Source organism: Aquarana catesbeiana, linkage group LG08, assembly GCF_042186555.1.
Source record: "Aquarana catesbeiana isolate 2022-GZ linkage group LG08, ASM4218655v1, whole genome shotgun sequence".
Taxonomy (NCBI): domain Eukaryota; kingdom Metazoa; phylum Chordata; class Amphibia; order Anura; family Ranidae; genus Aquarana; species Aquarana catesbeiana.
The window spans coordinates 100,084,222-100,372,579 of NC_133331.1; the positions used below are offsets into that span (position 1 = coordinate 100,084,222).

General features: G+C 42.5%; 1 protein-coding gene across 5 annotated transcripts; it reads left to right on the forward strand.

Moving 5' to 3' along the window:
* The first annotated feature begins 16,509 nt into the window (after positions 1 to 16,509).
* On the forward strand, positions 16,510 to 150,658 carry FGFR2 (fibroblast growth factor receptor 2). Of its 5 annotated transcripts, none has more exons than XM_073596228.1 (18): positions 16,510 to 16,855; positions 59,889 to 60,101; positions 72,381 to 72,647; positions 74,667 to 74,747; positions 76,871 to 77,040; positions 91,057 to 91,180; positions 112,353 to 112,543; positions 115,223 to 115,370; positions 120,579 to 120,784; positions 122,907 to 123,058; positions 124,107 to 124,228; positions 130,228 to 130,338; positions 132,679 to 132,869; positions 135,655 to 135,777; positions 139,106 to 139,176; positions 139,815 to 139,952; positions 148,195 to 148,300; positions 148,523 to 150,658. In XM_073596228.1, exons 2-18 carry the CDS (start codon positions 59,957 to 59,959, stop codon positions 148,685 to 148,687), a joined length of 2,511 nt encoding a protein of 836 aa, XP_073452329.1. In that variant the 5' UTR covers positions 16,510 to 16,855; positions 59,889 to 59,956; the 3' UTR covers positions 148,688 to 150,658. The 5 variants fall into 5 exon arrangements, with proteins under 5 accessions (XP_073452329.1, XP_073452331.1, XP_073452330.1 ...); XM_073596230.1 differs by having other exon boundaries at positions 120,579 to 120,778; XM_073596229.1 differs by lacking the exon at positions 115,223 to 115,370 and adding an exon at positions 116,396 to 116,540.
* The last annotated feature ends 137,700 nt before the right edge of the window (positions 150,659 to 288,358 follow it).

Genomic DNA, 288,358 nt, shown 5'->3' on the forward strand with positions numbered 1-288,358 from the left:
ATATTGTCTGGACCAGTGTTCTCATTGGTAACAGCTCAGAGCTGCAATCTTTCAATTCGGAGCTGTCAGTACATGGAAAAGAATTTGAGACAGTTGCTGCCAGGACACAGGGGAAGGTCAGTTTACTGTTAGAGCTTAGTTTATTGGTTACACTAAAGTAAAGGCTGTAAGGGCACATGTATAATTTAACAGAAGAAAAACTTATTTTTTACTATATATTTTTTGCCGCCTTTATATTTTTTATTTCCTCTTTTTTACTTTTACCTGGTGATCCTGTCAGCACGGGTGCTTCCTGTTGTAGGGTGACAACACAGCTCCAGTGTCTCACTGCAGGAACAGCGCTGTAATCCTGTTCAGTGCGCTTCCAAGAACTATAGGCTAAACTGTCAGACACGTTAGGCCCTTGTTTCCATTCACAGTTATGTGTTTTGTTGCACAATTCCCAAAGCATAACAACATTCAAGATGAAGAATCTAGTTTTTCTCAATGGGCCCATTAACACCTCAGCATTGTGTCACCTGTTGCCTGTTGCATGAAGCTTGAAAAAAGTACTTTCTTTAGAGCATTAATAACCCCCAGCATCCCTAGCCGTAATAATTCCCAACACAGGTATCAGAGGACACATTAATAACCCCCAACACAGGTATTAGAGGATACATTAATAACCCTTAACACAGGTATCAGAGGACCCATTAATAACCCCCAGCACTGATGTCAGTGGATGCATTAATAACCCCTAACGCAGGTATCAGAGGATACATTAATAACCCCCAACACAGGTATAAGAGGATGCATTTATAACCCCCAGCACTGATGTCAGTGGACGCATTTATAACCCCCAACACAGCTATCAGAGGATGCATAAATAACCCCCAATACAGGTATCAAAGGACGCATTAATAACCCCCAGCATTGATGTCTGTGGACACATTAATAACCCCCAGCATTGGTGCCGGTGGATGCCATAATAACTCCCATCACAGGTATCAGAAGATACATTAATAACCTCCAGCATTGATGTCAGTGGATGCATAAATAATTCCCTGCATTGATGTCAGTGGACACATTAATAACCCCCAGCATTGATGTCAGTGGATGCCATAATAACCCCCAACACAGTATCAGAGGACGCATTAATAACTCCAAGCATTGATATCAGTGGCTGCATTAATAACTGTTAGCACAGGTACCAGTATTATGCCATAATAACCCCCATCTCAGGTATCAGAAGATACATTAATAACCTCCAGCATTGATGTCAGTGGATGCATAAATAAATCCTAGCACTGATGATTGTGGACGTATTATTAACCCCCAGCATTGATGTCAGTGGATGCCACAATAACCCCCAACACTGGTATCAGAAGACCCATTAATAACTCCAAGCATTGATATCAGTGACTGCATTAATAACTGTTAGCACAAGTACAAATATTATTAACCCCCTCTCCAATATTGGTGGTCAGTGGCATTGAAATTCAACCCCTGCCATGAGGACCAATTGTCAGATTTGGGCTCAGCCCTTCCTTCTCTGAGCTGGCCGCTCAGCTGTCGGCTAAGTGCCAGCTCCTATTTCTCCACAGTGAGTCCCCTGTTGATGATATCCTGCTCGTTAGTCCTGCCTACTTAAGCCGTCCAGCCCAGATGATCTCTGCCTTCGCCTTGGTCAACATTACAGAGACTCTCCTGCGTTCCTGACTTGCTTGGCTGACATTCCTTCTGGCTCAAGATCCTGCTTGTTGTTCCACTACGCTAATCCTTGGCTTCCTGACTTTCTGGCTTGTCTGACTATCCGTTCCGGTTACCGAACTTGTGTTATGTTTTGACTACATTTGTTCTTTTTACTTTTATTATTAAACAAGTGTGATTTAACTGTACTTCTGTCTCGGTCTGATTCATGGTTTCTGACACCAATGCAAGATTGGGGGGGGGTGAGGGAGTTAACTTTCACTGCCAATGACCCACCCCATCTTCCACCTGCATTGGTGGACACGGCAATTTTAAAAATTCCAGCCTGCTCCAATCTCATTCCTCTAGTGCTATGGTGCTGGACAGGGAGCAGGAGCAATGAAATCAAGTACAGTCAGCTGAGCTTACCTCAGCTGACACTTGCTCCTGGTAAGCTCAAATTTCCCTCTTCCAGGAGTTCAGGCAGGTGGGTAGCCCGATGGACAGGCCAGCGGGTTGGCGGGTGATTCAGGCAGGTGGGCGGGCGAGCAGGCTGTGGGCTGGATCTCAGAACCTGGCAGTATCCCCATCCCACCCACACACCAAGCAGCCTACACCAGAGCCAGGAAAAAGGCAGAGGAGATCCAGTCCCAGATACCTGTATTATATCCATTTTTGTGTGGAACTCCGCTATAAGCATATAGACGAGTAAAATTCTTCTTCATTGTATTGTAAAATACTCATTTACACTTACGTAAACATGCTTATGAATGAGTATGCGAGTAAATTACTGCATTCAAATGAAAAATTTCCCATTTTTGTTTTACTGCTCTGTATTTAACACTGTATTGCTGATCTTTACTCAACTGTGTGCAATGTCCCAAAGACAACAATACATCTCATTTTAGATCAATAAAAAACTCAAAATTTTGTATTCCCGTGTGCAAGAGTCCTTAGGAGAGCTGTGGTGTTTACACTTGCTGAAAACTACCAGCATCAAGAACCAAGGTTTTGTGCTTCTGCCTGGGAACGTCCTTGGAACATTCCCAAAATAAGCCTTTCTAGCTGTGGGGCACCCTGTGTCCCATCTCACAGCTCGACTTCCTGAGAGTGATTATTGTGAGTGAAGACTGTCCAGCCTGCAGTTCCAAATATTCTTTTCCAAGTGACAGAGACATGCCCTTCTATTCAAGGGAAAGCTTCAGGCTTCTTCTGTCCTGCAATCTGTCAGAGCAGAATAATTACCAAGCAACTGGTAATGTTTTTATTCAATGTTTTTAATTACAAAAAGGTTGCCAAATAAAACAAAGAGTACGCATTAATTTAGGTGTAGTAAAGCACTGTGAATGCATTTATATTAAAGTCTAATGTCATCAATCTGACAAGTTGTAAGGCGGGGAAGTGACATGATCAGCTTTGTAAGATAGTAATCTATTATCAAAAAATGGGGGAACTAATGCGCAAAACCAAACTGTATAGAATAGGATATAAAAGGATTGGAGAAGCTGCCAACATATAAAAGTGTTCCCACACAGATAAAATATACCAATAAGTGAAGTATGTGGTGCTAACTAAAGTGCAGAAATGAATCAATATGGATATAAATACTAAACAGAACCGCTCACACACCTGACAAGTAAGCGTGTAGAACAGAATAGGCAAGTGCAAGTGAAAATAAAAATAACAAATCTTCTCTACTCTTCTCTAGATCACTGGTAAAGTGCACCAATGCCACAGATTCCAGACAGCAATCTAAAATAACATCCAGTGTGTATATAAAGTGCATCAAGTGAAAAAATATATGACAATCCTAGTCTAATGATATAATGACATACATAAAAAAAAAGAAATTTGAAAAATAAAAATTTCTGAATAAATCCACTGTGCTCCTGGAGTGTAAAAGGTGAAATTCAAAGAACAAAGTCCAACAAGTGACAAACACTAATTTGAATAAGTTCTAATCACTAACACGTGATAAACACTGAACTTATATATGTCAACTTATTCAAATTAGTGTTTAATGCAACAGTCAAGAAAGCTTAAAGTGGTAGTAAACTCTGTACTACCACTTGTATCTACAGGTAACCCTATAATAAGGCTTACCTGTAGGTACTGTGAATATCTCTTAAACTTGCACAGTTTAGGAGATATTCAGAGAGCATGCAGCCGATGACATCATCTGCGCATGCGCTCTGAAGGTCCGGCTTACAGTGCCGGACTTTCCGAGCCCATGCCAGAAACAGCGGCTCCCATGCACGGGGAGTGATGTAATCGTCCCCCCCCCCGGCCACTAATGTAGCCAGAGGCTATGAACCTGGAAGGAAGATCGGGAGAAGATGTCAGCCATCTCAGCATCTCAGCAGTCACATTGCGGCGCAGGAGGACTTCGTTCTAAGGTAAGAATTTTTTTTTTTTTTTTAAGCACCAGTGGTCCCTCCTAAGATGTGTGCAAACCTGGTAACCAACTACAAGAAACGTCTTACCTCTGTGCTTGCCAACAAGGGTTTCTCCACCAAGTACTAAGTCATGTTTTGCTTTGGGATCAAATACTTATTTTACTCACTGAACTGCAACTCAATTTATAACATTTGTATCATGTGTTTTTCTGGATTATTGGTTGATATTCTGTCTCTATGATTTAAAATACACTTATGATAAAAATTATAGACCCTTCATTTCTTTGTAAGTGGAGAAACTTGTAAAATCTGCAGGGGATCAAATAATTATTTCCCCACTGTAGTATAAAACAAAAAAAAGTACAATGAATTTGCACTTTTCCACATATGTGTACCTTGACTGGTTAAAGGATTAAGAAAAACTTTCAGATATGACGTTTTCACTGCCCTCCTGAATAGTGAATAATGGCAGTTTGGCTTTGTTGATTTTTAGTGACAGCAGTGAAAGGTAAGAGCAGGTTTGGAGGATGGCTGGAGTTCTGTTAATTGGAATGATTTTACAGCCTGACAATAAACACCTATTTCATTACCAACAGAGGAGCAGAGGAGAGTCTAGTTAGTAGCAGATAAGAATCTTGTGTAATGATATCTAGGTCAGTGGGGACCTGGAGGCAAGGAGCTAGCGTTCTGATTATTATTATTAAACATGTCCCTAGATATTACACTCCAGGGTACGTGCCGAGCTTTCGCTGAACAATAGGGCTTTTTATTTACATTGTGGTCCAGGCAATTTAAATAGAATAAAGGATAATAGTATTGCACAAGGACAAGTTGCATAATATCCAGTAGTAATATTCTTGTCACAGCTTTATATTGTTCTACCGATACACCAGGTGGAAAAAAGAATTGGCCAGTCTACTTCCTATTGCTCATCGGCGCTTCCCAAATGCACTGAGGTTGATGACACACAGATGATTTTCTCGCAGTGATTGCCCCCTCAATTTGTCACTAAGAAAATCATAATGATTTTCTATGGGATTACTAAAGCTGGCCATACATAGCTCAGTTCTTTTCCGTTCAGCCAGTGGATAGAAAAAAAAAAAAATGAACCGAGTCCCCCATCCACACATTGAGGCTGGGTTCACACTATTGCGAATTGGATGCTCTCTCTATGGAGCCAGTTCACACATCTCCGGAGTGGCTCCAGTGTGAAGTGCATCTTCTGGTCCATTTCAGGTCTGAATTCAGCCCAAAATTTGAGCTGAAATCAGACCTGAAACGGTGAATGGGAACACACCGGACCCCTGCTGTGAGCTGCTCCGTGCTTAAGTGTGAACCCAGCCTCAAGGTGGACGTGGACATCCTCCCCGCTGTGTCATTGTATCCTGAGTTCTGAGCAAGGGCGGATCCAGGGGGGGCAACAGGACAATTGCCCCTCCCCAACAATTGTAGCAGGCAAGTGACAATCTGCAACATATGGCAGGTGATGTGGCTAGTGACAATCCGTAACGTGTGGCAGGTGATGTGGCAATGACAATCCGCAACGTGTGGCAGGTGACGTGGCAAGTGACAATCCGCAACGTGTGGCAGATGACGTGGCAAGTGACAATCTGCATCGTGTAGCAGGCGACGTGGCAAGTGAAAATGCGCAACTTGTGGCAGGTGACGTGGCAAGTGACAATCTGCATCTGGTGACAGGCGATGTGGCAAGTGACTATCCGCAACATGTGGCAAGTGACAATCTGCATCTGGTGACAGGCGACATGGCAAGTGACAATCGTCAACGTGTGGCAAGTGACAATCTGCATCTGGTGACAGGCGACGTAGCAAGTGACAATCCGAAACGTGTGGCAGGTGATGTGGCAAGTGACAATCCGCATCTGGTGGCAGGCGACGGTGGCAAGGGCTTCCACTGATTCTGCATTATGGTGAGCTGAACTATTTCATTTTATATAACAACGTAATAATAGAAATAATGCACTTCAATCATCGTGACACCATAACAACCATGGTGTCAGGATGTTTGAAGCGCCAACACCAGCCATTTCCCCGCAAAAAAAAACGTATTTTCTGGCAGTGCTCCTCCTGGGACTAGACTCTGGATCCACCCCTGGTTCTGAGTGGTCAGCTGGACTCCTCTGGTGTCAGAATACACTGATCAGAATACAATGACCTATTGGCTGTAGCGCTGATCAAACTAAAGTTTTCCAGCAAACCCGGTCATAAGCAGATCCACTGCTCTTGGAACAGGACTGGCCATAGATGGATTGAAACTCACCAGGTCCCTGCTGAACTGGCCAAATTTCAGTCTATCTATGGCCCGCTTTACAGCAAATTTTTGTAAAGTGATTTGTAGCTCTGTTGCTTAGAGATTGGGATTCAGCTTTTTGGCTCAAAAATCCGTAGCGATAATCACTCTTAATGCTTTTTTAATAAATTTTACAGCAATCTCTATGCTTAGATACAAATCACTGAAGAAAAATGATTTTTGAAGGGCACAACTCAATGCTCTAGCAAATCACCATCGACTCTAGTGATTAAATCACTATCTACAATCACTATCTACAATCTACATTTTTTTTATTGTGCATTAAAAAAAGAAAACAAATAAAATTAGACATGCTATCTGCCAATAGAACTTAACCAAAAAAGTGCATTCTATGCATCCAAAAATATAGAAAATATAACAAATCAAATCATTATTATTTAACCAAAAAATTAAATAAAAGCCTCATGCATGTGTCCTGCTTCTTAATATAGAGGGTCACCAATGCCAAGAGTTGGTGAAAGCAGGGATCCATCATCTGGAGATAATTCCGAAAATCAAGTGGATTATTCTCCTGGAGCTCCCGGAGCAAAGGCATATGACATAATTGGTCACCATTAATAAAGCAACCAATTTTTGGTCCAATAAATCCTGCTCCTCCTGTTCCTGGACTGGACTAGGGTCAAAGCAATAACTCCAATGCCAGCAATAAATAACACGTTATCCCCTTTGATTCGCAACATGTCTGGTTGAGGAACGGCCGTTCAGAAATGAACTGAAAAGCACAAAATGAAATATGCAAACTGAAAAGCGCAAAATGAAAAGCATGAAATGAAAAGTGCGAATCAACACTCACCAAACTTCTACTAACACGAAATTAGCAGAAGAAGCCCAAAGGGTGGCGCTAAAGAGCTGAAAAACCACGTAGTACGTCACTAGGTTCGTAATTGTTGGCTGACAATTCCTTGCCGTTTGTATGCAAGACAAAATCCAGGCACATACCTTCAGACAAAAGTCCGAGGTTTTGTCTGCGGAAAATCCGATCGTGTGTACAAGGCTTTAGTTTAATTGTGGATTGGATTGTTTTGATTGACTTGCACATTGATTGGATAAAGAAGCCTATGGCCCCCATAATGGGTATGCTGCATCTCACGGGCTTTGATGTCGTTTGTATATAGCAAGAGCATCTCCAGGTATCCTTTTATTATGCAGAAATATGTCAATATAGCAGAAGTATCTCAATGTATCCTTTTATTACTTTTGCAGCAGAGCTCCACCCGATTTTATCACAATAGCTCAAGAGGCTTAGCTCAATGTTCTAATGTAAAAACGGAACATATTTTTTTTTTTTTACTGTACTTGGTTTTGCAGATCCTCTGGTGTATTTCCTGGATGTGGAGTTTGCGGATATGGTCGGGGATACTGCGGCTATCTCGTCATTTCCTTTTAGCCACACTGGCTCCTGGGAACTTGTGTTATTGTTCCCAGGAGTCAGTGCGGCGGCCTTGCTTATCTCAGTTGCCATCACAACGGGGCGGGACTTCCGACGCCGACACCCGTTGTGATGGCAACCTGAGCTGTTGACGGCGCTCCGATTTAAGGCTACTGCGCATGTGGGTTGCATCGGGGATACAACGGGCGGTGCATGCTGGTCGATCAGCGGCACAGTATCCCGGAAGAGGATGCCTGTGGGCTTCACATGCCCACAGACAAGATGAGAACCGTCAGTCTAAACATTTTAAAGTTTTTTTTTTCGGAGAAAACAGACATCTTAAAGCAACAAAAACAGAACAAGTGAGTTACATATTTCAATCACATAATCTTTGTCATTTTCCTAAAAAAAAAAAAAAACATTGTAGACAGTGGAACCCCGCTTGGAGTAATCTGCACAATATCTCAAACATGCAGGTCGGTTCACACTGGGACGACTTGGGATCCGACTTGTACGCCCTCAAGTCGCCCCAGAAAGAGATTCACATTTAAGTGAATGGGAGCGTCTTAATAGACACTACTGAAGTCGCTCCGACTTCAGAGCGTACTCCCTGTACTACTTTGATCCGACTTTGATCCGACTTCAGCCTATTGACTATCATTGAAGTCGGATCAAAGTCGGATCGCCGTCTCGCATGATCCGACGTCGGCATGCGACTTGTGCTCAGATGATCTTGAGGGGGAACTCCGCGCCAAATTTTAAATAAAAATCCGGCATGGGTTCCCCCTCCAAGAGCATACCAGGCCCTTGGGTCTGGTATGGACCTTGAGGGGAACCCCCTACGCCGAAAAAGCGGCGTGGGGGGTCCCCCAATCCATACCAGACCCTTATCCGAGCACGCAGCCCGGCCGGACAGGAATGGGGGTGGGGGACGAGCCAGCGCCCCCCCCATCCTGAACCGTACCAGGCCGCATGCCCTCAACAAGGGGGGGTGGTGCCTTGGGGAAGGGGGGCGCGCTGCGGCCCCCCCCCCACCCCAAAGCACCTTGTCCCCATGTTGATGAGGACAAGGGCCTCTTCCCGACAACCCTGGCCGTTGGTTGTCGGGGTCTGTGGGCTTATCGGAATCCGGGAGCCCCCTTTAATAAGAGGGCCCCCAGATCCCGGCCCCCCACCCTATGTGAATGAGTATGGGGTACATCGAACCCCTACCCATTCACCTAGGGAAAGTGTCAATTTAAAAAAAAACACTACACAGATTTTTAAAGTAATTTATTAGACAGCTCCGGGGGTCTTCTTCCGACTTCGGGGTCTCTCCGGTTCTTCTCCGCGCTCTCCGCGTCTTCTGCCGGGCTCCTCCGCTATTTTCTGCTCTTTTGCCGCTCTTTTGCTATAGCGAAGGAGCCCGGTCTTCAATCTTCTGCCTTCTGCCCTCTTCTCCTGATGTTGACACGACGCTCTCTGGGGCTGGAATGCACTCTGAGCGCTCCGCTCTGACTTATATAGGTGGTGACCACGCCCCCTTATGCCGTCACAGTCCCTGGGCATGCTGGGACTGTGACGTTTTAGGGGGCGTGGTCATCACCCAATGACCACGCCCCCTTATGCAGTCATAGTCCCAGCATGCCCAGGGACTGTGACGGCATAAGGGGGCGGGGTCACCGCCTATATAAGTCAGAGCGGAGCGCACAGAGAGCATTCTAGCCGGAGAGAGCGTCGTGTCAACATCAGAAGAAGAGGAGAGGGCAGAAGACGGAAGACCGGGCTCCTCCGCTTTAGCAAAAGAGCGGCAGAAGAGAGCGGAGGAGCCCGGAGGAAGATCCGGAGAGCGTGGAGAAGAACCGGAGAGACCCCCGAAGTCGGAAGAAGACCCCCGGAGCTGTCTAATAAAATACTTTAAAAATCTATGTAGTGTTTTTTTTCAAATTGACACTTTTTCCCTAGGTGAATGGGTAGGGGTACGATGTACCCCATACTCATTCACATAGGGTGGGGGGCCGGGATCTGGGGGCCCCCTTATTAAAGGGGGCTCCCGGATTCTGATAAGCCCTCCGCCCGCAGACCCCGACAACCAACGGCCAGGGTTGCCGCGAAGAGGCCCTTGTCCTCATCAACATGGGGACAAGGTGCTTTGGGGGGGAGGGCCCGCAACGCGCCCCCTCCCCCAATTCACCAACCCCCCATGTTGAGGGCATGCGGCCTGGTACGGTTCAGGAGGGGGGGGGCGCTCGCTCGTCCCCACTCCCATTCCTGTCCGGCCGGGCTGCGTGCTCGGATAAGGGTCTGGTATGGATTGGGGGGGACCCCCCACGCTGTTTTTTCGGCGTAGGGGGTTCCCCTCAAGGTCCATACCAGATCCAAGGGCCTGGTATGCTCCTGGAGGGGGAACCCATGCCGGTTTTTTATTTAAAATTTGGCGCAGAGTTCCCCCTAAAGATTCATACCAAACACAGTGGCGGGGATCCAAGTCGGATCCCCGTTCATTGAAAGTTGGACACATGTCGCAGGGCAAAGTCGGATCCACAAGTCGTGTTGAAGTCGCGTTGAAGTCGCGTTGCAAAGTCGCGTTGAAGTCGTGTTGCCCCTGTGTGAATCGAGCCTCAAGAAATGTTAAACTATAACACTAAACACAAATTTAATACACATGACTTATAAAACAAGCAAACAAAAAAAAACAATATTTTCTACTACTCAATTCAGTGGTAATATAAACATGTATTTAAAAATAAACCACAAAAAGAATGGTTTGGTAAAATACACAAGACTCCAAAAAACAAACAGTACATCATAGAATTATTATTATTTTTTATAAATAGAAAAGATCATACAATTATTAGAATTATTTTTTATTATTGTATTATTAGACTAGAATTCCCATTTCACAGATATAGGTGTGGCCAATTTGTTTTGTACATGAATTCACTTCCTCGGGGCCAGCAATGAAAGGGTTACAAGATGTCCACTATTTCCATAGGGTAGGGGCCAATGCGGTCTAAAACATAATGAAGTTTTTTAAATAATGTTTTCACGTGGTGCAGAGACGCAGAGGTTATTGCATGAACGCACACACCCAAACCACAAACATTACTGAGCACTTACAGGTAATGCCATAAGTAAGGTTAGCAGATAGAACAATAGCAGTACTAATATATGTTCTAGCGGGAGACCGTTCAGGTGAAAGGATCCTACAAAAGGGAAAGGCATAGTGCAGACAAGAGTTAGTACTCCCATTAAGGCTGCCCATAGATGGGTCTTTTTTTTTTTTAACCCCTTCCCGACCAGCCCTGCTGGTCAGGATGGCACTGCTGCGAGAGCCGTCATAGTTGTACGTCGGCTCTTTAAGATGCTGTAACAGACGCGCACGCCCCCGCAGTATGTCCCCAGTGCTGTCGCAGGTGCCCGCCGGGCACCCGCTATCGCTTGTGACAGAGCGAGAACCAGAATCTGTGTGTGTAAACAGGGCAGAGGAGACAGATCGTGTGTTCCTACTAGGAACAACGATCTCTCTCCTCCTCTAGTCAGCCACATTCCCCCCACAGTTATAACACACATAGGGAACACATTTAACCCCTTGATCACCCCCTAGTGTTAACCTCTTCCCTGCCAGTGACATTTATACAGTAATCAGTGGCTATTTTTAGCTCAGATCACTGTATAAATGTCAACGGTCCCAAAAAAGTGTCAAAAGTGTCCGATGTGTTCGTTGCAATGTTGCAGTCCCGACAAAAATTGCAGATCCCCTATTTTGTGGACGCTATAAATTTTGCGCAAACCAATCAATATACAGTGCCTTGCAAAAGTATTCAGCCCCCCCCCCCCCCCGGCATTTTTCATGATTTGTTGCCTCACAACCTGGAATTAATATGGATTGTTTGAGGATTTGCATCATTTAATTTGAAGAACATGCCCACAAATTTGAAGATTTTTTTTTTTATTGTGAAGCAAACAACAAATAGGACAAAATAACAGAAAAAGTCAATGTGCATAACTATTCACCCCCTAAAGTCAATACTTTGTAGAGCCACCTTTTACGGCTATCACAGCTCCAAGTCGCTTTGGATAAGTCTCTATGCGCTTGCCACATCTTACCACTGGGATTATTGCCCATTCCTCCTTGCAAACTTGCTCCAGCTCCTTCAAGTTGGATGGTTTGCGCTTGTGAACAGCAATCTTTAAGTCTGACCACAGATTTTCTATTGGATTGAGGTCTGGGCTTTGACTAGGCCATTCCAACACATTTACATGTTTCCCCTTAAACCACTTAAGTGTTGCTTTAGCAGTGTGTTTGGGGTCATTGTCCTGCTGGAAGGTGAACTTCCATCCTAGCCTCAAATCACACACACAGCGTGGTACAGGTTTTGCTCAAGAATATCCCTGTATTTAGCACCATCCAACTTTCCCTCAACTCTGACCAGTTTCCCAGTCCCGATCTGCTGATAAACATCCCCACAGCATGATGCTGCCACCACCATGTTTCACTGTGGGGATGGTGTTCTTTGGGTGATGTGATGTGTTGGGTTTGCGCCAGACATAGCGTTTTCTTTGATGGCCAAAAAGTAAAATTTTAGTCTCGTCAGACAAGAGCACCATCCTCTATACATTTTGGGAGTCTCCCACATGCCTTTTTCCAAACTCAAAACGTGCCATTTTGTTTTTTGCTGGTTTTCTTCTGGCCACTCTGCCATAAAACCCAACTCTATGGAGCGTACGGCTTATTGTCGTCCTATGTACAGATACTCCAGTCTCTGCTGTGGAACTCTGCAGCTCCTCCAGTGTTACTTCAGGTATCTGTCCTGCCTCTCTGATTAATGCCCTCCTTGCCTGGTCCGTGAATTTTTGTGTGCGGTCGTCTCTTGGCAGGTTTGCTGTTGTGCCATGTTCTTTCCATTTGGTTATGATAGATTTGATGGTGCTCCTAGGGATCATAAAAGATTTGGATATTTTTTTATAACCTAACCTTGACTTGTACTTCTCAACAACATTGTCCCTTACGTGTTTGGAGAGTTCCTCGGTCTTCATGGCAGTGTTTGGTTAGTGGTGCCTCTTGCTTAGGTGTTGCAGCCTCTGGGGCCTTTCAAAAAGGTGTGTATATGTAATGACAGATCAGGTGACACTTACTGGTGGACATCATTTCACTAATTATGTGACTTCTGAAGGTAATTGGTTGCACCAGAGCTTTTTATGGGCTTCATAACAAAGGGGGTGAATACATACGCACATGCCAATTATCAGTTTTTAATTTCTGAAAAATAGTTTTATGTATATATTTTTCGAGTTTTACTTCATCAACTTAGACTATTGTGTTCTGATCCATCACATATCATTCAGATTAAAATTGAACTAAAGGCCGTAATGTAACAAAATAGGTAAAAAGTCAAGGGGGTGAATACTTATGCAAGGCACTGTACGCTTATAGCAATTTTTTTTTTTTACCAGAAATATGTAGAAGAATACATATCGGCCTAAACTGACAAACAAATTATTATTATTTTTTTTGGATATTTATTATAGTAAAAAGTACAAAATATTGTGTTTTTTTCAAAATTGGCGCTCTTTTTTTGTTTATAGCGCGAAAAATAAAAACCGCAAAGGTTTTAAATACCACCAAAAGAAAGCTTTGTGGGGAACAAGGGACATAAGTTTTGTTTGGGTACAACGTTGCACAACCGCGCAATTGTCATTTAAAGCGACGCTATGCCGTATCGCAAAAAATGGCCTGGTCAGGAAGGGGGTAAATTCTTCCTGGGCTGAAGTGGTTAATCAGCCAGTCAATCTCCTATAGATTTACGACAATTATGTAATATGAGGACCTGCCTAAACTATGCATTCCATTTGCATCCAAGCAGACAGACCCTTGCACTACGTAATTGTTGGTAGATCTAAAGGAGATTGTACTATTCGATGTTATGGTTCATGGTCAACGTAAAGGGGTAGTAAAACTTAGTTTTTTTTAATAAAAATAACAAACATGCCTATACTTCTCTACTCTGCAATTGTTTTGTACAGAGCAGCCCCAGTCCTGTTCTTCTGGGTTGCCCCACCGGTGCTCCAGGCTCCTCCTCTTCGTTAGGTGCCCCCAGAGAAAGCCGCTTTCCCTGGGGGCACCCATGCAGCCCCGCCCTCCGCTCCCATGTCACTGAATTTGATTGACAGCAGTGGGAGCCAATGGCTCCTGCTGCTATCAATCTGTCCAATGAGGAGACAGTGGCTGAAGCCACTGCGCTCATGCACATTGCTGGATCGGACTCAAGTAAGAAAAGGGGGGGTTTGGGGGAGCTGCAGCACAGAAGGTTTTGAGGCTTTACAACCACTTTAATGCTGAATTCCATGGATGTATTTTATAACATAAAGACTTGTCTTTATATCATAAAGACAGTAGTCCATCTTGGGCCAACATTAAGTATGCATGTGCCATACCTGTGGAATCCCTGTGGAATCAGAGGATTACTCTCATAGGCTACTACAGTGATTGCCACTATCTTCTGGGTTCTGTGCTGAAGGGCTGCCCTTCATGGGTCATCTGCTCAGCACCGGCACCATTGACAGAATTCTGTGTATTTTTCTCAGTGAATGCAAGCTGTTTTGTGATTGGACGAGGTGGGGTGATGAGGTCCCGATCTACACATAGTCCAAACAGAGAATGCAAATCAACTGCGGTCAGTTTGGCAGTGCCACCTTTATTCTGACAGCTGGTGGTGCTAGCTTTCAGAATACAATAGCCTCAGTGGAAGATTTGTCCAGCCACACTGTTTAGCATGGATGGAAAAATCGGTTGATGAACAGAAAAAATGTATTATTGTATGACCAGCTTTACAGATCAATAGGAATCAGTTCAGCCTATGGGAGGGGCTAAATTAGTTGTCACAGCACTCACGCTTCAATGGAAACCCAACTGTTGGCGTGCTGCTCAGCATACAGCATCTTGTGTGTTGGAGAAGTGCTTATTACCCAAAACAGATTGGAGAAAGCCTGGAGGGAACATATTTTTTTATGTATAATCATTTTTATTTAATGTAAGCATTCATATAGCTCTGACAACGTATGTAGTGCTTTACATATTGTACATTTACATCAGCCGCTGCTCTCAAGGAGCTTACATTCTAAGGTCCCAACCTGACATGGGCTTACATACTAGAGCCAATTCTTCTCCCAGCACGTCCTTAGAGTGTAGAAGTAAACCAGAGTACACAGAGGAAAGCCACACAAACACTGGGAGAACATGCAAACTCCATGCACATATTGTCCTGGCTGGGATTATAACTGAGAACCCCAGTGCTGCAAGGCAGAAGTGCTAATCGCTAAGCCCCCCTTTACATCAGGTGTGACTTGTCATGTAAGTTAACAGACCAAAGTTGCATGACAATTCGCACCCTATGGAACCGTTCAAATCAGTGTGTGACATGAGTTGCAGCGACTTTGAAAAAGCTTCCTGCACTATTTGTGTGCGATTTCATGTGCGACTTGCATTGACATCTGTGTTTGAAGTCACACAAATGTCGCACATAAAGTTGCACTGATCGGGGGCTATGAAATTGTGCTGAAGTAGAGCGACTTCAAAGCCGCATTTGGTGTGAACCGGAGCTTAGGCTGCATTCACATCAGCATGAAAAAAAAACTTGCGTCACACTTGTGCTGCCATTTGTTGTTACCGGCACCCCAAATGCGGCAAGCTGACTTTTTTTTTTTTTTTTTTGCATGCGTCAAAAGTGTGGATAAAAAATGTGCAAAGCTCATTGCCCAAAAAGGTACATGAGCTTCTTTGGCACGCTTGTTGCTTGTTCAGCATCCTACTGAAATAAATGGGCTGCCCTATGCATGCAGGGAACAAATGTGATAAAAATGTGCGTTTATGGGACGCAAGGTGTGAACGCAGCCTTAACACACTATAAGAAAATCAGGCGAACATTTTCATCCAAAGAATTTTCGTATAGTTTGTACACAGCTTTCGACAGCAAATTCCGACTTTTTGGATGAAAATTCCCAAAGGGACAAATTCCAAAATGTTTCTCGTATGGGAACAGAACGAACGATTTTCATTTAACGTGTACCGTTTTCGTACAAGAAAAATCAGACAAGAAAGACTGTGCATGATCAGAAGCAATAAACAACAAAAAGAAAAAAAAAAATGTGTTCATTAGTTTCTGATTTGCTGTGAAACAACGAGGACAATCTGATGATTCGTTTACTTTTATTACATTCGATTCTGGAATGAATGGAAGTTCCTGAAAGAACGACACACTTTCTTGTGACTGCGGCTGGAAATGAACGCCAACGTTACCAGTAACCATATGAAGATTGAATGTTCCTAAAAGAAAACATTTCAAACAAAATCCTATTAGTGTATGATGATCCAATGGAACCACTATCATGACCTTCTCCTTCATTATGGGGTCCAGAGGCAGGTGACGTCACAGGGAGCTCCTCTGACGTCACCAGCCCCTACATGGCCCAGGTAATGTAGCTCACCTCCCCCTTGCAGCAAGAAAGGGGAATCAGAGGAGAAGGAGATGGAAAATAGAGAGCCAAGGCGCACATAGCATAGTAATTCCAATCCAAACAAACCATCCCTGTGTGCAGCGATGTGTGCCAGAGGAGAGGAGGAGGGAGGGGATGGGAGGGGTTGGGAGGGGTGCCGGCAGGAGGAGGGTGATGGGATTGGTGGAGGGGAGGAGTAGAAGGTCAGCTTTCAGGCAGGGGGGGTGTGTCTTGGGGAGGAGGAAAGGGCTGCCAGTGAGGGGGGGGGGGGGGAAAGTCTCATCCACTTTCCATTGCTCCTTAAACACAGGACCTGCGCGGGTCTCCCCTCTGTTCTCTGTACACGTTGGGAAGTCTCTGTCCTCCTGTGGGTTATGTGGCCGCTGTAATCAGAGGGCTGCACGGCACACCGGCCGGGGATGATACATCGTTCGCTGTGGATTGTAGATACTTGGATTGCAGCTCTGACACTCACCATGGATGGAGGGATCGGGATCTCTCCCCTCTGCTGAAGCTGGGCCCCACTGTGTGAGGATTACACCACTGGGCTGACATCGAGGGGACCCCCCCCCAAACCTGACAATTGTACCCCATCGTCCGATCTCTGCACACTGACAGGTAATCGTCATAGTGCTGCTTCCAGCGATCTCATCCCTCTGTGTGTGTGTGTGTGTGTGTGTGTGTGTGTGTGTGTGTGAGAGGGGGGGGGGGTCACTCTGCCATGGACATTCTCTTCATACCCCCCCCAATAATCTCTGATTGTACAATCTCATCCCTAACCCCCCCCCCCCCCCCCCCCATACACTATGATTGTGCAGAGGGTTAGGGATGAGATGATTGTACAAGCTCTGATTATACAATCACATCATCCCTGACCCCATACACTCACTATGATCGTACATTCACATTGCAACATCACCCCATACATATATTATAATTGTACATTCCCATCATACTTATCAGTTGTAGCTATTCGACTACCCAATATTTGCATATATTATATGTTCACCCCATACACTCAATCTCATTGTACATTCTCATCATACTTATTATCAGTTGTACCAATTTATTTAATTCCCCCACACAGTCTGATTGTACATTACCTTCATCCTTATCGCTTGTATCGTTTTACTCCATACACATAATCTGTTTTGAATATTGCCAACAGTTGTAGCAAAACAAATTTTAAGATTAGCCAATAGGCTCAGGGTTTGTATCCCTTAAATGATTTGGTTATCCCCATACACTATTCAATCTCCTTTGGATCTTCTGTCAACTGTGTAGTACAAGGGTACTACCTGATTTACATAGCTTTGGTAAAGTTAAATCAGATTGTATAGTGGTTGGCCAGCATTTGATTGTACATTACCATCATACTTATTAGTTGTATCTGAAAGATAAGATTGCCCCATACACATTCTTATCATGTATGTCAGTCCTATATGTAGATGATAGTCAGCTGTATCAGAGAGAATAGAATGTACACATTGTTGTAGGTTGTATGTAAGTACCGGTAATACATATTGCCCCATACACTCTGTAGGCTCCTATGTTACTCATCAGTTGTATCTGAGAGAATATCGAATTACCCCGTACACATTCCATCGTGGTTCATCATCAGTTGTATGTGAGAGTTGACATCACTTGAGATCGTACTCCACTGTATTCCATATACTTCACGTTTTCCCAATATGATTGTACATTCTGATCATATTCTTTCATTGTATCTGAGATAAGATTTCCCATAAACACAATCTGACTATACGTTCTGATCATATGTACCCCTTTTATATCCTACATATTGTAAGATTCCCCCACTCTTAGAGTGTACACTTCAACATTTATCTAGTATATCTGAATCGTATGATTTGTTCCACACACAATCTGATTGTACAGACTCACTAAGCCCCCAATACTATCTGTACACATCACATTCCTAAAGCCCCCAATCCAGTGTTCTTATGATATAGAATACATAATCTCTGCCACAGCATGTCCATTAATTGTAATATGAATGTAAAGACCGACCTAGAGAACATTATAGAATTGTACAATTTCAATGATCTATAATGACATTGTCCGCTCCAATCATGCTTTCATACAAGCCCACCAAACAGAAGATTGGATTGTGTCTCGTGTGCCCAAACGATTTTTGTCTAAAGCTGGACATACATTATCCAATGTTCTTATTCAATTTCCTTTTTAGATTTACCTTCAACTATGTAATGCAAGGGCCTGCCCGATTGCATACAATTTGAAAGTGTTTAGGTTTGACCTCCTATTATTATATGGCTTTGGTAAATCTAAAGGAAAATTTGTATAATGTATGGGCAGCCTTCAGTTTAGTGAATTGTACAATCCAGTAGTAACGTGTGTGGTCAGCATTCTGATGATCTCACCAGCCCATCGGACTGGCTCACTCCAGAGGGATTTGTCCTTGTAGGTTGGAATCTGCCGTTGGATTAGCATGCTTGGAACACACGTTATCACTTGGAAGAAATATTAATAGAGGAGAACATTAGACAAAGGGGGGCGATGAGCTCCAGGTTTTGCTAGCGATGTCGGGAATGACAGAATCCTTGTAGTTCTGAAGGTTTTCTGGTCATTGCTCCAACATTTCCCTGACCTGGGTGAAAGTTTGGTGTGGTATTTGTATCTGGTGTAGCACAACTTGGGTCAACCTACCTGGGCATGTTAACCTGACTGTTTTCACGTGGGCGATGGAAGACTTAATTGCTGAAAAATGGAACAATAGTGGAGGGAGGACCCATGTTGTCATTCTTTTAAGACTCTGCTTTAGATCTCCTGCTTCACTAGGTTTGCCTTTTGTGCATAAGCTTTATTTTATCCTATGGGACAGGCTGGAGAACAAGTTTTTGTTACAAGTAAAAGAAAAAGTTCTAAGGAGAAGCAAATAAGTGAAAACGTTAAACAGTTGTATCCCTTCTAGACTCAGCTGTCAGATAGAAATAACTGCATTGTTTGTTTGACTTTAAAGTATCTAAACCTAAACATTTTTCTTTGTGTTTTTGGATAGAGTAGATCAGGATTAGAACCTGGTCAGGTTTCCACCCTCTCTGTCTGTCCTGGTGACCACTGTCAAGGGAAACGTGATAGCAAATCGAGAATTTCTGGAGTTGTCACCAGACCAAGGATAATCTTCCAATGGGGACACTTGTTCTGGTGACAACTGTTGAAGATTTTACTCACTTTGGAGAGATACATTTTTACTTTTTGTTGTGTTTCTTGGATGTAAAAGAGTGGGATATGGCAAGAAAAAAGTTTATAACTCTTCTATCCTTTACTAAAATAGTTTGAGCTATAGGTACCCTTTAAGCAGTATTAATCCCATAAACAAAATGTATTCTACTGCAGCTTATCAATTTCTAGATATGGTGGCTGCATCCATTTGTTTTCTGTTTAGGCTTTTTTGCCTTATTATTATTATTATTATTATTATTATTATTATTATTATTATTATTATTCTTCAGGATTTATATAGCGCCAACAGTTTAAGCAGTGCTTTACAATATAAAAGGGAGACAATACAGTTATAATGCAATAAAATACCAGAGGATTAAGAGGGCCCTGCTCAGAAGAGCTTACAATCTAATAGGGTGGGGCAGGTGGTACAAAAGGTTGTAACTGTGGCCTTTATTTTCACCTGGTAGCACAGTGGCTAACTGGTTAGCACTTCTGCCTTGCAGCACTGGGGTTGTTGGTCTGAATCCCAACCACAGCACTACCTGCCTGGAGTTTGCATGTTCTCCCCGTGCATGCATGGGTTTCCTATGGGTACTCCTGGTTTCCTCAGGAGTACCCAGAGGAAACCAGGAGTACCCAGGCTTCCTTCCACACTCCAAAGACATACTGGTAGGTTAAATGGATCCTGTCTAAATTGGCCATAGTTTGTATGAATGTGAGTTAGTAATCTTAGATTGTAAGCTCTTTGGGGGCGGGGACTGATGTGAATGTACAATAAATATGTAAAGCGCTGCCTAAAGTAATGGCACTATATAAGTACCTGTAATAAAATAAGTGTTATTTTTGTTTAAAAAGCTCCCTTTAACAGAACAAGCTGTCCAGGAAAAGTGGCTGTAGGAGGGTTAAGACAAACCATTTACCACTGGCAGGGGTGCTTAAAAGGGTAAGGGGGGGAAAAAACAGTGGCTGTAATTGCTTAAAAAGTTTTAGTTGGTGTTTGGCTTTAATTCAGTAGTCAAATCTATCTAAACCTGTTAGTACATCTAACACACCCCTCTCTAGACTGACAATGCTGCTGTCCAAAGGTGTCTCCATTGTGCCTCCATCCAGAATTCCATAATGGAGACACGGTCTAAGACGATAAGTTTGTTAGTGGCCAGATCATCAGGTTAAAATAAAGAAATAAAAGTGTAAATAAAATGAATGCAGCCATCACATGTAAGAAATAGTAACCAGCAACATGTTACTTTTTTGTGTTTAATATGACTTTAAAAGTTTTTTTAAAAGTAAATTCAGGTGCACTTTACAAACTATAACCGTTGTCAGATTTTGTCTGTCTTTGTATTTGTGACATTCCTAAAACTGCCTTTATAATTTCACAGTAGTTCCAACTTTCCCATCAACATGGTGCTTTTTTTTTTTTTTCTGCTTAAAGAGTTAAGTGCCCTGGGGCAGCTGCATATATTTCATTCTTCAATTCAAAGTTAAATGAAAAGTCTTGGGCTGAATAGGTTAGACTGACTGGTTATAAAACTGTCTTAACCAGTGACAGATTTACACAGTCTGGGGGTGAGCTGGTGGAGGATGACTGTGTTTTACTCCAGCCTGGACCCTGCTAGGAATGTCACATCTCTGTGTAGTGTAAACCCATATTTCACCCTGAGAGGCCTTTTATGTTCTTCATTATAACAAAGGATCTCTCTCTCTGGTACAGTGAAAGTCACCAATCACTCTTCTGTTAACTGTTTACAGTCAAAGGTAAACTTCAGCCTGCGACTCAGTCAATGGATGCATTGATACGGGATGAAAGCAAGGTCATAGAGGCATCGGGGATCGTGACATATTATTGAACCGTTTTTTTGTGTATAATCAAACACTGCTCCCGTCCTTCTCAGCTGGTTGTAGATGGCATGGTTGTTGTTGGTGGCATACACAGACAAATTGTTCTTGGATAATGGAGAGCGATTGGCGGTGTGTGTAGTGGCTAAGATTGTTTTCTTTTTGATTTAGAAAATGTGTAGAGTAGCTTTTTTCAACCAGGGTTCCTCCAGGGGTTGCTAGGGGTTCCTTGAGCAATGAGAGATTTCTGCCTTTCAGAGTAACCACTGAAACCAATGATCATCTTGGCTATCTGTAAAAGGGGGATTCTTGCCACTGACCATCACACTAATGTACACTGAGTTGTAGATATAGTAATTATCAGTAGGGGGTTCCCTGGTACCAAAACGGTATTTCAATGGTTCCTCCATGTTAAAAAGGTTGATGTAGGTGTCTATCACATGTGTTAAAAGATATCTGTGAAAGCTAAACCCCAGGGAAAGGAAAAATACTCCCCTGCAGTTGGGCAGCCCCTGCACTGCAAGAGTTAATTACTCGTCTAGGTCTAAGAGGCACCAAAAGCAGCACTTTTACTTATACTTTTTACTTTTATGTAAGATCAGTCCCTACAGCCTCTTCTGCCCTACGCTCCGGCAGTCACAGGTCCTCTGACGTCATTAAGTGTAATGCAGAGCCTATAGCTCAACATTGGATGTAAGAATGCTGAGGGACTATCCACAACCTGAGAGCAGGGGAATAGAGTAGAGCATGAGCAGCTGGGGAAGCAGGGGATCAGGCAAGTAAAACCTGCAGTTCCTGGTCCACTAGACCTAAATGAGCCTAAAAAAAAAAATACAGCGTAGGGACAAACCCACTGCAAGGGAGGATTTTTTTCCTTTTCCTAGAGATGGGCTTTAAGTTACATTGTTGATCACAATAGTTTTTTGAAATGGCATACATTTCCAGCATGCTGAGAGATCTTGGCAGCTGTGCTACCAGTTTGTTTGCTAGCAATTTTTCATGTGCTTTAGTTTTTTTTGTTTTTTTTTTTTTTTTTTTTTAACTTTGGATAGCTATGGGCATTACATGGCTAAAAAAAAAAGCTATGGGGGAGTTTTAGTAAAACTGGAGAATTTAAAATCTGGTGCAGCTCTGCATAGAAACCAATCGGCTTCTAGGTTTTATTGTCAAAGCTTCAATGAACAAGCTGAAGTTAGAAGCTGATTGGCTACCATGTGCAGCTGCACCAGATTGAGTGCTCCAGTTTTAGTAAATCTCCCACATTATGTTGGTTATTTAAGGTTTCTGTGGTGTAGAATGATCAGGCTTTTTCAGTATAACAGTGCAAAGAACAGGGAAAATATGGAAAGTGCAATGACCCCATAGAAATTGGGGTCCATTTACTGTGGAGGTGATTTCTGCTGGCCCTAGGTTGCTGTACTTTGGACAACTGCATTGCTCTTTGCCATGTGTTTCTGAACAAGCCCAATGTTGTGATTATTCAGCTCCATTACTCTCTCCAGGTACAGAAATGTTGTATTGGATAACTGTCATCTAATGCCTATAGGAACCTGTATGGTGACAAGGGGAAATTAGACCAGTTGATGGGCAACCTGTGGTTTTCTTTGCATGTCCAATCGGCAAACATTGGAATGGCTTCGTTATGATGCACCTCAGGAGTTGAGTAACATATGCCAACTGCTGCAAACCTTTAGCTTTATAACATACTCAGTGTTCAGATTCCTACAGGGTTCTAAATGCTCCTTTTCAAGCTCCAATCTGAAGTGTTTGGGGGGCAGAAAAGTGCTATCTAATTAAAGCAATTATCAGCGTGCGAGACCAGAGTGTTTTGCTGTAAAACCAGAATGTCTTTGTATGAAGCGTGTATTGTGCAGTAGCTGCTGAATGTACATTGTGTGTTGGCATCTGCAGAGTGCAGTTGTATGTTCGTGTGAAATTTTGCATTCTGAACCTACATGCTAAATTGTATGTCATGTCTCTAGTGCCATTCAGGTCTCATTGTAACTTTTAATGGGGGATGCAAAAGCTCCTTGATTTGGAAGCAGTGAGTGACTAAGAAGGGGTTGCCCCCCTCTTCTTGGAATGCCAATTAAAATGCAGATTAGGACTGTTTTGTGATCTCTCCAAAGCTTTAGAAATAAATCTATGGTGGGGTGTTGAGGGAGGAGGCCAGGTCCCCTTGGAGCTAAAATGGGAAATTCTATATGGGATTTGCAAGCACAATTAAAGATGATGAAGAAGCATAGCCTTCGAGGGATTTAGCGAAAGGCAATGGAGCAGGGGTTAAACCTTCCCCCCTTTTTTTTAAATGTTGTGTTTTTTTTTTTTTTTTTTTCCGTGGAGGTTTGAAAGCCCATTGGGTATTACTGTGTTAAAAGGAGCACGTTGTGGAAGAAGGTGCTGTTTTAATGAGAAGCAATGTGCTTATAATTGGGGTCCTTGCTGTAGAAAGTGACTGGCTCAAGTACTGGACTTTATTATAAAATAGTTGTATGGATGGGAGAACTTGTCCTGTCAATGTCAAAAAGAGAGGGGTGCCCAGTTAAAGGAGATGTGCCTATTACAGATTTTCTTTTCTGTGTAAATGGAAAGAAATGAGTTGGTAAGAATAGGCACTTTCTTCGGGGTGTCTTTGTCTCCATACAGCAAAGTTCTGACAACCTTTCTTTGCTGCAGGTTTCGTTAAATTAACATTTTATGGTTATTCCTAGGCTATTTAGGTCAAAGAGAGGTTTTGTCCCTTGAGTCCTGGCTAGTTTTGTCTTGGGAAGATGGAGGGGGTGGGGGGGTTGGGTGTTAGTCCAAGCGTAACAGCACTTTTTTTACCCTCTTTGCAAGACATAAAAAATATTTATTCACCATCATGTCATAGAATACCTGAATTATCAATTTTAGTGAGAAATCATAAATGTTGCTAATTGTTTTGGTGCAATTTGCAGTCCCTTATTTCCATGTGTTTACTGAATGTTCATATAGAGTCTGAATTCCATGAACCTGTGATTCCCCCCCAGGGTAACAATGAAAGTTGAAACATTACCTTTTGGACATAGTGGTTACTTCCAAAGCTTGTATGTGCCTAAACTAACACAATAGCGAATGTAGGTGATCTACAAGTTGATTATTGTAATTCCAAGTTTATGTGTAACATTGCTGGTGTGTCATCAGATTAGGCAACCCGTCAGATTTTGTAACGAAAGTGATGTTCCATCACAGCCATCTTGCTACACCCCGCACTCGTCCACAGTAAGGATACAGTGAGAAAGCGGCAAGCGGACATCTTGTTACACCAACCGGAGTCTTGCATTTCACACTTATTTTTAACAGTGAGCAAAGCTTATATAGTGAAGTACAGTATTTTTAAATCAGCCTGATTGGATGTTGAATTTTCAAAGCAGCGGTGTTCTGTCAGATTAGCAAACTCTGAGATCAGCAGGATTGCCGCTGCTTTTAAAAATCAACATCCAAACAGTTAAAAATAATTTTTTATATAATAACATTTACTGTTAAAAATAATAATGTCAAATGCAAGACTCCGGTGGGTTTAACAAGATGTCCGCTTGCCGCCTTCTCACTGTATCCTTACTGTGGACGAGCAAGATGGCCGTGACAGAACATCACTTCCGTTACAAAATCTGACGGGTCACCTAATCTGACAAAACACCGGGGAGCCAACGATTACCTGGCCATACTTTTTTTTTTTAATAGGTTTAAAATAAACTGCTTGTCTGTAATTTGTCATACGGGAAAACCATATTTTATATTATTGAATTTATTTTTTTTGTTCTGGTTCTCTGTGGAAAAAATGTTTATTTTAAGCTGATCTCTGTTAAAGTAATTTTTGACATCTTTGATTTGTTATCAATGGTATTTTTCAGGTGCGGGAACATTTGCCACAAATTACTTTTGCAAATGATGATGGTTGTTGTTCGGTCATTTTAGTTGTGTCTGACTCTTCACGATCTCATGGACCAATGCACACCAGGCTTTTCTGTTCTCCACTGCCTTCCGGAGCTTGCTTAACTTCATGATAAATGTCTGCAAAAAAAATAATTTTCTATCACTAAAGTTTAAAATAATTTTACAATGTTCCTTTTAGTTTTAGCACAGCCTCTCAGGATCTTTATAAGTAGATCTAACCTGTAAATTAAACCCCAAATCAAACTGGTTGCCCAATCTGTAATCCCAAGCCCAAATGTCATCAATCATTAACTGAAACTTTAACTATAATCCTCTGAAGTGAGCCCAGCCTTTTAACTTAACTTAACCTTAACTCTCAGCTTAAAGTGAGCTTGTGTGTTGAAAAACCACCACTTCTTGCTCCCCAGCCTCTGCATGCATTACACTCCTCTGGGCGTGTATATTACCTCCTTCCCCGATGCATGTTTTGGTCATTCCCACCATCTAATACGTTGCTACAGGATGTGTACAAGCCATCAGGAGGAACCACAGTGTGCAGCAGGGATAGCAGGAATTCAACAAAAATGTTAAATACCTTGAGCAGGGGAACAGTGAAGCAACGGCTTTTTAACACATGGGTATTATTATTATTATTATTATTATTATATATTTTTTTTTTTTTTTTTTTTTTTTTTTTTACAGGCAACCTTGTGTGTGGAAGTGACTCTTTGGTGACAGGGATACTTTACCTTAGCCTAAACACAATTCTTAAAAAGTAAGCTTGCCTTTTTTTTCCATGTAAGGCAGTGACAGGTTCTCTTTAATGGTAGCCCCATAAGAAGCACAAACACAGCTTCCTTTTTGCTCCGTCACCTCAATTTCCATCCAAGAGGATGGAAGAAAAATACCTAGTACTTCTAAGTATGAGGATCTTGGTGGTGTGTGTTTTTTTTTTTTTTTTTTTTTCTCCCCCCCCCCCCCTCCTATGTGACAGGGGGTGGGGTGAGTTTCACTCTATATTCACTCCTGGAAGCCAAACACACAGGAGCAAAGGAAACGTGAGTATGTGCAATTGGGGTGGTAAACATTTAAAGAGAAATTCTACTAATTTCAGCTCCAGTCATGTGATGTCCATGAGCACCTTTGCCAATGTCCTTCTTCTTGCCAGATTCTTCCTTGTTCAAGATCTTCAACCATCATGATTGACCAGGCAGGGATTAAGTACGGTAACTCCAGAATATGTGCACAAAAATCACTTCATCCCACCACCTTGCCGAAAAAAAAAAAAAAAAAAAAAGTCCTGCTCGCAAATGTTATATTTTTGCCCAAAGTTCCACTTTAAGTAAACCTGTGTCGTTACCCTGCATGAGCAAAACAAAGCCTCCCTTTAAATGTAAAATTAAGCTGCATGTATAGCCCAAACATTTTTGTAGAGAAGGGAAGGTTTAAAAAAAACCCTACCAGTTAATGGTTTTGTTTCTGTCTCATTGGGGAAACTTCCCTTCACTTCCTGCCCCAAAGCTGCAACAGGAAGTGAAAAGAAATGCCTACAAAGTGAAGGGAGTTTCCTTTAGAGGGGGTTGTCACCCAGACTTTTTTCTTGATTAGCTATCTCAATTTGGTCTGATTATAATCTACACAGTGGGGACACAGAGGGCAATTTAACCTTGGATTTAAAACCTTTCCTATCTCTACATACCTTTTTAAAACCACTCAATCCCAGCACCAGAGTTCAGTAGACAATTCTCTTGTTCTCAGTCCTGCACCCAAACTGTTACGCTACAGATCCTGATCCCCTGTGACTTTGTTTTTCCCATCTGAATGCAGACAGTTGCAGTAATGATCAATACACAAAGGGGCTGTGAGACTTTTATTGTGCTAAGCTCATCAGTACCACAAAACAATACATAATGAGGGGTGGGGTGCTGGATTGTCCTGTTTTGTTTTGGCTTTTTTTTCTTTCTTGATGCCGTAATGAAACTGGTCTAATTTTATTAATGGTCCCCCTTTTTTCTTTTTATCTGATTAAGTACCTTTTCTGCCAAGGGATCTTTCACAGATCATTAAATGGCTATTGAAATAGATTTTCAGCATTCTCCAATAAAAAGATATGATTTGCAAGAAAGTCTTGTATGTGTTGGCATCTTTCTAGTATTTTTTAATGCATGTGTGCACTTCCCATAAGTTTAATGGAGTGTTCAGGATATTTAAAAAAAATTATTTAATAGTTTATTTTGTTTTGTTAAAGTTGATGTACAACCAAACCAAATGACATTTAGTTTGCTAAAGCACATTGTAGCTTTCTTTTTAACAAAATTGTTTCTTTTGACCTTTTGTTGATCTGCTGAAGCATTTTGCAGACCCTTGTACATACATGCACTGTAACAAAGGCTGCATGAAAGGATGGGCTTTCTGATGGCGGAGAGTGGACCATGCCTGTGTAATGTGTGTTGAAATGGCCACTTGCAGTCTTAAAGGAGAAGTACAGCCAAAGCTTGTTCGTTCTGCACTCATGTAAACCAGTTTTCAGCAGACTGAAGCCTGTTGTCGGCTGATGTCACTGAGTCAGTCCAGGCCCGTGAAGGATCGTGACCACATGGTCGAAATCCACCCACATGCCTGGTCTGACGCCCGGCTCTGAATCTCAGCGAGCTACACCAGTAGTTTCACTGATGCCATGCAGGTCTCCTGCAGACTGTCAGTGTAATCTGTCTGCCTGTACATCATAGGGGCAGGCACTTTTACACTGATGGGAAAAATCAACGAACCTACCAGAGTGCGCAACAGTGCAGTGGTAGTTTATTGAAAACTACAAGCTGACAGTTGGTAGTTGTAGTCCATTCACAGAACACTGTGAATGAATAATGAAGCCGAGTGGGTGGAGCCCTGCACTCCCGTGTTTTCTCTAGATTGTGGTAGTGACCAGGGCTAGAAGATCCCCCTCTTGCTGCCAAAACAAGGGATCTGGTTGGGGGCCGGTACAATTGTGAAATGTAACATGTTTCAAAAGGTGAACTTATCCTTTAATTGGAACTACATTTTTAAATGGTGACAATGCACAACTAAGAGACTGGGACAGGGTGTTGTCGCCCTGTAACCACATGTGCCTTGATTGAGGACCTTCATGGTATGATTACCAGGAAAAGGGGCTAGGCTATTAAAAACCCATATGTTGCTTGACTGAACTTCCAATTGGATTTTTTTTTATCCATTTAATGCTTTGTTTACCCTTCAGGTTGGGGGAGGGGAGTTGGATGGTAAGAACATGAGGTTGAGCTGCATTTTTACTGCTCCTCAAGCTGCAAAGGCCCAGGTATAAAAGCCCTAAAAGCAGATATACATGGTTTGAAATTTGGCTGGTCTCTGCTGACTTTCGATCCATGTATGGGCGGGGAGAACCTCAATCTTCCTATTTGATTCTTTAAGGTTCTGAAGAAAGCAATTAAAACCTATATGATTGGGGGGGGGGGGGGGGTGGAGACAGGAGGGAGATCTCAATTTCAGCTTCACAAAGCACAGATGAGATGGCATTTTAATATAGTCAATTAGTGTTTTATCGTGTGAGTTTTTAAAGCAGATCTGTTTCATACATACATACTTACTGGTAAGTCGGTTCAGATGGGGTGGCGATGTCCATCGGGGGTTGTGTTATCCTGGGATGTGCTGGTGTGCAGGCTTCACTGGCGGTCCTTCACCTCAGGGGATGTTGGTTCCTGGTTGACAAGCAGCAGAATTGGCGCCTCCACACCCCCCCTCCCTTTTCAGTGCTATGCTCACAGAGGCTATGGACACCCTCTGAGGACGGCTGCCTCCTCTTTCTCCCCCACCCCCCCCCCCCTTTTTTTATTCTAACATTAATGTACTATTAGAACCATCATTCCATCCCTGACATCACAAAATCTGAGCGCCGGAAAACCCTTCTTCTTCCAACCTGTATTGTATTGCACATGCAGTTCCCTGAATACACTGCCAAACCGGTATGGTATATGATAGGATACAGTCATTGTTCAGCTGATTATTTTCTACCCGGCTTAGTCAAATTTTGTTTTGTTTTTATTATATCAAGTTGGATGTGCTCGCAGGGTCACCCAATGTGCAAATCTTGGCAAATTTGCCAAGAATCAGCTGAAATTCAAGCCATCTACGGATCCCTTTAGGCACTGGATTGCCAGCGATCTTTTCTTTCATCCCAAGGGAAGTAAATAACTGTTAATCAACTGTGTTTAGTAAATTAAGCACCTCATTTAAGGACAATGCCTATTTTAATTACACTACACATTTTTAGAGAATCTATCCTTAATGATAAACTCCAGGCAAACTGCACAATAGATAGCTGAAATTTGGATATCGGAACGGTTTTATCTGCCAAAAGATTTTAATCAATTTTTGTCCGTTCAGTCTTGAAATTTACACTCCCTGTCAAACCGCACAGTCAGATTGGTGACCTGACTTTTCCGTTGAGATATGCAGCTAGGTTACTTTGACTAGCAAGAAGATTGTTGTATGCAGGTATCTACAAACACGTTAAGAGTCATACTGTAAGCAAGAGGTGTTCCTTTCCATTCTAGTTGCTCAGCAATAGCAGCAAAAATGTTGAACATCAAATTTCTGCCGTGTCTGTCTGTTTCCCTGTTGCTTTCTGGCTGAACTGCTTTATGGGAAGAACCATTTGGCATCTGCTTGCAAGTCACAAATCACTGCCTTGTTCTGTACATACATGGCATATATCGTCATAAAAGTATGTAACGTACTCTAAAGTGCATGAATAGTCAGGGACAGCCTTCAGGCCTCTAGCTAAAAGGCATGCTTTGACTTGTACTTCCTCAGGATATGGATATGTTATTAAAACCTATGCAATACTCAAAACTGTAGGGGCCTGTAATCTTAAAATTCCTAAAACGTAGCATAAATCAAGCATGATTACCTCCTTCCCAACTATCTGAGATCGAAAAGCGAGATGATATTATTTATTTATTTTACCACATTGACCCTGCTGGTCATAATACAATCACTTAAAGTGAGAAAAACATACCCCTCTGGGTGATCTATGTACATTGCAAGGATTATAACAACCTTTGTTGCAGATTCCTACCTTTTTTGTTGTTCAGAAGAAATCCATGTGTGTTTGTGCCTTTGTGCTGAGTAGGTCTAATGGGAGTGGTTTCATAATTAACTGTCAGGTGTGCAGCTGCAGGGCACTAATGAGGAAATCTGCTGGGCCTACATCCCTTTTGGATGTGCTTCTATTGAAAGTATCTCTCCAAAAATGACATTTTTGTTCTAAGGGACGCCTGAAATCTGACTTGTATCTTGGGCAGACTTCTGGGAAAATTGAGGCAATCACACAAGCAGGAAATTATGTTTCTGGGGAATGGTCAGTACACACTCAGTACAGAACAACTCCAGGTAGCAGCCGGGTACCCACTGCGCATAAGCGAGCCACTCTGTGCTCCTGTGAATGGTCCTGTAGTCATCTGGGACCTGTGACTTGTCTCAGAAAGATGCGTGAAGGGGGAGAGCAGAACTTCCGGTCAGATTGCCTTGGCCCGTCAAAAAAAAGTGCCATTTGATGTAGTTTTTCTGTGCTTTTATCTTGTACAAGAAAATTGGAGAATGTGTGGCCAGTCTAAGACCTCAATGTGTGTCACAAAATTGGTGGTGGTGCCACAAACACTTCCAACCATTGCTAAAGCTGCAACCTGAACCTTGAATGTACTTTTAGATGGGAAATTTAGATGGGAAGGAGGAGGTAGTTGGAAAAAGCGTAAGTAAAATGTCACTAGGGCTGAAATGATTAATCGATAATGAAAATCGTTGTCAACGATTTTCAGTATTGATTGGTTGGTCTGCACCTTCCTCCCTGTCCGTCCGTTAGAATCGTCGTCCTGTGTACAAGGCGCCGCCGTATCTGACCAGGCACGTCTGCGCCGCACGTCCGTGCCTCTCCACCTCTCGTCCGTGCTGACGTCAGCTCCCCACTGATCTTCTCAGCCCTGCCCGCTGTTGCCTTGAGGGAACAGAGAGGTGAGAAGCAGCCATGAGGAGAGCCGAGCTGCACACTGTGTTTGAAAGGTAGCAGCTAATGGCTAGTAATAACTCAGTCAAAACGGAAACTCAGTACATTATTTTTTATGACAAGTGCCTCATGAATGATCCTCCTAAGTAACTCCAAAGTATTCCCGGGGGGGTAGTGCCGCATCATTGGTGTTCCAGGGTGTGGGTGGATTAGTGCCCCATCATTGGTTTTCCTGGGGGGGGGGGATAGTGCCCCATTGGTGTTCCGGGGAGGGGAATAGGGCCCCATCATTGGTGTTTCCGGGAGGAATAGTGCCCCATCATTGGTGTTCCTGGGAGAAATGGTACCCCATCATTGGTGTTTTATTCTGCAGTTTGAGTGTAACGCTCAGTTTTTCATTATTACTTTTAAATAAACGGAAAAATGGCATATTACGTTTTTTTTTAATGATTTTATCCAATTAATTGAAAAAATCGCCCGATTAATTGATTATGAAAATAATTGTTAGTTGCAGCCCTAAATGTCACCTTTGTTTTCCAGTACGTATTCTAGGTATCTATTGCCAACATTGTAAAACTATCTATATCAACTTGCTGATTGGCTAACCATCTTGCAGTTGGCTCTCAAATTTTTACCATTGCTTCGATGACCTAAATGGGCAAATTAGAATCACAAATTTTTTTAGCAGCTGAACCTAACCAGCTGGCCTTGGAATATTTAAGTTTTACGTTGGCAACAAAAAATGCTCATTGTATATCTTGAGATAATATTTGGTTTGGCTTAACAATAATGGGATTAGTTTGGACTTTGCCATGCAGGGCCATGAAAAGGTTAGATTTCTGTTATCTTGTCCCTTTAGGGTACTCCCACCAAATCTAACTGCCCCACTCTTGTTTCTGTTTAGACAGAGCTGTGATAATGGATGACTAGTGACTGGCATGTGTTAATTGCTCTTGTCCCCTTAAGAGCTCTTCTGAAAGGGAAACAAAACTGTTATTTTGCAATGATGTTTAGGTGTTAAAACACACACAGAATATAAAGTAATTAATGAAACAATTGACACTCAGTTGCTCATTATCATTGTATAGGTTACCATCAATGTGTGAAATTGGGCATTGTACAGAATGCCTAAGCAATCTATAGAATGCTTTTTAGATAAAGCATGAAATGTTGTTGGTGTTCTTTTAATATACTATATTTTCCCTAAGCATTGTATATAATGCAGAACAAGTACTGTTTGGACAAAATGCCTAGGAAATTTGTGTCTGTAATGTATAAGTCAGTTCCAGGCTAATATGTTTTGTAGGTATGTGTATGCGAGGAGAAGTCAACTGAAATTTTGAGCTATGCTCTCTGCAGATTCTAGTGCGGCTGAAATCTCCTTGTGAGATTTGGAATCCTCCAGGCTTTTTTTTTTTTTTTTTTTTTTTTTTTTTAGGTTCCAGTCACTGCTGCCTACAATACGTGAATAGAAGCTGGGGTGTAAAGTAAACCTTTTTCAAATTTTTTTTTTTTTTTTTTTATAGGGCGCCCTTTCAATTTAACATAAAGCATACTTTAAGCTTTACTGTTAGCAGAAGGTTGAAGGTTAAAATGTATGTCCAGTCAAAAATGTTTTATAATGAAGGATTAAAGTGGGAGTAAAGTTGACTAAAGAAAAAAAAAAATCTTCCCTGTGCAAGGTAAAGTCCTAATGTGCAATATGAAGGACTTCCCTTGAAACAAAGCCCTCCACTGTCATGGCTGCTTCCATCTTTACCCGGTCTTCCTTCAGGGTTCATGGGCTCCGGTCCTTTGAATAGACAAGCCATGATTACGTCACTCCTGCTCGTGTGCGTCAGTTTACAGCACAGTGCTCTGAAGGAATGGCACCAGCATGCTATTCCTTCAGATCGCATGGGCCGGTGATGTCAGACACTGAACATCTAAACAGTGCACGTTTAGGAAATATTCCTTGTACCTAGAGGTAAGCTTTTATTATAAGCTCACCTGTAGGTAGAAGTGTCCAGTGGGTCTTTACTACCACTTTAAACTCCTGTCAGTTTTTTACTGCTATCTGAGGATCCATTAGGGATTTATTCTCACCCCCTGTCCTGCTTACAATGGTTTCACCAGGAAACAAGTTTAAATATGCTATGGGGCCACAGACTGAAATAAAAATCTGACAAGGGTTTATTAGTCTAACCCTGTTGTACTAAAGAAAATAATTTTTATTCCTGTCTGTCTTACTGTTGGAGAGTTCCACTCACTCCCTGTCTGCTAAAATTCTGTAAACGGGATAGGAAGTGAAGATAAATCTCCGAAACCTAGCCCTGAATAGCGGTAAAAACTTTACAATTGTTCCCTGCTCAATCCAAAACAAATTGTGTGAGGTTTGCAGCATCTGCTATGTTATAGGGAAAATCAACTTATGTTAATTGTGCGTAAAGAAGTAACCTGAAAAAAAATGACTTTGCCTGAAATTCTTCTAGCAGTGCACTTCCTGGTATGTGAGTGCGCCTACAGCCTCATAAATGTATAATTACTGTCAGATCTTGGGCGCTGCTCTCTCTCTGACTGCTAGTCTCAGGAAATTTGGTGTAAGATTTGAAGATGTCACTACTGAGTTGCTCACAGTTCTCCTCCTTGCTGGAAGCTTTGACACGAGGAAGCAAGGCCCTGCTGAGCTCCATCTTCCACTTAGGGACACGGAGGAGAACAGGGTATGGCAGGTCAGTAATGGGGAAAGATATGCACAGGCAAAACTGGTGACTATGCCCTCAGTTAAGTTCCTCGTTAAGATTGAGGCAAATGGAAGCCATTTTTTAAACTTTTTATTTCTGGTGACACAACCCTTGCACTAAGAAATGCTATACAATCAACCAGCAAAAAATAATGGATCATTGCTACCATGTGTTTCAGCAGACTCTTCCTCCTTTTTTTTTTATTATTTGAGTAATCATATAATGTATAATGCCCTTTTGCTTATGTGGGCTTTCTTTTATCCAGAGCAACCAGTTACCCAGTCAAAAAGTCCTAAGCCTTCTGAATAAGAAATCCCATACCTACACAAATTTTCCGAACAGTTATTATGCGTATAACCATACTTTTATAATGTTGTAATATACCAGAGTGGAGGAAACGTGGGTTACGAAAAAACATTTTCAGAAACCACTGACCTAAAGCTTGCATCTAACAATAGCCTCAGTGTCTGTCTATGTTCATGCATTTAAAGTGGGTGGTATTGTATGTGGGAATAGTTATGTTTTGCTAATAAAGTTTCTGTTGTTATAACTCGAATGTTAACATAGAAGTTGAGTAACAAGGGAATGTATTGAGTAACTGCATGACCAGCACAATACAAACGTATTGTTATCATCCAGACCACCGCACAGGGGCCATGATGTCACTCCTCTTTTTTTCTGTTGTGGATGTATTTGGCTCTTTTCCCTGCCAAATCTCCCTGGTCTAATTTTCCTGCTTGAGCCAAGTCCTTCTGGCATAGTCCAGTGTGTGCGCTGTGCACAAGCAGCGAGATGGAGAGAAAGCAGGGTTTATGATTGTGACTATAGGCCCCTGCTTGTATTGATGTAAGTTTAGCAGCCTGGGCTTGAATGTAATTAATCACTGGCAGGTTGACAGCTCAGGCCTGTGGTAGACAGGGAGCTGGCACTTGGGGGATGAAATAAAACAGGCCCTTTTCTGAGAAGGGGAAAGGATTCTGCAATTAGGGCAGACGGGAGCCTGCAGTAGGTTTATGGAGGTAGAAAACAGACTAGCCCTAGAAAGTTAATATTAAAAAAAAGATTCAATCTTTGGTTCATGGAACTTTGCTGTCTTTGAAAATGATGCCTTTTTGTATTTGGCTTATCAATTTGGACTGTTACTTTTAACTTGTCAAAAAGCATGTTTGTTCATTGTTTTATCCACACTAAACTGATGATGAAAGGTGAGAGAGCAGGAGGTCTTGGGAGAAGACGGTTTGGGTGATATTTGGAGATAAGATTTGTGATGTAGCTTGGGGCAGAGTTGTAAATGGCTTTGTATGTTATTGTTATGAATTTTATTTGTTGGGCAATGGGAAGCAAGTGGAGGGATTGGCAGAGAGGAGTGGTGGACACAACGGTTGGTAAGGTGGATGATTTTGGCAGCAGCATTCATGATAGACTGAAGAGGGGATAGCTTGAGGAGATGTAGGATAGTGAGGAGGGAATTACAATAGTCAAGAGATGACAAGGGAGTGAATAAGCTGCTTAGTTGTTTCAACGGTTAGGGGTGTATTTTTGGAGATGTTACAGGGGTGACGTCTGCAAGATTTGGACAGTGATTGATTTGGGGCTGAAAGATCAGGTCAGAGTCAGGATTACACCTAGCACCCTGGCATTAGGGAAGGACTGGTGGTTGTATTATTGATCCGGATAGAGAAATCAGAATGAAGGGGCACAGGCCGGAGGAAAAAGTATGAGCTCAGTTTTAGTAAGATTGAGTTTGAGGAAGTGGTGTGACATCCAGACTGATATGTCTGTTAGTAAGTTAGTAATGTGAGAGGAGACTGAAGGAGTGAGGTGAGGAATAGAGAGATAGATTTGTGTGTCGTCAGTAAAGAGATGGTACTGGAAGCCATGGGAGTTTATTAATTCACCAAGAAATTAGGTGTAAATGGAGAAGAGAAGGGGTCCGAGGACAGAACCTTGAGGTACCCCTACAGAAAAGGGAAGTGGAGAGGAGGAAACCGTTATAGGTAACACTGAAGTGCTGTGATAGGTAGCAGGAGAACCAGGCGAGAGCAGAGTCTTGAAGGCCAAGAGTGACATTTTTTTGAAGAGGTCTGGATAGTCAACAGTATCTAAGGCTGTAGAGAAGTCTAGTAGTACGAGTATTGGCTACCATGCACAGCTGCACCAGTTTTAGTAAATCATCCCTATTGACTAACAAATTAAAGGCCAACTCTGGCTTAAACTTTTAGGTAGTTACAGAAACAGGTTTTAACTAAATGAATAACAGCTGACCATTGTAAGCACCCCTGTCAGTGTAAAATGGTTTGCCTCACCTAACTTAACTTTTGCTGGATAGCTTGGTCGGTTAAAAGAAGTGTAAATAACAGCAGGATTAACAGGTAATATGCATAACTTACAGAAGAGGCTAAATACTAGTGACAGACTACATCATTGTCTTTAGAACCAATTACTGAAGGATAAAAGTGGGGACTAACCAAAAGGTTCTTTTGGTGTGTATGTGTGTTTTGAGCACCCAAGAAACACTCAAGCCGTACGTGCTCTTTCTCTCGTGGTAAATTCCTGCATCAGAGCCCTGTTTTCTCTCTGTGCAATGTGCTAGACTTTCTAGCAAATAGGGCTGTATATATGTGTATATCTGTATCTATATCTATCTTAAATTCCAGATATATTTGGTGATCCTCATATTAATTTAGAAAGGGAGGCATCATTCCCATGAAATATACACAAAAACTGAAAAACCTAAGTTATGGGACTTTGTGTATGCCTCTCAAAAGTAATGCAAAACTTGTTAAAAAAATACCATCACATTTTACTTATACAAGTGTTAAGACATGTGAACAGTATTTCAAACCATTGTTCTATTCCTGAATTTTGTGAGGTCATCAACAGCCACCAATACGATGGTGCCCGATGGTTGCTGTTTAATGTGGTCTACATGTTTCACAGAGAATCTACTTCATCAGGACCTCATCAATTTTCCAAAGTGGTCGATCAAACTTAGTCTTCCAAGAAACTTCTTACAGCCAAATTGGAGAAAAAAAAAGGGAGAGCATGCGGGGGTTCCCAGTCAATCTATGGGAGATAGTTGGAGTAAAAAGTGCCAGGAAAGTATAATACCAACCGATATACAGGATTCCCACTTGCATATTAAAATTCAAAGCGAAAGGATTCTCAAAAAGTTGAGCTGTTACAATCCCCTTAGTGTTACCTGAGGAAATCCTTAGATATGTGGCTCCTACATGAAATGCTGTAAATGTTAAAAGCCTTCCTCATAGTAATATTTCATTTGTAGGCTCCAACGTGAAAGGCAAACAACAAATAGTTGTACAAATATAATAAAAAGCCTCCTTTTATATTAATAATTTTTTCAATAATTGCTAGCCGCTGCTACTCTGAATCATGCAGTAGCTTTTTATATCTCTTAGGGATCCCAATGGTGAGATCAGGACTCTGCACATCCAGCTACACATTGTCAAGTGGCTTTTCCCCTCATATTACTTTCTAATAGGTAGACACAATCAAGGGAAGTTTCTTTGGCCAGTTTCATGCATAAACATGCATAATTGGGTCGCCTGAACATTGCATGTTTATGTTTATGAAGACCATGGTGGGGCAAGAAGAAAATCCTTCCAACACAGGCATATTTTGGAGAGAATGATCAAAGTTAGACCAGGTTGGCTATGTGGTATTTGTGACTGCAGTAGACATGTTAACCAGTACAGGGAATAAACACCCTTTCAACCTGGAATGAGGTTCCTGAGTTTTCAGCATTGACAGTCCTAAAAGAAAGAAATGTTGACACCAGCTTCTTCTAGTCTCTAGCTAAGACAGAAAATCAGTCTTGAGTGGACTGATCTTGGTTATATAACCTTTTTCTAGCTTTTAGTAATTGCAAACCTACTGTGCTGACATTCAAAATGCCTTTAATTTTCCTGTTACCTGTTGATAAGTTATCATATCGAGAGTAAATGCTGCTTTCAAACTACTAATGTTGACCTTCGTATTGCAGCTGGTTCTGCATATATGTCAGCTTCTTCTGGAATGCATTAGGCCTTTCACAAGTCAGGCATTCCTGGAGCACAATTTATGTCCTCAGGAGGATGTAGTTGGTGAAGTTAATGAGTGCTAATAGGCCTGAACATAAGACGTCTGTGGTAGACACCAGCTCGACAGTCAGTTCTGTGCATCCTCTGCATACTATGAGCCATGTCCTTGTGCTCTCTGTGCTGTAGCCACGCCAGCCCATTGATGTGGGCATGGCTCTACCATGTGTCGCAGAATGCCCCGGCAGATGTTGCATATGGAAGATAGAAATCTTACTTTTCTTCCGTTAGATCCGTTTAAGGCTTTGGCCTGTTCAGCCTTGAAAGGTTTCGTAAAACACATTGGAATTATTTCCATGTGAGTTGAACAATAGTCAGAAAAACACAGCAGCTTATTTTCCTGTTATGGCCGTATGATTTCGTGTTAATTAGAATTTACGGTTGTATGAAAACAGCTGCCTTTTGTGATTTTTAAAATGATGTGGTAATTTCAGACTGGCTTTTTAAGTGTGCACAGTTGGCATGCATTTATACCTACCTTTTAAAAATACTGCAGTGATAATCCAGTTGATTTTCCAGGTCTACTGGCTTTGCTTAATAAGTGGCTATATCTGCCCCAGGTCAGCTCAGTTTAGGGGTGCAGGGTGCCTGTTAATATTCGCTCTTCTTCCTTTTTTTTTTTTTTTTTTTTTACCCATTTTTCTTTTCTAGTGAAAACATTGTATCCAAGTATGACTGTGCAGTTCAATTGGCACCAGAATCTGACCACACTTAACCATTCCCCCTGCGGCTCTAAACTTGAGTGACTACTTGACTGCTGATCACTTAGTCCTCGGTCTTCACAGAGCAGAGAGCAACAATGGTCAGTCACAGGCTCTCTGCTCTGCCCCTCTAGCACTTACTGGAGTGCCTGGCAGAAAAGGAATGGGAAGGGCTGGCTCGGGCTCTCAGCACTGTGCTGAGAGGCTGAGCCAGCTGACTGTAAGGCATCTGGGTGGATCACCACATTGTCAGGATCCCTCTAGAGTTTGGATCGGGTCTGTTATGTCAGCTAAAGCCTGCTGTCGGCTGAATGTGGGTCACAGGAGTACAGAACTAAGTGCACTCCTGTGACCTACATAAAGTTTGGCCATACCTCTTTTACCACAAATATATTTATATATTTGAATAAAACACCAAATATTGATTAAAACGTTTTTTTAATGACTTTAGAGGAAATGCAGTCCTAAAATTAGTACCCATCTTAAAATATAATTTTAAAATACCTTTATTTCAAGACTTTGCAGTCCTAATGGGTGTGAGGCAGTGATATGAGGTACAAATGTACATGAGCATTTCAGAAGATTTACTAATCTAAAAGCCTAAATATTTTTAACAAAGTGGTCACTGAGATTAGGATAACTTGTTCTAGATTTAAATTATGAGCATGCTTTTAAAGGCCAATGACTGCCAAACAGGATACACAGGAGGGTGTGTTTTGTTTACCTTCATGCCGAGAATGCATATAGGTCAAAAACCATCAGCCTTTAGAACCACTTTAACTTTCAATTGGCTTATACCAACTCTCAGCATAAAGACAAATGCAACCGAGTTGACTTGAAAACAAGTTTCATGATTTTCCAAAGAACATGCAAGTGATTCAGAGGGAGTTTTTAAGTATTTGCCTGGAGATTTTACTCCTGTATCCTTCATCTAGTTGGGTAAAGAGCTATAAAAAGGGGTTATTATTTAGTGTAATACAGACCTCAATTATTAGAAAACACTTGACAATGAGCTAGTCGTAGGATCGTAGAAGAAATAGGTAATCCTTTAAGCCTATTAGAAATTAAGCTAAATTGCCTAGAATACCAATTACACATTATCGGATCTATATATATAAATAAAATCCTTTCTATTCATTAGATGGCTATGGTTTGCTTTTCAGCTATAAGCTCATGGATAGAATTAAATCATTGAGTTTAGGTCCGCCGGAACAAGTCCATGTTCCTAGATATTATGGAAATATGAATCCCATATAGACAAGCCAAGTACAAAACTACATTTCAACCTGAAAACTTGGTGACTTGGCACTTGCGGTGATCTGTAGAGGCCAGGGTCATGTTGCACATGCTCTCAGCAGTTAAGTAATGCTTTACCATTCTTTGAGAGAATCCTATATATTTGTCAAGCTGATAGATTTTTCGTGTGCATATCCTTTGCGTTTATTGGATCATATAAACAGTTTTAACCATGGATGTTGCAACATGCCATGTGGTCTGTACAGAGAGTTTACAGCTTTTTTGGCATTGTTGGATTGAAGTACCAGCATTGAAACAATTTAAAAAGCTGCAAATTAAACCAGTCAATTGAAAGTACTATTCAGCAAACATGACAAATCTTTTTGAGAAAACTTTTCCTTGTCTTGATAGAACTTGAAATGTTTGACTTTTCAAGTGTCTTTTAGTTTAACGCATTAAATGGGCCATTTAAAGGCAAAAGAAGGATAACAATGGCCACCCTCAGTGCTTTGTAATGTAGATGCACCCACAAACGCTAGGAGGTCATTTTCCTGATATGTTGCTTTCTTCCACATTGGAGAGATGATTCCTATGTCTTTGGGTGGCTTCAGATTTAGGCAGGCAACCCTGGCCAGTTATGCTTGGCATAGGGTGGGGAGAGTAAAAGACCAGACCATGTTTCTATTTCTCAGCCATTTGCGACCGTTTTTCCAAGTTGAGACCTGTGCCATGAACTGAAGATGTCCACCTTGCATAAACCACTTTTTGCATATTTTTTTTTTTTTTTAAAGTGCAGCCTGAACTTGTTTGGCTGGGCTTCTCCTAAGGGTCACAGGAGTGCAATTTGTTAAGCACTCCTGTGACCCGTTTTCAGCAGAGAGCGGTCTAAACTCCCCTCTCTGCTGCCATCACAGGAATCAGTCCAGGCATCATGTCATCCCGACTCTGGATTCGCCAGGTGCCTGGACCGATGGCCGTCTCAGCGAGCCGCTGAGATGACCAATCCGCCACCCCTCCACAGCAGTGCTCCAGTGAGTTTGGAGGAGCAGAGCTTCTGATTGACAGGCAGGTGCTTGGGGATCTGTGAGAGAGTGTGTGTGCATATATGTATATGTGTGTGTGTATATGTATATATGTATATGTGTATATATATATATATATATATATATATATATATATATATATATATATATATATATATATATATATATATATATATATATATATATATATATATATATATATATATATATATATATAATTTTTTTTTTTTATTTGAGGTCAACCGATATTTGGCTTTTTTTACTGCATCGGCAGCAGAGACCCTAGGGAATAAAATAGCGGTTGTTGCAATATTTTATGTCACACGGTATTTGCACAGCGGTCTTTCAAACGCAATTAAAAAAAAAAAAAAAATAAGCAGTAAAGTTAGCCCATTTTTTTTCGTCCAAAAGTTTTGATTACCTGTTTTTGTGTATTTAATATTTTAAGATACCGTTTTTTTTTTTTTTTTGTTTTTTTTTTTTTTTTAAATCTAAATTCTACATACAAGTGAACTGATTGGAGGTTTGTTTTGTTTAATAAATGTTTAAATGTAAAAAATTTTCTGTATTACTTAAGGCTGCTCTCACACTGGAGCGGGCATGCGTTGATGGTAAAAATCTGTTAGTTTTAGCGGCGCTTTACCGTCATTTTAGCGGCGCTATTTGGCTGCTAGCGGGGCGCTTATAACCCAGCTAGCGGCTGAGGAAGGGGTTAAATGCGCCCCTGAAGCGCTGCTGCCGAAACACTTTGCAGGCGATTCGGCAGAGGTGCGCATTCATTTCAATGGGCAGGAGTGGTGGAGGAGCGGTATACACCGCTCCAAAGATGCTGCTTGCAGGACTTTTTTTAAACATCCTGCCAGCGCATCGCCTCTGTGTGAAAGCACTCGGGATATCACACTGAGACTGCAGGGGAGCCGTTTTACAGGCACTTTACAGGCGAAAAATGCCCCAGTGTGAAAGGGGTCTAACTGTTAGATTTTATGAGATGAAGGGAAAAAAAAAAAAAAATCGTCCTAATATATCGGCTTCTTACATCGGCCACCGCGACTTCTAAATATTGGCATCGGACAGAGAAAAACCTATATCGGTCGACCTCTAAAAAATATATATGTGTGTGTGTGTGTGTGTATATGTATATGTATATGTATATGTATATATATATATATATATATATATATATATATATATATATATATATATATATATATATATATATATATATATATATATATATATATATTCTCTCAACTAGACTATGTAACTTTGGTATTTTTTACTTTTAGCTCTTTAAACTTTTGTAGACCTGTAAATCTAGGTAGGACTCTATTAGCATAAAGTGTATTTAAATCCAATCACTAAAATCTCATATAAACTCTAGCCTGTTAATCTTTTAAATATGCTGGTTTCATTAGAATAATGCTGGTAATCCAGTCATGAAGGTTCAGACACTCCCTGTTATGGGGTGACAACTGTCTCCCAGTTGTGCTTCTATTTTGCCATATCACCAGATGCTTCCCTGGTGGAAACTAAAAAGCTGTGCCAACACACATTGCGCAGGCACGATCAACCGTTTTTACTTTTGGAAAGGCGGTCCGCAACTATCAAGTGCAACATGTAGATAGGAAGTGGCACAAAGGGATGGGAGGTGATCAGCAACAGTGTGATACAAAAAAAGTGAAAATTGTATTTCATGGAAAAAGAATCATGGCATCAGATTATGACACACAGGATGATTTACTAAACCCGGAGAGTGCAAAATCTGTTGCAACTCTGCATAGAAATTAGTCGGCTTCCAGGCTTTTTTTTGTCAAAGCTTATTTGAACAAGCTGATTGGCTACCATGTGCAGCTGCACAAGATTTGGCACTCTCGAGTTTTAGTAAATCAACCCCAAATGCTTTAAAAAACTGTGCCATTCTGTGGCTCTTAACTGTAGCCTGTATTCAACAGAAGTGCAGAGTACAGCTTTGCCATTGGAAAGAACATAACCAGTTTTGCTGCACTAACTTGTATTTTTTTTTTTTTTTTCTTTGCTGCCTCAGGCACCCAAGATAAATTTTGATAACCTTTACCCAGCAGGGGCATAGACAATGGAGTGTTTTCAGGACCTTTATAATTGTTTGTACTGCAGAAAAATACATTAGGCCAGTCAATGACCGCCAAGTCTGTCAAGAATTGTACTTAAGTACTGCAAGTTTTTTCCCCTGACTTTGTTGGAAACTTTAATTTCATGTGTGCATGATTGGCCATCGGGATGTTTCATCATCCTAGAAAATCTCTGCAACAAGAGATTCGTGACAATGATTTTTTATTCTTTAGATGGCCGGAGTTGTGTAAGCAGTCAGACTTTTAGTGTTGAATGTGTATAGGGAATCAAAGCATAAATAAAATAGTTAACTGCTTATACTAAATAGTAATTGTACCACTTTAAAAAAACTTAAAGACCTGTTCTTGTCCAGTGCCTGCATTTTCGCATTCTGTTCCTGGTGTGTGGACATGTGTTGCTATGTCCATTCATTTTCTGCGTGCCCCCAATGTGCACCCGCTGGCCAAAAAGCATACATTTCCTAGTTTTGTCCCTGCGTTCTGCTGAGCAACACTTTATTTTTCATTGCTTGTATTGAAATATTACATGTGCATTAAGCTATTTAGTTTGTGTGTTGGGGTGCCATTAAAAATGGATGGTTATTTGTTCTGCAGTGTGTTCTTGTCAAAAAAAGTTAATGCGTGCAAGAAAGTGGCCCAGATGATCCAAAAGTGATCCAACAGTGAGCTCTCCCTTTCACCTATTGATGGGTAGTTCTACTTGCATTTGTGTTGCAGCTTCTGCTATTCCATAAAGAGGAGCGAGACCTTTAATAATGCAGCATCTACCTAAAGTCTTTTGGACAGAATAACAGCTTTTTTTCACCATTCAACACTATCTGTTCCATAAGGTCAAAATTACTTCCTGAACTGGCCAGTCAACTTAAATTATATTTAGGTTACAGCAGGGGTGTCCAAACTTTTGACCTTCCTGGGCCACATTGAAAGAAGAGGAATTGTCTTGGGCCACACAAAATACACTAACAATAAGGATAGCTGATGAGCAGAAAGTCATGAAAAGAAGACTTTTTTTTTTTTTTTTTTCGAAATTTTTATTTATAAAAGTAAGAGGGCCACAAAAAACTAGTGCGATATTTGACACCGCTTTTTGAAAAACAAATGCATCAATATCTGGTTTGATGGATTTGGTAGCAATTCTTAAGGTGCTCATCAGATATTTTGGTTCCAATTTTGCCCTCCATGTGCTCACAAATATAGATGCTGCTGAAAACTGATGACATGAATAAGGCATGATTGTAAAGAGTGGTATGAAGCTTATAAAAGCACAGTAAAGAGACGCTGTCAACTTTTTCTTCGGCCGCATGTGTTCACTAAGTATAAACGCATTTTTACAAAAAAAAACATTAACGTTTTTAAGTAAATTTTACAATTTTGTGGTGGGCCACGTTTACAGCCATCGTAGGCCACATGGACACCCCTGGGTTACAGGTAGATTTTAGTGGGCTAAGCCCCAACCATGGGTTCAAGCTATGTTCTCAACCACCTCCTGTTGCAATATCTAGAATCTAAAATATTTCAAAAACCCAGCAAGCAGTGCCCAACATAATGTTTGGGATGGATATACTGCACTGGGAAAGCAAATGCATAGATTTTACCGTTGGATGCAGGGAACAGTTGACTGGCTTTTTCCAATACATCTACCTGACATTCAAATAACCAACTTGCTTAAGGGGGAATGCAGTGTTTAATAAATTATTTCTACCTATATTATGTTCAGAATTTCAAAAGAAAGGAAATAATGTTTAACCGTTAACATATTGTCCTGCAAACCCAGCAATTTAGGGTCAGTAACAAACCAATGAATGTCCTACACAAGAATAGGTACAAAGGCATTGGTACAGCTAAATCCAATAAACATTGGCAATGTAGTGCTCTTCAAAAATAACCACAAAAATGCATACATTACAACAAATACCTATTGATTTAAAGTATTACCAGTGTAATCGTAATAAATATCAGGGCTCATGCCCACTAGAGTAATAAAGTACTGATATCTACGCAGGATCTTGCTGGCAAAAGAAAAAAAAACGCACAATGAAAAAGTCTGAAGTGCTTCTCTGTACATGCATTTAGACATCCCAAAAATGTTAACATTTGTAAAATTCATCTATTCTTTTAGCATAATTTTCAACCCCAGCATGTCCATGTATTTAGATGCATATAATGCAGAAATACCGACACTGGACACAGAATGTTATACCCTTTTTTTTTTTTTTTTTTTTTTTTTTTTTAATGCAACTGAAAGCAGCACAAGATTAATAAGCAAACTGCTAGGTGCATGTGCAATACTGCTGCATTCAGATCCATAAAGTACTATAAGTTGTATGACTCTGAATTCAGCTTGATTTTTAAGCCCATGTGCATGAGCCCTAAGGCTACAATCCAGCTGTTACATAGTGATGGGTAGTAAAGAGCAGTTCTTAAGTGTAGCCTAAAAGTGCCTAGCAAGGTCAAAACTTGATTAGCCGTAGTGTGTGTTTATTAAAAATTTATATTTTAAAATACATTTTTGCTGAATAACATAAAATTGTTTGGGTATGCCTGTACTAGTGTATTTTTATAAAATTAGACAGTATAAGGATTGATTTACTAAAACCGGAGAGCAAAATCTGGGGCAGCTGTGCAAGGTAGCCAGTCGGCTTCTAACTTCAGCATGTTCAATTGAGCTTTGACAAAAACAAAAAACTGGAAGCTGATCTGGTTTCTGTGCAGATTTAGCACTCTCCAGTTTTTGTAAATCAACCTCCATAGTGTATATGTATTTACCATAAGAAGCCGGCAGGTGGTGCTATAGGGGCAGAGCCCCTGAGTACGTTGCTGCGCACAAAACGCATTGAGTGGAGCCCTATATGCTGACTTCACCCCGCCAACTCCATGTCTGTGGAGCAGCAGCCTTTTGCGTAAAGTGCTGGCCGCATTTGTTTGTATAGCAGTTTTTATACTGTATCCATGTGTAAATTTTATGTGATCTGAGCATTTAAATACTACACTATATGCTGCAATTTTTGATTTGGGTGGTGACCTTTTCTCTATTGGGACGGATACAAGGCAGCCCTGTGTATTTAAGAGGACAGCATTGATCTTCTGAAAGGGTAGATTACACATACAGGCTAATTACCATTAGCCCTCTGAGTGCATTGTGGTGGGGGATTCACACTATTTGATATGTGGATGGATTTACACTATTTTCTCCTTGGTTTCATTGCACTAAGCACTTTATTAAGAGAGTGTGAACATGTGCTGTATTTTTAGAAAGTGGACCATCTGTATGGACTCTCAATTTTGGATGATTTAACAGAGCACCTTCATTTGAACACTTTATTGTATTGATTCATTTATGTTATTCAAAGTGATATAAAGTGGATGAAGTCTAAGTACTTTTGCACTATTGGTTTATACACTGAAATATTTATCTGGGGCTCCACTGTTTGTATGTAATAAAATGATTAGCCATAACAACAATGATGATGATTTCCGTGTAGGGGATTCATTGTCAAAGTCCAGGTAATTGTAATTAGAACTTCAGGTGCAAAATACTTTGTACAATTAACACCCAACTCGAGATACAAATTACACGTGGCCATCCCTGAAGTGCATGCTTGTAGACAGGAAATGGCTGCAAGAGCTTAGCAGCACTAAATTGTAACAAGACAAAAAATGTTTTTTGTTTTTGTGATAAAACAATGGCAATTGCTAGTATTGCAAACTAAGGCTGGCTATACATTATATAATTTTCTTATTCCATTTCCTTAAGATTTACCTTCAACTATTTAGTACAAGGGCCTGCCTGATTGCATACAAATTGAAAGTGTTTAGGTTTGACCTCATATTCTATGGTTTTGATAAATCTAAAGGAAAATTGCATAATGTATGGCCAGCCGTATGACGTTCAGTTAGTGCTTACTTCTCAAAGTGCTGCTTGAAAACAGGAAAAAATGGGCATCAAACCACAGGGTGAATGAGGCCTAGAATATAATAAGTTGACCATAGAAGACGTTTTGGAAACACTACTTTCCCTTCAGCAAGGCTACAAAACAGATATAAAACAGAATAAAAAATGTGTACGTGTATTCATATAGATTAGACAGGATCACTTTTTATATTATTATTTTATAATCTGTACAAAAATTGGTGAATTAGTACATAAAAATGAGAAGTATGTAAGATTGGATGAAGATGCATAAAATGGACCAAAAAAATTGCATAAAAAGACCTCAGCGTAAGATAATTACCAGGTTGAAAATTAGAGGCGGTAGGCTTGATTGAGTGCAAATGTAAAATATATTGTACGTATTTGGCTGGGGCATACCTTTTTAGCGGGTAAAAACTTACATCGGTGTCTGAAGATCCAGTGTACTTGTTCCAGTGTGTAGGAGGTTAAGGTTCCCCCTGGAGAGTAGAGGGAGAGGCCGCTGCCTTCAGGCTCGATCTTAGGTGCAGTTGCATAAAAGAATCTGGAACTTTCGGACAAAGTGTTGAAATGTGTTTCTGATGAATGAGACAGGGACCATTACTTGACTTCTTACACTTAGTGTGTGGCTTCCTGAAAATAAAACATGAGATTTAATATTAAATATGTGATCACAGTTCCATATACTGTACATCCAAATATAACAACACAATTTATTACGCTTAGGTATTAGAAGATCTCTGGAGTGTATCTAAAGCCAATTTTTTTTTTTTTTTTTTTTTTTTTAGTTTTGGATGGCATGGGTATTGACACATCCCCAGTGAGAAGGTCAACTTGTGTGTTTTTTTTTGTTTTTTTTTTTTTTGTTTTTTTATTCCCCTATTTGCTGAGGCAGAAGCAAAACTTTTTCAGTTGTCACCGGAACAGGAGATGAGGGGAAATCTTCCAAAGGGGACCTATGGTCATATTGCTATAGAGTAGTCAGCTGTTAAAGATGAGCTTTAGGTGCATTTCTGACTATTGAAAGTTCTTTAAAACATGAAGCTGCATGGAGACACAAGTACGCTGCAAACAGTTATTGAGCCAAAATTTAGTAGGGGTGCTAATATGTATCCAAAAGCCAAAACCTTCCATTTTAGTTTTGGGTAGACTATGGAAGGATTAGAACATATTGCAGGTTTTATTAGCTGTCTGTGTACCTAATAAGGAGATTCACCCTCTTGCCCTGGTTACTATTTTTTTTCCAGTAGGTACACTTATGCTGACAACTAAGAAATTCCCATAAGCTGGCCATACACCACTAAACAAATTTCATTAGCGTCCGGCCAAAATTTGATCAGTGTTTGGCCCTGTTGGCACCAACCTGTCCAACATCCTTCAAGTCAAAGAAGCAGCTTAGAAGAGTGTAGGCTGAGCAGCACCTGCTGGGTGCAAGCCCAATCCAAATGCTGTAGTGGGAGATTCGGCCAGCTACACTGTTTAGCATGGATGGAGGAATCCTCTTAAAAAAAATTAAATAAATAAAAAATTTCTTTCATTCAGCCGTGGGTGTATGGCCAGCGTTACTTTTGCAGCGATTTCATCTCCCTTTCTGTTGGGTCTACAAACAGGAAGTGAGGGTACATTTTTCCAATCGGGGGGTGGGGGGGAGCGGGATTACCTCAGGGACTGGTTCCTTTTGATGGATTTTTTTTTTTTTTTATTGTATATCTGCATTGATTTTTAGTTGCTATGTATTTCTACGTGTTTACTTTAAATGCTTTCTGAGTTCTTTTGTGTATTCCATGTGTGTGGCATCAGATTTTTTTTTTTTTTTTCAGGTTTGTTTACAAAAGCAAATGGCATAAAAGCTATCTATACAAAATTCATTTTGCCACAAAGCATCTCTCTCCCAAGCAAGGAGAAAGCACAGAGATAAAGTTCTATTTACATATATAGCTTACAAAAGCCATGTCTCCAGAGACGGTGAACAAACACAACCACCTGGGCACTTACATTCCGTAGCGTTTCCCCCTTTCACCTTCTCACAAAAGAGGCTTTTGACTATTGTAACACACAGGCCTTTGTGCCTTTTGTGGTCGATTGCTGAAGCATGTTGTGTGTTTGTGGAGGTGTGTGTATGTGTGTGCTTAGCGGTTGGAATGTGGGTAGGTTCTTACAATGACAATAAATTGCCTCTATTCTCCATGCAGTTATGGCAGTTCATTATTACAAATGCATTATATAAACTTGCTCTCAATCTATATCTAATTGACCTTTTCTAGACTGTCTTAATTGAGCACAAAGCCTGCTCTGTGGTTAACAAAGTCAAATATTTCACACAATTATGTAGTGATACATCTGTCAGGGATAGACAAACGAATCCAGTCTATCTGTTCTGGAAGCCAGCAGACAGTTTAGAGACCTGAGCATTGCAACTGCATAGGGTAGATGTCACCCCTGATTGTTCTAGATGCTATGTTGTATGAATATTATGCATTTTACATGCATTACCATTTAATTCTGTCATGCTTGTTTTCCCGAAATTTATAGTAAAGTGATACTAAACCCAGGACCCTGCATTCACTATATCTGGTCTACACAGTACATGAAAATGCAATTATTTTAGTAAATATAAATTGCTAAATATCTTTTCTCATCAGCAGTATACGGCAGTCTTGTGAATATCAGTGTCGGGTTAAAGCTTATAGGAGGAGGAGGTTTTTTTTTTTTTTTTTTTCCCTGATTGTCCTATGAGGCTTCAGGACCCCTGAGCCTCTGCCTGGACAGTACGGATTGGCCCTGTGCTGATCACATGCACCCTCGCAAGGAAAAAAAAAAAATCATTACTCCCACTTTAATGGGTTGGACTGCCTGTCAGTTTTTTTTTTTTTTTTTATGTGGCTTCTATCCCTTTTGGGAAGATTATCAGTGTGAACACAGCAATAAATGTTTTTGTTGTTAAATGGAGAAGGGTTAAAATGTTTGTCATGTGTGTTTTGCTGTCTAGATCTCCTTCTTTCTCCTTTTATATTTAAAAAAAAAAAAAAAAAAAAAAAAAGTTCTTCCTACCTCCTGTCCTGGTCCAAGCTGAACACTGGGTCAAAAAATTAGGGGAAGTCCCCCACCAGTGGAGATACAGCTAGCTATTAGAGTATGTGTCAGAGTTTCTGAGGCCTCCACCCTCTCTATCTAATCCAAATAATTCCTGCAATTTTTACCATTGCAGTTATAAACCTCTAATGCCCCGTACACACGGTCGGATTTTCCGATGGAAAATGTCCGATCGGAGCGTGTTGTCGGAAATTCCAACCGTGTGTGGGCTCCATCGGACATTTTCCATCGGATTTTCCGACACACAAAGTTGGAGAGCAGGAGATAAAATTTTCCGACAACAAAATCTGCTGTCGGAAATTCCGATCGTGTGTACACAAATCCGACGGACAAAGTGCCACGCATGCTCAGAATAAATAAAGAGATGAAAGCTATTGGCCACTGCCCCGTTTATAGTCCCGACGTACATGTTTTACGTCAACGCGTTTAAAACGATCAGATTTTCCCGACAACTTTGTGTGACCGTGTGTATTCAAGACAAGTTTGAGCCAACATCCGTCGGAAAAAATCCTAGGATTTTGTTGTCGGAATGTCCGAACAAAGTCCGACCGTGTGTACGCCCTATAACTGAATATTGTTTAGTAATATTAATGAAAAAACCCTATTTACTATCTTCTGTTCTCTTTAACTCTCTAATTCCCTGTAGCGAAGAGCTGTACCAGTAGGAATAAGTAGAAGAAAAATAGTGGTGTGCAATGTTTAACACAGAAATTCCTCTCTCCTTCGAACAGTCAGGATCTTTTTGAAAAATGGTTCCTGTGTGTTATTGGCGCAAGCTGCAGATATGTTTTTATAGAGGCAGCAAGTTTCGGCAAGAGAATGTATAAAGGGAATGTTTGTGTAAGTGCTGTTTTATGGGGGAATGTTTATTTAAGGATTCCATGGTAAAGGCAGTGGGCTTTGTGAGAGGTGTGTATGCTGTTTTCTTCCTGGAATGCCAGCCCTCACTCAGGACTTGGGGGTGCTGCACACAGGAAACTTTCTGAACTATATATATATATGCGATGATGTTGTAAAGCTCTGATAGAATTTTAGCTATTTACATTGATAGATCTAAGCCGGCAACTCGGTGCACCCTAATGTTGAAAATCTTTATTGGCTACACAAGAACATCCAGTAAAACGATGCTAACATAATTCGGCCACTGTGAGCTTACTCATAGCATTGTTCTTTAGGTAAGGCTAAGAACCCCAATGGCGTAATGTGCCTTTAAATTGTGGTTGTCCATGATGGATACAAAAACCCGAAGTATGCCTAATTTCTACTTCTTTTTTTTTTAATACACTATTCCTAAGCAATGATGTAATATCTAGTGCAAGGGTCTTCAAACTTTCAAAACAAAGGGCTGGTTTACTGCCCTTCAAAGTGTAAGGGGGCGTACCTTAGCCAGTTGTAGTAAGAATTGCCCTGGCATCAGTGGGCATAAGTGTCAGTGGAAGGAACAGTCCCCCATCATTTGGTGTCAGTGGAAGGAACAGTCCCCCATCATTTGGTGTCGGTGGAAGGAACAGTCCCCCATCATTTGGTGTCGGTGGAAGGAACGGTCCCCCATCATTTGGTGTCGGTGGAAGGAACGGTCCCCCATCAGTTTGGTGTCGGTGGTAGGAACGGTCCCCCATCAGTTTGGTGTCGGTGGTAGGAACGGTCCCCCATCATTTGGTGTCGGTGGAAGGAACGGTCCCCCATCATTTGGTGTCGGTGGAAGGAACGGTCCCCCATCATTTGGTGTCGGTGGAAGGAACGGTCCCCCATCAGTTTGGTGTCGGTGGTAGGAACGGTCCCCCATCAGTTTGGTGTCGGTGGTAGGAACGGTCCCCCATCAGTTTGGTGTCGGTGGTAGGAACGGTCCCCCATCAGTTTGGTGTCGGTGGTAGGAACGGTCCCCCATCAGTTTGGTGTCGGTGGTAGGAACGGTCCCCCATCAGTTTGGTGTCGGTGGGAGGAACGGTCCCCCATCAGTTTGGTGTCGGTGGGAGGAACGGTCCCCCTTCATTGGTGTTGGTGGAAGGAATAGTGTCCCAAGGGCTTAATAATGACAAGCATAGGGCTACATCTGGCCCCCCTTAATCTAGCAGACAAAATTTTCACTATTCTTTATGTAAAGCACATCTGATGCATATTACATCTATTTGTTTAGTGTTGCTGTGGGTTACTGCTTGATGTGCTTAATTAACGAATCGCTTCCAGTCTGGAAATTCCTGTACAAATAGGTTATTCAATTGAAACAGTAAAAAAATATATCAACTTTTCTTCCATTGCCACAGCTAAGTTATGATGAAAATTACATGGATGACATAATGGGGTGTTTGACACACATTTATATAATTGATCACTTCGTATAATCAAAGATGACATCATTACTCTGATAGGACGTGTCGATTAACATTGAATGAATGGTCACATTCTGTGGGTAATATGCATTTTCTGTAAATACCCTTTGCTTATCCAATCTCGGAAGAATGTCATCTGAAATGGTCATATCATGATTGTTCCAACCTGAGAGTTGTAAAAAGTTGATCACCTAATGATCCAGTTTTGGGTTGCATGTCCTGCAGGATGCACTTCGGTGTTGGCATTCTCAGGCTTTATTGGAAATGACTTAAGACCTTGGCAAAAACCATGTGGAGCTACTGCTGGGTTATGTGACCTAATGGCATTCCAGTTTCAGGTCATGTAATCAGTTACCAGCCAACCACGAACACCCAATTTTTACAACTCTAGGGTGTTTGTGTTTTTGGTGTAGTATTACTACCCTCAGCTCAGCCTGCCTCAGGAGTGCCAATTTAATAGTTATCTCTTAAATCAGACCTAATTGACTAACAGTTTAGGTCTGCTTTAAATAGCTGTAACATATTTTGTATGGTGTTTGAGTGCAGGTCACATTCCATATCCCTGTTTATTTATAACCAGATAAGGGTTATCCATGTTACTACAAGTTGAAGCTGTCTAGAGTTGTAAAAAAAAAAAAATGATGCAGTGAAAGTGTTAACATTCCATTAACACATGTGCAGGTCCAAAGTTATTTTTTTTTTTCTTCCTTTTCATGCCTGCACTTGCATTCAGACTTGCACAAAGGTAACTACACACCCGTCCACTCTGGAAAGTGACGTTGTGTATTCCTAGTGGGGGAAGTTCAGAAATGCAGCTGTAAAAACTTAGCAGGGTGAGTGAGGAATCTGCAAACAACCCTTCATACACCTCAGCAGACTCCGAAAAACCTCCTGGAGCTCTGCCTGGCCCAAGATTGCTCGATTTCAACTTTAAGTTATAATAGTAGGGATTAAGATTCACGATTGCCATCTGTCTCTGATTTCCAGGGATGGTCCTAGGTATTGGAGATCAGTCTGGAAAATGTCTGTCTGATGTGAGAGCATGGAGCCGCTTCTCAATAAAATTCCTGCTCTTAGAAAGTTTTATATTGAATTCTTGTGAGCTCTCCTGATTATCTTGACTTTATAAACATACAATCTTTTCCCGTAATTTAAATTCTACATTTACAGGGGACCAAAGTCCACCTGCTGAGTGAGCCCAATTTAGCTCCCGTCATTCATCTTGTACAGCTGTTAGGCCCTCTTGCTAAATCTTTCTGGTTTGCCAGTGTCCTAACTGGCCTGCAGAAATTACAAGCCAGTGTTTCCAGTTCATAAGCATGGTCTTCTGTAATATGTGAAATGGCAATACAGCACAATATCATGTGACAAGAGGTTGCAGTGTTGCTGCCAGAAGCACAGTATAAGACTTCATAGTTTGTTGCACTTAAAGTGGAAGGCAAGTCAAAAACAAACTAATCTTAAAGTGGATGTAAACCAGAACATTTGTTTTATATCATACTGTAGAGTATAAGATTTCCCATCATTTGAGCCCAGTCTTGCCACGCAGAGTTAATCCATCTCTGAGCAATCCTCTTTTATTGTTCAGTGAGATAAATCTTGACAAACAGAGAAAAACTTTGTCAAATCCTCCCTCTTGCTGTAAGTGACAGGTGATTTACATATCTCGTGCACTAGCCTAAGACATGCATTATTTTTTAATTCCCCCCCACACTCCTTTCTTCTGCTGCTGTGCCAGGATTGGCTGTTCCACACCTCAGCATAACTGGGTATGCTGAAGTCATGTGGTTACTTTCCTGTCTTTTCACTGGATGTTAGGGATCATAGCAGAATTTCAGTGTAAGAAATACACAGGAGAAAATGCATATTGACAAGGGGAGTGTAGAGGTGGGCGGGGAGTCTACTGACATCACGACTCCACCCACCGAGCTCCAGACAACAGACCCACCCACAGAATATGCAGTTTTTCAGCTCTCATAACAGACAGAGGGGAGACATATATGACAGGTAAAGATGCATGCAGGAGGCATGTATATCCTTATAGATAACACCTAATGGCAGTAGTTTAGAAAGGGTGACATTGGGTTTACATCTACTTTAAATGTACTCCCACCCCCATTCTACATCTATTCTATCTACCCTGTAAAAGGAAAGATGCCTATGATGACTTAAGTTACAATTTCATTCTGTTTAGCATTAGCAGATCATGAATTGATTTCTGTTGTCCCCTGACAAAACACGGAGAGGATCTGTTCTTAGAAAGTGTGCTGTGTGAATGTCACAAATGATCCCTGTAATTTGCCTCATAATTCCATCGGCTCCATCTAGTGGCTACAATGTGGTATTTTCATGATTGAGGTATTTCAGGAAAATACCACAAAATGCCCACTAGATGTAGCACCTATTAAACGTATTAGCAAAGTTGGGGGATTGTTGATGAAGGCTATGTGAATTTTTTTCCACCTTTGTTTTCTCTCCCTGTACTATGCAGATAATGTAGACTCTCTATAGGAACCCTCTTGTTGATATGGGGTACGCAATTGCAGCTGTTAAATGCCACAATTTTACTAAAGTGTGTACAGTAGGATGGACCAGCACACTCTGCATTCATGTGGCTGCTTTTAGTTTAACTCAGGAAATTACAGGATAAGGTGACAACCATGCAGCTAAACTGCATAAGTGTTGTCAAACTAGGAGAGGAAGTGTATGTTGATACACCTTCCTGCTATGATTTATCTAAAAAAAAGCACAAATGAAAAAGAATTGAGGGTTGTGGTTTTTTTTGTTTTGTTTTGTTTTGTTTTGTTTTTTATGTTTTTACATTTAGGTTTCATGTACACTGCTGCTAGTAAATGGACGTTTAGGAGCAGTTGGGTGTTTTTTTTTTTCAGCTGCTCCTGAACTCTCCCCTGTTATCTTATCAGTACATGTACACAGGGTCGTTTATAGTCTTTTCTAGGCAGTTAAGTTTAGAAGCATTTTTTGGAAAGCAAAAAAAATGCATTCAGGACGGATGTTCAGAGGCATTTGAAACGCCAAATGCTAGTAACGGCTTGTAAATGCAATAACTTGCCTTTTTAGCTGCGTTTTTTGTTTCCAGGTTTTTTTTAATGGAGATACATTTTTGACTATTTGAAAAAAAAAAATACTTGCAAATGCGGCAAAACGGACGTTTTTAAACGTCGGTTACTATCTGTCAAGTTTAATGGTTCAGGAGAGGTTTTAAAACGTCATGTGTACATTAAGCCTTAGATGCACTTTAGGCCCCTTTTTATATGGGGCAGACTCCGGCAGCAGATATCCCCGCTGAGCAGGCAGATGATCATTTCCATCCTGCAGTTTTTAGCGGACAGGATTAGATCGGATTTTAGCAGACACGTGTCCCCTGACATCCGCCACTCGAGATCAATAGATGGCCAATCTTTGTGAAAAGGGCCTTAAGCACAGGTTACTGTTACTGAAAGCCACAAGTCAAAATAATCTGTAGATTAATTAGGCCAGTGTTTCTTAAACTGTTTTTTTTTTCAGTTGCGGCAACCTTTAAAATTTTGCACAATCTTGAGCCAACCCATTAAAATAAAGCAAAAAAAGTAAAAAAAAAAAAAAAAAAAAAAAAAAAAAAACAACCTTGATTAATAGTTTTACACATTGCAGCATTATCCACACACGTAGGATATGCAATATTAAAGGTGATCTACTCTTATAAAGCAAATACACCGTTGCACACTGGTACTGACTAGTTTTTCAGAATTTCTCCTCACCCCCCAGTTTCTCTCCCCCTATCAACCAATGTGACTACAATGCTAATGGTGAGGGGCAGAGAAGGGGGCAAACAAGGGTTTTGTGCAGAAGTCCTTATCAACTGATGACATTGGTTGTTGGGATGCTGACCCACACGGTGCCCAAGGTTGTAATGCTGCACAATAAAAACAACCTTTGTGGACAGTTTGGGGCAATTTTTAGGCATTTTACCAAGGCACCCTGGTTAAAAAAGGCTAGATTAGGTGACATGCCTAATTGAGGTTATTTGCAATCAAGGGAAGTCAAACTTTGGAGGCTGAGGAGATGGGAAAAGTTAATGCTAATCTTACCTGTGTCATGGAAAGTTAAGATTTGCAGATATTTTAAGCCACGTGTATCTCTACATCTGCTGATAGTTTTGACATAGTTTCACTGAAAGTAACCCTTACCTTTTTTTTTTTTTTTTTTTTTTTTTGTGTAGTCAGAATTGCCCAGGTTTATGGTAGGTGTGTGTATGTATATATGTGTGTGTGTGTATGTGTGTGTATATATATATATGTATATGTATATATATATATTCTCCTGCCAAAGAATTGACATGTAATCCAGTTTAGTAAATGTTCCATGATGAGATTGTAATGAAGTATTGTGTTCTGAAAGTGTATAATGAATAGTTAGCTTAGTTCCTTTGCACACATGTAACTCCTACTCTTCCACAGGCTTGTACTAATCCAAATTGCTGGGCAGCCAATGTGTTTAAACAAATCAAAGTTCAGCATTTGGAGCCTTGGGAGTCGTTGAATAGATGCATGTTTTCTTTGGCTTTTTAAAGAAGGAGCCGGACCACATTAATATTTATCAATGACTCTGTGTTTTTGAGTTGAGTGACATATGTGAAATATCTCCAGGGTGTATACTTAAAGTGAAATTGAACTTCTTTTATACATTTACGGGATTTAGCAAACTTTACTACCGATTTTAATATTCTTCATCTTTTCTGTAGCAGTTGAGACAGGGCATTTCAGTGCACTTAATAAAGTCTTCAATAGAAAGTTCTGTTTTTACTATAACCACACAATTGGTCCAAAAGTAAGGATAAGAGGCGGTGCACCGTGGTATCTCTTTAGGGGTTCAGCATTTAACAAAATATGTAATTTTAATTAAATTCTCATTACAGTGAACCAAGCTAAAATTTAACTTTCCAACCTGACACCAAGCTCTGTGTATATTTGTGGGACAGGCTTTGAAACAATTACTGAAGCAGGTGGATGGAAATTCAGAGACTTCCAGGCTACAAACACACTATTTTGATTGCATCTTAAAGATGCATTAAAATTCTGGGGAACATTTGAAAAAAAAATGACTGACTGTAGACTTAAATGAAAATGGTAGAAAAAAATGGAATTACTTTTTCTACAGATATGGCTACTTTTAACTGGGACTTGATTACTTTCTTACTATCCTTTGCATATTGCGTGTACTGTATGTGTATATGTATGCAAAAGGTTTGCGGTTTGACCTGATGGATTGGATGGAGCTAGAGTTTATCAAGATTATTTAGTCTTTGTTTGCATAGGTGCTCCATGCATCTCCAATATTGAGAGGTCCACCACTACTGCCATAAACCTTAATTACATAAACCTCTTAAGCCTGGTACACCCAGCGGTCTGAATGAAAACAAAAACTGAGGAGCTCGGGAGGAGCCCTCTGTACTAACCATCCGAAATCAGTACAGCGATCTCCCCACTGAGTTATTTTGTTCTGACGGGGGTGCCCTTGGATGAGGGCGCTGATTGGGTGCCGATCAGGGGACCTTTTTTCGGTTATGCCACAGAAATTGGCCCGGCTGCCGTACACACGGGCTGAATGTCGACTGGTTTCTATTAAACCGGCTGCTGCCTCCCGATATTCGGCCCGTATGTGTGGCGCTTGTGTGTATGTAGCCCCTCGTTAAATTGTTTTACAGGTATTTAATATTAAAAAGTGTATTACATCCAATTGTAACCATTTTATTTCAATCGAATGATGGGAAACATGTAGTCACCCTTTAATTGGCCTTAGCAAGTTGCAGCTGAACCCCTAGGTTTCCCTTCTTTTTTATTTCGAGAACTTGGCAGCCAAGGAAAAGTTTTATTTATAGTTTGTAATTAACGAAGTTAAGGCATCTACCTACAGGATTATGAAAACTTCCTTTCGTGTGTATGTATATCTCTCTCCCTTTTTCTGTGCTGCTTCTTTCTGCTATATACCCATCCCTTTCCTGTATCAAACCATAAGTAAGACCTCTGCCTGGCAGTTTTTAAAAGTTTGCAAAAGACGGTTCATAGGGTTACTAAATGATAACAAAGAAATTATCAATTAGCGCGGAGAACAATAAATAAGTGTCTATGCTATTAGTAATAACAGCTTGCTGTCCTGCCAACCACTGGAAAAGTGATTTCACAGCACCTCAAAAGAAATTTAAAAAAATATGTAAATTAGTGTAGCGCAGCAAAGATCAACATTTTTTTTTTATTTGTTACTAAATTGATGCCTTTTCATCTTTAGCCTACTCTCTCTCGAGTTTTTTTGGTTCTTCAACACATATATTTAGTGAAGCCAACCACACTTAATTTTCTGATGAAACCTTCCCAACACATCTCCATATTAAAGCATAGGTCCATAGTTTTGGAGAGGAGGAATTTTTATCACTGAACTGTGGCAATAAGCTGTTCTTCGTGTGGTTACTATGTTTGCTTGCTGTGCAGATTTGCCTCCTGCCATCCTAATAAAACTAGATTAAATGGAATGAATAATTTCACATTTTATGAAAATTGAGAATAAGGGGGCTGAAATAGTTTTAATATGTTTTGCACTGTGAAAACTTATATCACAGATGGACTTCAGTGTGATGACAAAAACAGACATGGCTGTAACGAAAATGGCTAATTTAAAACATGGTTGTTGATGTTATCGCATATTTATTTCATTTAAACTCTATAGTGCCAACACATTTCTCTGAACCTTGTAGAGTACATACAACCAGCCACATCAGTACCTGTCCCAGCAAAGTTTATAGCTTAATGTCCCTACCACAGCGCTACAGTTAAACACACTAGGGCCATTTTATGTTTTGGCTGGATAACCCACCGGCATGTTTTTTGTACTGTGGGAGGTAATACAAGCAGATGGTGTTTCTGGTTGGCTTTTAATCTGTGATCCTGGGCTGCAAGCAAATGCACTACCCAAAATGTGTTTTGTAAACCTATTGCCTATTTCAAAGGTAGCGGTCATCCACAAAGAGCCAATGGCAATCACTTTGTGAGTGGAAACCAGTCTATAATTTTGACGGGAACTATTGCCACAGTGATGTCTGTAGTTCCAGCGAATCCATATGTAAACTAGTGATAAATTGAGTTGGTAGGAAGGGGTTTAATAAAAATGTATTTTCTAAAGTCAACACATTCTTGAATCTGTTGTCAAATGCTGCAAAATGTATGTCAATGTAATGTATAGTATGTGAGCTAGCTTTCCTTCAATAACACAATTCAGAAGGCACACCAACCTAAAACTATGACTGAATGGGATGGAAGTCTTCCACTTCCCTCACAATACTTGAGTTGATTACTGTAGGTTATTGCTTTTTGTATATTATCACTGTTCTGGGTATTGGTTTACTGAATGACCCAAAAAATGTATAGATTGATATTTACCCTGGTATTGATCTTTTGCAGGATCTCCCACGCAGACTTGTGAACCACATAGTGGTACGTTCATCTCATGCTTGCTCACAGCCAGCTGGATGGGGTCGTTCATGGTGCGGCACTCACGAAAAGCATGGGGCGGGTTCATTGACAGCATGCTTCTTCTTTGCTTGTTCTCGGTCAGCTTGGCAATTGCCCGGCCATCTTACAGTCACGTAGAGGAAACCACTGTAGAACCAGAAGGTAATCGGAATACTGTGTTTAAATATTTCCTCATTTCCAGAATGTATTGTTACAATTCTCAATCCTGTGACTTTGGCTACATATTGGTGGCTGTGTTTGGTTGGTCTAGCAAAAATCGTTTGAATGTAATTCTTAAGGTAATGACCATGGATGTATACACACTAACTGAATATTTGCAATCCAGCCATCAAGCAAACCTTTTAGACATGCATGCTTGTATAATGAGTGTACATGTTTGATATAGATTTTATTTATTTTAGGTACTTGTATAGCGCCGTCAATTTACGCAGCGCTTTATATATACATTGTACATTCACATCAGTCCCTACCCTCAATGAGCTTACACTCTAAGGCCCCTAACTCACATTCATACATACTAGGGACAATTTAGACAGGATCCAATTAACCTACCAGCATGTCTTTGGAGTGTGGGAGGAAACCCATGCAGGCACAGGGAGAACATGCAAACTCCAGGCAGGTAGTGTCGTGGTTGGGATTCGAACCAGCAACCCTTCTTACTGCTAGGTGAAAGTGCTATCCAGTACACCACTGTGTCGCTATATATTTTTGTTTTTTACAGAATTTTCCAGAATTCTTATCTCCTTCTAATGAAATTGGCTTACTGCATTTTCATTTGGTTACATGTATGTGTAAAGGGATTTTAGGAGTCAAGTGTTATTATAATACTGGGGATGATCATGTGATTATAGCAAAGCCAAATATTCCATCTAGCACTGGATTAGTCTACCTCAGTATACAGAGTAGTAGACTGAGGCATGTGGGAAACTCCACTGGAAAGACATGTACTAATGCTAGCATGCACCTAGGGTAAGGGAAGGTGGCCTCCTGATTTACTTCGGTGATGACAAAGCAAGTCACAAATACTGACTCCCTGTATACCAAGTGCTTGCATGTGAAAGAAGACTGGAGTCACTGCCTGGTTACTACAGACTGACATTTTTGATTTATGGCCCTTTTTTTTTTTTTTTTTTTTTCCCATCATCTTTACCATTTTCGTTATTGTCATAAGTTTAAACTTCAGTTAATTAGTTTACAGTCCCCAAATAGTGTACGAGTGCTTGTATCTTCCTACCCATGGATATAATGTAGTCAATTGGGAACTTCTAACTTCTCAGTCAAATATGTCTGCAATATTCTATTACATTACATTCACATCCAAGGGTTCATAATTAAGCAAGAACTTGTACAAACAATTACCCCATGATTACTGTGATAGACTTACATGCCAACTTATGTTTTTGTGTTCCGTTTAGCAGTGGAATTTGCCATTCTGTGTTTGTTTTTTCTTAAAGTAATTGTAAAGGTAATTTTTGTTTTTTAAATAACAAACCTGTTATACTTACCTACTCTGTGAAATGTTTTTGCACAGAGCAGCCCCAATCCCCCTCTTCTAAGGTCCCCCGTTAGTACTCCTGGCTCCACCCCTCTTCTGATTTTAAATCTCTTATAAATTGGTGTCAGGCTAAGAGTGCTTTGATTTAATTGATTTAAGAAAACCGTGTCTCTTGTATCTAAAGGACATGGCTGCTGTGGTTGGCTGCTCTTTATGCATGCCTACCTGTTTCAAAAGTATAAAGACTAATACAACAACTAGAGGACTATGTTTGAGTAATCTGGTGCCTTTGCATATGCTTGATGGGCTTTAAGTGCTTACCACTTCTCTAGGATGTGCAAACAGAGGGATTTAAGCCTCCCTGTACAGCACAAGAATGTTTCAAAGATCTGATGACACCTGTCTACTAAAGGCAAACTCCCTTGCACTTGTAAAAAAAAAATAAAAATAAAATATGTTAAAGTAAACCTGCCACAAACCAGTACAAAGCTAACTGACCACTAAAATACGTGACTGGAGAATCTCTTGGTTCCAGCCTTTCCCGCCTAGTATCAATAGTGAGCTTCAACAAACAGAACTGTTTGGCACAATCTAGACTTTTACGGGTTACGATTCAAGATTTGCTAGAACTTCAGCTGCCAATATCTATGGATCGACTGACTGTTCTGACCCATAGTTTCACTGAAGGTAACCTTCAGGTATATGCTCTGTTTGGATTTACTAGGTTTATCCTAAATTGGATGCTCCCTCTTCCCGTAACACCTTCAAATTCAGATACCAAAGGACTGATACATGGGAATTCTCAGCCAGCACCAATGTACTTAAAATGATGTCATAGTTGATTTAAAAAAAATTGACAATGTGTAGAGTCTGCATTTTATGCATATTTTCCATCACACCGTTTATATAGAAAGGTATTGCTCTATGTGTAGCCAAACTACACCTTCACGTTTCTGGTGAGAAAGGTTCATCACTCATCTTTTTGCCCTTTAAGTTGGCCTCCTTTGAGAATTTCAGGTCCAGGTTCTTCCCTTGCCCAGGGGTAGCCTTTGTAAGGCCTTTATGTTGAATGTCCTGCAGGGGACACTTACACTCTGATGTATCTTATGTCTATCTGTGCACTGTATCTGTGTATCTGTGCACTGTGGATTCCAGGCTGTCAGTCTGTCTGAGACGTGAAACTGAAAGGTATGGGAGCAATGCAGCTCAGCCTGTCTGTAATGTCTGTTGAGAAGAGCACCACACCTGAAGCTGACAAATTCTCCCTCCAGCACTGCACAGATTGAGTGATCAAGTCCTCCCCCTGCAAATAAAGTAGAAGTAGTAGTGATAATGATAACAACCTAGGTTAATTTAAAAGGGGCATCATTATTATGTTTTTGACAAATCCATCATTTTCTGGATGTTTCAATGTAACATTGTATCATAGTTAACTTTTTAAAACCAACACTTTTTCTAGCTCTATAAATATCAAGCAACCTCATACCCCTGTGTGTGTTTGTTTGTTTGTTTTTTTTTTGTTTTTTTTTTACCCCCATGTGCTTGGAAAGTTGGGATTACAGGCAAAGACACGTGTAAACATTGCATAGTCTCTACACTTTCTAAAGAAAGGGCCAGTTTACTGTCCTTCAGACTTTAGGGTTGACTGGATTATGCTTAGTGGGAGTAAACAATGCCAGATCTAGAGAAATAGTTGGTATCGGGAGTAATAGTGACCCGTCTTTGTTGTCGGTGGAAGGAATGGTGCCCCATTGTTGGTGTCAGTGGCAGGAGAAATGCCTCAGGGGTCAGATAAAGGCAAGCAAAGGGCCACAGTTTGGAGACCACTGCTGTAATGTGAGAACATGGAAGGCTTTGTATACCTGTTTGATTCAGTCTCTTAAACTAGAACTAAAGGCAAAACTTATTCTTTTAGTTTTGGATAGGGGGAGATGGAATACAACACCTGTCAATTTGATTGCTGTCTTTGATCCATGTTAAGGAGATTCACCCTCTGTTTGTTTGTCCTGTTTACTATTATCTTTAACGTGAAAGTAAAAGAAAATACCATATTTTGGGTTGTCCACAGAAAAGTAATGGAGGGGAAATCTTCCAATGGGGACACTAGTTCTGCTGACCTTGGGGTCTCCAAAAGATTCCCTTAATTTGCAGGAATTTCCTCTCATGTCCTGTTTGGCTATGGGACAGGAAGTAAAGGGGTATCTCCCCAAGAAGACAAAGATGGCAAACATATCTTACAGGTGTTATAACCTGCCCTTACTCCATCCAAAACTAACTAACAAAAATGTTTTGCCTATAGTTCTACTTTAAATTCCTTTCAGTAGCCGTAAAAAATATACCAAAAGTACAATAAACTCTGGCAATTATTGGAGAATACAAACTGACACCCTGCAACACCATAGCCATTGGTAACTTAATATGTTGAAGTTGATTTGAAGGGTAAGGAAACCTAGACTGCAACTTAGTTGATAAAAGAAGGCTTTGTGTTTGCTAATATTTATGTGTAAACTTTGAGTGTGGGTAGTATGGTTGGATATATTTGCAGTGCAATAGTTTCTTCATTATTAGATTAAAAGTTTTTTTGCTTTAAAAAAAAAAAAAAAAAAAAAAAATGCGTAGCTTGGTCTCTGCATAGTATAGTTTTGAGCAAAGTCTTCAGCGTCTACAGAGTCTACTTTTCTGGGAGTTTTAAATGACATTCCCTGCCATGTGCTGTGGTTCCTTCTGCCAGCCTATGTCACTACAGGCCTCAAACGTTATGTAGTTTCCCAGTAATGCCTATTGCAGGAGCCAGCTACTACTAAGAAGTTGGCACTTTAACTTACCCCACCTACCTCCGGTGCCATGTTATTGGATACTAAAGGCATACATTACATTTACTTGTAAACAGCAAGGCAGGGAGGATTGGAAAGGATGGCTTAAAGCGGGGTTCCACTCTCTCTGATAAATTTTTTTTTTTTTGTCCAAATGACATTGATTACTATATAGCAATAGAGAATTCACCTGTTCCGTTTTTCAGTGACATTGCTGTTTGTTTTGGCTTAATAAATGAACTTTGATAATGAAATCTTGATGGTTGTCATCTTGCCTGTGGGCATGTGAAGCCCACAGGCATCCTCTTCCGGGATACGGTGCTGCTGATCGACCAGCATGCACCGCCCGTTCTTTTCAGATCTCGCGCATGTGCATTAGTCTGAAATCGGAGCGCCTTCAACAGCTGACGTCACTCCCACTATGGAAATCTCTCGACTCCTGGAACAGGCCGCCGCACTGACTCCTGGGAACAATGACACAAGCTCCCAGGAGCCAGTGCGGCTTACAGGAAGTGAGTAATTAGCCGCTCTAGACACGCCCCTAACCGCAGCCTGTGCTTCCTGAAAAAAACAAAGAGAGCTTCAACAACAAAGGTAAAGCCTGCAAAAAAAAGTGCCCTTTTGTCATTAGGACATTGCGGTAATCAGCTGCAGTTAGTGTAGAAAAATCGGGTGGAGCTCCGCTTTAAAGCTTTTTTTTTTTTTTGTAGCACTCCCCCCTGATTTTTGGTTTCAGAACACTGTGGAAGAAAGTTGATTCTGCAGGTGAGCACTGGAAAATCTAGATACTAGTTTATAGAACTTGGGGCTAGTGCAGGTTTACTTTAAATTAGTTTGTGTCTTGGGAAGACCGGTGACTACAAATTCCAGAACCTTATTTTTAAATAGTCCTGTGTTTTGTTTAGGTGTCAGGAGTCCAGCTCCTACCTTGCACTGTCCTATTCATCATAACGTAAGGTTAGGAAGTCATGTCCACTGTTTTATTAAAGGATTCAATAGTTGTAGCAGAAGTAGTCTGAGGATGTAATTGTTTTAGTTTTCTCACCTTCAGGCGTGTGTGGAGTACTTGTGTTTTCCTATGAAACCTCTCATGTAGAAATATGTTGGCCTGAAAGTTATTAGTGATGTATATAGAAGAGTATGGAATTCCTCAAAGGAAATGAGAAAATAGGAGCCAGAAGCTCTAAGAGTCCTGGTGTTTTTCTTTGTATTTTACCTTCCCTATGAATGAGTGGAGTCACTGCTACCGGTCACACAGATTTTGTTCTCCTGTGTTTACTGCATAGCACTGGCCATGCACAGCTTATGTATTTTTGAGAGGCCCGGGCTTCCTAATTTTGGTGCTCATTCTTACACGAGTTGAAGAAAAATGTGGCTTTGGATGCACTTAATGAAAGGCACATTGCAGTTCATCTTTTACATTCAAGCAGGCAACATTTCCCAGCATGCTTTGTGAGCCAGATGAACAGTCTGTGCTGGGATTTGTGACTCCACAGTTGTCAGCCACAATGTGCATTGGCTTGCTCTTCATGAAATCCAAATGTGAAATAACCTGTTATTTAGAAGAGTGATATCCCTTGTAATTGTCCCTTTTCCAAAGCTTATAAAACTGACTATTGTGTAAAGAATATAAATAGCAGGGAGGTGCTGGCAAACAGTTTTTCTGGTGCTGTCCTCCAAGAACAGCTGCCATGCAGACACCTTCGTTGTAAAATGACCTAGTGTCAAAATCATGAACACAAATAAAATAAAAAAAATGAGTTATTGGATGTGGACTCAATTTGCTTATATACCAGAATGCCAAAACAAATGTGTTCTTTTCCCCAAGCTTCTCGTATCGGCCTTCTCTTTCCAAGTTATGCTTACTATCATAGTTAAATGTCCTCTCATTTAGCAATTGCTGCATTGGCTTGGTGACCATGCTAGTGTAATACATTTTTACTTGTAAACGTTTTAATTTTGAATAGGCAATTAAAAACATAAACAAGAAAATATCAAGCACAGTGGGAGCTATTTGGAATGTAATTTTTATTTTTATACTGCAATATTATTATTTTTTTTTTTTTTTTAAATCCTATTCCACCCGGTCAAGACAAGCAAATCGGTCACATGTTGCTTTATCAGGTCAAAGTGTTTGCTGCCTCTATGAACCTAGGTGTCCTCTCTCAGCTTGACCACAATACAAACGGGACAATCTCCTTACCAATTTTGCTTAAAGGAGAAGTTCACTTTTTAGAAATAAACATTTTTGCAGGTAAAAAATGTAATTTCTTTTTATTTATTTTTTTGGAGCCTGTAAAGCATTGTACCAGCAATCAGATCACTGGTGCCATGCAGGTCTCCTTCTTCAGATCACTGTGTATCTGTGCCCGTACATCTCGTACGGGCACACAGATACAATCTAACAGGAAGAATCAAAGATCTACCACAGCGCCAACGTAGTTCATTGAGAACTATAAGCCGACAGCTGCAAAGGATGTCGGGGCTTGTAGTTCATTCACACAGCAATGTGAACGAATGATGCGGCTGTGTGGGCGGAGCCCTTCATGGCCACGCTGATTTCAAAAACCGAAAGCTAGTATGTGGAACTTCTCCTCCTTGTACTGATGTCACGGAGTGCGGGGATCAGGCAGCAGCTGCAGCATTGTGAACATGTTACACGTTCTACCCTAAAAACGGGTGGAACATGTAACATGTTCTCAAAGGTAAACGTATCCTTTTTAAAGTGTAATTAAAGGCAAAACCCTTTTTTTTTTTTTTTTTTTTGATAGTGGAGATGGATTAAAACAGCAGTCAGGTTTTTATTGCTGTCTGTGCCCTCATTAGGGAGACCCCCCCTCTTCATTTGTCCTTTTAACCATTATCGAAAGTAAAAAAAATCCCAAATTTTGGGTTGTCCCCAGAAAAGTAATAGAGGGGGAATCTTCCAATAGGACAATAGTTCTGGTGACCTGGGGATCCCCAAAGAATTCCCTTAATTTGAAGGGATTTCCTCTTACTTCCTGTTTTGTAAGTGGTGAAGGGAAATAAAGAAAAAAAGATTATAAAAGTGGTGAAGGGTAATCTCCGCAATGTGATACAGATGGCAAAAAATAATCTTAGTACCAATAACTCTCCCTTGCTTTATCCAAAATGGTGGTGGTGGTGGGGGGGATTTTGCCTATAGTTCTACTTTTAAATTTAACAATTACCATATAGCCCTAAGACTTACGTAAATCATTGGTTTACGTTTATTCCAACACGTAGGCCCTCAAACTGCATAGCTGGTAAATAAAAGGAGATTGCAAAGCTGGTTTTTAAAATATTGCCAGCTTTATCTTTCAGTAGAGGGGAGAAGGGATTTAGAGGCTATGACGCTACTTTGACAGGCCAAGGGTAACCAAATGCTGCATTCGAAGGCTGATATATAGTCACTCTTGTCTTGTTGCTCAAAGTGACCAGTCAGGATCTTTGATTTATTTTGAAACCTGCACTGCACAAATGACAGTTGGAAGGAGATTGTTGCTTGGGGAAACCATGAATATGGTCCATTTTTCACGCATAAGCCCCAAAATGGCTGCAAGTATCTGTGGCTGCTAGATATAAAGCCCCATGTACAATGCTGCTGCTAAATGGACGTTCAGAGGCAGTTGGACACTTTTTTTTTTTTTTTTTTCGACTGCCCCAGAACTCATTCAATGTTATCTTATCTTATGTGTACATGTACACAGGTTCGTTTACTGTTGTTTTTAGGCAGTTGCGTTTTTATAGGCCTTTTTTTTTTAAAGCAAAAAAATGAGTTCAGATGCCGAAGTTTCCGACGTATCAGACGCCAAGCCACGTTTCGTTTTATAGGCATTTTTTCCTTTTTGGGCATTTTTTTTAGAAACGCTTCTAAATGCAAACGCGACAAAATGCTGCTAAATGCGGCATGTAAACGCAGCAAAACGGACGTTTTAAACGTGGGTTACTATCTGTCAAGTTAAATCATTCAGGAGAGGTTCTAAAAAACATCCCGTGTACATGAAGCCTAAAAGGTAATGTTGGTGGATTTGAAATACCGCTGGCCTGTAGAGGCTGTGTAGCATTTGTGCCTGAACTTGTAAGTGGGGGACGTGGTTTGACAGATACACAGCACCGAGCCCTGTGTAAACACCCTTATGTAAACATTGTCATATTGTATAGCTGGCTTCTCACTGTGCATTCAGAGCAGGCCAACCATGACCAAGTACAGCGTGTACAGGTATTTTCCTTTTTCTTGGGATGCTACCTTGATTCTTAACTGAGCTCCTAAAAGATAGTAGAGGGTGTGATGGTCTTCTTAAAGGGAACCTGTGCTAAAAGAAAAAAGTGGGCTGCCATTCATGGCTTCATTCTGGAAATACTTGTTTCCTGGCCCTTTCTGGCTTCTAAGTCACCGAGGAGAAACAAGAATGCAGATTAGAAATCGGAGTGTAACCTGAACTGACAATCTGCATTCCTATTCCACATATATCGAATAGAAAGTTTTAAAGCCAAGGGGTCAACTTGACAGGCGAGGGTGCATTTTTTTTCTGGAGCAAAGAAATACCTGCCTCGTGATCCATTTTCTGTTAATAGACTTGGCATAAAGTATAATTTTTACAGTCCAGGTTGTTAGCATTTCAGCTAGTTTGCAACCCCACAGCCAGACCACTACTCTTTTCAAAGGGGAGGTCAGTAATTGCACACAAATGGCCACTGCCCCCACCTATAACAGGCCTTTGCAGCAAGGAGCACATAGTAGGGCAACACATGTCAAACAAAACAAACTAAAATTCCCAGCTCAACTTACCGACCAGCCTGCAACCAATGGAATTATCCTGTCTAACAGTATGCGTTAAAAACAGGAGTTTAGTTTGCATACATTTGCAAATGCATGCGTCAGTAAAAGCAGCCTCCATATGTTTCAGGGTTCCTTCAACCATATCTTTGTCATCAGGCCGAAGTTTGTTTGTTTTATTGCTATATGTGGCATGGGTTTTTGACGTGGCTGCAAAAAACAGACCATAATGAATCAGGCTTGTTTAGTTAAAGTGGTGCAAAGAGCTGTGATACACTAACCAGGATTGTGCAGGGGCGTATGTAGCCAGAGTTAGCCATTTTTGGACACTGTGGCCTCAGTGCTGCCAACAGCCGTTGATGCATGAGGCAGCCACTTCAAGTGGCTACATTGGAGGCACAGCTCAGTCACCAACTAATCATATTCTAGTAGACCAGTAAAAACATACTTCATTGGTAATTCATTTATATGTTTTTACAGGTACTTTATATAGCGCAGTCAATTTACATAGCGTTTTACATATATTATACATTCACATTAGTCCCTGCCCGCAACAAGCTTGCAATCTAAGATCTCTAACTTGCATTCATACATACACATACTAGGGACAATTTAAACAAGGGCTAATTGACCTACCAGCATGCCTAGAGTGTAGGAGGAAATCTGAGTGCCCGGAGGAAACCCACAGAGGCACAGGGAGAACATGCAAACTCCGGGCAGGTAGTGCTGTGGTTGGGATTTTAACCATCGACCCTAGTCCTGCTAGGCGAAACACTTAGCCACTGTGTGGTTGTTACACTTTGCACATTTTGCATTGCTAAATAACCTTTATATACAATACAAACTTAGGGCAGTTCAACAGGCCATTTTAAACTTCTCTGGTGCCTGAAACCATGAAAATAATTCACAGTGCTAGCTTCAGATTTTAATGTTAGGACAGTCACTTTTTACTGGAATAGCATTTTACAGGATCTCTTTAAAGGGAGGGCTTGGTCCCTTTGCATAGTAAAAATCTCAAGTATGAGAAAATTGCACTTTGTAAATGTAAATGTCCCTTCATCCTGGAAAAAAGTAAGCCTCGAGTTCTATACATACTTACTTCTCTTATAGGATACATTTTTTTTTTTTTTTTTTTTTAATTCCGTTGAGTCAAAAACATGGTGGGTCTTGGATTATTTGTCACCCTATAAAACTTTATTTTATATATACCCTTTTCTGTTTCTTGTGTGTTACAAGGTGCAAGCTTCACACTCATCTGTCTCCTTCTATGGGCATGCATGCAAATTGGGAACACAATTCTTTGCTATTCTCTTCCACAATATAGGGAGCGTCTCTTGTGTTGGCTGGAGATAATTAAAAAATTGAAAGCCTGTATTTTATGGTTGCTAAGGGTTAATGTGAAAGCGAGAGCTTTAAGAGAAAACAATTTCAGCTCACAAATATGCAGCATTGTATAGCTGTAGCAAAGGCAGGCTCATGAAAGCTTGTCATTCCTGCAGTCTATTTAATTTGGAACCCAAAGATGATACATCCCAGGTTCTCATTACATTGCCCATATAACCAAGCCAGATGGTCCTTTTAACTAACGTGCTTAGCAGGAGGCAGGAGCAGCAGAACTGATAACTGCGGTGATGTAATGCTGGTCTTTACATGTTCAGAGCGTTTGTTGATAATGACAAAAGAGCTATTGGTTACCCACGCTACAAACAAGGTTTTTTTTTTTTTTTTTTTTTTTTTTAAGCATTACATTTAAATCAGACATGGAGTTGATACTTTTTTTGCCAAAAAGAGTTATTGCTTGAGTGGCAGAAGTTTTCCCAGAAAGCCCGACCCACCTGCAAGAGTTAATGCAGGGAATAGAAAATGAAAGTGGTAACAAAACTGGAAGAGTTGCACATAGCAACCAATAGTGCCCCACTTTTTATTCTGGGATGATAAAACTATGGGTATTGTCTTCTATTGTTTTTGTTACCTTTTTTCTTCTGCACCTATCAAAACTTTTTTCAATTAATTTGCCTACACAAAAGGGCTGAATTGTGACATTTGGTTCCCATGGGTTACTACTCCTTGCTGCTTTCAACATCTTGTTTAGAACAGGCTAAAATGTTTTGCTGTGCCATAGTGGAAACATAGATGCAGTGCTTCTGCGTAGTCCTATATTAATGGTCGCTGTGCCACACACTGAGATCATTGTAGAGTTCCCTCTTCCAATAAGTGCTGTATTCAGACCTATACAACTGTTACCGTATTGCAGATATGTATGCAGGACCACTGTTAGAAATCATGGCGCCCTGTACATCCTACCTGATGGGCCCCCCCCCCCCCAACATGTGAATAAGCCCTTAAGTTTTTTTTCTCTTAATTATTTCTTAGAATTTTTTTTTTTTTTTACATCCCTGCTGGGAGGCTTTGGTGAAATATTAGGAGTCCTAAACAGACCCCTAATGTCTCACTTTTGAGACCAAGGGCATAAGGATATAAATACCTTAATTCCTTTCTCTGCAGCCTCAGCTGCACTGCACAGTGAATGAATGGCAAGTGCTTTGTGCTGAGCTGCTTCCTGTTCATTCACAAACTGAAGCATAATAAACACACTTTACTATCCTTCAGTGATGAATGGACAAGAGTGATTGACACCGATTGCTCACCGTGTTCATTCAAGAAAAGGACCCATTTACCTGCCCCTGATCCTGAAACCGCTCCTCCTGTTTGCATGCAGCAGCTGCCTGCAGAAGATGAGGGAAGCCGGTAGAGTTGCAGGGTAGGGGCACACAGGGGGCCCCTGACAGTAGGGGGGGGTTAAGGCACTGCAAGAGGAGCAGTAAGGCAGTACAGCCATCCCTCCTGCTTGGCATGTGCTCACGCCCCCCTTTTGAACTGATGGAGCCCGGTAAAGTAGGACTGGCTGTACTGCCTTATCAGTGGCTCTGCATATATGGCAATAAGTGGTCAATTGATAGGTGCTGCAGAAGCCATCACTCAATGGCTTACCCACAGAGTGCTATTGGCAGTGAACATTGGATAAAGTTTAAATGGGCAATCTGCCTGCACATAGACATCTTTAGACCAACGTTTGCAAGTGAAAGAAGGCAGGGCAGAGCAATCAAGGACATGTTGACTAATCCGAAGGATTGTATCCTAACCTAAGCTCTTGGTGTTGCTTTCACTGTAATGCATGATGTGTTTAACCTCACTAATATTTCTGCGTAGCTTGTATATCAGCAAGTCAGGTCTTTACTGCTTGTTGAGAGTGGATTTGCTATGGGTGCTTTACTGACATTTGGTGTCTTTCCTTTTTTGTCCTGCCGCTTCCCTTCTATCCTTCCACGCAGAACCTCCAACCAAATACCAAATCTCTCAGCCAGACGTTTTAACGATTACTCCCGGCAAGCCTCTTGATCTGCGCTGTCCATTCAACGATGCTTCCCTGGTGACTTGGACTAAGGATGGGGTGAAATTAGAATCCAGCAATAGGACGGTGATTGTCATGAACTACTTGCTGATAAACGAGACTCTCCTCAGGGATTCAGGGCTGTATGCCTGCTTAGCTCATAAAGGCGCCCAGAGCAATACTCATTTCTTCCTTGTGAATGTCACAGGTGAGTGACTGGAGAATGGAAGTGTAACCTATCAGACCATAATGCACCATGTGTCATCATCATTGTGTTGCAAACAATGGGCTGTATCTAGCAATTTGTCTTTAGAGAGCTGCCAGGAGGCATAAAAATGAGCCCTCTGGCTTCTGTTTATTCCAGGAGTTGAGTAAAGATTAATAAGCTATTAAGAATTTGTTCTGGCAAACACCAATGCCTGGTAGGATATCCCAGAATTTTCTCTGGAAGCCCTAACATTTTGCAAAGCATATAAATGTTTTCGCAGTATAAATGTTTTACTTCTTGACTGATCAGTTTTCTCTTTGATGGTTCTGTTTTTATTTTTTTTATTTTTTAATGTTTTTATTTTTTCTGCATTCAGATAGTAGTTGCCTCCTTTTAACCTCTTAAAGTGGATGTAAACCCAGATTTTTTTTTTTTTTTTTTTAATGTCTTAATATAGAGTATAAGATTTCCTATCATTTGAGCCCAGTCTTGCCACAAAGAGTTAATCCAGCTCTGAGCAATCCTTTTATTGTTCAGTGAGATAAATCTTGACAAACAGAGAAGAACTTTGTCAAATCCTCCCCCTTGCTGTGAGTGACAGGTGATTTACATATCTCGTGCACTAGCCTAAGACATGCAATTCCCCCCCCCACTCCTTTCTTCTGCTGCTGTGCCAGGATTGGCTGTTCCACACCTCAGCATAATTGGGTATGCTGAAGTCATGTGGTTTCTTTCCTGTCTTTTCACTGGATGTTAGAGATCATAGCAGAAGTTCAGTGTAAGAAATATACACAGGAGAAAATGCATATTGACAAGGGGAGTGTAGAGGTGGGCGGGGAGTCTACTGACATCACGACTCCACCCACCAAGCTCCAGACAACAGACCCACCCACAGAATATGCAGTTTTTCGGCTCTCATAACAGACAGAGGGGAGACATTTGACAGGTAAAGATACATGCAGGAGGCATGTATATCCTTATAGATAACCCCTGTGGCAGTAGTTTAGAAAAGATGACATTGGGTTTACATCCACTTTAAGGACTGGAAGGATTTGCCCCCTTAATGACCAGGCCATTTTTTGCGATACGGTATTGTGTCGCTTTAACTGACAATTGCGCGGTCGTGTGATGTTGTACCCATACAAAATGTATGTCCTTCTTTCGCCCACCCCCCCCCCCCCAAATAGAGCTTTCTTTTGGTGGTATTTGATCACCTCTGTGGTGATCAAAAAAAGAGACAAATTTGAAAAAAAAAATTATTTTTGCTATAATAAATATATAAAAAAAAAACAAAAACAAATTTCTTCATCAGTTTAGGCCAATATGTCTTCTACATATTTTTGGTAAAAAAAAATCGCAATAAATATTGATTATTTTTGCATAAAAGTTATAGCGTCTACAATATAGATTTATGGCATTTTTATATATTTTTTTACTAGTAATGGCGGCGACCTGCAACTTTTTTAGCGGGACTGCGACATTGCGGCAGACAGATCGGACACGTTGACACTTTTTTGAGACCATTGACATTTATATAGCAATCAAAACTAAAAATAGCCACTGATTACTGTATAAATGTCACTGGAAGGGAAGGGGTTAACACTAGTGGGTAATAAAGGGGTTAAGTGTTCCCTAGGGAGGTGTTTCTAACTGGTGGGGGAGTGGACTGACTGGAGGAGGAGAGAGATCGCTGTTCCTGACCACTAGGAACAGCAGATCTTTCTCTATTCCCCTGTCGGAACGGAGATTTTGTTTGTTCACGTACACAGATCCCCGTTTTGGCTCTCTGTGGAGCGATCGTGGGTGGATGGGGGATATCGCGGCCGCCAGCCACGCGCATCGGCTCCAGCGGCGCGGGTGCCCCCATCACTCTTAAATTGGCCAACGTACACCTACGGCAATTCGCACAGCCGTGCCAACCTGCCGCAGTATAATGATGGCAGCTGATCGGCAAGCTGTTAACCTACTACGGTTTCTGTGATTATAGACATTTTATTGCCTTGTGTTTATTTGTTTCAGAGGCGAGTTCTTCTGGAGATGATGAAGATGACAGTGATAACGATGTTTCTGAGAATGTAATCAATGACAACCACAATATAAGTAAGTGGATCACCTGTGACTCTGGGGTGGAAATGCTAGTTTTAATAGTGGTAATAAAGTAGTCATGTTTACTATGTTAAAGACACTTTATAATACAGTTATAACTATGCAGGCACCATGACTGCTTTTGCCTAATTTCAGAAATGTGCTTAAAGTGGGGTTCCACCCAAAAAAACAAAAATACCTGAAAAATTGTAAAAAAAAAAAAACTTACCTCTAAATGCCTGTTGCTAGGTGGTCCCTTGTAGTCTGCCTCTTCCTTTGCCTGGGCTGGTGACATCACTTCCCCCCTCGGCGCAGGAAGGGCTCGGCTCTGCTCCCTCCCTCCCTCCCTCCTGTCAATCATCTGGGACCCATTACAGGTCCCAGGTGATTGAGCGGCCAATCATGGCGTGCTGCGCCGCTCGCGCATGCGCAGTGGGTGCCAGGCTGTGAAGCCACAGCCCGGCGCCCACAGTTGAAATGCCGACGAGCGGAGGGGGGGGACGAGCGGGGCTTCGATCCCCGACATCGCTGGACCCAATTAAAGTTTTTTTTTTTTTTTTTTTTTTTTTTTTTTTTTTAATGGAGCCCCTGGGTGGAACTCCTCTTTAAGCAGGGGACGTGTTCAAGAAGCAGGCTGTGATTGGGAGGGGGTGTGTGCCAGAGGCAGGCTGTGATTGATCGGAGGATGTAGTGGCTAAATACATTACCCAATACAGGCATGATGTGTGTCTACAGTGTCCTGTACCTCTGAATGGCCAGCTAAAGAATGCAAACTGACCACTCGAGTACAGATCAGCTTCTGTGCTTTGTGGGGTCAGTTTAGAAAACAATAAAAACTATGATTTATAAAAAAATACACATATGTGAACACGCTTTTTTTTTTTTTTTTTTTTTTTTTTTTTTTTTTTTTTTTTTTTTAGGGCAACATACACATTTTTAATCTACAACTTCACATTTAGGCAGGAATTCCAGTGTATGTGATATGGTGACAGATTCCTGCATTGTGTGTGTGTGTGTATATGTATGTATGTATGTGTGTGATAGATATATAGAGATATATAGATATATAGAGAGATAGATATAGATATATTATAATCTCTATCTATCTACCGTATCTATAATCTCAGCAGATATGCAGATATTATGGGGGAACTTACACTCCAGGGACCCGTTGGGTATATTAAAGTCTGTTATATCAAGTCTGATCTGAATGGCCCTATAAAATATCTTACAGGGCTTGTTAGTTTTATAAATACAAACCTAAACCTCAATAGACTGTAGGATATGAACACCGCCTATATAAACATACGCTTCACTTGTGCAGAGTGTTGCTGCACAAATGGCACTTCAGCTTTAAAGTGGAGGTCCGCCCACCGCTGCAAAAGTTAAAAGCCAGCAGCTGCATATACTGCAGCTGCTGACTTTTAATAATCGGACGCTCACTACCTGTTCTGAAGTCCAGCGATGTCGGCACTGCAGCTGATGTTTCCATCAGCTGTCAGGTGCTGCCGCCTCCATTGCGAGTAAGGGAACCCGGCAGTGCAGCATTACGGCTTCACGCCGGAAACGCTACTGCGTATGCACGAGGCTCCGCTCCTCTCTCCTACTGGCCCGGTGGCCAGGGAAGGAGGAGGAGGGAGTCCGAGCGGTGACGCAAATATCCACGGCTGAGGCTCCCAGAAGTGGGGGACAGGATACCTGTGAAAGACATAAGAAGATTGTCTCTAAGGCACCTGAAATGTGTGATGTGCATCCCAGCAGTCTGCGAGCTGGCTGAGGGTTATGTTATGTCATCCTCGCTTAGGCGAGGGCAGAGAGTGGCTTCCAGCACCAAAAACGTATTGGCCCCACCTCCTCCTTTCTAAAAAAAAAAAAAAACAAAAAAACCTGCAGATGTGAGGGAAGGATTAGAATCATCATCTTTAAATAGAAATGTATAGTATGATTGATATGACTTTAGCTTCCCATGCAAGCCATAGGAAATATAATATGTACTGTTTCTCTACATTTCTACTGACCTGAACATACAAATCATTTTAGCAGTGTATTGATCCGATTCTGGTCTCTTTACATCTGATTGATAATATGAAGCCTGGCTAAGTCACCATTTCTGTTTAAAACTTTCTGTGTTTTTTCAGGAGCTCCTTATTGGACGAGCTCGGAGAAAATGGAGAAGAGACTTCACGCTGTCCCAGCTGCTAACACGGTAAAGTTACGTTGTCCAGCTGGTGGAAACCCCACCCCTACCATGAGGTGGTTGAAGAACAACAAGGAGTTCAAGCAAGAGCATCGGATTGGCGGGTATAAGGTAAGCAAGATACATCAACAGCTTCATCCTATGAATTTTATCACCATAGTGCTCAACTCTTCCTGAACCTGGGATACCCAAGTGTTAGCTTTCTCTTTTTGTAATTACCTCGAATTGATAAGCTGTGTTACCTAACACATTGGTTAGATTAGAGCACTGTCAGTATTCTTTTAGGTCAAAACACTAGATTCTATAAAGAGTGATCAAGTGTTGCGCAAAAGAACTTGGTGACCCTCCACTGCGCTTAGGTGTAACAGGTGCACATAGCCACTTAGCCAGCTACCTCAATCTTGGTTGTTTGTCCCGCATAAGGTTGATATTTTTATGTGGTTCGTTCACAATTAATCATTATCACTACCTGCAGGATTTATTTTAGTTTATATACAGCGCCACTATTTCATTGATTTGTTTTGGAATACTTTGACAAAACACTAGATTGCTAATTCCAATTTCATCTGGAGAACCTTCTATAGCTCAGTTTACCTTTAAAGAAATATGTTTTATTCAATGTCCCCTTCCCCATCAGCACATAATTGCATTTCATACTCTCCCCATCTTTTTGGTACTTCTGGAAATGGATGTACATGTGACTTGGCCCCCTTTCTCTCTTGTCCTTATCCTTGTGTAAGATGCAATTTGTGACTTGTAACTTACACATGGCTTTTTCCCTTGCTGAGTGAAGCAGAGGGATAGGTGGGTAAATGGTGCTGGGGAGGGGGCCATCTAAGTGAACTTGTTGCTTTCGCGCTACACACAGACCTCCTTTTTAAAAAATACTGATTCCTCATTGATTAACTTGCATCAGTACTTTCTAAATCACAGACCAATAACCAGTATAATGATCAGGAGTTAAACCTTTCCTTCTCTGTATGCGTATGATGGATCAGTCAATTAAAATATTAAGACCAGAGACAGCCAAGAAACTAGCATTTTCAAAAAACTGCAATGTTGTTGGCATTTCCCTATCTACACCAACATGCAGACCATGCTTTGTACATACACAGATTAAGCCATTTTTAAGATGGGTTGGAAGTGCTTATGTGCAGCGCACCACATTACATCATACCTGTACTACAAGGATTTCATTGGGAAGCTTGTTAGGCAAATGGGTCATAGCAGTTACTAGTCCACTGACCTTTTACCCCAATTACTTTGTTTGAAGAGCAATTTACAGACATACCCTTAGATGCAGCTGCTAAGTTTCAGATCTGCAGATGTAAGGGGTTTGTTTTTCAAATGCATATGCCAATGTAATAAAATTGTTAAACGTTGCTAATCTAATATGGTGTCAGGCAAATTAATGGGCAATTTAGAGGTGAATTGCTGTTCTGGCATTATATTTTCCATGATATTGAGATACCTGAATAAAGCTTTGTTGTGTGGGGATAATAAAAGGCACCAGGTGCAGGCTTGTTATCAGACCAAAACAGTTATTAACATGTGCAATAACTCCTAATCGTAGTGGAAGCTGGAGATATGATGTGTGTTTGGGTGTATTGCAACCTTGTCCTGCCATAATATTACTACAGTGGAGTAGTTGGGAGTAAATATTTTGCGTGATCTTTTTTTTTTTTTTCCTAGTGTTTCATTCCATCACGCTAGAGGAAAACGTACAATCAATGCTGTAGTCAAAATACCATGAGTGGCACTTCCTACTGACGCGCTGTTTAAATGCCCAGGAAGCATTAAAGACTTTAAAAGTCTTGTTTTGGTAGTCAGGATATTTTAATGGTTTAAAATAATCCCTAAAATCGCATAGATTCCCATGACTGGGGATTGTTCCTAGTAATGATTAAAACCCCAGCTGATCAGGCCAGAATAAATAACATTGGGAGATGGCAAGTCAATAATATTAATTTTTGATCAGGCAAAGACATATATTTTTGACAGTGACCACATTTTATTTAAATTTTTTTTTTACTCTGCAGCTCTCGCACACAAAATGTATAATAGTGATTTCTTTTTCGTATTTGCCAAACTCCTTTGTAATAAAGGTAAAGGTGTGAGACAAAAGTACAAAGTATGTGAGGTGCCAAACATTGTGTTGATTTTGTCTTCTCTTTAAAAGATCCTATACTTGGAGAAATATGGTGGCTGCTATTACTGGTTTCTCCTAAAAATGCTGTTTTTCTGGCTGTCATCTGTTTTAACTACTGGCTGAGAACAAATATGTAGACCAAAAAGAGGGAGTGGGAACAAGGGGACAGTGGCTGATGTTGACCCCATAACATTACCACCCTAAGAGTATCTGGACTATCTCGGTACTGATTGACAACAATTTACAAATTATGTAAAAAAGGTTTATTACAAAAAAGGAAAATGCATAGTATACTTATTAAAATTGAAAAACAGAAGCTCAGGATTTCCCCAAGGGATATCTGACGTTACAAGATTTAGAATGGTCTAGGTCTTGACTAGTTTCGCGGTATTACCGCTTCCTCAGAAGGACCAATTTATAATACAGATAATACAATAAAACACAAGCATAATACATACAATAATCATAATACAGCATGTAAGAAAGGGAAAATAACCAAAAAAATAATGTAAAGAACTAGCTTACCCTGTAGCTAGGTGATCATGTGCGGTATCAGGCCGCCCAAATATTTAAATAATAAATATGTAGACCAGATGTTATGAGTTCACTCTGACTTTACTTGTTGCATTCTCGTTCCCAGGTAAGTGGCTGAGGAGGTGTGGAAACAACAGGCAGCAAGCAGTTAGTCTGTATATTTCTTTTTGTACAGGTTTCCTTCAGATGCCAGCCACAGGTGATGAGGCATCTGCCCATGCTTGACTGAGAAGCTGAAAAGCTGTGTTTTTGTGATAAAAATAATTTCCTGTTAAACTGGATTAGTTGGTTCAGGGGCATTATCTGAAAGCCGTGGGCCTGTGTGCAAGATTATATATTGGGCCCGTTGGCCAATAAAATGTGGCACACACAGCATGCCTCTGAAAAGTGACCATGTTTTAGAATATTGAGCGTGGCTTAAAGAGGTGTGGTTAAATAGAGTTTGAGTTGACTTGCATAGTAAAGAATTGAGACAGTATTGAATACAGAATGGTACAGCACAGTATCTATGGAGGTACGTTGGAAGGGCCAGAGTCCAAGATAAGAGGTCGGGGCATCTGTTCAGGGGTTAGTAGAAAGTGATTTGCCACTGACCCCTGAACTCAGTCACTTACTACTGACCCATGAACTATGCGTCAGTTACTACTGACCTTTGAACTCTGCGTCACCACTGACCACCTGAACCCCTCATCGCTTACTACTGACCTCTGCATCTCTTGCTACTGTACTGCCCTCTGTACTCTGTTTCACAACTGAGTTCAGGAGTAAGGGACCCGTAGGGACAGAGTGCTGAGGTTAGTAGTAAGTGAACCTCTGTCTCACAGTACAGTCAATCAGCCCTCCTCTGCACAGCTAACTGCTGTCTATCCTCAACCTGGACTCATCACCGTACTGCAGCTCTGGCTGGCCTTCTCCCTGCTGCTTCCCTGGTCCAGTAGGTAGGGTTAAATCACAACCCTGGCTTTAACACCCCCCCCCCCCCCTTCTTTCCCCATTTAGCACCCATTCCTAGCGTAAACAAAACACTTGGACCTTAAAATTGCTGCAGCAGAGACACCGAAGGGGGGACTAATGTGCCTGGCACACATTGCGCTCACGGAGAATGCCCCACTTCATTGGCTTAACAAACTGGGCCATGTAACTACCTATATGTAACCCATGGATAAGAGATGATTACTGCTGGATTCTATTGATTAGTGTAACTAGCCAAATTTTCTTTCTTTTTCTTTCTTTTTCTTTCTTTTTCTTTCTTTTTCTTTCTTTTTCTTTCTTTTTCTTTCTTTCTTTCTCTTTGTCCAAGTATTTAATACTATTCTGGGCATCATCCATTTCTATCTGTCTCTTTTGGAGATTTTCCCTTACTTTTTATGTCTGGTGAATTCATTGGCACTGGGCTAGTTAGTGAAGGGAAGTCTCACCAATGGAATTCAAGATAGTAGTAAAACCCAATGGGGTTCAAAGTTCTAATCCCCTCTCTCTCTAGGCAAAAAACTGTTTAAATGTGTGCATGTGCAGTGTCTCCTGGGAACCCCTTGAGTAACCGATCTCAGGGTACGTATTTATTGTCTGGACTGATGGTAATTAATACTGATAGCAATTGGTTGGTTGATAGATTTCCCAGACAAATTGCAGTTGATTCACCAGGGTAAGCCAGCACCAGGGGTGCTTCTACCAGTCTTGTTGCCACCATCATTCAGAGAAGCGATCTCTCAAAGGGGGAATCTTCTAACTGCTGTTACATGTCTAATACCATGTACACAGCGGACTTTCGACGGACTGAACTCCGAAGGACTTTTTTTGACGGACTTTTGACGGAGTTCCGACTCAACGGACTTGTCTACACACGATCACACCAAAGTCCAACTGATTTGAACGTGATGACGTACGACCGGACTAGAATGAGGAAGTTAACAGCCAGTAACCAATAGCTGCCCTTGTGTCGTTGTTCGTCCGTTGGACTAGCATACAGACGAACTGATTTTTCGACCGGACTTGAGTCCGTTGGAAAGATTTGAAACATGTTCTATTTCTAAAGTCCGTCCTGATTTTTCGACAGCAAAGGTCCGATGAAGCCCACACACGATCGAATTGTCCGGCGGATTCGTTCCGTCGGACCTTTGCTGTCAAAAAATTTGGTTGTGTGTACACGGCATAACTGTTCATTTAAAAAGAATAACTTGGTTTTCGGTAGCTGTGTGAGCACAGTGTACTGAGACTTTAAACTCCAGTACTACTTTCTTTGCTTGGCTCACCTCTCCAGCATACCTTTTTCTTGTGCTGTGGGTTGTGTACAGTATGTGGCTGTTTTTTTTCATGTTCCTTTGTGTGTATCTCCTCATACGTGAGCTTTCTGTCTGCTGCATGTTGATACTTGTGGTGGTGCCTATGTGTTTTTCACTATGGATTTTTTTTATTGCAGTATGTAAGTGCCGATCCTCCCTCCCCTCCTTTTGGCTGTCTCCCTCCAGCTTGCGGTGTGTACGCTAGCAGTCCTGGGCGTGCGTTCAGCAGCTGTTGTGTGTGTTTTCTCTTGTGTAAATTACTGTGTTGGACTTGTTGCTTTTCATACCACTCTGTTTAATGTGCACACGTCTACCTTTTTATTGTGCTCTATACATATACTGTACATGCATATGTTTTAGTCTACCAAAAGAACAAGCAAGTTATTTTTAAGACTTGCTTTCTCTGTATAAACAGAGGAATTCAACTGTGCCTGGGACTTTTCAACTACACTGCAATTCTCCTTACATGGGGAGATATAGAAGGGTTATCTTCCCTAGGAGGCTGGTCTTGGTATTCGGAGAGGACTATTTACAGGGAATGTATAGGCTTTTCAATTTTATTTTATTTTTTGATTAAAACATGTAAAAAAAAAAAAAAAAATCTTTGGGCAAGTAGGTATCAGAAATGGATCACAAGAGCAATGTAAAAAGGTGACCTGGTTTGAGGAACTCCAGAATGGTCCGAGGAACACAACAAGTTTGAGGTGGTGATTTCATCTCCATATTCTCAATTTCAATCCAATCGAGCACCTGTGGGATGTTCTGGAAAAACGAATCCAAAACCCTACCTCGCAACTTACAGGACTTAAAGGATCTGTTATTGCTGGTTTGGTGCCAGATAGCACAGCATACCTTCAGAGGTCCTAGTGGGGTCCATGCCTCGAGGGTTATACTGGGTGCTCATAATGTTATGGCTGATCTGCGCGTGTATGTGAGACCAACACAAAGTGGCACTTAATTGTGAAGTGGTGGGAAAATGATAAATGGTTCTCCAAATTTTTTACAAATATCTGAAAAGTGTGGCGTGCATTTGTATTCAGTCCCCTTTACTCTGATACCCCTAACTAAAATCTAGTGGAACCAATTGACTTCAGAAGTCACCTAATTAGTTAATAGAGTCCACCTGTGTGTAAATTAATATCAGTATAAATAAAGCTGTTCAGTAAAGCCCTTAGAGGTTGGTAAGAGAACCTTGTTGAACAAACAGCATCATGAAGGCCAAGGAACACACCAGACAGGTCAGGGATAAAGTTGTGGAAAATTTTAAAGCAGGGTTAGGCTATAAAAAATATTCCAAGCTTAGAACATCTCACAGAGCACTGTTCAATCCATCATCTGAAATTGACACAATTGGCACAACTGCAAACCTACCAAGACATGGCCATCCGCCTAAACTGACAGGCTGGGCAAGGAGAGCATTAATCAGAGAAGCGGCCAAGAAGAGGCCCATGGTAGCTCTGGGGGAGTTGCAGAGATCCACAGCTCAGGTGGGAGAATCTGTCCACAGGACAACTATTAGTTGTGCACTCCACAAATTTGACCTTTATGGAAGAGTGGCCATTTGCAGTTTGTGAGAAGCCATGTGGGGGACACAGCAAACATGTGTAAGAAGGTGATCATGTCATATGAGACCAAAATTTTAACTTTTTAGCCTAAAAGCAAAACGCTATGTGTGGCGGAAAGCTAACACTGTACATCACCCTGAACACACCATGCCCACCGTGAAACATGGTGGTGGCAGCATCATGTTGTAGGGATGCTTGTCTTCAGCAGGGACAGGGAAGCTGGTCAGCGTTGATGGGAAAATGGATGGAGCAAAATACAGGGAAGTCTTAGAAGAAAACCTGTTATGCCCTGTACACACGATGGGGTTTTCCGATGGAAAATGTGTGATAGGACCTTGTTGTTGGAAATTCCGACCGTGTGTAGGCTCCATCACACATTTTCCATAGGAACTTCTGTCGCACAAAATTTGAGATCTGGTTCTCAAATTTTCCGACAACAAAATCCGTTGTCGGAAATTCCGATGGTGTGTACACAATTCTGACGCATAAAGTGCCACGCATGCTCGGAATCGAGCAGAAGAGAAGCACTGGCTATTGAACTTCATTTTTCTCGGCTCATCGTACATGTTGTACGTCACCGCGTTGTTGACGTTCAGAATTTCCGACCAACTTTGACTGTATGTATGAAAGACAAGTTTAAGCCAACATCCGTCGGAAAAAAAAATCCCATGGATTTTGTTGTCGGAAAATCCCATCGTGTATACAGGGCATAAGTCTGCAAAAGACTTGAGACTGGGGTTTACCGTCCAGCAGGATGACTCTAAACATACAGCCAGAGCTACAATGGAATGGTTTAGATCAAACATACTCATGTGGTAGCTTGAGCTATTTTGCAAAGAATAATGGGCAAAAATGTCACTCTCTAGATACCCAAAAAGACTTGCGAAAGGTGGTTCTACAAAGTAGTGACTCTGGGGGGGCGGGTGCTGAATACAAATGCACGCCACACTTTTCAGATATTTGTAAAAAAATGATATATATATATATATATATATATATATATATATATATATATATATATATATATATATATATATATATATATATATATATATATATATATATATATATATATATATATATATATATATATATATATATATATATATATTTTATTATTATTATTATTATTATTATTTTTTCAATTCAAGAGTCTGTCTTGTAAAAAGCAACCAGGCCTACGTAATCTTGCACACACCTGTGAGGCTATAGTTGAGCATGCACTTTACATATGCGCTGAAAGTCTTTACTAGACCTGTGATCACAAGACTAGCGTTCATCTTGCCCCTCCCAAAAAGCAAACTTGCTTCTTCTAAGGAAAGCAGGTTTACCATTAACAGGATGCTGTTCCCACATCTGCTGGCCCTGATAAGTTGTTTTCGCCACAGCCCTATCTACACAGTCAGGTTGTTGAGAATAAATGGAGGACTGAGCAAACAGTTCAATCTCTGAGAATTAGCTGAGTACACAGCGCTGATTGTAGGTGAGATGACTGCTGTGGAATGAAGGGCAAGTGTCCTGGAATTTAGCTGTCCACAGCATACCTGTCTTGATGTGGCCTTGAACCTACACGCTTGTCTGCTGTCCAGTACAGGCTCAATCCTGTACAGGTTTGTGTTCATAGCTGCCCAATGGCAGAAAGAGGGGTAGAGCCGGGTGATGTAACTAAACAGAAGATATTTAGCGTGATGTGACAAAGAAAAGGGCACAGCAAAAAACTGACTTGGTAGGTAAGTTTAATAAATATCTAGAAAGATTTTGCTAAAAATATAAAAAATTTCTTTTGTTTTAATTTTATTTTTTTTTTTTTTTTGTGGCAATAAAGTCATCCAATATAGTTTTCCACCAATTTGTTTCCAAATGCAGTTCACATTTTTTTCAAATCCACATAGGTAGCTAAAATTCATTTCTGAAGCTGTTTAAGCTTTCTATTCATTTGCTCCCTAAATATTATCAGTTTAGATGAGACTCGCTGAATATTTAAGATTTATGATTTACAAATGCAAAATGAGCCTGACGGTTTATCCTGTCTAAGCCATAATTCCATGGAACCCTCTCTCCAACCCATAAATGCTTTGAAAAGAATGACTTTCTAAAAGTCGACATTAGAAAGTCATCCTTCCTCCCACATGACACTGTTGGAGTCTGGTGATCACGGAGTACTGTACTGTGAATATTTTCAGGCTTGGCCATACCCAGAGTTGGTAGCTTGGTGTAACCATAGATTGCATTTGTAAACCAAAGGACAAGTTTATTTTAATGAAAACCATGTCTTTAATGTTAATCTTTTAAATACCTTGTGTTGATGTACATATGTAGACACAGTTTATCGTGTTTACTCAAAGCAGTGAAGCACAAGAGATGTTTCTGGCTAATTTTTAAGGAAAGTCAATGGATGGCACAGAGGATGGAGTTTCATTGAAAGCTGCCAGAGTGTCATTCTGGATAAACCTTTCCAGCTTGGGTTATTCTTAGTATGGAATACAATGCTCCCTTCACGTGGCCTGTTCTTTAGCTAATCGTTTCACAGCAGCTGTTAACAAGGACGCAGATTGCATTGTCTAAAGGAAGTAACTGAAAACAGAATGCTTACAAATCTGCATAAGAAAACATGGCAGAACAGGCAAGTAATATGAGAAACTTGTCAAACATTTTAGGAACAACAAGCATGTTTAGGAAAACATTTTTTAAGAGTCAGGATTAAACAAGATTGCCGTTGATTGACAGCAAATGGCATTAACACATTTAATGGTAAAAGTAGCTGCTCTGGGAATTAGAACACTTGTCATTTGGACTGTCAGGGCATGCAGGGCTCCAGCCTACCAGGGCGATTTGGTTTCTTGATTTTTGCATGCCTGGGCGACACAGGTGGATTTATTTTGAGTGACCCTTTAGCTAGAGATTAACAAAGAAGCTCTGGAATGCAATTTTACCATGGAATATTACTGACGCTCAGTTGAAGGTTTAATCTTCTAAGCACTTGTACCCTTGTGGTAATCTGTTTTATTACTCCCTACTGATGTCTGCAGTCTGCTCGAGAAATCTCTTAAAGGAACCTTATGTGGTTTTATCACCAGTTCTGCTTACAGCTTTAGGAATGCTGATTTAAATTCCTTGATAAAATGTAACAGAGTTATAAGTTAGACTGGACAGTATGCCTTCTGCTGTGGAAATACAAAGCGGGTTTAAAAGTAAAACCATCGCCTAGAGAAGAACACTGGGATTTAAAGCTGGTCAATTGTTGGATAAAGTACCATGTTTTCTCTGAGTTTGTTAATGTCAGAATAAAGGCTCATGTACACTACAGCTTCTAAACTTAAGTTTAAGAGCTTTTGGCATTTTTTTGCCGAAGCTCCTCAACTCAATCCCATAAAAGCATACATGTCCATGTACACATTGGGGGTTATTTACGAAAGGCAAATCCACTTTGCACTGCAAGTGCAGTTGGAAGTGCAGTCGCTGTAAATCCAAGGGGGACATGCAAGGAAAATAAACAGCATTTTAGCTTGCACATGATTGGATTATAAAATCAGCAGAGCTTCCCCACATTTCAGATCTACCAATCGGATTTGCAGCAACTGCACTTCCAAGTGCACTTGTAGTGCAAATTGGATTTGCCTTTCGTAAATAACCCCCATAGGCTTTTACAAGAGTTTAGAAGCTGCAGCAGTTAGGGGAGGTTCAAGCTCCCCCAGCCCTCCTCTCCTGAATCGCATTCAGGATAGGAATGTTTTGACCACCAGCTGGAAAATCGCGGCATGTTTCCCACTGCTGGCAGTCAACCTAGTCTGTGTGTACATGAGCCCTTTAATGTTAATCCTAGTTCACTCTAGGTGCAGCCGTTTTGAATGGTCATCTGCACTGATCAGGCACAGAGCCATTGTCTAAACCCTGTGACTTTATGCAACTTTCAGCTCTAGATTCCTAATTTTAAATCCGAATTTGGAACTGGTGGCAAAAATAGGTAATGAAAGCCCATACCCCACATATAGATAATATAAGGCTTGTTTAGTCTACAAGGCTTTAAAATATAGGAATTCTTACTTTACACCTCAGTGCCACTGCAGCTGGCGCTCTGGTCTTCTCCTGACCTAGCTCTTGAGGACCATGATGATGTCATTACGGCCCAAAATTAGAGCTGCATCAGGGAAGAAAGCCATTTGAATATGATAAGCAATGCAAGCATTATTTGTTTGGGGGGGGGTGTACCAGTATTTTTTTACTTTCACATTAAATAGAAAGAATAAAAAACAATGCAGCATTTAAATGATCTCTGTATAGTATTTATCTACATTGTGCTCTTTATTAACACTAAAAGTAAACATTTGGGAAAAAACCCAACTCTGTATTGTCCATTACTAACCCAAATTGCCCCCCAGTCCTATGTGGGTCTGGCGAATGTATCATTATGGTAAACAGAAGGCCATGGCTTGGTAAAGACAAATATAGCCACTGACGTAAGCCTACATGAAGTTGGCTAATGAGTAGTACTTTAGTAGCTTAAAATGCTAGGTTTTTGTTTTTGTTTTGTTTTTGTTTTCTGGAAACCATTTTAAAAATTAAATTAATATAAAAGAATTAAGTTGTAAGCTGCTTGAAGGCAGGGACTGATGTGAATGTACAATATATGTGTAAAGCTCTGCGTAATATGACCGCGCTATATAAGTTCCTGTAATAAATAAAAATGAATAAATAACATAATCCTTGGGTCTCGGTTAATAAAAACATAAGTTTGAGTGCATTTAAAGGACAGATATTTAGAAAGCAGCATTTGCAAATTGTTAGATTTTTGTAATGTCATTAAGTGTAGAGCATTAACGGAGAAGAACATCTCACTTCAGCAAGAAAACCCAGCAGCACCTTAGGACAGTTGTGAGATTCCATCGCAGAGAGAACGATGAGCCAATGCATAGTCTGGATTCCCCTAATCACAACAGTCCCTCATCACCCTAAAATGATTTCACAATATGAGCCGCTGACAGAGCAGAGGTCTCCACTGAATAGGACTTTGTGTGCTCTGAAAGGAGGCTCGTTATTCCATTAAAATAAAGCGATACCTGTTCTCCCCTCCCCCACTCCATGCCATCAGCCTCTCTGCTCCCCTCCTCTGCATTCCTCTGACTCCAGCCCTCTGCAATGCTTTCTTCATAGATAGAAGTTCCCCCAGCCTGTAATTATATTTGGGACCAGTAATGGGCACCACATTTGCGTAGGGTCAATACATTCATAGGAGATAGTGAAGGAGGCTGTCTTAGAATCCGTTTAGATTGAAAAATTTTCAGTGTCCTGGTGTGCGCAATGTTTTGGTAGATGATTAAAAATAGACAAAAGACACTGTAAACTTGCTTAAGTTGTAAAAAAAATACGTAGTATATTTCTTTACAACCAAAAAAACACACCTGTGGTATGTTATAATAATTCTGCCGACAGTTATCGTATAAGCCATTGATATTTACTGTACAGTTTGCTGGCCACGAGTGAGGTTTAGACTGTGTTTATGATTACCATATTTATCGGCGTATAACACACACCCAAATTTAAGAGGGAAGTTTCATGAAAAACTTTTTTTTTTTTTAATCACTTTGAAGCAAAATAATGGTCAGTGAGCTTCAGTGCAGCCTGATCTGTGCCCATCTGCAGCTTCAGTGCAGCCTGATCTGTGCCCATCTGCAGCTTCAGTGCAGCCTGATCTGTGCCCATCTGCAGCTTCAGTGCAGCCTGATCTGTGCCCATCTGCAGCTTCAGTGCAGGAAATCACAGAGCCGTCATCTCCTGTTTACTCTGCTCTGTCGGCAGTCGCATACACAGTCCCGCCTCCGCCGTTGGCATTGGACTAGCTCCTGTGATAGTCAGAACACTGGTCCAATGCCGGAGGCGGGTGTGTGTGTGTGTGTGTGTGTGTGTGTGTGTGTGTGTGTGACGTGCGAGGAGATGGCGCTTGTCCCTCTTCTTCCCCTCCGAGGTATGCTGTCGGCGTATAACACGCACCCCTGATTTACCCCTTATTTTCAGGGGAAAAAAGTGTTATATATGCCCATAAATATGGTATTTATAAAATATACATATGTATTCATCTGTCTGTCTCAATGTGTCTGTGTAAATAAAAAAGGCTTCATCTTTTTCTGTTTCCCTATCAAAGAACACTGTAGAGCTAATGAAGCAATTTCTGTCTTAGGCTGGCCATGCACAAAGCAATTTCATCTAGCTTTTGGTTGTTAATGTGATTGAAAGAACAAAGGCATCTTTTCATCAAGAAGTTTGACTTTGATTATGTTTATGGATTGAAATTGATTTAATATTCTGAATAACATTTCTGATTCTGGTAGAAAGCAAATTGATTTTTTTCAACCTGATAAGACCACAGGTGATTGGAAATAGTAGATTCATTTAACCAGTTACGGACCACCCACTGTTTATGTACGTCGCTACCTGGACGGGGGTTATGGCAGTAGATAGCTGCCATAACCCCAGTATATTTTTACACAGCAGACGATTCAGCGTCAAATAAAAGTGGTCCTGACAGTGGATTCGCCATTGAACCACTTTTATGGGTTGCAGTTGAGGTCCCCCACCCCTCTTGCTGCTTCCCGGTCGTTTTCCCTGCTTACCGGAGCCGTCAGCTGTGAAAACGATCTGGTGTGCTGGATGGATGGGCAGGAAGTCAAGTGAGGGCAAGATGGCCCCCACTCGACTCTGTCCTTTGAGGAATGGAGCGACGTCAAACATCACTTCCGGCCTTAAAGGGCCCATTTTTTGTTTTGTTTATGTAAAATTAAATTTTTTATTTTTATTTTCCTTTTAAGCGTAAATGAGAGATCTGAGGTCTTTTTTAACCCCCGATCTTGCCTTAGAGGCCCTGCCTTGCTTATTTCTATTACAAGGGATGTTTACATTCCTTGTGATAGGAATACAAATGATACAAAAAGTTTTTTTAAAGTGACAATGTAAAAATAAAAAAAAAAGCATGTCATGTTGGGGATCAATACATAACCTCATTTTTCACATTATACAAAAAAGTTGGGCCAACTTTACTGTTTTCTCTTATTTTATTTTTTTTTTAATTGAAACGGTGTATTTTTTCCAAAGAAAAAAGCGTTTGTAAGACCGCTGCGCAAATACGGTGTGACATAAAATATTGCAATGGTCTCCATTTTATTCTCTAGGGTCTTTGCAAAAAAAAATATTATATAATGTTTGGGGGTTCTAAGTAATTTTCTAACAAAAAAACTGATTTTAACTTGTAAACAACAAATGTCAGAAATAGGCTTGGTCTTTAGTGATCTTTTTTCATTTTGGAATAGTCTGGCTGACTACACATGATGTAGCATGCAATGAGTATCTACAGTGCTCTTTTAGGTCTCTATCTTTTTGCCCTGTATCCCTTTCTTACTGTAAATGCAATATTAAAAAAACAAACAAAACAAAAATGGGAAAAATCATTCAAATTAAGAGGTACAATTTTCTGGTTTCATATGCCTTGCTTAAATAAAAACTCCTGTTTTCTTTACATAGAAAATGGGACATGTCAGTTTTGAACAAATGGCAAATTTACCCTTTTTTGTTTATTTTTACATATGTTTTTTTTTTTTTTTCCTAGGTCCGTAACCAACACTGGAGTCTGATCATGGAAAGCGTTGTCCCATCTGATAAAGGCATATATACTTGCATTGTGGAAAATGAACATGGGTCAATCAACCATACTTACAGTCTTGATGTCATAGGTAAGATGCACACCTTCATCTGGTACCCAGTGTTTTACAGAAGGACCTGTGCATGTACAGTATATTGTCTGATATAGAGGCAAAGCTTTCAATAGATGTGACATAAAATCCAGGAAGAGCCTGTTTTTTGAGGTTCACTGAGGCTTTGATTTTTTTTTTTTTTCCCCCTACCCTAACCAGTTTATCTTCCAAATATTATTTTTCTGAACCAATCGCCCATTAAATTTTCTATCTTCCTGAAAAATTCCTCTTCCTGACGCTAAGGTTATATCGATTTCTTGTTTACTATCTGGTTATTTCAGAATGCTTAAAATTTGCAGATAAAGGAAATCTGTCATAAGAGAAATTTGGAGGCTATCTTTGTTGACTTCTAGCTAGTTGCTTGGCTGTCATGGTAACCCCATTGCTTCAATAGTTTGAAATGTCACTGACCTTGAAAGCTTCAACCTCAATTGGGAGCAACAGCCAAGCACCAAGCATTTTCAAAAGGAGCAGCTTTTAGTTTGAAAGGTTGGGAAATTTTGTATTTCATCAAAATTGAAGAAAAAAATATAGAATTTAGTTCCTATGGTCTACTGTAATTTCCCTTTTGTACTAGGAACAATCACTAAAATCTCATACAAGCTGTGCCATATTAATGTAATTTCTATTTCAATAATAAAGTTTCAAGACAATGGAACAATGTGTATATCATTCAAGTGCAAACTCAAGTGGATACCCGTGGCGCAGGTGGGAAGAACATTTAAGTAGCATTTGTAAAAGACATTGAGTGTTTGCATATAGAAGTAGATCAAAACGTAGGTTAAAAAAAATACCAACAATGTAATTTTAAGGAGTGTGGGGTTGATTTAGTAAAGGCAAATAGACTGCGCACTTCATATGCAGTCGAACTCTGCAAGTGCAGCTGCTCCAGAGATTAGTAAATGAGGTAAACCTTCACTTTGCAAAGAATACCCAATCACGTGCATGGAAAAGTTAAAACCGCATTTTTGCTTGCACAATGCACATGATTGGATGATGGAAGTCAGCAGAGCTTCTGCTTGTATACTACGCTCTAGAGCAACTGCACTTGCAGTGTGCAACTGTACTTTGCAAGGTGCACATTCTAATTAGTAAAATCCACCCCTATAATAGTTGTGGACGGTCTCTACCATGTGGAAACAAACCCCATGGAGCAAAATTGGGGCGCTTGCTAGGTGCAAGACGAAAAACTGTATTAGGAATGGCTATCCTCGTATAAAATGATCCACATCTAATGTTAAACAGTCAAGACAATATTAATGTAATTTCAATCGTTGCTCTTAAAGCTTTGTAGCTTTATTTTTTTTTAAAAATGGTACCTATTAGAAAAGGGCCTTGTTCAGGCACTTTCTGTAATGGGGTGATTAGCTGTTTCCCAGTTGTGCTCCTGTGTTGTCACCCGGTAACACGTGCCTCTAGTGGAGACTACAGGCGGCTATGCCCAAACAGATTGCACAGGTATGGCCCATTGTTACCACTGATCCTAAAGCAATGATGTGCAGCTGACACTCGAGCAAGTCCACGTAGACAGGAAGTGAAAATAGTATATAAGGGACCTGGATTGGACTGCTGTTTTTGCCAAGCTGGCCCAGGTCCGGCTTCTTCATGAGATAGGATATGCACATAACCGTCTTTTGGAGAGACTCCGCAAGATTGTGTCACTAACACTCCAGGCTTGAGGCCGACCCTTTACACAGTAGTTCTATCTAGTATATCCCTGTTTCCAGAGTAAAGAATGTCTACTCAAAATGCTTTTACTGTAGAAAAATGTGCATGACTCTCTGGCATAATGGCATGTCTTTCTCTGTACAGCGCTTAACACCACAATTCCTTAATCTTTACAGTACATAGTACAATAGCTTCAGTAATGCATGTTATTGAACAGCCACTTTTCCAGGCACTCTATGATGAGGTCCTCTATTGTGGTCATTCCTTGAGTTCTACTGGCAAGCACAGGCCCTGGAAGCCTTCACGCTCCAGACCTACAGGATGTAGGGCAGGGGTTGCTGATTTCCTTTCCTGTTTTTCTCCCTTGTGAGCCCCCCTAACATGGAACCCCAACTCAAGCCTCCTGTCCCATAGAAGCTCTCACTCTTGCACAGATCACAGACCTACATTATGTTGGTCAGGGGTGAGCTGTCTCTATGCTCCCTCCTGACTCTGGCCCTTTTCACAGCTGGTAATAAAAGGGCACAGATCTCACCCACTAACATCACCAGGGGAGTGTTGCCACTAAATGGGCACTACCACCTGCCAGCAAGTATCTTATGGGGGAAAAAAAGGTGGCTGTTGTTTGAAATTACAGCAAACTGAATGTCTTGTTGAAGTCTGTATTTACTTTAAAGAAAATAGCACTTTTTTTTTTTTTTAATGTAAATCTTTGATGGATAGCCAACCCTATTAAAATATTGCTCTGCAGTGATTTATTGGATGTTGGAGTGACATTTCCTACCCAAAGATGAACAGTAGCTTCCACATGAAACAGGACACAGGAGAGCCAGTTTGGGGAGCCTCCATCCATCTGCTAGCAATATTTTTGAAACCTAGCTTTGAATGAATTGTACAAGGGTGCTGTTTGCTTTCAGCCACTGACAGAGCAATATTAAAGACAAATGGCTTTTTGTCAAGCAGCCATAAAGCACAAAAACCTGGTATCCTAATTCAGGGTAGGAGGGCATTCACATGCCTCCAAACAGCTTGTTGATGCCATAAGTGGAAATGTGCTGAGGCCCTGCCAAACTGGGCCAGTGTCCTGTAACCCTGAGCCAAGTGCTTATGTCAGGATACTTCATTACCAGTTTCTTCTTTGACTTCCCAACCTTCAAACCTGACAAACTTTCACAGAGGGCGGCCAGGAGCCGAGGAGGAAAATTCCAAACAAGTCTCCAGGAATAGGTTCTCCTTCCTGCCAAACTGGGCCCTGCCATGCCATATCTTATGCTGTAAATTAGTTAATTTCAGCAGCGCTCTCTTTTCCACAAAGGCTTGCTTTGTATAAAGTTAAATGGTCTTTTGGCAGACATTACACTTTTTTTTAAGGTAAAGAAACGATCTGGCTTTCATAGAAGTTAAATTTTGCATTCATCATTATGCAATCTATGGCTTCAGACTTCTTGCCAAACTGTGTCCTCTTATAGGCCTGTGTAGTACCTTTAACACTGTGCACTTACCTATGACCACTATTTGACTTTAAGCAGTTTAGTGTGCTAGAAGAATGAAAGGTGAATGATTGGTTAATCTTTGTTACTGCTTGATGCAAAATAACTACTGGAAATTGTCACCTTTTTGTTACAAGGCGAACATACTGACTACAGCGTGGGAATGTTGCCATTAGTGTCCGTGATCAACAAAAGCCAAGGGGTGACTCAACCCTTTGACATTCATCACTAAAATGTCAGTTTTGGATGGAGTTGGTCCCTAAGGAAATCCTCCATGCAAATAAAAAGTAGGGATCTTTTGTTAAATGTCCAGAAGCTGTAAAAATAGTTTAATATAGCCATAAACACCCCTCCCTATTTTCACCAGAATTTGTCAGTGCTATATGAATGAGTTAAATAAAAATGTGTTGCAAGAATCAGTTGTTCACTTATGAGACAAGGTGGTATCAGAAACAAGGTTTAGTGTAGGAAACTGTACACTTCACCTTGAACAGAAGTCTTGAGTGCCAGCATTGTGTGTCCTGGGTTGTTTTCAATAGACTCTGATAAGGGCTGTGTGTTTAATACAAGCAGGGCAGAAAAACAGGGGCAGAACCAGTCAGCATGATTTATTATGATCTTCCACGGAGTATGATAATGGATAAGCCAGGTGTACTGCTATGGTACTTTTGCCAACTTGAGAAGCTTATGTTAAACCTTTCCTGAGTTGAATGCAAACAATAAGGGACAGGATACACACTGAAGACCTGATATTGTACAAGAAAGCGGTATGCTGCTGACCTGCGATGCTCTGCAGATTTGAATTTTAAGGAAGTAAACATCTGCAGGACAGGGGTTCCGGTAAAAAAAAATTAAGAATACTAGATCTAGAAATCTGTGTTTGCTCTCCTGCCCCAACTTGTCTGTCTGGCAGGCAGGGGAGAGGTTGTTGACATACATCAAGTTTTGTTAGATGGGTTGGAAGTTGAGACATGACTGTGCAGAGTCCCAGGAGCTGGCGGCATCCCTTGCTCTGTGACTTCTGCTGCTCAAAAAAGAAAAAAAAGGTTTTATCCTGTCGAAAGTGTCAGATACATGGATAGTATATACTTATTCTGGTCTGGTAAGTAGGAATTCCTAACTTATTAGCAAAGATTGCTAATTTAACTTTTTTCATCAATCTAATGGCATATCAGATAGTACAACCCCGATTCCAAAAATGTTGGGATGCTGTTAAAATCTACATAAAAATGGAATGCAATGATTTGCAGATTTAATAAACCCATATTTTATTCTCAAAAACAAAAAAGAAAACATGTCAAATGTTTAAACTGAGAAAATAGACTATTTTAAGATAAAAAAATTAGGTACTTTTGAAACTGATGGCAGCAATGTGTCTTATTGTTTGGATAGGGCAACAAAAAGCTGGCAAAGTGGTGCTAGCAAGGAAGAGCTGGAAGACCATTTTGCAACTAATTAGTTTAATTGGCAACAGGTCAGTAACAATGATTGAGTATAAAAAGAGAATCTTGGGGAGTCAGTGTCACAAAAGTAACAATGGGTCTCTAGAGGTTCACCAATCTGTGAAAAGCTGCATCTAAAATTTCAGACGGCATTGCATTAAAAACAGGCATGATTTTGTGATGGGCATCACTGCATGGGCGCAGGAATACTTTCAAAAACCACTCTTTGAACACAGTTTGTGTGCCATCCAAAAATGCAAATTAAAGCTCTGTCATGCAAAGAAGAAGCCATAGCTGAACATGATCCAGAAACGCCATCTTCTCCGGGTCAAAGATCATTTAAAACAGTCTGTTATAAAGTAGAATACTGTTCTGTTGTCAGATGAATCAAAATTTTGACCACCTTATTGGCAACCATGGGTGCTGCATCCTCTGGACTGAAGAGGAGAGGGACCTTCCGGGTTGTTATCAGTGCTAGGTTTTAAAGCCTGCATCCCTGATGGTATAGGGTGCATTAGCGCTTATGGAATGGGCAACTTGCACATCTAGAAAGGCACCATCAATGCTGAAAGATATGGCCAGGTTTTAGAGTAGCATATGCTCCCATCTAGATTACCTCCTTTTTCAGGAAAGGCCTTGCATATTCCAGCAGGACGAAACTATACCACATACTGCTTCTATGACAACAGCATGGCTTTGTAGTTGAAGAGTCTGGGTGCTCAACTGGCCTGCCTGCAGTCCAGACCTTTCACCAAATTGAAAATATTTGGCGCTTCCTGAAATGAAATGTATAACAAAAAAGATCTAGAACTGTTGAGTAGTTAGAATCCTTTATCAGGCAAGAATGGGGCAACATCCCCCCCCAAACTCCAGCAACTGGTGGTCTCAGTTCCCAGATGTTTGCCGAATGTTAAGAGGTTGGTACACTGTGATAAACAATGTCTTTGAGATGTGTTGCTGCCATCCACTTCAAAATAATATTTTTTTTGTTAAAGTGGTTGTAAAGGCTAAAGGTTTTGTTACCTTTAATGCATTCTATGATGTAAAACCTTCAGTGTGCAGCGGCGCCCCCAGCCCCCCAATACCTAATCCTGATCCAGCTATGTGCTTGAGGCTCTCCTGGGTCTCTCCCTCCTGACTGTTTGAGATGCAGGAGTTATTGGCTCCTACTGCTGTCAATCACACCCAATGAGGGGGGGCTGAGCTGCACTCTGTGTCTTATGGGCACACAGACCTGGCTCGGGAAGGAGCATGCACCAGTTCCCCCACAGCAAGCGGCTTGCCAAGGGGGCACTTGGCAAGGGGAAGATGCCCAGAGCACCAGTGGGGGAACTGAGAAGAGAAGGATTGGGTCTGCTCTATGCAAATCCATTGCACAGAGCAGGTAAATATGACATGTTTATTATATAAAATGTTTTCCTTTACAAGCTATTTTCTCAGTGTAAATGAGAATTTACACTGGTACATTTGCTTTGTTCTATTGTGAATAAAACATGGGTTTATGAAATTTGTAAATCCTTGCATTCTGCTTTTTTATGTAGATTTTACATAGCATCCCCAACTTTTTTGAAATTGGGGTTGTATGTAAGTTGGTACCTATCCAGTATTTAAAACAGAAATAAGCAAGTGACCACCTACTCTATCACGCAAGTGGAATTTACAGCTCATATTGGGCAATGCGGAGAAAGCTCCTCATTGGATAACTATAAAATCGGCTGTATAAATTAATGGCAATTCAAATTTCTCTACATGTACATAAGTAGAGGCTGGGGACTATGGATGAGCTCAGGTGTGTTCCCAAGTCCTCTAGCCCGCGCCCTCCAGGAAGCTGATCCTCCAGTCCTAATCACAGGTAGTGAGACATTTCGCGATCTGTGTGCCGTAGATCGGGAAACGTCTCACTGCCTGTGATTAGCGCTGCAGAGTGTCAGGTTCCTGGCGGGCACGTGGACTTGAGAACACGTCTGAGCTCATCCTTACTGGAGACACCATAAGGTTTCATAAGGGTTGTTTCCTTTCTAAAATGATTATGGTATAATGTGACCATAGTAATAGTGCTTAGTGGAGTTCTTCTTTATGTTTCTATTTAAAATATATCTGTGCATGTAATCTGTGTCATTAGCACTGTTATTTGCTTAAAAAAACTTTCCAAATATATGTATTGTGATCCGATGGGATAATAATTTTGTACACATGGCTAACACCATAGTAGTAGTATTTTTACTACAATTGGCCACCCTACAGCCCAATACCACTGAACAATAGGGATGAGCTTTCTGTTCAGGTCGAACATGAGTTTGACTCGAACATTGGCTGTTCGCCCGTTCATGGAGAACCGAACATTATGGGCCGTTTGTGCCAAATTTGAGTGGCGCATAACAGCCCATAATGCACTGCGGGAGCGCAGTGCATTGCTGTATGATGATTGGCCAAAGCATGCACCATGACCTGCATGCTTTGGCCAATCCCAGCGTCCTCCGCTAAGAAAGCCATAATTGGCCAAAGGCAGGGTGCCTTTTGCCAATCATGGCTCAGGGGGACTAAGTCCACGCCCCACACAATATAAGGCTGCCTGCACGTCGGCCTCGTGTAGTGTGTTGTTGCCGTGGACGGAGAGAGAGGGTCATTTAGATGAGCAGGTTATTCAGTTAGCTGCAGTGTATTTAATATATATACAGAGTATCTTGTATCTCACAGTTTAGCTGTATCTGACTGCAGGCCGCTCCTGATGTACTTTTTCTAATATACTTCAGGCGGTGTACTCAGTACTGTGCACCCATAGTGCATTTGCTACTACTTTTCTGGTTGTGTACACAGTACACCCATAGTTATTACACCTCTGTTGGTGTACACAGTACCGTGCACCCCTAGTGCAGTTTCGACTACTTTTCTGGTGGTGTACACTGTACCATACACCCATAGTTGTTGTTACACTTCTGTTGGTGTACTCTGTACTGTGCACCCCTAGTGCAGTTGCTGCCACTTTTCTAGTGGTGTACATAATACAGTACACCTACAGTTATTACATTTCTGTTAGTGTACACCCTAGTGCACTTGCTACTACTTTTCTGGTGGTGTACATAGTACACAATACAGTGTAGTGTGGTTTTGCTAAACAAAATTTACAGCATGTCCGGAAGGCCACCAAGGAGAGGCAGACACTCACAGGCCACTAAAGGAGGGCAAGCAGGCTCTGTGTCTACAGTCGACAGTGCTGGTTGTGGACACGGTGCATCCTCAGCACGTGGCCGCGGGGCACGCTTGTCCTTTTTTTTGGCAGCTGACCGTGTTGAGCCACAACATGTGGAAGACCCCACCATCATGCACGGAGGAGTCCCCCGAACTATTCGACCACAGTGTCGGATACATGCTGCAGGAGGCTGCATAGCGATTTGAAGGCTCCGATGATGGTACCCAGGTTGAGGAAGGGAGTAACGTGAGCCTAGAGAGAGGGGGTGCCCAAGGAGGTCAAGAAACTGGCAGTCATGTTCCCTGAGCTGTAGCATACTGCCAAGTTTGCTCAAGTGATGAGGGAGGGGATGATGAGGTCACTCGCTCTACTTGGGTGCCTGATAGAAGAGAGGCGGAGGAGACACATCTCCAACAAGGCAGGATGCCCTCCAGGGGGCAGCTTAAGGGCAGCCACGTTATTGCATCACACCAAAGAGCTAAGCAGTGCAAGGCGCTGCTGACTCCCCACATATTTTGAAAAGTTCTTTGGTGTGGGCTTTTTTTGACACGTGTGCAGCAGATCGCACCGTTGCTGTTTGCAACATATGTCTGAAGCTTATCAAGCGTGGCCAAAACAGCAGCCGCTTGGGCACCACATGCTTGACCAGTCATATGGCGACCTCCCATGCAGTCCATTTGCAACAGCACTTAAAAGACCACATCAAAGAACAAGGCGGACCTCTCCTTGCTCCTCATCAGCTGGGATCTCCAACCCCACTATACCTCCACTCCTCTCAGAAACCTGCACTGAGAGGAATGAAGGTATAGAAATAGGTGTCCCAAGTACTTGCGGCCAATCTGCTAGCGGTACACCAACATCGGATTTTAGCAGGCAAATTTCTTTACCCCAGTTGCTAAACCATCAAAAGAAATTTGGTCCCAGCCATTCACATGCTCAGCATCTGAATGCTAGCTTGGCCAAATTGCTAGCACTGCAACTGCTGCCTTTTCAGCTGGTAGACTCTGCCCCCTTTCGTGAATTTGTGGGATGTGCGGTACCTCAGTGGCAGGTTCCCAAACACCATATCTTTTCACGGAAGGCCATTCCAGCTTGTGTCTTGGCCTCGTTGGACAGGGCGGTCAGCAGTAAGGTGCATATTACTGCTGACTCATGGTCCAGCAGGCATGGGCAGGGGCGTTACCTTTCTTTCACGGCGCACTGGGTAACTGCTGGCAGATGGGAAGAATGCAGGACAGGGTTCATTACTGTTGGAGCTTGTTCCGCCACCACACCTCCAAAATGCTAGTGGTGATTCTGCCACAGCTCTCTCCTCCACCCCCTCTTCCTCTTCCTCTATGGCCTCTTCCTCTATGGCCTCTTCCTCTGCAGATTTCTCCTCTAAACCAGCGGTGCTCCATAGGTGTTCAAGTGGCTACGCAAGCACTCAGGCAAAAAAGATGCCATGCAGTGCTTGAGTTGGTCTGCTTAGGGGACAGGAGCCACACTGGGGTTGAGATTCGGTCAGCTCTGCAGGGGCAGGCTCAAAGGTGGTTGACGCCACACCAGCTTCAGCCAGGAATGGTTGTATGCGACAATGGCACCAACCTCCTCCACCCTCCGACAGGGACACTTGACCCATGTTCCCTGTTTGACTCACGTCCAGAATTGGGTGGTGCAGCGGTTCTTGAGCAGGTACCCTGGCTTTCAGGATCTCCTGAGGCAGGCCAGGAAAGTCTGTGGTCATATATAATGCCAGTGCTCGGCTGGCTGACATTCAAAGAGAATGCAACCTGCCCAAGAAGCGCTTGATTTGTGACATGCCCACCAGGTGGAACTCAACATTGGCAATGCTGCACATGCAGCAGAGGGCCATCAATGAGTACCTGTGTGAGTATGGCACCAGGACAGGGTCAGGGGAGCTTGGCTTTTTTTGCCACGCCAGTGGCTACTGATCAAGGATGCATGCAATGTCCTGTCACCATTTGAGGAGGCCACGAGGATGGTGAACAGTGACAGTGCATGCATCGGAGATACTGTCCCTCTTGTCTTCCTGTTGGCGCACACACTTCATGGAATAATGGACAGGGCACTTGAGGCAGAACAGCGGGAGGAAGAGGAGGACTTCCTTACCTCTCAAGGCCCCCTTTATCCAGATACTAGTATTCCTGCAGGCCCGCCAATCATACAGGAAGAAGAGCATTATGTCAGCATGGAGGTGGAGGATAACACTCAGCATCAGCAGCAGTTTTCAAGGGATTGTTTGCAGTCCCCAGAAACCCAGGGAGTTGTACGTGGCTGGGAGGAGGTGGTTGAGGATCATATGATCCTTAGTGACCCAGAGGACTCAGGATCGAATGCCTCTGCAAACTTACACTGCATGGCCTCCCTGATCTTGCAAAGCCTGCAAAAGGACCCTAGGATTCGTGGTATCAAGGAGAGGGATCATTACTGGCTGGCAACCCTTCTTGATCCATGTTACAAATGTAAGGTTCCAGAACTTATCCAGCCTTTGCAGAGGGAGCAGAGGATGAAACATCTTCGGGAGGCCTTGCAGAAAGGTTTGTGCAATGCATTTCCAAAGCCTGGGAGGTTACAATTTCCTAGTGCTGGACAACGTGTTGCTGAGGCTTCGTTCAGTCACAGAAAGAGCGGTGGAGAAGGTGGACGGCTGACCGATGCCTTCAGACAATTATTCAGTCCTCAGCGCCAAGGTCTGATTGGTTCCAGCAACCATCGCCAGCGTCTGAATTTCATGGTGCAGGAATATCTAGGGGCAAGATCAGACTTGGAGACCTTTCCACCAGAACATCCGCTGGGTTACTAGGTCTTGAGGATGGACCACTGGCCAGAGCTTGCTCAATATACAATTGAGCCACTGGCCTGTCCTGCATCCAGCGTTCTTTCTGAACACACATTCAGTGCTGCTGGAAGCTTTGTAACCGATCAGAGTGCGCCTGTCCACAGACTCTGTTGATCGGCTCACGTTCATAAAAATGAATCAGTCTTGGATCACCAGCTACCAAGAACCTGATGCTGATGTAACCGATTGATTTTTCATTTTTCTATGGATGTGGGATCCCTTGAAGACTGCATATGCTGATTGACTATCCTATTCCTCCTCAATCTTCATGATGATAGCTTCTAGGAATATTTTCGGTTCAGGACACCACCACCAGTGCCTAAGGCCCAATTTTTCTGCCCCTGTTTGCAGGGGCGTGTAGTTACAATTTTTGATCTAATATTTCACAGCAGGGCCTGCTCCTGCGCCCGCCAAGAGTAACTGAGGGCTTACAGTGTTCTGGTACCACCAACACCTAAGGCCCAATTTTCCACAGAGTGTATAGGGCAGGCCGTATAGTATATACAGGCGGTCCCCTATTTTCAAACATCCGACTTACAAACGACTCCTACTTAGAAACGGAGGGAAACAACAGGAAGTGAGATGAAATCTACCCCTAGAAGGGAAATTCTCTTCTGTAAGAATTAATATGGGAAAAAGGTGTCTCCACTGATGCTTTATCACCAATCCTCGTTTCCCCAATAACCCCATATTTTCTAAATCCAATTGTCATTGGGACAGAAACCGAGGTGAAATCTTCTGAACAGGGGCACAGACAGCAAAACAAATGTTACAGGGGTGATGATAACCCTTCCCTATGTTATCCAAAAAGCTTAAAAATAGATTTTTTTGGCTGGAGCTACACTTACAAAATGTACCTGTTCCAAATTACAAACAGATTCAACTTAAGAACAAACCTGCAGTGCCTATCTTGTTTGTAACCCGGGAACCGCCTGTATACTGCTGCTGTTCAGAGTATATAGGGCCTGGGGGCACCACATTACATTACAGCTGCAGGCAGTTTTAAATGACTTTTATTCCTTTAGAAATGTCATTTTGTGCAGGGACTGCCACTTTGCAGGAATACTATAGTCACCCCCCAGGCACGATATTTAAAGGAATATTTCACTTTTATTGTTTCACTTTAAGCATTATTAAAATCACTGCTCCCGAAAAAAACGGCAGTTTTTAAAACTTTTTTTTTTTTTTTTTGCATTGATACATGTCCCCTGGGGTAGAACCCGGGTCCCCAAACACTTTTTATGACAATAACTTGCATATTAGCCTTTAAAATTAGCACTTTAGATTTTTCACGTTCGAGTCCCATAGACTTTAACGATATTCGCGTGTTTGCACAATTTTTTGCATGTTCTTTTTCATTTAATTTATATACTGTAGCTGAATATAATCAGTAGATCTTTCGGGTAGGTGATCACATTTTATAACATTTGTAATATCTTTTATATGTCTTCCTCGCCATAATAACATTTACTGTTTACACTATTCGACTTTGTATATAATCTCTTTGCTTTTGCCTGGTATTAAGATGCGATGTAGGGAAAGTAACAGGATACTGATTTAGGTACAAGCACTGGATTCGGAGTAGTAAACAAGCTTAAAGTTCACTATGATCATCCTATTAATTGCGTGAAGTACGACTTGCAGAATCACGGATCAGAGCTGTTAAGTGCTCCATGAAAGCGCACGAGGCTGCCTGGGTCAATGTGGCCGTTTTTGGTGTTGTCCCAGCCTGGCCTAGTATGATTTCCCTTGCTGGCCCCCTTGCCCGATGTGCTGCTAGGGCAAAGGAAATGAAATCCTGCTGCTGAGCTCTGAAACTCTAAGCTCGGCGAGCGAAGAAAAAGCAAGAAAATAAGACTTGTAATAACACCGTGGCTGCTCCCACAGGAGGCAGAAAGAGGCTTGTGGGGGAGCTGTAAGGTTCCAATTATGCAGGAATCATGTGCAGAAATCAGTCTTCTTTTTTTTTTTTTTTTTTTTTTTTCGACAAAGTGAGCTTCCCTAAAAAAAAAAAAAAAAAGTTTGAAGAAAAAATGAAAAGGCGCATAGATTCCAAACTAGGCAGCATTAGGCAGGACTTTCCAAGCACTCTCTGGCATGGATAAATTCAGGTGAGTGGGCACACATTAAGACTGTTTGTTAAAAGGAATGGATGAAAAGCACACTTGGTTGACAGTGTGTCTTGATCAGTGCCAAAGGACAAGAAAAAAAATGTTTCTAGAAAGGTTTTACAGCAGTCAGCCATTTCCTGCAACCACAAAAGATGTATATCTTGTTTTGGTGGGGATTAAAAATTTGCAGACCTCAAAATGTATTCACATGTTGGGTCTAAACACTTTTTTTTTGTTTTGTTCCTTCTGTTCTTTGCAAATTCTATGGCATTTTAAGAGTCAATAAAAACCTGGAAAAATTAGTGGTTAATGTTTATTTCTACACAGACATATGAAAAGTTTAAAGCAGAATTTCATTAGAAAAATAACAAGATAAAAATGAATAGCCCCTAAAGATAAAATGGCCACATACAACATCGATACAGAGGTTTCCCCCTTTACTTTTACTTTTTCTGCCTCTAGATGCCCTCAGTCTGATGGCCATCATAATTTAAACCGATTCCCCCGAGCCAAAATGGTCCTGGACCTGCCCTAGTCCGTGGACAATTAAGGATAAGCAGTACAGTGATTAACTTAACTGTGATTCTACATATTTTTCCAATCCTGTCAGCGCGCACACTCCAGCCCTGCTGTGCAGGGACTGCAAGAGGCTGCTACCAGGCCAACTTGCATTTATTAAACACAATTAATAGTGTCTTAATGATTACAATGCTGCAATAATTTGTCCAATAATATGTAAGCTTTAAATATCTAATGTCCCAAGCAATGATGGCCCTTGCATTATTGAATGATGGCAATAAATTATTGGTTTACCCACTTTTCCTCTATAGAAAAAACAATACTAAGCTTTAATGCTTATCACAACAAGGGATTTTGTTTGCTTTGCAACTGACCAAACACATGTCATATTGTTACGGGCTGTTTCAATAATCCTATACTTTAAAATAACATATTGATAAAACAATAGGATGATCAATTTTTCTAGAATGATTGGAGCTATTGGCTATAAGCCACATGGTTTTTTTTTCTATGAAAACTAAGCTTAGACATTTTAGGCTATAAGTCTAAGTGTTGGAAATACTAGTTTCTGGACTAATCGAATGGTCTCCCCATACTCCTGGATTTTGTAATCAGTCTATTCAGCTGTGCATTGTTGGCCAGGTTAGCATCTCTTCATTGGTCAGTGCTGGCACCTAACCTTCAATAATCCTATTGGCAGAAGTTATTGAACACATGCAGTCTTTCTTCCATACAAGGTCATGCTGGCTCCTGGATTTGACTGTCTTTTGAATTCTGGGTTATTTTGTCCAGCTCCTGTTTGAACCTCATTCATTTAATGAAGCAACTCCTATCCTGAATGCGCCTGCTTTCATGTTTGACAAAACAATGTCAGTATGCAGCAAAGAATGTCCAAGGAAGTAAAATCATTGTGTTGTCTGCCACTAATGACATGACCATAGTGAGACTTCACTTAGCAGAGGGTTAATGGAATAGTTTTACTGAGAGCTTGTGCAGGAAAGAACCCTGAAATAGTCTGGGCTGGGTTAATGGACGTAGCCTTGATAGTGTTGTAGGAGGTTGTGCAGCTGTCCATCTGCCACCATCCTCAAATTATATTGCAAGTCTTTCTGTAGACAGGGAAACGGTCCCAGTGGGATTGTTTAACTCGCCCTTCACTCAACCCTTTTAGCCCCCTCTTTTTGTTAGAAATGTATTGTTTGTACTTTGCAGCTGGATGTCTACCACTTCTTCCTGGCAATTTTCTTTCTTAAAACTTCAGCAGTTTGCAGATTGGCTTGTGTAACTGCGTTGGTTCAATTGAACCTGTGTCTTAGCAGTGGCGAAAAATGGCTGAACAAATGAGCTTATAATTACAATCCATTTGACTTTCAGGAACATCACTCCCTATCTTTTGTATTCTCATACAAATGTTTTGCTGCTTGGTTCCCAAAACTATCTATTTTGAAAGAAAATCTAAGCAACAAGGACTTGTTTAAATTTCAGATTTTCTCAATGTGCTTCTTCTGCACCAAATAATTTTGTAAGGCTCAGTAGCTACTTCTGTTGATTACTGTATATTCAGATGAAAGCTTTACCAAAAACAGGAGGCGGTCAACATACTTTATAAGTGAACTCCTATGCACTTTCGGATTTGAGTAAAAGACTTCCTTTCCATCACTGCGAGACTAACACAGAAATATTGAATAGCCCTATGTTGCATAGCTCCCAGCCCTTGGTTTCTTGTAAGGCAGAAGAGATTCCTGAGCCCAATAAAACGGCAGGCATTATTTACTGGCCTTACTAATAACTGTACACTACTACAGAGTAAATGAAGAGCATGTAACGGCTCAAATGGTCTATGCTGTTTAAGTGAAGCCAGTTCCCAGAGGCTCTTGCCGGCCCATATATAGTTTCTAGGATATCAGCACTTACAGCACATGCCAGAGACTCCAGACGAACAGTCTGGGACGCTGTGCATGTAAATATTTCATTACTGCAAATATGATGACATAATTTTAAGTTGGCTGCAGTTACATCATTACAGAGCCAGAAGCTACGTTAACTCAGGTACACTATTGGTAGTGCTAATTTCTGCACTTTTAAACAAACACACTTTCAGGTCTTCTTGCTGCTTACATTCATTAAGTAATGCATCTTATAGGGGTGGTGGCGTAGTTAATGTTGGCTGTAACACTCTGCTACTAGCATTACATTCAAAATGCATATATGGGTCTATTTAGATTCTCACAACGTTAATCTTGGATTCACACTGAATCCAATAAATTTGAAAATGTTGGATGACAGTTGTCAGAATTTTGGGTGAAAATATTTATAAATGGACCCCATAAAACTGTATCTCAGCTCTGCAGTACTGGGACATATAACATTGCTCAATAGTTAAATCTAGCTTTTCGTAAGTCTATGTTGGAGAAACTCAGCTGTTCCATACTATGCACTATTTGTTCTCTGGCCTTAGTCACCAGTGCCAGACATGATGGATTGGCTGTATATTGTAAGAGTGACTCTTTTTTTCTTGTGACTTCAGATGAAAAACAGGTTGATGAATGTATCTTTTAAACACACAAATCAGCCTTGCACAGCAGTGAGAGTGCAGAGTGATCACTTCAAGTTTTTCTTTCTTTCTCCCCTCTGCCTGCTTTTTAATAACTTTACTGCAAGTAAAACAAGGTTGGTGCTTATGGAGTGGCTGCCAGCATTACGTCAGCGTACCAATTCCCCGCAGAGTGCCAGGGAGAGCAACCTGCATGAAAGCCGCCTTTGTTCCAGGGAGGTGTGCTAGCTTTACATGAGGCTGCTCTCTGGACGTCTGTTTGTGAAACAATTTATTGGAACATGGTATGTGTGTGTAAGACGCTCCCAGAGAATGAATGCATTCAGAACTTTTAACACCTTCCTCTCAGAAAAGGTTGGAAGGCCATTAGTGATCATACGCTTTGATATTGGCAATAAGAAAAACGAAAATTCTAATTTAAGGAAAAGAGAAAATAAAAGGCAACATGGATAAATAAAACAAGGACAATGTTTTTTTATAACTACAGAAACATTTAGCTAATCAGATGTTAGATTTCTATTATCTGTACTGGAAAAAATCAAACCTAATCCTAATTGCCTTTTTTTTATTGTCAACTGTGTGGTTAAAGAAAAGTTTTTTTAATATCCTGTAATCGGTCTGGTTTCTGATTTGTTGAGACTAGTTACTGCTTATTGTTCTTATTCCATTTAAATTACCCGTATTTATGGGCGTATAACACGCACAGGTGTATAACACGCACATTAATTTTAAGAGGGAAGTTTCAGGAAAAAACCTCACCATTGCCATCAATGCAGCAGCCTCACCATTACCTTCAATGCAACAGCTTCCTATTACAGAGGCCGCCAAGTAAGCAGGAGATTCTCACAATATTTAATCTGATGGCGCTCATCCCGCCCCCCTCCCTGTCCCCTCCGAGGCAGCTAAAATTGAAATATTGGCATATAACACGCACACAGTATTTGCACCCAATTTTCATGGTGAAAAAGCGCGTGTTATACGCCAATAAATACAGTAACTCCAAAAATATCTGCCAAAGTATAGATTATTACGAACAAAAATAAGGGTCATATGTTAGGGTTTTGACTGTGCAATAAGAATTGAAAAAGGACAGATGAAAACGAAGTTACTCTTGGAAGACCGCCGTTGTAGTTGGGGCAACCTGATTTAAACTCTGCCTGCTGGGTATGTTCTAAGAGTAATAGAATAGCTGAACGAAAAAATTAAGCAGTTTATAAGTTGTGCTACAATGTAATGGACAATGATATCAGTCCAGTAAAGGCTGGTTATCAAATGAATTTGGCAGGAGACTGTAGAAAACTTGGCAACGCTTGGCATCTTATCAACTTTGCACTTTCCTGTCCACAAGTTTTTATTTATTGGCCTGACTGCAAATGCATAGTAAGTTGACACTTTCTGTAGTTCTTTAGAAAATTTAGCAGACACTTCTATATGCATAGTATTTACCCTTTCTGCCTTTATACTAGGGCAAACTAGGTTCTAGAAGCACAGGGGTTAAAGGGAACATTCCCGCTTACAGGTGACCCACAAATGTTGGCATCCAGAAATAGCTAGAGATGACGACTGGAATCCATGCTCCCTTCATTTTTTGTGTCCAGTATAAACTAGCATGTCTTCTATTGTCCTCCTCCTGGCGGTATCTTTTGAAGCTTGAGCTTTTTCCCTTCTCCCTCCCCATTACTTACAAATACACATCTCCCTCCCTTCTAGCTTGGCACTGACTTTGCTGCAGGGACCAGTGCCAGGAGCTTAACGGGTTTACAGACTTGAGTTATTCTCCCCCACCCCCCCCCCCCACCCCCTTGCTCCTTGGCGTCTCTTCCCTTATTTATTTTATAACATGTATAACTCAGAATATATACGATTTGTAGAGCGAATGTGTGACCTTTACGAAACCTAAATGCAGTCCATTGAAATCATTGCACTAAGGTGTTACAAAACTGTCTGGATATATGTATAGCGCTAAACAGAAAAGTTGTATTCTAATATTATTCCAATGGTTATGAAATTGGGGCACTAACTGTGACAAAGGTGGGCCTGCTGCTTTTAGCAATGGGTCTGTGGCTTTTTATTTATTTTTTTTGAATAACATTGCATTTGGGGGCTATGGGTACCAGCCTAGATGTTCTGAATAATTTTCTAGGGCAAAGCAATAGCTAGTCCCAAGTTTCACAGTGGCTTCCTCATAGAGGAGACTGCTGTTTTTGTAGACTCTGCCAGTACTCATGAGAATTCCTCCTTTTTGGGGATTTTAGTTTGTGAAATTGTCCTTTTTGTGGTTTTTGGCCATTCTCTAATATTCTCGTAGTTACAGAATTAAGCCAATCAATAATACTTTTTGTGTTCTCGCATGTAAATGAGTATAAAAGTTAATGCTTTCTTATAAGAAAAATTTATACCAACGTATTTTAAAGCTGAATTCAATTCCTGTTATACCTACCAAAAGGATTTGTTTGGCTTCCATTCTTTTCGTAGTCCTGAGATTTACACTGCCCTACAGAATGCACAGTTAGGTTTGTCACCCAATATTTTTTTTTTGTTGCAGTTAAGCAATACAGCCAGGTCCCTCTCTTCACCAGCCTTTGATTAGATGGTGAAAGAGCAGCAGCACGCTGAAGAACTCATCTGTCAGTTCACTCTACATTCTCTTCCTGATTGTCTGTCCCCTAGTGTCTATTCTGTTCTTAGTCTGAGAGTTGCTGTGTGGGAGGAGGCTGATATCAATTCAGAGTTGGGTACCTACACTAGTTGCAATTAAAAATACATTTAAAGTGGTTGTAAAGCCTAAACATATTTTTCCTTAATGCATTCTTTGCATTAAAGTGGATGTAAACCCATTTTTTTTTTTTTTTTTTGTATGTTATAATGTAGAGTATATGATTTCCTATCATTTGAGCCCAGTCTTGCCACAAAGAGTTAATCCAGCTCTGAGCAATCCTTTTATTGTTTAGTGAGATAAAACTTGACAAACAGAGAAAAACTTTGTCAAATCCTCCCCCTTGCTGTGAGTGACAGGTGATTTACATATCTTGTGCACTAGCCTAAGACATGCATTATTTTTTAATTCCCTCCCCCACTCCTTTCTTCAGCAGCTCTGCAAGGATTGGCTGTTCCACACCTCAGCATGATTTGGCATGCTGAAGTCATGTGGTTACTTTCCTGTCTTTTCACTGGATGTTAGAGATCATAGCAGAAGTTCAGTATAAGAAATACACAGGAGAAAATGCATATTGACAAGGGGAGTGTAGAGGTGGGCGGGGAGTCTACTGACATCACGACTCCACCCACCGAGCTCCAGACAACAGACCCACCCACAGAATATGCAGTTTTTCGGGTCTCATAACAGACAGAGGGGAGACATTTGACAGGTAAAGATACATGCAGGAGGCATGTATATCCTTATAGATAACCCCTATGGCAGTAGTTTAGAAAGGATGACATTGTGTTTACATCCACTTTAAGGTAAAAAATAGTTGGGCATCAAAATTGCCCCCTCCTTTTACTTACCTGAGACCTCATTCAATCCAGTGCTGTGCCTGTCTGCAGCCCTTCTCTCCCATTGCTTCCTTGTCTCACAGCTTTTCCTGAGGCAGCAGGAGCCATTGGCTCCTGTTGCTGGCAATCAAAGCTAGTGACTTCGGGGGCAGGGCCGAGTCCCGCCTTCTGTGTCCATAGACGCAGACAGTGAGGCTCAGGAGTGAACCTGCATGTGGCTTTCTATGGGGGCACTCACCAGAGAGGATGAGCACTGGCAGGGGACCCAAGAAGAGTAAGTTCACATAGGTACCCTGTTTCCCTGAAAATAAGACCTAGCGTGATTGTTGGTGATGGCTGCAATATAAGCCCTACCCCCCAAATAAACCCTAGTTAAAGTCCTTGTAGGTCTTATTTTCAGGGTAGGGCTTATTTGGGGGGGTAGGGTTTATATTGCAGCCATCACCGACAATCACGCTAGGTCTTATTTTCGGGGAAACAGGGTAAGTATAATGCTGGCCATACAGTATATGAAAAATCTGCCGAAATTCGGTCATTTAGACCGTTCATTTTTCAGGCAGTTAATGGGCACAAAATCGATTAATCTTTGGGACGTTTTTGAGCCGAAAAAAAGGAAGGACAAGTTTGGAAATTTTCTGCCGAATGATAGATTGAAAGGTTAATGTGTTTCCCGTTCGAACTGTTTGCATTAGGTATATGTAAAAAAACGACCAAAAAAATGGATTCATTTATGTCCACTGAACGATTTTTCGGTCATTACACGATGGCACTGTCATTTGCTCTCATGGCTGAATGTCCGTTTTTCAAAAATGGATTTGGCCGATTTTTCGTATAGTGTATGGCCAGCATAAGCCTTGTTATTTAAATGCATTTTTTTTTTTTAATAATTTTAAAAGTGCAGCTTTAAAAGCTCTCTGCTATATCAAGAGCCATGAAAATCGGTCTCTCGCATGGCCACACATCTAATGCCATGCACTCTTACCTGGTGCATTGTTTGAAAAACAGTAGTCCCTATAGAGGTCTGTAGGTTGTCTGGAAGTATGCCACAACAGGTGTGTGTCAGTGAGAGCCAAAGTGTTTCTGGACTTTTTTTTTTTTTTTTTTTTTTTTTAAATTGCGGCTTATGTGCAAAAGTTTAACATAATTACGGATTTCACTCCCCCCCCCCCCCCCTTTAAAAAACTGTAATACTACTTTTCATCATAGATCACTATTATCTTATAAATTATACTATTGGTCATTACAATATCTTGTGTACAGTGTCAACATGTTTGTTCCATCTTGGTATCTAGTTTGTTACCTACATTATTTAAAATAGATTTATTAATGCAATTAGTTATTAAAGGTAATATAAAAAAACTATTTAATGTTTTTAGATAAACAAGCAATAAAGGAGATCAGTTTGATGTAAACAATTTTATCAATGTGTGCTAGCGCTTTAATAACTTTTGTTTCTGAGTATAATTTATAGTATACACTGGCTCTGCTTCCTGCTTTGCTATGCAGTGATAGTGCTTTACTGCTCCTCCACACAATTCAAATATGTGTGTGTTGGTTCATTGGGAAAAAAAAATGACTTTCCCGTGTGACTAATAATGTGTCGAGAGTTGTTAGAGATGAAGTAATAGCACTGAGCCGCTGAGAGCCCCTGGTGGTTAATGCACAGATCTCTTTTAATGCGGTAACAAAATATGGATGAACAAGCTTTAAAAGTGTTAGTCATATAAAAATGTAAATTTAAAGTATACAATGCACTAAAGTCAAAATATGTGCTCACTAAAGAATTTCTGTACTTGTGTCCTTAATGACTACCAACTGTGTTTCTCTATTCTGCCACCAGAGCGCTCCTCTCACAGACCCATACTGCAAGCTGGTCTCCCTGCAAATACCACCGCGTATGTTGGAGGGGATGCTGAATTTGTGTGCAAGGTGTATAGCGATGCACAGCCCCACATTCGCTGGGTACGATTTGTAGAGAAGAATGGGAGCCGATTTGGGGTGGATGGGATCCCATACATGAATGTTTTGAAGGTAAGAATGGCTGGAATAGCTAAAGTATGTCTATTGAGGCAGCAGTTTAAGACTCCAGTACAAACTGCCTGTGATGCCCCGAACTAACTAATCGAAAATACAATTATTTTATTTATTTTTTTAATGAACATCTGAAGGTGATTAGTTGCTCTGGGTAACATACACAACCCTATTTACAATCCCTTGTCATAAGGTTTATAGAATTCTGTGTGATTATGACCAATGATGATATAACAAGAGATTATTACAGTTTAAAGTATATGTGAACCTCACCTTGTAAAACAACCCATACAATTTAAAAAAAGAAATGAAAGGCTACATTTGTGTACACATATAAAACAATATGAATATTTTTTTTTTTTTTTTTAATAAATGATCACATGCTCTCTGTTCTAAGGTGCTCAGAAAGCTAGGGGAGGAGAAACTGCAGCACACTGATCTCCACAGTGAATAATGGCTATGTAGGGGAGGCACAGGTCTAATTGGAGGGGAGCAGGCCGAGTTCCTAGCACAGCCAGAAAACTGATCATGCTGTGCTCACATGGCTAGTGTGGTCAGTTTTTAATGGGAAAGCAGAGGGACTGGCAGGAACACCAAGCATTTCACATAAGGAAGCAATGCAAAAAGAATAGTATACTTTTTCATACAAGTACATGGTACAGCAGGTACATATCAGGAATATGAAATGTTGGGGTAAGGGTTGTACAAATGATGGTGTGTAAAGCTACAGAGCTGTGGCTGTGATGTTTCCTGTTTGTATTGTCTGTTTTTTTTTTTTTTTCCCCTGTTAGCAAGGTGGCTCATAAAAGGTGTACCCTACATGCAGTATTCTTCCTATACTCCGCGATCTAGAAATGAAAGCATTAAGGGTCTTGTCTAGAACCCCCACCAATCTGAGGGTTTCTAATGGCCACCTGAGAATTAAGGTTATTTTTAATGGACACTTCCATGATCACTGGCTTTGCCTCACCCTTTCTCAGCTCTTTGTGCCTCACTGTTGGTTTAAGAGGCTAACCCCCCATAGCGAATGATCAATAGTAAAGCTAAAGAAGTGGGAGTAGTCTTTGCTAATCACAGAAGCTAGACTCTGCTTCTAGAGCGTGAAGCACCGAGGCACTCTGCAGGACTACAACACTGTCTTCCACAAAACTGACTTTGTCTAGCCTTTTAGGGTATTTGCTACTTTATATTTTTGTTGGTGGCCACTGGTTCATGTTCAGTCGTTCCAAGTATAGAAAAAAAAATTGTTCTGAGTGCTGATTTAAAAATCTGCCGATTTTTGCAGCTTTTACGGCCCTGCCAGGTTCAAAAATTGAAAGGAAAGATTTCATGACAACTGCTTCACCTGCAAAATAATGCTTTCAGTGTGTTTAAAAATTAGGCATTTGACAACAAGAAGTTAATCCTCCTAACTGATAACATACTCCTGAGGGAATCTATAGTAGTATTTTCCAATTTTTAACACTACATTCCCAAAGTTTAACATCATTTCCAAAATATCTGGATTGCTGAATGTGGCAACACCTAAATGCTTTGATTAAGCTGGCCATACATTATACAATTTCCTTATTCGGTTTCCTATAGATTTACCTTCAACCATGTAGTGCAAGGGCCTGCCTGATTTCATATAAATTAAAAGTGTTTGGGATTGACCTCACATTATATGATTTTAGTTAGGGATGCACTAATGAAATTTCATTGGTTGAGGACGTGACAACCCTGCTCCTTAATTTAACTACCAATAATTGCCATCATTCTTTTCTTTACATTTCAGCTGTTGGAGGGGAAATCCCATTGACAGCTGAAAGAACTGAGCCAGAAGGTATCGGTGCATTTGCACGAGTACCGATACCCGTGCAAATGCCTAGTATCGGCACTGATATCAGTATCGGTGCAACCCTAGTTTTAGTAAATCTAAAAGAAAATTGTACAAGAAAATTGAATAATTTATGGCCAGCCTTCTATTGTTTTAACAGCGGCTAGCTTCAGTTCAATTACTGCATGTCCAGGATAGCCCTTAGTTGATGATCACATCTAGTCAAGGTCAATCTTGGGCCAGAATATATAGACACATAGGGGGTTGATTTACTAAAACTGGCAAGTGCAAAATCTGGTGCAGCTGTGTATAGAAACCAATCAGCTTCCAGGTTTCATTGTGAAAGCTTAACTGAACAAGCTGAATTTAGAAGTTGATTAGCTACCATGCACAGCTGCACCAGATTTTGCACTCTAGTTTTAGTAAATCATCCCCATAATGCCAGACTCTCCTCCAATTTGACCCACTCTACACGATACAAAATATTCTTCTGATTGCAATATCTTTAGCATAGTTAAGTGTCGGGTCAAATGATGCTAGTCAAAAATGTTTCAGTAGCAGATTGTTTTGTACCTTTTATGCAGGGGGTCATTTCGGAGGGTCTGTAAAACTGACATGCTGCAGTCATTGTTGACTGACTAATAATTAAAACTGTACAAGGAAAAATTATGTAAACCAGTTGTTTTTGTGGTTTTATGTTATGTTTATCCAGTCAGGAAAAGCTAAATTTTGGTGGGTTGCTGAGCTTTCTACATTGCTCAGATTTGGTACATAAGACTAAATTTATGTTGTAGTTTTAAACCATTTTCTCCTAGATCACTGTTCTGTATGTTTAATCCCATATGTTGCCTGCCTGTTTTTAGCACTCGGGAATAAACAGTTCCAGTGCTGAGGTGCTGAATCTGTACAATGTGACAGAAGCAGACGCGGGGGAATATGTCTGTACCGCCTCCAATTACATTGGAGAGGCCAACAAGTCAGCCTGGCTCACGGTGGTGAAAAGAGAACCAGGTAACGTCTCCTCCTGCCGTGCACGGGAAGCAGATGGGCTTTTGGTGCTTCTGGCGAAGGTGGCGTTGGACAAACAATCTGGGTTTGGTGTTTTGCTGCACTTTGGTGCCGCCATGGAAAAATGCACACAAAACTTGAGGATTTCACCGATTTTCTTTTCCCCTTTTGTATTTCTTCCCATGTTTTAAATACTTCCAATGGTTCTAACGAACCTTTTTAACTTTTTTTTTTTTTTTTTTTTTTTTTTTAACAAATGGAACCTACTTACTTGTGGTCAAAATAAATGGTCTGTTTGCAGTAGTCGGAAGTTGTTTAAAACAGCACATGTGCCAGAATAGATCATGTGACTCAACTGCTTTTTAGCCTGGTTGGACTCCTTTTCTCAAGCATGCTTTTAAGTGAAATTTATCTGACTTATGCATGCTGTCAGCCTCAGACCAGTTTTTTTTTTTTTTTTTTTAAGTCCCCAACATTTATTACAGATGGCTATTGTGGAGGCTGCACAATGATTCTGGCTTCAGTAGGAAGTCAGAAATAGTTATTTTACCATATTGATTTAAAAATGTCTTTGTAAAATAGGCTGCAGGTATATAATGACTTTCACCACTGCAGGAAAAGGTTATGTGATTATCAGCCATCTGCTGGGGACTGCCTATGGATAAAGCCACATGTAGCCTCCTTCTATTTTGTATGGTATACTCCCCCTTTATTATAATAGTATCCCAGAAGGTGAAATCCTTTTTTGTGAGTCTTGTTTTTCCATGTCATATGATTGCATGCATTCATGGTGATAAATCCTGGTGAAGGGTCATGTTCAATAATCTGCACCTTGCATTTCAAAATGTTTTTCTTGGTGAATCTTTGGTATGTTGGGTCTTTTGGAAAAGGGCAACGGAGATCCTCAGAGGTTTGTACGCCTCTCCAAGCATATGTCATCTCCTGAGCCTGCTCCACATGTGTCCTTTTCTCATTGGGTGTTGCTTTTTCTCTTTTTTTTTTTCTTTTTTGCCTTCCCTCTCTTCCAGGCTGCCGGTGTTAACATTACAGATGAAGAGATAGAAGTCTTATATGTCAAAAATGTTTCTTTTGAGGATGCTGGGGAATATACTTGTATAGCTGGAAATTCCATTGGGATTTCTCAACATTCTGCCTGGTTGACGGTTCTGCCAGGTATTATGCTACTGCCTTGGGTTTCCATCTTTGTCTGTGGTATTGCAAGGTCAACTGTAAACACTGTACGTCTATCTCGTTGCCCCAAAGTCATTTGCAACAATCCTCTTCTGTGTATAGTTTTTATACCCATAAAAGCCGATATATGCACATAAAGTCCTCACATTTAATTTGATTATTCAGCATATCAAATGTTTTGATGTATCCACATCTATTTCTTTATACCACCACATTTATAGAAGTTATGTTAGTCTTAAAAAAAAAAAAAAAATTATTAAATTAAACTGTACATTAAAAAGCTACTTTATAGACTAATGCCACCAACTTACCATCTTCCTGAATCCTTTGTGTGCCTAGAACAGCCTTTTTCAACCAAGGTGCTTTCTAATTTCTTCAGGTTCTAATTTCAAGGTTGCCTTGGCAAAATTTATTATTATTATACAGGATTTATATAGCGCTAACAGTTTTTTGGAGCACTTTACAACATGAAGGCAGACAGTACAGTTACAATCCTATTCAATACAGTAGGAATCAGAGGGCCCCACTCGTTAGAGCTTACAATCTAGGAGGGAGGGTCAAGTGATACAAAAGGTAATAACTGTGGGGGGTGAGCTGATAGAGAAAATAAAAGTACAGTTGTTGGGTGTGGGCAGGATACCTAAACATTTCCCAAAAATTGTATAAAAACTGGTGAGTGGATGAAACCTGCCTTTTAGTTGCACAAAGCCACAGATTTTCATTGTGCACCATTACAACCTTGTAGCTGCCAGCGTCCTAACAACTAATGATGTCATTGGTTGATCAGGACATCTGGTGCCTGCATAGCATCCTTGTTTGCCCCTCCCCTGCTCCTCTCTGTCAGCACTGGGGTCACATTAGCTGTCACACGGGCTTTCTGATCAGGTCTGCCTGTCAGCAAAGCGGAGTCCGTCGGGCAGATCGCCCATGTGAAAGGACCTTAATACTAGTCAGTACCAGTATGCAAAGCTGTATTTGATTAGAAGAATAAATCTCCTCTAACGCTGGGTGTCCCAAGTGTGTGAATATTGCTGCATTATGTAAAACTATTTACAAGATTTTTCAGAATTTTAAAGGGTGCCTTGACTGAGAGGTTGAGAAACACTGTCCTAGAAATGATACACGACTGTTAGAAACCATAAAATCTCACCTAAATCCCTAAATTTAAAAGTACAATTTATTTATAAATAGATTAAAAAGTTTCATAGTAATCCATATAATAGTTTTTTTTTATTTGAGTTTTTATGATATCTAAAGTCCCGCATCTATTGTGTTTTTAAAGTCTTTTATTGTGGTATGCATAACAAACACTGTAAGATGAGAAGCGATTGGTTGCTGAAGAATCATAACTCAAATTTTAACTCTCTGCTGCCCAGCGATCGGCATCACCTATAAAAATAAAAACAAAATAGCTACCTATCCCATAATCCTAGTGTCAACAGTGTTGCATGTTTAACCTTGCATTTACTTTCATGGTTCCCGAATTGCATAGCATGTTTTTTGTGCAATCTGGGCAAGATGTTTTACCTCCATTTTTGATTTAACCCCTGATGCTCCTGAAAAGAAAACATGGCGAAGGGTTTAAATCATAAAGGAAAAAACATTACTCTCTATATATAGAACTCCTCTGTCGTCTTTGGTCTGTCCAGTCTCTTTTGCCTTTTCAATCATTTTTTCTTTCTTTCTTTTTCTGCTGCTATAATTGGGGGACAGACAGCTACTTACAGTAGAAAGGTAATACTGTCCCTCTTTTTTTGAGGGTAGTCAGTACACACTATTCAGCTTTATTAGAGCCATGTTTGCTGTATGCATATGGGAGAGATTTATGGCACGCTTGTGTATTGAGTGATGTGTGTGCATTCATGTTTTAAACCGTCCATCAAAAAATTATTCTCCAGTGACAGATGAAGGGTGTCTGGTGACTTTGGTCTCGATCTTGGATTTTTTGGTGATTCTGTTCACCTTTGAATATTCCCAGTATTACACTTTCCATAATAAAAAGTATGTTTAAAACCATTAGGGAAAGTGGGGCCTGCTCATTAAGACCTTGAGATGCTGTTCCCTCTGTGGTTACAGGGATCTATTAGAATGCAGTGAGTGGCTCAGCTCTCTAGCATCCACCAAAAACGAAAAAAGTAATTTTGAATGGACTAGCCCTTTAATTGTGTGTTTTTTTTTTTTTTTTTTTTTTTTAACTGATTTTAAACCTGAAATGGTTTTATACATTATCCTGTCAACATAAATATAAGTATTTCCAGTTTTAACTTTAATTTATATATATATATATATATATATATATATATATATATATATATATATATAAAATATAAATAATATTAGATCTAGAGTAAACCTTACAACTATAGGACAATCGCTTGCTTAATAAAAGTGAAACCTTTCATTTTCAGTTTAGCTGAATTATCATTTTTTTTTTCTAACCATCACACCAGTTAAAGTGTCTTTCTTTACCTAACCTATAGGCTGATGTCAAATCAGGTCAGTGTGGCTGTGAGTCACTACGGTGTGCTGCCCACTGTTGGGTATCCTCATCACCTGCCAGTACTAGAAATGCATGATTGCACTGTGTTCACATACAGCCATCGCTCAATGTCTTGGTTCCAGGATGCAGAGGTCAGGTGTTCAAGCTGTGTGTGCGGAGCTATCGGTCCGCAAAGTCATTAAGTGCAGGGAGTATAATGTTGAAAAAAGCTGCTAAATGGAAGTGCCTACAACAAGGTAAAATGTCAAGGCTGCTGTCTTGTGGTTAGGCAAGGTCCACATACTTGTCATGCATGCACTCCTTTGGGTGGGTTTCCAAGATGTAGCAAGCTGTTAATTTCATTTATCATTTTTTTTTTTTTTTTTTTTTTTTGCAGAATGGTTGGTGTATAAAGAACCGATACAAATTTTCAGTCTCTCAATACCAACTGCAAACTATTTATTTATCTTCTATTGAGGCTTGTGACAACTTGCTGTTTCATAGTAAAATTCTAACTTTTTTTGATCCAAAGTAACACATCATAATGTGTCTTAAAACAAGCTCTACCCTGTTATGATTTTAAATTCAGAGATTAATGATTATTGAGTTTGCATATCATTTTTTATATCATTCATAATACTTTAACGCAGAATAAATCTTACCCTAGTTTGCTAATGAACTAGTATTAATCCTGTATCCCTGCATCCTTAAAGTGCATGTAGAGACAAAATGGTTCTTTTAGTTTTGTATAGACAGCAGAAGGGTTAGAATTCTTGCCTTGTTTTTTATTGCTACTTGTGTCCCCCTTGGGAAGAATCTTCCTCCCTATGAGAATAGTAGAGAAATATTTTCCTCACTATAAAGTGATGAGAAATCCAACTTTGAGTTGTCACATGGACAGGGTTGAAGGGAAATCTTTAAATCTGTCACCACTGCTGTAATGGCAAATCTCTAAGAAGGCAAATATCCCCTTACTCTGGAAATATCTCTGCTTGCTGCTGTGTCTCTAGGACAGGAAGTGAAAGGAAGTCTCCCTGACTGTGACCTATTTTTTTGTCCAACTGTTTTGAACATCGCAAGAGTTGCTTCTATTTCCTTTTATGTATGAAAATACAGATCTTTTTAATGGGAATAATATAACTTTGCTACCCATTATGTTGGTGGAATGGATAGAAATTGAAATTTTCTTTAAAATCCAGTTCCATAGTTGTAAAACGTAAAAAATCATGTAAGAATGTCAGGTTATATCATCTTGCAGGCACTGATGTAAATACCAGACTAATCATATAAAATTAACAAATTAAAATATTATAGGACATCAATTCTCAAGGTTCATTATTCAAGCAGTGTATGTGATGATGTGGGTTTAGTGGTAGACTGAAATCGTGCTGAGCCTTGCTTAGAGTGTGTGTGTGTGTGTGTGTGTGTGTATATGTTTGTAGAATTTGTGTGCTGTGGTATAGGATTTTGAATCGTTCCTCCTGACTCCTATACTTTTACCATTAGCCACAGCTCACATTTCTCCCCCACATCATTTTCAGGTATAGAACCCCCTATGGAGGATACCTCACTGCCTTACTACATGGAAATAGCTATATATGTTGGTGGAGGCTTCCTTATTTTCTGTTTTATTGGAATTTGCATCATATTCCAACTTCGTCAGGGAGCTAAAAAGAAGAAATCGTTAATCGGGCCACCCGTTGTCCACAAGCTCAGCAAACGAATACCACTCCACCGCCAGGTAACAGAAAGTAGATAAAGAGTTCAAAAAACCTTTTTTCTTGTTGTCTGTCAGCTGCCATGTGCAGATAGATATTAGATGAGGGCGATAAAGTATAAAAGCATCCTGTGCTATTGGATTAATGCTATGGACCAGTGATCTGTATTGTTATATACTGTAAAATTCAGTTTCCTCCTGGTTATAGATTTTGAGTTTATATCTGCATAAGGATTTTTTAGAAGGTTCCTCTCTAGTTCGAGGTTCCTATAAAAGACAGTAGCCCAAGACAGTTCAGAGATTTTTTAGCATGCATGTATGGTGCTCACCATACTGGGACAGGGTATCCCAGCTCCCAGGGCAAGGATACAGAATTGCACCCCTTCTCCCACTATTAATACATGCCATAAAATGGGTGGTACTACCCGTTGTCCATTTTGTGCCCCTTTGCCTCACTACACCCAGGGCAAATGCCCCTCCTGCCTAACCCTTGTCCCAGCACTGGGTGCTCACACCAAGCAGTGTAGGTGTAGTATATCTGCAGAGTTGGATAGATCTGTATGTATCTAGTGGTCAGGTGTTACTTGTTTAAAGAAATAATGGAAGTTTTTGTCATGGTGTCTGGTGATCTGTTGATGTAGGAGGTGGAATCTTCTAAGTATGTAATTGCATCAACAGAATTTTTTGCTTTCTTTATCAGAAGTGACCAGGGGAACATTTTGATTTAAACAATCAGTCATGCTTTTTGGAAACCAATTCAGTTCTGTATATTGATGGCTGGAAGATTACATTTTTAATCTGTCTACCAACAAGTTACATGGACTGTCCTGAAATACATAAAGATCTATATAGTTTTATCAGTATTTAAGTCACAGGACTTAACTGGCTATACACGGCCAGATGTCTCTCCAAGAACACGTAGCTGGAAGACATGAGGCCATCCTCTACAGTTCTGGGACCTCCCACTACACTTTAAAATACTGAAATAAAGTACATAGATTTAGCTCCTCCAGTAACTCTTCTCATTGAGACCAGGTAAACAGTTTGGAAAATCTTGGTGAGCTAAGTGTTTCCAGTAATCGGTAATAAGTGCTTACAATGGTGAAAACGCTAATTGTTGCCCCTTTGGGTAGGCTTAAAAAGCCTGATCCTCACCCAGGTGTCAGATCTATAGGGAAAGGGCTGTTAGCAGACACCCATAATCTACATTGACCAAAGCTCATACAATTTATTTTTGTTTATTTGGCTAAACGGCAAAGTGCTTTTAGAATATTCATTAAGTGTTTTGGAAGATTAGAATTTTTAAGGTTTAGGAATCACCTTTCATAATTCATTGTCATTTATAATGTTAATATGAAACAATGGAGTGTTTTATCAAAGAATGTCTAATCTGTTTCCCTGGCATAGTGGCATAAAGTTTCACTTCTACTACAATGCTGTCTAGTCTGCAACCTAAGTCGTGCTTCACGTGTGTACCTGCATGGTTCTGTTTTGGCCTCATGTATCAGATTTAACTTTTCATTGTAATGCTGTTTTTCTTTTTAAAGGGCAGCAGTAACAGGTAATATGATTCTATCTTGAGATGCTTCATTACATTCACCCAGTTTATCCAGTGGGATAGCATATGCTGTAGCTGAAAATTAAAAAAAAAAAAAAAAAAAAAAAAAAAAAAAATAGATACAAAATAATAACTAGCACCCAGCAAATTTAAATGCCATATAACCAATGCATACAACCTTATTTAACAGAATATTACAATTAAAAATAAATTATCATTTATAAATACAATCATAAAATTGCATGTAGCATTTTACTGTAGTCATACTAATGAAAGCTGAGCTCTGATTGGCTGATATGGCTGTACCATTAAAGGGAACCCATAGCCTGACGTGGGTGTTGCAGTCAGTCTAAAGTCTAAAAATTGATGGCAAAATTAAGTTAATGCATTTTTTTTCTTTTAAAATACCCTTAGATTTTATATTTCCATATTTGTATTACCTTATGACTGATAAAAAGAGCTGTCTTTTTTTTTTTTACATTGCTTTTCCAATGAGAGTACATCAGTCTAGTTTGCACATGGGGAGCTGACTGTTGGGCTTTTCTTAATGCTTTTGCCATTGGGCATCTATCACATCACCTTTTCCTCTTGCAGGTGTCAGCTGATTCCAGTTCCTCTATGAACTCCACAACACCTTTGGTGAGGATTACCACACGCCTTCTGTCCAGTGCTGATACAGTTCTGCTGCCCAATGTATCAGAGTACGAACTTCCTCATGACCCCAAGTGGGAATTTCCAAAAGACAAGTATGTAATCTTTCCACTTTCTTCCTATGTGTGCCAAAGCTGGAGGAATCCAATGTATTTATTATTTATATAATCTGGGTTTAACAGATCTGGATATCACACCAAGTTTGTTCAGCCATTCAGGTTATAGGCTGTTTTTGTCTTTTTATATATACTTATATATGATATACAAATTTTTTTTTTATTTTTTTTTTTTTTTTTATATGCTTTTTTTTACCTGTGATTTTAACTGCAGTGTAATCTTCAACTGAGCTACAGGCCATATATCAAAGGCTTGTGCCCTGTGAAGATCACACTTGCAGGTATGATAAGAGCTAAATACAAACGTTGGGGATTGGGGCTCAACAATTATGGGCCTGTCGCATATAGATATTTTTATTCTAAAAGAAAGAAAAATATGTTGGGGTTAATCATTTTTGGGGATGGTTAACTAATTTCAGTTCATGAAGCCAGTAACCAAACACAACAGTTAAAATTCTGGTACATTCAGCTGGCTACAGGGCTAATGTGTATTTCAGATATGAAGAATCGCATACTATACGGAAGCCACTTGATCAGCCTTCATGTATATACGAAGGCATACTATGCAGAAAATACTTACATGTCCTTCATGTATGTGAAAAAAAAAAATGGCTTATTGTGAAAAAAGTACTACATTTTACATTTAGCATAAAGATATCCTATGTAAAATATAGCGGCTGCTATTATTGACATGCTTCTGAAAGTGCCAGTTGCCTAGCTGTTATGTTGATCCGCTTATTTGAATTCCTTCTAAGTCACTAACCTAAAGCAAGGATGCACAATAAGAAAGTCAAAAGGAAACAAATATACAAATGTGTAGACAATGCCATCAGCATCTGAAAAAAATGACAGTTTGGTGCTGCGGATGCACCAGATACCGGCAGTCCCTTCTAACCATGCTTGTTTATGTTATTGTACATATTTTCACATATCTGTATTTTAATTAGCATATTGAAGGCAGCTGCAACCCCCTTTCCCATACAGCTGCTGTTTATTGCATGTTAATAATCTGTGTGTACTTCTGCAGGCTGACACTGGGAAAACCCTTGGGTGAGGGTTGCTTTGGGCAAGTGGTCATGGCCGAGGCTGTAGGGATTGATAAAGACCGGCCCAAAGAGTCAGTGACTGTTGCTGTAAAGATGCTAAAAGGTAAGCTTCTCTGGTTCTCCCTTCTCTGTGGGGGGACACAGGGTCACATTCCTGACCTTGAAGTTAAATCAGAAGCTCTGACAGTTTTGCTGCCCCTCTCTGTGATTTAAAGACTGCAGCTTTGGAAAGAAGTGTAATTTACTGATTTGTGTCCTTTGAATTATGCAATCCTTTCGCCACCATCCCTGTGTGTGATTGCTCTGTCTCCAGGGCTCTGTGACTGCCTTTTTCCATTAAATGCCGTCTGCTCTTACGTTCCTCTCCACTAAGTCTTATAATATCTACTAATCAGCGACATGCATTCTTGTCCAGCAGGGTACAGACACTATTCTATATATACAGTAAGCTGTATATACTAAAATCTGTGCTGTGCTTGTATGCAATCATCATGTCTAAAGCTATGCTGTTAATGAAACCATTCTAGACAAATGTATAAAACATCATTTAGCTCACATAATATGTTCTTTCAAATTTCACAAAATTAATTTTGTAGCATGATTAGGGTAATTACCTGAGGGTATATCTTTAATAAGTTGCCACACACAAGAAGAAAGAAGAAATTATGTTTTCAGTGGAAATGTTCTGTATGCTAGTGAGTTTACAGAAGGGAGGTAGCTTGGATTGTAGTCACTAGTGTGATCATGTTCCTTAAAAATCAAAAGCACTGCAAAAGCAAAAGTAACCTGCAGGAGGTGGAGTAGTGGCAAAGAGTCTGTAGAACTGCAGGCTCAAAAAATATTTCCCCCCCCCTTCTTGTGCCATGCAGACAAATGGCTCAGGCATGTGTAGATCACATAGCTATTGCAAAACTTTTTGACTGTACAGTAGTGTAGCTCAATGCCTATACCCCTTGAACTGACCTTCTTTTTGGCAGTGCATTGTACTATAGTGATAGGACAAGTCCACTTTTTTGTAAAATGTGCTCTAATCCCTAGCTTCAAAACCTAATGTAATCTAGAAGCCCCCACCCAGCAGACCACTTACCTAAGCTTGACAGCTGCGGCTCTCGCTGTTGGCCACGCCTGCACAATGAGAGCGATAAAGCTGACTATACACTAATATATTTCTTTCAGCCTGCTTGTTGAACTAAAAAAAAAAAAAAAAAGACATTCCTAACTGACTGACCTCTTCACAGTAGTGAATGCTGACCTCGGCAGATCTTGCTGTTTGCCTTTTTATGAAAAAAAACAAACTTGGATGTCAAACAGACATTTCATAAAGTTCAATTGCCAGCCACGCAGTCCAAGGCAGTGGATTGCCTTGTACTACACTGCGCTAATAAAAAGCATTGCTGCATGCAGTACTTTTCCTCACTGCATGATGCCCACACATCGCCAAAGCACAGCGGTGTAAACTGGGCACATAGGATTAAGAGACAAAGCATTTTGCCTTGTCCATTTAGTAGGACTGCGCTGGAATAGCTGTCCAACACAGTCCCACTGCAGCTAATGTAAACCAGCCCTGACAGCCGCTCACTCCAGCTGTCAGAATACCTGATCAGTGCCCACACCTGCTTAGCGTTGGTTGCAGGTGCTGTTCAGCCGACAATTTTCGACCCGACTCCTTCAATAAAAGTAATCAACTTTTGTCAAGCCAGCATGGCCACCCACTGTTAGAAATTATTACAGTGCATGGCTGAGGTGATTGTATCCATATTAGTGCAATTGCAACTAAAACAGTTGAGTACTGTCGCTATACTCAATGCAAGGATGCATAGCCAGCTTTAGGCTTGAATGGGGTTGTAGACATGCAGTTAGAGTATGATCCCAGGTTATAGAAACTCAATACACAGATATGGCCAACACTGAAAATTTCCACCCAGGGGGGTGTATACAGCAGAGGAGGACATGGCTGTTAAAGTGGATGTAAACCCAATGTCATCCTTTCTAAACTACTGCCATAGGGGTTATCAATAAGGATATACATGCCTCCTGCATCTATCTTTACCTGTCAAATATCTCCCCTCTGTTGTTACGAGACCAGAAAAACTGCAGATTCTGTGGGTGGGTCTGTTGTCTGGAGTTCGGTGGGTGGAGTCGTGATGTCAGTAGACTCCCCGCCCACCTCTACACTCCCCTTGTCAACATGCATTTTTCTCCTGTGTATTTCTTACACTGAACTTCTGCTATGATCTCTAACATCCAGTGAAAAGACAGGAAAGTAACCACATGACTTCAGTATGCCCAATTTATGCTGAGGTGTGGAACATCCAATCCTGGCAGAGCAGCAGAAGAAAGGCGTGGGAGGGAATTAAAAAATAATGCTTAGGCTAGTGCAAGAGATGTACAGTGCCTTGCAAATGTATTCACCCCCCTTGGCTTTTTACCTATTTTGTTACATTACAGCCTTTAGTTCAATGTTTTTTTTAAGCTGAATTATAAGTGATGGATCAGAACACAATAATCTAAGTTGGTGAAGTAAAATTAGAAAAATATATACATAAAACTATTTTTCAGGAATAAAAAACTGATAATTGCATGTGCGTATGTATTCGCCCCCTTTGTTATGAAGCCCATAAAAAGCTCTGATGCAATCAATTACCTTCAGAAGTCACATAATTAGTGAAATGATGTCCACCTGTGTGCAATCTAAGTGTCACATGATCTGTCATTACATATACACACCTTTTTGAAAGGCCCCAAAGGCTGCAACACCTAAGCAAGAGGCACCACTAACCAAACACTGCCATGAAGACCGAGGAACTCTCCAAACAAGTAAGGGACAATGTTGTTGAGAAGTACAAGTCAGGCTTAGGTTATAAACAAATATCCAAATCTTTGATGATCCCTAGGAAAACCATCAAATCTATCATAACCAAATGGAAAGAACATGGCACAACAGTAAACCTGCCAAGAGATAGCCGCACACCAAAACTCATGGACCGGGCAAGGAGGGCATTAATCAGAGAGGCAGCACAGAGACCTAAGGTAACCCTGGAGGAGCTGTGGAGTTCCACAGCAGAGACTGGAGTATCTGTAAATAGGACAACAATAAGCCATACACTCCATAGAGTTGGGCTTTATGGCAGAGTGGCCAGAAGAAACCTATTACTTTCAGCAAAAAACAAAATGGCACGTTTTGAGTTTGCGAAAAGGCATGTGGGAGACTCCCAAAATGTATGGAGGAAGGTGCTCTGGTCTGATGAGACTAAAATTTAACTTTTTGGCCATCAAAGAAAACACTATGTCTGGTGCAAACCCAACATATCACATCACCCAAAGAACACCACCCCCACAGTGAAACATGGTGGTGGCAGCATCATGCTGTGAGGATGTTTTTCAGCAGTCGGGACTAGGAAACTGATCAGAGTTGAGGGAAAGATGGATGGTGCTAAATACAGCGATATTCTTGAGTAAAACCTGTACCACTCTGTGTGTGATTTGAGGCTAGGACGGAAGTTCACCTTCCAGCAGGACGTTGACCCCAAACACACTGCTAAAACAACACTTGAGTGGTTTAAGGGGAAACATGTAAATGTATTGGAATGGCCTTGTCAAAGCCCAGACCTCAATCCAATAGAAAATCTGTGGTCAGACTTAAAGATTGCTGTTCACAAACGCAAACCATCTAACTTGAAGGAGCTGGAGCAGTTTTGCAAGGAGGAATGTGCAAAAATACCAGTGGTAACATGTGGCAAGCTCATAGAGACTTATCCAAAGCAACTTGGAGCTGTGATAGCCACAAAAGGTGGCTCTACAAAGTATTGACTTTAGGGGGGTGAATAGTTATGCACATTGACTTTTTCTGTTATTTTGGCATATTTGTTGTTTGCTTCAAAATTAAAAAAAAAAAAATACATCTTCAAATTTGTCGGCATGTTCTGTAAATTAAATGATGCAAATCCCCAAACAATCCATGTTAATTCCAGGTTGTGAGGCAACAAAACACGGAAAATGCCAAGGGGGTGAATACTTTTGCAAGGCACTGTAAATCACCTGTCACTCACAGCAAGGGGGAGGATTTGACAAAGTTTTTCTCTGTTTGTCAAGATTTATCTCACTGAACAATAAAAGAGGATTGCTGAGAGCTGGATTAACTCTTTGTGGCAAGACTGGGCTCAAATGATAGGAAATCTTATACTCTATCGCATAAAAAAAAAAAAAAAAAAAAAATTTGGTTTTACATCCACTTTAAAGTAAGTTATTGGCTGGTTAAGGGGGGTTCTAAGTTTAGGTTAGGAGTACTACAGAGGGGAACTAGTTCACTTTTTTTTAACGAAGGACCTGATAAAACCACAAAGCTGTGAGCTTCACGTGTGTGTGTGTGTGTTTTTTTTTTTTTTTTTTTTTTTTTTTTTGAGGTATGTTGCATAAATTGGTTGTTTGCATAACTAAACACACACAAATTGGATTTTGCTCTATTATAAGATGCAGTACACTGCAGCACACAGAGCAATCACATCTGTGACATGTGGTGGATTATAGTGCATAGTATTTATGTGTGTTGAAGTGCAACTACCAATGAATGAGAACATACTGCAACACATATACTCTATGCTTGTCCTTTAAAGCAGAGTTCCACACAGAAATGGACCCCCCCCCCCCTTCTGGTGTCTTTCAGGGGGGATATGGATACCTGTCAAATCCAGGTATCTGCTCCCACTTCCGGGGAAAGATGGGCGCAATATTATGCAGAGAACGATGCAATGCAATGGGTCGGCTTCGGGGTGTCGACATCGCGGGCTCCCTGGACACGTAAGTGTCCATATTTTAAAAGTCAGCAGCTGCGGTATTTGTAGCTGCTGACTTTTTAAGTTTGTTTTTTTTTCTACCCAGGCTGATCTCCGCTTTAAAACAAAATTCATAAATACTATGGTATTCAAGGTGTCTCTAATATCCAAAACATTATTTTTTTATAGCTTTGGATAAATGGGGAAAGGGTAGAGGCAGTGTCAGGTTTTACTTTGATGTGGGGCATCATTTTTCCCTCTTTATTCTGGGGACAAGTCTTTACCATAGAGGAAGTGAGAGGAAATCTGTAACAAGGAAACAGACAACAAAAAAAAGCCAACAGAGGTTCTAGTATTCCCCCACTGAAAAAAAAAAAATTCCACTTTTGTCTGTGTTCCCATTTGGAGAGTTTTCTTCACTTCTAGTGAAAAATTGTCCCTTTTTTTTTTTTTTTTTTTTTTTTTTTTTTTTAACTCCCAGTATCCTCCACGTGTATAATTTAAAAATATCTAAATCATAGTAATGAAACTGGCCCATTTGGTGTCTGGGTGAGGGAAAAAATGTCTGCTTTCTTTAACTTGCTGATTGGACAGTTAAGGAGCAGCAGTATGTTGATGAAGTCCTCCCTCTGCTCACTCTGCCATGTTTTCTTGGCAGCATGTGCATTTACAGCATATGTACACTACATCAGAGCCTGATTGTCTGTCTTCTATTGCTACCCTTCCCTCAACCACTCTGAGGCCTTTTCTGTTGGGGATTACAGGTGGCGCAAGACAGATTCAGGTATAAATGCTAACTGTATAAACAAATCCATTTAAAGATTTACTGTAAAAACAAAACTGGTTTAAATGCTGCTTTTTAATCAATTTGATGTAGCTATTTTTATTTTAACACCGTGGTGTAGGGTGCAGCCATATTTTGTTTATTGGTATTTATACAGTGCCAACAATTTGCGCAGAGCTTTACATGAGGTATATTCACCTCAATCCCTGCCCTCGAGGAGTTTACAATCTAAGGTCCCTACCTCACATGCAAACACATACTAGGACCAATTTAGACAGGGACCAATTAACTTACCAGCACCTCCTTGGCATGTAGGAGGAAATCGGAGTACCTAGAGGAAATGCATGCAAACACGGGGAGAACATACAAACTCCATGCAGGTGGTTTGGTTGGGAAATAATCCAGTGATCCTGTTGCTGCAAGGTAGAAGCGCTAACTATCAAGCCACTGCGCCATTATGCCAGTGATGGGGCAGAACTTGCTTTGTTTTAGTAAAATCTTAGGCTGTAGTTTTATATGGTTAACATTTGGATTATTTCCACACAGATGATGCTACTGAGAAGGACCTAGCTGATCTGGTCTCAGAGATGGAGATGATGAAGATGATTGGAAAGCATAAGAATATTATCAATCTGTTGGGTGCATGCACACAAAGAGGTGAGTCCCACAGCAAGGTCCTACTCAGTAATTCTTTAATTATGTCTTCGGTAATGAAAGGACCGATACAACGCATTAGGAGGGAGAGTGTCAGGCAGCCCTGTAATGACCAACTTTTCCACCCTGCAGCTGACACAAGAATACTTTTCTCCAATCTAACCTCTTAAGACTGACTTCTGTGACCTTTGGACTTTACCTCTGTCCTGTTATTAACATGCCAATTCAGTTGGTGAGCTAACTGACCGTCTGTGTCGTTTTAATTAGTGAGTTTAGCGACTGTCTATGCCATGTTAATTATTGAGTGTAACCACTGTCTGTGGCTTAAACAATGTAATAAAGGCCTTTTAGTAACCTCCCTGGTCTTTTAGTAACTTGCGTTCAACCTAAATTACTGTTAAAGGTTCAGTAACCTTAGAAGTCTTTGCTTACGTTTTTTCAGTACAGGGAATATTCAGACTCCAGACCATTTTACAGACTTTCTCAACTTTCTCCTGTTACTCTGCTACATGTTTTTTTTTAAGTTAATTTAGAATACTTTGGCCACAGAATTATCACGTTCTGACCCCCCCCCCCCCCCCCAACGTCATATTGTCCATAATGTATGTTGTGATATTTTACATGGCAACAAAACAAAGGGCTTTATTTACTATGTTTAGATATTGCGTGCGATACAACTATTTTTTAAATCCCACCGTACTTGACTGGCTGTTTATATTAACTTTACTGTTTTTCACCGTAGTTCATATGTTACTAAATTAAGCCCATAGATTGTTGGACTTTAGGAGGAGAGCAAGGAGAGGAGCAAAGCACAGTCATTGTGTAGCACAGCAAAGCAAGATAAAAGTACATATGTAATGACAATATATGGCTTTATGTATGTAAAAGTATGCTTACAAACTATAAGAAAAAATTGGCTTTTTAAAATATGTATAACATTGTTTACATTAAAGTGGAATCCTGATAAATAGTTTAATACACATTTAAAGTACATATCAGACATCCCAACCTGCAAAAACTCATTTCAGGGAGGTGGCACCACACAGCTTTTCGCGCAAACCTGCCCCCCCCATCAGAGTCTGAAGAGTTCCCCTTTACATCAGGGCAGCGGAAACAACAAATGGGCTCAGCCAACCTGCCAACAGACATTCAGAAGGGTCAGTGTGATCTGGATGCATACAGAGAAATGGGGAAATCGCCTGAAATTTAAACCCCCCTTTTGATCAGTGTCCCCTGCCCCCAGACAAGGTTACCTGGGAATATTTGACCAGTCAGGATTTCCCACCAAATTATTTCACCTGCCTCCCAGGTACCAGCCCTCCTCTATTGCTCCCATCATGTGTGTACACCGCTCAGGGGAGTAATGAATGCCATCCTCACACTGCCCAGCTCTCTCTCTCTCGCTCCTGGACTCACTCCTCCCTCTGTTGAATCTGACACAAGCCCCTATTAACAGTCATTGTCCTGGGGGAATCCCTCTCATAGTATTCTGCTGGCAGGATCCACGGAGAGCCTTCCCGACCAGCAGAATATGATCACTGCTGGCTGCTATAGTTTCCAGCAGTGATCAGACAAAAAAAAAAAAAAACGGGCTGGTTGTATTGCAGTTGATGGATTGACTTGAGTACAACCAGCTTCTCCATAGACAGATTGAAATTCAGCCAGTTCCAGCTAAACCAGCCAAATTTAGGTCCATCTATGCTTTTAGGGTTGAGAGAGAGATCTCATAGCTAGATGTGGTTCTGCTCCCCATCTCACCACCCTGCCTATTGGACAGCAATGATGATGCTGATAAATTGTCCATTGGAGGCTATAAAGCAGTGTCAACCTCCCCAGCAACCATGTATGTAGCCCTTTGCCTTAAAGTGCAAGTTCACCTTTACAGAAAATCTGTACCCTGTCCCCATCGTATCCCGGTCCCGCTAACCTAGAGTCCGGCAATCGTCCATTCTGACAGATCGTATAGCCACTTTATCAGTCAGGGGATTTCTCTCCTCTTCGCCCGCGGTGACAAAACAGGCTACGCGCGTTCTGATTGGTTGGCTTCGGCCATGTGATGGCACCGACCAATTAGAATGCTCCTAAACGTACTGCCTGATGAGGTACGTTTAGGAGATTAAGCCGAGGGGATTTCTAAGCCCTGGACTGGTGAGGTGATGTCTCCAGGCAGGAGATCACCATGCTCCAGGCACATGGGACCGGGGTGATGAGGATTACAGATTTTTCTGTAAAGGTGAAATTACCTTTTAATTTCCACTTTAAGCCAATGCCATTTACATATAAATCTGAAAATGTTTAAGATACAGTATGTGAATGATTTTAACAGTTGTATTTTGTTTGTAGGTACCTTATTTGTAATTGTAGAGTATGCTGCTAAAGGGAACCTTCGTGAGTACCTGAGGGCCCGGCGCCCTGTTGAGATGGAGTACTCTTATGACATTAACAGGGTGCCTGGAGAACAAATGACTTTTAAAGACTTGGTATCGTGCACTTACCAGCTGGCCAGAGGCATGGAGTACTTGGCATCACAGAAGGTAAAATAAGAATGGTGAATTGTATTGGGCGTTCTTTGTTTCACGCCACTTACCTCTGTAATAAAGGACTTTTAGTAGAGTATAGTTATTACTTTAATAATAAGCAATTGGAGCTATTCATTCAGTAAATTGTATACCGTTTGTAATATGCCTAAAGGATAATTCCATCATTCAGGAAATTTTTTAATATATGAAAGCAGGGCAACAAAATTTATCAAATTTTTAATTAGTATTTATTACCTGTTTTGCCCTCTAATATACTACAGGGTTTTAAAGTATGCCTTACTAGTGGATATTGTTTTCATTTTGCTTCCTTCTGTGAAGGATCTGTAGCATTGCATAAAGGCCTTCTGTGTTCTGGGTTACTACCATCAGCTCTGCCTGCAATACCTCATTGCAGCGTTTTCCTTAGTTAAATAGTGTACCCCTATAAAATAGAAAGTGTTTGCTGAGGGCCCCTAGGTATGTGTGTTATTTTTCAGCAGACCCTGCAAAGTGTGTACTTTTTGGCTATTTCTCTGAAACGTGTGTAAACATTTAACGAGCAATCCTTTACATTTTTAAAGCACACAAAGTACTAGTATTGTGCTAAATGTTTAAAACTTGGTCTTAACAAATGTGCCTCCAACTGTACCACTAGCAATACACAACCATAGGAATTTTTAATATCTCTAAAAAATCCACCTTCCTTTGTTTCAGCATTACACTGTTGAAGCTGGAGTTAAAGTGGTTGTAAACCCTTACACACCACTTTTACCTACAGGTAAGCCTATAATGAGGCTTACCTGTATTTACCGTGAATATCTCCTAAACCTGCACCGTTTAGGAGATATTCACTGTATCAACATGTGCTGACGTCATCAGCACATGCGCACTGAAGAAACGGCTCACTCGTGCAATTTCTTTAGCTGTTGTGCCGTCACTGGCGGCTCCCGAGCGCAAGTGCGGGAGTGGTGTCATCGCGGCTCCGGCCAATCACCATGCCAGAGCCCGCGATGCCCGGAAAAAACTCTGGGAGCCATGTCGCCGGCTACATTGGTGTACTGGGAATTCTGTGGTGGCTTCGATCTAAGGTAAGTATTTAATAATGAGCTAGTATGCTATACATACTAGCTCATTATGCCTTTGTCTTGCGGGTTTTTTGTTTTGTTTTTTCCAGTGGGTTTACAACCACTTTAACTCTGTACAACCACAACCACTTGTACCCACAGGCAAGCCTATAATAAACCTTACTTGTAGGTACTGTGAATTTCTCCTAAACTTGCACAGTTTAGGAGATGTTCAGAGTGCATGCAGCCGATGACATCATTGGCGCATGCGCTCTGAAGGTCCGGTTCACAGTGCCGGACCTTCAGAGCCCGTGCCGGAAATGGCTAATCCCACGTGCATGCACGGGATTGATGTAATCGCGCCCCCTGCCACTCATGTAGCCAGAGGCCGAGAACCCGGAATGAATTTGGGGAAGATGTCAGCCATCTTAGCGGGCTTAGTTCTCAGGTAAGTCTATCATAATGTGCATACTAGCACTTTATGACATTGCTTTGCAGGGAATTTTTAATTATTTTTTTAATCACCTGCAGTTTACAACTGCTTTAAAGTCCAGTTGATGTTACATAAAGCCGGCCATAGACTATGAGATTTTCTTTCCTACAACCACGGATTGCAGGAAAGAAAATTGCTTGTTTCCCCCATCAACAACGTCAGCGTTGATGGGGGAATCCTTCCAGGATAGCTGTAGTGTTCTCCTGACAGGGGAGAGCCATCCCTGCTGGGAGAACACAGTGATTATTGCTAGAATCTATAGCCGCTGGCAATAATTGCGTGACAAATCTGACAGGCTGATGGAACTCAAGTTGATCAATCGAGCAACTTGGGTACAGTCAGCCTGCCCATTCATGGTTCGAATCTCGGCCAGTCCCGGCTGAACTGGTCAAGGTTCGAAAGTTCAATGGCCGGCTTAAGTAGATATGCAGTCATACATTTTAATAACTCCTATTTTCATAATCTTAGCTTTGCTATACTGTTGTACCAGTTGTGCGGGATGTCTAAAAGTTAGACACAGTGCAACCTGCAATATAATAGACCTAATCAGATATACATCCTCCCCTTCTCTGCAGTACAATTCTGTGTGGGGACACTTGTGCTGTAGCTGCTACTACTCAGCTCTGCCAATACAGTGCACTGCAGTGTGAAGGCAGGAATTGGCATTTTTACTGAGAGAAAAGGGTATTTTAGGGCACAAAACCGTCACAGAGCATAACCTGTAGGGATATAGGAATAAAAAGGTCTGCAATTTTAAGAATGCATTCACTGGGGTGTTTAACACTCTGCGAATTGCAGAGGCAAGAATTTGCAAATTCCTGCTTTTGGAATCACAGGTGTGTTCGAAGAGCTGCAGCTGCTCAGCCCATATGAAACAATGACAGGCTCTTGGCTGCTACAGCTATCCATCAAAGCTTGCAGCTGTTCTTACAGCCAGTGTTCATCTGCAGCTATCAACAGATGATCCTGGCTGGATGCACACAGACTGCATCCAGCTGCGATCATCTTTCCCTAACTGTAGGTATTCCCTAGCCATCAGCCTGTCATTGTTTTGTATAGACTAAGCTCTTCACACACATGTGATTCCAGATGCTGGAATTCACAGATTTACTGAAATTCACATTATGTGCTAAGCACCCGTGTGAATGCACCCTAATTGGGCATTAAGTGTTAGAATTTTTTTGTTAGTAAGTTTTACATGGTTCACTTTAAGCACTAATGCAGTTGTGGTTCTGTATTGTAGTGTATACATCGGGACCTTGCAGCCAGGAACGTGCTGGTCACAGAGAACAATGTTATGAAGATTGCAGACTTTGGTCTGGCTCGGGACGTCAACAATATTGATTATTATAAGAAAACAACAAATGTGAGTATGGGGAAGAATCTGTAAATGGCTTTTCTGAATGCGGATGCACCTTGTGTTCTCATTTTTTAGAACTCCTCTAAGCAGATTTTGCAGATACAAGTCATAAAATCTGACCTTGGCGGTATTTAAATCAAAGGGGAAAAAAAACAAAACGCTTACTGCTTAAAGGGTCCCCATTACTTTAGCAGTGAGGTTTGTGAGAATTTTTTTAGAAACTGACTCCCCTTCTCCGCAGTATGTCCTAGCTAAGTAGGTCCAAAGAAGATAAAGTTTCCATGATGCAATAGGAGCTTCCTTTGTTTCAAAACTTCATCTGAATAAACTGCCCATGTTAAATGTATTTAGGCACACAAACTGGGCAGCCATTTAATTTTTTTTTTTTTTTTAATTGTCAGTGGCCAGGTTCTTCCTCTTTATTCTGTGCTGGCCCACCGATAATGGCACAACAGATCTTGCACATGTGCCGTACGAGATCTTGGCCAGGTTGTTATTGAATGATAACAAGCCCCATGATCTGGGGCAGCTTGTTATTAACTAGATCTGGTGAGATTTCCCTGGAAGGCATTGGTGGCATGGTCTTCCCAGGGTGCACCTGTGAGACTGAGGCTCAGAAAAAACAGCAAGTAGGAAATTAAGTATTGTATTTTACAACTAATTTTTATTGTGTTTTTAGATGCATGCATCATTGCTTTTTGAGTTTGGGGGTTAAAGTCCACTTTAATGTAAATGGCACTAAAAGTCAGCATTATCTAGTGAAAACAATGGCAAAGATGACACATTTTTCAGTGTGTCTGGACCTCGACAGTCAATTAGATGTTTCCTCATTGCAAGGGATAGATATGACTGTGTAGAGGCCTATTCTCCAGCTCAAACTTTCTTGGTTTTGGCAGAGTAAAGCCAGCCATAGATGGATCAAATCTTGTCCAGTTCAGTAGGGACCGGATGAGATTCGATCCATCTATGGGCAGGCTGATTGTACTGCTGATTTTTAGCATGCAATTATTGCCAGCTGCTAGCAATAATAGTGTTCTCCAGGTGTTCTGACAAAATTTTGAACCTGGCAGAATGAGCAATCCGCGTCACTTCCGTTTTTATTAAACCATCTGAATTGCAGATTTTGACGAATTGCTGTTTATTTTCACAAATTGGTGTCTGGATACAACACTGGCAACCGAATAGTCAGGTGCACGATATTATGAGTGGAGATTGTTACTCTGTTCTGAAACTAACCAAGATAATGGCCGCCTCCGAGGCGCCTACAACTTTGTCCTCATTAGCCGCTGTGCTGTGAAAACAGCGAAATCTTCCTGTACCGGACTGTATTCGGTAGCCGATGTTGTGTCCAAACACCAATTCACCCAAATCGGCAATTACTGATGGTTTAAAGAAAGCTGAAGTGATGTGGTTCGATTTTCTGCAGCATTGCCTATTTTGTCAGGACACCAGCAGGGACAGCTCCACGTGCCCCCCACTGGCAGAACACAATAGCTGTGGAGGGATCAACAGTCAGTGTTGATGGGGGAATTGAAAGATTTTCTTTCCTGCAACCCATGATTGCAGGAAAGCAAATTCCATAATCTGTGGCCTGCCCAAGGAGGAGTTAGAACGTCTGTCAGTTTTTTATTTTATTGCTGTCTATGTCCTCAGAGACCACAAGGAATGAAAATCGCACCTTTTACCAGATTTATCAAGAACACATGTCCTCTGGAAGTTTTCCCTTACCTGCCCCACTAGTCACAACCATACCATTTTGAAATCCCCCTCACTTTCTCTTCCATTGAGAGTGGTCATCAGGACAAACAGTGTGAATCTCTCCAGTGGGCTTGCGCTCCCTGCAAATCGGAGCGCTCTGACTCAGCAGGGGGGGCGTGCAGGATCTCTGCCGAGAGATCACTGCTTTTTCTTAAAAAGCAAGGGTCGTCCTCTGCATCATGTTGACAGGGGACAGAAATTTCTACTCTGTGGCTGCTTTTTAAAGAAACACACTGTAAGACTTTGACCACTTTTTTGTTTTGATGCACCTGGAATGTATTTAAAATGAACTTCAGTGGGGCTTTAATTAAGCACACGTGTGCACTTGCATTTTAAGGACAGAACGTGCAAAGAACATCCTTGTAAAACTAATGGCTGTTGTCACCTCAATTAGAACTGGAGCCTTTTTTACTATCAAACTTTTTGTATGCCTCTGACAGACACACCTCTTATCTTTTAGTTAGATATGTGTTGATAGAAAGCAGATGACACCCAGTTAAAGAACTGCAAAGCTAGTAGTTCAGTCAGCTGTTGCAACACGTAATTTATATTGAGTATCCCAACATAGTTCTCAGGCATGCAGCTTAACATTGGAAGCTGTGAGGATTCACTTGTCTTTTCACATTTTATTGGATAAATGGATGGCTCTTTTAATTTTTATATGTGTGTGTGTATTGTCCAACATTTTCCACTAATAGCCTGTATTAATTACGCATATTTTAAGGTGTTGTGGTGGCAAATAGAAAAAAAAATGGTAAACGAGCACATATCACAATGATTCTAACAAAGCTTAGCAGTCTCCTGAAGAAGAGTTCCTGATTTTGATGCTGGAAAGCAGTCATTTGCTTTCTTGGCCAAGATGATCCACAGCAGAATACTTACTAGGAGCCCCGGATTCCCAAGGACAGCTAGAGCGCAGGGTTTTTGAAGAATTCTCATTTATTTGTATGTGTACCTAAGAGTTAGAATACTACTGGTATTTATACATCAGTTTTCATGAACATGCCATAAATAGTGTTCTCTGGAGCTATTGGAAATAATGCACTTGGTTACACTGGCTAAGCAGAAACTTGTTTGTTTGGCATACTAGTTAAAGAGAACAGACAAGTGCAGTATAAAATGTTCACTTTTACTCCACTAAAATAAAATGGAGAAAAACTATACTTTTCTTCTTCTCGGTACTATTAGAAACGTTTCAGAAATTTTCAGCTAACCTCCCATCTCTCCTGACCCCTGAGGCCCCATTCCAGCAATTCTTTATAGGCTGTAAGCCAGCTTCTCTCCCTGAGGTCAGCACTGAAACATTTCAGCTTAATTAATAGAATTAATGATTTCTACCGAACTTCAACAGCATGAGAGTTTTACTTGTGTTACATATTGGCCTTGGGGCATAGCTTGGACATCTTCACTGTATATATTGGATAGTTGTTTTGCACTGCTTATGTATGATATGTAAACAAGCATCACCTATGGAATTTATAAGCAGAGTGCATTCTAAAACTGAAATGATTTTGAAGCATTGTGTGTTAGTGACTACTGTTGCATCTAAATCTTTAATGGCTTTTGCTTGTTCTAGGGTCGGCTCCCTGTAAAGTGGATGGCTCCAGAAGCGTTATTTGACCGTGTGTACACTCATCAGAGCGATGTGTAAGTCACATTTATCATATTATTCATTAAAGTCTATCGATTGTAGTAATGTCCTAAAAAAAAATTCTCAGCGGTAGCCCTGAGCCTATTGTGGCCCACCTTTTCATGCATGCACAGTATATGTTGGAGACAAATAACTGAGCAGATAAGGGGTACAAACAGAAAACATACTTTGTAGAGCCAGCACGATAAAACAAAGCAAAACTATAGTGGTCTTGTGGTCAGGAATTGACTGCGTTTCACTGGTTGAATGTAGTGTCAACCTGGTTCTTAACAATTGGGTCTCATACTGCTGAGTTAGACTGCTACTTTGTTTGACTCAATGACCCACCCAGTAAGTGTGCATGTTCGTGTATGCAGGAACTTGGAGTCCATGCTCGGTGAATGGCATTTGTATACAATCTCACTCCTAGTAGGAGTCAGTAGTCAAAACACCACAAACCACAGTTAACCTTTTCTATATAGGATTTCCTAAAAATCATATCTGGTTGACTGAGTTTCTGTACTTTGCACATATTTAATAAGCCTCAAAGTATTCATTTTTTATTTTATTTTTTTTTTATAGCTCTTGCCTTGTTCTATAAGTGTAGCTAGGAGTTCTAGCCTATTAATCTAATTTTTGCTCTTGCTTCTAATAGCTGGTCATTTGGCGTCTTAATGTGGGAGATTTTTACACTGGGAGGTTCACCATACCCTGGCATTCCTGTTGAGGAACTTTTCAAGCTGCTGAAAGAGGGTCACCGGATGGATAAGCCAGCCAACTGCACCAATGAACTGTAAGATTTAGTGTGCTTTCGTTTCCAAGAGGCACAGCCTCTTGTTTTCTCTCTTTACTTCTTTTTTTTTTTTTTTTTTTTAGATTTATTGGAAAAAAAAATATCAACAAGTTCCTACTTCCTTTCATTAGTGCTTCAATTGTACTTGTCTGCTAATCTTTGGTGATTTGTAGTGTTTATTGTGAAACATGGATCACCATCCATCACTGCTGAAGTCTGCTTCCCATGCAACTAATTTGCATATCTATAACTTCCTCCCATTGAGCCATTTAAAATTAAGACCATGTAAACCATTAATATCGATTAATGGTTGCCTTAGAAGCTGAGTGCTTGATTACCCATGTTTCATTGAATTTATTAGCTAAATTGGCCATCATGGCTTTACTCTATTGAATGTCTTATGCGTTATTGGAATTGTTTGTTTTGCTCTATGGTAATAATTGTTTTTACTTCCGTTAGTAGCACGCTTATAAATAGGTTCAGTAGTCTTTTCACCATTTAAATAACTACATGATTTACTGGTTTATAAATAATAAATATTATTATTAATATAATAAATAAAATGGCAAAGAAAAAATATAGCGTATGCAATTGCAATACAAGTCATATTGTTATTGAATGTTGTCAAAAATGACCTTTCCTTTTCAATATGCAGCTCTGTAATTTTCTGAAAATGCAATATGGCTACCTGGAGGGGTTCTGTACACAGAATGTGTACAGAATGCCCCCCAGAAACATCCTTTCCTGCTTATGTGATTGGCTTACTGATTTTCCCATAAGTCTGCACTAAGATACAAGTCATCAATCAGGCATCCCCTGCAACAAAAATGTTATTTTTGGTGTTCTACTCTCATAAGGAAATCATGTCTAAGGCCTGGTTTACACCTATGCAGGTTGCAGTCTGCATATTTCAGGTGCATTTTGCGTCTTTCAATACACACTTTTGATCAATTGAAGTCTATGGAACCAAAAGCTAGAAAAAAAGTCCCTGGCCCTTTCCATAAAATGCACAGATGTGAACTACACCCATAGGAAACCACTTTAAATAGACTGTAGTGTGTTGCTGCAAAACTGAAGACATGCTAAAAAATGCATAGGTGTGAACCAGGCCCAAAGGGATGCAAGCCCAGCAGCTTTCCTCATTGGTGTCCTGCAGGTGGTGCAGCTGATTGATAATTATGAAACCACTCCCATTTGATTCACTTTCCCATATGGACACTGACAAACACACGGATTTCTTGCAGATTTCTTGTGGGCGCGCTCCCGAGTCCAGCATTTGTGTGCTTAGACACAGAATGTCGGACTTGGCCCCGCTTCCCGGCCCCCGCATCATTGGGTTTGATTGACAGCAGCGGGATCCAATGGCTGCACTGATATCAATCTATCCAGTCAAGAGCCGAGAACCCCGGCAGAGAGGAAGAAGAGCCAGTGTCAGAAGTTTTTTTCACCCTAATGCATAGGGTGCATTAAGGTGAAAAAACATGTGTTTACAACCCCTTTAAGCAGTGTGAGAGCTGTTCTATACATTGAACTTTTTTTTTGCAAACATCATTGCAAATTCTTACTTGTTTCTGTTATGTAGAAAGCATGCCACTGCACTTCCTTAAATTGAATAATAAGTGGGATGGTCTACCTGCTATAATTTTAGTAGTACCAGATTTGTAATCCTAAAACACTGCACCTAAAGTATTTGTCTGGATATATTGCCAGCATGTCTCTCGAGATGAAAACTTGCTGCAGAAAAGTTGAGTAGGAAGGGAATCCCAGAAATTCCACCTCAAGCTCTGTGCAGATTTCTGGAAAAAGCAATGAGCCAATTCATGTAAAGGGGAATATGAACACACAAAATAAAGAAAAAAGTTGGACTTATTCTGTGCCAAAACTCTCAGGAAAAAAATTACAACCACAACTATTAAAAGAGCATAACATTTTATTGTATACAACACAAGAAAATAAAATGGTGAGATATGTTTGCTATTCCCCTGTATCAGGCCTCAAATATACCGTATGGTAAACTCCTAACAGACCAGACTTCATCCAAATAAGTATGCATCCATATCATATGACTAAAAAACAAGATAAAGAATAAAAGAAATTGCGCTAAATAAACCACAATGACATTCAGCAGCTATGCACTCTAACCCAGATAGTAGGCACAAAAGCAGATATATATATAGCAAAAAAAGTGCAGCTCTATAGATATGAGATATTAATTAAGGTAATATTGATATAAGTGAATATTAATGTGCAATGGTGCAAATGATGTCCATGATAGTAACTTGAGTTCATGAAATAAATTCCTGGTGCACTGTGAAGTGAATCATTCATGAATAGTGAAGTTAAAAAAAAAAAAAAAATCGCCTAGCGCTTGTTTATATCATCTGGTGGTGAAGGCCCAGCATATTGGGTTATCGCTCCAGGCTCCAGTCACTTCTCCAACGGATCACAGATCCAACAAGCCTTGTATGACCCCCCTGAATAAGGGTGGTCACTGGCTTTTTTACTTCACTATTCATGAATGATTCCCTTCACAGTGCCCCAGGAATTTATTTCATGAAGTTATTCACTTATTTTATCATATGGACATTTTGTGTATTATTGATATACTGGACATTTTTCTTAATGATCGGTGTGCATTGTATTGATTTATATGGTTCACTATCATGGACATCATTTGCACCATTGCACTTTAATATTCACTTATATCAATTAATATTACCTTAATTAATATTATCTCATACAGTATCTATAGCGAATATAACTAACGTATAGCAAAAATAGAATACAGTAATCCTCAAAACTTTGAGGTTCTGTGTCTGTAGGAGGTAAAAAGAGAAATCCCACTGGTCACAATGTGTTTCACCATATGTCTCCTCTTCAGGAGTCCTTAAAAACTAGGGAATACATACATTTATTAATAATTAGATAAGTTACAGCTTCCGTTATCGTTATCATGACATTGATTGTATACTCGCATACTGAAACACAAGAAGAACTGTCTATAAATGATACTGCATGTTAATCATGGCCAGGGACAGACACACCAAAGACCACGGACCGAAAGTCAAGAAAATAGTGGGTAGCTTCAACTCTTCTGGGAAGGCTGTCCACAAGGTTTAGGATTGTGTCTGAGTGTTTGACCATTCTTCCAGAAGGCCATTTGTTAGGTCAGGCACTAATGTGGACGAGAAGGCCTGGCTCGCATTCTATGCTCTAATTCATCCCAAAGTTTCTCCACCCCAAGCTCACTTATCCATGTTATTATGGACCTTGCTTTGTGCACTGGGCCCAGGCATTTGGTGGTGGGGGGTTATGGTGTGGGGTTATTTTTCGGGGGGTTGGGCTTAGTCCCTTTGTTCCAGTGAAGGGAACTCTTAAGCATACCAAGACAATTTCATGCTCATAACTTGAGAACAGTTTGGGGATGGCCCCTTCCTGTTCCAACATGGCCGTGCACAAAGCAAGGACCATAAAGACCTGGATTAGCGAGTTTCGGGTGGAGGAACTTGACTGGCCTGCACAGAGTCCTGACCTCAACCCAATAGATCACCTTTGGGATGAATTAAAGACTGCGAGATACATCCGTGCCTGACCTCGCAAATGCTCTTCTAGAAGAAAGGTCAAAAATTCCCATAGACATACTCCTAAACCTTGTGGACAGCCCACCCAGAAGATTTAAAGCTGCTATAGTTGCAAAGGGTGGGCCAACTCAATATTGAACCCTACAGACTCAGACGCCATTAAAGTTTTTATGTGCGTAGAAAGGCAGGTGTCCCAATACTTTTGGTAATATAGTGTGTATAACAGATTTTGTTTTTTTTTGGACGTGTTTTGGAGATGTATATATCTCTAAAACATATCCAAAAAAAGTCAGTTGACTATGGTGCAGCCCTTCATATAGTTATGTGCAGAGAACAAAGGCATAACCTACCCAAATATATGAGAGATGTTAATGATTAATGGGCAAGAATAAAGAAAGTCGCTCATAGTGTCTTAAATAGATGCCTAATATGAAGACGGCGTTCCAATAAAAATAATTGGTGGAGCTGACATAAGGGCACCATTTTGTGTGTGTATATATATGTGTGTGTGTGTGTGTGTGTGTGTGTGTATACATACAGACATACATACAGACATACATACATACATACATACATACATACATACATACATATGTGTGTATATATACAGTTCCTTGCAAAAGTATTCACCCCCTTGGCTTTTTACCTATTTTGTTACATTACAGCCTGTAATGTTTTTTTTAATCTGAATTATATGTGATGGATCAGAACACAATAGTCTAAGTTGGTGAAGTAAAATTAGAAAAATATATACATAAAACTATTTTTCAGAAATAAAAAAACTGATAATTGGCATGTGCGTATATATTCACCCCCTTTGTTACGAAGCCCATAAAAAGCTCTGGTGCAACCAATTACCTTCAGAAGTCACAAAAATAGTGAAATTATGTCCACCTGTGTACAATCTAAGTGTCACATGATCTGTCATTACATATACACACCTTTTTGAAAGGCCCCAGAGGCTGCAACACCGAAGCAAGGGGCACCACTAACCAAACACTGCCATGAAGACCGAGGAACTCTCCAAACAAGTAAAGGACAATGTTGTTGAGAAGTACAAGTCAGAGTTGGGTTATAAAAAAAAAAATATCCAAATCTTTGATGATCCCTAGGAGCACCATCAAATCGATCATAACCAAATGGAAAGAACATGGCACAACAGCAGAGATGACCGCACACCAAAACTCACGGACCGGGCAAGGAGGGCATTAATCAGAGGGGCAGCACAGGGACCTAAGGTAACCCTGGAGGAGCTGCAGAGTTTCACAGCAGAGACTGGAGTATCTGTACATAGGACAACAATAAGCCGTACGATCCATAGAGTTGGGCTTTATGGCAGAGTGGCCAGAAGAAAGCCATTACTTTCAGCAAAAAACAAAATGGCACGTTTTGAGTTTGCGAAAAGGCATGTTGGAGACTCCCAAAATGTGCTCTGGTCTGATGAGACTAAAATTGAACTTTTTGGCCATCAAAGAAAATGCTATGTCTGGCGCAAACCCATCACATCACCCAAAGAACACCATCCCCACAGTGAAACATGGTGGTGGCAGTATCATGCTGTGGGGATGTTTTTCAGCAGCTGGGACTGGGAAACTGGTCAGAGTTGAGGGAAAGATGGATGGAGCTAAATACAGGGATATTCTTGAGCAAAACCTGTACCACTCTGTGTGTGATTTGAGGCTAGGATGGAGGTTCACCTTCCAGCAGGACAATGACCCCAAACACACTACTAAAGCAACACTTGAGTGGTTTAAGGGGAAACATGTAAATGTGTTGGAATGGCCTAGTCAAAGCCCAGACCTCACTCCAATAGAAAATCTGTGGTCAGACTTAAAGATTGCTGTTCACAAGCGCAAACCATCTAACTTGAAGGAGCTGGAGCAGTTTTGCAAGGAGGAATGGGCAAAAATCCCAGTGATAAGATGTTGCAAACTCATAGAGACTTATCCAAAGCGACTTGGAGCTGTGATAGCCGCAAAAGGTGGCTTTACAAAGTATTGACTTTAGGGGGTGAATAGTTATGCACATTGATTTTTTTGTGTTATTTTGTCCTATTTGTTGTTTGCTTCACAATTTAAAAAAAAAAAAAAATCTTCAAAGTTGTGGGCATGTTCTTTAAATTAAATGATGCAAATCCTCAAACAATCCATGTTAATTCCAGGTTGTGAGGCAACAAAACACAAAAAATGCCAAGGGGGGTGGGGGTGAATACTCTTGCAAGGCACTGTGTGTGTATGTATATGTGTGTGTGTGTATATATATATATATATATATATATATATATATATATATATATATATATATATATATATATATATATATATATATATATATATATATATATATATGTATGTGTATGTGTGTGTGTGTGTGTGTATATATACATACATACATGCACACACAGTGGGGATGGAAAGTATTCAGACCCCTTACATTTTTCACTCTGTTATATTGCAGCAATTTGCTAAAATCATTTAAGTTCATTTTTTTCCTCACTAATGTACACACAGCACCCCATATTGACAGAAAAACACAGAATTGTTGACATTTTTGCAGATTTTTAAAAAAAGAAAAACCGAAATATCACATGGTCCTAAGTATTCAGACCCTTTGCTGTGACACTCATATATTTAACTCAGGTGCTGTCCTTTTCTTCTGATCATCCTTGAGATAGATTCTACAGATTCTCTGGTCTGATGAGACCAAGATAGAACTTTTTGTCCTTGATTCTAAGCGGTATGTGTGGAGAAAACCAGGCACTGCTCATCACCTGTCCAATACAGTCCCAACAGTGAAGCATGGTGGTGGCAGCATCCTGCTGTGGGCGTGTTTTTCAGCTGCAGGGACAGGACAACTGGTTGCAATCGAGGGAAAGATGAATGTGGCCAAGTACAGGGATATCCTGGACGAAAACCTTCTCCAGAGTGCTCAGGACCTCAGACTGGGCCGAAGGTTTACCTTCCAACAAGACAATGACCCTAAGCACACAGCTAAAATAACGAAGGAGTGGCTTCACAACAACTCCGTGACTGTTCTTGAATGGCCCAGCCAGAGCCCTGACTTAAGCCCAATTGAGCATCTCTGGAGAGACCTAAAAATAGCTGTCCACCAACGTTTACCATCCAACCTGACAGAACTGGAGAGGATCTGCAAGGAGGAATGGCAGAGGATCCCCAAATCCAGGTTGAAAAACTTGTTGCATCTTTCCCAAAAAGACTCATGGCTGTATTAGATCAAAAGGGTGCTTCTACTAAATACTGAGCAAAGGGTCTGAATACTTAGGACCATGTGATATTTCAGTTTCTTTTTTAATAAATCTGCAAAAATGTCAACAATTCTGTGTTTTTCTGTCAATATGGGGTGCTGTGTGTACATTAATGAGGAAAAAATGAACTTAAATGATTTTAGCAAATGGCTGCAATATAACAAAGAGTGAAAAATTTAAGGGGGTCTGAATAATTTCCGTCCCCACTGTATGTATGTGTGTGTATATGTATGTATGTATGTATGTATGTATGTATGTATGTATGTGGATAGATAGAGATAGAGATATATCTAGATATCTATCTATCTACACTTAATGCAGCCCCTCTCCCTATGTGCTACCTATTGGCCTTTTGGATCTTAAATAAGATAATCTCTAGGTTATATCTTTAAGGTAAATTATTTTTATTGGCACTCTCTCATCCTGCTCAGGATCTCATACCAATTTGGTGCATCTCCTATCAAATTGCATCTTTGAGATTGTATGTAAAAGGGAATTACATTTCTGGGACATTACTGCACATATAGTTTTGCTGTAAGGCAGGAAGAGCAGGGTTGTGAGCCAATCAGGTCTCCTGTATGAAAATGTTGATGGAAAGAACCGAGGAATAATGTCACTAATCTGCTCCTGCTATTTCAGTGTCCAGTGTGCAGACTGGTGGGGACAAAAATGACACCACTGTATTTCATAATTGTAAGTGGTGTTATTTCCCTAGCTGTGCTATGTGGCAGAGTTGTGTATATCTTGGAACAAGATAGATATATACATCTTTAAAGCTAAACCAATTTTCCTTGTTTGTATTTAATTTGGGTATTTGATGGGTTTTCCCTGGAGTCAAGTTTTAAGAAATCTTTTTCAGTTGTAAGCAGCCTGGCACTAGTCATGGTTTCTGCTTTCCACGTTGTAAACACACCTTTGCAGTAGCTATCGGTGATATAATAATAATAATTTTTTTTTTTCTTCTGTAATCACCTAATCATTGTGCATGTCATTTTTTGTCATTACAGTATGTGCACACTGTTTAGAAAGGTGCATTAGATTCACATTTCTAAGACATAGCATGCAAGCAGTCATTTAAACTCTTTCCAATGTGGGCAGAATAGATTAGAAATCCCACATTTTTCTTATGTTTTGTGTTAGCCGCCTGTCTGATATTAAGTCATTCTGATTAATGACACTTGGAATCAAAGCTGGGAGCGGCAGATACATCTATTATCTCTGTTTCCTCTATATATCATTTTACTGAGTATTTCTGGGCTCATTGATTAGTGTCTCTTAATACATTACCCGACTTGGCACATACCGATGATTTACTGGTCTTGTGTTGTACTTTATGTCCTTATGGAGTGCTTGCTGTCTGACCAGACCTCACAATGGTGCATCTTCTTTTCTCCAGGTACATGATGATGAGAGACTGTTGGCATGCCGCTTCCACACAAAGGCCTACCTTCAAACAGCTGGTGGAGGACTTGGACCGCATCCTCACACTAACCACCAACGAGGTTAGCAAAGAAATCAAAGTTTGCTAATGCATGTCAAAGACTAGCTAAAGAGTCTGTTACAATAATCCTGTAAATCTTTTATGTCTAAATCACTCAGTATAAAATGTTAAATGGCTTCTGAGAAAAAAAAAAACTTAAGGGATAAGTTCACCTTTGGAACATGTTACACGTTCCACCTGTTTTGGTTGTTCTAATGGGCATCTTTCTCTGTTTCCTCTACAGGAATACCTCGAGCTCAGCGTCCCTCTGGAGCAGTATTCTCCAAGCTTCCCAGACTCTTCCTGCTCTGCTTCATCATCTGGGGATGATTCTGTGTTCTCCCCTGACCCCATGCCACATGAACCCTGCCTCCCCAAATTCAAGCATGTAAATGGGGTAAAAACATGAGGCATCTTGCGTTCTGCGGGCCACTTTAACAGACTGCTGATAATGCTGACAGATTCTGCAGAACGCCGAGAAACAAGGACCTCTCTATAGAGCAGAAGGTATTAGGCAGGAGAGATTACAGGGAAGACTCCACAGTATATTCTCCTACCAATCCAATGATGGGAACATAACATTACAGGAGAACCACATGGATCACCACCCCCGGACCAAGCACTTGCAAAGACAGCAGGAAGATTCTGCCTGGTCAGCGATAGGGGGGAAAAAGTCCGTCACTTCGGCTGTGGCAAAGCCAGATACACCGCCATTGCCTCACCAAGACTGCTTTCAGTGGACTCAAGGCTAAAACACTTATATTTTTGCCTTTCTTGTTAATTTTGTAATATTTTGAGAAAATATATTCCAGCACTCAAATCCCTTCCATTCTTCACCAGAGCACATATACAGCATTATCGCTGTTGGATATAAATGTAAATATATTCAGAATATGTATAAATATATATTATATATTTACAATGAATTATTTTTTTGTATTGATTAAATAACTAATAATAAAAAAAAGAACAAACAAGCTCTTCTATGCTGGATAGGAGGACCTTTATGTTACTCTCCATGCTCTCCTATCTAGCAGAGAACAGATCTACATGGTTAATCTTTGGGATTAAAAAATCCTTTTGTTTTTTTTGTTTTTTATCACTGAAACAAAGTTTCAGATTTTGGGGCCACCCAAATAACCAATTATGAGAACTCTTTACTAAGAATTTGTAAACATTCCAAAATGAGTTTATTAACCCTTTAAATACAGAGAAATCCATAGAACATTCCAGAGGTCTCTGGATTCAAAGGTGTCAAATTTTGTACCAGTGGCTTATATGACATTTAAAAAAAAAAAAAAATTTGTGTAGACTGAGACCTATAGAGTAAAGCTTATGACGATTGTATTGTAAAAAGATTTATATGATATTTATGCTGTAAACAGAAAGGAAAGATTCTTTCTTTAAAAAAGTCTATTGGTTATTTTTCACTTCAGATAAAATGTAAGATTGTGAATGGGGGAGGGGGGGGGGGAGAAAGTGAGGATATCGTGAATCTGTAAATAAAATGGCTAACCTAATGCTCTAGTGTCTTCCAGGGTTTTTACCGCTGGTTGTATATGGCGATGGCATGCAAAGGGGCCAGAACACTGTGATTGTTAATGCAATAACGAGATATTCTGAAACATTACAAATCTTGTTAGACTGAAATGATTGCAACCCTCTGTAACTTGCCAGTTTGGTATATTATAGCAGGATTTAAAGCTGAACTCAGGGCAAAGGCTTAAATCAAGATAAAAATACATATACAAGAGCTGTTTTACCCATGATAGGATTTGTAGTTCTGTCCAACCAGTCCTGAAATTTACAAAGCTCTGCGACACAACATATCCTTATCCTGCAGGGCAGGAGATCTGTTTTTTTTTTGTTGTTTTTTTTTCTGCTACAGCTAATTAACATTCACAGGTCTTGCCCTTCCCCAGCCTGTAATTGAACAGTGAGAGGTGAAGAAGCAGATTTATGGCTCATTTCTCTGTCACTCTGCTCTCTCCTATCAGTATGTATCTTGTTAGCATATGATCACAGTACACCTGTTTGGTTGCTTGTCCTTTCCCTCCCTCTCCCAGTCTGCGCCCTGCTGTATAGTGAACTGTAAGAGGCTGATGTCCGGTACTTGCACTGCTTGCATTTAAAAAATACATTTAAGGACACGTTAAGAAAGAGCTGCATTAATTTATGACTTAAATTTGCCTGAAGTTCATCTTTAAACAAAGAGCATAAACTTTCACCCCTTAATTTACCTCTGATACATTCTTATTGCAAAACAAAAAGGTGCACAAATAGGTGTTTAAAAATGATCAAATTACAGTAAAACCATTTTTTTTTTACAGGAGTTCTTAAGGAAGAATTTTATTCTAATAAAACGTCATCCTTACAAAAATGTTTCTTTTTTCACTTTTTTTTATGCTGGGGGGGAAAGGAATAATATAAAAATGAGCTGCTGTCTTGGGGCCCTATGCACATGGACATTGTTTAAATATTTGCTAAATGCTAATGTAAAAAGGATCAGATTTAGCATGCATTTGCCCTTAAAGCACCTTCAGGGTGTGTTTAAATACAGATCTCAGTGAGTGGCGGCTGTAACTTTGACAAGCTTTTGGCAAGCTCTAGAATGAGACAGAGAATGCAGTAGTTACAACCCAACCTACAATGCATACATTTTTATATTGTTGTCAGACTTAGACAGATTGACAGCAGCAAACGAGCCAACTTTAGGCCAAAAACTACACAGACAGCGTCTCTCGTGTGAGCCATGTGACTAAAAATTGGCAGCTATTGATCGTGGCTTGCCATGACTAATCAAGTTCAGAGCCAGATTTGTAATTGCTGCCCACTTGGGCCAAACCTTCATTCCCTGGTCCACTGGTAGACCTTCATATCACTCAAAGTGTTAGGTATACTTAGACCTGATTACTTAAACAGCAGGGCAAACGGTTACCTTGCTCTGTTTGCAGTTCATATCTAGGCGTAGCAGCCTAGAGTGGATGAACTGTAAGAACACATTGCAATATTTTACCCACAAAAAAGTTTGCAGGTGCATGCTAACGGAACAGAATTTGGGCTAGATTCACAGCTATGCAGGCCGCGCTTGATACGTTTTTTTTTCACTTACTTTTTTCATGTGTTTTTGATGCATTTTGCGTTTTTTGGATGTGTCTGTTATGTGGGCCAAACCAGCAAAAGCACAGCAGAAATGCATTAAAAACGCAAACACTGTGTTTCCATTGAAGCCTACAGAACCAAGAACACAATCTGCTGCAGGCAAAAATGTCCCTGACCCTACCCAAAAACAGCACTGGTTGAAAATAGAGATGTGAATATGACCCATAGGAAATCATGTTAAAAGTCTGTAGTGAGGTCCTGCAAAACTGAAAATGCATAAGTGTGAACTTAGTCTTAAAGCCTTATTCACACCTATGCAGGTTGCAGTGTGCATATTGCAGGTGCATTTTTCAATGCACGTTTGATCCGTTGAAGTCTACGGAACCAAAAACCAGAAAACAGTCCTTGGCCTTTTCCATAAAATGCACACATGTGAACTACATCCATGGAAAACTATGTGAAATAGACTGTAGTGTGTTTCTGCAAAACTGAAAATGCACTAAAAACCACATAGGTGTGAACTAGGCCTTAGACCCTCGTACATGCAGCAACATGTTGGTGCTGTGTGCTGCCCCTCATAGCCATACAGGTAGTGATTACTAGTTGTTTACAACCATCTGTGATCAGTGGAGCAGAGTTATGGCCAATTAGCTATTGATTAATATTATACGGGATTTATATAGCACCAAAAGTCTGCACAGCGCTTTACAACATGAGGGCAGACAGTACAGTTACAGGACAATTCAATACAGGAGGAATGGGAAGGCTCTGCTCGTTAGAGTTTACAGTCTAAAATTACTATAGAAGACAATGGGCACAACTGTTCTATAGTCAGGCCCAGTTGCTTTTTAGTTTCCCAGCAAACATATCTGAAAATGTTGTTTAGTCCACAAACCTGCACTGTCAGCTGATATCTCTAAGGGCCCTTTCACACGTGCGGACCGTTCAGATCCGCCTGTCAGTTTTTTCAGCAGACCTGAATGGTCGCTCCATACATCTCTATGGAGCGACTGATGTCAACGGTGACATGTCCGCTGACATTCAATCCGCTCTGCAAATTCCAGACGGATGGAAACCCTATTTTCCATCCGTCGTTCGGATGAAAACGGACATCATCCGATCCCCCCCATAGAGGAGAGTGGAGATCTGACAGGTCCGTCCCTGTCCAGTGTGCAGACGGACTTGTCATCCCCCGGCTCAGCGGGATCAACGGAGCGACCCCTGCTGAGCAAGCGGATGGCTGAATACGGATCCTCCGCACATGTGAACAGGGCCTTAGGAATTTATAAAGTACCCAATTTCTGCCATATTTTTTGTTAAGCCTTACTGCCTTCGTTTTACATATATGAAAATATAAAAGTTGTATTCTATACATGATATCTAAAAATAAGATTTTTTTTTTTTTCCCACGGAACATTTGCTTAAACAAAAAAAATGTTAGGGGGAGCTCCTGGCAAAAATGTTTGCATGTACAAAGATAAAATTTGACATCAAAGTGGAGTTCCACCCATATAAAAGTCAGCAGCTACAAAAAGTGTAGCTGCTGACTTTTAATAATCAGATGCTCACCTGTCCCACGGTCCAGCGATGCGGGCGAACGAAGCCCCGCTCCCCTCCCCTGGCATTGTGACTGTTGGTGCCCAGCTGTGGCTTCACAGCCGGGCACGCACTGCGCATTCATGAGTCGCGCTGCACCGGGCAATCTTCTGGGACCTGTGACGTGTCCTAGAAGATTGCAGGGAGGGGGGAGAGGTGAAATTTTTTCCGGCTCCATGGAGCCCCGGGAGGAAGTGGGAGCTGGATGCCCCTAAAAAGAGGCTATCTGCTCCCCCCCCCCCCCCCCCCCCCCCAGAAAAATGACATGCCAAATGTGGCATGTCAGGGGGTCACCTTCGCTTGAATCGGAAGCTCCATATTTGGGTGGAACTTTAAGCTTTGGGTGTTTCACTTGAAAAATGAAGCCATTCGGAAACCTATTGCTTCCATGTGTTCTACACAATATAATAGCCCCTTATACGCAATGTAGCTTGATCCAACACCAACATTTAACATCTTATCCCCTTTTCTCTGTAATTACCAATTATTACAGATACTGCTGCAACTCACACTTGGATTAAAAAATGGCAATGGACTTTTAATGTGGAACTTTAGTCAGAAAATTAAGTCCTGCTAGATCACTTCAGGTGTACAGGTATAGCTATGTAAAACATTAAACATAAGTGGCTATACTGTTTAAAAAAGTAATCCACTACCTCACCCTGCTCTGCACATGATCAGTTGCTCTCTGTTCAAGCACTGTGCCGAATTTGTAGAGACCGATCTGCTGACAGCCTAAAGATTTACTGCTGTTCATGGGCTCTGAGCTTTAGCAAAATGTCAGACATCGGCAAGCAGAAATAGGAAAAATGCTGGAGGCTCATGGTAATTTTTATAGCATAATTATTAATGTGGAATGGTATGTTTCTTACTACAGAACACTTTTTTTTTATCTAGTTGTTATGGGTAAAGTTCAGCTTCAAAAGAGAAGTGTTTTTTTTTTTTTTTTTTTTTTTTTTTTTTAATATATTCATACTTACCTAGGTGGATGCAGCATCAGACTGATGCTGCAGCTGTGCACTGAAAACCGAGCCACGAAACACCAGTGATGGCTCTGATCTCTCCCCAAGCAGAGAGATGCTGCCTGTCAGTCAGGCTCTGATCCTACACGCTCATTGGAATGCTGAGCTGGGGAGGGGCCTGTCAGCGGCTCGCTGAGACTGCCTTCAGTCAAGGCAGCTGGCGGATCCAGACTTTGGAAGTCGGGATGACGCGCTACTTTGACTGATTCCTGTGACGTCAACGGAAAGCAGACTTCAGACCGGGTCACAGGAGTGCAAAACGAATTGCACTCTTAAGACCCTTAGGTGAAGCCCAGCCTAAAAAGCTTAGTCTGGACTTCTCTGAGGACTTTAAAGGTACCCCAACACACCGTCACTTTATTATGCCTCTGATGTAAACACTATGTGGAAGCTGAGTGTTTCCATTTGCTTTTATGGAGTGATCTATAACAGTGTTTCTCAACTCCAGTCCTCAAGGCGCACCAACAGGTCATGTTTTCAGGATTTCCCTCAGATGAAACTGCTGTGGTAATTACTAAGGCAATGAAACTGATCAAATCACCTGTGCAAAATAGTGGAAATCCTGTAAACATGACCGGTTGGTGCACCTTGAGGACTGGAGTTGAGAAACACTGATCTATAATAGTATCTGAAGCCCAGGAACTGATCATTAGCACTCAATGAAGTCTGTCACTGACTGGTGGTGGTTCCAGACTGAACCCCACAGAAGTGGCCAACTATTGGGACCGGTTTAAAACGGCACTGAAACAAATAGCTGTTCTCCCAGTGCCATTTTAAAATGGCTCTAGAGCAGTGGTTCTTAACTCCTGTCCTCCGGACCCACTAACAGGCCAGATTTTATGCAAACTGCCAGGAGTGTCAATACATTGTTAATGACGCCCCTTTGGCTTGCATATCACACTGCGAACTGTCAGTTCCGACATGAATCGGATTGCATGGGTGTTCACACCCATGCGATCTGATTCTGGGGCAGACCAAAAAAGGGTCCTGTGCGATTTTGATCCGAATGCGATATCAGCCATATGATCTGTATGGCTGAAATCGCATTGCACAGACATCACGTGATTTGCAATGTGGTGCGTATCGCATGCAATCTCACAGAGCGCAGTAGTGTGAACTGGCACTGAATGGGTGCTTAGGTAGGCCCATAATACATAGTTTTAATAAATCTAAAAACAAATTGTACAGCTATTGCATTCTGATTGTAATGCGTGGCTACCAGAGAGATAAAAAGGTGATGGTTAGGGCACCAGTAACATAAAACAAACTTGTGGTGGACTAAGATTTTAATTGACGTACGGTAACTGCTTTGGATGGCTTCAATCTGTATATTTTGTGTCCCACTGCATTCAAGTAAAATGACTCGTGTTCCTGGCAGTAAACCTAATATTCTATTGTTGAGTATTCGTATTGGTGCCAATTCTTTGTAGTTAATACGTTGCTATTAATGCAAGTCCAAAGCTTATTTGTACAAAGTTTATCTCCATTGTTCTGCTACGAGCCTCTCCCTGCCTGCAGATCCAGCTAGTCATCTCCAGGCACTAGAACTGGAGGGAGGAGATGTGGATTTATGGAATGGCTTCTAGGTTTTTGCAAGGCGGGAGAGCTTGTCTAGACATGCTTACCTGGCAGGCTGGGCACTCTATTCTGAAACTGTTTGTGAAATCAACATGTTATTTGAGGAGAGGCAACCCTTGTTATAGATATTAAAGTGTATGTTAAAAAAAAACACACTTGTAGTACATTTGTGCAACAAATGCATGTTCCCCAGTATTTTATTCCTTTAAAACCTTGCATCTACAAAAAAAAAAAAAACAGATGACCTGCCAGAAATGCACCCATATCTTATTTTTTCATTGTGGGCTGAAAAGACAGTTTTGTTTTGTTTTTTTTGGACTAAGTGGTGTCAGCCCTACCAAATTTTCTTTTGCTAAACCTCATACCCATTGTCTTCATCTCAATGCCTGTCTGTACCTTTTTTGGCATCAGGACTAATATCCTGTGCTCCATTTTTTTTTTTCTGCTGCTACACAATTTCTGATTGTTCAGAATGATAGGCAGACTTCAAGAGCAACTGAACTCTGACAGGTGAGCCCAAAACAGGCAGGCAAGGTCAAACGACTAGTCACCAGTATTGCCTATAGTCTCTCTGCTAGAGTGAAAAACTCTGTGCCAAAATAGAGAAATAAAAATAGTGAATAAAATATTAATAGTAAGCTGCCCCCGATTGAAAAAAACGATCAATAGAGATTGGTAATGTATAGGGGGCGCTAGTGGCTAAACTAATTTAGTAAAAACTAGTGATACAACATTGTCTCAATAGCAAAAAAATGTCAAAGAATCTCACAACACTAAAGAGACTAGTATACATAAAAAATGCTGTGTAGAACAAAGGTGATGACGCACATAAAAAAAATAGTGATAATAGCAAAGTCCGAATGTAAAAAAACACAACAAAAGTTAAATGGCAGAAAAGGGTGATCTTCTCGATATAGGTGGAATTTTTCTGCCATTTAACTTTTGTTGTATCACTAGTTTTTACTAAATTAGTTTATCCACTAGCGCCCCCTATACATTACCTATAGTCTCTCTGCGGCAGATCTTTCCCCTATTGCTGAAAACCCATGGCATGTTCTGCTCAGTGTGGAGGCGGCCATATTGATAGAGGCAGGGCTTTGCTTCCTCATGTCAGAGCCTTCACCACGGAGAACAGTGGGAAGCACAGTGGTGACTCCACCAAATCTGATGAGATCAGCAGTTAGAGGCAGCAGTGACTTAGATATTATGCTGCAAATAAATCGTTATGATGCTGTAGGCTAGGGGTCACCAAACTATGGCCCTCCAGTTGTTCAAGAACTACAATTCCTATCATGCCTAGCCATGTGTTTGAATGTCAGAGTTTTACAATGCCTCATGGGATGTGTAGTTCCGCAACAGCTGGAGGGCCGTAGTTTGAAGATCCCTGCTGTAGGCACACTAACATATCGGGAAGCTATTTTTCAAGAGGAATTCAAGGCAAAAGGTACATTTTCAACGTACAGCTTGAGCACAACTAAAAATTCTAAATTAACATAGCAAATATTCACTTTTTGCATTCTGGTCCAGTGAGGAAAAAAATGGGGTACCAATCTAGCTCTTGACTTTCTTGGGAAAAGTTGAGAGTTGCATATTTAGAGCACCTGTATTGCATTCAGACTACTACTTCAGATACATTATAGCAAGGAAAGAGTTATTTTAAAAAGACTACAGTTAAAAGGTAAAAAGCTTTTTGTAAAAAAAAAAAATCGCTTCTTTGTTATTGTCCTACACTGGATTCTAAGTGCTGGATTTGGAGCCAAATGGCAGCCCTACAAAGCCCACTAGGCAAAGAAGAGTTCCCACATCCCAGTATTAACAATTCCTTCACACTTTGAATGCTTCGAGGTCTCTTCCTGTTGTATCTCCAAGACTTGACTTGATACTGCTGCCAGGCAAAGGAAACGGATGGCGCGTTGTTCTGGAACAAGTTACTATTTGGTTTTGGGGTTTTGTATTGTGATGCACTCGGTTGTGTGAATACCAAACAGGGAGACACCGTTGGTCATTTGTTGAATATATCCTTATATTTACCAGGTGTGTACGGAATAGAGAAGTAATTAGTAAGAGAGACTGTCTTTCCTAAGAATGCTGGGTATGCGTTTTTATTTTCTTATATCACATTACAAGTACAGATCATCCTTGGGAAAATATTACTTCTGGCATACTGCCTAGTCACTACCTGCATGTGCTTGTCCTACCAAACTGATGAGGGCCAGACAAGGAGGGAAGAACCTGGTCTAACCCCGTTCAGAAATGAATAGATGAATAGTGTTGGAACATGGAATTCTAGCAAATGTTTTGTATCCCACCAGGAATGTATAAGTGATATGGATTTTAGATCTTCTGAGCTTACTATGTTATTTCAGGTGTGTATCAATCCCAAAAATGAGACATTTTCTGCATGGAATGCTAATGGAAAATATAACCATTAGGTCATACCCATGTTGGAAATTGTAGTTCTTTTGTAGCTAAAGACAGGTGTTCTACTTTTTGTTTTAGGTGCTGTTTTGAGTAAGGTGACCTGACCTGAGTCACATGTCCTTTAAAGAAACGCACCCCAAACGTGCGATCAGTGTGAAAGTAGCCTAAACTATATTTCTTATCATACTTTTGTGATTTTCATATAGTGGGGTGTGTTAATGGGAGTAGTAACACATGACGTGGACACCGCTTATGTCAATAAACTCAAGCGGATCAAAGCTGAGTTGAAATGGTGTGCCCCGGTGATGCCACTTTATCGCCCTGTAGATCTTTCCAGAGAAGTAGACACAAATGTTGACAATGGAGCACTGTTTAAGGGTGCAGAAGCATCATCATTTGACTAAAAGAAGTAATTAAAGATTAGGATGTGGGGATTAAAGGTATATTTTCCAATTTAACTGAGATATTAATAAAACGGCTTAATAGTGTTGCTGAGTTACATTTTTTCATCCCTTAGTTCTGCTTTAAAGCCCTAAATATGACTGTGCAGTTTAATGGAGACCGGAGTCAGGCTCAGTTCACACCTATGCGTTTTTTAAATGTTTTTTGCAGAAACGCACTACAGTCCATTTAACATGGTTTCCTATGGGACACGTTCACATCTATGCTTTTTTCAGCCGCTACATTTTTGAAAGGGTCAGGGCCTTTTTTTTAAAGCAAAGCGGTGCGCCTTTGGTTCAATAGCAAAGCTACAGAAAAGCAAGTAGTGCGTTTTTGCTGCGATTTTACTGCTATTTGGGTTTTGCTTTTTTTTAATCCACCCAACAAGAAATTGGCAAAAAAAATCTTAAAAGATGCAAAATCCTTCAAAAACCTGCGTGCAAAAAGCACTGCAGAAACGGATCAAAAGCAAACTGCATAGGTGTGAACCCAGCAGACCAAGTGCAATCAGCAGTGTAACAGATCTGGTCAGACACACTTCCTCTACTTCTCTGCAATATATGCAAGTCTTTATAAAGACACGTGTACTCAACAATGTGCCTGTTAATACAGACCACTGTAGTGTGAGGGCTGCAACAACATTTTCATTGGAAGAAAAGGATAATTTGAGGCAAAAGATTAGCAACAAATGTATAAATTAAAAAGTTTAAAGAATTGTTAGTCTTTAGATCAGGGTTTCTCAACCAGGGTTCCTCCATAGGTCGCTAAGGGTTCCTTGAGCTAAGAGCAATTTATACATCTCAGATAAGTTCCCATGGTCACTATTGATCTTTTTGAATATCTGTAATAGGGATAGTCTTCCCAAAAGTTATAAGTGTAAGAAGCATTCTTTGCAGTGATCATTGCACTAATGTATCATGAGTTGTGGCTATAGTAATTTTTGCAGGGGCTCCATGGGACGGACCAGCAAGTTATTGTTGAGAATGGCTGGTTTAGATGGTCTTTAAATATCTTTTTCGTGTGAAAAAAAAATACCAGTCTACATTATGTGACAATGGAGTTGTGATCTTGGTCTGTCTATTACATGCCTGCTTTTTTCAGCTGTCTGATAAGCAGATTGGATTTCCACGCGGTGTGGTGTGCTTTCTTATACACATTGAAGCTGGTGACGGGTTTATCAACTCTCCCTTCTTGGATTTACTTCTCATTTAGCGCCGCAAGTGGACTTTTTATGAGATAATGAACACCAATAAAGAAAATGATACTATATCTAAAGGAATGCAACCTGAGCATTACTTAATCCTGATCAGATAGATCATGTTGTGTATCTTTACAAACATTATCTCAATTAGATTAGATAGATTTCACTGGAATATACACAAAATGTCAAACGTCTATAAAGCCCCATGTACAGTACATTTATACGATAACAGTGGAATAGCCTAATATTCACCAAGTTTCCTAGCTGCAAAATTGCTAATCCAGAAGAATTTTCCCAGCACGGCTTTCTTCTCACTTTCACAGACAGGAGAATCCCAGACACTCGCTCTCCTCACTGTGCTGATGGGCCAAACCTTATTGTTTATTGTCTCAGAACTCTATGTTCTCTCTCCAAACTGTACATGCGGCCAGTGGAGAAGTTTCCCTTCAGTACCAGACAGGCTTTTTTTTGTGTTTATCTGGAAAAGAAAACAATCATCAACAGGGATCTAACCAGGCAAACTGGCATCACAGTTTAGCTGGGCATATAGTACCTGATTTTTGCTAATAATTTGATGATTATGATATTGGCAAAGGGGTAACTACCCAGTCCAGCAGGTCCACTGGAAGACTGGAGCCTGGGCCGTGAGCCAGTGTAGATGGTTTGTGTAGCCCGGAGTGGGCTACAGTTATCTGACACAGCAGACTTGCCCTTTATCTTCCTAGACTGTCTCTGTATTCTCCTAGTGCTGGGCTCAGATTGCATGTATCATACTCCTGAGCCAAGAAGAGAGCATTGTGGGAACTGTAGTCTTCATAACAGACATCCCTGAACTGCAGAACTATCCATGAATTTCAACTCCCAGCAAGCCATCTGCTCCAGGGGGAGAATTATGTAAGAGGCTATAAAGGGATCTGTGGACCTGGCCCAAGGTCTCTTGCTTCATGGGTCCCATCAAGTAAGCACCCGCTCGCCATTGTGTGAGAGGATTGCGGCCTACTACGTGGTATACAGCTCTTGTACCTCCATCCCAAGCGGGTCAGACGCCGCCCGATACACGAGGGTTATCACCGCAGCATTGTTGAATGCAGCAGAATCGGACAACTCACTGTTTCGGGAGACAAATCCCCATTTCAGCCCACCCGCAGTAAAAAGAATCAACTTGGATCGCTCTGCAGAAAGTTCCTACAAAGTTCTCAAGAATGGTGAGGGGGCACCTGCCCACAAATCCAGTTACCAGCCACTAACACATTCCACTGGACACTGTATACAGACACCCTACACCTGAATTGCTTTAAGGATTACTACTGGTCAGACTCAGCTGCTTTGCCTTGACTGCATATAAATGTGCCACACTTTGAAATTCTTGTTTCTTTGAGCTCCAGCTGTTGGATAAATATAATTACAAGGCCTTGCATTCTGAACCCTGCTATTCTATTACTTTTAAAGGGAACACACCACTAGTACCTATATTACTTCATCTCTCATTAGGATTAAAGCTATAATAGGCCGGCCTGGGGTTCCCCTTTAGCAGTATTAATATAGACAGCAACTAATAGCCTTCTTAGAAATCCATTAACTTATTGTCTATTGTGTGCATTGATTTTATGTATCTGTCATTTCTAATTGTCATTTAATTGCTTTTGGGGACTATTTCAACTGAGTCTTGGCTGAGGACTTGGCTGAATAATACCCTGTTTAAGACTATTCTCTTGATTAATTAAATCTAAAAGAGCTAAAACAATCTGCATTGTGTCAGTGTGTTATTTAAAGGTATATACATGTCTGAACCTAGAGAGTCAGGAGGGCTGGAAAGTTCACAGGGTCAAGGCTGCACAGAAGAACATGCAATTCTAAGCAACCCCTCAACAGGACCACAGACTGCAGTGAAAAACTTAACTTGCCCCATCTAAAAAAAGTTTGGTTAGGGTTTATCTTAATGTCTAATAACATAACAGTGCAGAAAATGTCCAGCACATTTGAACAAGCTACTGAATCAGCAAGGCTTATTGCTAGCTCCATTCGCTTTTGAAAACCCATCAAAAGCATTCCCCCTGTTTCTGGTTTTGGTTCACTGTGTGTGAGCTGTACTGCATGCAGCAACAGAAATACTTTTTATTAGATTGTAAGCTGTTATGAGCAGGACCCTCTTATTGTAACTGTACTGTCTCCCTTTATACTGTAAAGCACCGTGCAAACTGTTGACACTATATAAATCCTGTATAATAATAATAATTTGACTCCTATGCAAAGCCAAAACGTGCTGTGCCCCTCTCCAGTTTAGGTTTACCTTTGTTACTGGGTCTTTATTGACCCAGTGTCCTTACTGACCATGGAGGCATTGTTCAATGCAATGATGGTTGGCAGTGCTTAGCCATGACGTCAGGGAAAGTCAGATCCCAATAACACAGTGAAACAAAAAAAACAGATTTGGACTCCTTTTTTTGATTTAAAAGGTATTGTGCATCTTGTGGTTTCTGATGTTAGGATACATTATTTAAAGTGTAATGTGGAATAGAGAAACACCCTCCTCAATATGGACCTCAACTAGCTTTAGAAGCCTTTCTTTTTCTTTTGAATATACCGTATAATGTATGAAAAAGCTCATATTATGTTAAATGTAACAAACTTTATTTATAGATAGGCAGAACAGCAGTTATCTTACAAAAGGTTTATACTAAATTATGGCACCAAGTTTGGCCCTTGGCGAGTCCCAAATAATTGTAGACATTTGAACTAATTTGCCAATACGTGTGGTTCTCTGAAGACTCCTGCAAGAATCATTGCTTTGTGGATTCAGAGGAAGATAAAGAAAACCCCCAGAACCAGACAGAAAAAAATTCCTTCCTGATTCAAAATTTGGCAATCTGTTTATACCTTGTACCCAACATACACTATATTACCAAAAGTATTGGGACGCTTGCTTTTACACGCACATGAACTTTAATGGCATCCCAGTCTTAGTCCGTAGGGTTCAGTAGCCCACCCTTTGCAGCTATAACAGCTTTAACTCTTCTGGGAAGGCTGTCCACAAGGTTTAGGAGTGTGTCTATGGGAATGTTTGACCATTCTTCCAGAAGCGCATTTGTGAGGTCAGGCACTGATGTTAGATAAGAAGGCCTGGCTCGCAGTCTCTGCTCTAATTCATCCCAAAGGTGTTTGATAGATACTTCAAAAGGAACTAGCAAAACTGCAACAGAGAACACTAAAACTGAGTTTCAGTAGGTTAAATGAGCTTCAATGCAGGAGCTCCTCAACAAGAGTAAGGTCCTAAGTAGGGATGAGCCGAACACCCCCCCGGTTCGGTTCGCACCAGAACACACCGAACAGGCAAAAAATTCGGCAGAACACACAAACACCGTTAAAGTCTATGGGATACGAACATAAGTAATCAAAAGTGCTAATTTTATAAGCTTATATGCAAGTTCTTGTCCTAAAAAATATTTGGGGACCTGGGTCTTGCCCAAGGGGATATGTATCAATGCAAATTAATTTTTTTTAAAACGGCTGTTTTTTCGGGAGCAGTGATTGTTTTAATGCTTAAAGTGAAACAATAAAAATGAAATATTCCTTTAAATATCATGCCTGGGGGGGTGTATAGACTTTAACGGTGTTCCAGTGGCTTTCAAATTTATGCTTTATGCTTATGCTCGGGCCGAACCGTTCGCCCATCCCTAGTCCTAAGCAAACTGTAATGATTTCTCTAGGATCCTTAAGGCGAGTATTCACTGTGCCCTGGGTATAAAGTGCCTCTGGTAGTACCAGTCAGTCTTTGTACTTGGTGCCTGCAGCCCGGATCCCCTATAGAGCTTTCTGCTCTGCCTCAGGAAGATCTGAATGGAGCTGGGACCCATGTTTAAGGCCTCCAGAGAATTTGTGTGATTCAGAGCAAACTGACTTTTCAGTTTTTTTCATCAGTTTGCAAAACCCAGTTTGGGACCTGGAGCCTGGAGATTTCTCAGAGATCCGGGTGGGATGAAATCTCCAATCCTGGGTCCAGGTTTTCAGAAACACCAGCACACTAATTGGTCTGGTGTGTGCTGGGTTTTTAGTAGTGACCTGACCATGGTTCTGGGCTCCACTCCAGTAGACAGGAGGTCTTTGTGCAGGAGTCAGGAAAGCTCCACCTAGCAGAGAAGTGGGAGCAAGAGCTATGCATATTTTGTGAAATCTTTTTATTGTATGGGGAATTATTTAGTGTATTTTTTGTTGGAAAGAATTACATTCAAGGTCGAATTTGCCTGTCTGACTGTCTCAAGGCCAACCAGTGGTTTGACAAGGCTCCCATGTGTGAAACTGCCGATCTGAATTCAAGTAAAATAAGCATTTTAGGTTATTCTTCAGATGCACCTGAATAGACAGGAAAAATGTCAAGAGATGGCTACCATGGATTTACTGCACTTGGCAGATAACAGAGACATAATCTGGCTTTAAAAGGATGCTCTACCAGTCTTCAATAATCTGATCGAAAGTGTCCATCATGGAATCAGTAAAATAGGGGAAGGGCCCATCTGGGCTACTAGTTAGCCTACATGACCATGGTACCATGACAAGGATTTTCCAAGTAAATCAATTCACCATCCAAAACATTTTTGTTTTTGGTTTTGTTTTGGATAGAGTGAAGTAGTTAGCAGTTCTAATGCTTGTTTCAACATTAACAAGATTTTTCCACACTACTCGTTCTGTCTTTCCTGGGTAATAAGAGAAATCTCCCAAGTGAGGGCAGAAACAAAAATCTGAGAGAGGTTCTAACCTTTTCCCATTATTCAGACTGTGGTGATACCTTATGGTGCATGTAAATCAAAGTGTAATAGTTTGTGCATTAACATGCATTGCAATAAGGCAGCTCATTAAAGTCATTCTGAAAGCATAAGGTTTTTTATGCATTAAAGCGGAGTTCCACTCAAAAGTGGAAATTTCGCTTATCCGTCTCCTGGGAACGGGGACCTGTTTTTGCCCCAGAGCAGCATCACTGCTCTCCCCCAGGGACAGAGGCAGCGAATGGCTCCTGCTGCTGTCAATCAATCAAATCATGTGAGGAGAAAGTGGGAGGTGGGGCTGAGTCACAATGTGATTGTTCATGGACACATATAGTCGGGAGGGAGCCCGCACATCTGCCCCCATAGCAAGCAGCTTGCTATAAGTGCACACAGAGAAACCAAGGAGTGCCGGTGGGGGGAACTCAGCAATGGAGGGCCAGTCTGTGCAAAACCATTGCACAGAGGAGGTAACTATATCATGATTTCTATTTTAATTAACATGCACTTTTTTTTTTTTAAACTCACATTCTTATAACTGTAGCGCTTGGTTGCCACTAGTAACTAACATCCACCATATCACCCTGCTGCCAGACCTCCATCTATCACTTCTGAAACAATGAATAGTCATTTGCGTTGTTTTGTTTTATTTATTGGGGGATATAACTTGGTTTGGGGAAAGGAAATATGGGATACCCATAGAACAATTGCTTTGCCATCATAGTTAAGAATTAGAACAAAAGGTTGAGCCATGAAGTATTGATGTACAAATAATATCTACAGTCACTTCCCCTGCATAACACAATGCAGACTATCACTCCTTCTCTGCGTATCTCCTGCAGACTGTTGCTCCCAGGACTTTCACCCTCCTGCACAAAACTTCCACTGTAGATCATCACTTTTCCTGTCACATAATCCTCTTTGGACAATAGAGACTCCTCTTGAACAGTCCCAGTTGCTGGCTAGAATTGGTTGCACTGTTACTAGGCGAGAGGTCTGCAGTACCTCTCCCCGGCGGCCTGTGCTGGTTGGTGGACTACTGTTCCCAGATAATCCAGCCTGCAAATCATGTACCCTCAGGCCACAGCGTTTTGACACTTTCCCCACAGTCTCTCCTCTGGCCTCGCACCCAGCTCCCCTAGCATGCCTCATCTAGAAATCCACTGTGGTCCACTCGCCAACCTTCTCCTGCCCCGAGTCCATGATGGAGAACTTTAACTGGATGTACGTTCCGACAGCTTCTCCTGCCCCTCTGTTCTAGAACACTTCATCCATGACCGTGGATGAAGATCCTTCATCTATGACTGTGTAAAGATGAAGCTCCTTCCCAGCTCTCCCGGGCTCCTCCGCTAGGCCTCGCACTGCCTCCCAGAGGGGGATGGGGCCCCTGCTGCCTGATGCAACGGGAATCCTGCATTGCATCAGAGGGGGGCGGGGTCACCCGTACACGTCACTGGGAAACCCCGGCGTTTCCCCTTGTCAGAGGGGGATGGGGTCATGTGACGGGTGGCCCCGTCATTGGCTGGGTGCCTCCGGTGGAGACAGGATCCTGTGCGTGTTCCTCGCTGGAGTCGCTGGAGATCATCCATCACTAGAGATCGAGAATTGTATTACATTGCTGGAGTAGGAGCATGGATTTATTGGATTACATCACTGGAATCTTTTTTTTATTTTTTATTTTTTTATATTTTATAAAGGACTTGTCCCAAGCCATCTCCTGTGTTTTTTTTTTTAACATTTTGACACTTTCTTTTTGTGAAATGGTAGGGGTACAATGTACCCCTTACTAATTTACATGGGGGGGCGGGATTTGGGTGTCCCCTTTGTTAAAGGGGGCTTCCAGATTCCGATAAGCCCCCCACCCGCAGACCCCCACAACCACCGAGCAAGGGTTGTGGGGATGAGGACCTTGTCCCCATCAACATGGGGACATCCTCCCCATGTTGAGGGCATGTGGCCTGGTACGGTTCAGGAGGGGGGGGCGCTCTCTCGTCCCCCCCTCTTTTCCTGCGGCCTGACAGGTTGCATACTCAGTTAAGGGTCTGGGGTGGATTTTTGGGGGAACCCCACGCCATTTTTAAAAAAAATTTGGCGCAGAGTTCCCCTTAAAATCCATACCAGACCTGAAAGGCCTGATAATGGAATTTGGGGGGACCCCCATGCATTTTTTTTTTTTCAATGACTTTTATGTGTATTGTCGTGATCGAAAATTCATTAATAGCCAGGACTAGCGCTAGTACTTTTAAATGACTTTTTTTTCCTTTAGAAATGTCATTTTGCTCTCGGACTGTTATATACACAGGAAACATGCGCTACTTTACAGGCATACTATAGACACCCCCCAGGTACGAAATTGAAAGGAATATTTCACTTTTATTGTTTCACTTTAAGCATTATTAAAATCACTGCTCCCGAAAAAACGGCCGTATTTAAAACTTTTTGTTGCATTGATTCATGTCCCCTGGGGCAGGACCCGGGTCCCCAAACACTTTTTATGACAATAACTTGCATATTAACCTTTAAAATTAGCACTTTAGATTTCTCCGATAGACTTTTAAAGGGTGTTCCGTGGCTTTTCGAACTTGCCGCGAACACCCCAAATTGTTCGGTGAACAGGCGAACAGCCAATGTTCGAGTCGAACAGATAGCCCATCCCTACTTTTGATCCATTGAAGTCTATGGAACCAAAAACTAGAAAAAAAGTCCCTGGCCCTTTCCATAAAATGCACAGATGTGAACTACATCTATAGGAAACCATGGACTAACAGTCTACAGTCTAATGGACTGTAGTGGCATTCACACTGAAGCAGTTTTTAGACGTTTAGCGCTAAAAATAGAACTTGTAAAATGCCTGAAAATTGCCTCTCATGCCTCCCCAGTGTGAAAGCCTGAGTGCTTTCACACTGGGGTGGTGCATTTGCGGGCAGTGTGGGAACAGTGTATACAGCACTCCTACACCGCCCCTGCCCATTGGAATGAATGGGCAGCGCTTTGGAAGCACCTCAATGCGGGTGCTTTTAACCCCTTCTTGGGGGGTTAAAAGCGCCCCACTAGCGGCTGAAAAGCGCTGCTTAAACAGCGTAAAACGCTGCTAAAACCGGTGGCGCTTTACCGCTAACAGACCCGCCGCCCCAGTGTGAAAGCAGCCTTGGACTGGCTTTACACCTCTGCATTGAGTTAATACATGACACCCCAATGCATGTTAAAAGAGAAGTATGGATTGGTTTTTATTTTTGAATCATACTTACCTAGGTTGATGCAGCATCAGTCACCTGCTGGGTCTAACACTGAGAACCGAATGATCAAACACCCCTGATCACACCCTTTTGGTCCATTTCAAGTTTGATTTCAGCCAAAAGTTTGGGCTGAAATTGGACCAGAAATGGCGTATGGGAACATACCAGACACCTGCTGTGAGCCACATGTGGCTTAGATGTGAACCCAGACTCAAAAGAGTTCTCCTAATCTCAGCTCATTACCTGTATAGAAGACACCTGGGAGCCAGAAATTTTGTCGATTGATAGGGGATCAAATACTTATTTCACTCATTAAAATGCAAATCAATTTATAACTTTTAAAAATGTGTTTTTCTGGATATTTTTGTTGTTATTCTGTCTCACGATTAAAATAAACCTACCATTAAAATATAGACTGATCATTTCTGTGTCATTGGGCAAATGTACAAAATCAGCAGGGGATCAAATACTTTTTTCCCTCACTGTAGTAAATGGCATCATATCCATACTGCTGCACTCATCACATGCATTTTGGTGCACTTTGTTACAAAAGTAATGATGTGTTTTTCATAAATAGACTACCTTTACATAGTTGCCAACATTGTAAAAAAAAAATGTGGGACACTTTTGTGGCTGTAGGCGGAGCCGTACAATAATTAGGGGGCAGGGCATTCGTTTGTAGGCGTGGCTCAGGGAAAATATACAAGTGCGGCGCGCGAAACCGGGTTTCTCGGGACATTTCCCGGGACACCAGAAATTCGGGAATGGCGCCCAAGTCCCGGGAATGTCCCGGGACAGTTGGCAACTATGCCTTTACATAATGCATATTAATAAGTGAAATACTGCAAATTATAATGCGTGTGGTAATGAATCACATTGGTGCAGAAAAGCATGAAGGGCCCCTAACTGCAGTGTGGTTTGCAGAGAGCTCCCAACAAAGAAAATGTCTAATCTGAATGCCTGGAAAGTAAGGGCCTGTTCCCACTAGCTGCTCCATGCTTTTTCCTCTTCGATAAACGCAGATAACTGTAATGACACAATGAAAACAATAGTTTGCTGTATGTCATGTTCTCACCAGAGATGCAGTGTTTCTTTGCCTTCCAGAGATATGCAATATGTTTGCATAATTTTGCACTTCACTGGATGGCGCAAAGCACCGTGCTTCTTTGCAGTGACATGAATAAAGTGTCACTTTGGGGTTGATTTACTAAAGGCAAATAGACTGTGCACTTTGCAAAGTGGAGTTGCACTCTGGAAGTGCAGTTGCTCAAAGCTTAGTAAATGAGCAAAAGTTCTGCTGACTTCCATCATCCAATCAAGTGCGAGCAAAAATGCTGTTTTTTTTTTTAATTTTCCTTGCATGTGATTAGATATTCTTTGCAAAGTGAAGCTTTACCTCATTTACTAACATTTGGGGCAACTGCAAAGTGCACATGCTATTTGCCTTTAGTAAATCAATCCCTTTGTGTACTTCACATAAAGTTTAGAAATAAAAAGGGAGCTGTGTGATACGACAAAATGTGCATCGCACCACACATTGCTGTGACTCAAAATGGACTAATGCCTGCACACCACACCACTCGGTTTAGTCAGCGGGCAAAAGTATGAAGGGCCAGGACTGGCTGAACAGAAATCCAGATTCTGTGCAGCCAAAGGATATATACTGTGTATGTGGTGCACTAGCAATTATGCTGCAGGAGTGATTTTGGTCTGTTAACCATCCCATTCATATGAATGGATTGGCCTTACCACAATGAATGGACTGCCCTGACATAAATAGGTCCTTGATCCCAGAGATAAGACCAACAATTTTGTGACAAAACAAAAATGTATACTCTTTCCAATAGGTAGTAGAGATAACCACCTGGGACAAAATTGTCACATCACTGTCTCTCATGATTTTCTGAAGGACTCAGCAGATTACACAGGTGCAGTCAATGTTTCTGCTGATTGGCAGCTCTTCCATTCTCAGACTTGCACTATGTGAATCGGATGTTTGAGCCCAGCACTCTGCATCTGGTAAGATGTAATGAACAGTGAAAAATGCATTGCTGTAAATATTTGACTAGAACCTCTCAGCTTGTATATAAGTGTTATTATATTACATATTCTGTTTAAACAATGTTCATGTTATGATGTTTTTATAAGCTACTTATTCTGAAGTTAGATAGTATGACTAGTGTGTTGCTGCATATGCCAGTATTGGCCAGTCTATGCTATACAAAGCATTCAGGCCGTACAGTATGACCGAACCTCAGTCTCTAACATCGCACTGGGGAGGAGTAATGGGAAAGTGGTAGGTATACGGTATGTAGCAGCTGTTCACAATATATTGATTATTCATTAACATTACTACTTATATTTAGTGGCAGTTGTGTCTTTCATTTGAAGACCCTAATATATTACAATATAAAAATATACATATACACACTCTGAGGAAGATGAGCTTGTGAATCTTTGAAACAGTGAAATAAACCTGATCACTTGAGTGTTCACCTTTCATGCCCCATGGGTGCCACTTTATCTTTTGAATGTTTCTTATGCTTTGCTGAGCACTCGGGCCCATTTCCTCTCAGATATCGGTGCAGTGACAGACACTGAATTATACATACCTCATACACAGGTATCTTTAGATTCTCATATACATAGTTCAAAGTTTTAAAAACACATCTACTGAGTTTTTTTTTTTGTCTTTTTAATATGTGATTTTGATATTTTGAGGTAAAAGTAAAGTATTCTCAGTATGATATTGCCTTTTACTATTGTTGTGAACACAGTGGGCCTTGTGGATGATTGTCAATGCCAAAAGAAACATGTTGCTCATAGCAACTCTGCTTAAATCATCCCTGTTGTTTCAACTGAACTGTAGACAAAATGGCAGCTAGAATCTGTCTTTGTTTGAAGCAACAATTCTCAGTGGTTTCTCACCAAGGTTCTGCATGCATGTCACAGATCAAAGGCAGGGCTGACCTAATTATTCAGTTAAAACTAATGTGAGGAGTCCTGTCCATATGGCTGTTATGCACAATCTGCATAGCAAAAATACCATTAACAAGCAATGAAATATGACCCACTTAATAAAAGAACAAATACTCCTGACCTTCTCTCAGTGAAACCCTGCAAAGGGTCTGTCAGGTGATTTGAATTTAGAAAGGTACAGGGAATCCCAGGAGCAGAGTGGGTCATTTTATTTATTTATTTCAGGTACTTCTATAGTGCCGTCAATTTACACAGCGCTTTACATGAACATTCACATGAGGCAGCAGCCAAAGGTATAAACAGCAGGAATTAAACCCCCTTTTTGCTTTTGGTGTGTGATAACGCATGCCAAACGCAACTTATTCACGTAAATGGGGCCACTTTGCAAGCGCCTGCAACTGTGTGTTTCTGCGGGGTCCAAGGGGTTAATACAGGTGGTGAGAGAGCAACACCACACTGCCTGCTTTAACCCCTTGTTTGCTGTACTGCACAAGGTTGCAGGGCATTTGCAGAATGGCCACGTTCACTTGAATGGGTCATGCTTGGCAGGTGCTACACCCACCAACCATGACAGGGTGTATAACTCTTGCTGTGGCTGCAACGTATGTACGCCCCTGGCCACTGTAGCTAAAGAGGGTGTAGTTGGGGTGATAAAAACACATCTTAATTTTGGGGTTTTACCACCTCCCAAACTACAACTGTAAATGAACCTTTCTATTCTGAGCTCGTCCATCTGCAAATGTCCTGGGTTAGCTGACATTTGGACTGGGTTAGCAAAACTTCTGCATTCAGAAAGTGCACCAAACCCACAAGATATAATAGAAATCCATGGCAATCCATCAAAGTGCTGGAAAGCTGCAGGTACACCTGCACTACACCCACAGCGTGGGTAAACCGGAGCACATCAGTGTGACAGCAACCTTACACTATTATGCCAAGTGTATTGCTTCACATTGACTTGAAGATCTCTTCTTTCCTGCTGCTGGCACCACTCTGGAGATCGCTAGCTGGGATAAGAGGTGGAGTGCAGTTGGTATCACTCCGCATGGGACAGGAGCCAGCACTGGTGTACACCAGTTTTAGTAAATCTTATTCTGACATTAGGCAGGAAAATTTTTAGCACTGCTATTGGAGTTTTTTTTTTTTCTCTGTTTTTTACGGTTGTATTTTTCACACTGCAAAGACAGGCAAGTGACACAAAGTTGTTCATTAAAGTATAACTCCACTTTCATGAAAAGAAAAATACCCCAAATAAACAAAAAATATATAAATAATATTGCATATACAATATACAATTGCTAAACTTACCATAATGTAACTTATTGTTACTCAACATGACTTTTTTCCTTTTCAATCTGTAGCCAATGTAATTTTTTGTACAAGTCAATGACATGTGGAAACCTGGAGGTGTTCTGTACACACTTGGTATATACAACGCCTCAAAAAATGTAATTCCCTGTTTGTATGATTGGCTCACTGATTTTTCAACAAGTCTGCACTTAGATGCAAGTAAAATTTTAGGCACCCCCTGTAATTGAAATGTAAGTTTTGGTGAGATACTTTGAAAGGGATGCAGACCCCGCAGCTTACCTCAATAGAACACTGTGCACCAGCTGATTATAATGAACCAGTCACTCCCATTCAGAATTAGTATGTGATCAGTCTGGTGAAGCAAAGATCTATTTCTTCACATCAACAAAGGAGGAATCTGCTACAAAGTTTGTTAAAATCCTTGTAATGAACATTGATCACTTATACCCCGTACACACGGTCGGACTTTGTTCAGGCATTCCGACAACAAAATCCTAGGATTTTTTCTGACGGATGTTGGCTCAAACTTGTCTTGCATACACACGGTCACACAAAGTTGTCGGAAAATCCGATCGTTCTAAACGTGGTGACGTAAAACACGTACGTTGGGACTATAAACGGGGCAGTGGCCAATAGCTTTCATCTCTTTATTTATTCTGAGCATGCGTGGCACTTTGTCCGTCGGATTTGTGTACACACGATCGGAATTTCCGACAACGGATTTTGTTGTCGGAAAATTTTATATCCTGCTCTCAAACTTTGTGTGTCGGAAAATCCGATGGAAAATGTGTGATGGAAAATCCGACCGTGTGCACGGGGCATTAGAGGGGATTGTTTTTTCTCAAGAAAAATGGAGTTACACTTTAAGCAATTCATGTTCCTGGTTTGGCAATTTAGACTGTTATCTCCATTCTCATCAGCAGTCAGTGAATCAGCATTACTGCCTCTGTTCAGTAAGCAAAAGCTACCTAGGAAGCAGTAAGGCTGACACAGGAAGCAGTACTGTCATTCTACTGTCCAATGGCCTCGGTGGCCAGCAGTGGCGGTCCATCCATAGATGGCGCATGGGCGCCGTACTCCCCTATCCATGCGTCCGGCCCCCTGATCTACATATGAGTGGTGCCAAACCATGGATTCCAATGCGGGTTCTGTGTTTTTTTGAAGTACCTGATTAGAGCCAGATGCCTAGCGCTTTGGCGGAAGAGGAAACACGCGGCGGAAGAAGCTGGAGGAGTGGACACCGGAGCCGATGCAGCTGTACTTGAGGAGAGGACACCACAGCCCCGCCACACAAGCGGGTAAGTGCCGGACCCTCGCCGCCGGGGGGGGTGTTGTTTGCTGCCCTCCAAAAGAAAAACCCACCAGCCGCCACTGGTGGCCATTAAAGACACTGGACAGGAGGAAGGCAGATGACGGAGCTTGGTCACCAATTAAAGATAGTCAGGTTCCAGTGAAAAAAAGTAAAACTAGATCAGGGAGGCTTGCCAAGGTTCACTATAAGGTCATCCCATGTTCTTTGGTATAAAACTTTATGAATCTTTAAGCTGACTGATCTCTAGATATGTGGTAGTGGAATGTCAGATATTTTAATTCTCAGTGATGCTTTTTATATATTTTCATCGAATGATATGCTCTACTCTGGTTGTCATTTTTCTTTATTTTGATATACAGTATGTAGGCTCAAATAATGGAACTAAATATACAGTATTTCCCATAAATTATTATATATTATGTGGTTTAGCCTTCACAGCATGTGTCCAAGAAAATGTCTTGCATGCCAGTAACTGTATATTTTACAGAAACAAAGATTTCTGTGACGCTTGCCAGTGAGAACCTTGATATGTTTCCCCAAACACACTCTCATTGTATAGCTGTAGCATTGTGATAAAGTCTCTGTATTATTATGTACATGTGTGCTTGTTGCCCATTCTGGTGGTTAGCCATAGCGGAAGAAAATACAGCTAAAGAGCAGAGATCGAGTTACCCACAGGCAGGGTTGTGGCATGGTAGAAAATGTGGTACAAGGTTTGTGATAGAACAATGAGAGCCTTTAAAACCACCACATCCTCATTTTATATAAAAATGTATATTATGATTAAAACACAGTATTTGTTTGTTACCACCTTCTATTGTCCCTGATAAACCCCTGTAATGGATAGAATGAAGAATTGTAACAGCTTAGAATTTACACATTCCCTCTTAGTTTTGGATGATTGTTGCATGCTTTATAAATGACTTTAATAAGGTAAAGAAAACACTTTGCAGCAAGCAATATGGCTCTGAATTCCCAATCATTAATTGCAGTTAAAAAGTTACAATACATACTTGTAGATGAGTTCTAACAAGTGGCTTGCTATGGCAGCACTCCACGGGGGGGAGAAACAGACAGCATCGGCAGGGTACCTAAGAGAAGGATTGAGGCTGCTCTGTGCAAAGCCATTGCATCGAGCAGGTAAGTATAACATATTTGTTATTTTAAAAAAATTAAATGCCAAGCTTTACAATCACTTTAAGTAACTGCGAGAAGTTAGCGGGTGATCCAACCTTTCGGCATCCATTCAATACTTTTGTAAAGTATGGACTTTGCCTTTTGCTGTTTTTCATTGTATTGATGTCTTGCTGAACTAGACATCTGGTTCAATGACCTAAGAAGCAGACCTTGCAGCACTTTATTCTTGTGAAGGGGTGAATAAGGTTCAGGAGGGTAACATTTTCAATATGAAGCCAAGATCAAGAACATGGGGAAATTACCTCAAAGCAGGATGAAAGTTCAAAACTATTCTTAGAGCCAGTTCACACCATATGTAGTCCAGTACAATTTTTTTTTTTATGCATCAAAAAATGCCTAGAAAGTAGGTTATATGGTCTTTAATGGAATAGTTCACACCAGCTTGCAGTTCCAGAAAAAAAAGTATAACGTGCTGCGTTTTTCCTGCACTGGAACGGAACGCTGTAAAAAGCATAAATAACACACTGAAATGCATGTCTTTATTTAAAGTTAATAAAAAAAGAGGGGAAAAATGCACTGGACTGCATCAAAAACACACTGGAATGCATCAAAAACGCGCCAAAAATTTGCATGCAGAAAAAGCATCTGGTACGCATCCAGACTGTGCTTCTATGGTGTGAACTAGCCCTTGGAAGGCATTTTTCCAAAAGAGTAGTTGATGCTTGGAATAGACTTCCGGGGTAGTGAGTCAGTCAACACTAAGTGGATTCAAACATGATTGGGGCAAACCTAGATCTATACTCAAAAAATATTAGAACCCCCCCCCACAAAAATGGGGCAGACTCCATGGACCACTTGGTCTTTTTTCTGCTTTCATTCTTCTATGTTTCTATGTTTGTCATTTACCCTGTAGTAGCATTCAGCCTTTGAATGTTTTAGTGGGTCAGTTCTAGGTAGTTGGCACATTTAAAAGGAATATATAATATAATGATTTTGTATACATGTAATTTTAAGTTTGTTTCAAACTTTTGTTTTGTAGTTTACTGTTATAAATACAAATAAACATTTAATACAGGGTGCACCCATTGCACAGTATTCCAGCACCATTATGTTTTTTTAGAGCAAGAACACAGCCAGAATTGTTTAATTTCAAACTATCGTTCTCTGATTTAAATTACATTTGTCTGAACAGGGCAGGAAGAAGGGCATGAGTTACTCCCCTGACTCATTCAACTGTGTAATTAGATTTTTAAAAATTTTTTTTAGCAAAGCAATTAAAATTTCCCTAATAAACACTGGAAACACACTGAGCCTATAGTTCCAGCCTTAGGTTGGAGATTCTAAATATGAAATGTTAATATACAATATTCTTTTTACCAGAATAAGAATGATCATAAACATTTAGTTTAAAACCATATATCATAGCTGGGAATAAATAAATAAAAAAGTGGGTGTGTGTATATTTGTGTAATAAATACAGTGGGGAAAATAATTATTTGATCCTCTGCAGATTTTGTACATTTTTCTTACAAAGAAATGAAGGGGGCTATAATTTTTATCATAGGTGTATTTTAAATGATAGAGACAGAATATCAACCAAAAATCCAGAAAAAAAAACTATACAAATGTTATAAATTGGTTTACAGTTCAGTTAGTAAAATAAGTATTTGATCCCAAGCAAAACATGACTTAGTACTTGGTGGACAAACCCTTGTTGGCAAGCACAGAGGTAAGACGTTTCTTATAGTTGGTTAGCAGGTTTACACACATTTTAGGAGGGATTTGGGTCCACTCTTCTTTACAGATCTTCTCTAAATCCTTAAAGTGATTGTAAATGCTTGTGGTGTTTTTTTTTTTTTTTTTTTTTTAAATAACAAACATGTTATACTTGCAGTTGGATTTGCACAGAGCAGCCCAGATCCTCCTCTTCTCGGATCCCTCTGTGCTGCTCCTGACCCCTCCCTCGGGTGAGTGCCCCCTCACCCGGGATCTTGCTACAGGGGGCACCCGAGCTCCATTCAGACACGGAGCCCCGACCCAGCCCTCTCTCTCCTGATTGGCTGACTGATTTTGATTGACAGCCGCGGGAGCCAATCAGGAGGAGTGTCTGGGACAGCTAAGACACGCATGGACATCACTGCAGAGAGAAGGGGCTCAGGTAAGTAATTAGGGGGTGCTGGGGAGGCTGCTACACACAGGTTTTTTTATCTTAATGCATAGAAATGCATTAGGATAAAAAACCTTCTGCCTTTACAACTCCTTTTAAGGTTTCTTAGCTGTCGCTTGGCAACTCGAAGTTTCAGCTCCCTCAATAAATAGGATTAAAGCGGAGTTCCACACAAAAATGGAACTTCCTCTTTTCAGAGCCCTCCCCCCTCTGGTGTCATATTTGGCACCTTTCAGGGGAGAGGGTGGTGCAGATACCTGTGTAAGACAGGTATTTGCACTCACTTCCGGGCATAGACTCTCGTGGGAGTCTACGCCTCTTCCCGTCCCCCCACGCTGTCTGCTGGGACACACACGGGTCCCAGAGACAGCAGGGAACATTCGGATTGCGCAGCAAGACTCGCACATGCGCAGTAGGGAACCAAGAAGTGAAGCTGCAAGGCTTCACTTTCTGATTTCCTTACCGAAGATGGCAGCCGCAGCACCCGAGAGCCAAGGGAGTGATCGGCTTCGGGTGCCGAGGGAGAAATCGTCTTCGGGTGCCGACATCGCGGGTGCCCTGGACAGGTAAGTGTCCTTATTTTAAAAGTCGGCAGCTGCAGTATTTGTAGTGTAGTAAATTATGGGCGGACCTCCACTTTAACCCCTTCCCGCCGACCGTACGCAGATATGCGTACTCGGCTTTCCGGGTTTATACCGGGATGATGCCCGCAGCTGCAGGCATCACCCCGGTACTGTTGTTTACAGTGGGCGATCGGCTACCCGTGTATAACAACCGGTGAGGCTAAAAGCCGCTCGGTTGTTATACCGGAGGAGCGGGAGGGGACATCCCCCCCCTCCCGCCGCCTCCCGCCGTCCAATCGGGTACCTTCGGCAGCTGGGGGCGGGCTGGAACGAAGCTGTGAGCGGCTTCGTTCCAGCCTTCTCGTTGTAAACGCGGAAGCGACGTCATGATGTCACTTCCCGTTTACTCGGCTGCCAATGGCGCCGAATTTAAAAAAGTACACAGTATTCAGAATCACCGTTTTCGGCGATCTGAATACTTTGAAGTGTAAAGGAGGGATGGGGGGTCTTTTAGACCCCCCCATCCCTCCATAAAGAGTACCTGTCACCACCTATTAAAATATTAAAATAAAGATATGTGGCGCTATTCCATCAATCAGTATCCACAATAAAAATGTAAGGTGCAATGGGCAGAACAAACCCCACCTTCTACAATAAATGTCAGGAGAATATATCCAGTAGCTTGACAATAAATGTCACCATACACGAGTGGATAAAAATATGGAGATACAATTCTGAAATATGAAAAAAATATATATACAGTTTCAGTGCTTAATGAAATATACCGATCACCCCTCATCAAGTGAAAAAATTGTGCAGTGTAAATCTGTGAATATGAAAAGCTGACTTCTCAAATAAGGTACTCACAACCAAAAATCATAATTAAGTGATAAATCAATACCTCACAAATAATCACTGGAGATAAAATAAATACTAATGATGACAAATTGAGTAAGTGACTCTTAAACATGAGCTTAACGTATAAAAATATTTAAGTGACAAATAGTGCAAAAAAATTCATATGTTCAGCAAAAAATGTGCAATATATAATAAATACCCAGATGAAAATTCCAATCTTACCATAAATTAAATAATAAATAAGTAATTAAAATGAATAAAGAATTGCTTATAATAGGGCAGCTAATCCCACTACAGAGATGCTGTCCCAAACGGTGACAATAGTGCAATGTAGTCCATACAAAAGGTGCAGTGGTGATGGGTGATTTCCACAACAAAGTCTTTAAACACAGTGCAAAAAGAGTGTGCAGTGACTGGTAATTTTTCTTCTATGCACGTTCTAGTGCATCTCCCAGGTGTTTCCCCCAGCCTCTCACCTCCAGCAGCGGCCCCCAATGGGCCAAGTAGAGCGGGTGGATATTAACTAGGAGAGGATGTGTTTCCTGCAGCGTGTCTTTCAACATCAAATGAGTCTGTCTCTCATCCCACAGCTCCCAGCACTCTCAGCGGTCCCAGCGGTTAATCAAGAACAAAGGAGAGGTCTCATGGTGCAGTATTAAAAACACATTTATTGGAAAAAAACGTAGTAACTTACATTAAAATACGCAGTAAACAGTAGATGTAAGCAAAGCTTCCGGGTTCGGCAGTCCCCGAGAAGCGTCGGCACCTGACTCCTCCTACCCTCACGCGTTGCGTCACAGCACGTGACTTTATCATTTGTCACTTAAATATTTTTATACGTTAAGCTCACGTTTAAGAGTCACTTACTCAATTTGTCATCATTAGTATTTATTTTATCTCCAGTGATTATTTGTGAGGTATTGATTTATCACTTAATTATGATTTTTGGTTGTGAGTACCTTATTTGAGAAGTCAGCTTTTCATATTCACAGATTTACACTGCACAATTTTTTCACTTGATGAGGGGTGATCGGTATATTTCATTAAGCACTGAAACTGTATATATATTTTTTTCATATTTCAGAATTGTATCTCCATATTTTTATCCACTCGTGTATGGTGACATTTATTGTCAAGCTACTGGATATATTCTCCTGACATTTATTGTAGAAGGTGGGGTTTGTTCTGCCCATTGCACCTTACATTTTTATTGTGGATACTGATTGATGGAATAGCGCCACATATCTTTATTTTAATATTTTTTGGGGAGTGGAGTGGACCTATCTATGTTGGCGGCTCTCCATCGGGTATTTCACCGTTAGTTTCAAAATTCCCTTACTCATATTGTGGTTTTGCGCACTAGTTCTCACTTATTTTGTCACCACCTATTACTGTCACAAGGGATGTTTACATTCCTTGTGACAGCAATAAAAGTAAAAAAAAAAAAATTTTTTTTAAACACAATTTATAAAGTAAAAAAATAAATTAAAAAAACAAAAATTTTTTAAAGTGCCCCTGTCCCCGCGAGCTCGCGCAGCGAAGAAAACGCATACGGAAGTCGCACCCGCATATGTAAACGGTGTTCAAATCACACATATGAGGTATCGCCGTGATCGTCAGAGCGAGAGCAATAATTCTAGCCCTAGACCTCCTCTGTAACTCAAACCTGGTAACCGTAAAAAATTTTTTAAAGCGTCGCCTATGGAAATTCATAGGTACCGTAGTTTGTCGCCATTCCGCAAGTGCGTGCAATTATAAAGGGTGACATGTTTGATATCTATTTACTCGGTGTAACATCATCTTTCACATTATACAAAAAAATTGGGGTAACTTTACTGTTTGAATTTTTTAAAATTCATGAAAGTGTCCCTTTTCCAAAAATTTGCGTTTAAAACACCGCTGCACAAATACCGTGTGATAAAAAATATTGCAACAATCGCCATTTTATTCTCTAGATTCTCTGCTAAAAAATATATATATATAATGTTTGGGAACTGTAAGTAATTTTCTAGCAAAAAATACGGATTTTAACTTGTAAACACCAAATTTCAAAAATAGGCTTAGTCATGAAAGGGTTAAGGTAAGGTTTAGAGACTGGCTAGGCCACTCCATGACATAATATGCTTTTTCTTGAGCCACTCCTTTGTTGCCTTGGCGGTATGTTTTGGGTCAATGTCATGCAGAAGACCATAGAAAAAAGAATCCCCCTTAGATTGGGACTTTGACAGACCACCAGCTCTTAGAAAATATATGTTTATTGATATGCTTAAAAAAGACGTGAAAGCATCTATAACATGCAGAATAAAAAATCATTCCATACAAAATTGATACAGAAATCAAAACAGAGAATATATACAAGGTGAAAATGGTAGATGTACTCTCATGGGGGTAGTGTACCCCAATACCCGATGCGTTTCCGGTATTCTGGTACCTTCATCAGGGGTTTGAGAGTTGTAAATGTTTTATGCATGCATGTATGGATTCCCATGGAATGACTTTGTGTTCAAGTAGCACCCATGGCCCCTAAGATCAATAGCGTATTTTCATATGCGTCAGACCAAGATCATATAAGGATAGTACGTGTATTATATTGCCGATATATTAGAGTATTCGGGTCCAGTGAGGGGTGCCTTCCCCTACTAATGTCATGCAGAAAGACCCATCCATGACCCATCTTCAGTGTTCTGGCTGACGGAAGAAGGTTCTCAAGCAAGATTTTAAAATACATGGCCCCATCCATTGGCCCCTCAGTGCGGCAATGTCGGTCTGTAACTTTAGCAGAGAAACAGCTCCAAAGCATAATGTTTCCACCTCCATGCTTGACTGTAGGGATGGTATTCTAATGCCGCGTACACACGAGCGGACTTTACGGCATACTTGGTTCGGCGGACCAGTGTCCGTCGGACAATTCGATCGTGTGTGTGGGCTCCAGTGGACTTTTTTCCCCCAAAAGTTCTACGGACCTAGAAATGAAACATGTTTCAAATCTTTTCGACGGACTCGAGTCCGGTCGAAAAGTCAGCTTGTCTGTATGCTAGTCCGACGGACAAAAACCGACGCTAGGGCAGCTATTGGCTACTGGCTATGAACTTCCTTGTTTTAGTACGGTCGTACGTCATCACGTATGAATCCGTCGGACTTTGGTTGATCGTGTGTAGGCAAGTCCGTTCATTCGGAAACTCCGTCGTAAAGTCCGTCAAAGTCCACCGAACCAAGTCCGGTAGTGTGTACGCGGCATAAGGGTCATAGTCAGCATTTTTCTTCCTCCAAACACGGTGAGTCCCCTTCCTCAAGAAGGCACAAGTACAGTCATGTCAATGAACATCTAAATGATTCAGAGAAGGATTGGGAGAAAGTGCTGTGATTAGATGAGACCAAAATTGAGCTCTTTGGCATTAACTCTACTCGCCGTGTTCAGAAGAAGGAAAATGCAGACTATGACCCTAAGAACACCATCCCTACAGTCAAACACGGAGGTTGAAACATGATGCTTTGGGGCTGTTTCTCTGGCAAAGGTACAGGCTGACTTTGCCGCATTGAAGGGCCATGTATTGTATTGTAAAATCTTGGACGAGAACGTTCTTCCCTTAGCAAGAACACTGAAGATAGGTCATGGATGGGTCTTCCATCATGACAATGACCCAAAACATACTGCCAAGGCAACAAAGGAGTGGCTCAATGAAGAAGCACATTAACCACTTCAGCCCAGGAAGATTTTACCCCCTTCTTGACCAGAGCACTTTTTACAATTTGGGACTGCTTCGCTTTAACTGACAATTGCGCTGTCATGCAATGTTGTACCCAAACAAAATTTGCGTCCTTTTTTTCCCCACAAATAGAGCTTTCTTTTGGTGGTATTTTATCACCTCTGCTGTTTTTATTTATTTTTTTACTAGCAATGACAGTGATCTGTGATTATTATTTTTTTTTTTTTAGCGGTATTGCGACGGACAGATCAGACACTTTTGACACATTTTTGGGACCATTATACAGTGATCAGTGCTATAAATATGCACTGATTACTGTGTAATGTCACCGGTAGGGAAGGGGTTAACACTAGGGGCCGATCAAAGGGTTAAATGTGTGGTCCCTAGATGTGTTCTAACTGTATGGGGATAGGACTGACTGGGGAAGAGACATATCGTTGTTTCTACTTAGTAGGAAAAAACAATATGTCTCCTCTCCCTTGACAGAACAGGGATTTGTGTGTTTACACACAATCCCTGTGCTGGCTCTCTTGCACATGATCATGCCCACTGGCCGCGTGCATTGGGTGCCCCGCCATGCAGTGGGGGCGCGCTCGCCTCTTTTGGCAGCTCTTAAAGGGGCAGACGTACCCGTAAGGGGTTTTACCCAGCGGAAGGTCATGGAGTGGCTTAGACAGTCTCTAGACCTTAAAGTGGAGGGCTACCCTGAAAAAAAAAAAAAACGCCAAAAATTCTAAAAAAAAAAAAAAAAAAAATTTGACAAAAATTTTTTTTTTAAACTTACCTAAACCCTTGTTGCTAGGCAGTCTTCCTAATCTGCCTCTTGCTTTCCCGCGGCGTGTTCTTCTCCTTGGTGAGCGGCCCCGTTGTCTTCTGGGAACTATGTGTGTTCCCAGAACACCACGGGGCCATTCACAGAGCGCCGCGCCGCTCACATGTGCGCAGTAGGAAACTGGCAGTAAAACTTCAAGGCTCCACTGCCTGTCTCCCTTACCTAAGATGGCGGTGCCGGGACCCAAGAGCCGAGGGACGGGTCAGCCTCGGGCGGCCGACATCGCGGGCACCCAGGACAGGTAAGTACCTATTTAAAGTCAGCAGCTACAGTGTTTGTAGCTGCTGACTTTTACATTTTTTTTTTTTTTTTTTTTTTAAGGCTGGAATCCCGCTTTAATCCTATAGAAAATGTATGGAGGGAGCTGAAACTTCAAGTTGCCAAGAGGCAGCTAAGAAACCTTAACCACTTCAATACAGGGCACTTATACACCCTCCTGCCCAGACCAATTTCCAGCTTTCAGTGCTGTTGCATTTTGAATGACAATTGCGCGGTCGTGCTACACTGTACTCAAACTAAATTTTTATAATTTTGTTCCCATAAATAGAGCTTTCTTTTGGTGGTATTTGATCACCTCTGCGGTTTTTATTTTTTGCTAAACAAATAAAAAAAGACCGAAAATTTTGAAAAAAATAAAAGTTTTGCTTTTGTTTCTGTTAAAAAAATTTGTAAACAAGTAAGTTTTCTCTTTCACTGATGGGCACTGATAAGGTGGCACTGACAGGCACTGATACGGCAGCACCGATGAGGTGGCACTGACGGGCACTGACGATGGGCACTGATATGCGGGACTGATGGGCACTAGTAGGCGGCACTGGGTGGCACGGATATGCAGCACTCATGGGCATTGATAGGCAGTACTGATGGGCACTCATGGTTGGCACTGATGGGCACTGATAGGCGACACGGCACTGAAAGGCAGCACTGCTGGGCACTGATAGGGTGGCACTGATAGGTGGCACTGATACGTGGCACTGCTGGGCACTGATATGCAGCATGGATATGCGGCACTGATAGGCATCCCTGGTGGCACTGGCAGTGGTAGGCATTGGAGTGGGCACTGATTGGCAGCTGCCTGGGCACAGATTGGCAGCTGCCTGGGCACAGATTGGTATTTCCCTGGTGGTCCATGTGTTGGCCATCCTGGTGGTCCTGGGCGGCTTCCCTGGTGGTCCCGGGTAGGATCCGAGGGGGGCTGTGCTGATAAACAATCAGCACAGACCCCCCCCGTCAGGAGAGCAGCCGATCGGCTCTCCTCTACTCGCATCTGTCAGACGCGAGTGAGGAAAAGCCGATCACCGGCTCTTCCTATTTACATCATGATCAGCCGTGATTGGACACGGCGGATCACATGGTAAAGAATCTCCGTCAGAGACTCTTTACCTAGATCGGTGTTGCAGGGTGTCAGACTGACAGCGGCTCGATATCCTGATCACGTCATATGACGTCCGGTCAGGAATATCAAATCACTTTGCTGCCGTCATTTTGTAATAGGGCGGGCGGCAAGTGGTTAAGCATTTAGAGAAGATGTAAAGAAGAGTGAACTGATATCCCTCCTGAGTTGTGTGGAAAGCTGATCATTAACTGCAAGAAACGTCTTACCTCTGTGCTTGCCACAGCAAGGGTTTCTACATCATGTACTAAGTTGTGTTTTGCTTGGGGATCAAATACTTATTTTACTCACTGACCTGCAACTTAATCTTATAACATTTGTTTTATGTGTTTTTTTTCTGGATTTTTGGTTGATATTCTGTCTCTATCATTTAAAAAAAACCTATGAAAAAAATTAGAGACCCAACAGTTATTTGTAAGTGGGCAAACTTACAAAATCTGCTGCTGATCAAATCATTATTTTCCTTACTGTGTGTATGTGTGATAGATATATAGATATATATTTATTATATTTCTACATTCCTTTGTGTGAATACATTCACATATGTGCTGGCTAATCCCAACTTTAATGTTTCATTTCGTGTAAAACGGCACCTCCTCGACATATGTAACTGGCAATTGTGAGAACTGTAATGCCTATCCAGCCAGTTAGAATGACAGTACAGAATGTGCCCCTTGCTTACACAGGAATCCTAGATACTTCTGTCCACCAGCATGTGGCAAACACAGACTAGACTGTAGCTTGACTCCCTCTAAGTCCATAGTAATGTGTCAAATATTGTATGTATATAAAAGTGCCTCTCAGCTTGAGATGTCGAAACCACGTTTCAGCATAAATCATTTCAATATGCTGAGGGTCTGAAAATGTATGGAATCTGCAGGCTTCTGAATTATGTGGCTGAAGCTCAAGAAAAGCAACTTCTCTAAGCTCAGTAATAGTTCCCACCATGGGAGATATTACAAGGCCAGGTGAAAAGCTGATGTGGCCTCTGCAGATCCTAATAAAGCACCAGTCAATCAAAGGCAACTGGTAGATACTGATCCCAAGAAAGCGACAGATTGTCTGCTTTACCGTGTGCAAGCTTTCACACAGGCTGTAGTCAGGAGGCGCCGTTATACATCTGTAGTTAATTGTGATTGTTGAAATTAGTGTAACTCCACCTTTTTGAAAAGTTTTTAGTAGAATGTCACAAAGCCATTCTGTCACTAGCAACACTATCACCAAACTTATTTTATCACTGGTGGAAGTAGCTACAATACTAGTAAAACAAAATTACTAGTGAGGGGCCAGCTGCAGAGCAATATACTACTGGTTCAGTCAGTGACAGAGCAACTCCAGACGATGATAAAATATTACATCCTTTTGTTGGTGGGCTGTTGCTAAAGGCAAAGTCACAGGTGGGACAGATAGATTAAATTTCCTATATTGCTTGTAAACTGAAGATTCAGTATAGTTACATGGTTTCAAAGTTGGTCAAACTGAAAAAAAAGTCCAAAAAGGTAAACCAATAACTCAAATAAACCTGCATACACAGAACCCTAAACCCAGAGGTGATAGAGAGGAAATAAAAAAAAACCTTTATAAAGCTTGGTCCCATTTACTTAAGCAGGAAAAAAACTCCCTGATCCCCTATGGCAGTGATGGCGAACCTTGGCACCCCAGATGTTTTGGAACTACATTTCCCATGATGCTCCACTACACTGCAGAGTGCATGAGCATTGGGAAATGTAGTTCCAAAACATCCGGGTTACCAAGGTTAGCCATCACTGCCCTATGGTAATTAGATAACACAATATACGGTGTTCTTATTTATAAATTAATACTTTGTTATATTTTCTGCATTTGGAAACACATCTTGCTTTAAGTGCCAGTGCGTTTTTGATACATTGCAGTGCATTTTTCCGCTTCTCTTTTCTTCACCTTTAAATAAGGTCCAGTTCACATCACAGAAACACAGATGCGTACGGGGTTGCTTTTCTGCATATGTGTTTTTAACACATTTTTGATGCGTTCCAGTGCATATTTTAGGCATTTTTGATGTGTTCCAATGCATTTTTCCCCCCTCTTTTTTTCTTCACCTTAAATAAGGACATGTGTGTTCCAGTACAGTTAGGTGCGTTCCGGTGCATTTTTGATGCATTTTACCTAGTTCCAGTACAGTTCAGTGCATAAAAATGCAGCTTGTTCTACTTTTTATGGAATTGGAATGCACTGGAACTGACTGCACTGGTGTGAACTATGTCATTGAAAACCTTATAACTTACTATCCATGCATTTTTGATGCAGAAAAAAATGCACTGGACTGCATGTGGTGTGAACTGGCCCTAAAACAATCAACTAAGCCGGCTGACTTTCAGTCCATGTGTATCGCTGACTGTTCAACAGAAGCTGGTCTAAGGACCGGTTTCTGTTGAACCACAATGCTGGGAAACCAGCATTCTATTAGCACTTTCAGCCAATCCAGTCCCAGAAAACACTTACCATCACTTTACCTGCAGACATAATTGTCCGCATGCTTCCACTGCTTTGATGCTCATTTTGATTCCAGACTGAAATGATGTGCCCAGGTTTCATCACATGTAATGATGTGATCCAGAAAATCCTGGCCTTCCTTGTCAAAATACTCCTTCAATACAATGCAGACTTCAACTCTTCTATGCCGAACAAAGTGGAAATCTGTCTTGGTACCCAGCGTGTGCTAACTTTTCGAAAATGCAAATGTTCGTGAATGATTTTGTTTACCGTTCCCACGGAAAGACTTGTCTCTTGTGCAATTTCACGACAGGTTATGCATCGACTATCCAGGATTAGGCGTTCCACATGCTGAATGTTCACAGGAATGACTGCTGTGGGCTAAGAACCACCACGGCCTGTATCGTCACTGACGGATGTATGGTCATCTTTGAAACGTTTGCACCATTCAAATGTCTTACTGCGGCTGAGCGTCTCATCACCGTACTGTGCTTGAAGTCTTCTGTGGATATCTGTGGGTTTTACGCCTTCGCTCACAAGAAACTTCATCACCACATGCTGTTCCATGCGCGCACTAACACAGACGTCATCTTGATTACCATCCTCTGGACTGGCTTGCGACATGTGCGCCACCTATCAGTAATAGGACACACTTCACTTCACCTGCCACTTACTACTGTGTAGTACCTCCACACCAGCATCACTTTTTATACCTGCAAAATTAAACGTCCCAGTTTGACTTGAATTCCCCTTGTATTATATATTTTTTATTTACGTTAAATTTTAATTGTTTTGTAAGTGATATTACGTTACTTGGAAATTTCCTTGTATCCATCCCCTGACTTATGCTTTCATAAACTTGTTTGAAGTGATCATTTGTCTACATGGTATAGATTATTCCATGGTACTGACTCATTTAAATTTGGACATTCAAGTTATACATGTATTTATACAATCACTGAAAGCTTCTTGGCTATACACACAGGTGAACTTTAACTAATTATCTGACTTTGGAAAATAATTGGTTGCAACATTGATCATTTGTTGTTTTGTGTTGTCATATTGTGATTCATTTAAATAATTTTGCAGAGATCTAATTTCATAATGATGACTACTTTCAGTGATTTCCTGGAATATTATATGCGTGTACACTCAACCTGGTGTGTTAGAGGGGCTGGAGTTTATTGTAAAAGGTCAATGCAAAGAACCGAGGACAAAACCTAATTAGCGGAGTTCAAGGGTTTCACTGTTCTGAGTGCCAGTAACCTAGATCATAAGTTAGGAGAAGTCGACATGGATCCTGCTGCAGCTGGTGCCAAGAGCAAAATGTCCGACCAGAACTGTGTGTAGTGCTTGATGTGCTGGGAGATGAATGGACTGGGGAGCAGATTGACTAAGTAATAAGGAAGGTGGATTCAGCTTCTGATTGTACCTATGTATTATCAGAGTAGAGAAGACATCCCCACCCATTGAGCTGATGAAGGCGTGCCTTCAAAACGCGTTCTGATTGGCCAGACAGCGTGTGGGTGGCTCCCCAGTGTGACAGCCCTGGACCACTCCCACCCAGAGACACACAGCCGACGTCTCCATGAGGCTTATTGGGGCTCTAGCTGCGGCTAACACATGGCGCTCGTGGATCCCTCAATAGAGACTTTCTGGCGGTCCTCCTATGCTATAGAGTAAAGAGTAATAGTGCAGCGCTAAAGAAAACTAATAAGACTAAATATAAGTAATAAAAGTCCATAAAATTGCATATGCAAAAAATGAATGAAACAAACAAAGCCGAGAAATATCCACGGTGATAAAGGGTGCTTCATGCAAATCCGAAGTGCTCTTGAAACCGTGCTCACACCTCTTGCCAGTCAAACCGCTCACCTTGTTAAAAGGACCCCTGAACTAACAGGAAGGTCTCATAGGCGTTCACCACTTATTAGTGGTCAGGGTTAAATCTTGACTGGAAAAACTGGAACCCTCTTCATTAATTAGGCTTAAGAGTTTTCATCCATATTCACATGAAATATATAAAAGAATAATATAGTGCTCTCTGTATAGCTAAAACATGACTTCCTTTATTGTAAAACAGGTACTCACATAGGAAGCACTATGCCCAGTGCTAAGGTATTAGGTGCATGTATTTAAAAGGTGACAGAAGATATTAAGGTGGCTGCAGTGACGTCTCTAGGGATAAATCCGATCCGCATGCGTATCGTCCAGGGGGACTTCCTCAGCGGTCCTCCTATGCTCGTGTGACACTGCACGTGGAAGCTCCCACCCGCTCTAGCACTCTGCAAGTGCTCCAAAATCTTTCACGCAAGTTTTTAGTGTTGTCTTATACTTATATACTGAATAATTTCCTAAGCTGTTTAAAGGATTGACTTGGCGCGTCTCTCTCCTTTTGTTTAGTTTCTGATTGTACCTAAGTACTATGCCCTGTACACACGTTCGGATTTTCTGATGGAAAATGTGAGATAGGACCTTGTTTTCGGAAATTCCAACCGTGTGTTGGCTCCGCCACACATTTTCCATTGGAATTTCCGACACACAAAGTTTGAGAGCTTGCTATAAAATTTTCCGACAACAAAATCCGTTGTCGGAAATTCCGATCATGTGTACACAAATCCGACGCACAAAGTGCTACGCATGCTCAGAATAAATTAAGAGACGAAAGCTATTGGCTACTGCCTCGTTTATAGTCCTGACGTATGTGTTTTACGTCACCGCGTTCAGGATGATCGGATTTTCCAACAACTTTGTGTGACCGTGTGTATGCAAAACAAGTTTGAGCCAACATCCGTCGGAAAAAATCCATGGATTTTATTGTCGGAATGTCCGATCAATGTCCGACCGTGTGTACAGGGCATTAGAGTGGAGAAGACATCCCCACCCATTTCCTGGCAACTGTGTTCATCTGACAGAGGAAGTTAAGTCAGTTTAATCCAGCTACATGTGCTCCTGCAAGCTTTAACCAGACACTGATAGAAATCACAAGCCTGCTATATAATGCTGATGGAAAAAATTATTTAGCAGTTTATATTTCCTAAAATAATTATGTTTCCATGTTCTGTGTACTGTGGGAGACCAGATATAGTGAATGCAGCCTCCTGGGTTTAGTAACACTTTGATGGAGAACTTTGTCAGGGGAGACTTAAGTTCCATCTAGGAAAGAGGACTTTGAAACCTAAGTGGACCAGGCTTCACAAGCACTAGAAGAGCAAGACATCCCTGAGGCTTTAAAGAACCAGAGAATTTGTGAGAGTCTCGGGGGCCCTGCTGTTAAAGTGAACTGTAAATTAAAGTTGGGAAAGCCGGACTGTGTAGCCTCAGATTATATTGAGGCATTGTATACTGTGTTTGGACGAGTAGAGTAAAGCCTCGTACACACTATGGGATTTTCCAACGGCAATTGTGTGATGACAGGCTGTTGGCGGAAAATCCAACCGTTTGTACGCTCCATCGGACAATTGTCAGATTTTCCGCGGACAAATGTTGGATGACAGGCTTTAAAACTTTCCGCGGACAAATGTCTGTTGTCGATTTTTTTGGAGCGTGTATACATAAGTCCATCGGACAAAAGTCCAGAGTACAAACACGCATGCTCGGAAACAAGGACGAGCTGGAAGCGGTTGGTCTTGTAAACTAGCGTTCGTAATGGAGAATTAACATTTGTGACGAAGCAAATTATGAAATCTCGAAATGCAGTGCACATTCTCTTCTTCTTTAATGGGATAATAATGAAGCTGCTTTACTGGTGATCCTGATGGAGTTATGGCAAACAAATTTTCAAAGGCTTTTTTTTCTAGTGATATCAAGAATAATATTATTATGCTAGTGGTTTTTTTTTTTTTGTGAAAGTTACCACAACACCATTATCCTGTAGGTTTTAAGATCAAAGATACAACTATGTTGGTGTCCCTTGTTAATTTTACATTGTATTTTTTAAAACGTAACTGCCTACTCCCAAACTGTCATTTGAAGTAAAACACATAGCCAAGTATTATACTCCACAATTTTTTTTTTTCAAATAGAAAATTTTATTAAACACCCAAAAAAGGGGCGAAGCCCCAACGGTACAACAGAGAAAAAATTGAAGGAAAACGGTTGATGAGTGTGGGCAGGGCCCTCTCGGCTGCAGCTAAGTGAGCAACCCCCCCGGATATTTCAATCGGGGGGGGGGTTCTCCATCCAATCGCAACTCCTTGTATAGGGGGTCGCAACCTCTCCAGATAGCAGCTCCCCTCCCCCCGCCATCAGTCAACCGCTCCCGCCCAACCCCTGAGGGACCGCCGCTCTCACTCCTCCAATATCGAGGACTTCAGCGGTCACCCCAAGAGGGCGGGCCCCGCAACAACGTGAACACATATACACTCCATAATGTTAGTAGGCTTCCCCGCATATCTACTTTCTCCCACATACTATCTCCTCACAGACCCAAAATGACAATCTCTGGTCTTCAGTCCTGTGGGAGAGCTGGTAAGCATCTCATATACACCGGTCTCCCGACCCCCTTATGTTCCACATTTAAAACAATAGCCTGTTTAGGCATTCCCGCCGCCCAACAACAGATAACAACACATCAGAGTTCAACCAGGCAAGGGGCTGATATAACTTGCGGGTTTATGGAGATCCATGTGAATGGTCACAAGAATGGGGTTGGAGACCGGGTCAATCCGCGGCACAATGCTTGCATCCAGCGGGTCGGGGGGGTGCACAATGATCATATCAGTCTCTATGGAAAAGGCAGTATCTGGACTTCGTGGGGGGTGGGGGGAAGCAGAGCAGACCCACGTGGGGCGCGCTTGTGGAAGTATCTCAGTCACAGGGGAGGGGGGAACTCAAACCCCAAAGGGCCAGGTTGTAGCTCGAGGGTGCGGTGTGATCCAATGGCTATCAAATGGGGAACAGGAAGGGGCAGAAAAGTATCAGGTCAGTGCAGTAGGTGTATGGCTGGAGGTTACTCACGCTTCCCGGATCTCTTCTTGCGTCAAATGTCTCCTGCTTCTCTGCAGTCTGTGTTGCTGACCTCCGTGGGATCCTGGAAAGCTCGGCCAGCCCTGGAAACGTGGGATGTAGCCCAGCCAGTCTGGGATCACGATTGGTTCCCGCCCAAGAAAGGTGAAGAGGGCTGGTAGGGAATCTGGAGATCTCAGCATGAAGGACTGCTGGCCTTTCCAAAAGGTGAGCGACAGGGGGAAGCCCCATCGGTATATAGCGTTGTGCCTCCTGGCTGGGTCTAAGAGCGGCTTCAAGATAGCTCGGCGCTGTAGAGTTGCCCTGGAAATGTCTGGCAGGATCCTTACTGATGCACCATCGAACTCCACTTCGCCTGTTTCCCTTGCTCCGCGGGCAAAGATCTCTTTGTGGGAGTAATGGTGTAAACGTCAGATCACATCTCAAGGTCTGGAGGGGTCGGATGGGCGGGGGGCCCAGGTCCCTATGGATCCGGTCGAACTCCACTCGTTCCGGGAGTTGTTCGTCCGCCACCTTCCTAAAAATGTCCGTGACCGTATCTGTTAGGTCTGATGGAGTCGTTGCCTCCGGTAACATGCGGAGGTGCAGATTATTTCTGCGGCTCCGATCTTCCTTCTCTTCCATTTTGGAGCTGTAGTTCGACCATCGTCTCGGCATGATTGTTCTGGGAGGGCTCCAAGGCAGTAACCCTCTTGCTCAATGCTGACAGTGAGGATTCGCCCGCCGTCAGCCTGGTATTCCGTGTCTGGACCTCTTGTTTGACGGCCTTAATTTCTTTCTTGTGTGCGGCCTCTACCCGTCCCACCAGGGCCTCTATATCTGCCTTTGTTGGAAGAGCTTGCAGGATAGCTTTTAGTTCCACATCCACCCGGTAGGTCAAGGGCAGGTGCAGAGAGTTCCTCGGGTTGGTCAATGGGGCCGGTGGGGAGCTGGGATACAAGACTGGGCCCATGGATCTCTCTGGTGATGGTGGAGCTGTCTCTGTGTCCAGGTCAAAAGAGTGTGAAGCACAAGGTTCCGCCATCTTGGATTCTGGCGTCCCTGACTGGGAGAGCCGGAAAAGTCTCTGTATCTCACCCTCGGATGGTGTTGCTGGGGCCGGGCTGATTTTCTTTTTGTTCTTTTCCGCTTGTTCATCCGCTTCTTGGCTGAGAGCATTATATAGAAATTTAGAGCTATTTTAGTCAGGATAGGTGGTGGGTGGCCCGGGAGCTCTGCACTTGCATGTCTCTACTCGGCCATATCCAAGCCACACCCCACTCTACAATTTTTTTATTATGCATTAAAAAAGAAAACAAAATTAGACATGCTATCTGCCAATAGAACTTAACGAAAAAGTACATTCTATGCATCCAAAAAGCTAGAAAATATACCAAATCAAATCATTATTCAACCAAGAAATAAAATAAAAGCCTCATGCATGTGTCCTGCTTCTTAATATAGGGGGTCAAGAGTTGGTGAAAATAGAGGTCCGTCATCCGGAGATAATTCTGAAAATCATCCGGATTATTCTCCTGGAGCTCACGCAGCAAAGGCATATGACATAATTGGTCACGATTAATAAAGCAACTAATTTTTGGTCCAAGAAATCCTACTCCTCCTCCTGGACTGGACTTGGGTCAAAGCAATAACTCCAAGGCCAGGAATAAATATCATGTTATGTTTTACGATTCCGCAACATGGCTGGTTGATGAACGGCCGTTCTGAAACTAAATGAAAAGTGCGAATCAACACTCACCAAACTTCTACTAATACGAAATTGGCAGAAGGAGCCTAAAGGGTGGCGCTAAAGAGCTGAAAAACCATGTAGTACGTCACTACGTTCGTGTTTGTTGGCCGATAATTCCTTGCCGTTTGTATGCAGGACAAGTTCCTGGCCAACGCCCTTCGGACAAAAGTCTGAGGTTTTGTCTGCAGAAAATCTGATCACGTGTACGAGGCTTAACTCTTTATCATACAAGTTTGTGCACACTCACCAGTGAAGGGGGAAGAAGCTTTCTGACTTAATAACTTGAGTGGACAAGACCTATATCAAAAATCCTGCAAAAATTAAAAAAGGTATCGATCCACAAGAGGCTGACAAGGTCTGACTATATGAAGTCTTACAAGGAGCTCACCCAAGTCACCCTTCTTGTCAAAGAACCCAGATCTGCTCCCACCTATCCAGCACTAGTGAAGGATATTCGAGAGAGAGAGTCTCTATTAGACGAGAAAAATCATGAAGAAGCTATTCAGAGCAAGGCACCTCTTAAGAAACATAGAGTCTCCACACGGGTGGCTCAAAAGGGTGGTTATCTGTCAGATGATGATGATAAGTCCACAATGGAGTTAGAAGCTGAACAGTTGACCACATAAAATCCCCAGAACCTGAATGGAATCAGCAGCATAAGATTTGCTGGCACAGGCGAAATTGCAAAAAAAAAACACAATGCAAGTAATCGAGGTGCAAGCATGCAAAAGTCTCTGACAGATATGAAGCAGACTGTGTACACTAACTTCAGAGAAAGGAACCAAATGTTATCACTCTCTGGAAGAAGATGTTATTGTTGCAGGGAAGCTGGACATTTCAGGACAGAATGCTCTAACAGAGAGACTGTGTCTAACTGCTGAGGTTCTAAAAGCTTTACAGAAGCTGTTCCCCCTGGAAGCCTGGGGGAAACTTGAAAGGGCCTCAGTGAAGGAGCCAACTAAGAGACCATCCATCACTGTGAGATCCAAAATTTAAAGAAGTGAAGAAACCTCAGTGGGAGTCCAAAGGACCAAAGAAAGCCTCCTCTGTGACTTCTGATCAGCAGTCCAACTCTTTGCTTTCAGGTAGACCGGCACGGGAAGCCAGTGCACACCATTCCCCTAGGAATGACATGGAGCAGTGAAGAAAACGGAAGCAACCTAAGAGAAGAGTGCAAGTCCAGACTGCTGAGCTTGCTTCAAACAAGCTGCCTGATGAATTGGTGGGTCATTTGTCTATAGTCCCAATTCAAGTAGAAGGGGTCTACATCAAGGCTCTGTTGGACACGGGGGCACAATCGCTGTTATTGTATCGAGACTTTTTATTAGAAGTATCTAAAAACATATACCCCTACAGACGTTAGACTTGGAGATTTGGGGTATCGGAACACAGAATTTTCCATATGATGGGTACCTTCCAATCCATCTGATGTTCAGTCCTTGCGCAGTCAGGAAAACAGAGACATTTGATACCTTAGAGGTTGTCTGTCCTCTCCCTCCTGGGGCAAAGCAGAACTCTTTGCTAATCGGGACAAACACCGATCTAGTGAGAAGACTACTCACTCTCATAGCCATGAAGACTGACTCATGAAAACTGGAGCAGGGGGCCCCAATGGAAAGAGAGGGCAAGCTCTGGAGACTTGGCTCTGACGAAAAAGTGCTACAACCCAGAGAAATGGCTTGCTTAAGAGTCACTATCGAGTTAACCTGGGAACAGTCTGGGCTCTTTGTTGTCATTGAATCAGATTCTCGAGGGGAGGACACTGAGGTGGATTTTATTCCCAAGGTAGTGTCAACTAAGGCCTTACAGCAAAGTCACAGAAAGGGCCCTGTCAGTACGTGAAACGATACTGATATCCCAGTCAAGCTAAAACCTCAGATGTTGCTCAGGCAGGTAAGCACAACTACTCAAGTGACACCATTTGATCTGGTGGGGGGAGCCACAGATGAAATATCAGAAAACGGGTTCTAACTTCAGAACTCCCCATTATCACCCAAGTGGAAGGTGAGGGTCAAGGGACGTTCTCGAAAAATGACTACGACTTGGGCTGTGCTAAGATTGCTTAATGCAGAATTCAACTTCAGGAAGACAAACTTTTCAGAGAGAGAGTTCGGCGAATCCTGTTGGGTGGCCTGAAAGATCTTCGAGAGCAACTGGCTCAGTTGAAGTGGACAGGGATTATCCGAGAGTCGCAAAACCCTTACGCCAATACACCACTCAAAAGATGGAGGATGCTCTGCAGTATATGTCGGGCGTAGTGGTTCAGTGTGTTAGATCTGAAAAGCGGGCAATGCCAAATCCCCATGCACCTGGAAGACAGGGGGAAGCCTGCATTCATCTGCCCACTGGGGTTTTTCAGATTTAAAAGAATGCCCCAAGGATTGTCAGGAGCCCCTGCAACCTTTTAAACAGCTAATGGAACATACTGTAATAGACATGAACCTGATTGAGGTACTGGTGTCTTTTGATGATGTCATCGTCTTTGGAAAGAGGAACACAAGAAGTGAATGGAAAAGGTACTGCAGAAACTCTATGAAAAAGGGTTAAAATTGTCTTTGCAGAAATATCAATTCTATCAACCCTCAGTCACCTACAATATCTAGGGCATGTTGTCTTCGCAGAGGAAGCCGCCAACTGCCAAAAACGGATAGAAGCTGTCACTTCTGGGCCTAGACCGAATATCGTCACTGAACCAAGGTCAATCTTAGCATTCTGCTGCTACTGCCAAAGATTTGTTGAAGGGTTCACTAAAATAGCCCAACTCCTCTATGAGTTGTTAAAGAATGAGGAGGAAGACATGGATGCACCCAAGTCAAATAACCCAAGTAAGGGACCCAGAAAGCCTCGAGAATCTATTCGAGACCAGGGACACATTAGTGTGAGCAGGCATTACGCCAGCTGAAGAGGACTCTAACCAATGCTCTGGTGCTAGCCTATGCTGACCCCTCTAAACCATATGCACTACATATCAGTTCTAGCAGACGGACCGGGTGGGGTATTATACCAAGAGCATGTTGTTCATCTGCGACCAGTTGCATATGTGAGCACAAGTCTTAATCCGGCCGAAAGAAACCACCCCACTCACAAGTTGGAGTTTTATGCCTTCAAAGAGGGCGGTGGTAGAAAAGCTAAAGGTCTACCTGTATGGTCCAGACTTTGTGGTCAAAGTTGACAAAAATTCACTCACCCATGGACTCGCCTTGTCCAAGCTAGATCCTACCGGGCGCAGGGGTTGGCTGTTCTGTTTGGATCTTGATTCAACCTGAGCCCCAGAGTCTAAAACAGGGATACCATTGCTTTCTCCAGAAGGTTTTATGGCTCAGACGTCCCCACAGACAGTTGGACACAACTAACTCGAAAAGGAGTGCAAGCCCAAAGTTAGGGGGTGGAGCACTGTGCCAAAGAGGCGACAGGAACTGAAGTCTCCGAAGTTACCACAGCTGGCATTTCCAAATATTACTGTGACCTTTCCCACATAAGAGGAGAAGGCTTGCCCACATTGTCAAAAAAGGCTCTTTAGAAAGACCAGCAAGAAGATCCCCTCTGTAATCTAACGATGATAGCTCTAGAGAGTCAAAACTCCAGACTTGCTGCTAACTGATACCTAAAAGAAGTATGATCAGTCCACAGAGAATAGAATCCGTTGCAGTTGAGACATGGGTTTGTCTACTGAAGAGGCCCCTCAGACAACCCTTAATGACAGATGGCAGCAGTTCATATCAGAAAACAGAGAGACCATATTAACAGCTTTACATGATGAGTATGACCACCTAGGCCCAAGAGAGGACTTTCAGTCTAGTCAGAGACTGCTTCTATTGGCCTTGTATGCAAGCTAAAGTCGAGGGCTATTGTCAGTCTTTTCTAAAGTGTATTCCGTAAAAGATTTACCAGCCAAAGCCACACTCATGGGCCATCTCCAAAGTCAAGGACCAATGGAACTGGTGTGCATTGATAGTGTGTCTGGACCCTGCCTCAAGTGGCCAAGTAAATGTCCTCGTTGTAACTGATCACTTTACCCAGTACACCAGGCATTCCCCACCAAAGGCCAACAAGCCTCAACTGTAGCCAAAGTACTTGTAGAAAATGTCTTTGTTTTATTATGGCCTTCCTCAGCAAATCCATTCTAATTAGGGAAGAGACATAGCGATTAAGCTCATCAAAAGACTGTTAGATCTACTGGGTATTCAAAAATCCAGGACAACCCCTTAGCATCCTTAAGGGGGACTCCCAGCTGGAACGATTCGACTGCACCCTTCTACATATGCCTGGGACTCTCTTGACTGAAACAGCATTGGAGTAGACACATTGCAGCTGTAGTACATGCTTGTAATATCACTGTAAATAGCGCTAAGGATTATTCACCGTACCTGCTGATATTTGGGAGAGAAGCTCAACTACCTGCCAATCTGGCCTTTTGGCACTTCCTTAGATCAGAGATCAATGACATCTCGCCGAGGATATGTAGATTGCTTAAGAAAGAATTTGAAAAATGAAAAAGCTCTGTGGGCCTCTAATGCCTGAGGTTAATAGAAAAAAAAGAACTTTGACCTTAGAGTAAGAATACAAGATTTACAGCCTGGGGGGCAGACTATTGCTGGGAAATCTGGGTGTTCAGGGAAACACAAACGAGCTGGAAGCCTCAACTTTTTATAGTCTGTAAACAGCTGGCCCAGCTGCTGACCTATCAGATCCTCACATAAGGGAAGATGGGCCCATTAAAGATCTGGCACCGGAATCATCTCTTGCCCTTAGTGGAAGCAGTTTGAATGTCTTCACAAACTGATGCTAGCCCACTTGGACAGTTTCTTTCAGACCTTGCCCAGTAACTCAGCTTCAAGACATCATTCTAAACACAGATGAAGAGGGCAGTGAGGAAGAAGAGATGGGCATAGGCTGTGGCCCACTCCACTTGAAGTTACTATGTCTGCTCTAGCCAAAGAAACAGACTTGATGGTCCCCAAAATTGAGATGCCAGAAATAATGCCTTGAAGTCCGCCATCAGAGGCCCCAAGGGACCTCATACTGTCGCCAACAGCAGAAGATGTGGAAACTGATCTAGACCACAAAGATGTAAGGGGAGAAATAGATGATGCTAAATCTACTGTATTAAAGGAACCACAAGCCAAGCGAACCATTCAGCCCCCAAAGTGACTGACATATGACACCTTAGGAGAAAGCTCAGAAGAATTAATTCACTTGATGCAACTGGTTGATGATAAGCCAACCCTCTTTACCTCAGGCGACCTGTACTCACCCCCCTGACACATTCAGGTAGGCCATTCCTAGATAGATGGTCTATAAACAAGATGGGCAATTGTCCCCCCTTAACAATTTGTGGGAGGTTCCCTTGTTGATCTCAGGTGCCAATGAGAACTATTTAGATCCATGGGGGAGATTTACTAAAACGGGAGCACACAGAATTGGATGCAGCTGTGCATAATAACCAATCAACTTTTAACTTCAGCTTGTTCAGTTAAGCTTTGACAATAAAACCTAAAAGCCAATTGGTTACTGTGCACAGCTGCACCAAATTATATGTACTCCAGTTTTAGTAAATCTCCCCCCAACCCCTTTGCCATTTATTCTTTTCTCTCTCTACTAAGATACTGATGTTATGCTGCATCATTCTCCTCTGGCCAGCAGGGGGAGAACTAAAGCCAAGCTCCCACTGGCAGGCGTATATCCAGACAGAGGTGCTGTCTTTGTGACAGCAAACATCTAAAAGGATGAAAAAAGACTCCTTACACTACTACACAGATCCCAATAAGCACTGTGCAGTAGAAGGATGGAAGAGATGATTTTTATTAAACTGGCCAAAAAAGTTCTTCCTCTTGGCACCAAGGGAGTTTAAGAGACAGCACCTCTGTCTGGATATACGCCTGCCAGCGGGAGACCGTACCACCGGAGACCCGAGTCTGAGATTGGAAGTGAGGACACCTGGGGGCAGCGCAACGATGCCCACATCATAGCACCTGCACTACTGCTTTGAGACTGGTGCGTCCACCCTCCCTGTCATGACCTTGCAGTAATACATTCACGACCTGTCTGTCTCTTACCTGGTCTGTGTATCAGCCTTGAGGCTTGTACTCTCACATCTGCATGCTTAAGTAATCTTCCCTCTGTGTGGCTCCACCCTAGCCTCAACAGGAACCACTATTTAACACTGTATTCTCCAAGCCTGCCTTGCCGTGCAATATTTTGTGTTTGGCTTCCTGTTTGCCGTGTGCTCTAAGTTTGTCTCTGTCTCTGTTACCGATCTTGGCGTGTTCCCGACTATCCCTGTCTGCTTGTGACCCTGACCTTAGGAGCGTTCTTGACTATCCCTGTTTGCCTGTGACTCTGACTTTTGGCGTGTTCTCTGTTATCCTTGTCTGCTAGTCGCCCCGACATTTGGCTACCTCCTTACTATCCCTTGCTGTCCTGGGCTACTGTTTCCTCTCCATCCTCCTGTAGCCTACCGTGAGCGTGAGCTGGGAGACCCTGGGGGCCGCAACCTGGAGCCAGTTGCAACCAAGTCCACCCTCACCACTAGAGGCTCTGGTGAACACCTGCTGGCTCTTAGACTCCGCACCCTGGGGAATCTATGCTCTAACTCACTGTGGGATCCGTGTTGGCCTCCGGGGACCTGCCTTTCTGAACCATCCCGCGTTCCATCTGCAGCAGTCAGCCTTAGGGTCCACTATCACAGTGGTGCACTCCTGACCCCAACGGGGTGCATCTGTCACCTGGATACAGGTGACCTGACACTTCCTCTCCTTTCCACTGCTGTTCACTGGAGGCTTTTGGGGAGAGACCGGGGGGCGGGGGCATTTCTACAGTGAGAGGTCACCACAGCATCCTGGTGGCTGGTGAGAGGGCTTTTCGTCCATTGCTGACACTGCTAGCAGGGACTGAGCCTCTGAGGACAGGACACTAACTGTACTTAATCCATACTGCACCCATACTGCACTCTATACCACACTTCTTCCAAACTGAGACTGCACCTATACCACACTATACCAAACCTTTACCACATCTGAACATCTATCCTGCACCTTTGCAAAGACTATATCAACCTTTACTGTACCTAAACTGCATGCAAGTTAACTGGGACTATCATTATGTGCAATAGCATTCTTAAAGGGCCCCAAATGATAGCTAGTAGAAGAACATCTTAAAGGACTGCCCCTCCTGTAATAATAATTCTGCAAGTCCCCTTTGTTTCCCTGTTCCCTCCACCATCCTCCTTTTCTTTTAAACAGTGCATACCCAGTCGGTCTAGGACTAGCATCGCCATCATAAATGCTCTCCGGCAGTATAGTCCCAACACTCGGTCTATTATGCAGTACGTAGAACCATTCACATCATACTTGTCCCCTCATAGGAGCTTATATTGTAATTTTCATAACATACATGTACTCATACAACCAGTGTGGGAGTTAGCCAATTAACCTACCAGCAGGTTTTTGCGTTGTGGGAGGAGATCAAAGCAATTTCGGGAACCCACACAAACAGGGGGAGAAGTATAAATACAGATAGTGTTCCTGGTAGAATTTCAACCAAAGTGCTAAATGTTGTCCTAATAGTTATACTTTGAAAGGTGACATTAAAAAATCCATAATGTTTAATGTTTACATAGTACAGTGGTCACTTTAGCATATTTCTATGCCCATATTAATAAAATACTGATGCAGTATTTTTTTGTGTCCTTATATTACTTTTAGGTTTTCATGACAACTGCCAAATGGAATTTCTAATTCATCCTGTGTATTTGGGTATAATGGATTCAGGGTTTTGTTTAATAATAGTCTTATTTCAATAAAGAGGAACCACTAGCTCTACAGATGTCAGTGGGCTAGCACCCCTAATTATTATCATAAGGGTACGCCTATGTATTTCTTCACATAGTATATATTTACCACGCTATTTTCATGGCAGCTGAAATAATTGGAAATGATAGGGCTGATGAAAATTATAAAAGTATTTTATTGCAAAAGTTCATTTTAAGTAAAAGGCAAGTAGATGTTGATGCTTTCGGTCTGTGGTTTCCAGGCTTTCAAGAGCCGCAGACTCCAGCTAAATATTGTCTGACTCAGCGGAGTCAAAGGCTGCCTTTCCTTTGAAGTGAAAGTATTATCGCTGCAGTAGATCCTGCGTGCATGTGATTTTATATTTTATAATAATATCGTCACAGGGTTTATGTAACATAAGGGGCAGTGGAATCTGATTAACATTTCTTTTCCTGTAGAACAGATGCATTGATAAACATTAATAAATGCTATAGAGTACAGATGGGGTAGTTTAATCTCATGTAGGACTTCAACTTTTTTTTCAATCGTATCTACCTAAAATGTTTCTAATGTCAAAAAAATGTTTTTGTTTTTTTTAAAGCTTTGGATAGGATTATGGATTTGTCAAAACCTCTGCCATAATTGTATTACTCTACATCCCCTTTGATGATATTCACTATCTGTCACCATTGTCACCAGGACAGAGATTAATGGCAAACCCAACATTTTATAGTTGTCACCAATAACAGAAGGGACAGTGTTTCACAGGGGATTCAGCTTGTATAAAGCAGTGTGAACACCAAGCTATGACAAAGCATTTGCAGAGATTTCAGCGTACTTTGTTAAAGTTTTTAGTACCATTCAACTCCAGTTTGTAAACTTGAACACAGATAATAATGGGAGCATTGATTGCCACTTTAGGAAAGCTGCTAGCAGGCTTCAGCAGGCTTTTAACAAGTTTCAAGAAGAAGCTGCTAGAAGCTTGTTTTAAGTGGCAATCAGCACTCCCGTTACAATTAAAATAAAACACGACTGTTAAAAGGGCCCTGTTCATAAGAGCTTACACTCTAATAGGGTGGAGCAAGTGGTACAAAAGGTAAAACCAGGTGGAGATGTGCTGATGGAAGAGTTAAAGTGTTTAGTGTTATTTGGAGGTGTACAAATTTAAGCGCGTGTAAAACAGGCCTAAGCGCCCTTTCACACTGGGGCATGTTAGCGGTAAAGTGCTGCTTGTTTTAGTGGCACTTTACTGGCGCTGTGCGGGCTGGAGCAAGTGCTTTTGGCCCCATAGAAGGGGTTAACAATGGGTTAAGAGCGCTGCTGCCGAAGTGCTTTGCAGGCGCTTTGGCAGCACTGCCTATTGATTTTAATGGCAGGGGCAGTTTAGCAACGGTGTATACACCGCTCCCGCACTGCCCCAAAGACACTGCTTGCAGGACTATTTTTTTCTGTGCCTTCCGTGTGAAAGGGGTCTAAGGGAAATTTGTTTTGGGAACTACTGTCTGAGAAGAACTTTTTCTTACTTCCTTTTGCCTCTCCAAGAAGAGAAGTGAAAGAAGATCTTTCTAACAGGACCACAAAACAGAAACTGACAAAAAATTGTAACCATTCACTATTAAATCCAAAGCTAAGAAAGTATATGGCCCGAACCAGAAGTGAAACTGGGAGGAGGGACGGCATGACGGGGGTGGGCAGTGAGGCGGAGTGAATAAGGGGGGTATCACTTACTTGATTAGGTCCTGAAGTGATGGGGGGTTGTCCAGCGGGGTGTGGCGGAAGGAGGTGGTCAGTCGGAGAGTAGTCGGAGCTTCTCACAGGGTAAGGAAGGTGTCTCTTCCCCCGCTGTAAAAGAAAAAAGAATAAGGATGAGTGATCTGGACGTCCTGTTGTTCCAGCTACGAGCTGAAGTGGTGGCCAGAGGCTCTGGGTGGCTCCAGGCTACCATTGCTGATTTACTTCAGGAGCCTAGCCAGGCCTCAACTGATTAATCTCCTGGCCCCTCTCATGGTCGCCCACATGCTAGGAGGTCCAGTCCTCCTGAGCACTTTAGCCCAGAGGTGACATCTAGGGTCCGGAGCCGTTCAGGGAGTCCTTCCAAGGACCCTCCGACTCCACCGGCCAAGCGTAAGCCTGCTTCACACAGTGTGGGAGGCGGGAGAAATCCCCATCCACGGTGGGCCCGGGGGAATCTACATCTGCAGCCTTCCCCCCTCTACCTGCCAGCGGGACCATGTGGCTGGCTCGAAAGTGGCCTGGACTGGGAGAATTTTTTTCGAAGGGTGCTGGCCTGGTTCCTGGAGCGGCCAGGGCCCCCTGTGTCGGAGGAAGTGGGCAGCGGAGATCCCCAGTGATGGTCCAGCATCGCGCGGCAGTCAGCACGGACGAAGGATCTGGTCATGCAGCTCTTGGGTCTTCTCCTGCCCTGCTTAGAGCTCAGCGCAGGAGTGTTCTGGATACGGCCTGGGGCTCCGGTAGGATGTGGGTGATTGACGTCATTGGGAAGTGCCTGCCAGTTCCTGGGGCTGGCCCGGTCCTTCCTGGAAGGCCGGAGCTTAGAGGAACCGCCAGGGGAGAAGAACACCTATCGGAAGGGGAGATCAGCGGCTCCGTGGAGGGAGAAATACCAGAGGTGGCGCAGGGAGCTGGAATTGTGGCTGGATGTCCTATTGGGCAGCGGCAGCCAGGTGAGCCTGTGGTCTCTTTTCTATCTTCTTCTCTTTCCAATACTGTCTCTGCTGTGGGGGGCTCCAAGGATAGGGTGAGAGGCTCTGGGAGAATGGGGGCACAAGGGGAAGTGGCTACACTGGGGTGTGACGGTGGGTGTTCTTCTCTCCCTGCTTTAGCGGAGTCCCAGAGTGCAGATGGGGTTGTGCACACTTTACTGGCTGGCCTTAGGGAAGTGCTGGCCCGCTGCTAGGCTGGGGTGCAGGCTGGGGTTAAGTCATTACTGGTGGTTGCGTGGTCTGCGGCACGGGCTTCCACATCCAAGGGCTATAGTCGGGGGGCTGTCCTTCACGTTACGCCTCCCGCGGATCTAGGTACGGCTTTGGCTGGCTCTCCTTTGTCCTGGGGCGGGAGCGGCGATGTTGCCTGATACGCGACAGCCTGAGGCAAGTTCAGTGGTCCCAGTGACAGAAGCCATTACGGCTAGTAAGGGCAACGCCGAGGTGGATGCGGTGCATTTGGCAGATTGTGCAAAATGCGAAGTGTATGTGTGTTTCGAGGGACCTTTTGGGTGCTCATTTGAAGCCGGAAGTTAGGAAGCGTATCTGGAAAGGTGAGTATGTGGAGATATTCTCGTTTGAGAAGTTTAACTTGGACAAAGTTAAACCAGATGAGAGTAAGAAAGAGGAGGAAGAAAGACGGCGGTATCGACTGATTTCCTGTACATTCACAAACTGCTTACATGCGTTTGCAATTTTGGCGAGCGTCATCGGAGAAAAGGCCCCTGAGAATTGCTCGCCCCTATTTTGCTATTTGGACTCTATTGACGAGGCCCAGAGAGTTTATGGTGGGACTGCTTGGCTACAATATGTTGAGCAGTTCCGTCAACGTAAGGCGGTCCGCCCTGCTTTGCGGTGGGACCACAAGGACATCAGTTCAGTTCCCACCCTTTCAGGGTGGGGCCAGGGGTGCAGGAATCTCTGCAGAACCGGCTGGGGTTTGCAAGGGTTTCTGCTGGCAATACAACGCTGGAACTTGCAAGCTCAGAACTGCGTGCCATTTCTGGCACTAGTGTTCAGGTTGCGGAGGGTCTCATCCTTTGTCCAGGTGCTTCGAGCACGGAAGAGGTAGAGGGAGCGACGCTGGAAAAAGGGAGGACGCCAATGAAGGTAAGAAGGATGGCTCCTTTACTAAGGCGTTATCCTAATTGGGAGGCGGCTCTTTTATTGGAACTGGGTTTTTCGGAGGGTTTTTGGATCCACAGTCATTTGCGGGTCGCTTCTCCAATAGCCAACAACTTGCGGTCATCCAGTTTGCATCCGGAGGTTGTTAAGGAAAAATGATTTAAGGAAGTTTCTTTGGGTCACATGGCTGGCCCCTTTGGCAGCCATTGCCCAATTTTGATGTTTCTCCATTGGTGTGGTGCCCAAAAAGGAGCCGAGTAATTTCCCGCCTCATTCATCACCTCTCCTATCCAAGGGGTGGGGTAGGTCAACGACTCCATTGACCCAGATCATTGTATGGTGTCTTATACTTTTAATACGGCTATATCGTAGGTGCGCCGGTTCGGTCAGGGTTCGTTGTTGGCAAAGACTGATATTGAGGCGGCCTTTCGTTTTTGTTGCCTGTGCATCCTGGTTGTTGCCACTTGCTAGGCTGTCATTGGCAGGGGCAGTTCTTTGTTGATAGGTGTTTACCCATGGGTTGTGCCATTTCGTGTTCACTGTTCGAAAAGTTCAGTTCCTTTTTGGAATGGGTGGTTCGGGATGTTTCGGGCCTAGCTTCAGTCATCCATTATTTGGATGATTTCTTGTGTATGGGTCCTGCGGACAGTACTATATGTGCATCCCTGTTGGCTACGGTCCAGCATGTTTTGGGGTTTTTTGGGGTACTTTTGGCCCACGGACAAGACTGAGGGCCTGGTCACGAAATTGTGTTTTTTGGGTATTGTTATCGATGCCGTGGCAATGGAATGCCGTTTGCCTTTGGATAAGCTTTCTGATCTGAAGGGGACAGTTTCGGCAGCCATGCGGAGCAAAAAAAATCAGCTTAAGAAGTTACAATCTCTCTTGGGCAAGTTGAATTTTGCTTGCCGCATTATGCCAATGGGATGTGTTTTTTTTTTTTTTTTTTAATTTTTTTATTTAACCGGTTCAATACCGGGCAATTTCACCCCCTTCCTTCCCAGGCCAATTTTTAGTTTTCAGCGCTGTCGCACTTTAAACGTCAATTGCGCGGTCGTGCGACGTTGTACCCAAAAGAAATTGATGTCCTTTTTTTCACCACAAATAGAGCTTTTTTTTGGTGGTATTTGATCGCCTCTGCGGTTTTTATTTTTTGCGCTATAAACAAAAGAAGAGCGACAATTTAAAAAAAACACAATATTTTTTACTTTTTGCTATAATAAATATCCCAATTTTTAAAAAAAAAAACACATTTTTTCCTCAGTTTTGGCCGATACGTATTCTTCTACATATTTTTGGTAAAAAAAATCGCAATAACCGTATATTGATTGGTTTGCGCAAAAGTTATAGCGTCTACAAAATACGGGATAGATTTATGGCATTTTTAAAAAAAAAATATTTTTTTATTTTTTTTAGCGGCGATCGCGATTTTTTTTGGTGACTGCGACATTATGGCGGACACATCGGACACTTTTGACACATTTTTGGGACCAATCACATTTATACAGCGATCAATGCTATAAAATTGCATTGATTACTGTGTAAATGTGACAGGCAGTGAAGGGGTTAACCACTAGGGGGCAGGGAGGGGTTAATATGTTTCCTAGGGAATGATTCTAACTGAAGGGGCAGGGGACACACTAGGGGAGGAGACCGATCTGTGTTCCTCCGTTCTGGGAACACAGATCGCTCTCCTCAGAGCTGACAGGCTGTGGATCTGTGTGTTTACACACACAGATCCACATGCCGGCCCGGTTAACGGGCAATCGCGGGTGCCCGGCGGACATCGCGGCCGCCGGGCACACGCACCGTGTCCCGAGGAACGCGGCGCGCACGCGCGCCCCCTAGACGGCCGGGAATCCCAGGACGTCATATGATGTCCACCCAGGATGGGAGATCCCATCTGTGGACGTCATATGACTATGGGCGGGTAGGGAAGTGGTTAAAGATGTGACACAGATACAAATATAGGGACCACTTCGTATTGCATAGAAATAACGAGTGCGATAAGCACAACCATATAAGGCAATTGCATATGAGTGAAGGGAACCCATCAATCAGGTTCACACCACTAACTGAAGCCTAGTACAGGGTAGATATATGCTTCTGTGTCCATCACTTTTTGTTTAGAGAGAGCCCAAATGGTGGGTCCTAACATGTGTATTGGAGGAATTCATCAGAGAAGCGGAAGAGATCCCAGTGAAACCATCTGGACTTAAGTTCCTCTGATTTATCTTGCAAAGCAGAGGTCAGGACGTGTTTTTTGTAGACAACTGGCATCAGCTACAGCTGGCGTCAGGGTGCCACATCATTATATCCGTTTGGTGTTGGAGCATCTGGAAGACTTGCAAGTTTGGTATTCCTTTTTGGCATCTTATAATGGTCGTTCTCTTTGGTTAGAGCACGCCCTTTCAAATTTTGACATAGTTGTTTACTGATGCAGCAGGATGGGCAGGTTATGGGGTCTACTTCCGGGTTCAGTGGGGTGCTGGGTTTTGGCCACTGGAATGGAAAGAGGTGTGTCTGGTTCGTAATTTGGCAGTTCTTGAATTGTTTGCCATTGTGTCAGTGGAGTTGTGGGGTCCAGAATTCAGAAACAAATGTGTTAGGTTTCATTGTGACAATTTGGGGGTGGTACAGGTCATTAATAATATTACGGGTTTTCTCCTGCTGTTGTCCGCTTACTTCACCACCTGGTTCTTACTTGTTTACGCCTTGTGTCTGCTGTGCATGTCCTGGGAATTGATAACTCAGTGGCCGATGCTTTGTCTCGTATCCAGTGGGACAGATTCCGTCGTCTGGCACCGAAAGTGGAGCAACGAGGGATTCCATGCCCCAACCGACTGTGGAGCATTGCGTTGCCACTTCCCAGTTCTTAATTCAGGAGTCAGTATCTGTAGATACTTGGTCTTCATACAGCGGGGTATGGCAGGAATGGCGGGACCTGGTGGGTGAAGTCAGGGGGTGCTATCGGGATGAGGATGGGTTGACTGTTTTACTTTATTTTATTGGTAGGAATTTCGAATGTGGTGTTTCTGTCTCTTCTATGTCTCAAAAGTTGGCTGCGCTGGCTTTCATGTTTAAGTTGGCTGGTCAACAGGATGTGACAAAGGTCTTTATGGTTAAGCAGGCTATGCGGGTAGCTCTGTAGCTGACTCTAGGTGCCCGGTTTCCTTTTCAGTCCTCAGTGCGGTGGTGGGTCAATTGGCTGGGGTTTGTGCATCTGAGGTGGCTTTATTCCGGGCGGTCTTTGTGCTGACCTTTTTTGAGGCATTGGGGAGAACTTGTCAATCAGAATAAACGGGGTGCAGGGGGTTTAGGGGTACAGGATGTGTGGTTAAGGGACAAGGGACAATACCGTAGGCGTTTCTCTTAGGAAATCTAAAACTGATCAGTTGGGGAGGGGCTCGAGAATTGAGTTATGTGCAGTCCCCTCTTCCCCAGTGTGCCCAGTTCAGGCAGTGGGGGCTTTTTCCGGCCTTCGGCCCGATCTTTGTTCTCTTTGCGGATGGGACAGCTGTGTCTTGATTCCAGTTTTAGGCTGTGTTCAAGAAATGTTTGTCTTCTGACGGACTGAGTGGGGAAAACTATTCTTCTCATTCTTTCCGGATTGGGGCGGCTACGGAAGCGGTCAGATGGCGCCTGGATAACCAGGTGGTTCAGCGTATTGGGAAATGGGAATCGGTTCAGTTCAGGTACTATGTGCGCCACCATTTATTGTAAGGTGGTGGAGTACGGGTGTTGGGGGGTTTTATTTTTTCTTTCCGTGGGTTTCCTGCTGTTCTTCCTCCATGTATGATTGGTTTCTACTATGCTTGCTGTTTCTTTATGGGGTTTGGGGTCTTTTGGGGTGTCATGTTTCCCCTTCCCTTGTTCTTTTTCTTTCAGATGCAGAGGCATGCCTGGTGTGGATCCTGGGTCATTCGTATGTTAGGGGGCCAGGAGGGCTGAGGTTTGGCCAGAGGGTAGGCAGCTGGGTTGGGCTAGGGGAGAGGTTAGTGTTAGGTGACTTGGTGTACCCGGCATTGATTGGATAGGCCCCCTAACGTGGTGATGTTGCATGTCGGGGGTAATGACCTCGGCTTGCGATACTCAAGCGAACTAGCCAGGGACATTAAATTTGATTTTTTGAGACTTCGGTCCTATTTGTGTGGTCCGACATTGTGACTTGGTCCGCTTGGCGTTTAGCTTGTTCTGTTGAAAAGATGAACAGAGCTTGAATAAAGGTCAACAGGGAGGTGGCGATTTGTCATTGGGATCTTGAGGAGACCTGGCGTTCCCTGAGGAGGGATGTGTTCATTTGAATGCCATGGGCATTGACTTGTGGCAGCTGGGTTTACAGGATGGGATCCAGCGGGCTTTTCGGGTTTGGAGGGCTACACGACCATAAGGTGTCACGCTCGTATGCTGTGGTGGGTGGTCTATTGGGTCTTTGAAGGTGGCGATGGAAAAAGTACTGGAGAATTAGGGGGGTTGGGCCCGTCTGGAGGTATGGGTGCCCCTTCTCTTCAAAATACAATAATAACATCAGGGGTTTTTAAGTTGGTTGTATCTGGGAGTAAGTAAGTGGTACTTGTCCCTGAGTTGGTGTAAGTTGCGGCTGGGGGCCTTTCATGGGTGACAGATACAACTGGTTGGTAAAAAGAAAATAGGCCTTCAAAGATCTTTAGATCGGGTAGGATTAGGCTGAGGTTTTTTGTTAATGGGTTATGTTTTGTATGTAGCTATCCATTCCCTGTTTATGGAAATTTTGTATTTCAATTGTTTGAAAGAATAAAACAAAGGCTGCTCTGGCCAGTCGACTCCAAAAATTACTGTGTCGTCTGGTCAATTTGGGAGGGGAAGGAAGATGTCAATTGTTAATGTTATAGGTAGCCGGAGCCTTAGCAATCTGCACATCCATCTGTCAAGGAAAATATTTTTGGCTGGAGACACACTTTAATACAGTGAAACTGAAATATCATAATATGTCTCAAAGATTAAGGAGTTAACCACTTGCTAACAGACAACCAGTATTGCTACTACAGTGATAGCTAGACAGCTTCAGGACTTTCATGATAGAAAACCATTACATTAAACCACAAGAAAATTAAACCATCTTGGGTGCCACATCCCTAAAGTAGTATAAATATAGGAATCTGTTATAAAGCTGGGACTTTAGAGGCACAATATTTTGATTAAAAATGCAAATTTTTATTACTAATGCAAAATATATATAGATATATATCTATATATATATAGATATATATCTATATATATATATAGATATATATATAGATATATATCTATATATATATATATCTATATATATCTATCTATATATATTACACTTTTTGTACAAAATACCATAAAAGTACACATTCAAAAAAAAAAAAACGTTGCCATCAAAGTATATCCACTTCAAAGGTACTAAATGCTGTGACTCGACTCTGTCCAGGAAATGCGTAGAGCCAGAGCATATCAGTACCGTTGGAATGGATATACCGTACTTTTATGTTGTCAGGGAAATTCTAAGCTTTTCCCTATAAGCAAATAATTTCTTTGTGCTTAAAAGCACAAAATACAGCTCTCTTATATAACTTCCTTGTAGCTTCAACAGTTACATGAAACAGCCCATCCTCAATGGATGAGAAATTGTTCAATCGCTTCATAAGTTCAAGCCCCCACCATGTACAAGCAGGAAACCATGCCCAGACCTGGTCGGGGTTCGTGAGCAATTTCCTTCTAGCTGTCCCTCTCATTCTTACCTTCTCTTGCACCATCAGATCCTCATGATCGGCCACGACATAAGATCCTGGGACGAGTTTCACCCACACACATGAACCTCTTGCATTAGGGGAATTACCTTATAAGCTGTAGATCCGCATTAATACCAAACTAAAGTTGAAGCACACTTCAAGCACAGTTGTCCTGACCAAAGCTGGCAAGAACCAGAGCTGTTGTTAAAATTATAATTCATTTTACCCTCTAGAAATGTATCATTAAATTCTATTGACAAGTGTCTGTTTGGATTTTACTAGTTTGTCAAAACTCCTCATCCCAATATGAACATCACATATAGCATGTTCTGCCGTCATAGCTGGGGCACTAGAGTTCAGTGGTGACTCAGAGTAGACCCAACCATGTGTCCTGTTCGCTTTCTTAACTAGTTGGAAAATACACGTTAATAAACAAAGATACTCCTCATCCTTTGGTGTAGTTGAGCAGCTTCTTGCAGTGGCTGGCCTGGTCTCGTCCCTCAAGCTTCTTTACGACAACCCAGTCATCTGGTTAGAAAGAATGTAAACTGGTTATTATATCAGGGTCCAGGAGGGACTCATGAACCCTGTGGTGGACCTTTTGATGTTCATGTTACAGTGACTACACCCACCCCATCAGCTGAGAATGTAGGTGAAAGCTGCTGAGGAAAGCACAACTCTGGTTTTGATTGACCTCCAAACAAACCTCATATGGCAATAACCCAGACATGGGAACTTAATGACCTGTGGTTCACTGCATCTTACCATATGGGGTGGGGTGTAATACCTGGAACCATTAACAAAAAGGTTCTTATGGGAGTGTCCTTCACCAGACTGCTAATTCAAATTCCATCAAAGGAAGAAAGTTGTGGAACCTGTCGTTCCTACTAGGTCACAAACTTGGCTAAAATTAGAGCAGTTAGTATTATTGGTTTGAAAATTTGTCATTCTTACCACTGTCATTCCCCCTTTTCGTCCTCATTACAAACTGGAGGAAGACACGCAGGGTTTAAAATGGTGCAGAAAAAAAACAATGAAACAGTGAAATAGCCTATGATACTTTTACCTTCTCAGGCGTGTGTATTTATGCATGTGTACAGCTATCTACATACACCTGCTTTCTACGTACACACACTTTCAGAAACTCCTTGGACCTGAAAAGATACTTATAAAGAAAAGTTATTACTCTATCCTTCATATTTAACCTGCAAAGAATGGTAAACAATACAACATTTGTGTAAATTGTCACTGACATTCCTCAAAACCGATAATAACTAAACCCTCTGTAACCCTTACTTTCACGTTCCTACTAAAATACAACACCTGCGACACGTAAGAGGGCTGTCGCGGTAGGTTGAAACATATTCTTGTTACTACATACAATGAGAAGACTAAAACATGAGACAAATATTTAGATACAAACGTGTGGCTGATCTTTCATAGTTCCCAAAACAAAAACAACAAAAACAACCAGATGGAATGATACCTTCACTCTTTAGCGATAGAAAAAAATACAATGGGAAAAATACGAGGGAATCTCGGAATCTTGCATGGACCAGCCACACAAAGTCCAAAAACAGGCCTGAGAAATCTAATCATACGAACGTGTGCTACACATCCATCAATCCACTCATCATTAAAGATTTCTGAAGCCACAGCTGAACTACTTCCAAGGTTTTTTTATTCTGGGGTCTCGTACCTCCAGACATCAAAAATACGTTCCAAAGGAATACACCTTACTGTACCCTCTGACCATATATGCCAAACTTTAAGGGGTCTCATGTCCGGAGCGCCAAACCCAGACCTCATGTACTATGCAGCTGTCTAACTGGCGTGGAGCCTCCATTTTTTTTCTCCAACGCATGGACGGTCAACATTACCCATGACTATTTGAATCCCTCGCACTAACTTTCGGAGCAGTACTGCCTAGTGACTGTTTTTACAGTACTGGCACCTGGCATGTTCCAATTATTATACACGGTCTCCCGGTATGCTAGCATACTACTCCTCACATTTATATGCGCTATAACCGGTTATCGGCAGCCCTATAAATGTATTGTCAGACAAACTGCAAAGCACCATGAAATCCTCCACTATTCAAAATTTAAAAAAGTGGCTTCTATCCGTCCTAGATATTACAACAATAAAATGGATGCCTCCTGTTTGTTCTCTACCCAAAACTGTATTACAGTATGAAACTTTGTTAAAAAAACTGGAATTAAATAAAAACTAAATGATTCTACTGGAAATAGAATTCAGTACAAAAACAGACTATATTTCGCTCGAGACTAAAATTGGCTGAAACAAAAAGGCAGTTGCAAAAATCGAAAATCGGTCCACGGCAAAATGGTGGACTAAATCCGGACTACAGCAAAATGGCCGACATTAACAAATGAAAACCAACACAAACCAAGATTTTTCCTACAAAAACTGACTATACAATTGAGACACCAATATTAACACTTATCTCTAGACAAACACTTTTAGGCTATATCAATTAGGGACCTTGGCCAACCAAACAACACAGGCTCTCCAATCAAACAACAACGTTACATAAAACACAAAATAACACGGCTCAAACATACAATCTTGTTCCCAAATACAACACAATACTTGGCTCTGAAAGTTAGAAGGTCAACAGAACTCCCCCCATGCTATTACATAGAAACCTGAGACCACCCATAGGGTGTAGCCTATTCAAAAAACAGCTCCTATTGTAAGTGATGTCCCAACAATGCATGGCCACTTGAATATGCGGCAGGAATTTTCAACTTAAAACCAAACCCTTTACTTAAAAATATTTTTACACTTATGGGGACATGTGTCTTGGTCCCATACAGAGGTAAAAATCACAATTCATCCATTTCTATTTCTCATATACATCACAAACATATTACACATAACTTTGTTCTGAAAGTTGATTTGATTGTAGCCGTATTAGTGCAATTGTGACAGAGAAAATTGAGTACTGTCCGTGATACTTTTTTTATTTGCACTAACATACAATTTTTCAGGACAAGCTTTCGGGGTATGTCCCCTTCTGAAAGTTGGAAAGTCAACAGATACACAAGACCGTCAACAATACTGGTTGCCCCTCCCCCGTTCAGCCACATGGTCAATTACATATGCAGCAGTCATTTTAGCACACGGTGTCAGCCTGTTCAGTCACACACAACATTCACTTTAGGTTTGTATTAAATGGGTAATATAGAGGATTTAAATATAGGTGCTTCCCCAATGAATAGACCTACTTACAATAGCAAAAAATATAACTTACAATAAAAGTCCCGTCTTAAAGAAAGCGACAAAAAAACATAAGGTTCTTTGCCTGGCAGATATTACCTCATACAGCGGACAGAGAATCAAGATCCCGAACACAGAACAGTAAAAATGTTCAAAAAACTTGAAGTATGTTTGTCTTACCATAGGCCAGCCTTTGCTGGTCTAATTCTGGAGGTCTCTTCCCCCTGGAAGTCTGCTGAATTAGGAAGATCTGTTGGCTTCCTTTCTTGCCCGCCATAATGTCAGGGAAATTCTAAGCTTCTCCCTATAAGCAAATAATTTCTTTGCACTTAAAAGCACAAAATACAGCTATGTTATATAATGCCGGAAAAGCGCGATTCGTATGTCTCTCAGTAACGCAATCAGACGCTGGTATTACGTTGAGCTCAGCAGAATCCTGCCTTGAATGCTTTTTACTGCTATATTTATACTGCCAACATGAATAAACAAAGGAAGGTGGTGGCTTCAGAATCAGCCAATCAGACACTTGTATTCTTTCAAAAGAACCAATCACACACACATGTATATATTCAAATAGAAATGCAGTAGTGACGTGTGCATATGGTCGTGTGCAAAACCATGCGGCAAGCACATGGTTCTGAACACGATCATGTGCACATTCCCACTGCTACCAATGATGGGAGCCATACTCTATCATGGCTCAGTGGGCCATGATTTTGTATGGTTATGCTATGGTTCCCATGTACGCAGATCTGCTTACTTAGGAGTTTAAATGCGGTCGCCATGGAGTGGCCAGTCCCTTGGTGAGGCATAAACAAACATCCTTAAAAGAGCAAACATATCTGCTGTGTCCACGGGAAGGTTTCCGCATCCAATGGTCTTCCCCCGGTGTCTGTATGTGCGAATACACTCGCATGAGCGAAAACTGACACTGGGGGACATCTGGCAACATACATTAATAAAAATTCCCACAACAATGTCAAAGCTATTTTTTATTTTTTTTAAATGTGTGCTTCTATGGTATTTTGTACAAAAAGTGGAATTTATATACAGTGCGTAGGTATGTGTGTGTGTGTGTATGTATGTGTATATATCTATAGATAGATATCTGTATGGATATATACACAGTGGGGACAGAAAGTATTCAGACCCCCTTACATTTTTCACTCTTTGTTATATTGCAGCCATTTGCTAAAATCATTTAAGTTCATTTTTTTCCTCAATGTACACAAAGCACCCCATATTAACAGAAAAACACAGAATTGTTGACATTTTTGCAGATTTATTAACCACTTCAATACCGGGCACTTAGACACCTTCCCGCCCAGCCCAATTTTCACCTTTCAGCGCTGTTGCAATTTGAATGACAATTGCGCGGTCATGCTACACTGTACCCAAACAAATTTTTTATAATTTTGTTCCCACAAATAGAGCTTTCTTTTGGTGGTATTTGATCACCTCTGCGGTTTTTATTTTTTGCGCAACAAATAAAAAAAGACTGAAAATTTCGAAAAAAAACAAGTTTTTCTTTGTTTCTGTTAAATTTTTACGCTTTTTAAATTTAGTACGCTTTCTCCTTCAATAATGGGCACTGATACGGCGGCACTGATGGGCACCGATGAGGTGGCACCAATGAGGTGGCACTGATGAGGTAGCACTAACGGGCACTGATGATGGGCACTGATAGGCGGCACTGATGGGCACTGATAGGTGGCACTGATGGGCACTGATAGGTGGCACTGGTATGCGGCACTGATGGGCACTCATAGGTGGCACCGATGGGCACACATAGGCGGCACTGATGGGCACTCGTAGGTGGCATTGATTGGTATATATGGGTGGTACTGATGGGTACGTATGTGTGGCACTGATGTGTGGCACTGATGGGCACTGATAGGTGGGCACTGATGGGCACAGATGGGCACTGATGGGCACTGACAGGTGGCACTGATGGGCAATGACAGGTGGCACAGATGGGCAATGACAGGTGGCACTGATAGAGCATTGCTGGGCAGATCTGGGCATATCATGGACATAATAGTGCCAATCAGTGCCCATTTTTGGGCACTGATTGGCACAGATTGGGCACATGTGGATGGCCATGGGGTACATACCTGGCCATCCACGTTGCCCCTTCACTGGTGGTCCTAGTGGCATCCCTGGTAGTCCAGTGGGGTGATCTGAGGGGGGGCTGCGCTGATAAACAATCAGCGCAGACCCCCCCTGCCAGGAGAGCCGCCGATCGGCTCTCCTCTACTTGCGTCTGTCAGACGCGAGTGAGGAAGAGCCGATCAACGGCTCTTCCTATTGACAGCGTGATCAGCCGTGATTGGACACGGCTGATCACGTGGTAAAGAGCCTCCGCCGGAGGCTTTTTACCAAGATCAGTGTAGCGGTGTGTCAGACTGACACACCGCTCCACCGATCGCCGCGATGCGTGCCCCCGGGGGCGCGCTGCGGCATGTTATCCTGCTGGACGTCATATGACGTCCAGTCAGGATAACACAACCACTTCCCGGACGTCAATCCGCTATAGGGCGGGCGGGAAGTGGTTAAAAAAGAAATACTGAAATATCACATGGTCCTAAGTATTCAGACCCTTTGCTGTGACACTCATATATTTGACTCAGGTGCTGTCCATTTCTTCTGATCATCCTTAAGATGGTTCTACACCTTAATTTGCGTCCAGTTGTGTTTGATTATACTGATTTGAACTTGATTAGGAAAGCCACACACCTGCCTATATAAGACTTTACAGCTCACAGTGCATGTCAGAGTAAATGAGAATCATGAGGTCAAAGGAACTGCCTGAAGAGCTCGGAGACAGAATTGTGGCAAGGCACAGATCTGGCCAAAGTTACAAAAAAAAATTCTGCTGCACTTAAGCTTCCTAAGAGCACAGTGGCCTCCATAATCCTTAAATGGAAGACGTTTGGGAGGACCAGAACCCTTCCTAGAGCTGGCCGTCCGGCCAAACTGAGCTATCGGGGGAGAAGAGCCTTGGTGAGAGAGGTAAAGAAGAACCCAAAGATCACTGTGGCTGAGCTCCAGAGATGCAGTCGGGAGATGGGAGAAAGTTGTAGAAAGTCTACCATCACTGCAGCCCTCCACCAGTCAGGGCTTTATGGCAGAGTGGCCCGACGGAAACCTCTCCTCAGTGCAAGACACATGAAAGCCCGCATGGAGTTTGCTAAAAAACACCTGAAGGACTCCAAGATGGTGAGAAATAAGATTCTCTGGTCTGAGACAAAGATACAAATTTTTGGCCTTAATTCTAAGCGGTATGTGTGGAGAAAACCAGGCACTGCTCATCACCTGTCCAATACAGTCCCAACAGTGAAGCATGGTGCTGGCAGTATCATGCTGTGGGGGTGTTTTTCAGCTGCAGGGACAGGACGACTGGTTGCAATCAAGGGAAAGATTAATGCGGCTAAGTACAGGGATATCCTGGACGAAAACCTTCTCCAGAGTGCTCAGGACCTCAGACTGGGCCGAAGGTTTACCGTCCAACAAGACAATGACCCTAAGCACACAGCTAAAATAACGAAGGAGTGGCTTCACAACAACTCCGTGATTGTTCTTGAATGGCCCAGCCAGAGCCCTGCTTTAAACCCAATTGAGAATCTCTGGAGAGGCCTAAAAATGGCTGTCTACCAACGTTTACGATCCAACCTGACAGAACTGGAGAGAATCTGCAAGGTGGAATGGCAGAGGATGCCCAAATCCAGGTCTGAAAAACTTGTTGCATCTTTTCCAAAAAGACTCATGGCTGTATTAGATCAAAAGGGTGCTTCTACTAAATACTGAGCAAAGGGTCTGAATACTTAGGACCATGTGATATTTCAGTTTTTCTTTTTTAATAAATCTGCAAAAATGTCAACAATTCTGTGTTTTTCTGTCAATATGGGTTGCTGTGTGTACATTAATGAGGAAAAAAAATGAACTTGATTTTAGCAAATGGCTGCAATATAACAAAGACTGAACATTTTTTAGGGGGTCTAAATACTTTCAAAATACTTGCAAAAAAGTATTTAGTCAGCCACCAATTGTGCAATTTCTCCCACTTAAAAAGATGAAAGGCCTGTAATTGTCATAATAGGTATACCTCAACTATGAGAGACAAAATGTGGAAACAAATCCAGACAATCACATTGTCTGATTTGGAAAGAATTTATTTGCAAATTATGGTGGAAAATAAGTATTTTGTCAATATCAAAAGTTCATCTCAATACTTTGTTATATATCCTTTGTTGGCAATGACAGAGGTCAAACGTTTTCTGTAAGTCTTCACAAGGTTGTCACACACTGTTGTTGGTATGTTGGCCCATTCCTCCATGCAGATCTCCTCTAGAGCAGTGATGTTTTGGGGCTGTCGCTGGGCAACACAGACTTTCAACTCCCTCCAAAGGTTTTCTATGGGGTTGTGATCTGGAGACTGGCTGGGCCACTCCAGGACCTTGAAATGCTTCTTACGAAGCCACTCCTTCCTTACTGCCCGGGCGGTGTGTTTGGGATCATTGTCATGCTGAAAGACCCAGCCACGTTTCTCACGATACATGGCCCCATTCATTCTTTCATGTACACGGATCAGTCGTCCTGTTCCCTTTGCAGAGAAACAGCCCCAAAGCATAATGTTGCCACCCCCATGCTTCACAGTAGGTATGGTGTTCTTTGGTTGCAACTCAACATTCTCTCTCCTCCAAACACGACGAGTTTTGTTTCTATCAAACAGTTCTACTTTGGTTTTATCTGGCCATATGACATTCTAGCAATCCTCTTCTGGATCATCCAAATGCTCTCTAGCAAACCTCAGACGAGCCCGGACATGTACTGGCTTAGGCAGGGGGACACGTCTGGCACTGGAGGATCTGAGTCCCTGGCGGCGTAGTGTGTTCCTGATGGTAGCCTTTATTACATTGGTCCCGGCTCTCTGCAGATCATTCACTAGGTCCCTCGTGTGGTTCTGGGATTTTTGCTCACCGTTCTTGTGATCATTTTGACCCCACGGGGTGAGATCTTGCGTGGAGCCCCAGATTGAGGGAGATTATCAGTGGTCTTGTATATCTTCTATTTTCTAATTATTGCTCCCACAGTTGATTTCTTCACACCAAGCAGCCTGCCTTTTGCAGATTCAGTCTTCCCAGCCTGGTGCAGGTCTACAATTTTGTTTCTGGTGTCCTTTGACAGCTCTTTGGTCTTCACCATAGTGGAGTTTGGAGTGTGACTGTTTGAGCTTGTGGACAGGTGTCTTTTATACTGATAACAAGTTCAAACAGGTGCCATTAATACAGGTAATGAGTGGAGGACAGAGGAGCCTCTTAAAGAAGAAGATACAGGTCTGTGAGAGCCATAAATCTTGCTTGTTTGTAGGTGACCAAATGCTTATTTTCCACTATAATTTTCAAATAAATTATTTAAAAAATATATATGGGGAGTAGTTAAGCAGCCCACTCATCTGTGGTCTTTGTCGGTTCCGGTGCGCGATTCGGTGCGTTACTAGGCCGACTCTTCCAAATCATTCGGTGTTCGTGACTGTACTTTCAGAGGCTTTCGGTTCTCCGTTCGTGGTTTTTCGTAGATTGAGTCTTTCTCAAACTGTCGCAGGTAGGATTCGTATATCGTTTCTTCATTTCATTTCTTCATTTCATGCATCGTTCTTTGCCAGGTACCTCGTGTCACCGAAACCCCGCTACGGAACTTCTGAGACATTCGTTAAGTCTCCGTATGCAGCCTTTTAGCCTCGTGCAAAACCACAAACTCATGGCTCAGTTTGCGAGCACAAACACCGAGCCATTTTTCATTGGTTTCATTCATACATTCCCGTACTTTGCTGTTTTACGCCAGATAGTCGGCCCATTTCACTTAAAAAACACTGTCTATAATTTCAGTTATTTTAGTTCGCATTACCCTACACTCCGGTCCATATCCAGTTGCATAAGCGACTCACTGATTCGTCCCGGCTAGTTTTGTCATGTCACCTCATGCCATGCTCCGCAATCCGGTTTGCTGTCAGTCGTAATCACGGTACACCGATTCGGTTCTCTGTCATGGCATCCATTGTTATTTCGCATACTCTTCACTTCGATTCGAATCCAGTCGCATCTGTGACGCACCAATTCGTATCGGCTCGTTTTACTAATTTCATCTCATACAGTTCCATGCTCCACAGTCCGGTTCGTTGTCGCACCTGCGGCACACCGATTTGTGCTTCTGTCATGGCAATCATTCCATTTGTCTCATATACCCGTCGCTCCGATTCGAACCCAGTCACATCTGTGACACACCGATTTGTGCAGGCTGATTCTAGTTATTTCATCTCATTTCATTCCACGCTCCACAGTCCGGAGTCGTTATCAGTCGTAAAATTGTGGCAAACGGAATCGTGCCACTGTCATGGCAAACATTTCATTCATTACATTTCGCATACCTTTCACTCCGATTCGAATTCAGTCACGTCTGCAATGCACTAATTCACGTCGACTCGTGTTATGTGTTACGTGTTCAACTCGCCATTGTTCCTCAGACAGGTTCGCTGTCGGTTGCTATCGGGACACACCAATTCGTGCCTCTGTCATGGCAATCATTGCCTGTCATTTCATTTCATATACCCCACACACCGATCCGAGTCCAGTCGCTTTAGCAGCTCTCCAATTCGTGTCCGCTTCATTTCGCTCATTTCATTTCGCCCTCATTTCATCCCATATTCCACAGTTCGGTTCACTGTCAAGTCACAGTTACGGCCCCCCCCAATTCGTGTCCCAATCACTTCAATCATTCAGTGGTCTTATTTTGTATATTGTCTGTCATGTTCTTCTTAGGTTCGGCAGTCGCTTCGTGTCAGGTCACTTGTGCATTTTTCGTTTATTTAATCCCATCATACACTCTTTGATCGATTGCAGATCACTGTATGAATTGTCACGTCATTGACGGTCACCCGTCAGCACGGCTCACCTTTTAATCCCATCATACACTCTACTGTTGATCGATTGCAGATCACTGTATGAATTGTCACATCATTGACGGTCACCCCTCAGTACGGCTCACCTGACGGTCCAGTTTGAATCCAGTCGCAACAAGGCACATTGACCCACATAGCTTCAGACCAACTGTTCTCATGTATATGTGTCTGTCTGTCTCTCTCTCTCTCTCTATCTATCTATCTATCTATATATATATATATATATATATATATATATATATATATATATATATATATATATATTATTGCATTTGGAAAAGCATTTTTACGTAAATGTTGTACCTCAAATGTCCCATCTTTTATAGCAGATCCCTAGGTTTTTAACCATTACATTAAATGTGCAAGTTTTGAGTGAACAGGGAAACCAGATCTAAAACCTAGGAGATGAGTAAATTTGAAAAAAATAAAAATAAATTATAACATAGGTGTGGATTAAACTGATAGGTAGTGGTCTAAAATCACAGATGATGCTTTCTTAATTTCTTTAGTGCTAATATTAAAGTGGTCACTTACTGTGTTTAGCTTTAGGCTCGATGCACATCTATGCATGTTGCTTTTGAGCGTTTCTGCAGTGCTTTTTGCGGTGCTTGTCGCGTTTCTGGACACGCGTTTTTGCCGCGATTTAGCCGCAATTTACGTGTTTTTTTTTTTTACACTGTATATAGCTGGTTGCTAAGGAGGGGGCCAGGAAGCCGGCCGCCGCGTCCTTAACAATCGATGAGTCATCAGTTGTCAGCGGGCTTCCCGCTGAATGTAAAAAAAAAAATTGCCGGCTACAAAAAAAATTGAGAGAAAAAACAGCGTGCCCCCCCCCCCAGTCCATACCAGGCCCTTGGGTCTAGAATGGATTCGGAGGGAACCCCCATGCCAAAATTTAAAAAAAAATGGGGTGGGGGAGCCCCAAAATCCATACCAGACCCTTATCCGAGCATGCAGCCCGGCAGGTCAGGAAAGGGAGGGGAAGAGCGAGCGGCATTGGCGCCGACAGATCAGCAACGTCGGAGGAGGGTCGTTGGCGGGAGCGACGGCAGAGGAAGAAGAAGAGTGGAAGAAGAAGCAGGGGGAGAAGGAGAAGACCGGAGGATGAAGATGCGGAGAAGAAGAAGATTTTTAATAAAATCTTGGTCAAAAACTGTCTACTGTATTTTTTAACACTACACTACTTTTTTGTGTGAATGGGTAGGGGTACAATGTACCCCATACTCATTCACATAGGGGAGGGCAAGGATCTGGAAGCCCCCCCGCAGACCCCGACAACCACTGGGCAAGGGTTGTCAGGAAGAGGCCCTTGTTCCCATCAACCTGGGGGCAAGGTGCTTTGGGGTGGGGGGGCACAGAGCCCCCCTTTCCTCAAAGCAGCCCCCCCATGTTGAGGGTATGCAGCCTGGTATGGTTCAGAAGAGGGGGGCGCTCGCTCGTCCCCTCCTTTTCCTGACCTGCCGGGCTGCATGCTCGGATAAGGGACCCCACGCTGTTTTTTTCTCTCAATTTTTTTTTTTTTTTTTCCGCTGACAACTGATGACTCATCGGTTGTTAAGGACGCAGCGGCCGGCTTCTCGGCCCCCTCCTTAGCAACCACCTATATACAGTGTAAAAAAAAGAAATACAAAAAAATGCAAAATGCAAATCGTGGGAAAATAGCGGAAAAATCACAGTAAAAACGCGGTACTTGTGTTTTGGATGCGGATCCACTGAATTCTATTGCATTTTGCGGGAAAAAAGTCTCCGACCCTTTACAAAAACGCAGAGGCACAAAAATGCATTGATGTGAACATGTTCCATAGGAACGCATGTTAAAAAATTTCCCTGCATTTCTGCAAAATGCATCAAAAAACGCATTGGTGTGAATCGAGCCTCAATCAGTCCCTAGCACTTTGAGATTTTAGTGAGCAGGTGGATGACAGAGGATGCCGCTGAAAGCTGGGATAGGGAAGAATGGTCTTACTATTAAAGTGGTTGTAAACCCTCACATATACCCAGTGAAGTGACTGGCCTCAGGTGATACACAGAGATGAAACAAATCCTTGTACATAAGCTGTACATGTTTTATCTGCAGTCTTCTCTCCTCTACTTCTATTCAAAGTCCAGAATTTATAAAGCTTGTCTGAGAGTTCAGAAAAAGGGGGTGGAGAGCTTAAGTTACATTCAGCAGAGCTCAGTGAGAAGAGCTCTGAGAGCTGATTGCAGGGAAGGGACACACCCCATTCACACAGCACACAGGAACAGAGCTAAGGCTGTCAATTAGTAAGAACTCCCTCCCCTGTCACTATTCTTCTCTTGGTTTCATGAAAACCTATCAGAAGTGATTCAAGCTGATGGCAGAGGAAAAAAACAGCAGACAGAAATTACACTTAGGAGGTTATTTACGAAAGGCAAATCCACTTTGCACTACAAGTGCAAAGTGCACTTGAAATTGCACTGAAAGTGCACTTGGAAGTGCATTCGCTGTAAATCGGGGCAGATCTGAAATGAGGGGAAGCTCTGATGATTTTATCATCCAACCATGTGCAAGCCAAAATGCTGTTTTTTATTTTCCTTGTATGTCCCCCTCGGATCTACAGCGACTGCACTTCCAAGTGCACTTTCAGTGCAATTTCAAGTGCACTTTGCACTTGTAGTGCAAAGTGGATTTGACTTTCGTAAATAACCCCCTTAGTGCTTTTAATTGAGACAAGTACACACTATAGAGGGATATGCTTTTTTCATCTGAAGCTTTTTGCATCTTACCCTCACCTGATGCTGCTGTCCTCTTCACACTCCACCTAAATCTGATATATCCTACTCCTCTCCCTCCATCTGCTGAAGTTAATTCCCGCCCGTTCTATGTTGCTGTCCACTTCTCATCTATCATCTTATGCTACTGTCTTTTTTTCCTTACCCCAACTGATGCTGCACTACTCTTCACTTCCCACATGAAACTGCTGTTTTCCAGCCATCAACCCTCATTCAACATTATTAACCACTGCACCTCACTCCCCCTTATCCCACTACGCACCTCACTCCCACATTTGATGCTGCTGTCCCCTACTTCTTACTCCCATTCCTCCCTGACAGCTCTTCCCTACCATCTGTTTAACCCTTGGTCACAGCACTTTTCTGAAAACCACTACATCCATTCCCTAGGCACAGCACTTCTCTGCCTTCCTATCATCCACCTCACTCCCAAGGCATAGTACCTCACCACCTGGTCACAATGCCTTCTTTTTTAAATAGTCCTTAATCTGTATTGAAGATATTTCATTAGGGCTGATTACAGCTGAAACCCATGCTGTTTTACCTGCTGAACAATAATGGAAGATTTTAGATAGATCAATCTGGTGGATGCTTGTTGGCAGGTGTAAGTGCCTTCCATTTGTTGCCCCTCCTTGTGGTGATGCAGTGGGTGGAGATTGTGCCCCTTTATATGCCAGCTGTGGGTGTGGACCAACGGAGTTGGGTTATTGGAGCAGGACACCCCTGAATAGCAGGATGTAGAACTGTGCTGGATTGGAGAACAAGAGCCCTTGGCAGGGCTCATATGCCAGGGTGGTGAGTGAGGACACATTAGGGACAGAACGAGAAACCTTGTTACTCATGATTGTCTAGCAGGTCCTGTGGCTTGGTTTAAAATGGCCCTGGGGGCTTCTCATAACCAGAACTTACACCCTGTATGAGGAACATCTGAGATAAGAAACATAACATCTGGGAAGGATGGCTGCAATATTTATGTGAAGTATTAAAGTTTTTATACCCTTGAGAGAGATCACTGTATGGGGAGTCATGAGGAGGAGAGAAAGTGTTCTGCACTGAAGACTTCTGTTCAGTGAGTTTGTTACCTGCGATGTAAACTGACTGTGACTATGAGTTGTGCTAGAGCAGTTTTTCAACTCCAGTCCTCAAGGCGCCCCAACAAGTCATGTTTTCAGGATTTCCCTCAGATGGAACGGCTGTGGTAATTACTAAGGAAGTGAAACTGATCAAATCACCTGTGCTGAAAACATGACCTCTTGGGGCGCCTTGAGGACTGGAGTTGAGAAATACTGTGCTAGAGTAAAGATGTGCAGTAAACCATTTAAATGCAACTGCAATGGACAATCATTTATTCTTGGTATTAGACCTTAGGCTGGGAATGTGGAGGAGGTGGGCCTCAGGCCAAGAAAAGTGTGACACAATATGGTGGAGAATCTCCACACAGGTAGGTGACTATCCCATCCAAGAAGAAGCAGAGTAAGTCCAGAGTCGGCATACCGCAAACTGCCACCCAATCGGGGACCTTTACATGCTGGTGTTTTTGCAAGTTATCGGGAAAAAAAGACAAGGTTTAGACTTCTCTTTATTGACTGAACATTCGTTAAACTTACATACTTTACTTTTTTTATATTTTTTTTTTCCATTTTATTTAGTTTATTTTTGTTAACTAAACATGTAATAGCTATATAGGCTTCTTGGCTATCTATGGTTTGAAATTGTGTACAAAACATAGCAAATTCCTGTACTCTTCAAGAAAGAGCTCAGTCCTATGGAACATACTGTATTAATCTCCAGTACAGCTTCTATTCCTTTGTCTCCTTCTGGCCTTTGGATTTCTTTATTTGTAGATGTTATGGTCATAAGACGACTTCATCATCCTTTGAAATTTGCCATGGGTCTACTTCTCTGTTCTACCTGTTATAGCTGTCTTTGTGTATTTGTCAGCTCTAGCACATATGTGCGCACTGCTTTTCATCTTTTCCTGTTCTAAAAAACATTGTGGAATTTACCATAGAACTAAAGCCACAGACTTTCTACAGAACAAATCGGCACTTACCTTGGTGCCCAGATAAAGGTTATAGGGATTCTGGTTACGTTTGCTTTGACTTTTAGCAGGAAGAACATGTGCATCTGCTGCATTATTATTGTTTGCATTATTAACCTGCTTTGTAAAATGAAGCTGCAGTAGATGGACTTCCAGATCAGGATCCTGCTCTCTGCGCTTTGCTGAAGGACCCTATATAGTAGTGCCAGTGAAAGAAGTCCATAATTACAAACACATTGCCCTTGTTTAAGTTTCCAGGAATTTTCATCGACTCTGTGGTTAGAGAAAGACAAATACAGGGCGACATCTCCAACTGTGGTTTGCAGGAGAGATGGAGGCCTCAAATGGAACCTGAGATGTGACTATTAACAATGTGGTGGAATACTCTGGCTCTGTATCCTGTTTATTAACCCTCAATTTTCTGTACCATCATTCTATCCGTGTGCATTTCTTATGGGTTTTTGTATTATTTGATGTGATATTTTAGTGTTTAGAAACATAATTGCTAAAGGAGTATGTGATGCAGCTATGCCTTTGACAAACTGCGTTAGTTGAGCAGCTTGCTTGCAGAAGGTAACCATAAAAATTGAATGTGGTTTATCTAACATCTGTTTGCTGTTTTTCAGTAAAGAGTTAAAAATTGTATTGTATTGTAACTCAATGAAACATTTGATATAGTTGCACTCAGAATTGAGTTTTCCCTATTTCCCAGCCAAGTTGTAAAATATCTCCAGGAATCTAGCTGGAACTTCTGCTATGGCCCTGATAGACCTAGATCATTATCAGTGCTAGTGAAAGTCAAAGAAAATTTGGGTTGACATCAGAATAGTAAAAGAAGGGAAATCTTCTAATGGGGGCACTAGTTCTGGTGACTCTGGTAACAACCTAGAATTGCCTCACTTTGGAGGGATTTTCTCTCACTTCCCGTTTTTGGGACAGGGAGTGAAGGAAGATCTCCCCAATGGGACACAGAGGGCAAACAAAATAACTGGGGTCATAACCATCCCTTAAATCATTAAAGTGTTGCTTTGGCATGATTCATTAAAAGCAGTATAAAGCCAAAATGTTTCGGGGCCAAACACACTCACCCTTCATTAGAACAGGATAGGATTAGAAGTTTGACTGTACTTAAATGTACACCGGATGGTGATTTACTGCTTGGGACAGTTACAGGAGAGCAAGTTACACCAGGGCTAGTGAATGCAGCAAACTAACACTGGTGTAACCTGCCCTTGTGAAACTGTTCCAAGTGGTAAATCACAGTGCAAATTTCTTTGGTATCTGCTCAGCCAAGTCTGTTTAAGCACAGTCAAAATGGACGGAGGTGTGCTTGGTCCCTGAAAAACATTGGCTTTATACTGTTATTAATCAATTTTTATCATGAAATTACCATGGACTCTTGGACATTTCTGGTGCTCTCATTGGATTACTTATATGTGGATTATCAAACATAATTTTAAATTGGATGCTGTTAAGAAGCACAGACAGCTATCGTAACACCTAACCGCACAATACACAATCTAATTTAAATTGGTAGTAAACTTCACTTTTATTTTGTACTACAGGCAGGGCTCAAAGGTCTGAGCCACTAGCCAGGCCTTAAGAGTTACTCGCCACCAGTTGCCCCACCCAACCCCTGCCCTGCCCCTAAGTCCGCCCCTAAACACGCCCTCATAAATTAACTCATGAAATTACACTGTTACACTGCCCCATTGGTGCAGTCCATCAGTGCAGCATATCAGTGCCCATCAGTGCAGCCTCTCTCAGTGCCCATAAGTGCAGCCTCTCAGTGCACATCAGTGCAGCCCCATTAGTGCAGCATATCAGTGCAGCCCCATCAGTGCAGCGTATCAGTGCAGCCTATAAGTGCCCATCAGTGCAGCATACCAGTGCCCATTTGTGCAGCCTATCAGTGCCCACCAGTGCAGCATACCATTGCCCACCAGTGCAGCTTATCATGCAGCCTATCATTGCCCATATGTGCAGCCTATCATTGCCCAAAAGTGCAGCCTCATCAGTCATCCATGCCCAGCAATGCTCCAGGGAGGAGTCGTGAGGATTGGGCGGCCGGATGACACAGAGCGGGATCTCCCGCTGAGGCGCAGCTTGTATATGAGTAGTCGCCCGGTCAAACAAAGTCCCGCATCCTGGAATCTAATAGACAGCATGCTGGTCCAGAGGAAGGACTTTGTTTGACATCGGCCGGCTATTCATATACAAGCCGCGTGTCAGCGGGAGATCCCTGCTCTGTGTCCTCCAGATGCACGGTCCTTCTGACCATTTCCTGGCTGATCGCTTCTGCCAGAAACAGTGTGGGCTTATTTACAGGACATCAGAGCAGCCCAGGGGGCAGGGAACCCCCTGTCAGAAACCATGAAATTAGACCTAGACAGAAGTACAGTTAAATCACACTTGTTTAATAATACAAATAAAAAGAACAAATGTAGTCAAGACATAGCCAAAGTTAAGTAACCGGAACGGATTGTCAGCCAAGCCAGGAGTCAGGGATCAAAGTAGTGGGACAGCAAGCAGGATCTGTAGCCTGAAGGGATGTCAGCAAAGCCAGGAACGCAGGAGATAGTTTCTTGATGATGTGACCAAGGCGAAGGCAGAGCTCCTCTGGACTGGACGGCTTAAGTAGGCAGGACTGATGAGCAGGATCAACAACAGCTCGGTAACTGTGGAGGAGATGGGAGCTGGCAATTAGCCGACAGCTGAGCGGCCAGCTCAGAGAAGGAAGGGCTGAGCCCAGCCCTGACACCTCCCCTCCGGGCTGCTCCGATGGCCGCACCGCTTCTGCTAGAAGCGATCAGCCAGGAAACGGTCAGCCTGCTCCTCACTCGCCCTCCGCTAAATTCCACTTGAAAATGCGAGCAGGCGAGTGGAATTTTTCAGGGTTGCTTACAGGTAAACCTAAAAAAAGGCTTATCTACAGGTACAGTGAATATCTCCTAAACGTGCACCTTTTAGGAAATATTCCAAATGTGTAGCAGCTGGTGATTGGATTGGCATCCTTGCCTTGGGTGCCAGAGAACCTTCTCCCAGCACTGTCTTTTGCTAAAGGATCTCTGAGTTCCTGGGTCTATCTCCACCATTAAGTCAAAACCCATCTGCTAGAGACTCCATAATGATAAATTCAAAGAAAAACAGGAGGGGCAAGACCACCTCATAATAATTGGAAGAGGCAGGCAGAGATGAAAGTGTAAAAAAAAACAAAACCTCCCCATCAGCTTTTATCAAGTAACAGATGGCTCAGTTCACTGGCACCCAATACAAGCTGGAACATCAGTTTTGATTGACCTGGCTTTTTAGAATTAAAGTATAACTAAAGGCAAAACTTTTTTTAGTTTTGGATGGAGTGGAAAGAGATTAGAATGCTTGTCCGTTTTTATTGCTGTCTGTGCCCTCGTTAAGGAGATTCACCCTCTCTATTTCTCCTGTTTACCATTATCATTGAAAGTGAAAGTAAAAAGAAAATCCCCAAATCTGGCCTGTTCCTAGAAAAGTAATAAAGGGGAAATCTTCCAATGGTGACACTAGTTCTGGTGACCTGGGAGTCCCCAAGGGATTCCCTCTTACTTCCTGTTTGGCTATGGGACAGAAAGTGAAGGGAAATCTCAGTAATGGGACACATGGTGAAAAAAAAATCTGACTGGGGTTATAACCCTCCCTTACTCTATCCAAATTGAAGAAAAAATTATTTAATTTTGTTTCCATATTACATTTGTAAAACATGGGTTTATGAAACAATCTGATCATATGATGCCTGTGTCACAATATCAGAAATATTCTGAAATTCCTAAGATACAGTAACTGCCTTCTAGCAGTTGTTCATATTAAGAACCAAAGGAAAGGAGGGGGATTGGGACTTTAAATGAACTATATGGCAGCAAAGAGGTATTCGGTGAGCGGCAGAACTTTATTGATATAGTAAGACATCACAGATAATAAAACAATGAATACGTTTGTACGGTTTCAACTTTTTATTATGATTATCTTAGTTGACTTGTTTTTTACAAATTTACATCTTTATTAACTTTATGGACACTGTTTCTATTGTTATCTATCCCCAGGTGACTGGAATTGTTGCAGTGTCCTCTGGCCCTGTCTCTCTTCCGGGAGCCGTGACGCGCCTTGCGGGCCTCCGCCCACCCCCGCCTCTTTGAGCCCTGGGTGGAAGGATACGCTGTCACTGCGCGTCAGCGCCACGCACTCCACGCCATGTGTGTGGCGTCTATGACGCCTTCACGGGTATGGCTCGTTGGTTACCAACTCGTGGGCCAATGGAAGAGACGCTGGGATGCTGTTTAGCCGGAAGGGCGAGTTCCGACTGACGGCGCCGGGTCTCCACCCTCTGCTTCACGGCGTGACGGTGGGCGTTCCGGCAGTTGCTGATATATGGGCGCCTCCAGGGGCGGCATCGCTACTTGAGGCTCTCTTCACACTGACCAGCACTCAGTTCGGATCACCCTAATGGTTGTTCCGATCATTCCTGCACACAGGTACCGGATACATCACTTCCTTTCTTTCCCTCTTCGTTCTGCTGATACCCACTCCTATTCCCACCCTGGGCCACACTCCCTCTTTCCCAGCTCTTGGTCATCACTTTCCATTAGCAACGGCTGTTTGCCAGTTTTCTTCCCAGCACTCCCCCCCATTTTCACTATTTACCTTCACCCTCACCCTCCCTATGGTGCCACTCGTTTCACTCCTACCATTTTCACCCTAGAGATGCCTTGTGGTTCCATGCCTACCCTGGAGGGGTGCGTGTGTGTTGTGCTTCCGTGGAGATGCCCACCTCGGCTCCTGGTGAGAGGTTGTTCCCGGAGGCCTGTGACACCCTATCACCATAGTACACAGCCAATTCCAGCCCCAGCCAGTGAGTACCCCCTGAGGTTGGGGTTGTTTATCTGATTGTGTCCATATATGTGTAGACACTCATTGCTCCTTTATACTTTCATTATAGGAATTTCACGTGCATGCTCCTGACGAGTGGTGCAGTGCCAAGAAACGCGTAGACCTTCTTGGTGCCGTGTCTTTATCTAGCTACAATATGATTATCAAGTTATTCTTTTAATTGCATCTGTTCAGGTTCAATGAAGCCATGGGTGCTGCAGGCAGTACCTTAAATTTCATATCAATACTATTATCCATTTGTCTATGGTGAACCATGGAACTTTATAAAATGATATTATTTGGTATACTACTTATCAACTGTACTATTGCCATTAGTGGTTTATTATGAGACATTCTGCCAGCATTATATGTATTGTCATTATTGTTTATTAATTGTCTTATTATCTGTGATGTCTTACTATACCAATAAAGTTCTGCTGCTCACAGAATACCTCTTTGCTGCCATATGGTTCATTTAAAGTCCCAATCCCCCTCCTTTCCTTTGGTTCTTTGTTTAGATGTGGGATGGAAATATGTGACCTTACCAGGCCATAATTTCAATAAAAGTCCCGAGGGATGGAAATACACAGTCTCACCAGACAGTGGATTCCTGACAGTCCCTTTTATACAATTCCCTTCTCCAATCAAGTTGTTCATATTAGTATTGCTTCTGATTATTATGATTCACCATAACTTTTATGTTAGTGGTTCCTGTGGTTTAAAAGTTACATATTATGCCTCTACAGCATTTATTATCATGTTATTATAAATTAGAAGCTTGTTATTTGCTGATATAATAAGCTTTCCTTTTTTTTCTGAAACATTAGAATAAGCCTACTTAGAATTGAAAGTCCAGTCAGGGGCTCGTGCTAGTGAAACAACAAACAAATTATTATATACAATCTTTATTTCTTGGAACAAACAATTTGACACAGGGTTTATGAATCAGTATTAACTTTAACCTAAGGTTAGAGTTGAGTTATAGAGGGTAGGGTTGTGCTTAACCTCTTCTCATCCTTGAAACTCATATTATACGTAGATATCAGTTGCCATATGACAAATATTGATACGTTTTTGTTGTCCAAAAGAATAAAGATCCTCTACTCCAAATAATTAGAGACTGCTGGGCACCAATAAGGATTTTCTGAATCTGATACACAGGGAGCCCAGGCAGTCGTTGGCAAACAATGTAGGGTTGGGAGCGCCATTGGTCAGCCAGCTTATGTTTTTCTGGCACCCCCTAGATTTCGCAAAAGCACTCAATCTCCAGGTTGTAGATCCTGAACCCTCACCTTAAGATCAAAGTTTTTCTTGTTCCTTTGTTCTCTGGTGGAAGCCTCCTTGGCTTTCTCATAAGCCTAGTTCAAACACTTCCGGAGCCTGTCGACGTATCCCTTATAAGTAGCTTGGGAGTGTGATCTATTGATGTTCCGAAAGTCAGATCTACAGGTAGGCGAGCTCCGAACATTAGTCTGTAAGGCGAATATCTGGTAGCATCATTTGAGGTACTATTGTAGGCATGAACTTTTGCAGCAATATGATCTCCCCAGTGCTGTTTCTTCTCTAATGGGAGGGTTCCCAGCATGTTCAACAGCGTGCAGTCGAAACGCTCAGGTTGGGGGTGGTAATGAGCGGTCCTAGATTTCACATAGTCTTTTGATCAATTTGCTCTCAAAGTCCCGACCTTGATCTCAATGTAGGCACTGAGGTAATGGATGAAGAACTTCTCCACTAGAGTCTTGGCCACCATGCTAGCTTGTTGATCCTTAGTGGGGAAGGCCTGAGCATTTCGGGTAAAATGATCTGTCACAACCAGGACATTACTCTTTCCACTCAGATCAGGTTCCAGGCACAAGAAATCAATGTACACCAATTCCATCTGTCCCTGACTCTGTAGATGGCCCATGGGTCACACCTAACACAAGAGCGGTAATAGCTTTCTACCTCCGTTCTCATGGATGGCCAGTAAAAATCGATCCCTGACCAGCTTGAAGGTTCTATCTGGAACTAGGTGACCATTATCCTCATGGAGAGTGATTAGCACAGTTAGACAATGTTACTCAGGGAGGAACATCTGACTCACACCTTCAGCCTCTTCAGAAGTGCCTCTTCGATATATGATCACCTCCAGCCTCATCCTCTCCCATTCTTGGTGAATCACCTTGGCTCCCTCAATGGGGCTACTCATCAGTATCTGAGGGTCTTTGATGGACAGCAATTTCCTTATTAGGCTCCCCAATGGAGTGACTAGTGGAGAGCTGTCTCCCAGGAGTTATCCAGTATCTGTCTATGTTGAAAATCACTCTATATAGGCACTACCTGTCTAGGTACAGGATTCCGTAGGGTTAGCCATTAAGGCAGCTTGGTTCTGTTGCTCCAGCACCCTTTAATGTGGCTATCAGTCCTGGACTACTCTCTTTGGCAGTGCTTCGCCCCTGTTTGAGAACCATTTGGTTACCACTCCTGATCTACTTATATCAGCAGATTTGGCTGTCTCCAGTCACCTGTAGGCTAACCACAGAAATTGATCCCCCCCTTGGGAGTATATTACATCAATACCATCTGATTATTTACATACAAGGTTCATTCTCCTGCAAGACAGTGAGATTCGTTCTCTCCTCTGCTATCTTTGAATACCTTGATTGTGCCCTGAAGAAGAACGGTGAAGCGCGTTCATACGCAAGGAACTACTGTATACTCTGTATCATTATACATGATTTTTAACCTTTGCTCTATTCATGTATTGTATTTTCATAATAAACATTGTTATTTTTCTATACTTTGCGATTTGTTTTGTTTGCCTTTAAAGTCCAACCTAGGGATACTTAGCAAGTATCCGTTTCTTTTTTGTTCCCCTTAACTTACGGATCTGGCAATGTGAGTGCTTTCTTTCTTATTTGATACTCCCCAATGGATCTTCCTGTTTATCCCGCCATTGTTCTCCTTAGTCAACTGAGGTAATTCCTGGCTGCGTACTTGAGTCGAATTACAGTAGTACTTTGGTGCTCCCGCAGGGGCAACTCCTGCTGCTTCAGCCCCTATGGCTCCTCTGTGTTTATATTCCACTCCCTGACACACAGCCTGTACTCCTTCGAGAAGCAAATGGACCCAACTCTTCTGACCATTCTGGGTGGAGTGAGGCCTTTGGGAAAGAGCGTCAGTGTGTCGATATTTCAAACCTGAATTGAAACTCAGACAGAGCGGCTAGTTTGGCAGTGGATAATAAATAAGTCAAGGGGTTGTTATCAGTCTTTACCATGAAGGTTGCCCCATACAGGTAGTCATGTAGTTTATCCACTACACCCCACTTGAGAGCCAAGAACTCCAACTTGTGCACAGGATAGTTCATCTCAGTAGGGGTGAGGCTGTGACTCACGGCCACTGGGCGAAGCCCCCCCTCCAAACTCTAGGTACAACATCCCCCGAATACCCTCTCTGCTAGCATCTACATGTAGCTCATATGGTTTTGAGGGATCAGCCTAGGCCAGCACTGGCGCTTCAACCAGGTTCTCCGTCAACCGCTGTAAGGACCATTCACACTTCACCGTTCATTGTTCCTGGATAGACTCCCTAGGCTTCCTGGGACCTCCCTTCTGGGATTTCTGCTGTTCCCCTTCTGTCTGTTTCTATAACAGCTCATTGAACTGCCAAGCAATCTGCGAGAAGTTCTTCACAAACCTTCTATAGCAGGAGCAGAAACCCAAGAACGAGCTCAATTCGGTGACTGTAGTGGGGCGAGGCCAAGAAATGACTACCTCCTGCTTCTGAGGGTCAGTTGCTATCCCCTCTCCAGACACCACGTGCCCCAGGAATGTGACTGAAGTCTGATAGAACTGGCATTTCTCTAATGACAGCTTCAACCCCTCGTCATGTAGTCGCTGGAAAACTTTCTCCAACCAGGCACTGTAGATGTCATCTACAGTGCCTTCCAAAAGTATTCTCTCCTTTGCCATTTTTCGTTTTTTGTTGCCTCACAACCTGGAATTAACATGGATTGTTTGAGGATTTGCATCATTTAATTTACAGAACATGCCCACAACGTTGAAGATGTTTTTTTTTTTATTGTGAAGCAAACAACAAATAGGAATAAATAACTGAAAAAGTCAATGTGCATACCTATTCACCCCCTAAAGTCAATACTTTGTAGAGCCACCTTTTGCAGCTATCACAGCTCCAAGTTGCTTTAGATAAGTCTCTATGAGCTTGCCACATCTTACCGCTGGGATTTTTGCCCATTCCTTCTTGCAAAACTGCTCCAGCTCCTTCAAGTTGGATGGTTTGCGCTTGTGAACAGCAATCTTTGTCTGACCACGGATATTCTATTGGATTGAGGTCTGGGCTTTGACTAGACCATTCCAACACATTTACATGTTTCCCCATGAACCACTCAAGTGTTGCTTTAGCAGTGTGTTTGGGGTCATTGTTCTGCTGGAAGCTGAACCTCCGTCCTAGCCTCAGATCACACACAGAGTGGTACAGGTTTTGCTCAAGAATATCCTTGTATTTAGCACCATCCATCTTTCCCTCAACTCTGACCAGTTTCCCAGTCCCGACTGCTGAAAAACATCCCCACAGCATGATGCTGCCACCACCATGTTTCACTGTGGGGATGGTGTTCTTTGGGTGATTTGTTGGGTGTGCGCCAGACATAGTTTTCTTTGATGGCCAAAAAGTTCAATTTTAGTCTCAGACCATAGCACCTTCCTCCATACATTTTTGGAGTCTCCCACATGCCTTTTCACAAATTCAAAACATGTCATTTTGTTTTTCGATAAAAGTAATGGCTTTCTTCTGGCCACTCTGTCATAAAGACCAACTCTATGGAGCAAATGGCTTATTGTCGTCCTATGTACAGAGAGTCCAGTCTCTGCTGTGGAACTCTGCAGTTCCTCCAGGGTTACCTTAGGCCTCTGTGCTGCCTCTCTGATTAATGCCCTCTTTGGCCGGTCAGTGAGTTTTGGTGTGCGGCCGTCTCTTGGCAGTTTTGCTGTTGTGCCATGTTCTTTCCATTTGGTTATGATAGATTTGATGGTACTCCTAGGGATCATCAAAGATTTGGATATTTTTTTATAACCTAACCCTGATATATACTTCTCAACAACATTGTCCCTTACTTGTTTGGAGAGTTCCCCGGTCTTCATGGCAGTGTTTGGTTAGTGGTGCCTCTTGCTTAAGTGTTGCAGCCTCTGGGGCATATATGTAATGACTGATCATGTGACACTTAGATTGCACAAATGTGGACATCATTTCACTAATTATGTGACTTCTGAAGGTAATTGGTTGCACCAGAGCTTTTTATGGGATTCATAACAAAGGGGGTGAATACATACGCACCTGCCAATTATCAGTTTTTTATATTTCTGAAAAAATGTTTTATGTATAGATTCTTCTAATTTCACTTCACCAACTTAGACTATTGTGTTCTGATCTATCACATATAATTCAGATTAAAAAAACATTGAACTAAAGTCTGTAATGTAACAAAATAGGTAAAAAGCCAAGGGGGATAAATACGTTTGCAAGGCACTGTAGGTAATCTAATACTTCTACCAAGTTCATATCACCCACAGTGTTCTCCATCAGCCGTGGCAAGTGCCCCAGTTCATTCCTGTGGCATTCGGTCAAACTCAAGAAACCCCAGCGGGCTAATAAAAGCCATCTTCTCAAGATCTTCTGGGTGCATGGGAATCTGGTAGTACCCGCACTTTAGATTCAACACAATGAACCATTTGGCCCCAGATAGGCATTGCAGGGCTCCTTATATGCGAGGGGTGGTGTATTGGTCTGGAATGGTCCTTCGGTTCAAAGTCCGGTAATCGATGCACATCCGAAGGGACCCATTCTTCTTACTTACAACCACAATTGCAGAAGCATAAGGGCTCCTGGACTCCTTAACCACTTCCCGCCCGCCCTATAGCGGATTGACGTCCGGGAAGTGGTTCTGTTATCCTGACTGGACGTCATATGACATCCAGCAGGATAACATGCCGCTGCACGCCCCCGGGGGCGCGCATCGCGGCGATCGGTGGAGCGGTGTGTCAGCCTGACACACCGCTCCACCGATCTTGGTAAAGAGCCTCCGGCTGAGGCTCTTTACCACGTGATCAGCCGTGTCCAATCACGGCTGATCACGCTGTCAATGGGAAGAGCCGTTGATCGGCTCTTCCTCACTCGAGTCTGACAGACGCGAGCAGAGGAGAGCCGATCGGTGGCTCTCCTGGCAGGGGGGGTCTGCGCTGATAAACAATCACCCCTCAGATCACCACACTGGACCACCAGGGATCGCCACTAGGACCACCAGGGTATGGGCAACATGTGGATGGCCAGGTATGTACCCCATGGCCATCCACCTGTGCCCAATCTGTGCCAATCAGTGCCCACAAATGGTCACTTTGGTGGCTGTTGCCGATGGTTTCCTGGGGCGAGCTTTCTGCCTCAACCCCGGGGGAGACTTTGGAGACCCAGACCAATGCTGCGCTATAGGATTCAGGTTATCACAGATCAAGACACTGTTCGTGAGTAGGAATGCAGATTTGAATTCTTTTGCATCTTTCTCCTATATATCTGTTTACATATTAATACATGTTCCATTGTTTTAATGCAGCTGACATTGCATCGGACTCCTGATGATTGGTTATAAGCCAAGAAACGCGTTGAGTTAATAACTATTGATGCACATACCCATTTAGTATACAATGTATTCTTTCCTGTAACTATACAACCAGTGTCTGTGTTATGCCTTTCAATATATTGTCTATAATATGCCGAAATGTTGCTTAGGATGTTTTTATTACTGTATTTGGTGCCAGAACCTATGTAATTAAACCTTTATACTATTACTACCTATTTACTTTTTGTGGACATAATTATGTATAGGACCTACCCCAGATACTTCACTTCAGCATATACTATCCAGTTGACACTTCCACCAACTTGCCTCACACAAAGTCCTGCTTTTCTTCTCTATCTCTATTTGCTATCTAATTGGGATGGAGGCACGTTGGTGCATTCCTTTACAATTCTGTGGACAGGTCACACCACCATTTTTTGACACATCAACATTAGGGTGGCAAACACCCGTTCTTGGTGACCTGATCCACCTACGAAACCTGCACATATTCTTTGTAACTAACTTTTTATTTATTTTCATGCAACCCAACCACACCCTATTTTATCTCCTATTATTTATTATTTTTTATCTCTCATCTCAACATTATTTGTTTGTTCTTTTCCCCCCCCTTTTTTTTTTTTAAATTTATACTAGATAGAGACCTATGGTCCCCCCCTTGTCCATTGGTTATTTCCAGTGCAAGAGTCGCGTATCTATTTTTGCATATATATCCCTTTATATAATATCCATTCTAATGAAGAAATTCGGAATTAATTTTTTCATTTTTTAACCCCTTTTTACACTTCTTTCCCCTTGTTGTTTCCCTTTAGTCAGATAAATACTGATTCAATTCAGGGCTAAAGCTTGTTGTTTTTGTTTTCCCTTTAGTCAGAAAAATACTGATTTAATTCAGGGCTAAAGTTTATGTTTTTGTTCCCTTTAGTCAGGTAAATACTGATTCAATTCAGGGCTAAAGTTTTTTGTTTTTGGTTCTGTTTCTCTTTAGTCATACTTACACTGATTCAATTCAGGGCTAACGTTTTTACATTTCACACTCTTTTGCATAGTGATTAATTCAGTGCAAAAGTTAGTGTGTATTCTGTTACTGTCCTTGCTGAATATTGATCCTATTTATAGCAACTTATGTTTGCCCCTGCTTTCCCTTCTCTACTTCTTTGGTTTTCTTTTCCTTTCTCTTCCTTCGTTTTACCTCCTTTATTCTCTAATTTTTATTTTTTATTCTTTTACCGATATTCTCTCATATAACTGGCTCATACAGCCTTATTCCACTACTCCCTAAGCGCAGTTGGTACTGGGGTCGATCAGGTCTATTTCCCGGGGTTGCGATGCGCCCAGTTCTCGACCTGTCACCCGTCTCGTCACGTGACGAGGGCGGGCCTTGACCTTGGCGCATCGGCGTCATGTTTCCACGCCCCGCATGCGGCGCCGTGCGTCGCCGCTCTGCGGGAGTCTAATGGTACACCACCCCTGGGCCTTTGCGCTGCGGGGATGGGAGGCGGCCGCAATCGTGTTTAGGCTGTCTGTCCCTCCCCGTTGCGTAATCACGCCCGCACATGACGTTGGCGGGTGCACGCCCCCCGGCCCGCGGCATATAACGGTGACCTCGGCCGGGTGCATGTAGGTCTCGCTACGGATGTGGGGCAATTGACCTGGCCCGGCTCTTTCACCACACAGGTAACTTGTTGTACACTTTTTCTATGGTCTACTGGCCTCCTAGCTGCACACACTCTCTCTCCTTCACTCTTACTACATACTTTAATTTCTCTTCCTTGTCCTTTCTGGCTCCGGTCACACGTATATCCATTCACTCTTTGGTTTCCCACTATGGTGTCACCCATTATATTATAGGTTTGGTCCCATGTTCACACATCCATTCTATTTTCTTCACAGCCATCTCAGGGCATGTTGGCCCGGTTGTTTGTCCCTGCCTGGCGGCCCCTATGGCTACCTTGGTCACTTTGGTGGCTGTTGCCGATGGTTTCCTGGGGCGAGCTTTCTGCCTCAACCCCGGGGGAGACTTTGGAGACCCAGACCAATGCTGCGCTATAGGATTCAGGTTATCACAGATCAAGACACTGTTCGTGAGTAGGAATGCAGATTTGAATTATTTTGCATCTTTCTCCTATATATCTGTTTACATATTAATACATGTTCCATTGTTTTAATGCAGCTGACATTGCATCGGACTCCTGATGATTGGTTATAAGCCAAGAAACGCGTTGAGTTAATAACTATTGATGCACATACCCATTTAGTATACAATGTATTCTTTCCTGTAACTATACAACCAGTGTCTGTGTTATGCCTTTCAATATATTGTCTATAATATGCCGAAATGTTGCTTAGGATGTTTTTATTACTGTATTTGGTGCCAGAACCTATGTAATTAAACCTTTATACTATTACTACCTGTTTACTTTTTGTGGACATAATTATGTATAGGACCTACCCCAGATACTTCACTTCAGCATATACTATCCAGTTGACACTTCCACCAACTTGCCTCACGCAAAGTCCTGCTTTTCTTCTCTATCTCTATTTGCTACCTAATTGGGATGGAGGCAAGTTGGTGCATTCCTTTACAATTCTGTGGACAGGTCACACCCCCATTTTTTGACACATTGGCACCATTATGTCCAAGATCTGCCCAGCAATGCCCCCAATGTTTTATCAGTGCCACCTGTCATTGCCCATCGGTGCCACCTGTCAGTGCCCATCTGTGCCCATCAGTGCCCACCTATCAGTGCCCATCAGTACCACAAATCAGTGCCACCCATAAGTACCCATCAGTGCCACCCATATGTACCAATCAATGCCACCTATGAGTGCCCATCAGTGCCGCCTATGAGTGCCCGTCGGTGCCACCTATGAGTGCCCATGAGTGCCGCATACCAGTGCCCATCAGTGCCGCCTATCAGTGCCCATCAGTGCCACCTCATTGGTGCCACCTCATCGGTGCCCATCAGTGCCGCTGTATCGGTGCCTGTCAGTGCAGCCATATCAGTGCCCATCATTGAAGGAGAAAACTTATTTACAAAAAAATTCAACAGAAACAAATAAAAACTTGTTTTTTTTCGAAAATTTTCGGTCTTCTTTTATTTGTTGCGCAAAAAATAAAAACCGCAGAGGTGATCAAATACCACCTAAAGAAAGCTCTATTTGTGGGAACAAAATGATAAAAAATTTGTTTGGGTACAATGATGGATGACCGCGCAATTGTCATTCAAATTGCGACAGCGCTGAAAGCTGAAAATTGGCCTGGGCGGGAAGGTGTCTAAGTGCCTGGTATTGAAGTGGTTAATGACCCCTGACTTTAGCTCAGTCAGTTGCTCTCTTAGGCCCTCCAGGTCACACAAAGGGACTTGCCTCGCTCTCTCTCAGAATGGCTTATCTTCAGTCAGTCAAATCCGATGTTGAGCGCTCTTGGCACAACCCACATCGAAGACATTCTTGGAGAACATCTTCTCCCATCAAGCTATCTGAGCTTTAATTCTCTTTTCCCAGGAAGGGGGAAGATTTGGGCAGTGGGCAGTGGTTCTTCCTCTGTTCCCCTTCCCTAGCAGTGTCACCTAGGCTCCAGTATCCAGCAATGCTTGTGTATATATGCCCTCTACTTGTATCAAAGCTATGTTGGAGGGCCCCACTAAATTCTTGGGTAGGTTTCTTAGATGAGACTATGGTTTGTGCCCTAGCTATCCCCTTTGAGGGTGGTGAAGTTGGTTTACCTACTCTGTTACCAAGGTGTGCGTTGATTTCCTGTCCCCGTCTTCCATTCTCTGGGGACTGTTTTTCTGTGGCCCGCTTAGGTATCGAAAAATTAGAGAGGACTGGAGACTAGCGTCCCCCTTTCTCTTTGTCTTTCTCTTGTCTCTCTTCTTATCTTTGGAGCACAGTTTTCGCTTGGGACTCTCAACTAGCTCCCTCACTGAGGTCCCTTGAAGTTTCCTGCTGGCTTTGGGAAATGCAATTTCTGTAAGGATCTTAGGACTTTGGTGAGTAGTTGAGGACTAATGCCAGACTTGGGGCATTTAGCTCAGAAATGTCCAGCATTTCTGCATCCATAACATTTTTTTTCTCAGTCTGGGTACGGTTTTTGTTCATATGACCGAGTCTCTTGCTCCTGAATCTTTGCTTGGGTCTCCATCACCCTCATCAGAGCATGATACATTTAAGCCCGAGCTACCTGAGCCATCAGTTTGGTTGGCCCGAGTTCTGCTATGGACTTATGGACTTCAGGGAGGGCTGATCCCTTCGTTCAGACCCAGTTCCACTATCCTCATCTGAGAATTGCATCTCGGCATGGACGGCTCGGGCCACTACTTTCTTTGTTCCCAGCAGCAGAGTTAAATTCTCTTGATCTTTTGACGTTTCTCTTCCAACAGAGCCTCTTCCTCTCGTACCTCCATTATCAGTTCAGGGTAGGTGGGTACCACTTGAGTTCTTTTAAGCAAGTTTAGCAGAATGGGACGATTGGGCCGGGCCCCGTGCAGAACCCGATCCAGACAGGCCTGGTCAACATTTTTAGGGTCAATGCCCTTCTTGAGGATGATGTGATGCAGCATCCTGTCCACTTGGGAGATGTATTTGGATAGACTTTCTCCCCTCTGTTGGTGAGTGTGGTTGAATTTATACATCAAGTCAGCAGTAGTTGAAACTCTTCCGAAGACAGCATACAAGGCATCTATGTAGTCCATAGCAATACAAGCCTTCTTGCCCATCCTCAGATTACAGATCACATGAGCCGCAGGACCTCGAAGGCTCTCACTAAGGCGTTGTCATTTTACAGTCTCTGGTACACTCCACTCTTCCATGGCCTGTAAAGCCTGGCTCATCCATGTTTCAAACTCTTCTTCTCCCACAGGGTTTGGCAATTGCCCTGAGAAAAGTCTAAGTCTTCCTTAACTCTGATTAGCATTCCCAAATCCATTATTCACCAGGCTATGGACTAATATCCATGTAGAATGAGGGAGGAGGAGCACTGGCCCCTTGCGAGTTGGTTCCCATAGGCACAGGACCCTTCTTGTGAGTTTTTGTTGAGGGCGACTTCTGGATCTGGTCTCTATTCATTTTGAGTGAAAACACCCTTGCTGTCACTTCTTCAGTCAGACGTACCTCTTCCTGCCATTCTATCAGTGCTCTGACTTGATCCAACTCCTCTGGGGCTTCAGTTTCCACCAGGTAGGCCGGTGTCCTGGTGCCAGAGTTCTCAGCCACCTTCTGATCTCTCTCTGCATGCTCATTTCCCGAGATCTCCATAACGGTGCTTTTGTCGGTTGTGGCCCCATGACTTCTACCCCAAGCAACTGCAACCATGGAGGCGGCCTCCCACGCAGATTGTGGCTCCAGTCTAGGTCAGCTAGGGCTCGCTGCAGATAGCATCCCGGACGAGCCCCCAAATGTAGATTGGCCGCCTAGAGGACTGCTTAGGATTACTTGCTCATCTGCACAGCCATGACCTGGTAAACATTGCAACCCACCTGACACTCTGGGTTCAGACATCCTTGTTTCACTGTGAAGTAATAATCAGATAACTCAGCGTATTTAGGTTCTATGAATATTTTACTTGAACCATAAAAAGGGAAACATTGCTACATAGAGGAGGTAGTAGATCTGCTGAGTTTTAAGCAACAGCGCCAACTCAGCAGAAGAACCCCTCTAAAAGACAAGACAAGTAATAACAATGACAATGATATATGTATACACTTCCCTAAAAGATAAGGCTAAAGATGTCTAAGCACAGTGTTCAAGTATATGCAGTAAAGTATTCCTTGGATATAGATGTCTGTGCAAAGTGTCTCAAAGTAACAGTGACAAGAATAGATAAAGAATAGATAAAGGTTGAGCGATTTTCCCTCTCACCAGATCCACTATCTCGTTCTCCTGACGTGAAGCTCGACACCCACCAATAGAATGGTGACCGGAGTGATGTTGGAGAGATGTCCGACAACAGACAGCGGCGTTAGGCCTCTCAGGTTACAGGTTGTATTCTGCGTGGTAGGCCGCGACCTCTCTCCCTGTTGCACAGAGAGGTCTGTCTTGCGTCAGGCCCAGGAGGAAGAGAGCTCCGCACGGGCTTTTGCTTCTTTTATAGATACTCCCAGCATCCTCCTGACTGCAGCAAAGATCCCTGGGATATATAGTCCTGGCACATAATCGTGCAAAGCAATTATCTGATGGGAGGACTGTTCATCCCACAATCCTTTTGTTTGGCACACAGTTATGATGTCACCTGGTACACTGATTACTAGAGGGACAAGCGATGCTTTGAAACATTGGAAGGTACGGCGCTTTATGCTTGTAGTCCATATTGCTACATATAGTCAGGGCTTTTTTTCTGCCGGAACGCCGTACCGGTACCTATGGCAGCCCTCTGCTCTGACCTGTCATGTAACCCACAATAGCACTGCACACCCAGGGCTGCTGCCCTCAAGTTCTTCAGGTCCCAGCACAGTAACATACAGCTGCTTGTGTTGATTCAGGAGGCAACTTCACCCCAGCTACAGTTCTGATAGCTCCTCGACTGGCTGAAGAAAAAAAAAAAGCCAGCGCATACCATATGGACTGGAGCACTGGTGGTGGAAGAGGGAGCTGTGAATGGAAAAAAGGTGGGGGAGGGGGGGTGTGGAGAGAGCTCTCCAGAGACTGAGTTCCTGGAGAGAGAACTGTAAAAGAATGGGGGGGGGGATTGTGCAGAGAGAACTGTGAAGGTGTGTGGGGGGATTTGAGCATGGAGAACTGGGAATTTATGCATAGAGGCGAGCTGGGAAAGTGGGGGGCTATTGTGCAGAGAGGAGTGTTGGGAAAGTGTGGGGGGGATTTGTGCAGAGATGAGTGTTGGGAAAGTGGGGGGGGGGGATTTGTGCAAAGAGATGGGAAAGTGTGGGGGATTTGTGCAGAGAGCTGGGAAAGGGGGGGGGGGGGAAATTTGTGCAGAGAGCTGGGAATTTGGGGGGGGGGGATTTGTGCAGAGATCTGGGAAAGTGGGGGGGGGGGGATTTGTGCAGAGATCTGGGAAAGTGGGGTGGGGGGGATTTGTGCAGAGTGGAGTGCTGGGAAAGGTTAGGGGAATTTGTACAGAGAGGAAAACTGGGAAAGTGGGGGGGGGGGGTTTGCAGAGAGGAGTGGAAATTTGTCCAGATAGAACAGAGAAGGAGGAGCTTTGTACAGAGGTAAGAGCTGCAGAGGGCAGAAGGCAGGTGCAAAGTTAGAGATGTGGAGGGGGAGGGGAGGGCAGATTGTGCAAAATGAGAGCTGTGGAGGGTGGGGTAGGTTTTGCAGAGGTGAAAGCTGTAGGGGAAGATGGGGGTGCAGAGGTGAAACATGGGGGGTGGCAAAGGTGAGAGCTGTAGATTGGGTTGAGCTTTAGATGGGGGGTGCAGAAGGGAAGCAGAGATAATATTGATGGGGTGCAGAGGTGAGTTGTGGACTGGGGGGGTGTAAGCTGTAGTTAGAGGGGTGCAGAGGTGAGATATTGATGGAGGGGGCAAAGGTGAGTTGTACATAGGGGTGCAGATTGGAGCTGTGGACAGGGGAAAGAGGTGAGCTGTGGATGAGGGTTGTAGAGGTTATACAGAAAGAAGAGAGACTCCCAATGGGACGTTAGAAGCAGTATATAATAAGGTGACTGGAGTAAAAAAATGTATCAAACTTTATTACAAAAGTTTAAAATGGTAATTAAATTGTACAATCAACAATAAAAACAAAGAGAGAATCACCATACAGAAAACGATGTACAGTACTCTGAACTCGAAAAAGGGAACCCTAGGTCAGTCTCATGTAGATATGGACCCGCTTGCACAGAGGTTCACCCATCGATTCCCAACATGTTTTGGAGATACAGGGTAAATTCCTTTATCAGGGGAAGATAGAGACTGAGTACAATCGTCTAAGGCCCCTTTCACACGAGGCGGAATCCATTTCTACAGAGCCCGCCTCGGTCCGCCGGCTCAGCGGGAGATCAGTCCGTTGATCTCCGCTGAGCCGGCGGATGACAGGTCCCTCTCTGCTCACTGAGCGGGGAGGGGCTTGTCAGGCGCTGCTGCCGCCTATGGAGGGATCGGATGAAAACGGACAGCATGTCCGTTTTCATCCGATCTCACCCGATCCGTTCCGCCAGCGACGGACCTGGACGTAGAGCCATCCGTCTGTTTTTAGCGGATCAGACTGGGTCGGATGTCAGCGGACATGTCTCCGCTGACATCCGATGCTCCATAGACTAACATGGAGCGCCCGGGTCCGCCGTCAAAACTGACAGGCGGACCTGAACAGTCCCATCGTGTGAAAGGGGCCTTAAGGTATAAGTAACAAATGTGTAAATATACAAGCATGGTACAATAACATATGATGAAGTTGCAAGTGTATCATATACAGCATTCAGTACTTAGTGTATGCTTGCTTAACAAACAGAGGTGGCAAAATAGCCCATAGATCCGCACCCCATTACACCAATGACCAACGAGGAGCCACCTGAGTCAGTAGGCAGGGGATGATGGTATGCTTCCCAGGAACCCAGTGGAAAGGGAACAATGTCTGACTGGTAGGCATTGTCCAAATGGTGACATGAAACTGCTCACAAGGATTGCATATAGGCGGAACCGCCAAACCTGAGATGTATATAAACACATGTATGAAGTGACAAGTAGTGGTCATATTCAAAATGTGATACTAAGGGAATAAAACCCCAAAGTACAGTATCTCACAAAAGTGAGTACACCCCTCACATTTTTGTAAATATTTTATTATTTCTTTTCATGTGACAACACTGAAGAAATTACACTTTTTTTACAATGTAAAGTAGTGAGTGTACAGCTTGTATAACAGTGTAAATTTGCTGCCCCCTCAAAATAACTCAACACACAGCCATTAATGTCAAAACCCTTGGCAACAAAAGTGAGTGTACCCCTAAGTGAAATTGTCCAAATTTGGCCCAATTAGTCATTTTCCCTCCCCGGAGTCATGTGACTCGTTAGTGTTAAAAGGTCTCCAGTGTGAATAGGGAGCAGGTGTGTTAAATTTGGTCTTATCACTCTCACTCTACTGGTCACTGGAAACTCAACATGGCACCTCATGGCAAAGAACTCTCTGAGGATCTGAAAAAAAGAACTGTTTGTTGTGCTACATAAAGATGGCCTAGGCTATAAGAAGATTGCCAAGACCCTGAAACTGAGCTGCAGCACAGTGGCCAAGATCATACATCAGTTTAACAGGACAGGTTTCACTCAGAACAGGCCTCGCCATGGTCTACCAAAGAAGTTGAGTGCACATGCTCCACGTCATATCCAGAGGTTGTCTTTGGGAAATAGACATATGAGTGGTGCCAGCATTGCTGCAGAGGTTGAAGGGGTGGGGGGTCAGCCTGTCAGTGCCTCAGACCATACGCTGCATCAAATTAGTCTGCATGGCTGTCATCCCAGAAGGGAGCCTCTTCTAAAGATGATGCATTAGAATGCTCACAAACAGTTTGCTGAAGACAAGCAGACTAAGGAAATGGATTACTGGAACCATGTCCTGTGGTCTGATGAGACCAAGATAAACTTATTTGGTTCAGATGGTGTCAAGCGTGTGTGGCAGCAACCAGGTGAGGAGTACAAAGACAAGTGTATCTTGCCTACAGTCAAGCATGGTGGTGGGAGTGTCATGGTCTGGGGCTGCATGAGTGCTGCCGGCACTGAGGAGCTACAGTTCATTGAGGGAACCATGAATGCCAACATGTACTGTGACATACTGAAGCAGAGCATGATCCCCTCCCTTCGGAGACTGGACCGTAGGGCAGTGTTCCAACATAACGACCTCAAACACACCTCCAAGATGACCACTGCCTTGCTAAACAAACTGAGGTTAAAGGTGATGGACTGGCCAAGCATGTCTCCAGACCTAAACCCTATTGAGCATCTGTGGGGCATCTTCAAACCGAAGGTGGAGAAGCGCAAGGTCTCTAACATCCACCAGCTCTGTGATGTTGTCATGGAGGAGTGGAAGATGAATCCAGTGGTAACCTGTGAAGTTCTGGTAAACTCCATGCCCAAGGGGGTTAAGGCAGTGCTGGAAAATAATTGTGGCCACACAAAATATGGACACTTTGGGCCCAATTTGTACATTTTCACTTAGAGGTGTACTCACTTTTGTCGCCAGTGATTTAGACATTAATGGCTGTGTGTTGAGTTATTTTGAGGGGACAGCAAATTTACACTGTTATACAAGCTGTACACTCACTATTTACTTTGTAGCAAAGTGTAATTTATTCAGTGTTGTCACATGAAAACATATAATAAAATATTTACAAAAATGTGAGGGGTGTACGAGAGATCATCAGAAACTGAGAGAACTTAGATTGTGTGTGTATGTTTTTCAATGTTTCATGACCTCGGGATGATGGTTACCATCTGAGAGATCCTGTGACAGGATATCATCCACTGGTTTCATCTCCCACTGTGAGTGGGAAAACTGCTCTTTTCGACCTATCTGTGGCTACAGAGGTCAATATATTGAAGGTGAGCGAAACATTATAAGTGTAGGTGGTGGGCTCATTTGTACAAGGAATGTGGTGTATCCTGTCTGTCTTGGGAGTTTAGCCACTCCCAGGTGCAGGGAGTGACTATGGGGACCTGTTGTGCCCCAGCTTATGCCAACCTGTACCTGGGGGAGTGGGAGCATCAATTGTTCATGGATGAGGGTTTCTCTAGGTGTATCCTGTCTGTCTTGGGAGTTTAAGCACAGAGGAGTCTTCATATTCATTCCTTCACATTTGTTAATTTCGTCTGAATGTGGACATTCTGTAATTTTTTATGCGCTGCACCATTTATTAATGTATTGTCTTTTGGGCCTCAGAATTTCCTAGGTGTTCAGCTTGCGTAATTTTAATTCATTTTTATGTAGTTCAATAAGGTTGCACTGATTGTACATTTATAAATTCCGACTGTAGCCAGGTGCTGTACTACAGAAACTTGGGTAAAGAGATATTTCCATCATTATAATCTGTTTACTTTCACTTTCTGCTGGTATGCTGAGTGTTGTGTTGCATTATCCCCTCCAGTCAGTAGATGGAGATCTATAGCCAGGACAGCCTATAGACTTCTATGCAGAATGCTGAGGATCATGGAAATGGTAGTCTGAAACCTCAGTTACAGAATGGGAATTACAGACCGTCACAATGCAGTTCCCATAGTACATTGAAGAGGAAGGGGGTGGTGGAACAGTGTTTAACAGACTGCACTGTAACCTCTTCCTCTGCAGTACAGGAGCTTAGGTGTGCACATCAGTCCTGGGGTACACAGATCATCCACGGGGTGAGTGGCCAGAGACTGAGACCTGGGGGTGGAAACACCCGGGGCAGTGCAGCACAGACCACAGTGACCCAATCTACACTGTTGCTGCAGGGAGACCAAAGCATGCTCTCACCCTCACCAACTATTGAATTTACGGAGGCATTCTGTGGAGAGCCTGAGGGTGCCCCCCCTTTTCTACAGCGAGAGGTCACCGCAGCACTCTGGGACTGGTGAGAGGGCTATTTGCTCATTGCTGATACTGCTAGCAGGGACTGAGTCACTAACAGCAGGACACCTAGTGTACCCAAGCCATACCGCACCCAAACTGCACTCTCTACTGCACTCGTTCCAAACCTAAACTGCACCTATACCAATCCTATACTGCATTTTACCAAAACCTTTATCGCATCTGAACCACATCTACCTACACCAAATCTATACTGCATGCAGGTTAACAGGGAGTCTTACGTGCACCAACACTCTTAAAGGGCCCCGATGTTAGCCAGCAGAAGAACATCTCAAAGGACTGCCTCTCTCATAATAGTTAATCTGCAAGATCCTTTTGTTCCCCTGACCCCCTGTTCTGCCATCCTCCTTTTCTTTTGGACAGTGTATATCCAGTCGGTCTAAGACTAGCAATGCTACCATAAATAGTATAGTATAATATAGTATAGTATAGTTCCAGCACCTGTGGGAAAATCTTAAAAATCTATAGTTTGGAAGGTAGAATTATTGAAAAGAAAACCATCAGAAGCCCTTGCCTGTGATTTGTATTAGTTTGTTGGATAACTCACTTTTTCATACAGCAATGGTTGTGGGGTCTTCTGTGGTTACTTTCTGAGATCTGATCAGCATATATATTTTTTTTTAATTTGTTTGTCTTTCACTTGTATAAATAACACCTCAAATGTTTACCTAGGATGTATGAAGAATGTTGGTCAAAGTTCTCTTTTAGAGATAACACAGCTCCAGTATGCCTAATTTCCTATGCAAATGCGAACAGACCATGAGTGAGTGTTGAAAATTTTCATGCCTCACAAATAATTGAGATGGAAAAGAAGTAAAAAAGGACAACTTTTAGAATGCACATTGTAGGCAAAGTGCACCCATCATGCCCCAGATTATGTAGACCACAAATCACTCCTAATTCTCATAGGATCAGGTAAACACAATAGGGTTCATTTACTGAAGGCAAATAGACTGTGCACATTAGATTGTTCATCTCATTCTCTGTCAGACAACTGCTCCAATACAGGCAACACAAGGGAGCAATATAGGTGGGGTGCAGCATGGTGCGGCGGCAATAACACACACAGTTCAAGTAGGGCAGAATGTGGCTTGCTTGTCTTGTGCCCAAGCAGAAAGTTGTCCAGAGAAGTTATGAGCCTTATGCTTTCCCTCCTCGTCAGGAACCTTTGCCTCATGCTAGTTCTGTCTCTACCAGGCGGGGTACCTGTACCTACTTTACCCACTTGCAAAATGTGCACCAAACTTGGGAGCCAGGGCCTTAAATAGGCTCAGCCTTACCCAAGATGGCTGCTAGTCACATGGGGCAGCAGCATTCAATGGGATAGCTTCTCCAGTGACCCAGGAAACCATAGAGGAACCATGTTTCTGCTCCAACTGCAGTGCCCCTGTGGTAGAGCACCACCTGCAGTGGAGAAAGTAGACTGCACCTGCTTACACCCCCCCCCCAATAACAGTTGCTGTCCTCAGCATCACAACAACATGGAAACAACAATAACCCAGGTGATAAAAGCACAATCAGAGTATAGTTGAGGCAGAACAATACACAATTTCAAACAACCTAGTTAGAGTATTTTTATAGCATGGTTAGACTGCAAAGGGTGATGACTCTCTTGATTTTTGTAGTCATTTGGTGAAGGTTCAGCTGCAGACAGTGACTCAGATGTCTCTGTGGCAGGGTTCAGACATGTTTCCCATTTTCTCTTCTCCTGAGCCCAAGGTTGATTCCTCAGAATGAATTTGTACAGTCTGTGGTACTGGATAGGGTGGATGAGCCTCTTGGGTTCCCAACTCCAAGGCCAGCATGCTCAGGACTGAGATAGTCTGGAGATTCGAGCATGAGGGGGTAGCAGGAACCAGTCAGTTGGAGTTTCATGCATCGGGGAAAATTTGTGGCATCAAATGCCTCCCGGCCATTGGCAGGTTTCCTGGAGCAGTCTCCACCTAGCACACAAGGCCTCAGCATATTTGGATGTAGTCCCTTCATTACTTGGTCAGGCCCTGAGACCAGATCATTGACAGGGGTAGGTGAGAATGGCTGCCCCACCACACAGTACAGGGTGTGCTCCCACTTGGGCTCCAGCTTGCTTCCTTGGGTGTGCTTGGCATTTTTTTTTACCAACATCTGGCCCAGATGTTTAACGTGTTCCTCAAATGTCTTGGAAAAGATAATTTCATAAAGGGAAACTAACACAGCCTCAAAACTGAAGTCTCCAAGACCTGCGATTAATGTGCATGAGCATGTGATTAAGTTTGCTTAGTCCCATGGGTGTGATGAAGGCGGTCTTCTGGCCATCTTGTGCCCAAGCAGGAAGATGTCCAGAGAAGACGCGAGCCCTATGCTTTTCCTTCTCATCAGGAACCTTTCCCTGCTGCTAGTTCTGTCCCTTCCAGGTGGGGTACCTGTCCCTACTCTACCCACTCGCAAAATGTGTGCACCAAACCTGGGAGCCAGGGCCTTAAATAGGCTTGGCCTGACCCAAAATGGCTGCTAGAGTCACATGGCGCAGCCAAATTCATTGGGATAGCTTCCCCAGTGATCCAGGAAACCATAGAGGAACCATGTTCCCCTTGACTTCCTCTCCAACTCTCCAACTGCAGAAGAGCACCACCTGCAGTGGAGAAAGTAGATCGCACCTGCCTAACAAGCAGCTACATTATGTAATCTCACACAGTTACGAATTAAATGCAAAATTATAGGCACTGATGGTGATGCAATACAATTGCACACACATTCTTTAGATAAGTGCATTTTTCACTCACCACCTCAAACTCTGACGGAAAGCCAGTAAGTATATCCATAGTAATCAGGGCAGAAAAACTAATTACTGTGCATTTACTAAAAATTCGGCATTGTAACATCCATAATCACAGCTGCTTGGAAACAAGAGGAGATAAAAATAGGAACCCATCATAGATCCAAAACCCATCAAAGCTGGCTGCCTTGTATTTTGATATGTCACTAAGTTGTTTAATGATTGTTTAAGCGCTTGCCGACCACCGCACGAACATTTACGTCAGCAGAATGGCACGGACAGGCAAATGGATGTACAGGTACATCCCTTTAAATTTTTCGCAGTGTGGTCGCACTCGCGCTGTGAGCTCCGTGAGTGTGATCACGGGTCCTGCAGACTCGATGTCCGCGGGGATACCCGCAATCGTCTCACGGAGAGGAAGAACAGGGAGATGCTGATGTAAACAAGCATTTTCCCGTTCTGCCTAGTGACACTGACACTGATCACAGCTCCCTGTGATCGGGAGAGGTGATCAGTGTTGTGTCACACGTAGCCCAACCCCCCCACAGTTAGAATCACTCCTTAGGACACACTTAACCCCTGCAGCGCCCCTTCCTGGTCAACCCCTTCACTGCCAGTCACATTTACACAGTAATCAATGCATTTTTAATCGCACTGATCGCTGTATAAATGTGAATGGTCCCAAAATAGAGCCAAAAGTGTCCGATCTGTTCGCCATAATGTCGCAGTCATGATAAAAAAAAAAAAAAAAAAAAATCGCTGATCGCCACCATTACTAGTAAAAAAAAAAAATTATTAATAAAAATACTATAAAACTATCCCCTATTTTATATACGCTATAACTTTTGTGCAAACAAATCAAACACTTATTGCAATTTTTTTTTTTTTTTACTAAAAATATGTAGAAGAATACGTATCGGCCTAAACTAAGGAAAAAAATGTTTTTTATATTTTTTTGGATATTTATTATAGCAAAAAGTAAAAAATATTGCTTTTTTTTTTTTTAAATTGACGCTTTTTTTTGTTTATAGCGCAAAAAATAAAAACCGCAGAGGTGATCAAATACCACCAAAAGAAAGCTCTATTTTTGGGGAAAAAAGGACGTCAATTTTGTTTGGGAACCACTTTGCACGACTGCGCAATTGTCAGTTTAATCGTCGCAGTGCCGAATCGCAAAAAATGCTCTGGTCTTTGGCCAGCCAAATGGCCTGGGGCTTACGTGGGTAAGGGAACACCAAGTTGCTGACTTTATTTTTATTAAGTGCCTTCAAGTGTGATGGACAGACTCTGAGTCTTTCACTGTTGAGTATAGTAGCCTTGAAGGAATAATAATCCCTGTTAAAAATAAAAGCAGAAATTTGTTCTATAAAACAGATGGTACTAGCACCATTGCCATAAAATGACATTCCCTGACAAAAAAAAAAATTAATGAGGCCTATAAATAAGTACTGCCACTGCTGAAATTCAAAGTAAAGCAAATTGAAAGCCCCAGCCACCCCACAAGGATAATTCATTCTTTGTTTGACACCACATTTCATAATTCTACCGCCAAAGACCTCAGGGCAGACTGTCCGCTTTGCCACTTCTCCTACATTAGTCATGACTCTTTCTATGGGGTTGGGGGGAGAGGAGCATTGTCTTTGCCAATTCTCTTCATAAGTTGTTGAGTGTCCTTTATTCAATATGCCCAGCTTCAATAAAAACCAGAGGGCTTGTCGCCTTGAACAAACTTCCTCTCCCTTCCTATGTGCTGCTGTTTACATTTCTGGGCTTTTTGTTCTGTTCCCATCTTTGCAGACATCACCAGATCCCATGGATTAAGGAGAAGCTGTCCATATGGGGAGAATTTAGCAGGGAATTAAAAGCCTGGCACTGATAGGAAACAGTTTCATGGCGTTAAAGTTCGTGAGGGAGAGATCTGCCTTTCATTTGAGAACTGTCTGTGGGAGGAAAAAATTCAATGGGATGAAACAGTGTGTTTAAATTAGGAGAGACATGGAGCAAGTGGGGGTCGGTGGAAGATTGGAGCTCACAGAGAGAGGAGAGGGGATGGAGACCTCAAAGGCAAAAAATATTATGCAGGTTTAACAAATAAAATCTGATAACCATCTGCGTGTTAAATTAGATTGTTTTCGAGATTTACTGAGCAACCTATTTGCTCAGTGCTGGCTATACTCAATGGTTTCTAGTCACTTCATAGAACAATAAGATTCCCAATAACGGTTTGTTTGTCCACCCAACACTGGATAGTACATGTTGGATAAACTGTCCACAGAGCAAGGCAACCAGTGCTTAGTTTATCTACGTAATCGGTACAGATCCAAGGAATATGTTTACTGCTTGTTATGGTTAGCACTCAGTTGATGTGGTTTTGATGTGCACTTCTGTGCATTTATGGTACGTTTCTCACAATTCAGCTCTTCTATGGGTACTTTAAGGACAAGTCTATGTGTGTGTATGTATAGATATGTGTGTATTTTTTTTTCTTGAACTGACATGCTGGACACATGGCTTTGTTAAAATACAAAGGTTTCGCATTGGGGTTAATGTTAGGGTTTGCTTTACTGAATATCAAATAAATTGATCGCCATATCCGGTTTGATTTTGTAAATTGCAATCCCTTTAGCTAGTATTGTAGTGAGTTGGAGGAGATCTGGTATATTTTTGTATCTGATTTGGGTGAATTTTTGTAACACACTGTATATAGTTCACAACGGGCAGCTCTTTGGTGTACAGGAGCGTAAAATAGGTTCTTGTAAAAAGGAAGCAACAAGGAAGAGAGCACCAATTTAATTACTGTATATATTCAAATTAAAAATCAAAACCTGTGAATATGAAATGTATATACCAAAGTAAATATATAGCAAAATTCACAGCGCAACAATAACACCTAATTAATTCAGTGTTCAATACAAAAATGCAATGATCAAATATATATAATATTCCATGTGCAAAGAAAATATAAAAGATAATAAAATTAAAATGTCATAAAAAGAAAATCTAAAGAGTCCAATAGCAGTCCTCTTTAAGCAACGAAAAAAATGTGTTGATATTCCCAGTATGTCCTAATTAAAGTGGTTGTTAACCCACTTATATAAAATCATCCCATCCTTGCTGTAATATACCAATAAGTGTCCCTGTGCCTGTGTTATGTAAAAAATATGCTTATCTGTATCTATATCAGCTCAGGCTCCCAGCACTCAGCTGACTCTTCGACTCTCTTCACTTTCTGGCTCACAGTTCCAGTTGGCCGGGCCGAGCACTCCCGCTGACATCAGCCAGAGAGGAGAGAGAGAGCCGCGCGTCAGCTGATCGCTGGGAGCCGCGCTGATATAGATACAGATAAGCATATTTTTTACATAACACAGGCACAGGGACACTTATTGGTATATCACAACGTGGATGGGATATATGAGATATGGGGGGGGCAGGGGCTGACATGGAGGGGAGGGGGAGAAGGACAGAAGACACAGGAGAGCAGGGCTGCAGATAACGAAATCACATAAATGGACCATGGTGTCAGGGCTCAGCAGCCCTGCCATATCGTGGTAAGTTTACAGGGGGGAGGGCATAGCCAGGCAGGATCAGCCAGGTATTTCAGGTGATACAGGGGGCCAAATTATACAGCACAAGTACTGTGCTGTTTACATGCTTTAAAGGAACAAAACCATTTTTTTTTTGGGTTAACAAATGCTTTAAGAAAAAACACGGAAAAGTATCTACCACCGTATGTGTTGCATCAGACCCGCTCCCATCAGGTGGAAACTCACCAAATTTATTGCCTATTACTCTCATGGTTAGGCTAGTAAGTCATAACAATCAGTTGTTCAAAGATCCTTAATAAGCCAGTCCACTTCTCCACAGTTCCTTGTAGAAAAGGTGCATATCTATGGGTACATGAAAAAGAATGGCTCTATATCAGGAACCATGAATCAGACCGAGACAGAAGTATAGTTAAATCACACTTGTTTATTAATAATAATAATAATAATAATAATAATAATAAGGTAAACAGAATAAGCGTAATCAAAACAAGCCAGAGTTCAGTAACCGGATCGGGTAGTCAGCCAAGCAAATGTCAGAGAGCCAGAGATAATCGCAGTATTACAGCAAGCAGAATCAGGAGCCAGAGGGAACGTCAGCCGAGCAAGTCTTCAACAGGAACGCAGGAGAAAGTCTCTGTGATGTTGATAAAGGCGAAGGCAGAGATCACGTGAGCTGGACAACTTTAAGTAGGCAGGACTGACGAGCAGAATCAACAGCTGGGTAACTGTGGAGAGAAATGGGAGCTAGCAATCAGCCGACAGCTGAGCAGCTAGCTCAGAGAAGAAAGGGCTGAGCCCAGCCCTGACAGTACCCCCTCCTCAACGACCCCTCTCCCTCGGAAGACCAATGGGCTTGAGGGGAAAACGTCTATGGAAATCACGGAGGAGGACAGGGGCATGTACATCCGAGGATGAGACCCAAGAGCGTTCCTCCGGACAGTACCCCTTCCAATGCACCAGGTACTGTATGCGCCCACGGAACCTACGGGAGTCAACAATGGATTGTACTTCATACTCCTCATGGTTCTCAACCTGTATAGGGTGAGGATGTGGCACCGAGGTGGTAAAGTGATTGCAGACCAAAGGTTTCAATAAGGAGACAAGAAAGGAGACATGAAACACATTTGAGATGCGCATACTAGGAGGAAGGTCCAGGGCGTCAGCCACTGGGTTAATCCTGAGAAGGATACAGAAAGGCCCAATTAAACGAGGTGTGAACTTCAAAGAAGGAACACGAAGTCGGAGGTTGCGAGACGACAGCCAGACTCTGTCCCCAACCTGGTAGGAAGGTGCAGGCAGGTGTCTGTGGTCAGCATGGAGTCTGTACCTATCGTTAGCATGTTGCAAAGCTTCCTGAACTTGTGCCCAAGTGGAACGAAGACCACGGAGATGCTCCTCTAACGCAGGAATACTCTGCGGAACAAACGCGTCAGGCAACATGGAAGGTTGGAAGCCATAATTCGCCATAAACGGGGACAATCGGGAAGCCGAATTCAAGGCACTGTTGTGAGCAAACTCTGCCCACGCTAATAGGTCTGACCAGTTGTTATGATGGTCAGAAATATAGCAATATAAGAATTGGGACTGATTGGCTCGTTCTGCTGCCCTATTAGACTGCGTGTGATATGCAGAGGGGAAACCAAGCAGAATTTCCAACTGTGCACAAAAGGCTCGCCAGAACCGGGAGACAAACTGACTACCCCTGTCCGAGACAATCACTTTGGGTAGCCCATGTAAGCGAAAGATCTCCCGAGCAAAAATGGAAGCCAGTTCCTTAGAAGTGGGCAGCTTCTTAAGTGGAATACAATGACACATCTTTGAGAACCGGTCAACCACCATAAGGATAACAGTGTTGCCTTGGGAGTTGGGTAACTCCACATCGAAATCCATAGACAGGGTGGGTCCAGGGCCTCTCTCCATTGGGTATGGGTTGTAGGAGGCCCACTGGAAGGTGTCGTGGAGTCTTACTCTGAGCACACACAGAACAGGCAGCTACAAAGGCAGTTACATCAGCCCATAGACTAGGCCACCAGAATTGTTGGGAAATGGCACAAACGAGTTGATTCTTCCCAGGGTGGCCAGCTGCCTTGGAAGAACGGCAGTACGTAGACTCTCTGGGACAAAGCAGCAGTCACAAGGTTTCTCAGGAGGAGCATGGACCTGAGCAGCAAGAATTTTGTCACCCAAAGGAGAAGTAATACTGGTGCGAACCATAGCCAGAATACGATAAGGAGGAATCGCAGGAACCGGAACCGACTCCAACTTTGAAGTGGAGGAAAATTGTCGAGACAAGGCGTCAGCCCTTACATTCTTAGTACCGATGAGACATGAGTGATTAAAACTCGACAAGAAAAGAGCCCATTACGCCCTTCTGGGAGAGAGGCGCTTAGCCTTAGACAAGAATGTGAGATTCTTATGGTCAGTAAGAATGAGAACCAGCACAGTGGTACCTTCAAGGAGATGTCTCCATTCTTTCAGGGCAAAAATGATCGCCAACAGCTCTCTGTCACCAATCTCGTAATTGCACTCTGCAGGTGAAAATTTCTTGGAAAAGTAGCCACACGGATGCATGGTGCTCTCAGAGTTAGGACGTTGAGACAGAAGGGCGCCAAACTCAGTCTCAGAAGCATCAACTTCTAGGATAAAAGGCAATGTAGGATCAGGATGTGCCAACACAGGAGCAGAAACAAAGGCAGCCTTGAGACTCTCAAAGGCCTTAATGGACTCAGGAGACCAACTCTGTGGGTTACTGTCCTTTCTGGTCATATCAGTCAGGGGCTTGACCAGAGATGAGAAATTACAAATGAACTTCCGATAATAGCTGGCAAAGCCCAAGAAACGCTGCAGAGGACGTAAACCCATGGATCGGGGCCACTGTAGGACTGCCAAAAGTTTCTCTGGGTTCATCGAAAAACCAGCAGTGGAAATGAAATAGTCCAGGAATTTAACCTGTTCATGATGGAACTCGCACTTCTCCAGTTTACAATAGAGATTGTTTTCTCTTGGACTTGAAAAATATGAGGATATCATTGAGATAAACCACCACACATAACTGCAACAAATCTCGGAGGACATTGTTAATAAATTCTTGAAAAACTGCCAGGGCGTTACAAAGGCCAAAAGGCATTACGAGGTACTCATAATGGCCTGTTCTGGTATTAAGTGCAGTTTTCCACTCGTCGCCCTCCTTAATCCGCACAAGATTGTATGCCCCTCTCAAATCAAGCTTCATGAAAACCGTCAAAAAGTCAAATAACTGTAATCAATGGAATCGGGTAGGCATTCTTAATCGTGAAATGATTGAGACCCCTATAATCAATACAAGGTCTCAGTTCACCGCTCTTCTTCCTCACAAAAAAGAAACCAGCACCAGCAGGAGACAAGGATTTGCAGCTGAAACCTCGAGAAAGTGCGTCTGCAACATACTCCTCCATGGCCTTATCCTCCAAGACCGACAAAGGGTAAACCCGGCCACGAGGGGGTATGGCACCAGGTTGGAGGTCAATTGCACAATCATAAGGCCGGTGTGGAGGAAAACTACTGGCTTGACCTTTGTCAAAGACATCACTAAAATTGCGGTACTCCTCCGGCAGGGAGGAGAGTGAAGAGGTGCACAGGACCTTTGCTACCTTCTGGAAGCATGTCTCACTGCATTGTGGTGACCAGGAGAGAACCTCAGCAAGGAGCCAATCAAAAGAGGGGTTGTGCCTCTGTAACCAAGAATAACCAATAACCAGGTGAGGAAATCACTTGGAACTGGATTATCTCATGGTGAAGAACCCCTACAGCCATGGACAACGGAAACAGTCTCATGAGTCACGTGGGCAGGCTGTAGAGGTCTCCCGTCAAGAGCCTCAATGGCAAGTGGAGTGTCACACAGCTGCAGCGGAATCGAGTGCTGCGATACAAAGGCAGCATCAATGAACAGGCCTGCAGCCCCAGAGTCGATTAAAGCCTGTATCTCGATGGACGACTCAGCCCAAGAAAGGGTGACCGAAACCAGGGGCTTATCCTTCTGGATAACTAGGGACGAAACAACGCCACCTTGAGGTGATTCAGTTCGCATTTGCAGTGCTATACAAATCATTCATTCATTCAAGGTCTGTCCATGACAGTACCTCAAGGTTCGGGCGTTCCCTGGAAGGGTAGGACAAGACTTCAAAAAGTGACCTGCCTGACCACAATAAAGGCACAATCTCTCCCTCCTCCTAAAGGCTCTCTCATCCGCAGAGAGACACGTGAAGCCCAAGTGCATGGGTTCATCTTCACTGACCGACTTGGTACCAGGAGGCATGGGAGGTGAGGGAGGCACGGGTGGGACTGCAAAGCTCGGAGGCAAACGCACAGGAGGCTTCTGCAAGCGCTCCTTTAAAAGAGAGTCTTTCTCTGAGTCTGGAGTCAATGAGGATTGCAAACGTGACCAACCACTCCAACTCAGTGGGTATATCTTAGGCTGCTATCTCATCCTTGATGGAATCCGAGAGACCATGAGAAAAAGCAGCCACGAGGGCCTCATTGTTCCAAGCAACCTCTGCTGCCAGAGTACGGAATTCAATGGTATAGTCGACAACAGTTCTCGTACTCTGTTTGATGGACATGAGGCACTTGGCAGCAGAAGCAGAGCATGCAGGAACGTCAAATACCCTTTTAAAGGAGGTCACAAAGTCAGAGTAACTCAAGACAACAGGTTTTGCATCTCCCATAGAGGGTTTGCCCAGGCCAAGGCTCTCTCAGAAAGCAAAGATATCTTGAAACCTACTACTGCTCCTGCTTCTGTCTGTGGGAAATGCCTTGGGCAGCATCTCAAAGTAAATCTCAACCTGGTTGAGAAATCCTCTGCATTGAACTGGATCATCCCCAAATCTCTGGGGAAGCGGAGCAGAACCAGACATACCTCTTATGGAGGTAATACTGGAGGCAGGTGCCTGTGCAGAGACTGGCACAGCAGCAGGGACAGCCTGCAACACAGGTTGTACCGGAGCAGCCACAGTGGAAGTTTCCAGGTAAGCCATGCAACTCAGGAACGTTTGTAACGCTATGGCAAACTGATCCATGCGGTTATCTTGCTCATCTAATCTGGAAAAAATATTACCAACAAGTGGATTGACTGTATCTTCTGAATTCATGGCCTTCGCCTACTATCAGGAACCATGAATCAGATCGAGACAGAAGTATAGTTAAATCATACTTGTTTAATAATAATAAAAATAATAAGGTAAACAGAGTAAGTCAAAACAAGCCAGAGTTCAGTAACCGGATCGGGTAGTCAGCCAAGCAAATGTCAGAGAGCCAGAGATAATCGTAGTATTACAGCAAGCAGGATCAGGAGCCAATAGGAACATCAGCCGAGCAAGTCTTCAACAGGAACGCAGAAAGTCTCTGTGATGTTGGCAAAGGCAGAGATCAAGTGAGCTAGACGACTTTAAGTAGGCAGGACTGACGAGCAGAATCAATAACAGCTGGGTTACTGTGGAGAGAAATGGGAGCTGGCAATTACCCGACAGCTGAGCAGCCAGCTCAGAGAAGGAAGGGCTGAGTCCAGCCCCGACACTCTACTAGTGTAATATTGTAAAGCTCAACTTAACAATTCCCAGTTAACTCGCCTTTAAAACATCTTGTATCAAACATTATATAGCTCAGGACATAATTGAGCGATCCCCTTCAGTCTCACCACCGCCACGCTGGCTGACAACTATCCAGGGAAATGCCATTCGCTCTGACAATGTTAATGCGTTGATTTCGGTTGCTGTCCAGTCACATCCCGACGTACGTTTTATTCCTTCCGACTTCATCACTGGATTGTTTTTAACTTGTATAATGTTTGTAATAAAACTTTTTGTTTTTGATACCACCTAATTTTTTAATGTTGTTTGACGGTACCGTGAAAATCCTGCTGCCCCATTTCACTCAAATTTGTCTATTATGTTTTTGGATGAGGATGCCTGTATACTAATTTTATTCTTCATCCACTAAGCAGTCTTTTTTAATAACTATAGATACTTGGGTATATGTGCAAGATTCCAAATGCTAACTTTATTATCAAACTCACTCTTCCACTTAGTGAAGGCTCTGCTTCTCTTATTTACCTCCAGGTTTAGTGCAATATCCTGTTTGGGGAGGGCCATTTCTCACCCAACCCCACAAAAGAGGAACACACAAGCCCTATCAATGAGAAAGTCAAGGAAAAGTCAGAATCTGTATACTTATTCTGAGTCAATGGCTATAAAAACTAGATGGTTGACATAACAGCCAAACTACTAAAATCTGCAGAATGAGAAGTAAGCATAGGCAGTCTTCATTATTATGTCTGGAAAGGATTTCTTTATTTTTTTTTTTAGCTGGCAGATAGTGTACCATTTTTAGCCTGGCCTATATGGGTTAATTGAAAACTGGAGCTGTGCATGTGTAAAAACAGACAAACAGCCTTAGCTGTGTACCACCACCCCGTAGACTCCGCTTATTAGTATGGGTCCTCTGTTCTTGTTGCAACCTTTCCAAGAACCTCAGCCCCTCTAACAGACCAGGTTGAGTATACAAACATACAATATCACAGACAATCATTGAAAGTAACACTTAATACCCAATAGTAGTGCTATATCAAAGAAAACAGGCACCAAACCAGATAGTAGCGGCAACCCTAATATATTGCCACCCAATATGGTTGGCAACTAGCCAAGCATAAAATGGATTAACAATTGTAATAACACAATTTAGCACACAAAGTGATTAACAGTAAGGACTAGGCATAAGATGACATTTGGCATCCAGATCAGTATAAACAGTAGCAAAGCCACAACAAGTGCAGTAGTGAGCAGAAGTAAAAGGTAAACTGCAGAGTGCTGGAACTATACTGCCACAGCGCATTTATGTTGACAATGCTAGTCATAGACTGACTGGATATGGAATGGTAGAGAAGGGGGCAGAGAGCAAAGGGGGCCTACAGAATAACTATTATGGGATGGGTAGTCCTTGAAGATGTTCTTCTGCTGCCTAACATTAGGGCTCTTTAAGAGCATTGGGGTATTTAATGACAGTCCCAGTTAACCTGCATGGAGTATCGGTACAGTATCAGTATGTATGGTCTTGGTACAAGGTAGATGTGGTTCAGATGCAGTAAAGGTTTGGTATATTGTGGAATAGGGTTAGTAGCAGTGAAGTCTAGCTTTGGAATAAGTGTGGTTTAGAGTGCGGTATGGATTGAGTATACTTGGTGTCCTGCTTTCAGTGGCTCAGTCCCTGCTAGCAGTATCAGCAATGAGAGAATAGCCCTCTCACTCTCTGTAAAAGGAGTGGCCTCCCTCAATTTCTCCACTGAATGCCTCTGGTGTTCAGTGGTGCGAAGTAAGAGAGTGAGGAGGTGCTCCATTCTCCTTGTGGCAACGATACAGATGTGATCACCATGGTCCCAGTATTTGCCTCTGGTTACTCACCCTGTGGTTAATCCATGTGCACCAGGACAGATGAGTACACCTCGACTCCTGCGGTGCAAAGAGGAAGAGATTTCCAGTGCAGTCTGGAAAAAGCTGTTCCACAACTCCCCTTCCTTTTTAAATGTCCTATGTGAACTGTATTGTATTGGTCCATAAGTCCCATTCTGTGATCAATGTTTCAGACTACCATTCCCATGATCCTCAGTGTGCTGCAAAAAAGTCCATAGGCTTTCCTGGCTATAGTTCTCCCTATGCTGACTGCAGGGGATAGTGCAACACAACATTCAGCATAACTGCAGAAAGTGAAAGTAAACTTATTGTAAAGATGGAAATTTCTCCTCCTCCATGTTTCTGTAGTCCAGCATCTTGCTACAGTTGCTTTGTCATAAGCTTTGGATTCTCAATTGGTCAATGACTGCTAATAAATATTCCAACTGCCAAATGTCTTCTGCACAAAACAAGCCCGTAATTGCACATGCATAGCTGTTGTGTGACCTGCAAATATCCCCATCTGTGTCACCACTATCTTTAAGGAAGTTATATGTCATTTACTGATAAATTCCAGCCTAGCCAATGCAAATTTCTGCTCAATAAAGCTTCACTAAAGGTGTCAGGAACTGTTTGTTGACATGCTGTGGAGGGTTTTGGTGTCATAAGCTACTCAAAGCACATGCATGTTCACATATATGTGAACAGTCTGTGCAAAGATATTTGAAATGAACATACTGTAGTGCTATCACTATGCTAAACATTTTTTTACCAAGCCAGTGCAGTTCAAAGGATTTCTTACAGTAAGGCTACGAATTGGAGATTTTAGGCTTCTCACATAATCTTTCTCCCCCATCTCCATGTCTTATATTAAATCTCTGTAGTTGATCCTGTTAAAAATAACATTTATTTGAATGTTTGCCAAGGTTTGCAGCTCTAGATCTGCAAATTCTAAAAGGCCTTGTTGTGGTGTGTGCACATGTGGTGTGCAGTGCCACCTAAAAAGAAACTGGACAAGCTGTTTGAGTCTGTGAAGAGTTCAGTTTGTTGTATAAGCCACATTACCCTCAAATTAATGAATATATAGTTGCCTATACACATTAGATGGCATCTGCTTCTCATGCATGATCCAGCCATTAGGTAAACTTCCACGTTTGTGCTTGTGAAGGAGGGGGCGCTGTTGGTGCTGGTTGTCTTGGGGGAGAATCAATAGTCAAGAAAATCCAGACTGGCCAATCAACTTTCCCCAAGCAGGCTAGGCCTGGGAGTGACAGCAAGGGTCAAGAAAGGTCACAACAAACATGTGACTGTTCCCTCATAATAATTTTGCAGGCAGCATATATTATCATATTATCTGTATTATCATACATGTTTGTATTTCAATGTACAGTATCTCACAAAAGTGAGTACACCCCTCACATTTTTGTAAATAGTTTATTATCTTTTCATATGACAACAGTAGAAGAAATTACACTTTGCTACAATGTAAAGTAGTGAGGGTACAGCTTATAACGGTGTAAATTTACTGTCCCCTCAAAATAACTCAACACACAGCCATTAATGTCTAAATTGCTGGCAACAAAAGTGATTACATCCCTAAGTGAAAATGTCCAAATTTGGCCTAATTAGTCATTTTCCCTCTCCGTTGTCATGTCACTTGTTAGTGTTACAAGGTCTCAGGTGTGAATGGGGAGCAGGTATGTTAAATTTGGTGTTATCACTCTCACTCTCTCATACTGGTCACTGGAAGTTCAACATGGCACCTCATGGCCTTGTCCTGTGGTATGATAAGACCAAGATAAATTTATTTGGTTCAGATGGTGTCAAGCGTGTGTGGCGGCAACCAGATGAGGAGTACAAAGACAAGTGTGTCTTGTCTACAGTCAAGAATGGTGGTGGGAGTGTCATGGCCTGGGGCTGCATGAGTGCTGCCGGCACTGGGGAGCTAAAGTTTATTGAGGGAACCATGAATGCCAACATGTACTGTGACATACTGAAGCAGAGCATGAACCCCTCCCTTCGAAGACTGGGCTGCAGGGCATTATTCCAACATAACGACCCGAAACACACCTCAAAGAAGAACACTGCCTTGCTAAAGAATTTGAGGGTAAAGGTGATGGACTGGCCAAGCATGTCTCTAGACTAGGGATGAGCCGAATAACCCCTGATTTGGTTCGCGCAGAACATGCGAACAGACCAAAAATTGGTGCGAACACGCAAACCCCGTTGAAATCTATTGGGCTTGAACATGAAAAATCAAAAGTGCTAATTTTAAAAACTAATATGCAAGTTATTGTCCTAAAAAGTTTTGGGGACCCGGGTCTTGCCCCAGGGGACATGTATCAATGCAAAAAAAAAGTTTTAAAAACAGACGTTTTTTCGGGAGCCGTGATTTTAATAACGCTTAAAGTGAAAAAATAAAAGTGAAATATCCCTTTAAATATCGTACCTGGGGGGTGTCTATAGTATGCCTGTAAAGTGGCGCATGTTTCCTGTGTTTGGAACAGTCCTTGCACAAAATGACATTTCTAAAGGAAAAAAAGTCATTTAAAACTGCCTGCGGCTGTAATGTAAGTTGCCCCGCCCAGCCCATTAATGGGCCCTTTGGGTCTGGTATGGATTTTAAGGGGAACCCCGTACCCAAATAAAAAAAAAATGTTTGGGGCCCCCAGGCTCTATATACTCTGAACAAAAGTATACAGGCGGTCCCCGGGTTACAAACAAGATAGGGACTGTAGGTTTGTTGTTAAGCTGAATCTGTTTGTAATTTGGAACAGGTACATTTTTTAAAGCGGGGTTCCACCCAAATTTTGAACATTATCTCTGTGCATTCTCTTCCTTGCCTAGATGCTGACATGCTGTGTAAAAAAATTTAAATCGCCGTAATTACCTTTTTTTCTAATCTTCTTAGCACTTCCTGGTTTTCCTCCCATGGGAGTAGGTGTGTTTCTAGCCTCTCCCAGACCTCCCACAGTCCCCTGGGAGCTAGTCTCAGGCTTCCCAGCATGCATTGTGCAACAGCGTCATCACAACATCTTGGTGAATGCTGGGAGCACAGCATTCACCGCATCCAGGAAATACATGCTTGTGGGCTTCAAATGCCCACAATGAAGATGGAAACCGCCTTCAGTGAATTTTATAAGTTATTCTTTACAACGAAATCGGACACAGGCGGACTTATTACACAGAACATGTGAGTAGATAATCATGAGAAGAAAAGTTTGTGAATGAACTCCAAAAAAAAAAAAAAAAAATGATAGATAGGTGGACCCCCGCTTTAAGTGTAGCTCCAGCCCCAAAATCTATGTTTAAGCTTTTTGGATAATATAGGGCAGGTTTATCAACCCTGTTATATTAGTTTTGCTGTCTGTGCCCTTGTTCAGAAGATTTCACCTCACTTTCTGTCCCAATGCCAATTGGATTTTGAAAATTTGGGGTTAATAGGGAAAGAAGGATTGGTGATAAGGCATCAGTGGAGACACCTTTTTCCCATATTAACACTTACAGGAGAGAATTTCCCTTACTAGGGGTAGATTTCCTCTCACTTCCTGTTGTCTCCCTACGTTTGTAAGCAGGAGTCATTTGTAAGTCAGATGTTTGAAAATAGAGGACCGCCTGTATAAACTATAGAGCCTGCCCTATACACTCTGGGTAAAATTGGGCCTTAGGTGTTGGTGGTACCAGAACACTGTAAGCCCTTACAATTACTCTTGGTGGGCGCTGGAACGGGCCCTGCTGCAAAATATTATATCAAGAATTGTAATTACACGCCCCTGTTAAACAGGGGCAGAAAAATTGGGTCTTAGGTAGTGGTGGTGGTGGTGGCACAACACTGTAACCCCTCACAGATACTCTTGTTGGGAGCAGGAACGGGCCCTGCTGTGAAATATTAAATTAAAAATTGTAATTACAATACAGTGCAGCCATAGTGCAGTTTCTACTACTTTACTGGTGGTGTATACACAGTACACAATATAGTGTAGTGCGGTGTTGCAAAACAAAATATACCTCATGTCCAGAAGGCCACCAAGGAGAGGCAGACGCTCACAGCAGGCCACTAAAAGAGGGCAAGCAGGCTCTGTGTCTACAGTCAACAGTGCTGGTCATGGACATGGTGCATCCTCTGCCAGTGGCCGTGGGGCACACTTGTCCTTTTTTCTGCTGCCAGCCATGTTATTGAGCCAGAACATGCAGAAGAGTTGGTGGAGTGGATAACAAAGCCGTCCTCATCCTCCTTATTTTCTGTCACCCAGGGTCAGAGTAGTTTTCCTTCCTATGCAGCTGCCAAAGCGGCCTATTCCACCGGCTCCTTGTCCACAGTCACTTCTTCCATAGCCCAATCATCATGCACGGAGGAGCCCCCCGAACTATTCGACCACAGTGTGGGGTACATGTTGGAGGATGCGCATTGTTTTGAAGGCTCCGATGTTGGTTCCCAGGTTGAGGAAGGGAGTAACGTGAGCCTAGAGAGAGGGGGTGCCCAAGAAGGCCAAAAAACTGGCAGTCATGTTCCCCCAGATGCAGCATTGTGCCAAGTTTGGTCCAGTGATGAGGAGGGAGGGGATGATGAAGTCACTGACTCTACTTGGGTGCCTGATAGAATAGAGGAGGAGGCACAACCCCAACGAGGCAGGATGTCCTCTAGGGGGCAGCTTAAGGACAGCCACCCTACTGCATCACACCGCAGAGCTCCGCAGGTGCAGGGCGCTGCTGACTTCCCGCTGATTTTGAAAAGTTCCTTGGTGTGGGCCTTTTTGGACACGTGTGCAGCAGATCGCAACGTTGCTGTTTGCAACCTATGTCTGAAGCGGATCAAGCGTGGCCACGACAGCAGCCGCTTGGGCACCACATGCTTGACCAGACATATGACGACCTCCCATGCAGTCTTTTTCCCGTATACTATATTTGAGATTTAATAACTCTCAGATATGATTTGGGTTGAATGAGAGTTCTTTGACCATGAGTGAAAGCTTTAACACAATAACAACATTTATTGGTGAGTAGTTGAAAGTCTATCTAATACACAACCATCTATCTATAGTCTACAGCAAGGAAGGCAATTTTATTATATAAGGTTAAAATAAGAGCATTACATGAAGGAATACAGAGTATATTCCTTAAAACATTAATCTGCAAACATAGTTAGTTACAAGTAAAATGCAGACCTTTCTCATAATTACCCTTTTTCACCAAGGTTCCATCCATTCTGATGGTTGCTCTCCCATAAAAAAGTGTGTGTTTCCCTCCCATCTAGTCTGTGTATATCATTACATGCTGATACCTCATTGGTTGGCATAGCGTGGCTCTGATTGGTGTGCTTCCCTATTCCTGGTTAAGGACTGGCTACATCTCCAATCCCTATACTTTGCATAAATCAGCCCCCTTTAATGCAAATCCTTGTGACTATTCTGAGCAAGAGCTTAACTTGAATTTTCCTGGGAAATTAAGTATTGATTACGAATTGGTCTCCCTTCATTGCATATCCCAGCATGGGATCCCTTGAGGTGAGTATGTGTAAAACAATGAGGTTTGGATCCCATTGTTTGTATACACAAGCCTAGGCACCGACTTGTCTGAGATTTCGGTGAAGATAATATGTTCTGCCCCAACATAGCTACAAGCTAAATTAAATATATTAATTAAAAATAAATAAATGAAATATAAATTAAATATATAAATAAATTAAATATAAAGTAAATATATTCATAATTACAATATTCTATGGCAACAGCACTTCAAAAGACACACAAAGAAAAATGCAGACTTCTCCTTGCTCCTCATCTGGGATCTCCAACCCTACTCCAGTCCTCTGGAAAACCTGCACTGAGAGGAATGAAGGTCTAGCAATAGGTGTCCCAAGTACTTGCAGCCAATCTGCTAGCAGTACACCACCATCTGATTTTAGCATGGAAATTTCCCTACCCCAGTTGCTAAACATTAAAAAGAAATTCAGTCCCAGCCATCCACATGCTCATCTTCTGAATGCTAGCTTGGCCAAATTGCTATCACTGCAACTATTGCCTTTTCAGCTGGTAGACTCTGTCCCGTTGTGAATTTGTGGAATTTGTGGAATGTGCTGTACCTCAGTTGCAGATACCAAAACGCACTCTCTTTTCATGGAAGGCCATTCCAGCTCTCTACCGACATGTGGAAGGCAATGTTTTTGTCTTGTTGGACAGGGTGGTCAGCAGTAAGGTGTATATTACCTCAGACTCATGGTCTAGCAGGCATGGGCAGGGATGTTACCTTTCCTTCACGGTACACTGGGTAACTCTGCTGGCAGCTGGGAAGGATACAGGACAGGGTTCAGTATTGTTGGAGCTTGTTACGCCACCACGCCTCTAAAATGCTAACGGTGATTCTGCCACAGCTCTCTCCTCCACCCCCTCCTCTTCTTCTTCCTCTATGGCCTCTACTGCAGATTTGTTCTCTGAAGCAGCGGTGCTCTGTAAGCGTTCAAGGGGCTGCGCAAGCAGTCAAGCAAAAAGATGCAATGCGGTGCATGAGTTACATAGTTACATAGTAGGTGAGATTGAAAAAAGACACAAGTCCATCAAGTCCAACCTATGTGTGTGATTATATGTCAGTATTACATTGTGTATATGTTGCGGTCCTTCAGGTGCTTATCTAATATTTTCTTGAAACTATCGATGCCCCCCCGCTGAGAGTGACCACCGCCTGTGGAAGGGAATTCCACATCCTTGCCACTCTTACAGTAATGAACTCTCTAGGTAGTTTAAGGTTAAACCACTGCTTAGGGGACACAAGCCACACTGGGGCAGAGATTCTGTCAGCTCTGCAGGGGCAGGCTCAGAGGTGGTTGACGCCACACCAGCTTCAGCCAGGAATGGTTGTATGTGACAATGGCACCAACCTTCTCTCCGCCCTCTGACAGGGACATTTGACCCATGTTCCATGTTTGGCACACATCCTGAATTTGGTGGTGCAGCGGTTCTTGAGCAAGTACCCAGGCTTACAAGATCTCCTGAGGCAGGCCAGAAAAGTCTGTGGTCATTTCCAATGGTCATACAATGCCAGTGCTCAGCTGGCTGACATTGAAAGGGAATGCAACCTGCCCACCAACCGCCTCATTTGTGACATGTCCACCAGGTGGAAGTCAATGTTGGCAATGCTGCAGCGGCTGTAGATGCAGCAGAGGGCCATCAATGAGTACCTGTGTGAGTATGGCACCAGGACAGGGTCAGAGGAGCATGGCTTCTTTTCGCCACGCCAGTGGCTACTGATCAAGGATGCATGTACTGTCCTGTCACCATTTGATGAGGCCACGAGGATAGTGAGCACACCGAGCAGCGACAATGCATGCATCAGTGATACTGTCCCTCGTCTTCCTGTTAGAGCACACGCTTCATGGAATAATGGACAGGGCACTTGTGGCAGAACAATGTGAGGAAGAGGAGGACTTCCTTACCTCTCAAGGCCCCCTTTATCCAGATATTATTCCTGCAGGCCCGCCAAACACACAGGAAGAAGAGGAGGAGGAGGATTGTGTCAGCATGGACGTGGAGGATAACACTCAACAGCAGTCTTCAAGGGATGGTTTTTAGTCCCCAGAATCCCAAGGAGTTGTACGTGGCTGGGAGGAGGTTGTTAAGGATCATGTGATCCTTAGTGACCCAGAGGACTCAGAATCGAATGCCTCTGGAAACTTTTGCAGGCTTTGCAGAATCAGGGAGGCCATGCAGCATAAGGACCCTAGGATTCGTGGTATCAAAGAGAAGGAATCATTACTGGCAACCCTTCTTGATCCACGATACAAGGGTAAGGTTGCAAAACTCTTCCTGCCTTCGCAGAGGGAGCAGAGGATGAAACATCTTCAGGAGGCCTTGAAGAAAGGTTTGTGCAATGCATTTCCAGACCCTGTGAGGTTACAATTTCCTGGTGCTGGACAACGTGTTGCTGAGGCTTCTGTCAGGTCACCTGAGACCAGGTGACAGATGCACACAGTTGGGGTCAGGAGTGCACCGCAAAGGTATTGGACCCTACAGCTGACTGCTGCAGATGGAAGTCTAGGTGGTTAAGGAAGGCAGGTCTGCTGGAACACCAACACGAATCCCACAGGGGCTAGAGCATAAGATTCCCCAGGGCGCAGAGTCTAAGAGCCAGCAGGTGTTCACCAGACCCTTTATTGATGAGGATGGACTGGGCTGCAACTGGTCTCGACCCCTGGGGTCTCCCAGCTCACGCCCTCTGTAGGCTACAGGAGGACAGAGATAGTAAGGGAATAAGCCAAAGGTTGGGGCGACAAGCAGGCAGGGATAGTCGAGAACAAGCCAAGATCGGTAACTGGAATCAGACGTAGAAGACACAGCAAGATGCACACGGAAGCTAAACACGCAAAGGCTGATCAGCAAGGCAGGCTTGCAGTGCACAGGTTAATATAGAGTTCCCAGATAGGAGCTGGGGTGGAGCCATGCTTTGAGGAGAGATTATTTAAGTAACCAGGTGAGAGTGGCTGGCCTCTAAAGCTGAACACATGGAGGGGAAGTAAGCTGACAGACAAAGATTACTGCATAACCATGAAAGCTTCGTTCAGTCAGAGGAAGAGCAGTGGAGAAGGTGGCCGGCTGACCGATGCTTTTAGACAATTTTTCAGTCCTCTGCGCCAAGGTCTGATTGGTTCAAGCAACCATCGCCAGCGTTTGCATTACATGGTTCAGGAATATCTAGGGGCAAGAGCAGACTTGGAGACCTTTCCAACAGAGCATCCACTGGTTTACTGGGTCTTGAGGATGGACCACTGGCCAGAACTAGCTCAATATGCAATTGATCTACTGGACTGTCCTGCATCCAGCGTTTTTCTAAACGCACATTCAGTGCTGCTGGAGGGTTTGTAATGGATCATAGAATGCGCCTGTCCACAGACTCCCTTGATAGGCTCATATTCATAAAAATGAATCAGTCTTGGATCAGCAGCAGCTATCAAGCACCTGATGCTAATGTAACTGCTTGATTTTTCTATGGATGTGGGATCCCTTGAAGACCGCCTATGCTGAGTGACTATCCTATTCCTCCTCAATCTTGATGATGCTAGCTTCCAACAATATTTTTAGTTTAGGGCACCACCACTGCCTAAGGCCCAATTTTTCTGTTCCTGTTTAACAGGGGCTTGTAATTACAATTTCTGATCTAATATTTCACAGCAGGGCCCGTTCCTGCGCCCAACAAGAGTGAGGGGTTACAGTGCTGTGGCACCACCACCACCAAAGGCCCAATTTTTCTGCCCCTGTCCCAGCAGCAGAAAAAAAGGACAAGCGTGCCCACGGTCACCTGCAGAAGATGCACCATGTCCATGACCAGCACCGTGTACTGTAGACACAGAGCCTGCTTGCCCTCTTTTAGTGGCCTGTGAGTGTCTGCCTCTTCTTGGTGGCCTTCTGAACATGATGGGGATTTTGTTTTGCAACACCACACGACACTGTATTGTATACTGTGTACACCACCAGAAAAGTAGTAGCAACTGCACTATGGGTGCACAGTATTTTGTACACCATCAGAAGTCTAATAGCAACTATGGGTGCACTGTATGTATTGTGTACTGTGTACACCAGAAGAAAAGTAGTAGCAACTGCACTAGGGGTGCACGGTACTGTGTACACCACCAGAAGTCTAATAGCAACTATGGGTGCACTGTATGTATTGTGTACTGTGTACACCACCAGAAAAGTTGTACAACTGTACTAGGGGTGCATGGTACTGTGTACAATGCCTGAAGTATATTAGAAACCGTACACCAGGAACGGCCTGCAGTGAGATATAGCTAAACTGTATGCAGTGGATATAAATATACTAGACTGACCATATATGTATGTGTGTATATATTTATTGTACAGGACGCCGTGGCTGGGTCCTGGAAGGATGCTATGTTTCCCCTCTGTTTGGACTGTGGTCCCTTTAAGGGAACAAAAAGGGTTAACTCACCTGTCACAGGAAGTGGGTTTAAAACAAGACAGGAAGTTCTAGATGAGGGTGGGGGAGTGTAAAGGAGAATGTGGATGGTGGATGGTGTTTTTGTGTGCAGCAACAAAAGTGGACAGCAGTGTCCTGCCTGGAAGCCTCCTGGCAGGGGAAGCTACCCGCAACAGAAACCAAGGACTGTTAACTGCGATAGCAATTCTGGACTTTGCAAGTCGGTGAGACTGAAATCTCTTTCTTTTGTTTTTGCTGCTGTAAAGCGATTTAAGTTCAATAAACCTCCTTTTGAGTGAAAAGCCTGTGTCCTGCGATCTAGCTGGTTCCCCGAACTTTACAATATATGAAATACACTGCAGCTAACTGAATCACTTGCCTGCCTGAAAGTATATTTGAAAATGTACACCAGAAATGTCCTGCAGTGGATATATATATCCAAATTACATCAAATATTGGGTGTGGTCAGTCAAATTTCACGAACAGTAGGAGGGTCTTAACCACTTGCTTACTGGGCACTTAAACCCCCCTCCTGTCCAGACCAATTTTCAGCTTTCAGCGCTGTCGCACTTTGAATAACAATTGCGCGGTCATACAACACGGTACCCAAATGAAATTTTTATCATTTTTCCCCACAAATAGAGTTTTCTTTTGATGGTATTTGATCACCTCTACGGTTTTTATTTTTTGTTAAAAAAATTGAAAAAGACAGAATTTTTTAAAAAAAATTACCATATTTATCGGCGTATAACACGCACTTTTTTCCCCTTAAAATCAGGGGAAAATCGCGGGTGCGTGTTATACGCCGATCCCCTGCGATCCTGACCTGTCAGAACAAAAAAAATCGCTGACCGCGATTTGAAAATGGCGCCGCCGGCGCCGAAATACACAGTGCCGGTCCTCAGCTCTTCTCGGACGCTTTTGGTTTCACTCGAGCGCCGCCCGAACCTAGCCGAGTATACTCGGCTAGTTTCGGATAGCTCCGCTCACCGTCCGAGTGGAGCCGAAAGTGAACGAGAGCCGCCGAGAAGAGCCGAGGACCGGCTCTGTGTATTTCGGCGCCGGCGGCGCCATTTTCAAATCGCGGTCGGCGATTTTGAAGCTCAGAGGCTTCAGCAAGACTCCCCTGGGGCAAGGCTGGACTGGGGCAAGGCTGCACTGGACACTGGGGAAGGCTGCACTGACATGGCTGCACTGACATGGCTGCACTAGCAAGGCTGCACTGACATGGCTGCACTGACATGGCTGCACTGGCAAGGCTGCACTGACATGGCTGCACTGGGGCAAGGCTTTACTGAGAAGGCTGCAATGATGGGCATTTAAATGTAAGTTTTTTTTCCCTTCAAGTTCCCTCCTAACAGTTTTTTTTCCTTAAAATTCCCTCCTCAATTGAGGTGCGTGTTATACGCCGGTGCGTGTTATACGCCGATAAATACGGTATATTTTTTTAAAATTTTGTTATCAATTTTTGCAAACAGTTAATTTTTCTCCTTCGTTGATGTACGCTGATGAGGCGGCACTGATGGGCACCGATAGGTGGCAGTGATGGGCACTGATGGGTGGCGGTTATGGGCACTGATGGGTGGCGGTTATGGGCACTGATTGGGCACTGATTGATGGCAGCACTGCTAGGTGGCACTAATAGCTGGCACTTGTGGGCATTGATAGGTGGCACTTGTGGGCATTGATAGGTGGCACTTGTGGGCACTGTGGGCACTGGCAGATGGCACTTGGAGGCACAGATGAGGCATCTGTGCCTCCTTCCTCTTCGGGACCGATGTCCCTTTGACATAAGCCGGTGATCGGCTTTTTTTTCCAAGCTTTTGTTTACATCATGTGACCAGCTGTCATTGGCTGACAGCTGATCACATGGTAAGAGACCGGGACCGGCCCCTTACTCGGATCTGTGATCATCCGAGTCTCTGTGACTCGGTGATCACAGCGCGCACACTGCGCGCCCTGCAGGGTGCGCGCGGTGCGCGTGCATAGGGGAGGACGTCATATGACGTCCTCCCGGAGATTGAGGTCCGCGCTGTAGCCGTCATTCGGCTATGGCCCGGACCTCAAGTGGTTAAAGGGGCATTAAATACCAGGATTGCATTACATACAGATTGCAGAGTTCAGGGGGTTACACACAGAGTGCAGACCAGTCACTTGTAAACACAGAAACTGGACTTCTGTGTTTACAAGTGATTGTGGTGAGCAGACCCCCCCCAAGGGTCTGAGCCAGAGGTGGTGGAACTGAGTTCCACCAAGTTCCTCCTGAAAAAAAAGCCATATATATATATATATATATATATATATATATATATATATATATATATATATATATATATATATATATATATATATATATATATATATATGAAATACACTACAGCTAACTGAATTACCTGCCTGCCAGAAGTATAGTAGAAACTAGGGATGAGCTTCGTGTTCGAGTCGAACCCATGTTCGACTCGAACATCGGCTGTTCGATCGTTCGCCGAATTGCGAACGTTATGGGCCGTTCGCGCTAAATTCGTGTGGCGCGTCACGGCCCATAATTCACTGCGGCATCGCAGTGCATTGCTGGCTGATGATTGGCCAAGCATGCACTATGACCCGCATGCTTGGCCAATCACAGCGCTGTCAGTAGAGAGAGCTGTAATTGGCCAAAGCCAGGGTGGCTTTGGCCAATTATGGCTCAGGGGATTTAGTACACACCCCACACTATATAAGGCCGCCTGCACGGCGGCCCTGTGTAGTGTGTGTTCCGGTGTGCTGAGAGATAGAGAGAGAGAGAGAGACAGTGTCATTTGATTTGAGTTAGATAGATTAGGCAGAACAGTCAGTCAGTTAGCTGCACTTACAGTGTATTGTGTATATATATGCATCCCAGGTGTTGCATATATATATATATACACTGTATTCAGTTTAGCTAGATCCGTTCCTGTTATCTTCTATCTAGACTATTTACATTTAATGCAGTGCGTCCTGCTCACAGTGTTCAGCTAGATCCGTTCCTGCTATTTACATTTAGTGCAGTGCGTCCTGCTCACAGTGTTCAGCTAGATCCGTTCCTGTTATCTTCTAGACTATTTACATTTAGTGCAGTGCGTCCTGCTCACAGTGTTCAGCTAGATCCGTTCCTGCAATTTACATTTAGTGCAGTGCGTCCTGCTCACAGTGTTCAGCTAGATCCGTTCCTGCTATTTACATTTAGTGCAGTGCGTCCTGCTCACAGTGTTCAGCTAGATCCGTTCCTGCTATTTACATTTAGTGCAGTGCGTCCTGCTCACAGTGTTCAGCTAGATCCGTTCCTGCTATTTACATTTAGTGCAGTGCGTCCTGCTCACAGTGTTCAGCTAGATCCGTTCCTGCTATTTACATTTAGTGCAGTGCGTCCTGCTCACAGTGTTCAGCTAGATCCGTTCCTGTTATCTTCTAGACTATTTACATTTAGTGCAGTGCGTCCTGCTCACAGTGTTCAGCTAGATCCGTTCCTGCTATTTACATTTAGTGCAGTGCGTCCTGCTCACAGTGTTCAGCTAGATCCGTTCCTGTTATCTTCTAGACTATTTACATTTAGTGCAGTGCGTCCTGCTCACAGTGTTCAGCTAGATCCGTTCCTGTTATCTTCTAGACTATTTACATTTAGTGCAGTGCGTCCTGCTCACAGTGTTCAGCTAGATCCGTTCCTGCTATTTACATTTAGTGCAGTGCGTCCTGCTCACAGTGTTCAGCTAGATCCGTTCCTGTTAAATTCCTACTGACCGGCAGGCTTGTCTGGTTACAGTATATAAAGCTACCTGAAGAAAATTACAGGTGTTCTATTTGATCCTATTAGTACCACGGTCAGGCAGCTAGACTATTTACATTTAGTACAGTGCGTCCTGCTCACAGTGTTCAGCTAGATCCGTTCCTGTTATCTTCCTACTGACAGGTAGGCTTGTCTGGTTACAGTATATAAAGCTACCTGAAGAAAATTACAGGTGTTCTATTTGATCCTATTAGTACCACGGTCAGGCAGCTAGACTATTTACATTTAGTACAGTGCGTCCTGCTCACAGTGTACAGCTAGATCCGTTCCTGTTATCTTCCTACTGACAGGCAGGCTTGTCTGGTTACAGTATATAAAGCTACCTGAAGAAAATTACAGGTGTTCTATTTGATCCTATTAGTACCACGGTCAGGCAGCTAGACTATTTACATTTAGTACAGTGCGTCCTGCTCACAGTGTTCAGCTAGATCCGTTCCTGTTATCTTCCTACTGACAGGCAGGCTTGTCTGGTTACAGTATATAAAGCTACTTGAAGAAAATTACAGGTGTTCTATCCCAGCTTAGTGCAGCTACAGGCCATTAGTATGTCTGGAAGGCCAAGAAGGAGAGGCAGACAGTCACAAGCCAATAAGAGAGGGCAAGCAGGCTCTGTGTCTAGTGCTGGTCGTGGAGACGGTGCATCCTCATCAGCACGTGGCCATGGGACACGCTTGGCCTTTTTTTCGGCAGCTGGCCATGTTGAGCCGCAACATGCGGAAGACTTGGTCGAGTGGATGACCAAGCCGTCCTCATCCTCCTCATCCTCTCTCACCCATGCCCAGGGTGCTTTGTCTGGCAAAGCAGCGGCCTCTTCCCTCAGCTCAATGTCATCAGTGACTCCTTCCCTAGCTCCACCATGTCCTCATGAGGATTCCCTCGAACTGTTTGACCACAGTGTTGGGTACATGCTCCAGGAGGATGCCCAGCGTTTGGAAGGCTCTGATGACGATACTGAGCTCGATGAAGGCAGTAACATAAGCGTGGACAGAGGGGGTGCCCAAGAAGGACAGCAATCTGGCAGTCATGCTCCCCCTGCTGCAGCATACTGCCAGGTTTGCTCCAGTGATGAGGAGGGAGGGGATGATGAGGTCACTGACTCAACGTGGGTGCCTGATAGGAGAGAGGAGGAGGAGGAGGAGGAGGAGGAGGAGGAGGCGGCAGCACATCACCAACGAGGCAGGATGCCCTCCAGGGGCCAGCCTAAGGGCAGCACATTGACTGCATCACACCCCAAAGCTCCACATGTGCAGGGCGCTGCAGTCTCTGCGCGTTATTCAAAAAGTTCTTTGGTGTGGGCCTTTTTTGAGACGAGTGCATCAGATCGCACCGCTGCTATTTGCAACATATGTCTCAAGCGTATCTCGCGTGGCCAAAATATCTCCCGCTTGGGTACCACATGCTTGACCAGACATATGTTGACCTGCCATGCAGTTCGTTGGCAAGCGTATCTAAAAGACCCACACCAAAGAACAAAGAGGATCTCTCCTTGCTCCTCATCAGCTGAGATTTCCAACCCCACTAGACCTTCAGTCCTCTCTGAGACCTGCAGTGAGAGGAATGAAGGTGTAGAATTAGGTGTGTCACAGCCAAGTACTTGTGGGCAATCTGCTTTTGGTACACCGACGTCAGATTGTACCAGGCAAATTTCCCTGCCCCAGCTGCTGCACCGCCGAAAGAAGTTTGCTCCCAGCCATCCACATGCCCAGCGGTTGAATGCTAGCTTGGCAAAATTGCTAGCACTTCAACTGCTGCCTTTTCAGTTGGTAGACTCTGCCCCCTTCCGTGAGTTTGTGGAATGTGCGGTTCCTCAGTGGCAGGTACCCAAACGCCACTTTTTCTCACGGAAGGCGATTCCGGCTCTCTACCGGCATGTGGAAGGCAATGTCCATGCCTCGCTGGACAGGGCGGTCAGCGGTAAGGTGCATATTACCGCTGACTCATGGTCCAGCAGGCATGGACAGGGACGTTACCTAAGTTTCACGGCGCATTGGGTGACTCTGCTGGCAGCTGGGAAGGATGCAGGACAAGGTGCAGTAGTGTTGGAGGTTGTTCCGCCACGCCTCCAAAATGCTGATTGTGACACACCTCTCTCCTCCACCCCCTCCTCTTCTTCTTCCTCCATGGCCTCTTCCTCGGAACCAGCGGTGCTCCGTAGGCGTTCAAGGGGCTACGCAAGTACGCAGGCCAAAAGATGCCATGCGGTGCTTGAGCTGGTGTGCTTGGGGGACAGGAGCCACACTGGGGCAGAGGTTCTGTCAGCTCTGCAGGGGCAGGTTCAGAGGTGGTTGACGCCACGCCAACTTAAGGCAGGAATGGTGGTTTGCGACAATGGCACCAACCTCCTCTCTGCCCTCCGACAGGGACAAATGACCCATGTGCCCTGTTTGGCTCACGTCCTTAACTTGGTGGTGCAGCGGTTCTTGGGCAGGTACCCGGGCTTACAGGATGTCCTGAGGCAGGCCAGGAAAGTCTGTGTGCATTTCCGCCGGTCATATAATGCCAGTGCTCGGCTGACGGACCTCCAAAAGGAGTTTAACCTGCCCAAGAACCGCCTAATCTGTGACATGCCCACCAGGTGGAACTCAACGTTGGCCATGCTGCAGCGGCTGCACACGCAGCAGAGGGCCATCAATGAGTACCTGTGCGACTATGGCACCAGGACAGGGTCAGGGGAGCTTGGTTTTTTTTCCCCACGCCAGTGGGCCATGATCAGGGATGCATGCACTGTCCTGTCACCATTCGAGGAGGCCACGAGGATGGTGAGCAGTGACAGTGCATGCATCAGTGACACTGTCCCCCTTGTCCACCTGTTGGAGCACACGCTGCGTGGAATAATGGACAGGGCACTTGAGGCAGAACAGAGGCAGGAAGAGGAGGACTTCCTTAGCTCTCAAGGCCCCCTTTATCCAGACAGTGTTCCTGCGTGCCCGCCGATCACACAGGAAGAGGACGAGGAGGAAGAGGAGGAGGAAGAAGATTGTGTCAGTATGGAGGTGGAGCCTGGCACTCAGCATCAGCAGCAGTCTTTAAGGGATCAGTCCCAAGAAACACATGGACTTGTACGTGGCTGGGAGGAGGTGGCTGCGGACCATGTCGTTCTTAGTGACCCAGAGGACTCCGGACCGAATGCCTCAGCAAACCTACGCTGCATGGCCTCCCTGATCCTGCAAAGCCTGCGTAAGGATCCTCGTATTCGTGGTATCAAGGAGAAGGACCAATACTGGCTGGCAACCCTCCTTGATCCACGTTACAAGGGTAAGGTTGCGGACCTTATCTTGCCATCGCAGAGGGAGCAGAGGATGAAACATCTTCGGGAGGCCTTGCAGAAAGGTCTGTGCAACGCGTTCCCAGAGACTGGGAGGTTACAAACTCCTGTTTCTGGACAACGTGTTGCTGAGGCTTCGGTCAGTCAAAGAAGGAGCGGTGGAGAAGGTGGCCGTCTGACCGATGCGTTCAGACAATTTTTTGGTCCGCAGCCCCAAGGTATGATCGGTTCCAGCAACCATCGCCAGCGTCTGTTTTACATGGTGCAGGAATACCTAGGGGCAAGATCAGACTTGGACACCTTTCCCACCGAAAATCCTCTGGGTTACTGGGTCTTGAGGATGGATCACTGGCCAGAGCTTGCACAGTATGCAATTGAGCTACTGGCCTGTCCTGCATCCAGCGTTCTTTCGGAACGCACATTCAGTGCTGCTGGAGGCGTGGTAACCGATCACAGGGTGCGTCTGTCCACCGACTCGGTCGATCGGCTGACCTTCATAAAAATGAATGAGTCTTGGATCACCACCAGCTACCAAGCACCTGATGCTGATGTAACCGAATAATTTTTTTTGAAATCTCAGATCCCTTCAAAGACTGCCTATGCTGATGCTGAGTGACTATCCCTGAGTAATTATCCTCTTCCTCCTCAATCATCACGCTGATAGCTTGTAAGAACATTTTTGGTTCTGGGCGCCACCACCAGTGCCTAAGGCACAATTTTTCAGCCCCTGTTTAACAGGGGCGTGTAATTACAATTTTTGATGTAATACTTTGCAGCAGGGCTCGTTCCTGCATTCCAACTAGAGTGTCTGTGAGGGGTTGCAGTGTTGTGGCACCAGCACCAGTGCCTAGGGCCCAATTTTTCTGCCCCTGTCTAACAGGGGCGTGTAATTACAATTTTTGATGCAATACTTTGCAGCAGGGCTCGTTCCTGCGTTCCAACTAGAGTGTCTGTGAGGGGTTGCAGTGTTGTGGCACCAGCACCAGTGCCTAAGGCCCAATTTTTCTGCCCCTGTCTAACAGGGGCGTGTAATTACAATTTTTGAAGCAATACTTTGCAGCAGGGCTCGTTCCTGCGTTCCAACTAGAGTGTCTGTGAGGGGTTGCAGTGTTGTGGCACCAGCACCAGTGCCTAAGGCCCAATTTTTCTGCCCCTGTCTAACAGGGGCGTGTAATTACAATTTTTGAAGCAATAATTTGCAGCAGGGCTCGTTCCTGCGTTCCAACTAGAGTGTCTGTGAGGGGTTGCAGTGTTGTGGCACCAGCACCAGTGCCTAAGGCCTAATTTTTCAGCTCCTGTTCAACAGGGGCATGTAATTACAATTCTTGATCTAATATTTCACAGCAGGGCCCTGTGAGGGCTTACAGTGTTGTGGCCACAGCAACAACTAAGGCCCAAATTTCTGCTGAGTATATAGGGCAGGACCCTACTTTCAAACATCTAACTTACAAACGACTCCTACTTGCAAACGGAAGGAGACAACAGGAAGTGAGATGAAATCTACCCCTAGGAAGGGAAATTCTCTCCTGTAAGAGTTAATATGGGAAAACAAGTTCTCCTTTCCACTGATGCTTTCCAATCCTTGTTCCACAAAAAAACCCAAATTTTCAAAAAACATTTTTCATTGGGACAAAAAAGTGAGGTGAAATCTTCTGAAGAGGAGGAAAGACAGCAAAACAAATGTCACAGGGGTGATAACCCTTCCCTATGTTTTCCAAAAAGCTTAGAAAAGATTTTTTGGCTGGAGCTAAACACGTTAAAAATGTTCAAAATTACAAACAGATTCTACTTAACAACAAACCTACAGTCCCTGTCTTGTTTGCACCGCCTGTATACTGCTGTTCAGAGTATATAGGGCCTGGTGGCCCCACACCTTTCCTTATTTTAATTTGGGTGCGGGGTTCCCCTTAATATCCATACAAGACCCAAAGGGACTGGTAATGGACTGGGGGGTACCCATGCCGTTTGTCTCACTGATTTTCATCCATATTGCCATGACCCGACATGACATTAAACCCGCAAGCAGTTTTAAATGAGATTTTTTCCTTTAAAAATGACATTTGGTGCAGGGACTGTTCTAAACATGGGAAACACGCGTCACTTTACAGGCATACTATAGACACCCCCCAGGTACGATATTTAAAGGAATATTTCACTTTTTTTTTTTTACTTTAAGCATCATTAAAATCACTGCTCCCGAAAAAACGGCCGTTTTTAAAAGTTTTTTTTGCATTGATACATGTCCCCTGGGGTAGGACCCGGGTCCCCAAACCCTTTTTAGGACAATACCATGCAAATTAGCCTTTAAAATGAGCACTTTTGATTTCGAACGTTCGAGTCCCATAGACGTCAATGGGGTTCTAACGTTCGTGCGAACTTTCGGTCCGTTCGCGGGTTCTGGTGCGAACCGAACCGGGGGGTGTTCGGCTCATCCCTAGTAGAAACAGTACACCACCAGGAACGGACTGTAGTGAGATCTAGCTAGACTGTATGCAGTGTGTGTGTGTGTATGTGTGTATATGTATATATATATATATATATATATATATATATATATATATATATATATATATATATATATATATATATATATATATATATATATATAATATACTAGGCTCAGTGTGTGTGTGTGTGTGTGTGTGTGTGTGTGTGTGTGTGTGTGTGTGTATATATATATATTATATGAAATACACTGCAGCTAACTGAATATGAATAATCTGCCTGCCTGCTCAATCTAAATGATACTCTCTCCGTCCACGCCGGCAACGACACACTACACGAGGCCGACGTGCAGTCAGCCTTATATAGTGTGGGCATGGACTTAGTCCCCCTGAGCCATGATTGGTGAAAGGCACCCTGCCTTTGGCCAATTATGGCTCTCTTAGCTGAGGGCGCTGTGATTGGCCAAAACATGCAGGTCATGGTGCATGCTCTGGCCAATCATCATACAGCAATGCACTGTGCTCCCGCAGTGCATTATGGGATGTTACGCGCCACTCGAATTTGGTGCGAACGACCCATAATGTTCGGTTTTCAACGAACGGGCGAACAGCCAATGTTCGAGTTTAACTCCTGTTCAACCCGAACAGAAAGCTCATCCCTACTGCAGACCTAAACCCTATTGAGCATCTGTAAGGCTTCCTCAAACAGAAGGTGAAGGAGTGCAAGGTCTCTACCATCCACCAGCTCTGTGATATCGTCATGGAGGAGTGGAAGAGGACTCCAGTGGCAACCTGTGAAGCTCTGGTGAACTCCATGCCCAAGAGGGTTAAGGCAGTGCTGGAAAATAATGGTGGCCACACAAAATATTGACACTTTGGGCCCAAGTTGGACATTTTCATTTAGGGGTGTACTCACTTTTGTTGCCAGCGGTTTAGACATTAATGGCTGTGTGTTGAGTTATTTTGAGGAGACAGCAAATTTACACTGTTATACAAGCTGTACACTCACTACTTTACATTCTAGCAAAGTGTCATTTCTTCAGTGTTGTCACATGAAAAGATATAAAATATTTACAAAAATGTGAGGGGCGTACTCACTTTTGTGAAATACTGTATGTTTGTGCGTGGTGTGTCTATCTATACATACACATATTATATGACACAAGGATGGTGGTGGCTGAATCAAACTTATGGCATAATATTTTTTAAGTGAGGTAGAACGACACCCTGAATCATGCCAAGATTCAGACCTGGGACTATGAGGTCACTGTTTGAAGCAGGTGCCTAAGCTCTATGAGCCATCACTCTGGCATTCTACCATGTGCTAAGGAAAGTATGAATTATTTTCCTGAGTAACCATCCTTCAATCTCATCACAACAAAATACATCATTTCATGTTGCCAAAATTTACCATTTCTTGGCATGACTTAAATAGATATTGACTTTCTATTTTTTGTACTGCTAGAGTAAAATACATAAAGTATATGTACAAAGGTTTAAAAGCTGTTCCACAAACGTTATACACAGACAAGTCATCTGCCATTATGAGTTCTATAAAGTAAATTAAACACAATCACTAATCTTAAATGGATAAACTTTAGAAGATTACTGTACTTCACATAAAGTCATCCATAAAATGTGCCTGTCCATCCTAAGTCTGCCAATTACCAGTGCACGATCTACAGACAATTTTGATGTGGGGCCACTGGGGACCAGCAGGGCTATTTATGCACAGTAGAATGCCAATTCATTCTTTTGGGAAGGCTATTGATTGTTGGCCTTAACAGGCGAGTGACCACAGTGAATCAATGTTTGTAAAAAAGAGCTAATGTTTTTGGCAGAAACATGGAGAAAGAGGGTGAGGTCACAAATACATAGCACAAGGGTGACCAGAAGCCTTAGATCCCTCTTTTTCCCATAACTTACACTTTGAGTAGGATTGGGGCACCAGACACTGCTGTTAGCAGTTCTGCACCAAGAAGATGTTAATAACCAGGCTACAAAAATATATATTTTTTTGCTGATTTATACTCTTCTCTGTAGGAGGATGATAAAATGGTTTTAGGCCCGGTTCACACTGGGGTAGAGGCAGATTGGGCGGTCGCCTGAGGCCTTGCTCTCCCAGTAGCCTTGCAGCCGCCTAATCTGCCTAACAGGGAATGTCCCCCAGTTGGTGTTCCCAGGGCCGTCCTTAACACGGGAACCGTGGTGCCTGCGCATAGTTTTCCCTGGCCAGGGGCGGACTGACCGCTGAGCACTGCCTGAGGTCCCAGGGTCAGTGGGTGGCTCTAGGTACTCCCCTCCTTTGACTCCTCCTCCTCTTCTGCCATGCTCCATGGATCTCTGCCATGTGGAGAGCACGGATAATGGCCACAGCTGTAGCGGCCGAGCAGCTCCCTGATCTCCTCTCCAGGAGGGACCTGCCAGAGCTGGCCCGCCGCCTGGCAATCATAGAGGAGCCAGTTGGCCAGAGTCTCAAGGTATTGCATGACAGTCCTGCTGCCCGTGCCCGACACTGACAGTGAAAGCAAGTAAGGGCACCCCAAGAATCACGGCTGCCAGCTGCCTGTGACCTTGTCCTCCTCATCATCCCCCTGTTCCTGGCATCCCACCACCTCACCCCCTGTCGCCATTATCCCATACTCATCATCCCCCTGTTCCTGGCATCCCACCACCCCACCCCCTGTCACCATAATCTCCATCCTAATAATCCCCCTGTGCCTGGCATCCTGCTACCCCACCCCCTGTCACCATCATCTCCATCCTCATCATCATCCCCCTGTTCATGGCATCCCGCCACCCCACCCTCTGTCACCATCATCTCCATCCTCATCATAATCCCCCTGTACCTGGCATCCCACCACCTCACCCCCGTCATCTTCCTCCCCCCTGCACCCCTCTGCCTGCTTCCTACCACCCCACCCTCTATCATCCTTATCCCCCTGTACCCCACTTCCAGCTTCCTACCACCCTTCCCCCATCATCATCATCCCACCTGTACCCCATTGCCAGCTTCCTACCGCTCCACCCACTATCATCATCATCCCATACCCCACCTCTGACATCCTACCACCCTGCCCCCTGTCATCAACATTCCCATCATCCCCCTGTACCCCACCTTTAGCATCCAACCACCTTACCCCCATCATCATCTTTATCTTCACCCCCTCTGTACCCCACTGCCAGCTTCCTGCAATCTCACTCACCGTCATCATCATCCCCCTCTGCTCACATCCTACCACCCCACTCACCCCACCCCACCCATTGTCATCAACATCCCTATTATCCCTCTCTACCCCACCTTTGACATCCTACCACCCTGCCTCCTGTCATTATCATCCTCATCCCTCCTGCACTCCACCTCTGGCATCCTATCACCCTACCCCCAATTATTATAGGGGAGATATGATCTCAGCTTTTGCCAATGCTGCTGCCATAACCCCAAACTGCATCCTTTCATCCAACCAGCTGTACCCTAACAGTCGCATCACACACCACAATACTGCCCTGCCACCCAGTGAGAGGTAATGATGTGCTGTAACCTCTAGCAAACAATTAGTGAGCACTAATAATGTGCAGTAACCTCTAGCAGCCAATCAGTGAGTGATAAGCAGTAACCTATAGCATTAAATCAGTGAGCCGTAATAATTTGATGTAACCTATAGCAACCAATCGGTGAGCGGTAATAATCTTCAGTAACCTCTAGCAACCAATGGGTGAGTGGTAATGATGTGCAGTAACCTCTAGCAACCAATCAGTGAGCTTGGAGCAGTCAGTGAGTGTGAACCATATCTTTATGTTTACATTATTACAATTTTTTTTTAGATAAGTCTAAGTGCTTGTTTTATGCATATTTGTGTGCGTGTAATATATATATATATATATATATATGTGTTTAATGATATTTGATTGAAGAGTAATTGGTTAGAGAAAATTCTACAAACTGTGAGTTCATAGGATTTAAGACTCTTAATATATCCCATTTATACAGTTAATTTCCAGCGCTTTAATTATTTTTCCCATTTTGGGCGTGAGTGGGGCCTCATGTCTAAGATTTGCCTAAGGCCTCACAAAGCCTAGAGCCACCTCTGCACTGGGGTCTGGGTATATCACAGAAACATGCTGCACGTTCCTGTGCGATTCACATAGGGTTCAGTGTGCGATTTCAGCTCTTTCATTTTAAATAGGCTGGAATCATGCTGCACTGCACAAAAAGTAGTGCATGCACAAATTTTGGAAAGGTAATGCAACCGCATTGCATGGTACTTTTGTACCATGCTATCTGGTGCAGGCAAACGCATTGTTTGTGACCTGTATTTGGGCTGTTATTAGGTTAACATTGACACCTGCTACAGATTGCAACTGAATTGAGTTTACAATGCGGTTTGGGAAATACTCACAGAATGTGGGTTTTTTGCTTGTACGTGATTGGATGATGGAAATCATCAGAGGGTCACCACATTCATTAAGCTCTGGGAAAAATGAGTGCACCTGCAAAGTGCACATTCTTTTTGCATTTTGTAAGTTATCCCCAATACATCACAAGCATATACAAGCTAAATTATTATATGCTGAAATCCTTTTCTCTCTGAAAGATGAGTTTGTGACTGGTAAATATTCTCCACAGCAGCCCTATTTATAAAGTAGTCCTAAGAACTTAATATCAGTACCTTCTCACAGTACTGCTGGAAAATTAGTTGGGGAGAGGAGGATCTCTTGAATGGGGTATTTCCACTGTGGAAGCAGCCATACATCTCTTCTGAGGCTGCTTTCTCTAATAAGCCATGTGCTACCACTTGATTCTCGATGAGCACAACATCTACTGCTCAACCCCAGCTGACCACCCCAACACCTGCAGAATAAAGGGGGGGCCCTCACAGGTTTGTGTCACCTGGGAGAACATAAGGCCTTATGCACACAGGACGTTTTTTAACTCGCCTTGGAGCCAGCAGCGTTTCTGCAGAAAAAAAATGCCTGATGCTTGTAAAAGTGTCTAAAGCGTTTACAAGCTTAGAAGCGCTTTTACAGGCGTCAAGCTCTTGGACGTTAATTGATTTCATTGGCCAGAATAAATAATTTATTCTGCCCATTGAAATTAATTAATGCTTGAGCAGCAGCTTGTAAGTAGGGATGAGCCGAACACCCCCCTGTTCGGTTTGCACTAGAACATGCGAACAGGAAAAAAGTTTGTTCGAACACGCAAACACCGTTAAAGTCTATGGGACACGAACATGAATAATCAAAAGTGCTTATATGCAAGTTATTGTCATAAAAAGTGTTTGGGGACCTGGGTCCTGCCCCAGGAAACATGGATCAATGCTAAAAAAACTTTTAAAAACGGCCGTTTTTTCAGGAGCAGTGATTTTAATAATGCTTAAAGTCAAACAATAAAAATGTAATATCCCTTTAAATTTCGTAGCTGGGGGGTGTCTATAGTATGCCTGTGGGGCGCATGTTTCCTGTGTTTAGAACAGTCTGACAGCAAAATGACATTTCAAAGGAAAAAAGCCATTTAAAACTACTCGCGAGTCGCGGCTATTGCATCATTGCCGGTCCAACAATACACATAGAAGTTCATTGATAAAAACGGCATGGGAATTCCCCACAGGGGAACCCCAAACCAAAATTAAAAAAAAAAAGACGTGGGGGTCCCCCTAAATTCCATACCAGACCCTTCAGGTCTGGTATGGATTTTAAGGGGAACCCCGCGCCAAAAAAAAAAAACGGCGTGGGGTCCCCCCAAAAATCCATACCAGACCCTTATCCGAGCACGCAACCTGGCAGGCTGCAGGAAAAGAAGGGGGGGATGAGAGCGCGCCTCCCCTCCTGAACCGTACCAGGCCACATGCCCTCAACATTGGGACGGTGCTTTGGGGTAGCCCCCCTAAACACCTTGTCCCCATGTTGATGAGGACAAGGGCCTCATCCCCACAACCCTGGCGGGTGGTTGTGGGGGTCTGCGGGGGGGGGGGGCATATTGGAAGCTGGAAGCCCCCTTTAACAAGGGGACCCCCAGATCCTGGCCCCCCCTGTGTGAAATGGTAAGGGGGTACCCCTACCATTTCACTAAAAAACTGTCAAAAATGTTAAAAATGACAAGAGACAGTTTTTGACAATACCTTTATTTAAATGCTTCTTCTTTCTTCTTTCTTCTATCTTCCTTCATCTTCTTCTTCTTCTGGTTCTTCTGGCTCTTGCTCCGGCGTTCTCGTCCAGCATCTCCTCCGCGGCGTCTTCTATCTTCTCCTCGGGCCGCTCCGCACCCATGGCATGGGGAGAGGCTCCCGCTCTTCTCTTCATCTTCATCTTCTTCTCTTCTTCTTCATCTTCTTCTCTTCTTCTTCATCTTCTTCATCTTCTTCTCTTCTTCATCTTCTTCTCTGCTTCATCTTCTTCTCTTCTTCATTTTCTTCTCCGGGCCGCTCCGCATCCATGCTGGCATGGAGGGAGGCTCCTGCTGTGTGACGGCGTCTCCTCGTCTGACGGTTCTTAAATAACGGGGGTGGGGCCACCCGGTGACCCCGCCCCCCTCTGACGCACGGTGACTTGACGAGACTTCCCGCTAGTGGCCGAAAACCCCCGCAAAAACGACAGTAAAGGTGAGGCTGATAATGGCAGTAAGTTTACCGCAGACAGCGCCCACGCCCCAGTGTGAAAGGGGCCTTAGTTTAAATTATCACAGGGTAGATTCCTACAGGTGCAGAGAAGCATTACAGACACCTTTAATTAAAGAGGGCATGTTGCTTCTTTCAA

Coding starts and splice junctions, on each gene's coding strand:
- FGFR2 (XM_073596228.1), top strand. CDS start 59,957: ATGGGGTCGTTCATGGTGCGGCACTCACGAAAAGCATGGGGCGGGTTC. Junction 132,870..135,654: donor AGTACTTGGCATCACAGAAG/GTAAAATAAGAA, acceptor TCTGTATTGTAG/TGTATACATCGGGACCTTGC. Junction 148,301..148,522: donor TCACACTAACCACCAACGAG/GTTAGCAAAGAA, acceptor TTTCCTCTACAG/GAATACCTCGAGCTCAGCGT.